The sequence below is a fragment of the Sander lucioperca genome, chromosome 12 (genome assembly GCF_008315115.2).
Source record: "Sander lucioperca isolate FBNREF2018 chromosome 12, SLUC_FBN_1.2, whole genome shotgun sequence".
NCBI lineage: Eukaryota > Metazoa > Chordata > Actinopteri > Perciformes > Percidae > Sander > Sander lucioperca.
The window spans coordinates 11,856,519-12,144,150 of record NC_050184.1 but is presented as its reverse complement, the minus strand read 5'-3'; the positions used below and the strand labels follow the sequence as shown (position 1 = coordinate 12,144,150).

The 287,632-nt window shown below is 40.6% G+C and overlaps 13 protein-coding genes and 2 long non-coding RNA genes across 39 annotated transcripts in view; 4 read left to right on the top strand and 11 right to left on the bottom strand.

Annotated features, from left to right (window-relative positions):
* mib2 (mindbomb E3 ubiquitin protein ligase 2) overlaps positions 1–23,576 on the top strand; it is a 48,417-nt gene extending 24,841 nt beyond the window's left edge. For 7 of the 8 annotated variants that reach the window (XM_036008516.1, XM_036008517.1, XM_036008514.1 and 4 more), the window contains 15 exons: positions 1,125–1,319; positions 1,648–1,790; positions 2,182–2,289; positions 2,450–2,554; positions 3,258–3,420; positions 4,078–4,211; positions 6,918–7,066; positions 7,657–7,813; positions 8,890–9,044; positions 16,389–16,515; positions 16,658–16,915; positions 19,261–19,439; positions 19,648–19,841; positions 20,055–20,120; positions 20,796–23,576. In XM_036008516.1, the coding sequence (XP_035864409.1) occupies positions 1,125–1,319; positions 1,648–1,790; positions 2,182–2,289; positions 2,450–2,554; positions 3,258–3,420; positions 4,078–4,211; positions 6,918–7,066; positions 7,657–7,813; positions 8,890–9,044; positions 16,389–16,515; positions 16,658–16,915; positions 19,261–19,439; positions 19,648–19,841; positions 20,055–20,120; positions 20,796–21,037 (2,375 nt within the window). In that variant the 3' untranslated portion in view covers positions 21,038–23,576. The remainder of the gene's footprint in view (positions 1–1,124; positions 1,320–1,647; positions 1,791–2,181; positions 2,290–2,449; positions 2,555–3,257; positions 3,421–4,077; positions 4,212–6,917; positions 7,067–7,656; positions 7,814–8,889; positions 9,045–16,388; positions 16,516–16,657; positions 16,916–19,260; positions 19,440–19,647; positions 19,842–20,054; positions 20,121–20,795) is intronic. The other variant, XM_036008515.1, reaches the window with a different exon arrangement.
* Positions 23,577–62,875: 39,299 nt separating this feature from the next.
* On the bottom strand, positions 62,876–65,229 carry LOC116041043. The gene is made up of 3 exons (XR_004102827.2): positions 65,051–65,229; positions 63,548–63,605; positions 62,876–63,312 (listed from the first exon to the last, which is right to left on the bottom strand). It is a non-coding gene; the product is annotated as an uncharacterized LOC116041043 (long non-coding RNA).
* ttll10 (tubulin tyrosine ligase-like family, member 10) lies at positions 65,215–78,036 on the top strand. 4 transcript variants are annotated; one of them, XM_036008087.1, is made up of 12 exons: positions 65,215–65,510; positions 66,633–66,943; positions 67,136–67,289; positions 67,603–67,721; positions 67,959–68,079; positions 70,502–70,587; positions 72,005–72,188; positions 72,314–72,485; positions 73,231–73,371; positions 75,460–75,576; positions 75,674–75,767; positions 77,269–78,036. In XM_036008087.1, the coding sequence occupies exons 2-12, from the start codon at positions 66,655–66,657 to the stop codon at positions 77,928–77,930; spliced, it is 2,139 nt and encodes a 712-aa protein (XP_035863980.1). In that variant the 5' UTR covers positions 65,215–65,510; positions 66,633–66,654; the 3' UTR covers positions 77,931–78,036. The 4 variants fall into 4 exon arrangements, with proteins under 4 accessions (XP_035863980.1, XP_035863979.1, XP_031142716.1 ...); XM_036008086.1 differs by having other exon boundaries at positions 66,623–66,943; XM_031286856.2 differs by having other exon boundaries at positions 66,567–66,943; positions 67,139–67,289.
* A 495-nt stretch (positions 78,037–78,531) lies between these two features.
* Positions 78,532–90,944, top strand: LOC116040878. Of its 2 annotated transcripts, none has more exons than XM_036008088.1 (11): positions 78,532–79,193; positions 81,257–81,368; positions 82,239–82,427; positions 82,718–82,804; positions 85,753–85,840; positions 85,933–86,069; positions 86,176–86,322; positions 88,745–88,831; positions 89,117–89,192; positions 89,307–89,383; positions 90,477–90,944. In XM_036008088.1, the coding sequence occupies exons 1-11, from the start codon at positions 79,099–79,101 to the stop codon at positions 90,606–90,608; spliced, it is 1,227 nt and encodes a 408-aa protein (XP_035863981.1). In that variant the 5' UTR covers positions 78,532–79,098; the 3' UTR covers positions 90,609–90,944. The 2 variants fall into 2 exon arrangements, with proteins under 2 accessions (XP_035863981.1, XP_031142442.1); XM_031286582.2 differs by having other exon boundaries at positions 78,541–79,193; positions 82,239–82,385.
* A 608-nt stretch (positions 90,945–91,552) lies between these two features.
* arhgef19 (Rho guanine nucleotide exchange factor (GEF) 19) lies at positions 91,553–112,021 on the bottom strand. Its single transcript, XM_031286581.2, has 16 exons — positions 111,673–112,021; positions 98,654–99,365; positions 98,049–98,543; positions 96,679–96,811; positions 96,507–96,592; positions 96,154–96,410; positions 95,904–96,064; positions 95,636–95,788; positions 95,191–95,320; positions 94,940–95,014; positions 94,753–94,842; positions 94,496–94,659; positions 94,031–94,189; positions 93,661–93,740; positions 93,471–93,575; positions 91,553–93,307 (listed from the first exon to the last, which is right to left on the bottom strand). The coding sequence occupies exons 2-16, from the start codon at positions 99,342–99,344 to the stop codon at positions 93,153–93,155; spliced, it is 2,934 nt and encodes a 977-aa protein (XP_031142441.1). The 5' UTR covers positions 99,345–99,365; positions 111,673–112,021; the 3' UTR covers positions 91,553–93,152.
* Positions 112,022–114,343: 2,322 nt separating this feature from the next.
* On the bottom strand, positions 114,344–132,787 carry ano11 (anoctamin 11). Of its 3 annotated transcripts, XR_004102728.2 has the most exons (25): positions 132,580–132,787; positions 132,280–132,440; positions 131,627–131,753; positions 131,327–131,520; positions 131,115–131,222; positions 130,509–130,645; positions 130,358–130,415; positions 130,171–130,281; positions 129,918–130,083; positions 129,481–129,571; positions 128,374–128,470; positions 128,140–128,283; positions 126,740–126,877; positions 125,275–125,373; positions 124,959–125,061; positions 123,381–123,492; positions 123,203–123,257; positions 122,961–123,058; positions 121,347–121,483; positions 121,005–121,210; positions 120,775–120,911; positions 120,356–120,446; positions 118,970–119,153; positions 114,953–116,599; positions 114,344–114,759 (listed from the first exon to the last, which is right to left on the bottom strand). XR_004102728.2 is itself a non-coding variant. In XM_031286165.2 (24 exons), the coding sequence occupies exons 2-24, from the start codon at positions 132,406–132,408 to the stop codon at positions 116,568–116,570; spliced, it is 2,754 nt and encodes a 917-aa protein (XP_031142025.2). In that variant the 5' UTR covers positions 132,409–132,440; positions 132,580–132,787; the 3' UTR covers positions 114,344–116,567. The 3 variants fall into 3 exon arrangements, 2 of the variants coding, with proteins under 2 accessions (XP_031142025.2, XP_035864305.1); XM_031286165.2 differs by having other exon boundaries at positions 114,344–116,599; XM_036008412.1 differs by having other exon boundaries at positions 114,344–116,599; positions 119,022–119,153.
* A 2,926-nt stretch (positions 132,788–135,713) lies between these two features.
* plekhm2 (pleckstrin homology domain containing, family M (with RUN domain) member 2) lies at positions 135,714–156,616 on the bottom strand. Of its 4 annotated transcripts, XR_004102727.2 has the most exons (21): positions 155,896–156,616; positions 153,705–153,811; positions 153,243–153,352; positions 153,032–153,131; positions 152,731–152,818; positions 152,469–152,643; positions 150,823–150,882; positions 149,035–149,323; positions 148,154–148,921; positions 148,000–148,069; positions 146,796–146,886; positions 146,388–146,452; positions 144,986–145,074; positions 144,519–144,651; positions 143,720–143,910; positions 142,858–142,923; positions 142,448–142,607; positions 140,975–141,169; positions 139,316–139,432; positions 136,570–139,150; positions 135,714–136,535 (listed from the first exon to the last, which is right to left on the bottom strand). XR_004102727.2 is itself a non-coding variant. In XM_031286162.2 (20 exons), the coding sequence occupies exons 1-20, from the start codon at positions 155,953–155,955 to the stop codon at positions 139,013–139,015; spliced, it is 3,072 nt and encodes a 1,023-aa protein (XP_031142022.1). In that variant the 5' UTR covers positions 155,956–156,616; the 3' UTR covers positions 135,714–139,012. The 4 variants fall into 4 exon arrangements, 3 of the variants coding, with proteins under 3 accessions (XP_031142022.1, XP_031142023.1, XP_031142024.1); XM_031286162.2 differs by having other exon boundaries at positions 135,714–139,150; XM_031286163.2 differs by having other exon boundaries at positions 135,714–139,150; positions 140,975–141,154; positions 155,896–156,615.
* A 455-nt stretch (positions 156,617–157,071) lies between these two features.
* On the bottom strand, positions 157,072–164,441 carry ddost (dolichyl-diphosphooligosaccharide--protein glycosyltransferase subunit (non-catalytic)). 2 transcript variants are annotated; one of them, XM_031286730.2, is made up of 12 exons: positions 164,169–164,441; positions 163,167–163,277; positions 162,976–163,062; positions 162,785–162,888; positions 161,585–161,679; positions 161,201–161,294; positions 160,718–160,866; positions 158,585–158,732; positions 158,338–158,458; positions 158,067–158,173; positions 157,560–157,716; positions 157,072–157,519 (listed from the first exon to the last, which is right to left on the bottom strand). In XM_031286730.2, exons 1-11 carry the CDS (start codon positions 164,401–164,403, stop codon positions 157,567–157,569), a joined length of 1,401 nt encoding a protein of 466 aa, XP_031142590.1. In that variant the 5' UTR covers positions 164,404–164,441; the 3' UTR covers positions 157,072–157,519; positions 157,560–157,566. The 2 variants fall into 2 exon arrangements, with proteins under 2 accessions (XP_031142590.1, XP_031142589.1); XM_031286729.2 differs by having other exon boundaries at positions 157,072–157,716.
* A 437-nt stretch (positions 164,442–164,878) lies between these two features.
* zbtb17 (zinc finger and BTB domain containing 17) lies at positions 164,879–177,288 on the bottom strand. 2 transcript variants are annotated; one of them, XM_031286671.2, is made up of 15 exons: positions 177,068–177,288; positions 175,470–175,735; positions 175,044–175,223; positions 172,908–173,237; positions 172,678–172,767; positions 172,095–172,372; positions 171,186–171,328; positions 170,780–171,080; positions 170,110–170,197; positions 169,463–169,579; positions 169,240–169,360; positions 168,735–168,865; positions 168,316–168,579; positions 168,067–168,156; positions 164,879–166,238 (listed from the first exon to the last, which is right to left on the bottom strand). In XM_031286671.2, the coding sequence occupies exons 2-15, from the start codon at positions 175,672–175,674 to the stop codon at positions 165,784–165,786; spliced, it is 2,793 nt and encodes a 930-aa protein (XP_031142531.1). In that variant the 5' UTR covers positions 175,675–175,735; positions 177,068–177,288; the 3' UTR covers positions 164,879–165,783. The 2 variants fall into 2 exon arrangements, with proteins under 2 accessions (XP_031142531.1, XP_031142532.1); XM_031286672.2 differs by having other exon boundaries at positions 172,908–173,234.
* Positions 177,289–178,532: 1,244 nt separating this feature from the next.
* On the bottom strand, positions 178,533–182,432 carry hspb7 (heat shock protein family, member 7 (cardiovascular)). 2 transcript variants are annotated; one of them, XM_031286782.2, is made up of 4 exons: positions 182,335–182,431; positions 182,054–182,228; positions 179,390–179,514; positions 178,533–179,209 (listed from the first exon to the last, which is right to left on the bottom strand). In XM_031286782.2, the coding sequence occupies exons 2-4, from the start codon at positions 182,211–182,213 to the stop codon at positions 179,030–179,032; spliced, it is 465 nt and encodes a 154-aa protein (XP_031142642.1). In that variant the 5' UTR covers positions 182,214–182,228; positions 182,335–182,431; the 3' UTR covers positions 178,533–179,029. The 2 variants fall into 2 exon arrangements, with proteins under 2 accessions (XP_031142642.1, XP_031142641.1); XM_031286781.2 differs by having other exon boundaries at positions 182,054–182,432.
* A 3,897-nt stretch (positions 182,433–186,329) lies between these two features.
* Positions 186,330–201,761, top strand: clcnk (chloride channel K). Of its 3 annotated transcripts, none has more exons than XM_031286897.2 (20): positions 186,331–186,523; positions 186,639–186,790; positions 186,948–187,079; positions 187,170–187,298; positions 188,331–188,470; positions 188,582–188,659; positions 188,837–188,912; positions 189,445–189,570; positions 192,119–192,203; positions 192,497–192,598; positions 193,130–193,214; positions 193,588–193,746; positions 194,404–194,473; positions 194,553–194,657; positions 195,235–195,451; positions 197,585–197,718; positions 198,149–198,219; positions 198,641–198,721; positions 200,036–200,122; positions 200,405–201,761. In XM_031286897.2, exons 2-20 carry the CDS (start codon positions 186,640–186,642, stop codon positions 200,441–200,443), a joined length of 2,067 nt encoding a protein of 688 aa, XP_031142757.1. In that variant the 5' UTR covers positions 186,331–186,523; position 186,639; the 3' UTR covers positions 200,444–201,761. The 3 variants fall into 3 exon arrangements, 2 of the variants coding, with proteins under 2 accessions (XP_031142757.1, XP_031142756.1); XM_031286896.2 differs by having other exon boundaries at positions 186,332–186,523; positions 186,635–186,790; positions 200,405–201,760; XR_004102831.2 differs by lacking the exons at positions 198,149–198,219; positions 200,405–201,761 and having other exon boundaries at positions 186,330–186,523; positions 186,635–186,790.
* Positions 201,762–202,790: 1,029 nt separating this feature from the next.
* fam131c (family with sequence similarity 131 member C) lies at positions 202,791–219,248 on the bottom strand. 2 transcript variants are annotated; one of them, XM_031286942.2, is made up of 6 exons: positions 218,939–219,248; positions 217,085–217,149; positions 211,281–211,365; positions 204,512–204,736; positions 204,145–204,234; positions 202,791–203,439 (listed from the first exon to the last, which is right to left on the bottom strand). In XM_031286942.2, the coding sequence occupies exons 1-6, from the start codon at positions 218,967–218,969 to the stop codon at positions 203,168–203,170; spliced, it is 768 nt and encodes a 255-aa protein (XP_031142802.1). In that variant the 5' UTR covers positions 218,970–219,248; the 3' UTR covers positions 202,791–203,167. The 2 variants fall into 2 exon arrangements, with proteins under 2 accessions (XP_031142802.1, XP_035864304.1); XM_036008411.1 differs by having other exon boundaries at positions 202,791–203,436.
* Positions 219,249–233,776: 14,528 nt separating this feature from the next.
* On the bottom strand, positions 233,777–258,045 carry epha2b (eph receptor A2 b). 2 transcript variants are annotated; one of them, XM_031286575.2, is made up of 17 exons: positions 257,880–258,045; positions 257,066–257,145; positions 254,912–255,560; positions 243,506–243,661; positions 242,800–243,159; positions 242,279–242,418; positions 241,785–241,956; positions 241,586–241,685; positions 240,831–240,886; positions 240,606–240,731; positions 239,731–239,928; positions 239,564–239,625; positions 239,189–239,398; positions 238,854–239,003; positions 238,494–238,687; positions 237,194–237,349; positions 233,777–235,691 (listed from the first exon to the last, which is right to left on the bottom strand). In XM_031286575.2, the coding sequence occupies exons 1-17, from the start codon at positions 257,962–257,964 to the stop codon at positions 235,583–235,585; spliced, it is 3,003 nt and encodes a 1,000-aa protein (XP_031142435.1). In that variant the 5' UTR covers positions 257,965–258,045; the 3' UTR covers positions 233,777–235,582. The 2 variants fall into 2 exon arrangements, with proteins under 2 accessions (XP_031142435.1, XP_031142436.1); XM_031286576.2 differs by having other exon boundaries at positions 239,743–239,928.
* Positions 258,046–277,697: 19,652 nt separating this feature from the next.
* On the bottom strand, positions 277,698–283,651 carry LOC118496545. The gene is made up of 3 exons (XR_004899117.1): positions 283,641–283,651; positions 282,938–282,943; positions 277,698–277,905 (listed from the first exon to the last, which is right to left on the bottom strand). It is a non-coding gene; the product is annotated as an uncharacterized LOC118496545 (long non-coding RNA).
* Positions 283,652–287,135: 3,484 nt separating this feature from the next.
* Positions 287,136–287,632, bottom strand: part of spen (spen family transcriptional repressor) — a 27,126-nt gene continuing 26,629 nt past the window's right edge. For both annotated transcript variants that reach the window (XM_036008504.1, XM_031286777.2), the window contains exon 15: positions 287,136–287,632. This exon is cut by the window's right edge and continues 1,486 nt beyond it. The gene's annotated coding sequence lies outside the window, so the exon portion shown is untranslated.

The window sequence follows — 287,632 nt, the reverse complement described above, 5'->3', positions numbered from 1 at the left end:
GAGCCCTTGTTCCGTAACATTTATCTTCTTTGTTTTTCTTTTTCCAACCCTATGTAGTGGCATAAATTCAGAAATCCCTTCAATTAAAATATAGTCCATGTTGCAAGAGAATGTCTTTTTGTGGCTTCCATGAATGTCTGCAGTTTTTTATTATGTGTCAAACTGCAAATCTACGCTGTTGCTGTGCTCTCTTTCAGATACAGACAGCCTGCACTGGCTGATATTTGGAATAGTTTAAATAATTGAAAGCAATCTTCCACATTAGTGGGCTTAATTAAAGCCCTTAAATGTTCCCTTTAGGGAAAAAAGGGAATGCTAATATGTCTTTGTGTTTCCTGGTCTGGGGTCATCGTTGTCTCTGAGAATAGCAACGCTCCCTTTTCTGGGCTAGAGCGAATGAGTCAAAATGTCCTTTTGGTTGTCTTTGAAATCAGCGCCCTGGGGTTGGTTAAGTCACTCATCAGGCTTAAATGGTGTATGCAGTAAGCCGTACAGGCAGCTCTGAGCGGGCTCAGAAGCCCCCGGCCCACCATGTAGTCTTACGGGTCACTGGTTTAGCCGGTGTGGTCAGGCACTGTGGCAGCTTAATGACTTTAATGGTTTAACAAGAGTTTTCTTACATCATTAAACCTGATGTATAGCTCTGAAACCATCTTGTGAAGTGTTTTATTGTTTAATGGTGATTCTTATTTTTTTCTTATTTGTTTTTGTGTTTGAATCAAGAAGGGGATTGTGTTTCGTCAGGTCTTTGATATACTGTATGAAGAAACCATTAAGGACTGAGCTGGCTCTAGAAAATGGAAGTGACTGACACTCGTCAGCTTATGTCTCTACAGGAAAAATGTTTCTCACACACCTCTGTGTCTGCCATCTCATTTGTCTCATATGTTTACATTGTGCTTGTCAAATTTGACCATGGATGATTACATGTGTACTCGCACATTTTTCTCCTGATTAACAAACTCAAAATCAAAACACTCTGTTTATCTGATGACTTTTCTTTCTTTAATGAGCTGGTTTTTCTTTCACTGCCTTTATCTCCCCCTTCTCCCACACACTGATGCATTATTGTTTATTGCATATTTGTGTGTGTGATTTATGTGTGTGTGTGTGTGTGTGTGTAGGCGGGGAGGGTAAGGTTGGGAAGGTAGTGGACATTCGCGGCTGGGACACAGAGTCTGGTCGCAGTGTGGCCAGCGTCACCTGGTCTAATGGCACCACCAATGTCTACCGAATGGGCCACAAGGGCAAGGTAGACCTCAAATACGTGTCTGACGGCCAAGGGGGCTTCTATTACAAAGACCACCTACCGAAGCTCGGTAAGACAGACTGATTCCTGTTTCAAAGTATGCTCAAAGTCATTTTTTTCTCTGTAGTCACTTCTTACTGATGAAGTGGAGCTCAGCCCTCCACTTCATCCTCAACCTAGAAATAATTTCTGTCTGATGTAGGAATTGGTTAATCAAAAACTTGTTGGGTGGCAGTTTGCCCTGTATTATTGTAATGTTTTGTGGTATTGTTGCATGACATTTTTTAAACATTACAACTGTGTGAATATGAATGTCGGCTGAAACCATAGACATGTTGACTTCAAAACCAAACTTCAAAAACCCTCATAAGTCTCTAATGTAACACCTGTCCTTCCAGGAGAGCACGCAGAGCTGCAGCGCCAGGAGAGTGCTGACGGCCACTCCTTCCAGCAGGGTGACAAGGTCAAATGTCTCTTGGAGGTGGATATCCTGCGACAGATGCAGGAAGGCCACGGAGGATGGAACCCCAAAATGGCTGAGGTATGAAAGTCTTCTCTTCTGCCAGAAGGACAAATCACACAATTCCAAACATATTAACACAATAGGCAGCTTTACATAACTCCCTGTTGAGTTCCTCTATAATGTAAGTATATTGTGTTTTTTTTTTGTTGTTTTTTTTAGTTGCAATGTACTTTTGCGCATAGTGTGTACTCTTTATGTTTTAGACAAACATGGCCTCACAGTCAAAACACATGTCTCTTGAGCCTGGCATACAGAATATTTATATAAGTGGCTCAGATGGACGTTTGCGTGCAACAGAGTGAAAGGAAACAGAGCATCCAACTCTCAAATCACAGCTGCTAAAGGGAACATTTAGGTCACAGCCATGCAGAGGGAGACCCTGGGTGACACAGCCAATTTATGTTTGCAGTACATTTGCCGGATCGGGACTGTTCATAGAATCACTGACCGAGGAGATGTCAGAGTCCAGTACAGCAACAACATCCGCTGGACTTTCCATCCTGGGGCCCTCACCAAGGTAATGAGTTAGAGATAAGTTTCTGCCAGAGGACCTGACAGTAGGATCTTACATGGTTCCAAACTTTAACAGGAGTGTAGTTGGGTTATCAGTATGTTTTCAGCTAATTTTAATAGTTTAACAAGTGTGTTAACAATTTGTCTATCTTTCTTTCCACTAGGTGAACACTTTTGGAGTTGGCGAACTAGTAAGAGTATTGGAGGACATCGAGAGTGTGAAGAGACTGCAGGCTGGCCATGGAGAGTGGACAGACAGCATGGCTCCTGTATGCTCATTTAGCCTGATAGTACTAACTCTTCATGGTATTTCAGCGTTAGTTATTAAGGCTGAATTCATGCCAAACTGTAGAGGCAGAGGTGTGGACTCGAGTCAGACTTGTGTCATGAATCTTTAGACTAAGGTCATGATGACTTGACTTGAAAAAATCAGAAAAGTAACCAACTCGACTAACTTTCTCACCAATGACGCATGACTTAATTTAGAGTTAAGCCTTTTGATTTGGAATGACCAACCAATGATTTATTATGATTTCCTATATTTATTTACTATACTAACTGAGACACAATTTTAAATGGCATCAACTTTGGGGAAGGGTGCATAGTAACTTGTTTAGGACTTTAAACAGAGTTTTCAAGTCTTGACTCTGGACTTGCATGTCTGGTTGTGCTACTTGACTTGGGATATAATAACTAAGACTTGCAAAACAATGACTTTGTCTCACCTCTGTTGTATTCTGGAAACCCTAAGCTTACTCCCTGTCTGTGTGCATGATGTAAACTGCGTCACTTGCTAAAGTAAAGCCTTTATTTGGCAGACCTACTTCTGAATTAAAAGTGACCTACTTCCTTAAAATTGGGTGTACGTCAGGAAGTAATCAAGTTCAGAGCCGCTTGCTCGAATGTGGCCTGGTTATTTACCTAAAATTAAAGAAGCACAGAAATTGGTTTTTAAAACTGTTTTATTCCTAGGTGCTTGGCCAGGCCGGGAAGGTGTTGAAAGTATATGCGGATGGTGACCTACGGGTGGCATTTGGAGGCCAGACATGGACATTCAACCCAGCGTGCCTCTCGGCCCAGAGTGTGGAGGTGGACGCCAACCTAATGACAGCCGAGAACCCCAACGAATCTGGAAGTAAGGCCTCTGCCGGGACAAGGGGGCTCATCTCTAACACTCCAGCTCCAGCTTTACCTTCTGCATGCATTAATTCATCCTTCCCTGCCCTCATTCCAGCTCTGTCTCTGCCATGCATGCTTTAACATTCAGGCTGCAGCTGTGGCATAAATGGCCACTGTCACAGCCATTCCCTGTCTGTCTTTTTTCAGCAATGTGTGTGCCGGTGTCATTTCTTGAAATGTTCCTCTCTATAGCATGTCATGATCCTGCATGTTGACAGCGAGAGGCTTTGGCAGCACAGCAGACATTTGTCATCATGTCAGAAGTTCCCAGCAGTCTCTTAATCATGACTACATCTGTTCTGTGCATGTGTTCACCTCAGCGGATGGGAGCTTCAGCACAGAGTGATGTGTGTATGTGTGTGTTTGTGAATGTGTGTGGTCAGATTACACTGCATGAAGGGGCATTTTGACTCATTCCTGTGGTTTTGCATTAAGCTCAACTAACCCGTGTGTCTGCTATTTTAACCCTCTGGAAGGCTTTGCGACACCATTTCTAATCATATTGTTCACATTGGACTGATTTAGCTAAATGAATAATTTTTGTCTCTCTTGTCTGTCCTCTTTTCACAACCTTTTCCTCCTCCCTTCCCCCCCTCCCCATCTGCCTGTTCAGGTACTGTCATCTCAGTGTTGGAGAAGCTGCTCTCTCAGTCCACAGAGCAGGACAATCCCAGCCGGCTGGTCATTGAGGCAGCTCACGGCAGTGCCAACAAAGTGCGGGAGTTGGTGCAGAAGTATCCTGACAAGGTTAGTGCAGCACTCCTTCTCTTTGCTGCAGTCCACTGCCCGTTCCAAGAGCTCTTTCCATCAGGACACCAAGATGGGGTGGGGAATTTAAGGGCTATTGACTCTGGACTAGACCACACATTTTCACACACCACTCTAATATTTCTCAAAACTATTGACTCTGTGCTATTATGCTCCAACACAGCACTGGAGCAGAGCATTCTTTCCACTCCTCCTTGTAGTGAATATAGTACTGTATGTAGAATAGAATACATGGTTTAGGGAATATGTTGCTCTTCTTTTGTTTATGCATATTTTTATTCAAGAAAAAGTTGAATTGTTAATAAACATTTGACAACAAACATTTCCCTTAACTTTCTTTATAATGTTATTAATTGTCATCAATATACCATCCCCTGGAACTCAAAAAATTGCCTTTTCAGCACTGCGTTGATTATCTTTGTCAAATGCTTCAGATTAAAGTCTGAAATACAGTAGCCCAGAAATTGTTCATCCTATTACAATATATATATGGGTGAGGCTATTTGCACCCCTGGTACAATTAGCAGTGTATGCTATTCGTACCCTGGTGCAATTACAAGAGAATGCTATTCGTACCCCGGTGCACACAGCAATGTGTTCTATTAATACCCAGTCTGGTACAAATATCAATGTATGCTATTTGCACCCCCTATTTAACCCCTTACCTAGCTCCTTTCATATTGGTCTGGATGTTCGCAGGTTCTATTAGTAGCAACACCTTCCAGAATCCTCAATGTTCTTTTAATGACTGATGCAGACAGTTTCATCCAGACAGAAATATCATAAGAGCAATCTTATTTTAATGACTGCTGTTTGTCGCAGTCTCACAGACTGTATCTTTAACCGTTGCCGCAACAGAGGGTTTATTTCGTATTAACATCTTTTATTTGTATTCACACATTCTTTACTTAAGTAATTATAATTTTACATAAGTTGGTGTTTTTATATGTATGTCACTTTGGATAAAAGTGTCTGTTTGCCAGTTTTCAGGGCATGCGCAACGCGTTTGTTGTTACAGGGTATGATTATCAATGTATGCTATTCGTACCAGTGTATAAATTAGAAGTGGATGATATTCGTACCCTGGCGTAGGCTACCCTATATTTACATACAGTTATCCATACTACTCATGTATTACACCTTTTTGGAATATTGCTCTGTGGCCTAAATAAAATCGTTGCAGTGTCCAATATTTCGCACACTTCAGAGAGACGTTGATACATACACTTGCGTGGTTCTTGACCTGGGGGGCGGGCCCTGACTTGCACAACGGCATGCAAATGATCCAATCCAAAATGAAAGAAACAAGATGTCTTCACTGGGGAATCAAACCCTAGACTCCTGGGCCATAGCTCACCATTCTAACCACTCATCTATAGGGCTGGGAATCTCTTGGTACCTCACGATTCGATTCGATTCCGATTCAGAGGCCAACGATTCGATTCTAAACTGATTATCGATGCATCTCGATGCAACAATTTTTTTATGTACATTTCCATGCGTGATTTTTAAAAATATACATATAAATCTGAGTTTGCTACTCAGAGTTTGCTAATCACTTCCTAGACAAGGCAGCTAGAAAAAGCTTAGATTTTGACATATACAGTATTTGTCACACACAAGTTTTAATGAAATGTTTTGTCTACTGAGGTTTTTGTTCTGTAGTCGTTCCATACTTAAGCCTTAAACATGCTTGTTGAAGTCACCTTCTCTCACAGTAATCTTCCATGTCAGAGGCTCAGTCATGTTTAAAAGTGGATAATTGGCTTCTTAGAACATGAAACATGAGGTGGTCAGATGTCATGTGATAAAGTAGATGAACAGCCTATATGTTTTGCCTAATTATTTTATGTATGTCTTCTTAGGTCATGTGTATATATACAAAATTTAATTTTCTTTCTCCTTTTGGCCATTTTTGTGTGTTTTTTTTCTGCACTCTTGCCTAAACTCTAAGTTGTTGTCCATTATCCCATCCTCTTTCAGTCACTCTGTTTTCCGATTTGTACTTGTCTGGAGACTTTTAAATAAAAATCAACACAAAAATCAATTATTAACAGGACGACCTCTAGCTCACCCAGTAAGAGCGTGCGCCCCATGTAGGCTGAGGCCTTTGCAGCGGCCCGGGTTCGAATCCGACCTGCGGCCCTTTGCTGCATGTCATCTCCCATCTCTTGCCCACCTTTCCTGTTTATCCACTCTCTCTCATTCTGAAATAAAGGGAAAAAAGCCCCCCAAAAAAAATCTTACGGTAATCAACGGTTATATGCTTTCACTGAAGACAGATATATATATATATATACATACACACACACACACACACACACATTATTTACAGTAGATCATAGCATTTGTTGACATAGTAATAGACATATTGTAATTGCCTTTTCATATCACTTGCGTGTATACTTTATATAATGTAAAATATTGTCTGAGATGGGGTTTTTTTATTAGTAAGAAAAGTAATAACTTGTTGCATGATTAAATCAAAGTAAGTTATAAGCACTTGTTTTGTTATGATCTTGACTACATATCTTCTCTGTGATGACTCCACTACTAATTAGGATTATGTATCAAGTGTATGACAAACATGCTCAGATTATTTCCAGCCAGTCTATGTTCAGCTCTGATAGTGTCCAGGCTGTCATCGCCTCGAATGAATCTTTACCACATTTGTGTTCCTGACAGGTGGATATAAAGAACCAGGGCAAGACTGCACTGCAGGTTGCTGCTCACCAAGGCCACATGGAGGTGGTGAAGGCCCTGCTGCAGGCCAACAGCTCCATAGAAGTCAAGGATGAAGATGGAGACACAGCATTGCACTACACTGCCTTCGGGTAAGGACACAAACACAGTTTTCCTGAATACATTTGAGTGTACAAAGGTAACACACACACACACACACACACACACACACACACACACACACACACACACACACACACACACACACAGAAGATGCAGCTCTGCTCCTTGTGGCTTTAAAAAGACCTGGAGACTGACAGATGTACAGCAGAGCTCTTGCCTGTCTCTTTCCTTGTAATGTGATAATCTATTCACAGAAGTGACAGCATTAAACTGTTGCTTAATCAGTCAGCTGCTGTATCACCTCCTCTCACCACATAACACATGCTCAGGGAGTAGAACACCATTTAACAAAATCTCCTCTGGAATGTTATATATAACTTTGTTGGCTTGCATGCAAACAAAGTGGCAGGTTTTAAAATATGTTTTTTTTTTAATTAAACCATGTAAACCTATTCTGGTACAACCTCTAAATACAATTATGAACCTGAAAATGAGCATAATATGAGCACTTTAATTGAAAGCACTGTTCGGACATGTTGAATCGGTCAACGGAAATGGATGACAGTGAGGATTAATCTGCGTATGTGTCTTTTTCTGTTTATGGTTTCTTTCGGATTAGTAATCAGGCAGAGATCACACGGCTGCTGTTGAACAAGGGAGCAAATGTCAACCTTCTGAACAACTCCATGTGCACGGCGCTCCACATTGCCGTCAACAAAGGCTTTACCGACGTGGTGCGAGTGCTGACCGAACATTCGGCTGACGTCAATCTCCAGGTAAGAAGGCCTAACATGTTGAATACCTCTGATTGGCCTTTGATTAAAATGTGTTTCCCTGCAAACCCCAGTGAAGCTTTTTGTGTTTAATTCTTTATCATGTTTTCATGTTTTTTGATCCTTACATATTATTTAGCTGCATTAACTGGTGTTTGTTGATTCTGTGGCATACAAAAAACAAGTGAAAACCAGCTCTGTGCTGGTATAGTTTTAGTAGCTGTACAGTTAGCTTTGTAGACATGACAATGACACTTGTCAAGTGCGAAAAGATAGTCAGGTTCTTTAATGAAATCCATGCTAAAATAGCCTTAGTTAGTTGATTTTTTTGTATAGCAATACACATACTGCACAAATACGCTTTTACAGAAAAACAGAATCCAAACATCTATAATATTTTTTTTGTTTCAGGAATCCAGTCATATTCCTATTTTTTTACCTACTGTACACCTACTTTACAACTACTGTAAATGGCTTGGTTACCAGTCAGGAGGAGTAAGGCCATGACTTAGAGCAACTCACACATTGCCCTTCCAAGCAGTTGTAAACACACACGTTTACATTTATGGTAGTGGTATGCTGTAAGGTCAGCATGGCTGTGACCCTGCTTCATTTCAGCCCTCATACTCATTAAAGCCATTTAGTGTCTATTTCAGGGCATTTTCCTGTCTTAACATGCCTGCAACCAGGCCCCAAATTCACTAACAGCATTTTTTTTCCTGCTTGAGTAGTGTTCCTACTCAGCTAAAAACATGGAGTAGCAGCCCACACTTTTTAGTTTGTGCAAGATACAGTACAAACAGAATGTACTGCAGCATTCATCACGCTGTTAATATAGATACCAAATTAGTATACATAATCTAGATTTCAGGATTACAACAAATTCTAGCGAACAAAATCATGTCATGGTTGCAGATTGACACCTTTGTATTATAGAGGATATTATAGATCTATAAATTATATATGTATTGATTGATTGATTGATATTCAGTGATTTAATGATGCTGTTTGGAAGACAAAATTGCATTCTTTGCTCCTCTGTACTAAGACACTGTTAATCAAGTTTTTCTTTCAATCAGGATTCATATGGGGACACACCGCTCCATGACGCCATTGCTAAAGATTTCCGCAATATCATCGAGATCATGGTCTTGGTGCCCAACATCGACTTCACACAGCAGAACCACAGGGGCTTCAACCTGCTGCATCATGCTGCCCTTAAAGGAAACAAACTGTGAGTACTGATTATAAAAACTTTCTGCAAGTATGTTTTAATGCTTGGTTATGAGTTATGACCCAGGTGCCACACATATTATAAGAAGTGACATTTCATATTAAAACCCAAACTTCACTATAGTTGGTATTTTCTTGGAGTCTTCATCTAGCAGGATTAGTAGACCTGCATCTTAAGTCCAGTTCATACCAAAGATTAGCGACAAGACGAAACCGCTTTGGAACGTCGCAGGGAAAGGTTGCAGCAGTCTGAACTGGCCTGTCTCAGCTCGACTCAAGCCAGCTGATGGTGGGGCCTGCGACTCAGCTGGTCAAGTCGCCAGTGGCTGGTTTTGAAACATAGGCACTTTTGTAACGGCTCCAACATTCAGCCTTGGTGCTTGTCACCGATATGCTTCAATCAATCAATCAAGTGTTTTTTTACGTGTCTACATTGTTAGATCAACGCTTCCAGTCTGTCTGTGAGCTTGCGTGTTTTACTACAGGCAAATTAAAGTCAGCTGTCTGGGGTGACAGACGACTGGCAGAGACCTTTAAGGAAAATGGAGTCAGTGTGGATTGGATAACAGAACAAAAAAACAGAAAAAACAAGCTTTCGAATACTGATTTGGAAGTCGATTACCATGCCATCGGTCGAAGCTTCGAAGCATTCGGGTCAGCCCTAGTATGGACAAATGATAGCCATGTTTTCTAGATGTGCACTCCCTAAATCTGGCTTGCCATCAAGAATGTATGCACCAAATAAATCCAACTGCAACAGTGTGCTTCTCTAAGATGCAAAGTGAAAAAATGTACAGACTGTGATTTTTAGTCTGCGGAGTTGTTTTCATTGTCTTGGTAATTTGAATGTTTGTATCTGATGTAAGCCTTAGAAATGATGGTTATGGGCATGTGTGTGGGAATCTCTCCTGTGCGTTCAAATGAGGACTCAAAGGTCAACTCTCAACACTACTCTATCAGTTACAGATAGAGAGCTCATCACCCACACAGCTTCTGCTGCTGTCAGCAGGCTGGCAGGCAAAAATGCAACATTTACTTTTGCACCCTGTTTCCCTACACGTTGACTTGGTCTCTTCCCAAACTACATTTAGTGTAGTCATTTTTCAGCAATGCAGAACCAGGGATACGTACATACATCTTGACTGTGTTGGTTTTCGGCTGGTTGCCACTGGAGGTGCTTAATCACAAGCTGAGCATTGACTCTGCACTGACCAGGCATGCAGAAATGCAACACATAACTGAATGTTCACATAATGAAAATGTTTCATTCCTCAAACACGACTCTTCTGTGTAGCTCCTTTTTCGGTGTGCCAGTGTGTCCTCCTCTGTTCATGTTGCATCACATCAGCACCCACACACCCTGAATAGTCTGGAAACGTAGAGAGAATATACCAAAAGTGAATGGTTCCTTTTTTAGAAAGTCCTCAGTAGTACCCTGAATTTATTTTAAAATGATGTTATTAATCAATTTAAAATCTAAATGTTACGAATTAGCTTATACAAATTATATAATTGATACTTTTTTTTATCCCATGACAAACCAACCTCAACAGTTATGCAGCTTGTCCTTAGATATAATATGTGAAGACTGTTTACATGGTGCACTGTGCTGTACATCTCGTTATTTTTAGCAGTACAATTAAATTGTTACAGTAAGTGCTTCAAAGACCACCTTAACAGGTCATTTATTTTCGCCTAATTTATTCAAGTAAAAATTAGTTGTTTCCAGTGCACTCAAGGTCTTCAATCACATCGATGTAAGGAAGATCACTTTGCTAAGATCAAGAAAATATATTTTTTTCCACCTGTTTGAAAAAATGTGAAATCCCCTCACAGTACAGAGTTACTTAATAGTCACAGTGCACACCATGGTGAGCTTCCTGCTTCTTTGCTCCAGGGCTTTCATGACCTCATATGAACTTTCCTTCCAAAATTACAACAAAACAATGTAATGGAAAATTGTCCCTGGCTCTTTTTTAAGAGGTGCCATGAAGGAAAGGAAGCAGGAATGAAAAACACTAGCATCACCATACATTTCCTCCCTGAGGCATTGTCACTTCATTCAAGGTTTCAACTGGAGAATTTGCATTTTATGTAATTTGATGGATAATCTCTTTGAAATTTATATTCCAAAGAGTGGAAGACCTGTTATTGTCGTTAGTAAAGATTTGCAGGCTGTGAGTAGATTACCATAGCTTGGTCCTCTGGTTATTTACCTGCAGACTCCACTATCTACTTATGCCAGTCTATCATGTACTAAACCAGTAAGAAATGACCGTAAGTCAATGCATTTTTCTTGTCAAAGGAAAGTTTGAAGTGCTAAATTGTGACCTCCCAACTTCACCTCCCAGTGACCCACATTTCCTCATCACTCTTACAACCAGCCCCCTCACAGCTCATATTATACACAAGTCGAAAAAGATCCTACAACAAATCTAATTATAGGACGGCCATGTACATGAGTGCCGTGTGTGGACAAATGTAGACTGAGCAAGGCAAAGACAGTTGGCAAGCAATAACTGCAAGTGAGAGAGGAAAAAGAACGGGAGTGGGGGTCGCAGTAGACCATTTAATAAATGTCCGATCTGTTCTGGCAAGTGTCATATGTGCAGTGCTGGAAGTTTAGGCTGCACTCCCCAGCACTCATTTAGCTTGACATCAGCCGCTGCGCCAAAAGTAGAGACACAGGATTTATAGTGTTCAGGATTGGCTTAGTTCACCAGTCCATTCATATATCATCAGTAGGCCTATAGTACATTTATACAGTGCAGGTGCTGTGTTTGTTGTACAGTATGTTTTCCTTGTTAGTTCTGGCTTAAATACAAATTGTTATATACAGTTTGAAAGCATTAGATTGATGGTTAACAAATGTCATCACAGTTTATCACCTATTCATTTTTGTGGAGTAAATTCAAAACTCTCCATATTTAGAATTTATAGTTACTAGTGCAGTGCCTGTTTGGAGCGCGTGCTTGTTTGGAATGGGCCAATTGCTTGATTCCCAGTATTTTTTTTTCCACAACTTTTTCTAACTATGAGCGTGTTTCAATCAGGCGTGGCTGCGGCTCATCTAGAGATTCGCCGTGTCACCTTTTTTCGTCTAGCCGTCACACATCCAGGTAGCGATGCGGCTCAGCACGTAGCGATGTGCCCCAGGCGAGGGAGGGAGGGAGCCCGGTTCAGCCTGCTGGGGATGCTGCTACAGCGTGTAGCGATGTGGCCCGGGCAAGGTAGGGAGGGAGCTGGACTCAGCCTGCCAGCCAGCGGCTTCCCCAGCCTCTGCTCTTAAACAGCGTGTAGAACGGCCGGAGAAAACAACGTACTGGAGAGCCCAAGAGCCTGGGCATTCATATAACGTGTCTGTGTACGATTGTATTTGCATGTAGGGTAGACAGCAATCAGTTTTTGGTGAATGACCACTTTTTGGGCATATGACACTTTTTGGCAAATGACACCGGTTGCCAGTGAAGCCAATGAGCCTTCTAGCTCTAGGGATGCAGCAACTCCCCGCTATCGCTGCTGTACTGCGCATGCGGGGGACTACACACACTCACATAGATTCCTCTAATTTATAGAGAGATTATGAATTTTCCTTCCTATGCTCTTTGCTGTTCATCAACTTTTTATTTACAGCTACCAAAGTACAGTCTGTAGCTCTGCCTGGGATTTTCGCCTAGTTGGTCCATTGATAATTGCTTTACTGTCCTCCGCTTTGAAAGGAAAAATCATCCATAAAAGTAGAGTTTTTGTTTGATGGGACACTGTTTGGAGTTCCTGTGAGCAGCTGTGGCCCTCGGTTGTTTTTTGTGACAGAAAGATGAGAATGTTTTGTTTATTAGCATTTTTTTTTTTTCTGAGGAAATGGAAAAAGAGGGCTAGAGGCCAAGTTCACAAACAGTCCTGGGAAAGAAAAGAAACAAGGCAAGCAGCCAGATTTCTTCTGGAGTTTTTCAGCTTGATAGAAGAGGCGAATGGATAGTTAGGATAGAATGGTTAGTCTGTTTACTGTAATTACTTGAAAGGTAAGAATATTTGCCTGGATATCTCCCAGTTTCCTGTAATCTCACCTCCTCATAGCTTCTATGTTTTCCTCACTTTCACCAGATCCCTTTTGTTCCCCAACAGTTTCTTCTATTCTTCCTATTTACTCCAGTCTTTCTGGAGTTACATTGTGCCTTTCGACAGTACAAAGTAAACTGTGTGACACAGCGGATAGATTTCACAGCATCCTCACTCTCGTAGCTATACATGAAATCAAAATCCTTTATTTTTCATTTATTTTGTCACTTCCAGATTTAGAACTCGTCATGGTACCTTTCTTTTGCTTTGATCAAGCTTTGATCAAGAAGCGAGTTTCAAACAAGCATGATGCAGACTCCCACAAATAACCAAACAATGACTCCAGTCTCCAGAAAAGTCATCACCAGTGTGTCCAAGATGCCCTCTAGCTGCGTGAAGGAGTGTTTGTACAAAACTGCCCCGAAATGTCAGCCCAAGTCTGAATATTCATGAACACACAGGACTAACGATTATGGAAATAATGCAGAGAAATGAGGCGTAGTGGGCACAAAGGTGACACAACTGACACGGCTGTGTCTACTTCAGATCTGCGAAGGTGAGCTCTTTGGCTAGCCAAGGTGCTCTGGAGCCGACTAAAAAGCAGGAATTTCCCTCTATCAGTACCTTCAACACACACATACACCCACGGAGCTGCATTGCGGGTACAAATGACCTCCAAGACAATGTCTCCCCAACAGCCTCCATCCCTTTTAATACACCCAGCGGAGATCCCGACCATACTATACATGTACCAAAGCAGCCTAGGCTCTCAGCGGTCAAGGCCTCAGTAATGCATTTGAAATGCATCAGCACTCTGCTGCTAATGAGCCTGTACACTTTGTCATTTCTTAGTTATCTTAAATGAAGCTGCATTAAAAGGCCCCTTGTTACACTGATGCAAAAATGATTTCATTTCTCATGTTCCCTCTACACTACAAGGGGGCATTTTACAGCGTAATACAAACCTGATAACACTATCTAGATGCATCATTTAAAAAAAGATGGGTAGAGATGGCTCATAATTAATGTCAGTGCATCTGTCATTCAGTCTGATGATTTTGTTACATTTTAAAGGTTGTAGAATTACTAAAGTCGAGCTTCAGAAAGGATCCTTTAAGTCACAAATCGAGTGTGTTTCGATTGTACTTTTGTTATGTTGGTAAAGGAAGCGACAATTGTTAAATATTAAACTTGGAGAGTTTTTAATAAAAGTTCAGGGAGAGATTTGTTGTTGTTTTTTACTTAAAACTTTAAATAAAAGCTAGATAGTACATTGTCATAGAAGGATATTTACAAATTGGTGCTGTGGCGGTGCTAGGTAGAGCTACTTTTTCAAAAATAACTACATGATGAAGTCATCATTCATCAGTCATCAATTTTAAGAAAAAATGATCATAAAAGGTAAAAAGAAATTGTAAATACAGTTTTTCTGTCAGTCATATGTGTCCCAGCTGTAAAGCCTCAGTTTGGGTTGTATTTTTGCTTGAATATCACATTTATTGGTTACTCATTGGGTATGAATTGTATTGATGTTCTGCCAGATTTCTGCAATGTATTTACCTCCTCTAGTAGGTTTCTTTATTAATAAGGAGATGTCGGTCAGTTGAATGATGGAAGTCCAAAAGTGAATGTTAAAGGGAAACGCCCATTTTCAAAATAATTATATTATTGCTATTGTCCAAGACGGTCCAAAAATATAAGTAAACAACAACTCTCCCAAATCCAAAAAACTAGAGTGCTAAAACTCAAATGTGTAATGTCATCAAGTGTAAAGTCTGGAACTGCTCCATAGACAATGAATTGGGAAAAATGTTATACAGTATATGACACTGAAAGCACCCACGGGAATGTTTTGAGTACATTTTCTGTTTCACAACTGAGAACACTACAATAGAATAAAGCTCATGTGGGTTTAAAAAATAAAATCAAAAACATTCTGTGGGTCCACAAAATCAGTCTCCCTTTCATCGTCTGTGGAGAAGCTTCACACTTTGTACTTAATGACATCACAAGTTTGAGAGTTATTTCTCTGGTTTCTAGCTTTGAGAGAGAGTAGCTCATGTTCTGTCCAAGGCCATGGACATAACATAATGCAATTCTTAATTTAGGTGGCATTTCCCTTTCAGCTGGGAGCAAAAAGCATCCCTTGTGTGTTGTGACACCAGCCTTATCTATCAAACCTCAGCAACACCAGTGTTTCTAAATAGTGAAATCCAGCAGAGCTAACATTAAATTAGCCTTACATCCATAGAAAGGTTGGGTCACGCCGTGCCAAAGCCTTCATGGTGGCATGCCAGCTTCCTGGGTGCTCGCAAGGGCTGTCAGCTTCAATTTCACACGTCATAAAGCAGGCTCAGCTACAGAGCAGAGGACACCTCAACAGTGCAGCCCAGCTTCACACTGCATTATCAGCCTACTGCCTGAATCACACAAAATAAGTTGTAATACTCTCACTTTACTGAATGTGGTGACATCCTTCAGAGAACTCCTCACATTAAAGATAACAAGCTGTTATCTGACAAAACTAGATGGATGCCCAAACATGATGGGTAAAATGTTTGACCGGGAAAGATTTGAGCATAATGTTCTCAGTTGTGTCGAGCTGTGAGGTGTTGATAATGATATTCTGTCCATATTAGAGCACACTGTGGTTGAATACTGAATATGATGATGGCAAGCTACAAGGATAAAAGTGATCTATTATTTAAGGATTAAAGCAACAATGTACCTGTAACACTTAGGGTAGGGGAAGAAAGGGTTAGTTGTACATCAAGAGGTCAGTTGGCTGTGTTTAGTGAGAAATGGCTGCCTGTTGTGCCTCATTGTTTCCTTGTTAGATCGGCTTGTTAACAGTTGTACAAGCTGCTGCATCTCTGTCCATGCTCATGTCAAGTACACTGTGGCACAGGATGATATTCTGAGAGGTATATACTCTCTGCAGTGTTGATGTATATGCACTGTCACTGTGTCTCATCAGGTTCATGTATGTAATACTAAGCCTAAATCAAGATATGAGTATGAAAGTGGCTTCTTTAATATTTTATGTAGTAATACATTTAATAAGAGAATATTAATATTTGTCTCAACAACCAATATCAGAATCCTTTTCCTTACTACTGGGCACGAGGTAGTTGTGGTAACAGCAACATTCAGCAGCCGGCCATTTTTTTAAAGTGAGGAATAGTACAAAAAGCACTGGAGCAACTATTACAGATATAGCCATGAGCCTTGAGGAGTGTTGTGCACTCTGCCCAATTGAGTCTTGTGTTGTTTGTCCTGGCGGCAGGGCCACAGAGAAGATCCTGGCCAGAGCGCGGCAGCTGGTGGATGTAAAGAAGGAGGACGGCTTCTCTGCGCTGCATCTGGCTTCCCTCAACAACCACCGCGATGTCGCCGAGATCCTCGTCAAAGAGGTAAGCTGAAGACAGTAACACATCAGAGTTCTTTTAAAACTGTGTTGCTGCTATGTATGTATAGATTAACACGGAACAGGAGTTGCAGTACAGTATGCAACCACCATAGTTTTATACATTTCATTCACCTCCTCTTCCACAGGGACGCTGCGACATCAACATCCGCAACAACCGGAACCAGACTGCGCTGCAGCTGGCGGTGACGCAGGGCCACATCGACCTGGTGCAGCTGCTGGTGTCCGAGGGCGCCGACGTCAACATGGAGGACGAGGACGGTGACACGGCCATGCACGTTGCCCTCCTCCGCCCGCAGCTGGCCAATGTTATGCTAAGTCCCGCCGTGGGAACCAGCAGCACAGAGGAGAGCAGTGAGGGATGCTCCACATCGCTCTACTGCAGGGTGAGAACAAACGGGGAGGTGGCATGTTGCTTATTTGTTCTTTGAACTTGTTACTTATTTTCCATTTTAAAGTAATATTTATTCTAAGGGGAGCAACTAGAGTTGGATAAAAAAAAAATATATATTTTCAAATCAGTAACTGTTTGCCAGGGTTTGGGGTAGAGCTGGGCAATATATCGATAATATAGCGATATCGTGATATGAGACTAGATATCGTCTTAGATTTAGATCGTAATATGGCATAAGTGTTGTCTTTTCCTGGTTTTAAAGGCTGCATTACAGTGAAGTGATGTCATTTTCTGAACTTACCAGACTGTTGTAACTGTTCTATTATTTGCCTTTACCCACTTAGTCATTATATCCACATTACCGATGATTATTAATCAAGAATCTCATTGTGTAGATTTTTTATTGAAAGCACTAATAGTCAACCCTACAATATCATTGCGGTATCGATATCGAGGTATTTGGTCAAAAATATCGTGATATTTGATTTTCTCCATATTGCCCAGCCCTAGTTTGGGGTGGGGGTAGGTTAATATACATTCGTCAACACAAAGCTTTGTTTTGTCTGGTTTAGGGGGAAAATGATTTAAAAGCTCAAACTGGCAGATTTTCTTCTGTTGTAGTGCTAATATATGTACACATGAAGAAAGTAAGCTTCACTACTTTACAAAGCATGCTGACGATATGGCTGCCTACACTTACAGGCCACAGCAAATAGTATACGTTTTATTTATTCATTCAAGATACTTAATTATGATATTATTATATATGTGATATTATTTTGTGAATATTAACATTACTCATCTCATAATGGGAGGAAGTTATATTGAAACTACAGCTGTTATGTGATGCATTACCACTGAATTCTGGGTATTGTTAGGACTGAATGAGCTGAAGAGAGACAACTCAGATTTCAAAAGATGTGAACACAATGAAAAGACGTGAAATAACGTCTAAATACTTGAGACTGGTGAGAGTGTAAACAAACCCAGATGAATGGTTACTAAAGAGATGGTTACACAAATAAAGGACCAAAGGAAGACTACATGAAACATTCAAAGAGGGTTAAATATAGATGGAATGATGGGTAAATAGACACTAAAAGGGAGGTAGATTAAGACTAAAGGTGGGGAAAAAAAAAAGGATGAATGCAGTTTCAACAGACTCGTAGCAAGGTAAATAAAGACTTGATGGATAAGGACGGACCTAATATTGAAGCAGGGAGGAAATGGTAAACAAAAACAGAGGGAGGGAATCTAAAGGTCTTTATTTATAGTCTACGGGGTTGATTTAGTCTTAGCTCTGTTTTTGCTGCCACCAACTCCTGAGGGAAATATCTGGTTCTTTAGCTGCTAAATGCGCCACTATGTTTACCAGCTAGCTGCTAACTGTGTCTGTCTGCTGTTTGGTGCTGAGCAGGTAGCAGACACTGGGTGTTTCTAAGCCTTTTTCGCAGTGAAGTTGTGGGTCATAAAACCAAAACAATGAGCTGAAAGATACTAAAATGCTTTGTAGAGCTGAGGCGAACTGCAGAGTTAGGTGATCATTCTCTGTGGATTTATCACTACGAGCGACACCTCTCACTTATATTTAGTAATCTAACCCATTGTTAATTGAAAAAAGTATTCATTAGAGCAGCTTTAAACACCTGCAATGTAACATTGTAACTGTATCCACCCGCTGCTGAAGATCAGAATTGTAATGTCACAGCATCCCTTTTAATCTCCGTCACACTCTCAATACTCACAAGAACTAGCTTAATATTCCTCGTTAAGAGACCTTGACACCATGCTTTGTGCAGCACTTTTTATATGACTGTTACATCAGTTGTTGTTAATATCATTGCACCAATGAAGAACGTCCTTTCCAGTCTACATGACCGCAAACACTACAGCTCCACTCAACATCCTGGGTACCTGCCAAGCGCGCGTGCGCACACACACACACACACACACACACACACACACACACACACACACACACACACACACACAAAGGTGGCTAGACTTAAATGCCCAGGGCTGTTTTGGCCATTATTGTCAGCAGATGAGTTATTGGGGGAGTTCTTCAGTGCTGATTACATTTGGGTTTATGTATCAGCCTTAGCTGGATCACACTGGTTTTTACCTCCATTTCCTTTTTTGTGCTCACTATAATCTCTGTCCTTAAGTTTTTAATGTATTCTCAAATACTATTTCCACAAGATCCATTCTTAGCCTTAGTGAGAGTATGTGTGTTTGTGGAGGTCTACCTCAAAATCGTGTTTGTTTTGACTGCAACTTCTCTCTTGTTCCGTCTTTCCCCTCCTCTCTTCCCATTGTCATCCTGTGTATCCACAGCTGAGCGCTTCAGGTCTTCTGGGGAATATCGAGCTGAGTGTTGGCGCAGCTATCGCTTGTTTTCTAGCGCAGGAAGGGGCTGACGTCAACTACGCCAACCACAAGGGAAAGAGTCCCCTGGACCTGGTGGCAGACAGCACCATGCTGCAGCTCATCAAGAGCTTTTCTGAGAAACACAGGTAGATGTCTGTAAAAGCAGTGCCAACATCCATAATCCACAATTGATAAACCAAAGAATAGATTTTTAACGCCATGTTCATACTGCTGTGTTTAAAACTGCCGATGCCTTTTTTACATGCAAATGAACTAGAATTTATAGAGGAACAGAAATCCGCTGCTACAGAAAAAAGCTTTAGAGATGAAACACTGCTGTGTGCTGTCTATCAGGTTGCAGCGTCTGCAGGCCCTCACTTGTGGACAGGGCCTGAGCAGCGCCAGCCTGCGGCGGGTCCACACTACGCCCAACACCATGACCAACCTGGTTCTTCCCACGCCGCCGGGGCCCAGCGAATGCCTCATCTGCTCCGAGCTGGCTCTGCTGGTTCTCTTCTGCCCCTGCCAGCACAGCGTGGCCTGTGAAGGTGGGTGGAGACTGGAGTTAATGGAGGACTCTGTGATGGCCATCACTGATGAAGCCAATGGCCGCAAAGGGCCACACTGTTATCAATAGGCAGATAATTGGTTTGTGTGTTAAATAACGTGGACAAATTATTTATACTGTAGGTGGATGTTTTGTTGTGTTCTCTTTGTATCGCTTCTGTATCTCTTTGCTGACCTGATCCTTGTCTAAACAGAGTGTGCCCATCGAATGAAGAAATGCATCAAATGCCAAGTCACAATCACAAAGAAAATTAGACAAGGTAAGAAGAATCCTCTTATTCTTGTTATCTGGGATGTGTTATTAGGAAAAGGATATAATGGAACATTTTCAGACAAAACAATTAAGGTCTTCTATAAATATATAATGTATATACTCATGTTTGGGACAGAAATTTCTCTTTGTCCAACATAATGATGAGCCTAATAGTGACTAAACAGCTTTTATTTTTGGATTTGTTTGTTTTTTAAAAATAGCAACCTTTTTAATGTTATAATGATCTGCATGCACTTTTTCTAAATGTAGCTTTCAGTGTTGCGACTGATTGTTGCCTTAATGTTTATTCATGAGTTTGAATGATTTCAAAGTCCCATATGCACTGTGCACTTTTTGTGTGGACATCCCAGGACTTCTGTGTTAGCAGTCTTGAGGCGATGCACAGCTATGAATGGTAGATTAAAGCAACTGTGTCGAGGACAAGCCACTAATGACATTGTCAGACATTTTGAGTCATGCTATATCCATGGTGAGTTGCTGTATATGCAGCCTTATTATCTTTGAACACCAGGACAGTCTCATCTTGCACGGCTTTCTTACATTTGACTTCTATTAACATCAGAAAACAATAACCTACAGTTATTGTCTAAGTCTGTAAACTCAGTTCTTCATTGGTTTGACATCATCCATGTTGATGACCACTTCCAACCCCCCCCCCCAGACCAAACGGAGGTGGACTGCAGCCCCGGCACCGAGAACTCAGAGCAGCACAACCTGCTGGAGCAGTTGCAGTCTCGCTACCGTCAGATGGAGGAGCGAATCACCTGCCCCATCTGCATAGACAACCACATCAAGCTGGTCTTCCAGTGCGGACACGCCTCCTGCATCGACTGCAGCGCCGCGCTCAAGACCTGCCCGATCTGTCGGCAGACCATCCGTGAGCGCATCCAGTTATTCGTCTGAGCTTTTCTGTCCTCTCGGCTCTGAAAAACCCCAAATGGATGTCGGAGGGGGCTGGAGAGAAGTGGGGGTGGGCAGCTATTACAGTACCTTTGAAGACCCAGTGACCTATATCTGCCTGTCACACCCTCATTCTCATTCTCTCTCCTCCCCCCCCCATTGTTCGAATACTCACTCAGCCCATAGGTTTCTTTACCATAAGACGCTGTGTTACATTGCTGAGAGTCCACTGTCTGTTACATTTTGAGTAGTTTCCCTCTTGAGCAGTGCAGGCAGGAACATGTCGATAACCTAAACTTAATTTTCGGCATCAGAACTGATGTTCCACTGAGACCAATGGGAAGCAGACGAGGCGAAGTTGTGAGGTGATGCTGCCACTTTAAGTACTTTGATGGTAAGCTGGGAGAAAAAGGCCCCCCACCTATTCTTTTCTTCGTTTCCACTCAGCCTCCACCTCGTGTAATCTGTCCTATCTTTGCTGCTTTAAGTCGATGTCTGTTACCTATCATCCTCTCTGGCTGTCTGGCCTCCTCTGTTTACAAGGCTGCACAGAATCAGTCCCCGTCTTCTCGCCCCTCAGCCTGTCCTGTGAATTACGTTTGCTCTCATTTGTACCAGTCTTTTAATAATCAGTGTTAGTCTCTGCAGAGGGAGTTGGTATAACTAAAGGCTCTCTATATAGTCCCCAACCACTTGCCTGTATGCAAGGGGAAATACACACTATATATGCATGAATATATGCATATTGTAAAGCTGAAAACGACTGTGTTGTCATGGGTGATTTGTCATCGTTGTTTTATTTCTCTCTGGTTACATTTGTGGTTTTTAATGTACCGATCAGTAAAGGTTTTTATTTATGTGTGAAAGGTGGTATTACTTAGTAATGTCCTTTTTTTTTTTAGTTGGTGTTTTTGTTTCTACTGAACTTCACCCCAAGCCTATGTCCTCTACTCAGGGTATCAAATCATTGAAAACACTTGTGATATCCATAACAGGTTAAAGAGCCCCACACACACACACACACACACACACACACACACACACACACACACACACACACACACACACACACACACACACACACACCATTACAGAGCTACAGTGTATCTGATCATTTTACTGGAGGGTCACTGAAAGAAAAGATTATTAATAAAGTTGTGCATAGTGAGTGACTCACAATTCACTTTATCAGCCTTTAAAATGTCATTCTCATTAGTGAAATTAATGTTTGCAAAAATAGTATCTGCAACAAAACTGACATGTTCCTCCAAAATGTCCCAGAAATAGCAGTCAGCTTAAAAACATTATGTTGGTCACCCTGTTTGTGTCTGAAGACCACAGTCTGTCTGTCATGTAACTGGTATAGAGACACCAACAAGCAGCAGATACTCGTGTTTTGTTATTCATCCACCAGATCTATTGTATAATATAGAATCAGAAGGGCAAAAACATGACATTGTTGTGTTGCACCTCTAGTTCCACGTCTACCTTCCCAATGGAGTCCTTTCAGAAGAAACCCCCCCCTTTCTTCTGGATTGTACATCTTCATCCTTTTTAATGTTTTGGTGTGTTGTTTTCTTGAAGGGCTTATGCATATGAGAAAAAAAAATCCTATCTATTTTAATCGTTATTTAATTTAATTTTCTATAATAAACTTCCAGAGACAGGAGTTTTTTTGTCTTCATTAGATCCCAAGGTTTGGGAGAGCCAATGTTAAAGATGTACATTTGAATGTCGGGGAAGAAAAATGTATCCTGTCTCACTCTGCCTTTTTTATGTGTAAAGAAAAAAAGATGTAAGAGAAGGAGCTGGAGAGACTGAGACGCGTTTACCACGAGTTTTACTTTGAGGAAAGAACTTTTACATCTGTGCCAAATCGCATGAGGATGTGCATGGGCATGCACGCCCGAATTTATCTAGACGCACTATGCTAAACCCCTCCAAGCTCAAGTGAGGGTTCAGTTATTCCAGCAGTGTGAAGTAAACTAAAAGCAAACATTCATATTTTATTTTGTTCAAAATAAGAAGTGTTATCTCAGCACATTTGGTTACTGGTGAAGTTGAGCTAATCGTGTTAGCCTCTAACTTTAGTTGTAGTGCTCTCTCATGTTCTCAATGACGAGTGAAACAACACTTACTTCTAAAATATTATCAGTCCCATATTGTTTGGAGCTTTTTACAAGTATATATATTTGTATTTTGTGAAACATTATCAATCAAGGGACAAGTTTCTTACAGAAATTTCAACATTTTAAGGATTGTCCATTGGAGTTCTGTGTTGATGGGTTTACAGGCAAAGGCAATAAAGTTTTAGAAAAATGGGGACTATGTTTGAATTCTTTCTTTGTCTCCCCCTTAAAGAGGTCGCTGTGAGGGCGGGAAACAATTTATGTTTAAGCAGCAAATATTATTGGTGTTTGTACAGTTCAGCTCTTGGAGTTCTGATGTTGGCCTTACTGTCCATTCCTCCTCTGTTGATGTTTTTTCAGTTTTATTCTGTACAAAAATATTTTGCAATAAATATGGAACTGTTTTCTAAGGACTTGGTATAGATGGCTTTTTTGTTTTAATTATTCAACTTTTTTAGCATGTTTTGAAGGGAAATTTTGAAATTGTCTCATAAATGTAGCCCCACTGCAGACAGGTCAAGTGATGCCAAGCAGTGTTGGGAGTAACGCGTTACAAAAGTAACGCAATTACAGTAATGTATTCCTTTTTGCTGTAACGCAGTAATATAACGCATTACTAATTAAATTTCGGTAATATTATACTCGTTACAGTCTCAGTAACGCGAGTTACAACGCATTTTAACGCAACATTTAGTGGTGCGTTTTTTTTTAAGAAATCACCAACACCGCGACACATTTCTTCACAGGAAAAAAAAAAGCCGTATTATTTTCCTGTCGCTGTATTCGATGGTTGAGATGACTGCAGAGACAGATACATTTGCGAGATGGATATTATTTTCAGGAGTTATTACGCTGCGTTGAAGTGAGCTGTCCTGTTTCTGTTCTCGTGGTCAGAGCCAACCAGAGACGGTACGGACAGCATGTATGTCCCAACAGGTGACGGTACGTCAGCGGCTGACAGATATAAACATGTCGGGAATTAATGTTGAGGCTTGCTACACGTAAATATCATTGCATTTTATCAGCCGTGGAGAGTAACTATGCCTGTAGTGGAATCGCTTCGAATGACGACCAAAAACGCTCGTCTTTTACTGTGACCATTTACTGTTCAATATATTGCAGTTTTACAAACAAGAAAGTGAACAACTTGAGCCTGACGGACATGTCGCTTCTCAGTAAGCTAGCAAGAGTAGGCTACACAACAGACAACGTCCGTGTAGCCTACTTCAAAATAAAAAGCACTTCCTGTGACGGTTCGCAGTAATACTAAATTACTGTTAAATAAGGTTGTGTAGGCTACCTTTTCACAAATCAGCTGTAAATCAAGTACTGTAAATAATGTAAATAGTGAGTTTTAATCACACTATAATTGAACATTTCCTTTAGAGTGTTTTAAACTAAACATGAATTTCTTATTCAAGTGCTATAAACAAACATTTTACAACAATGCCGTACTTTTGAGTATTTTCATTTTCTCCTAATTGCCTATTATACGTTTTACTTATCTATTTTTTATAGCTTTAGTTACTTTGCATATTTATATTAATTATACAAAATATGAATAATCTATGATGTATTAAAGTGGATTCACAAGCTAGCTGCCAAATCAAACCTACCCTGTTATTTTGGTAAAAGTAACTCAAAAGTAATGCAAAAGTAGTGTAACGCATTACAATTCAGAGACAGTAATATTGTAATGTAACTAATTACTCTCAAATGACAGTAACTAGTAATCTATAATGTATTACATTTTGGAAGTAACTTGCCCAACACTGATGCCAAGCTAACCCAAACCAAAATGACGCAGAGTTAGGTAATTTCCTCCTAAACAGGTAGCTAGCTAAGCATTGAGCTTCATTAATTTCTATCATAATGGAAACATGCAATTTAACTTTGGCAAAACAACTGTGTAACGTTAGCCTAAATTGTTGGATTGGGACACAGTTTATGTTATGGATGGATACCAGTTCGGACACATATTTAGAAATTATGTTAGGGTTCAGGTTGGGCTCGGTCACATCAGCGCGATAAGGCATTGAACATTTATTATGTAGGTAGCCAATGGGCCTGTTTTACTTGATGCAAAGGTTCGTTTTTGTGATTAATTATGTAGGCTATATAATATGATTGGGCCTCTTGTGCACACCTGTGTTAACGTGCACTTGTTGCCCCGTGTGTGATGCGCTCATCTGTTGACATTTCCGAATGCCTTCCTACAGTTGCTTAATAAAAGTGGGCTTTCCACACAAACAAACGTACATGTGTCATTAGTATGAGAAGAAAAATGAGATTTTAACTGTGTCGGGCTCGGACATAAATATCTTAATGCCTGTCAGGCTCGGGTTGGGTTCGGTTACTGCTCTGTCAGACGCGAGCCGGGCTCGGACAGAAAAATGCGGCCCCATTCTAAACCGTAAACATAGCAGCATCTAGCAACTCCGCTGCGCTGTGGAGGAAATGTCTGGCAATGCGAGACTGGCATCTAGCTAACATTGTCATTGTGGAATGTTGGGTTTAGCGTTCGCAACCTGGCAACCACGTGAAATTCGCCGCTGGGAAGGAGGGGCGGGGGGAGACGGCTCTCTCAAAGTATTTTGAATTTGGACTGCAGTAACCATTTTAAACGCTAGCTGTCAGTATTACATATTGGACCTTTAACTTTCCTTGACTCCAGTTTGGAAAAAAAAAAATGACAGAAGGCGAGCATGTTGTGTTGCTGTAGCCCATTTAGGCTGGCTGTTATCTGTGCAGCGTCTCCAGTTAAAGGCTGCTGTGTGCCACTTCTTAGTCCTAATTGTCTTACGCAACAAGTCCTCATTACGGCTCAGATGGCTTTGGCATATGACTCAGCGCTTAAGCAGTGACATCCTCTCTGAAAACAGGATGACAGATACACTGACAGACAACACTGGGTGTACCCACAAGACAGATTTCTAAAGATTTTCAGCTTTAGAAATGAATGTGTGTAACTCCAAAACATAACAACATTTTGAAATTACTTTTCCACATGGAAAGTACAGTTTAGTATACAGTTTATGCCCCAATACTTATATAAGGAAAAGCTCTTGGTTTTTAAAACAACTTTTGTATGCATTTCTATATACGTTTATTCATTTTCCTATCACTATAAAGATTTTTTGTATTTATAGTCAAACTGTATTTAGAGTCAAATAGGAGCCTTTAATCATTACATTTAACATATTCATATATAATATGTATTTTTCTGTCAAATGTCCTCTTGATTTTGTTTTCAACTGTTTCTACTTTGTTCATTTTTACTGTTGTTTACTGTTGTTTATCTCCTTATAATGAAATTTGTGTAACGAGTTTAGAAAAGTTTATATCTATTAATATTTCTAATACAGCACCACAAAGAATTGTCCTCTCTGACGCAATCTAAAAATCATATTTCTCAACTAAAAGTGGTGTTTGCAGGTAAGATGGTGCTATTATTTAGTCCACCTCATGTGTCAGAGTGGCAGAGCTTGTGTTGATAGGATGTGATGAGACCACCATCTAGTGGTACATGTAAAATCAAAGTAAATAATATTATTTCCTGTTGTGTAACCTCAGTGACTATAATGTAACCAACCAAGAAATTCTGTCCTTGGATGGAAATGAATGTCTTTTATATATATATATGATGTGATATGTATGATGCAGAATTGTTCAAACTGTATAACATGTTTGTATAGTTTGCACAAAAACCATGGTCCATTTTCACCACACACACACACACACACACACACACACACACACACACACACACACACACACACACACACACACACACACACACAAAATGATTGTTATCAATGCTATTTTCTTTAGTAGACTGCATGTCTAAAGAGTAGAGAGGAACATCAGCTCCTTACTCTCAGGTATCCTACAGGGGGCGCACTTGCTCACAGATCTGCTTCCTGAACCCCTTGTGTGCTGAGGCTGCCTCTACTTTCAGCCCACTGGCTCATTTTTCCTCCGTATTTTCCTTGTACCCTGGTATCAGCATTTACTGCTCACCTGCCCAGTGCATTCACATCAACAATGACAGGCTTTTGCTCATTAAACTCCTTCAGCTCACAAGCAGAGCACACCCTAGGTGTATTAAAGTAAAAAAAAAAAAGCCTGAATAGGAAGACATTTGTCATTATAGATCATTCAAAACGAATGACATATTTTAAGAAACAATGTAACCGGAACCTTTTCGACATTTATTGAAATGCACCTAGCCTATTTGTTTTCTTGCTTAGAGTTAGATGAGAAGATACCATCGAACACACATATACATTTGTGGGATGAGTAGCAGACCTTAGTATGTGGGTTGCGCCCATGAAAAATTTGCTCTGTTACTCTGACAATGTAATCAGTTACTCTGACAATGTCAAACAGCTTTTCTTTGTTGACTCTTGTTTGGTGGATTGGGTGATTGAAGTCTGAAGTAACAAGACATATTGGCAATTTCACAATGTATTCATTTAACAAACAGGAGCGTCAGTAGCGTGTGGAAGAACCACACACAGCCACAACAGCCTGGCACCCACTGCTGTGGGATAGCATCCCATTCTCCAACCAGCATTTGTCACAAATCAGCCAACGTGGTTGTGTTGGTCACTCTGGCACGAACAGCACGCCCAAGCTGATCCCACAAGTGTTCAATGGGGTTGAGGTCAGGACTGCTGGCAGGCCATTCCATCCTCTCCTCTCCCAAATTCTGGAGGTAGTCTCTGATAAACCCGCCCTGTGAGGGCGAGTGTTGTCATCTTGGAGGATAGAGTTCGGTCCCAGACTGTGGAGATATGGGATTGCCACTGGTTGCAGAATCAGGCACCTGATTGTGATTACCAGCACCTGGGGGTACCAGAAGCTCAAAACAAGAGTCAATAACAATAGCAGAGAAAAGCTGTTTGGCATTGTCAGAGAAGATTTGGCAAAGTTTTCATGGGCGCAACCCACATACTCACGTCTGCTACTCATCCCACAAATGCATGTTCTTTACAAATGTGGCACGGGAAATAATCAGGCTTTCCAATGGTATAAGATTTATTGGCAAAAACATTGTTACAACAAAGCAATAATCTACCAAAAACAAATTTCCCTACTTTTTGTGAGTAGTTTATTTATTATTATTATTATTATTATTGTTTTTAATGTATATATTGTAAGAAGTGACAGGATTACATTTAACTCAAATTGCATTTTATATGATTTCACGTGACAAATAAATGGATTGATTGATGGAAATATTAAGCTTCAATCAGCAGTTAGCTTAGCACAAGACCTGGAGTCTTATCTTCACTGTGAGGTTGCCAGGCAACCAACAGAGACTTCAAGAAGCTAGTGTCCGGTCTAGAAATAGTTGTAATACATCCATAATACAATACACATAATCTCCCCTAAAACCACAACCTGTCATTTCATTTTTGTATGATTTGAATATATAACGTGTTAACTGAGTAGACAGCACTTAGCACTTAGACATGCTGCTAGATGGACTTTGTGACAGACAGAGCCAGGCTAGCTTTTTCTTACTGTTATTCACTTTCTAGCTGAGATCAGTATGAAATGGAACCAGAAGGCAGTTAGCTTAGCTTAGAATAAAGCTAACTTGTCCACAACTTGTCATTTTTGCACTTCTGTTTTACACTCATGTTTTTGCATAGGATATAAGTATGTAAGATATAAGATGTTAATTTGTAATTTAGCTGTTCCCCTGCTTCCAACCTTTCAGCCAGGGGCGTTTTTAGGAGTTGACATGGTCTGGGGCTAAACCCAGACCATCTTGGGCTAAATTGTTTTGGGCGGTGTCTGATGATTGGCCTGGAACAATACTGCTTGAATGTTAAAGGCCCCATATTGTAAAAATCTTTTTTGATTATAAAGCAGGTCAAGGTGCTATATAAATACTGTCCACAGCGAAATGCACACAGCCCACAGCAAAATGCCTTTAAACGAGCAGTCAGGACTTCTGTACGGTTGTGATGTCACAACTATACTATATATAGGTAGGAAGTACCACTACAGTGCCGTAGTCATTCCCCGGCTGCAATGACGGTGCAGAGACACCAAGAGCTCTCAAACCTATGGCACCAGTGTTTAAATTGCTACTTTACTTTTTTATTCTGTTTTTACATTTTTATTTGACTTCTGTAATATTTTGGCTTCTGTTATACAAATAAAATAAACCAGCAGCCTGATGACCTTAGATTGAATTGAAACATTTGTTTATTTGTTCAACCATTTGGGAAAATGTGTGTCTCCAGGGGGGAAAAGTTTGAAAACTGATACAGGCAGTGAAACAATAACAGTGATTTGAAAAATAACCAAATTACCGTATTTTTTTTTTCATTCAGAAAGAAATCTAACTTCCTTTTTGGAGGCACATAAAAAACACTGCAGGAAGATATGCATTACACAGACACACTAAATAAAATATATGCTGTTCATATGTTCAGTTAGCTGACTGATGTAGTGAGACACAAATAAGACAGAAGTGCTTATAACTGTATGTTACTACAGCTTTCCTAACTGTTGATGCACAGGGCAGCCACGTTGGATTTTTTAACTTGGGGTACTCAGGTGGTTGCCCGAGTTCCGAGCTCGGAAATCTGAGGTCAGGGGGCTTGTTTCTGACTTTGACCTCGGAAAACCCGACTTCCGAGTACAAATGGAACACACTAATTGGAACCTACCACCTGCACAGGTGATTATAGGGTGAGCTAACCTGAGAAAGCAACATTAACACTTTGTTTCTGAAAATACCATTACAATTAGATCAGTTACTGCTGACATTGCCATTATATGTGCACCCATAACAATGTGCACCCACAACAATAGGCACCCCAAATATTATAAAAATGTCATGCACTGCAGAACTATCCTACCTATTGTTCTACACCTAGGAGTGCCCAGCCCTTCGGGATCTAATCAGGCAAACCTGCATGCACTCTCCTTAATTAAGCTGGTGAGCAGCTGATCTACCCCCTACATCACAGGCAGAGCCATAGCAAAATACTATGAACCCACTACACAGGCCTAAATCAAATGATAAAGTAGCAAATAAACTAAAACATTACACTGAAATTAAGGATTAAGCAGACACAAAACATTGTTAATTTTGGGAACAGAGGCTAGTGAAAAGGGAGAAAGGCACCTTTTCACAAGAAGTATATTCCATAAGTTTACCAACACTTCCTCTTTTGTGGAAAAGTGCTAAACAAATGTTGTTTATTCAGGATCACGTTGGTGATATTCTAAATGCCCCTTGTTGTCAGTAAATCTAATTAAAACATCAAAACCAAGAGTGGATTGTTCCTACCAGCAGGTATTGTCTGTGTAGCCAAAGCCTGATACATCTTATTCCTCTGTGGCATAGAGTCCATTGTTACCTGGGTTACGATGAACATGGACACTGTAGTTTATGTTGAGTCAATCCCGCACATTCCTGCTGCGAAGCCTTGATACAGCAGCAAATGTGTACTAATCCGCGGTAGAAAAGAAATATATTATGTATTACTGTTTGAGTAATGTTAGCTAAGAACTACAGTGTCCAGCTGTTCAGGGAAATAATTTGAACTTTTGAATTTATTTTATGTACCACAGAAAGGGTAGGAAAGTTGGAAAGCAGAGAGACAGACTTAGGCCTGATTGATTTCGGTCTTTTCATAGAATAAGCTAACAATGAGAAAAATATACAATATCACCAGCCTTATTCTGTAAAGGTTCCCTGGGGAGTTTTTTTTTTTTACCTCTAGTAGTGCAATGGAGCTATTTTCTGAAAGCGTGTCCCCGTTTTGTTTATAGTGTATGAGGACGTCCATGCTTGCGTGTGTGCAAGCAGGTGATGCGATACACAGTCCTACAGTACCAATTATTTTGCACTATTCCACTGATCAATAGGTGGCGATAACACGTCAAGATATGCTGCAATGTGTCAGCAAAGGCAGGGAAGAAGATGGTGGCTAATGGGATTGTAAATGTTTTACATTGAAATGCGTTCGACACGTTTGTTAGACCTCAAGGATGCACACAATGTGTTTTGGTGGGTAAAAACTGAATGTAAACAGACATTTTGTTAACTCCACAGAGCCCCTTTAATTGATCTTCATAAGGAAACTGACCCCAAATGGAGGGATAGAACAGCATCCATGAAGATGGTAGAAATTCAGCCACGAGGTAGCTCAGATGCCAGTTTTATATTGTCAGCAAGTTGTACTGGTTGGTTCGGTCAGACATTCAATATGTTTACACTATTGCCTGGTTACAGTAAACAACCAGGTTAACAGTGAGTTTGCATGTTATATTTATTGTCAAACTTAGGAACACAAAAAAAGTCTTAACCAGTTCACATGCTGGATGAAGGCTGTGGGATATGATTGAAAGGTCCAGTAAGTGAACCTTGAATTTTGAGTATAACACAGCTGTTTGTTACACTCACAGTCCACATTAACTTCTGTAGTTTGATCACTTAGTGTAAAACTAAATTGTAATCGTTAAACATGAAAAACCAGTGCCGGTGTTTCTTCTTAGCTTTTAGTTTATAGGTGGATTATTCATCACACTGACAAAATAATATCTTTGCTCCTCTTTGTCCCCTAAACTATCAGGTTTAGATGTTTTGGTGGAAAATACCACAAGATGCCAGGACCTTTCCATAGCATTGGATTTAGTGAAGGGACTCCCCTGCAGCAGAAAGAAACCAGACATTCAGGATGAGGTGGCTTTGTTTACACTGTCACTAAACACCTGTTGTTCCATCAACAAGTTGCCCTGCAAGGTTGCTTTTCCTACCACATACGAATGTTAAAAAATGTATGAGGGTTTGCTAATGTGGTTTATGTCATGATTGGGTGGTTGGGTGGAGGGAAATAGCGTTGTTACTATTGTTTTGTGAATGCAGTGACTGAGTGTTCCCCACGGGTCCCCAGTTTCATCTAACAGCAACTGAAAAGAGCCGATGTTGATTATAAAAGAAGAAGTTATTCTTTTTGAGCATGATTTTACAAAGTCAGATAAGCTAGACAAAAATCACTGACATTAAATAAGACAAAAGGAAGAGGGAGATGAAGAAGAATCCTCCACCCAAAACCACAAAAACAGCATTAAGCCAAATTGTGAGAGAATTATGTGCATCATCAAGCTTTATTTAAATAAAAAAAAAATCAGTAATCTGCTCCACTTCAAGTATATTATTTAAAACAGCCTTTTTTAACAGTTAAGTTGTGACATTCATCATCCATCATGTCACCTAAAGGGGCACTCAACCAATTTGATGCATAAAAATGAGTGCACTCATCACCAGCATAGGAAAACAGTTGTATAATGTCTTCTCTGGGTCTGAAAAGACAACAAAAATGAATGATGATGTCATTGTGGACAATTTTGACCATCCCTTTTTAGGATGTCTCTTACAATTCCCAACACTATATATGTACAAGTGCATTTGCAGGAGTGCCCCTTTAACACTGCACATGACTTGTCCTGTACTGACCAGAATTTGACTTAGAGACACTTAACATGAAAACTAAAAGAGCTTTATGGTTGCGAGAAATATGTTATACGTGTAATATGTAATGACATGTTCATTCATTTATTCATTTTGATTTTTTTTTTTTCTCAAAGCGACCTACATTTTTTTGCCAACATTAGTGTTTTTCTCTGGGACACTTTGACATGTGGACAGGAGGGTAGAACAACCAACACCACAATGTATATAGCCAACCTACTATATCACCCAAATTACAGCCACACCTTCACATGAAAAAAAAAAACAACATACAATTTATTTTTCTGTGTTGTCACGTCTTACCAATGACTATCTGAGAATATACAAGCTTTTCAGTCTGCTGCAAAAAAATCTGTACGCTGCCAAAACGAGTGCTATTTAATTTGTGACTTTGAGTTAATATAAACATTTTCTGGACTTGTATTCCTGCTTTTGGCAGTTTTTTTTTTTTTGGCCGACTATTGGCAGTCCCAGTCAATTCTATGTCAATAGTGGTTAATGATTAATGTCACTCAGGTGCTTTGTTTTACCTCGTATCCCAATCAGAGTATCGCTACTACAAAATAAACTACATGTACAATAGTTATGGATACAGTAATATAGGAGCTTGTGTACATGATGAGCCTGTTCAGATCAGGAGGTACAGTAAGCACCTTGTTTTTTTCCATCTCCCTGTTCTCTCCATCCTCCCAGGCTGGCTGCAGGCACCTGGTTGCTATGATGGGATTCCCACTGATGCAATATCAGCCAAGCCTAGCTCATCTCTCTAGGTACGTGAGCATAGTCTAATTTTGGTCGGAAGTGTTATTACTCATGATATACCAGCAGTAGTTATGAAAATACTGTGAGGAGCCAGTTTCTTTGTGTGTATTCCAGCAAACCTACATCATTTTCTCACAATTTGCTTCCACTTAAACTACTCTGATGTGACATTAAGTCACCCGAACAGCCATGTTTGATGCTTAGCCTTCTTTTAACTCTCTGCAGACCAATCCCACCTTTGTGTTCCTGCTTAACACTTCAATAGCCCACCCATGCCACAACTTTTTGAACCCCCCTCTATCCTGCCTTCATTGTAGTCAACCTGCTGTTGCCTTGGCCCAGAGTGCCTCTGTTTGTTAAGAAGGTGGTCATTACATTTCCTATAGGAGAATACAGCCCATATGTAGAGGGACTCACCACAACAGATGGGAAAACTTAATGGGAAGCAGGTTAATAAAGGCCTGATGACACCCAAATAACATGTGTTGCCCTTTCTTCTGAGATTACCCAATTTAAAACAGAAATACATGGTGGGGATTACATCTGTTGAATTTGTTTGTAAACCATAAATAATATCAGATAATGCCTCATCAAGATTTCCTTTGTGGGGGCATTCTGTTCACATCAATTTCCTTAAAAATAAAACACATTTCTGATGCTGTTACTTTTTAAACACATATAATACATTCCCAGATCTTTCAGTTCAGAGTCACTGCCGGCCGTTTATGTCAGTTCCCTTGTACAAACTGGAGTGGACCAAAGCCAGTTTTGCATATTGGTTTGATTTGAACAAAGAGGTCAGGAAGGGACCTGAGCATCACAGAGCAGCCTTGTCTCCTGCAGCAGGTACTGCATCCGCTCAGTGAATGCAAAGTTTTTTGCATAGGAAAATACTTGTGAAGTCTTTGGGAGTAAAGGAGTGTGACCCATAATTGGAGGATTCAGTTTCTAAACTGAATTTCAACAACAAATGAAGTGCACTGATATTCTGTACGGTGCTGTGAAGAAAGAAATAAGTGTATTAAATATACTTTTACAATTGTATTACATACTACTGCGACTTCTACTACTAGTTTGACTTTAGCCATTTTGTTGCTAAAATTTGTGATATACGAGTGAATGGCAGTAAAAAAGTTACTGTTAGTACAGAATTACACAAACAAACACTTGGGAAAACACACTACACACCACAAAACATCTGGCTCATATGTTGCTCAGTAGCTACAGCTCTGCTGGTGGACACACTCATAGAGGTTGACTCATGCAAATATCAACTGATGGCATGCTGCAGTGACGATGGAGCTCAAACAGCAGAAAAAGGTTGCCTCAAAGAAAGAAAAAGCGAGAGAGAGAGAGATTTGACTTTCAGTATCAGACAGGGATTTTCTGTACACCTAGTGAAACTTTGCTTCTCCTGAATGCCTCGTCTCATTATTCCATGGTCATTTATTTTAACCATTAATTATTAAATTATTATCCTAAACATGAGATAGTCATGGTATCTGTACAAGTATGGAGTTATTGCCAATAAAATAGTAATGTTTGGATCATCTTCATGTAATTCTCTAGACATTTGACTGCCGTAATAACACAATTACTGCTTGTGTAATAATTAACGTGGTACTAGTTTATCTACAGTATTTTCTGACATCACTGGTGCTACGCATAAATTTTTCTACTTCCCTGAGATCATGTGTCAGCCAAACAGTGTAGGTAGTTTTTACTTGCTTATCTGGGGTCACGAAATGGGTGTTATTTGACTTCATGTTGGTCCAAAAACCTCTCCCAAAAAAACAGAGGGAAACATCCTAAGAGAAATAATACATCTTTTCACAGCTCCAAAGGTGCAATGTCAACAGGCCGTATGATCATTAACACATGAAGAAATAAAAGTGCAAAAATGAGACCATATTGTTCTAGAAGTAGTTAGACATTTAGGAGCCTCACCACAACTGGAAAAGTGTAGCAGGGTGGCTGTCAACAAAACCCAGAGGGGGTCATCCCTATGTTCCCAGGACCCTATGTTCTTGATATAAACTAGCATTGTAAGAGATGGGTAAAGGCGTTTTGGTAAAAATCGTAACAGTTCAATTGAAACAAAGGGAGATGGACTTTTCAAATGCAGTCTGAATGGTAAAAATCTGTTCAGCCACTGTTGAGATATCAATGTCTAAAGTCAAACTGTCATGCCTGCAAATTGTAGGGGGTAGGTTTCAAAGAGTATAACATCACTAGGCAATAAGCTGTAGTGTGATTTCAACATAACTGACAGGGAAACATACATTGGACAGGTCTCCTTACTGTAATGTGTCATTTTAAAAAGATATTGAGCTGTGGAACATAGGACCCTGGGAACACAGATACGCTCCCATCCAGAGCTAGCTAGCTAACACTAGGAAAGACCGTCCAAAAGTGTTTGTTATCCACATTAGTTTGATTCATCGCGCCTCACCTCTCTCTATGACAATTAGGCCTTTTTACTTTGATTTTGAGTGTTGCCATTTGGAACAGAAATAAACACTTTTGCCGTCTGATGCACTTCGTAGGCATGGTTCGTTTTGTCCCCCAGTCTTTAGAAGTTGGACGAGTAAATGTTTTTATATCAAGAAATACTGTAGTTCCAACTGTGTAACAGCTTTTAAAACCTTAATCTCTCATTTTAACATGTGTATCTAGCGTGCCATTAAGACAGTAATTGAGTTGCTTCCAGTCTTTGTGCTAAGTTAGGCTAACTTGTTCTGTGTACTGGACACAGAGATGAAAGTGATATCTTCTTAGGCAGGGCAAGACAATAAACAAGGTTATTTCCCTAAAAGTTGGACTGTCTCTTTAAAGTGTGTGGCCTGTCTCAGGACAAGAAGTAAGCAACAACCCTAAAGGGAACATTGTTAGTAACTGTGGGTGTTACACACCTTCCGTATAAATAATACATGGACGACATTAAGGTTATGTGAGGTCTGATTACTTGAATAAAGTAAGTCTATGATGATAATAACAGTTTGAACCTCGTGGGAGAAGTGACACACACACACACACACACACACACACACACACACACACATCTTTCTTTGAAGTGTGTGTGTGTGTGTGTGTGTGTGTGTGTGTGTGTGTGTGTGTGTGTGTGTGTGTGTGTGTGTGTGTATGTTGGCGTGGTCTCTGTCTGCGGTCCCCCCCCCACATGAATAGAGCCGGGCCTTGTGCAGTCGACAGCTGTCTCCTTTGAACGCCCAAAGACAAAAGGCCTTAAATCCAGCGACCTCCCTCTTTCATGTGTTCATCTGATACCGCTCTTCCTCACCTTACTGTCACTCCATTCAGCTCTGTGGCCAGAGGCTGCAGCTTGTTACCACGTTCAGCCTCTGGAGTCCATGGATTCATTCGCTGCCTCTGAATATTTTGGAGAGAGAAAAAAAAGTTTTCATTAGGAACAAAGTACAGCTGCGTTGGATATAAGCAGTGCAAAGGACCATCAGAATGTGTCTTAGCTGCTGATGTCAGAGCTTGTGGGTTTGGTGCTAGACACAGACTAACTCACAGTTATACTCTCACTCACTCTAAATAAAATAAACAGCTTATGTGTCTGGTACAAGTTTTCCCCTTGAGATAAAAATGATTATTTCCTTGGCATGTACCCCTCTCTTCCTCATAAAATGGCAATGTACTGTATATACATAGATTATACACAGAACAAAACAGTGGCAAACATAAATAATTGTTTTATATGCTGTTTATAAAAAATAAATAAATACATCTTCAGTTTAAATATGTCAGAGTGAGTGGCTATATGTGAGCATATGACTGACTTCATAGTGATGATGGGTGAAGATTATGTTTTGCACCACTAAAGTTCTGGCACTGCTTTATAGAGGGATCCTGTCTCAAAATCTTTAATCCAAAAATATTTTGTTTTATGTATAACATTTTCTTTTTTTAATTTCAAAATGCACTGGGAAAAAGTTAAACATCTTAAGAAAGGGTTAACATGTGTAAAGTATAATGGACCAAATGAAAGGGGAAGCTTGTAGCCACACATAAAATACAAAAATCTTAGCTGTTTACTCAACATCCAACTAATAAAAAGGCCTGCTGAAATATAAAATGGTTACGGGTAAACTTGTAATCAGCGCAAAAAAAAGCTAGTAGTAAAAAAATAGCTGACTTTTAGTTCAAGCACTAGTTATTCAGAGACATCTGAGTTCCTCTGTGATAGAGAAGCAACTAAAAGTTTTTATTTTGGCTCGGCCTACACTTCTCCTCGCTATGTCTCCCATACACCTCATGCCCTGTGAGGGGGAAAAAAAACATAAATGAAAGCTAAAAATAGTATATTCCGAAGACCAGGGAGTCTTGGTGGTCTGTGTGATAACCCAGGCAGTCAGCCCTCTGTGTGTCCGACTGCCTCCCATTCACTGAGGATAATTAGAAAAGTCTAAGGGCAGGATCTTCTTGGCTCTCTCTCTCTTTCTGTGTGTGTGTGTGTGTGTGTGCGTGTGTGTATGTGTGGAGGCTGAGCCCCAACACTGTACCAGGCAAAGGTTTCCACCGGCCCGTTCTTGCATAACTCAGTGAGTGATAACAACGGTGAATTCCTCTCAACACACATTACAGCTGCCAACATCTTTGCCTTTGGTTTATTCCCAGTTCCCTTTTGAATACAGTCCGTATCACAACCCTGGATGAGCTGGGTAGTACAAGTTGAAGATTCCCTTGCAGCCTGCTTTGTCTTGAAGAGATGGTTAGATTGGGTGATCTTCCAGGGCCGAGGTCACGTTCATCAAGAGGTAGGTCAGCTGAGGTTAAAGCTGAAGGTATTCCCACATCTATTGTGAGTTTATACCCTCCAAACTGATGGGGAACAGACATTGAGCAGGCGCGTATGACCCATGAGAAATGCACAGGCATTGGCTTTGTTGGCATACTCTGCTCATATTTTATCCTTAAGAAGCTGGTATGAAGTGTAGTTGGAGGTATAGTGAATAGATAGAGGTAGATCATGTGAGTGCATTTGCTAAATTTAAGCTGATGGATGTGTTTTGTGCTCTTTTGACTGCAGTCTACTGGGAGGTTGACTCAAAGCCTCTTCAACACCAGCATCTTCCTGAATGATAAGATTAGATTCTATAAACACAGTGCTACGTACAGTACACTGGCTATAAAACACCAGCATCACACTAGTATACACTCTGCTTGCCAAAATGTCACCTTCAACACTTCCATACCCATTACTGTTCAATGAGCAGCTGGTCTCCATGGCTCCTGCTCTCCCATGGGACGTTGTCACACCTTGCTGCTTATTTTTGATTGGCTGAAAGGACTAGATGAACCTACTATAGCCTAGCATCTGGAGACTGCAATGTTGACAGAGCGGCGCCCAAATCCAAAGGGTGTGTTTGGAGGGTTGTAAAACTCTGGCTGAGCTTTGAGACAGCAGGCGCTCTGAGTGTGTTAATGTGTAGCTCTCTTACAGTGACTGGTCTGTGTAGCAGGGAGACTCAGGTAATGTTTAGGCCTGTGGACTTTGATACTCATGTCTTCTTAATTCACACAACAGAATGAAATATGCCAATCATTTACTCGCATATGGACCTGTATTAATTCAGAGCAGAGTTAGAGTCATTCTGGGTCAATGCTGACGTGGGGATTGTTCAGACTGGGATGCCTGTATTTTGCAGTGTTCACCTCCTACCTTACTTCCACCTTCTCTTTCATATAAGTCAAATATTCTATCTGTAGTTCATGACCATAGCACAGTTACCCGATAAATGGTGACTGTTAACCGGATACAGAGCACAGCGAGCTGCCAGTTGTTTTGGCGGACATTACGGTTAAGTTTAGGCAACAAAAGGACTAGTTAAGATTAGGAAAAAGATGGTTAGTTCATGACCATAGCACACTACCATTTGGTAAAAATTGTTACGCATTGAGCTCAGACCTGGTGTCGATCAGATTTATGGCGACACAATTGCACAATAGAGTCTAACAAGTAAACCGGAAAATGTGTTTCCTCTTAAATATCTACTGAAAAACCTTTTTTATGATTTACAATTGAGGAACCTGAGGATTGTCCGCATGAGGAACAAAAACTACAGATGTGGCCGAAGTCGTTAACTTTAGCTGCATAGATAAGATATGCAGCATGTTCACTTAAAGCGCTACATAAGCAGGCCAATAAGCAGCCAGTAACACTTTACTTTTAGAAAAAACTTGTCAAACACATAAATGCAGATCAGATGACTTTCAGGTTGACCTGACATTTATAATAAAGGAATCTTTACTTTTCCTGCTTTTTAATATCTCTTTTCTGATATTCTCCCCCCTTGAATAATTCTGTCCTTTGAGTGGGCAGGCTGGAGATCTTGATATCTCCCTGTCCACCTCGCTGCTTAGGTCAGCTGTATATTTTGGCTGTGGCCATCAGCATTACCAAGAACGGTACATCTCTCTAAGCTATAAATCTGAATTAATTGCAACCTTTTTACATTGCTCAACAGTAATTCACTGCCAGCAGACAGTGATGAGAAACAATGCGTTCATGAAGGTTTTATATGCTGAGGCCCTGCAGAAACATAAAACACTTATAACAGCAAAAAGTAGTTTGTTTAAAGTAGTTTTGGGTAAAATGTGATGTATGTACAGTATGCGTAGAGGCAAACACAATCTGTTTCTTTTTTCTTGAATAGAATCACATGAAGGAATAATTATTGCAGCACCAAATCATCAATATATAAACAAGTGGATCCAGCAAATTAAACATTTATCAAGTCCGTACAGCAAATACAAAAACAACAAGCTACCACTGATATGCAGCGTTGCCACTTGCTATGTGTTTGAAGGGTTGCAGCATTCAGCATTCAGCATGCAGCAGCTGCAGCATCTCCCAAGGCTGACCATTCAATCAGAACGGAGACTTTGAGTTACATCTGATGATTTTGCAGGAATTGTGGTTGTTTTGGACGATAAGTTAAGTACGATGATAGACAGACTTTTTCTTACTGAATACGGTGATTGTAATGGGAGATGCTCCTTTGGGCAAATTCACCAGAAAAGTGTTTGCATCTTAATTTGGCCCTTTTTGTGAGAGCACTTGTCTGGGATTTGGATATATGGGGGATCTGCGGCAACAAAAACAGAAAAAAGAGACATTGTTTTTTAAAGGTCGCTGGCAAATTTGTTTTGACATGGTGACTGTTTTCAGTTAAGCAAATGAAGCAGGAAGTGCTTGGGGGCGTTCTGGGAAATGTGGTCATATGATAATTAAACTAAGGTGCTGTTTATTTGACAATGGTACATTGATTTTTTTACTACGCATGTTTAACCAGATTAATTCTAAGTGATTTCCGGTTTGTTTAAGCCACTTCAAAATGTCTGATGTAGTCTTTACTTTAGTTTTTGTCATGGCCCTTACCCTGACACACAGAGGAGGTGGAGAGGTACAGTGCAGTGCATGTGAGGAGTGGAGGAGAGCTGTGCGTCTACCTTGGTAACTGGTCCCAGTGGGCCGCTTCCTTGCTGTAGCTTCACCTGAACCCTGCCTCCCTAGAGAGCCTCCACATCATAAACATGTCTTGCATCATTAGCAGGACCTGCTGTCACCCTGCAGCCAGGCCCCCATGATACACTCTGTGGGAGAGATCAGTCGTTATCCACACAGTAACACACAGTGAATGTACTGTATATGTTCAGAAAGACGTAGCTTTACATTGAAGGTTGTAACATTATTAACATGAATTAGCAATAACAGAAATAGAATGAACTGAAGTGTAATGAGAATTTCTGTAATGCTGATATTTATTTCCAACGATGATCTCACATTTTTAACACTGGCGAGAATACAAGTCTGCCAGAATCACACAATCAACTACATTTAGTTTTGAAGCAAAAATGTTCAAAGATATTTCATATCCCCTAAAAATAAAATATTTTGGCATCCTGAATTAGTTGTATGAATCATTAAAACCCCATTTCAATCCAGTCCAAAGTTGTCAGTGATTTCAATTCAATTCAATTTTATTTATAGTATCAAATCATAACAAGAGTTATCTCAAGACAATTTACAGATAGAGTAGGTCTAGACCACACTCTATAATTTACAAAGACCCAACAATTCCAGTAATTCCCCCAAGAGCAAGCATTCAGTGTGACAGTGGCGAGGAAAAACTTCCTATTAGGGAGAAACCTTGGGTGGTGAGGAAAACTTCCTTTTAGGGAGAAACCTCGGACAGGCTCAGGCTCTTGGTAGGCGGTGTCTGATGGTGCCGGTTGGGGGTGTGATGAACAGTGGCAATTATAGTCACAATAAAGATAATGGTACTATGACTAGAAATAGTAGTTGTAGTAGTTCATGGCGTAGCAGGGCACTGCAGGGCATAGCAGGACGTAATTCATGTCCCATTATGAAGTTTGCTTTCAAGATGTGCCATGGCCAGCACATTCAAGTTTCATGGTGTGTATGCAGTATATAAAGCACACAAATGATCATATGCAGGACACATTTATTGATGTTAAAAGTGTAGTTAAAAGTAATGATACAAAGCAATGTTGACTTAGAAGATTTGTCACTGGTTGCATATGTCCACTGGTTGTGACCAGTTTACCAAAAAGTACCTTGTTTTATCAAAATAGTTTTAGAGGCTAAGATAAAATAATTCAGCACGAGAAAGTCTGAAAAAATATAGAAATCTAATTTCCATTGAATAGTGTAATATTGTCCTTTTCCACTGCAGGAACTTATCCAGTAATCCACACACCGTTTTTAGGAACTCACAGAATTTACCAAATGGAGGAACCAGGGTCTAAATTGAGTTCCTCTGCCATGTTTCCTGCCCCCCCAAAAGTCCACAGGTAGCACATTCTGATAAGATTGCTGCGCTGAGAGTCCCTGATTGGTCGAACACAACATTTGAAGCTGCTACAACAAGAGCAGCATAAATTCAGACAGTAAGACAGTAGGTACTGCGTGCCAGTAGTATCAATATTGGGACTAGGGGAGGATATTTTTTGTAAAGTTTATTGACATTCAAAACCCCAAACTTCCCGTCAGTTGTGTAACAGTCAACTACAGGACCAATGTGATGCATTGGTCCTGTCTTTGTTATTGTTTCATCATTAGCAAAAATCTATCTGTCATTGCTCTATTTGTCTAGTCAGCATGGTTGTTTAAATGTGGTGCAAATGCAAACAGGATTAAACAAGGACATTAAGTTCCTGGTAACATTTGGTTGAAAAGGGCTAATATTCACTTCAACTACTTCTCGTGCAGGAAAACAAATGTAAATGGTAAATACTCATCACCACCAGAAATGTATGAAAAATGAGTTTGACGGAGAGTGAAAGTGCAGTTATGATTCTTATACAAAATGTTTTGTCATAAAAACTGTTAACTGGACTGGCCTGGATGAGAAAGGAGTTCTTCCTAAATGGAAATGTTATTGTAAAATTCTATTACTGATGATGTTATAACTGTAAATTCACACGCAGCAACTGACTATTGACCCAAACGATTATCAGCTGTGTGTATGGCTACAGAGAACGATGCTTCCCTCTCTGAATAATCTCAAAAGGCTCACGTAATGGGCGCTCACCCTCTGTTAGTGCCATTCAACATTTTTCATGCCTGGATGAATCCACATACACATAAACTAAATCATATAGCTCTTCCTCTGAACATCATTGTAATTCCCTGAATGCTAATGCCTTAGTAAACACATTACACAGCGAGCTAATTACATGGGACCAAATAGAGAGTCTCATAGAAGAAACAGGCAGGTGTGTTTGGAGATTGTATTATATCATAGCACCTCATAATGCCCTCAAACTGAACACACAAACCCTTTAAAGCTTTGACAATGCCACATTTTGCCGTGAGGCAGGCTAGGCTAACATGCTATTTAAAGAAGGGCACAATGAATGATGACCTGGAGGTCAGCATTTAAGCTCATTTCCTAAACAAACTGCAACGTCTCGACTGTCAATGAATGAAACTTGACCCAGCCAGCAGCACTGCAGCACTGCAGCACTGCAGCTGTGTTTGACAGGCAACAGGTCACACTTTAGAGTTTGTGATCGTGTGTGTGTGTGTGTGTGTGTGTGTGTGTGTGTGTGTGTGTGTGACTGCACATGTAGTTTAAGACAGACAGGAATCAATTCAGAGTCATTGAATTTAATCAACAAAAACTTTTAGAAGATTTGCCTCATATATTTAATACTTACAGTGACAGCAGCAGTGCATCTCGGTCATTGTGTTCTTTGTGATAAAACTGTCAACAGTGTAGTACACCGTTTAGTGTTTCCAATATTTGTTTTGCTCAGTTTAAAAAAAAAATAAACATAGCAAAATGTAAACACATAAGCATACAGAAACAAAAAGATACAAAAAGAATAATTCCAATGGCGACCTCCCCACCACCCACTTACAGTACATGCTGAAACCCATCTCATTAACATCATGAAGAGATAATACATCAAAACAAGATTATATAGATTGTAAGATTACCAGCTCGGTCAAGCACAATAATAATGTTTTAACTTGAAATAAAATGGACTTCCAGGCAAGAATTGTCTCAGTTTTAGCATTTTGCTCCAATTTCATAATGTCAAGAAATGGGTTAGTCAATTGGTTGTTTTTGTTGCTGGTGGAAAGAGGTGGATGGAGTATGAACAAAAACTGACTTTACTTTCAGAAAATATGGCTTGAATAGATTTTTTTTTTCTTTTAAAGAGTGTAAAGTGTGGATGTAACAGCAACGTCAAAGTGTACTGTCACAGCAGTGTGTGGAGGTCTGGGTGGTGGATAAGTGTTTACTTTCAACACCAGTGTCCTGAATCAAATCCTGTCTAAGACTTGTCAGTGATGATATTTTCTTATTTAACTACTGAATGACCAACGTCTTTCCTTAACATTAACCAAGTAGTTTTAGTTACTAATCTTCACATAAGTAAACATGCTCTCATTTAAATCCATTACGTTTTTTTGGGGAATTAATTGGGTAATGTTAACAGTGAATGTTTTTGCACACTGTGAACATTGTGTCTGATATGATCCTTTGTGGTGATACTTTCCATTTAAACATGTATTTTTCTCATGCTAAATAGATGCATATGAATGTATTTCATTACATACATTTCATGTATACATTCTGTATATTACTCCACTTTGCTTGTCACTGATGTTAGACGGATCACAGTTTGTTTCTGAAGCAGCAGATGAGCCAAACAGGTGTGTTGTGGAATAAGATGCAGTAATAATTGGTATGCCTCGCTCCACTTCTCTATGGAAACTGCCCCATTGGAGATTATGGGATACGACCGCGCCATCCACACGCACCATCCCGCCCTAAATCCTTTGGGGCCAATTACCAGCTGCTGGTGGCAGGCCGCAAGTCAGAGCACGGCTGTGGCTGCTAGACTGCTTGTGTGCACGCTGCTCCCTTGGTGATTCTCTGACTTTGTGAGAAGACATGAGGCTTGTTTCTCCTCACAACCAGGCAAAGATACAAGTTTAACATACAATGTTGAATATTGTAATGTAGAAAAAGTCAAACATCTGAAAGAGTTATGTATCTTTATAAGGTGGCGGGGGGGCTTTGCTGCCGAGGCGGACAGGGAGCTAATTGGCGAGAGACTTGGTAGAAATCTGTTGTTGAGTGCTGATCAATGTAATGAGGGTCCTTTAAAAATCACACCTGGGCTAAGTCCTCCAATTTCCTCTAAGACAATGTAAATCTCTGTAATTATCCCATAGTCACCTGAGCAGCAGGGCAGACCGAGGAGACAGGTGGATAAAACAACAGAAAAGACTTAATGGACAGATGCTGCATATGGAGTGATAAGGCCTCTAATTTGGGAAAACCTATGAGAACAGCAGCTATTGATGGCTTTACATTGTGTCTCATTGTTCTGTTTAAACCCAGTCTCTCTGCACAGTTGTAGATAAATATACTACACCAAAGAGGTAGAAGTTGAATGATATGGGTTATACATGCTCAGTAGCAGGGCTGTACTGTATTACTCCAGATAAGTCTCGGCCTTGAGTCATTTTTTCCTGTTATCTCTGACTTGTCTCTGACTTGTAGATCTGAGTGTTCAGACTTGGACTTGTCTTGGACTCTATTGGTTAGTGGTCTTGACGACAGCCCAGCTCATCAGCCCAGCTAAATTCACATTATCCAGTTTGTTCTGAGCTATCACAAGAATATGGGACATTACAATAGTGCAATATGCAATTGCACAGCAGGTTTAAGTAACGGAACAATTTACTTGAATTTATCTTGCATCTTAGCCTAGTTATCACAATTCAAGTACTAGATGCTTTACATTACTACCAACCAATTTTCCAAGTAATACCACAATGTTTTACATATTTACAACTTGAACGTGTTTCCTTCTTTCACTGTTGCACCTTCTCTCAGTTTAGTTAAAGTGCTCATATTATGCTAATTTTCAGGTTCATAAATTTATTTAGAGGTTGTACCAGAATAAGTTTACATGGTTTCATTTTCAAAAAACACCATCTTTTTGTTGTACTGCACATTGCTGCAGCTCTGCTTTTCACCCTGTGTGTTGAGCTCTCTGTGTTAGCTACAGAGTGTTACAAAGTGACGCATGTTCGTCACGGAAGTAAAGGCTGGACTACAATAGAGCTGTTTGGAGCAGTTTGTGAACAGTGTTTTCTGTTGGAGATGGTAAGTCCCTTTGGGGTGGACTTTGGGCTTTTTCACTTTGTAAACCTGCAACGTGCACAAAAAGATATATAGCACAATAAAGGAAAGGGAAAAAGACAAAAAGCATAATATGAGCACTTTAACAGACTTATTACTCACTAAAGAACATTCTTATCTAAAACTCTATACTGTGCAGGAAAAGACTCCAGCGCACTGTCAATCACTTGTACTCACTTAAATGACAATGTTTTGGTACTCATAAGTGATAAACAGATTATTTGGCTCTGGTATGCTTTTTTTGAAAGCACAGACTGATTTTTAAAAGTCTGACTATGTTAGTTAAGTTAAATGATTCATTCATAGTTGTTCTATATGTTTAATAAGCAAACAGCACTCTTAGAGCAGCACTTAGACTCTCTTGGTTTTATTTTAAGAAGACTTACTATGCTCTTCAAGGTCATCTCTTGTGTGTATTGTGATTCTCAGTTGGCTATGTACTATAAAAGCTATGGCTTCAGTTAGAGGCCTGAGGGGAGATACATATCCAGCATTACTAGTCACCTTGGCTACTGAATGCAGATTAGTGAAGGGCTACATGGAAATGTTCTGCAACAGCACACGGGGAAAGATGAAACAAACATGAGTCATTGTTTTCCTTTTTCTCAGTTGTCAAGCTGTGGCATTTATCCAGACTTGGATCCACATGACTGCTGTCAGGTTACTGTAAAGACAAATGTCTTATGTCAAATGTTTTACAGTGAGCAAGGTTTTACTTGTCCCAGTCTTCTCTCATCTCATCTTTTGATCCCCAGGATGTCTGATACTGTAGGTGCATCCAGTACACAGACCCATTCAGGATTACATACAGTGTATCTGTAAAGACCAAAAAACAAGAACTAAAGCTGTGGGAGGTGAGTCAGGGAAAAGTCCATCATTCATCATCATCATCAATCACAGGCCAATTTGCATACTGGGACAGAAAATGTGTCTTCATAACGTAGAAAAAACACATTTTTATGGACACTGTGAGGTATACTGGAGAAAAAAAAGGTGATTTCTACACACGATTTAATAATTTGTGTTCTTGAGTCAATAAGGGGAAATTCAATCAGCCAGAAGTTGGAAATAGACAACAAAGACGACATTCATGAAACACTCCAGAATAAGAGTTTTTATGAACTGGATGTCATTCCCAGTATCAAAGTTTTTACTGAGAAACAATTCGTTTTCCTGTAAAATGTTTGTTTGGATCTTAAACAACTTTAAATAAAGCTGCATTAAATCCAAGCAATTCATAGTAAAGTCAGTGTGTGAAGGCAAGACAAGCATAATGACATGAAGGTGATACATTATGCTAAATCCAGAGCAAGAATTCTTATTTTGAGATAACACATTCTAAAATTGTGTACACAAATACTTTTTTATACCTACATAACACCTCCTTATTCTATTGTGTTCTTACTTGATTTTTTTCATAAAAGGTCCTTAGAGAAGCCAAGGTTAGCAGGTGGGAGTTTGAGTATATGTATGCAGCAGTATTTGCGTCTGTGTGTTTGTGTTTGTTGAGGCTGTTGAGTCAGTGCTGCTGATGGATGTCCTCACATCCTGACTTGCGTGACTGGTTGGCCAGATAGCCATCAGTACCCAAATAAGTTCAGGTCAGGCTCCTGCCTTCACTCCAAACCTCATTTGGTATGCAAATGAAGGGCATAAACAAAGCAAACCTTTCAGAGCAGAGCAATTCACTAACTGCTCCCTTTGAAGAAACTGAGCTTCACTCATGGTTGACATGGTGAAAGACTACCAAAAAAACAAAACATTTAATCTTTAAAAAATTTAGACTTTCTATCACTATTTTTCTGCTTTTTTCATAATCAACTCATTATCCACAGTACAGAACTGAGGCTCAACATAGAGCTTTATTGTAATAACTATCTTGGAATTGAAAGGTAAAGGTGTTTGACTGGTGGATAAGGAGCGATTTTATTGTAGTTTGGGTCAGTATTCCACAGACTACTACTGTTTGTTTAACTTAAAGATTCAAACAATCGCCTTCTTCCATCTTTGTTAACGTAGTTCTGCAGCAACCTGTGCCACGCCCCTGCTGAAACAGGATACGGCTCTGCCATTGTGCTTATTGTTGAGAGACTAATCCCGACAATTACACCTCGAGACCGAAAGTGGCTGCCTTGCCCAGCATCCAGCAAAACCCTGTCCAGATTTTGGATTAGGCCCCTGTTTGCCCCTGGGGGCCAGGGGCCCCACCAGCCCCCTTGTCACTGCTCCCCCATCTCCCACGACTCAAACTGCGGGTGTGTCTTACTCAAGTTTTACTCACCTGCACTTTGTTCACCTGTTGCTCTCGCTGTAACTCAGCCAGGTTATTGTTAGGACAAAAGAGGCGTGTGGACAAAGAGATGCATGAGAGCAAAGGGCAGGTATTTCAGGTTATGGGGGACTTATACAGCTAAGAAGTAGGCAATGGTTTATGCATGTGATAATACCTCACAGATACATATTTTTGAATACCTGTCCCTCGCAGTGTGTCGGCCTGATGATTTATTTTCTCTGCTTGGACAGGTGTGTCCGGCAGTTGAGGATGATGGTTCTTTAGCTGTTGCCTGTGTTGTAATAGGAACAGAGGAGATTGTTCCCACAGAAGCCTGAGCTGACATCATAAAAAACACACAACAAGGTACCTGGGGGCTCATGGGGAGGGCGGAGGTGAGCGAACCGGTGAGGTGGGAGTCAGAGGGTAGGAGGGGTTGTGTGGGGGGGAGTTTTGTCTGAACCACCATTGGCTAAAGACGCGGGGGACACACCTGTGGGCGCAAGAGGCTAAGGAGATTGGCTGCGACCTGAAAATTACACCTGTGGGGGAAAGAGGAGGAGGGGGGTTCAGACTACATGTAAACCAAGCCCTTTACAAATTCAGCCTCTGTCTTCTTGAGAAGCTTAAGCGCCTAACACCGCAGACGACAGCACCTGGAAAAAAACAAGTACTGCTCGGGCAGCAGGAAGAGAGCTGACGCGCTTCAAACTGGTTGGTTTTGTTCCGGGGTTTGGCTCTTCCTCTGACTCTACGGTTGCATCTACCTGAAAAGGGACGGCTTTTTTTTCTTCCTACCCGCCACTCCAGAGGTCGACTGTCCTTCAGCAGGAGCAGGAAAGAGGAAGACTAGCCAACGGGGCGTCAAGAGCTCTTATACAATGATGCCTCTTGTCTTGGGTTTCTGGCTCGATGACCACACCTGGGAAACGACTGGGTAAATGCACTAATGTGTTCCCTTCTTTGTCTTCATTCTTCATCTTTAAGACTCGAGCGGTCGTCATAACCTGTTGCTCAGCGTCAACAGAGTTCAAACTTTACGGACATTTGTTCATCGACTAAGATCAGAAAATTAGGTCAGCGTATATAGCCCTCTGCGATTGCGTGCTGATATAGGAGGGTCTAGCTAGTTTCGATGGGAAACGAAAATAATGTGTATCGAATTTCAGCTCATTTTAACCGGGGAGAAAGAAGAGGAAACAATAGAAGCCAACGCTCATTCCTAAACTGGATAGACCAGTTGGGGCAGGTAAAGGCAAACTGCCAGACTTGTCAAAGGATATGAGGACGGAGGCTGACTCCTTCTTTTAGAGCTTTAAAATCTGCTTCACAAGGAGACATCCACGGTATGAAACCGCTTTACCTATTAATAATCAAATAGTAACACCTGATAAGTTTAACAAACATTATTGTTAAGTGTTAATTCAGAACTCATTAGGCAACTCTTTTCCACTAACTGTCGGTTAATCTTTGGAGATATTCACTACAGTTTTTGTTTCTACTGTTGACTTCTTAGTAGAGATTTGATTTGATAGAATAATGCCTATGTCACGTGCTTTTGAAATGAAAAAAAGAGTCTGTTATGAAGTGGATGTGTGTCGGACGTAAAATGTCTGCTCATCCGTTTTCCCTGCCTCTGAGGTTGGATTAAGTTCAGACAGACAACAGCATTGGACTTATCAGAGCAGATCATTTCCACGAGATAGAAGGTATACATTATTAAGTCTTCTAGGCTGCTCTTAAGGTCTTTTTGAGCAGACGAGGACTGTTGCAGTCTGGGAAGGAGAAGGGAAAATGGAGGGAAAATGTCGACCATATACTGTACAGCGGCGACTGCAGAGTGAGGTGGAAGATTGTGATTGGTGGAAAGAGCAACATTTGTTCATTTCTTTCATACACCTGAATAGCTGCAAGTCACATGAGGGCTAGTCCCTCTGCCAACGTATGGCAGCAGGGCGGGAAGTGCAGAGTAGAATTTCAACAGAAAGCTAGATTTAATGATTGGGAGACCAGACGAAATGGTGGACTGATTTTGATGTTGTTTGTTCGTGTTTGAGTCACAGGTTTGAAATGAAAAGAGAGTGTAGGCCTTATCACCGTGTGGGGTGAGAGGTTAAGTTAAAGCTGCGGTTTGATTCAGCTAAAAGGGTAAATGACACTGCATTATGGGCCAGGGCCATTTTAAAAAGTCAATGCTATGCTAATATTTAAAGGATGTTGTTGACCCTTTTAATTAAGAAGCCATGATGATAATAATATGATTCAAGATGTTTCCTTCTTACAGTTTACCATTTAAAACAATAATTTCCTCTTTTTGGCAACATTGAATCAACTTCAAAAGACGTAATGTTACATTTTGTGCCTCCAGGGAGATAATAACATTTAATTATTCATTTCTGACAGATTTGACTTTTCTACTGTTTTTGATAGAATGCAAAAGGAACCTGTCCGTGATGAGGAGGGGTGGATAGGTAGTTTGAATTAAAATATGTAAAAGGCATTAAGAAGGAAAGTAAATGTCCAAATCCCTTTCAATAATCAAATTAGTTGAATATGTTAGTGCTTCATTTGAAATATTCAAAACAGAAAGGACACTGAGCAAGGAGGAGGAGCTACTAGCTCTAACATCGACTAATGTAAATCACTAAGTATACATTTAGAAGTACTGCAGTGGCACATGGATGATAAGCAGTATCATGGCCTAAATATTCTGGTTACCAGGCTGCCCCTCAGTTGTCTCAAGGCCCAATTAGGTGCCGTTAAGATAAGGTCCGGAGTTAAATATGGTTTTGGGTTTCCCTGCCATTGTTTTCTCACAAAGACAGCAACTATTGATTAAGGGCCAGGCCAGTTTACCTATCAGGTTGTTGACTTCACAGTGGAGTCACATTCCAGCACAGAGGGCAGAGTTACCTGATCACGCCTCACTTCCAACAGGCAAAAAGCGTGGGCAGCCGTAAGCGGTTAAGACTCCCACACTGCACCGAGCACCATGTACAACAATGGGAAAGGTTCGGCCGTTTTTAACCACGAGGGAACAGAAGAAGAAGTATTTGGACAAATGGAGGACAAATTGAGACCAAGTTTGTTGGACGTAGGGGTTGGTTAGATATTTCGAAAGGTAACATGCTCTACTTTGTTCAGGTACTGTTATTTTCACAGCTTGTTTCTACCAGCTAGAATTTTCTGGGCTAATCTTTTTTTCACTCTTTCTTTCTCTCTCTCCCTCTTTTCTTCCTCAGAGGGCCTGCAGCACTGGTTTATAATGCTGATGATTAACTAAATAGAATCTGGGAGAGCAGGTCTGCTTGGCTTTCTCATTTCATGGGGCCTGACTGACCGGGAGGAAGACGAAGCGTTCTCAGGCAGCGGGGTGGAAATTCAAGATCTTTTTTCTCTTTCTTTTTTTCAGCCCCCTCCCTCCAAACGTACTCACTTTACTTTGGTTTTGTTACATTCTTTCCTTGGGGGTACCTTTCATGACGGTAAGGTTACAGGTGCATTCTCCATTTTCCTTCACCTTCTTTCCCTGAACTTTTCCCTCCCTTATACTCACTTTTCTTTCCCTCTCCCTCCCCCTCTCTCTCTCTCTCTCTCGCTCTCTCTCTCTCTTTCTCTCTCTCTCGTGTGCTCTACTTTTGAATTGCTTGCAGGATGACTGGAAACCTGTTCTTTCTTAATGAACACAATAATGTCTCATCTCTTTATTTGTGCTTTTGTTCCGAGAGAAATGTAGTCACTTTGTAAAAAAGAGGGCTGATTCTAAATGCTTTGAACAATCAAATCTTTGTTGAAAGAAAAGGGGAACTTTCCATAGTTAACCTACACGTCATTTCGTGAAGTATATTGTATATCTAATGTGACAAGATATAAAGTACAGTGACTTTTTAGAATAACTAGATAATAAGATATTTATTTAATGTTTAATGTAGAGACTAAAATGTCAGTAGTATGGGGTGTGAGAATTTCACGCGGTGTACCTGTGAATGATCCACGTTATTCAGCAAACGAGGGCTGTTTCAGTGACCTTCTGCATACACAGCGTTGGCTCAGGTCGAGCTGAGCAGCATTCCATCAGCCTTTCATCATTCAGCAAACACAAAGACAACGGCCTAAGAGGTCCACCAACGGAAAACAGAAAAGAAAAAGAAAAACTGGCTTCCATTCCATAAAACATCTGTTGAAACAGACTTGACTACACTGTTTTATTAGAGAGACAGAACAGTATGTTGCAACGTAAAAACACAATTACTCTTCTGGCAGGATATGATGTTGAACAGAAACAGCTCCCCGAGGCTGACGTTCTTTTGACGTGGTGACAATTTTAAGTGAAGGTGCACGACGTGCGGCGTTTAAAATTAGTAACTGCCATGCATTGTGTGAAAAGCAGGCCTCCCAACTTTGCCGTGCCATAGATTTAAACTAGTCGTAACAGGTTTGGGCAATCATTAACAACTACTGTGGCCCAGTCTTCTGTGACAGCGAGTTTAAGCTGAAAACCACAACAAGGGCTCAGCAATTATATTATAGAGAGGTGGTCTCCAAATATAGACTTCCCGACGCCTATTTACAATGCTATTTTTAGGCTATAGATGGCTTAGTTTAATTTACAACTTTGCCACCATAAAACTACGTAACCTCACTCGATATTTTAGGCTGTGTCGGAATACTCACTTATTTCACTCTTACGTACACATATACCCTAATCATTTAAGGTTGAGTTCCCCTTTCTTTCAAAGGTATTTATGATTAGGTTTACTACTCACTCCCAAATCTGCTTCAGTAGATGTAATTCATTCATTAACATTTAATAACTGGCACTCACACATTATGTTCTACAACCAAAGTTTCCCAACCTGTTCCATCAGTTTAGTAATGAGATGTTTGGATGATTATCTCCATCTTACGAGGCAGCATTGGATATCATCACTTTCTCTAATACTGCCTGGTAATGATGATGATAGTCATCTGCAACCAGACAAACCGCTTTAGCAACGTTAGCAGCAACGTGCTCCTGGCCAGGGCCCTGGATCGGCTCAAATACTTGAGCAGCAGCAGCAGCAGCAGCAGCAGCAGCAGCAGAAGCAGCAAAAATGGCTCTCAGGATCCATCTTACCTTACAGTGCTGGATTGTACAACTGTTGTTCTAACACTGTCTGGTAACGATGTTTCCTGGGTGACTCTGTGGTCTCCGGTGCTCAAATGTTTAATCAAAAAAAAAAGTGAAATAAGTGAATGACTGTTGAAATCTGTAAGAATCTTTAGATGTTGCCATTGAATGGTAAACCGTATAAGCAGGATTGGCTCTGTATTCTGAGGTAGCAAAAAAGGTCACGGATGATGCACAGTGTTGACAGACAGGACATAGTTGGTATAAAAATACATGAATATTTATGACTGAAACTTTTATTTTGAAAACAGTTTGAGATTGTTGAAGTAGAAACGAGAAAGAGCAGATCTTTTGTGCAGTAAACGGTCCTGTTTTTTAAAATTCTTTACTTACTTCCCTGTAACCTTTTATAGCAACCCCACCCCACCCAAGATAAAGAATAGCAGTCGGTTGATGGTTCCACCGGTCCTGCAGGGCCTTATTTCCCTGTTCCCTCCCCTAAACAGCGTGGGTCTTTGTGTTGTGTGGCGGGTTGGTCTGACTAGCCTTACCTGCGTGGCACATCCTGAAACTGACACATGAGCTCACCTGAGAGTGCTTTACTGGTAAAAAAACCTGAGCTACAGACGTGGTGGCCTCCTCCCAGCTTCCCAAGCTTTTCGCCACAAAAGTGCTTTAAGTAGACACAAAATGGAGTCTCTACAACAACAAATGACTTTAGGTAGTGTGTTAGGCATGCTAGAATGTAAAACTTACACAGATTTCTTGCGGTTTTGATTTGAAACAGTGTAGATTAAATATTACTGAACTGAAGACAAACAATTTTCATCCATGTCTGGACTAAAATGAATAGGTAAAGCCTTCAAACAGACCTTAGAAACAAGCAAATAATAGACATGGAGCGAGCAGAGACCTAGTGTTTGTTTAAGGAGGGAGAATTACCCCGCAAATATTGAGCCGCACCTTTATTTGGCCACCCAGCTCTATTATTGAAGCCACAGAAACATGAAATAGCTCCCCCCCCCCTCCAGTTGTCCCTTTTCTTTGTGTTGCCATCGCATATTTGTGTATTAATGTAGAAGACTGGAACGGAAAGAATTTACCAAGCCTACTGTACTTTGCTTCATGCCTTGGTGTGTTCACTTGTGGCTTTATTCTTGCTCTGCATGCTTGGCCAATTAAAATGTACAAATAAGTGAATGTGTAGCGTGTATAGAATCTGCAGTCGCAGTAAAAGAGGAACTGCTCATTTCAACCTGTTTCTGCTACACTGCTCTGTTCCCTCCATCTCTCTTCTTCCTCTTTTGCACAGGTGAGAGGGGTCATATGGTCATCTTTCCAGCCTGTTGATAGGCGTCTTACCAGACATGGTTAGATGTAATTATTGGTGTCTAATACTGTCTGGTAATGCCGTCCATTAAATGGCATTACCTTCTGCTCTCTTACTTCCCCCTCTCTTGCACTCGTGCATCTGACATGCAGTGTATTGACAAAGAGCAGTACAGGGAAGCACATCAACATATTTATAGTAGTGGCAGATGGGGCTGAGTGATGATGACTATGGAACTATGATCCTTGCACTGGAAGATTGATTGATTTCTCTGGGTTTCTTCCACGTGACTTGAGTCAAAGTTTCTCCACTGAGCAGCAGTCCAGGATAAGACCGTTCTACTTACAATAGGCTTTCTTGAATGCTGCGCCGTAAATTAGTTTCTATCAGGAATGTTGATGTAAATGCCGTGTAAAAAAATGTATTATAGAAAAACGTTGTGACTTTTATCTGTTGAAAGATCTGCTTTCGTCCTCTCACAGCAATAACTGAATTCCTTCTGGGGACTTGGCTTTTCTCCAGGTACAGTAGAACAATGCACACAGTTTTTGAAACTTCTATCAAAAAACGTCTAACAAAAACTATCTTTGAAACACTCTGTACATAATGTTAACTGTATGTACTGTGTATATGATTTTATAAAATGTAAAAGAAAAGATTCAATAAAATGGGATGAAATTTGAAATGTCTCTCTTGTTCATTTTCTCTTTCTAAACACATTTTCAGAATTAGGTTTTATTTTTTAATTTTTTTTTTAAACATTTTATTCAGATCTCCTTTGTGCTGGCCCTTTGTAGCAGTTTCTCTGATCATTGTGAACTCTTCCCTCAGTCAGACCGGAATGCAGAGCCCCAGTCAGGTGTGGATCAGATTACTGCTGAACACAGCTTCTTTTTAAATGCCTCAATTTACCCATGAGGTCCCCCCATCAGCTAAGCCCTCATTGTGTCCCAGTCTATGGCAGTACACAGTTGGCTAGCTTGATAAACCGAGTAGCACAAGGCTCGTTTTCACTGCTTTTAGCTTACTGAAATCCATACGCATTGTCTATATGGTCGCTGGTTACATTTGCAGATTTACAGGGGAAGGTTTATTTTATTTGTTTTATTTTTTAGCACTGTTCTCTCCTTATCTGAGACACACACACACACACACACACACACACACACACACACACACACACACACACACACACACACAGAGCCAATGGCATGGTGTTTAATTAGGCCTCAGGGGTTCAGTTGACTGGTTAAACGCTGCTCTGATTTTATCAGTTTGAACACAAACACAAAACCATTTAGCCATTTAACATAACAGGCTACAGCCTTAATTGATCTCCCGTGCTGGGGGGGCTAACATTCATGCTTTTTCACAAAGAAAGAGTTTGTCAGTCCCAGAAATATTATATCCCAATTTCTGTGTGCTCTTTTTTTAATTTATTTGTCAAGCATTTTATAGGAAACATGTTCAGTAAATAAAATCCCCAAATCTGTTCTTTAGCTATCTTAACTTAGCTTATTAGCACTGTTTCATGCTAGCAGGCCATCAATCATTAAACAAAACAAACTCTACACATTGTAAGCTGTGTAGAGAAAAATGGGCCTAAGAAAAATGTAAAGTTAAATATATTTACCTTTAGCTGGAACAGTCTGTTTTCTCCATGCAAGTATAATATTATCTTTAAATTAGCAGGATTTCTGTGATTCATGGGTGATTAAAATGGTTTCCTGTAACAGCTTATACAAATAAAGACAAAAGCCAACCAATCTCACAGCAGACTCACCTTTCACGGGACTATGATCAAAAGACACACAATGGCTTCTATTTACGAGCAACCGTGATGCAGAGAAACATAACTTTGCCAAATAATTCTGTGTGTAGGCCTCTATAATATACTTTCATGAGTATCTGTGTTTAAATAATACATCATAATAAGCATGTTTATAGTTTTTTCATATTGCTCTTAGGTCAGTAATATATTGCTGATGTAGACAGGTGTGTTAGTGCTTTAAAGGCCTTTTTCTACAGAAGATATTTTGACATGTCACTTGGAAAAACACACATTTGATAATAACATTAATGAAGGCTTAATTTAGTTTCAGGGCCCTGGTATTGTTCATGCTGGCTCAATGTCACACTATCATGGCTTACTGGGACATTTAAATAGAACAGAGACATCAATATTTTTCTAAATTCTAAAATGTATGAATTTATATAATCTGTGATAAAAAAAAGTTAATAAATGAAATATCACATTATTCAATAGTGTTAAAGCTTTAGTGTGTCACTTTTTTATGATAATGAACGTCCGTTACATTCAAGTGATTGCTAAATGAGTTGATACAAAGCCAATTAAGAGTATCAACTCCACAAAACTCTCTCTGTATTTCTCAGTATGGCTATGTTTAGAAATTGGTGTCGTCCGGTGACTTTCACATACAGAAACTCAAGTAAAGATAATTACTTCTTCTGAAGAGTTCATCATGTTTTTTTAATCCTCCGTGTTCTCCTTGGCTATGTAGCAACTGTGTGGAGGAGGGGTGGGGGTGAAGCGCGTTCATGGAAGGCTTGTGTCATGTGGATGCACCTACAGAATTGTTGTAATTACTTAGAATTCCTCATGGGGAGACAGAAACTACGCATTATAGCTTTAATACTAACACTTGATATATGTCATGGAATTTCAACAAAAGTTAAAAATGTGTCAGTAAAAAAAACCAATCTACTGTACAGTAAGGAGGAGGTAACTGTAATTATTTACTTCCCCCCTTGGTGACATCACGCTACTGAATTACATTCCTGCGCTGGTCTGTGCATGCTTGGTGCAGTCAGACCAGATTCCTGCACTAATACCGGCTGTGGATGAGGAGGCTAGATTCACTTAGCTGAGCTTGATACTGGGAAAAACAGAGGCACAACAGAGGCTAAACGGCTGTGACATACCTGCTGATGCACATTCTGAGAAGCTGTCACACACATACAAGGAACTCCTTTAACAGTCAGGCATAAATGAGTGGAACTGATTATAGGTTACAGCAGAAGCATTGCCACATTTAAGTTAGATTTTATTCATGCCTGTGAGATTTGCTTTCCACTGATATCTCCTCATTCTGACTATTTATGACCCGGTGGGTATCCACAGTGCAGCCCCCGGACCAATGCCTTAGTCAAGGACAAAGGTAGGAGTATCTACTGCAATCTGTGCCCTGTATTATACTTACAGTACATGCTACAACACTTTTATTAAACAATTGTATGTATTACATATAAACAAGAAACCCCAGTTCTGCCAAAATACTTAATCACTTTACTGCTTGGAACAAGAAAGCCTCAATGTCAAGACACAGCACACATACAGTGTTAGAAATGTAAGTCTTGAAGATCAGAATCTATTTGGCAATCTTCAGATACATTCAGACAGATTATCATTAAATCCACTTCAGGGTTTCCCCCAGTGTATTGCAAGCCTGGTGGCCCACCGGACCTAAGTTGCCACCCCACCAGGATGCCACTGTGCAAAAAAATTTGAATGTATTTTTAAGACATTTTTTAAACTAGTTACAGTGGGGCGGCTCGGTTGGAAACTTAGACTTCTGAATTTAGCAATTCAGTCTGTGATTCTGTTATCACAGAAACTATTTGGCTCTACATTAATGCTGCCATCATTCTGTGACTGGCCCCAGATGGGCCTTTGTCAAAAAAAGACTCTTGCCACCATACCTAACAACTGTTCTGGGGGATACCCTGAACTTCTTTATTACTTTCAATGCAAAAGAAAAGGCCTACTCTCGTACACGTGGCTCCTGAACAGTGGTCAACTTAAAGTCTCCACCCACTACCCCTATTCTTAAAAAAAAGTGGTCTGATGTAGTCGTTCTCTTAATACATCCATGGATGTGGTAGCCTGACAAGCCAGACCCACATCAAGATGTTGGGTTCGGGAACTCACCATTGGCAGGGCTCAATCCGAGGGGCGGGATAAACAGTTGTCTTTCAAATTCTCTCTGCACGCAATAGGATAGCGCTACAACCAAGCAGAGCAACAAAGAAGGTAGCATAGCTAGTTGATAGATTAAACTTTTGCCGTATCTGTTCGGCAAAACGCTGAACACATCTTCCTTTTTTAAGAATGACTTCAGTGCCGTTCTTTGTTCTTTTCTCAAAGAAAGCTTAACTCCAAGTCTTCCAGAGTTGCGGCCAAAGCCGATTCAAAAGACCGCTGTTCCCAGCAGCAGCTGCCATAAGCCCGCCCACCAACTCTATACACAATGTGATTGGCCCGGCCAGAGTTAGATTTTTCCAGCTTGCAAGCCAACGGAGAGTTGCTAGACCCCCCTGGCTGCAAATAGAGCTCAACAGTGACCGCCCACTTTTTTACGGCTCTGACACCGGAAGTGTTTTTCCCCATTCAATTGTTTCATTGACATTTCGAAAATTGCTTATATATAGAGTTTTAAGTCTGGAACCAAGCAAACCAGCTACGAGATGAATAGTGAGCATAAAACAATTGATTCAGCGCAAAAAAATCATTTTGAAAATGGCAAAAAAGGCAAAGGTACAAGACCGTGTACAGAAACTATCATAGACTTCAATGGTAGAAGCTTGCTCTAGCCGTTCGCGGTTTTGCGGGTACGGTAAACGTTTCTATGGTAACAGCGAGTTGGACCAATTAGAGACGTTGCTGTTACGCTTAGGATTGTGGATAGTGTAGTTTTTCTCCATAACATCGCAGATAAAACACGTTTTTCTTAAAACAAGGTTGATTTCATACGGACTTCTAGCTTTTACAGTAGCAGAAACCTTCGTTTCACAACCACGTAGCTCGGCGCCAGTCTACCTCGGATGGTTTAGACATTATGACTGATATTCTAAATCCTTATGGAGAAAATTAATGGGATTTTTACTTCCGGAGTCGGCTGTGGGCGGGACTGTTGAGGTCTATTACATTTGCTGCCGCTAGGGTGTGTCTAGATTTCTAGGCTTCTGATGTGGTATTATGCGAGTGGAATGAAGCATAATAAAGCTGGTCGATTACAAAAAAGAAATGTAATTATCACATCCTAAACAAACCTGGCAAGCCAGTCTATAACAGATAACCAAATTTCGCAGGATGCCACTTTTTTACTTACCTAGATAATGTTTGGTATTCCAGATGGCAGTCTGCCTCAACTGTTGTCAGCCTTTTTGAACTGGTTCCACACATGTGGATGTGCGATTCAGCCAGTGATGCATTCATGTTTTCATGTGTGCGTCAATGCAGTGCTTCCAGGCAGTTGTTGCGCATTCCGCTTATTATTCCGCACCGGTGCAAATGCTGGCTGAACAGTATGAGACATCGCTGTAACTTTGTGCGGGAATTTGCAGTATTATAATTGCTAGAGTAGTGAGAATCGATAAAATGATGCGCAATACTCACAATCACACACTGAAATTCAGGCCCTGCATCTAGCTAGTAATTATCAAGCTTTTCCTCATCTAGCACACATTGTAAATGATAGCCTACTGTATGTTTTAGATATTTCACCACAACGCTTTCCTGCCAAAAGTTGCTCCCTAAACATTGAAACTGGGTGTGTTTACCTACGTTTACTTGTCAAAAGGGAAAATGAGCTATGTTAGCATGCTAACACAACATTGAACATAGCAACAACAATTTAACAATTGCTACATTTTGTGCTGTTGGTAAGGCATGAAAAACAAAATAGTGTTCACGTCTAACCCAAGTTGGGTACAGGTGCAGGAAAAATTCTGTGACTTGCGGTGTCATTCGAAAACAATGAAAGTTGCTTACTAGCAACAGTTAGCAGCTAGCTACACCAGCTTATTTTGCCAACCATGACCACAACAAATAATGCAGCAGCTCATATACAAACATATCCTCAGATTACAGAAACTACCTAGTTGTAACCCCTGAGGCACTCGCTGTTTCTTGTGGAATAATTCTATAGGAAATCTTGCACATACCCACACTCCCTCTGCCAAGAACAGCCAATAAGCAACAGTCCAACCTGCGCCTATCAGCAAGAAAAACAACAGCAGCAGTTTAGAGAGGACAGAAAAGTAATACTTTTGCCACCTGCAGCCAATGCTTGATATTATGGGTGAGTTTATGAGTGAATTATGTGGTAGTTCCATGAGGTGTGGTGTTAACACATCTAGCTAACGTTATGGTGAAACTGTCGGGCTGGATTTGAGCTTAACATTAACGTTAGCAGCAGCTCAGCCTGTTTGTTGCATTTCCTCAGTGTTACTGTCACGTTAGAACTGTGGCTGCTTGTATGTGGTTTAACTCTAACTAAAAATATATATTTATTTAAGTATTTAAAAGAAAAACTTTAACGATCAATGCAATGTGTGTTTCTTTGCTATTTACTAGCTAATGTTAGCTTGTTTAGTTGCAGCTAGTTTGCTAGCAGAGCTAATACAGGGATTTTTGTTTTTCAACTGACCCTTTCAAACCACATGAAGAGTAATGACTGTTAGTTGTTTGCTGTTGGTAAGTTTTATGTTAGATTTTCAAATGTGCTCCTCCTAATCAAGAGAAAGGATTTGGGTTGAAACTCATCAAGGTAATGCTGTAACATGTAATAGGCTACTTAAGCTAATAGTTTACTTAGTAGTTAGTTTACTTAAGCTTTAGCTAGCAGTCATGCAAAACAACCACTTGATTAGACTGTCAAACGTGTTTTTTATTTAAGCCTTTTTTGGTAAACTTGGTGTGTTAGCTTTGTGTTGTTATTAGACATGAAGACTGGCGTGCTGAGATACTGAATCTTAGCTAATGTACAAACCCAGGATTATTTGATGCATTAGCACTGCTGCCAGTATATTTCTAATAACCTCCTGACCTAATTTTGAACAGGTATTTCTGCAGAGTTGGCTGCCATTTCTTTAAACTGCTTGTAAATGTCCACAGTAGTTGAATAGACTCCCCTCAGGTGCTCTTTTAAACTCAGAATTCAAAGCACAGAAATGTCAATGCCTGCCACTGACAGAGAAAAAAATGCATGGATGAATTAATGATTTTCCTTATGCCTGGATCGATGATACAAATGAAAATTCAGAATTTGTCGGTTATTACAAGTTTCCCTATTTTTATTTATTTTTAAATTGGGGCACCGTGATATATTACTGGTGCTCATATCCTATTAACTGAGACCTATGTAAATATCCTGCCAGATAAACACTGACCGAAGACATCTAGTAGTTTAAATACCTAACCATTTGTGTCAGTAATACTGCCTTCCTTCCCAACGCTGTACTAATATGTTGATTGATTTCACCTGACTGACTTGACTGATTTCTAAAGTGCTGACCAGTGAAGGGGCCCCCACACTTGTTGTATCAAGCACTTTCTTGTTAGTTGGTGTATTTCAAGGCTTGGAGCATCTTTTCCTTCACCAACTCTCTCTATTCTGTCGTGTTCTTGCCAAAGTCTGCTATCTGTGAGTCATTTTCCACTTCAAAATCAAGTGGTATTCCTTGTGTGTGTTTTTTGATAACTTTAGAGGGTGTAACGAACATACTGGATGACGTTAATCCAGGAGGTTGCCATCAGTACGAATCACGTACATGTTTTCTCTGCATTTGGAGTGACCACAGAGGCTCAGCTGGGTGGGACTGTGGCAGCATTTCTCCACCTTCATCACCTTATGATGATAGTGTGAAATACCAAAGCTGCATGGAGTATATGACGTCTTTATTTAAGAGCCATATCAGTGATGTTTACATTATGTATACCACATAAACCACATATTCTCCCAATGTTAAACTACTTGGTAGCAATTTTGTGATGACTAATCACTGTAAAAGTGAATCTAAAAATGTCACAACTGTAAACCCACAACAGCAGTCAGATTTGAAGCCTGTGGACGTATTCAAACAAAACAGACACCTCATTATGGAGTAATATGCATACACACCTGACTAACAGACGTAAAGGCAATAAAAAATAAAACACCACATGTATTTCATTTTTATTTTTATTTTTTACATATCTGTCTCAAAACAACCATTTATCTGGGGACAGAAATTTGCGTATGACTTGTACATTTCCCATGATAAAGTTAGTCTTGGTGAAATTTGATGTCTTTGTGTCTCCATCTTGCATTTGTTAGCAGTGGGAATGAGCGAATACAGACCCTGGGAACAAAATGTCACCCCCCACTGCTACTGCCCCCTCTGCTTTCCTGGTGTAACTCTGTAAGGAAATCATGAATAGCAGGAGAGAGAAAGACCCTATTGAGACGAGCCTTTCTTTACATCGAAACTTAACTCCATTACTTCCACTGTAACACCTTGACAAGGAGAATCCCTCCAAATAATGGGTTGTGTAGGGACACCATTGCTGCAGGCTGCATCCCTGTAATTGCTGAGCACGTCCTGGTACAGGAGGCAGTTGAGATGACATGGGAATAGGCGAGTCTCCAAAGACACACACTTTATGGTGTAACCGCCCTGAGACACACACACACACACACACACACACACACACACACACACACACGCACACACACACACACACATACTTTTCATATAATGATTTTTATATAACTCAGTATATATTTTGTTTCTCTGATAGAACACATTACTCTGTGTGGGTCAATGCAGTTTTTTCTTGGGAAGTTGGAGGAGTGATGTAGTGATGTTGTCTATTTCTGGTTTGTTTGGAGTAAATAGGAGAATAACTGACTTGTTAGTATGAACAGGCGTAGCTGCCATGGATAAACACACAATGAGAGGAGCACCACCTGCAGAAAAAAAAAAGAAAAAGGAAAGTTCAGTTAAGGTAAGGTAAGGTAAAAGAGTGTCACACTTTGGCCCACACTGTTCGTCTGACATACAGAGGTCAAATAAAAATAGTAAAGTTATTAATCATGAAGTATGTAATACAAAAAGGGAACATACAGATTAGCCACACAAAAAACACAAGTGTACATTCTCATATACACACACATGCACACAGCCTCTTGGCAGATGGTGAACCACAAGGCGACAGGGCTGTAAAACAAGCCTGTTCTCTTTGTCCACCTACGCAGCACTTTGCAAAGTGTGTCTATCAGATGGCAGCTCTTTATCAAGGTGTGGCTGACACTGGCTCCACACAAAGCTCTGTTAAACAGGAATATGGAAGGCCCGCTTCTAATAACTGGGGCGCTGTGGCTGGACTCGCATCATTGCCAAGCATTACTCTCTTTTGCAATGTGTGTAAATGACTGAACTGATGTGAATGTCTAGTGACTATTGCATCCATCTTGTAAATTGAATCTTGCTTGAAATGTGTAACAACACATACATGTATTATGAGGTGTGATGATACGGACAGTTTGCATTTCTTTGATATGAAACATGGAAACTCATTTTATTAGTGGCTCAGTTCAGTTCTCATATGTTATAACACTGCAGCGTTTGACAGGCCTGCTCTAAATATGTTTAAAATACTTTAAATACGCTCTGCTAGGTGTTCCACTCCTGGTGGTTACCCTACTTTATGTGTAATTATATGATTGCATGGATGCTGGGTCTAAGAGGCACCCACCCTTGTCAATTATCAGACTGTGGGGAGGAAGAGAGGAGATTATGCATAATTGCCAACCGTGGCTGGGCCTGGGTGTTTCCTCCTGAGTCAAATCACTGAGATAGAAAGGTGATTTGCCATGCGAGCAGACAAATACTATGTTGCCCAACTGCATACCTGCCACTGCATTTGGCTCTAGACAATATGATTCATGATAATGTCTGTAATAAAACCATTTACAACGTTGATTCAGATGGATTAATTAATGTTGGAATAGGTTGATGTTCACAATAAAATAATGTCTGGAGGATTTAGGTTTAATCAAGTGCTCAGGTTAACTTACAGCTCAAGTTATTCAGTATCTAAAAGGTTTGAATGTGGAAATCATCTTGATATTTGGTACTAATTATTCATTATTGTATCCACTACTACACTAGACTCACAGAATCTAAAAAAAGAACATAACTTTTCTAGTTAGCGTGGATAATTAACCGTTTAGGATTTGGTTTTTAGTGTGTAAAATGGAGCTTACTGTAGATAGGGCAGCTTAAGAAACAGTCAACCAGTATAAAATATACAATATTACAATATTACAATTATACAATTTTAAATGAATAAAAAAATAAACTAACAGAATAAATACTTTGTATCTCACTGAGACTGTAAACAATATTTTACCTTTGGTGTCAGGATATAATACCCTGGAAAACTGGCAAATCCATTTTGATTGACATTGCTCTCGTGTTACCTAGGGTTCACACAACAGAGGCTTACAGGCAGTTAATATTGAATGAAGCTAAACTTAGAGGTGGGGTAGGTGTGGGATACATAATCTTGAGTAGTTAGTTTGTCTTAAGCTGCTGTTGTAAGATTCAGTCTACAAGCGGCAACTGTTGCTAAGGGTCCCATTACCAGAGTAACCGGTGATTGTTTACATTTGTCTTGTGGGTTTGTTTACTTGCAGTTTAAAAGACTATGGCTGATTTCAGTTGGCTTAACTGCCAACTACCTTCAGTGTGCGGGTTTGTTGTGTGTCTGGGTCTTGCCGTTGGACTACAAGGTTGAGCGCACATGGCAGAGAAACAGGCTGAGTAGGTTTTCATGGAGTCTGGCTTTCCTTGTGTCTGAGGAGTCGCAGGTAACCCCTTTTGCTTCTAACTGTAACTACAATAAGGTCAGCTCCTGTCTTCTAATACAAAACACCACATTTATTTCGAGATAGCACATTTTCTTTACACTTTTTATTTTGTCAGGTTTGCCAAATGTGATATTGCATTTTCAACTATACAGACACAAACAAGGATAAAAGTCTTAACCCTTAGAAGATGAAATGTTCATTACTGTAAACCAAACAAAACTATTATCGAGACTTTTATCAGTAGTGAGCCTTAACATTTAAGGTTTGTTCTAATGGTGGCGCCAGACGAAAGGTAATTGGGTCATTAAATTACAATGTGACCATGAAGGTGCAAATTTCATAGCAGATAGACATTTAGATTGTGAGAGTTTGACATTCAAGTCTGATGGTGTTGCTAGAGGAAAGGGACCACCATTCTGAGAACTCTAGCTAAATATCTATGGACCAAAGTGATTGTCAAGTGCAAAGTTTGAACTGGTGGGGTTAGACAAAAGATCAGGGGTTCACCAAAATCATTAGGAATAATCCTCTGACTACCATGACCATCAATATCCATGTCAATTTACAGTCTGGTCAAAATATAGTGTCATGAATGTCTGAACCAAAGCTGTTGAGACAACAAGTTTCACCAACTAGGCTACATGGAGTAGGATAAGTGAAAACTACAGCCTGTGAACGCAACAGAGGAAAGTCATGGGATCACCAAAGTCATTAGGATTCATCCTGTGGGCACCATGAATGCCTGTAAAACATTTCAAGGCATTTCAACCCATCCAATAATTGTTGAGATACTTCTTTGTTGGAACCAAAGTGGTGGACCGACCAACCAACAGACTGACATAGCCAACCGTAGAGCCACGGTAGAGCCGTAGAGCATGGCTAATGAAAATAATATCATGTGACCATACCGGACATACAGTACAGTACAGTACTATTAATGAAGGGCAATCTGTTTCTCTTCTTTTCCTCTCATACTCCACCAAATTTTCAGCGCTTTGACTCACAATAAAAAATAAAAAAAAACATCTCATTCCTGGTCTCCATTTCTGACTACAGTGTCACTGCACAGCAGAAAAGGGTCCACCTGTCCTCCCATGTTGGAACATTTTTAGTCATCACCAGCAATCTGCACCAGCACAAGGTCATGTCATCTGAGTTCTGGGTGGAGCCCTACAGTGAAGGCCAGGCAGAGGAGCAACAAGGGGCAGAAGCGGTGAAGAAGGAAGTAGAGGTTCCCTGTGGGGACAACCAGCCTGTAGGAAAACTGAGGCAGGAGGAGCCAGGAGAACAGTCTTCATCACCTGACCATAGTGGCATGCAGGAAGTGACATCAGAAGGTGGACTGGAGCAGGTCCAAAGGGAGGAGACACAGAAAAAGAGAGAGAGGTTTCCCCACATGACTGTCAAGCAGGAAAGCCGGGATAGAGGGTCAGGTGTGTGGAGGGGAAAGTGGGATGTCAAATGTGAAGTCATTTGTTATTTTTTTTTCCAGTATGTTGATCCTTTATTGCAGCATAACAAAATACAGTTAATCAACACAATTTACATGCATGTGACAGAGCTTATGTGTTTGTTTGAGATTGAGTGACAGTGTGATTTCTGTGTGTTTGTGTACGTAAAATTAGCAGGTGCGGGCCTGGTGGAGCGATTCCTCCGAAAGTCCGTCCCCAGGGACTTGTCGACCTGCTCCTGCCCAGACAGGAACAGGCAGCGGCAGGTAGAGGAGCCCCGGGGGCCTGGGCCTTTCTACTTCTTTGGAGGAGCCAATGGGGCTGAAATGTAAGTAGAGAAATATGAAATAAAGGACATGAGGGGTATCAATAATGTGTTGGATTGTAGGTATTTAAAAAAAAATGGGATCACATTGTAAGTGAAATTGTTTAATTTTAAAATAAAAAGCTTAAGAAAAATGATGACTTCTAAGGAAAGATTTGCTTTCATGCTAGCAGAAAAGATTATTCTCCTGCTGTATATTTTGTTATGGGCCCCTTATTAGGGATTACATGTGACCCCTGACCTCTGGATTTGGATTTGGATTTGTGTGTGATTAAAGCAGAAGTGTGATTGATTTCCTTTGGGACTTTTCCTTTAGAGTGAGCGGTTACTGTGAGAGCAGAGGATGGAAGAGGATTTACAATAAGCAGAGGGAGGATTTCAAACTCAAGTGGTGTGAGACCAAATCACCAGCCAACTACTGTAACTTCAGAGCAGGTCCAAGACTATATTCATTTACGAGACATAATCTGAATGCTGTACCTTACTATAAACTGTACAAACATATAACAATGTTACCTGTCGCAGGGAAATGACATAGAAAATTGGGAAATTGGAAAATTTGTATTTCAAAATATAAATGTTTCATTTCTGTTCTCATTTTGCTTTTAGTAGGAAAAAGGTGTATTGCCTTCCATTCACACAAAGAAAACTTAAATCATGTGTTTTTCCCAGGTGAACAGTTGGTGTACCAGATTCCCAACAACAAGGTGCTCACCACTAAGATCGGCCTTCTCAGCAGTCTGCGGGAATATGAGCGAGTCAGCAGCAAAGTCCACCACGGTCGAGGATTGAGGTAGTGTGTTTTAAAAGCAGACAGATATAGCAGCTTTACCAATGTATGTATTTTTGTGTCTCAAACCTAACAATTTGGTGCCATCATGAAGGCTCAATAGAGGCCCAGCTCTGCAAATACTGATTGAAAGACATATCAGACTGCGACACTATTTAATAAACACAGCCAAATGGCATCATCAGAAAGCAAGCCTCCTATCTCACAAGACTTGTACTGAGCATGATGTGTGTCAGTTATGTAAACTATTTCAGTGGTTAATTATTGATAGTAAATGAATACAGTGAAAAACATTTTACAAACCCGATTCTTTTGATCAACACGTGAAAGAGAAATAAGTCTTGAATATCAAAGAATTCCTTTTACGGAATAAGTTGTACAAAGTTCAGACAAACCATTTAACCATACAGTACAATCTAATAGTAACCACCTGTAAAAAAAAATCTTTAAGTTAGATTTTAAGGTAAAGAAGTTAAAGGTACCTTGTGGAGTTTTTGGCCACTCATTGTACTATGTTTTTACAAGCAGGTGCATGTGTGTATGTCATGCACACGTATAGGGCAAATATGTACGCTCTCACATCAGTACACATTCTTGTTAAAGGTTTTATACTATTCCATTAACTGACTAAAGTGCCATAAAAATGTAGCAATGCCCCAGCAAAGGTAATGAAGAAGACTGCAAGCTAGCAAACATGGATGGAAAGACTGTAGTATTCAAAATATATGAAAAATACTCTCAACATGTTTGTTAGGCCTCAGGGATACACTGGATGTAAGAATAAGAAAACTTCACAGAGTGCCTTTGATAACCCAGCAAACGTTTATGAACATGCATTGATATACCAAATTTATTTTGCACATATACTGTAATGTGGTGGTAATGGCCTGTGGATATGACACATGCCTTTGGTGTGGGAGATCTGAGTTCAATTCCCACTGCGATACATCAACCAATGTGTCCCTGAGCAAGACACTTAACCCCTAGTTGCTCCAGAGGCGTGTGACCTCTGTAAGTTGCTTTGGATAAAAGATAAAATCAGCTAAAATGACATGTAATACTGTACGTGTATTTATGTGTTTTAAATAGCAGCGACAAACACAAATCAACAGAGAACTCTGTAATGAAACATTATCTAACAAGTGTAGTGAAGCGGCTCTGTTGTAAAGGCTAACGTGCTTGGTTAGCACAACAACATCATGTTAAAAACCACAGCCGGAACGATTTGTCATAAAATAAGTAACAATAGTGTTAGCCACGATGCTAACGGCATTGATAACTAAGCTAAACGGCGCTGTCACTACTATTTTTGTGATTTATAAGTAACCTGTTTCTTTCAGATTGTCACGTTACTGAGAATACAGCTATTAGAAGGTAATATATGAAGTCAAAGCTAACTCTGACAGCTAACATAAACTTTAGCTGTCTCCATGAAGCTCCCATAAGCTCCGATAACTTGTGATGCAGTTAGGAAACGAGAACAAGCTAACTAATAATAACATAAGCATTTTGGCTCGGTGGATGTCGATTTTAAAGTCATATTCAAACTATTTCCCATCTTTCTTCCGATTTCCAGGCGCAGCCTGTCACTCCAACCTTAGGACCTCACAATGCCTTGTGTTTCTCACTCCCACTTACTTATTGTTCATGACGTGACATGACAAAAGCATTTCATTTTCACATGCGGGTAGGCCAAGGGGAAGATTAGCTAACGTTAGCCAACATTATTATAAAAAAATCACATTTGAATAGTAATTTCAGCATTCGAATAGTATTGATTTTTTTACTAGTTGAATTATATTCGACTTGCGGAATCTGTTCCTTTACATTACTTCTGGGACATTACTTCCTACAAGCCGTTGGCTTCCATTCATTTGGAAAATTTATTTTAGAGATGTAAAACTTGAGTCAATCCATTATAGTGAACATTGTTACTGTATGTCTGGGACTTGATATAAATGTCTGACCACTCAATGGCAATGTAACATTTCAAGCAAACAGGATGATCTCTCTAATAGGGTATTAAATTCAAGCAAGTTCTTATACTGTAGTGAAATACATTAATAGGAAAACATGGCTGTCGGAAAGTTACGTAATTCCACATGTACGACCTCATCTCTGAACTACCCTTTACAAACTTTGGATAATAACAGGAATAGTTGCCACAGAAAACCCCTCTGGCTGACTTAGTCTGACATAATCATCCTGACATGTGAAGTGGTCACCAGTAATTTAGAGTATGATTCATTTAAAAAAACAAAAAAAAACAGTTATGGTTCTCCATGACATGTTATTTAAACATAATGAGATCTAAAGTAACTTTCCCAGGCAGTTTTGATTTTCAGTATATAAAATAGGCAAGTTGAAACAGCTGAGAAGACAGACATTCATTAGGGCTTCATCCTTGTTGTGTTGTTCTTCACAGGAGGCTGAAAATGGAAGAGTTTATTCCTACTACCTTCCGCATGGATGTGAGGGAAGAGAGGGAGGCTTTCTTTGCCCAGCAGGAGGGTAAAATGCCCAAACACCTACATTAACCTATAGTACAGTAGTACTACATGCAACAACACAACACTGGTTCAACTGGATTTGTGTTTATTTAGACATTAAGACTCCAGTTTGAAATAAGATCAATCCAACTTGACCTGTCATGCATCCAATAATGAAAAGAAAGACACTAGTTTGTGCTTGGCAGTGTTAAGACAACAGTTGCTTTAGTGATTGTTTAATCAAGAGGTTGAGGACGTTGGAAAATAATGCACTTCACCTCCCATAAGGCCCTGATTAAATCACCAGGGGAACATGCTGTCGCCATAGAGATGAGTCAGAGGGCAGGTCTAAGACACAAACACACGGAGAAACGCTCAATGGGATCTGGATGTAGAGCGGCTGCAGCACAGGACAGGGCTGAGACAAATAAAATACTTTTAATATTACACCTAAAAAGCATTCATTTTAAGGACTGGAGATGAAACTATCCCATGGTTTCTGTATTGTTTGTAGTAATACAGACACACAGAATCATGATAAGTGGTGTGCGCGTTATGACAAACATGGTTATCACTAAGTAAACAGGAGAGAGACACAGACAGCTGGTTAAATCTCTGGGTGACAGATGAATTCGTGGAAAAGAAGACAAGAGCAAAGAACAGATCAGAACACTAATAGGAGAATAATTATTAAGACTTAGTTAAAGTGAGAAAACCCCATGTACAATCCTACACTCGAAAGTATAGCTGCAAAAGTAAAAGTACCTATTATACAGTAGAATAACCTCGGTCAGAGAATTGTTTGATTATTATTACTGATGCATCAACATGTAAGCAGCATTTTAATATTGTAGGTGCTTGAGTTGAAGCTACTTTAACTACGTTATACTGTACACTGTTGGGTAGTTTAATGCAGCATATTTTATGAGCTGATCTATTTATATAATCTGAATGTTCACATTCAAAGTAACTAGCCATCATATAAGTGGAGTAAAAAGTACAATGTTTCTCTCCAAAATGTAGTGGAGTAGTATAAAGTAGCAGAAAATACAAGCTGAATAGGATAGCATACAATTCTTGAGTAAACATACGTAGCTACTTTCCACTATGGCATAACGTTAATGTACTGTACACATCTAGCAAAGGTGAAGAACTGCCTTGTGGGATTTTTTCCACTTTTTAGATTTAAAAACTCAAATAAAATGGCGGAAAGTACATGGTGTACTTAAGAGCAAATATGGAGTGATTTCAGACACAGCAGTCATTGGCATTCATAGAATAAAGAAGACAATATAACAGAATAACAACAGAAAGTATGCCTTAACACACTGTAGGTCTGAAAGCAATAAAAGAAACAATATAGAACAGGAGAGATTTACCTTTTATGTCATACGTTTGTTGATTTACCTGATGTACAGTAAGTTTACGACTGTTACCAGGTGTGAGCAACAATGAGAGTCACATGTGGATCTGTAAGCCCACGGGTCTGAACCAGGGCAGAGGGATCTTTCTGCTGAAGAGCCAGGAGGACGTAGCTGCCTTCAGACTGAAGCTGCAGCACACGGAGGACCGTCAGGCCAGGAAGATGCACCGCCGCCAGCCTCAGGCTCGCATTGTCCAACAGTGGGTGAACATACCTAACAATTAGGTTGTTAAAATCAATATTATGACACATTTTGTGTCTTCAAAAAGGCAAAATCTTTTTGTTGACAAATTGACAAATATAAACTGACATTTTTTTCCCTCAGTTACATCCAGAGTCCGCTGCTCCTGAGAGGGAAAAAGTTTGATGTGCGCTCTTACCTTCTAATTGCTTGCACTTCACCTTACATGGTCTTCTTTCGCCACGGTTATGTGCGACTGACCTGTGACCTTTATGACCCCAGCTCCAACAACCTCTCTGCCCACCTGACCAATCAGGTATACCTCAATAACATACAGACTGCCCAAATATCAAGGGTTAACTGGCAGATCAAAGTTTAAAGGTTCACAACTTTTAAGTCCGTCTTAAAACAGTAGTCATTTACCCTATTTTGCTTGTTGTTATCACTCATACATGGCCTTAAAAAGATCACTTTCGAATGAGTGTTCAATGTGAAAGCTGTGGAAAAATATACTGACATGTATACTATAAATGTACTGCAACATGTATATGAAGCTAATATAAGGCTTCAGCAGTCTGAGTTACACAAATCAGTATATATCTTTCAAATCAAACTTAGGAAGATACCCCCTTCTTTGCAGCTGCTGTGCGATAATTATCTGCACTGAAAAACTGAACAATCAACAAATGCTGTCAATTACCAATATGCCTGCATTAAATAAAAAGAAGAACTAGGAACTGGACTGAAATCACTGTTAAGTTTTGGAGTTTAAAGGCATTCATTCACCAGCTCATCACATATTTTTATACTCTGGGTTTGACTTTCACTGGAGAATATTTCATGTTAACTGTTTAAGCTGTTTAAGGTCAAATGTTTATCACGTAAACTCCCAATTAACACAAATTAAAAAGGGTAAAACCATTCATGATAATACTGGAGAGATATTTGCATTACTTCCAGAGAGGTTGAATAGATCAAGCATTAGCTGTGTGTCACTAACTGTTTCTCTGCTAATGCTGACTGCTCCATGTGTCTCTGGTCCCCCTGCTGTCTGTCTCCAGTATATGCAGAAGAAGAATCCTCTGTACAGCCAGCTAAAGGAGGACACTGTGTGGTCCATGGAGAGCTTCAACACCTACGTCAATGACAGATTTCGGGTTGCCAAGGGTCTGCCCAGGGACTGGGTGCTGGGCGCCTTTGCAGTGAGTGCTGCTGTGTGTTGTTGCTCTCTGGGACCAATTACCATTATAATGATGGTTGTTGGCGCTTGCAGCTAATTGAGATTGCGTTTAGGCTTGGGTGACCTCATTCCGGTTTGAGGATACATCATGTTATTACTAAAATGAAATATCACATGTGCTGTTTGGTGATTGTTTTTATCCATAGTGCCTTCTAGTACAACAAACGCCACAATGTACACATTTTTTATCTTTTTCAGGTTGCACCTGTTAGAGAGAAACCTCAAACCTTCAGTGTGTGATAGTGACACACATTGCAGTGTATACAACAAAACAAAATGTGTTTGGTTTAACAGAAATCTGCTATTGTATCACAGATATTTTCTTTAGTTCTTTATTTGTGCATATAAAAAGAAAAAGAAAAAAAGAAATATACAGTAACATAAGAAAATGGTGGTATGAAAAAAACCCTTAAGGGCTTGTAAAAGGACCCCACCTAACATTAAAAATTAAAGACAGCTGTGCATGCTTGCCACCAGTTTACAAATGAACATAAATAGTTTTAAAATACTGTATCTAAAGGAAAGAAAGAAATACAATGTCCAAATGTTATTAAATATAACTCTATATACGAGTCCAACTGAGAACTGTCATACTGTACACACTTAAAGAAATAACTAAATCTCTTATTAAAACCACTCTGTGTAGAAATGAAAAATGTATGCAGTTAGAATTATTTGAAAAATACCATAATCGCAGAACCATTCTAGACATCATGGTTTTGAGTATTATTAATGGTAAATTCTTTAAAAGGGACACTCTTCATGTCAAAGTTAATTTACTACTCATGGCAGTATTACACAGCCTGTAAAAAACAGCCAAGTCATGTCTGTGACTCTGGAAGAGCTTTGTCAAGTTGGAGAAAATTACTCAGGGACATCAACTGGGTATTTTGGTTTGTGCTTCAAGACTATGCATTCTTAACAGAAAGCATGCATTACACACTGCTGTTAAGTTACTAGCAGGTTGCATTAAAGGAAGTGTATGATTAAGTGCTTAAATCGCATCAGGGACTAAAAGACATTTTGGTCTTTACTTTTTTGATTTTTTTTATATTCTTTTAAAATCTATCTTGCAATGCCCCAAACTTAATAGAAGTCCAATCCTAACTTCTTCACTGTGATAATACAACTTATATTACTGCACTGACACTGCTACGGTGTAGTTTAGTATTTCCTTAAAGGACCAGTGTGTAGGATTTAGAGGCATCTAGTGGTGAGGTTGCAGATTACAACCAACTGAATACGCCTCACCCCTCCCTTTCCAAGCATCTAGTGGAACCTACGGTGGCCTTCTCGAGAGCCATTGTTTGGTTTGTTCTTTCTGGGCTACTGTAGAAACATGGTATGGCCCTAGTCTGGCTCAACAGATGTAGTACATTGCTTGGATAAAGCCTGACATCCAGCGCGTCTCTCACGTGGCGGATGTCCCTCTCGCTATCTCTATGTAGCCAGACAATACTCCAGCACTGACACAGAGCTATGGAGATAGGTCTGGCAATACGATACTAACCTATGTAAAAAAAATCATACACACTGCTCCTTTAAGTTGGTCTTTAAACTTACTTTTCTGTCAGGTAATGTGGTATTACGGTTAGTGAGATTCAGTAAGCTTTAAGTGGCACTAATCAATATTATATTTATATACTCCACTAAGAGTTTTAGCTTTTTATATCTTGTTGTTTTGGTTTTCCGGACTATTTGTCTCTCATTTCCAGCAGCTATTTTCAGCTAAAACGCTCTGATAAACCTACTTTACACTACCTGCCCGGCACTAAACAGCAGACAGAAAGTCAATGTTGTCCTGCTGCCGCCAAAAATCAATTAATGCAGCTAAATTGTTTCAACATGAAGCCAGTCAAGACTAAAGTAATGATCAAGTCATTTAAAAAGAGCAGACAAATAAATCATCGAAAAAATGCAACCACACATTCTCAAATAGAGTTGTTAAGAGCAGCAGACATTCAAAATGGCTGCTGGAGGATGTGCTATATTGTGTATCACTCAGAAGCCTAATTTGACCAACAGGTTGTTTTTCCTTTTCATGCATCAGAAGCACATGCAGCAGATCCTGACACAGTGTTTCTTAGCAGTCAAATCCAAGTTCGACTGCCGACTGGGCTTCTTTGACTTGATTGGCTGCGACTTCATGGTTGACGAGGACTTCAAGGTGGTTGAGACATCGCTTAGTATCTGAGTGTATCAGTCAGTGTTTGTGTGTTAATGTGCATGTTTTTGGACTAACCATGTCGTTGTGTGCTCCTAAGGTGTGGCTGTTGGAGATGAACTGTAATCCAGCTCTTCATACCAACTGTGAAGTGCTGAAGGAGGTGATACCCAGGACTGTTGTGGAAGCACTGGGTGAGCTCACATTATCACAGCTGATCACTCCTTTTTCTTTTTCAGGTTCAGTAGACGTTTAAAGTGGAAAGTTAACACCATGCTCAAAAAAAAAGTTGTCACATAATTTCACTGCATCATAGTTCCCTTTATGAAACACTAGCGCAGTGCCGTTTAAAACGTGGCTGTTTGGAACTGGCAGATTGCTTGGCCTCCTGTATTGCTGCTTGCAGCATTCTCCAGAACCATTGTACCCCAAAATAGCTTACAGAAGGCCCTCACAGCACTTAATATGCTTTGCTTATGATTATCAATAATTTTGTCATTTTAGTCAAACTAATTTAATTTCACTAATTTTCACTAATTTAGGAATAGGGCTGGGTTTTGAATTCAATACTTTTTAGGCACCGACTGAATTGCCTCTAAAGCAGGGTTTTAAACATACGATCCGTGGGCCAGAACCGGACCGCCAAAGGGTCCAATCAGGCCTACTGGATGACTTTGCAAAGTGTGAAAATTGCAGAGAAGTAATTAATTCCAATTTCAAATATATCCAAATTTACTACTTTAATCCCAGAGAATATCTGAGTTCTTTTTCCGTAAATGTATGAATTTAATCTTAGTTTTTTCTCTAAATATTACCCCTCTCTCCCGGGTCCGTAGCATTATTTTTTTTCCTACAATGGCCTTAGAACGCTGTCATAGCAGAAGCAACTTGCGTTTGCCAACATCAAGCTGACAAGAAACTCTGTGGCAGATAAACTTTCTGATCTTTCTGGAGTGGTTTACTGGTCTGGCCCACTTGAGATCAAATTAGGGGTATGTGGCCCATGAACTAAAACGAGTTTGACACCCCTGCTCTAAAGTTTCGAGTATCGAAAAATGCCTTGTCATTCAATACCCAATTTCAATACTATGAGTAAATCTCATCAGCGTCAGTGAGCCAATAAACATGCAGCATGTTTTCTAATAATGCTGGTGATTGGCTGCCTAACGTTACATGTTGCAGAGGCAGGCAGGAAAAACTCTATGTTACGCACAGAGAAAGGGCTCATGTAGTAAGAGTTGAAAACTTTTATAAATTTGGTATTGGAAAAAGTATAGGTATCGTTTAGGAACCATTTCGGTATTGGTAACGAAAATTTGAAAATTTGAAATCTTGTCTCGTCATTATTATCGTAAGCTATTAATTTCCAAACAGGCTTAGTGGCTTGACGTTGCTGTTCCTGTAGGCTATCCACCCGTGCTCGTTGACTTCAGGAAAGTGAAGAAAGGTTTGGTTGGTATATCCAGCAATCATGCAACATTGGTAGCAGCAAAAAGTCACAGTCAATATACCCGCTAAAAAGTTCATTATTCTGAACGTGTTGCGTGTCGAAACCACACTAGCCAAGTGTGAACTATGTCAGATGAATAGTTTTCGAGTTATTTAAAAGACAACTGACTGACTAGTTTGCTCAACAGGCTGATGTGTGATACCACCCAACATGTTTTTATCTGCTGTCACTACTTCATGCTGTAGATTTATCTCTGGAGATCTTCAACAAGTGTCGTCTCAAGCAGAAGATTCTTCCTTTGACCAGTCAGAGGGACTTTGTGCTGCTTTACAACGGAGTTTTCCCTCCTGATTCAGTGCTGGCCTGCAGCAAGAGCAACACAAATGGTGAATTGAACCAAAAAGGCACCAAACAGACTGAACTCAGAATATGTAAGTCAGGGACAGAGGGCCAAATTGTGCACACATCAACCCCTGATAATGTCAATGTGTCAGCGTGCGTTGAAGGAAGGGGTAGTTCAAAGTCTGGCCAGTGTCCCACCACCTCCACCGCCGCCTCACCTCTCCATCAAAGCTCTCCGTCATTGCAAGGACCTTCATATTTACAAAGCAGCAGCAAGCGGACTGTAAGGAATAAGAACCCCAGGTCTCGGGTCGAACTCCAGCTGAGCAAATGTACTTTGCATCATCATTTGAAAGCTGCGGATGACGTAAAGCACTCTAAGGTTCAGCAGAAGACGAGGATCATCATGTCGCTGTCGTCACCAGGGATCTCCATCGGTGGATCTCCAGAGACAAAGACACCATTCCCTCCTCATGCTGAGCTTCTTGTGTGTGGGAACAAATGTGAAGAAGAGCTCAGAGAGGATACAAACAGCTACGTTTATAACATGAAAGAGGAACTGTGATGCACTATATGTAAACAGCTGGGATCTAAAGAGCTTTTGACATCTGGTGCTGTTTGCCAGAAATAAATGTTTATTATGACAATAAAGAATCTATTCATCACTTGAATAATGATAACTAAGTTCATTTTACTGTTGCTTTGTGTCGTAAAGAGCACCTTTGATTTACATTTAAATACAGGTTTTTCTTCCAATATTGGTAGACTTGTTTACTGTAATCAAAGCCCAAATGGAAAATATATCCATCACCGTCATCTTACATCAAGTTGCGTCACTTCACAGAAACAGCTCCTGCCCTGTGGAAAGCCAGAAACACTCAGACATGATAGTGTACAAACCCTCCCAACATCCTACTGTAATTCTAGCCAGGAAGATCAACACAAGGCTCCACTTTTCAGTTGTTGTGGCTTGTTGTTTTGACTGCAGCACTTTACCTCTCTGTTTCATAACTCGTAATTATCTCACTCGCCTATCCATATTCAGGCTCTTTGCATGTAAACACAGGCAGGCATGGTCCCATCTTTCCCAACAGGATGCTTGCTTCATCCACACGCTTCTCAACAAGGAGGCTGAGAGCATCAGAGAGCCTGACTTGTCAATGTGAAGAGGTGCAATATCGGTCGCAGCTGTATTTTTATATCTAAAGATGGTTTACTTTGGATGACAATAGAACCGTTGTTTAGTCGTCATGGTGAAGTGTCAGTAGGTTCCCAGTTTGAGTTCAGAGTCTAAAAAAAACAAACTGAGGAAGCTGCTCAGTTCTCTGCAGACAGCCAACTGACAGGAAGGAAGGAACAACTACCACGCTGCAACTCGACAAACACTTCTTGCCACTTTTATCTTCAATTCCTCTTCAAAAAGCTTCAACACCTTTCGTTCTCGTGGCTTTATGGAAATATAAACTACATGCTGACAGAAAGGGGGAACTAGAGCTTAGCAGCACCACCCCCTCCCTCCTCGTCTCCAGCTCACAATATCCTCTTTTGGACCCAACCAGCCCCTGTTTTTATGTTATCTCTTTGGTTTTAGTGTGGCACACACACACACACACACACACACACACACACATATACACACACAAACCCAGTGGGGATGACTGTCTGGGCAGATGGTGCTCAGTGTGTGGACTAGAAGCTGAGACAGGCGGAGAGAGACAGACTCCTCGTCCATCATGGGATGCTGCAGTGTGACCCAGAGGCATACTGGAGTGGACGAGGTTGGCCCTGATGAGATCGAGCTCCTGGAACTCTCTGGAGACAATTTAGGGTAAGACACAAATACAAGCTTTCAATTTGAAGCTCAGAATAAATAGAAAAGTAATGGTGGGGAATTTACACATTATGAATGTAGTACTTGGATCCTAGAGCAAAATGCAGATTCAGTCATCTTTATTGTGCTTTTACTGTTTTCAAGAGAGTACCTTTTATGTTTGTTCAAATGTGGTTTTGTGAGTTCTGTAGGAGGAAGCTGTGACATTCTGTGAAGTGAAGAAAGCACGTGGTTTTTCTGTGACATGTCATGCATCATTTTTAGGCTGAATATGTAAAACAAGAGGATATATAAACATTTTCAAAGCTGCAGAGTATTCAGTGATACCATTTCCAGGATGTACACACTACATGTTTGTTTTGACAATGTAACAGGATGTGCTATTACGCAAGAAAACTTCCAGGTAAAGCAGTGAAGAAAAAGGTTCAATTATAAACTCTAACCATGATGAAAACACCTGCAGAAGAACACATTACATCCATATGATTTCCACTCCTCAGCACCCAGAAGAACAACAAGGCAGAAGAACTAATTGGCTCCTATTTACTAAACATGAACATGAGAACTCGGTGATGCTGCACTGACGTGATTAGCAGATTACTATAAGGCAATGGCTGAAGCATGGAGGGGTTTAATACAAAGTCAGGGCGGGACAAATCCCTGCTCGTTCTAGGCTGGGGGATTAGCAGAGGCTAATTACAACAGTAGCCCTTATGTGTGGCTGTTTAATGCTTACTACTTATGGTTGCAGCCCACTCATGTTTGTATTCTGCAACGCAGACAAAGATGTTTGTTACAAAGATGCAGCTGTGGAAGAAGGTACTGAAAAAGTCCTGTATTCAACATTTCTGTCCAAAAGTAGTAACATCAAAATATACTTAAGTACTAAAAGCAAAAGTACACATTATGCAGAATGGCTCATTACAGAATCATATGTATTATATTATTGAATTGTAATTATTGATGCATTCATGTGTCCACAGCTTTAATATTGCAGTTTTTTTTACTACATATACTGCGGTAACTTGTGAATTTCACCAAGGGATCAATAAAGTCTTATCGTTATCCAAAAATAGATTCCAATTTGTTTGGTGATCATATTTTATATTATAATGATAATTTGTAAAGTAACTAAAGTTATCAGATGGAGTAAAAAGTACAATATTTCCCACAGGACATGTAGTGGAGTAGAAATATAAAGAGAAAAAAAAGAAAAAAGAAATACGCAAGTAAACAACAAACAACAAACAACTAGAGTTACTGGGCCAGGAACCCTGAGAGGTACCACCATGTCACTGCTAATTAGGGGTTTATGGACAGGTTTAAAACTTAACATATTTAGCTTCTTAAGAATATGGCAGCAGTGGGATCTCATTGGCTGCAAGTTTATTTTTATTTTATTTTAGGAATATCGTCTATTGCTCCTCTGCTTCCTTTGTGCACTGTATTGTAGGACAATAGTGGGTGACATCCTACTCAAAAATCAAGCATTTTTTGTTTGCATGTTTTTACTGTACTTTTTCTGTTTACGTCCATTATAGTACACATTCAAAACCTGCATAGAATTAGTATGTGCAGCACAGGCTACAAAATATGGCGGTGAAGGGTCAGCAGGTGGGTCTGTCTCTGCTCTGCCTACTGTAATCTGATTATGTCTGGTTGCTGCTGGACTGCGGGGGGGTCAAGACAAGTCATTTAAATTGTGATATGCTCGAATGCTCTTCAATCTCTATTTATTTTCTTTTAGGCTCACCATGGCTGAAGCCAGTCCAAGCATGCACCACAAAGAAACACTTACAAACAGGACCACACAATTATAGTTTTGAGTCTCCAGTCTGCCTGACTCACGTGTCTTTGAACAGCAGGACAGAACCAAAAAGAACATGCACTTTAACATTCACACTGCACAGACAGGACCAGAAACTGAACCCACATCCGTGCTACAATGAGGCCACGAAAACCACTGAGCTACTTTGCCCTTAGCATTGACTGCTGCTATGTGACAATGCTGTCTGGTGAAAAGTATTAACGTGAACATTTGATGAAATGTGTTTATTCAGGGTGTGGAGTCTGGGAGAGACCAGGCTTCAGCTGTCAGTGAGGAGCAGCAGAGATGAGCAGCAGCCACCACCACCACCGCGCTACCCTTCAGTACGACACCTGGAACAAGAGGTCAGTCTGTGTGTGTGTGTGTGTGTGTGTGTGTGTGTGTGTGTGTGTGTGTGTGTGTGTGCGTGCGTGCGTGTGTGTGTGTGTGTGTGTGTGTGTGTGTGTGTGTGTGTGTGTGTGTGTGTGTGTGTGTGTGTGTGTGTGTGTTGTGTAGGACAGTGACAAAGACACAAGCATAAAATCTATCATGCACTGTTCACACAATGTGTAGCTCACTTTGGGCAAACAATGTAAAATTTTTTAGTGCGAGATGGCGAGTGGTGAGATGTGCCACACACGAATGTTAACAATTTCCACTCGGTGCTGTTATTTGTGTTGAGGCCAGCAGACACTGTTTACACGCTGTAGGAATTTCCATGACAAAAAGTGAGAGATTCTGCATTACTTGTTTGGTGTGATTCAAACTTTACAGGAAATAAAAGAGGGAGGAAACACTGCCACAAAAACTTGAGTTTTTACACTTCTTTCCACTTGAATGACAAATATGAAGCATCCAAACCCCAAGAGAATAGCACAACACAGTCCTAATTGACACTGTTTTAATTTTAGATACCAAATCCCCCTGAATTGTGCAACATTTTGCTCAAACAACAATGATTTGAGGCTTGCAACAGGGAAACAAACTCAAATTTGCTGTGTAATGCATGACTCATTGCTCTGTGAAACATCTGACCACATACATACTGATGGGGGCAATGATATGAGAAGGCACATGTGTAAAAAAAACATTTCGTCACATACAATATGCAGGATCCTTACTTTATAACTAAGAACAGCACCATAGAAGGTTAATTACAACTAAGGGATAACACTACAAAAGCTCTAAAATATTTAAATCAAGAAATATGGGCTGATACAGTTTTGTGTCTGTAGGTGGTGCTGTGGGGCAGGAGCAGAGATGAGTTGCACCACAGGATTTACTCCCACCAGCCAATCAGAGAGTGGGAGGGCCAACCTGCCCACATGTATGGAGAGATCATCCACTCCTCCCTGGTGTCTCTCTATAACAGCTACACACAGGTAACACTGAGCTGTACATGGGGGTCAGGTGGGAGTGATGAGGTGCGGCTCCATCAATACATCATCCTAAAGGGGCATATTCTGAAATTCTCTTTCAGAATCATTTTTGTTTGTGAGTTGTAATAGTTGTTGGAACAGTACGATAAACATCTGGCAAACAACATCTTTTATTGAAAATAGTGAGTTTTATTCTCATGCCTGTGTGAACAATTGATGGAGCCTCTGATACTGTGAGCCCACAGATCGTTAGTCAGTAGCCAATGCTGCATGATGTTTAGGTTCTGCTGCTTGTTTAGTGTTTTGGTGTTGTTTCTTCATTTTGTCCCCCACAGGAAACCAGTGAACACTTCCTTGTGTTGTTTTCTTTCCACCTGCTGATCCTCTCTCTGGACCACTCTCGACAAGACTTTATTTATGAGGTATTCTTTGTGCATTTTACTTTAAAACTAGAAAATGCATTTCCTGCAGAAAATGCATTCCTGCAGAAAATGCTTTGTGAATGCTGAAACGCAAAATTGCTAAAGCTAAACTGGATTGCTGGCATAATTATGTAGAAAGAAGGTGAAGTAGTGAGAATAGTTGGACAACTGGGAATGGTTTTAATTAGTATGAATTTTATTGAAATGTTGAACAATACCAATAATGTATCAAACAAAAGTGGAATATTTTAAGGTTTTTTAAAAAGCTGTCGCAACACTGAATTGCTGGTTAAAATGTGTAAGAAGGTGAAGTTGTAGGGAAATGTGGAAAAGTCGAAATGGTTCTAATTAATAAGAGTCTTAAAAAAGCCCCGAATGACACCAATATGGTATGAAAGTATTTGTAAAAGCTGATGCTAAACTGAATTGCCGGCTTAAATTTGGATGAAGAAGTAACTGAAAGAGTGATGAATGAGTTGGTAAAATGGGAAATGGGTGGGTCAAATTAGGAAATCTCAATCAGCTGTGTTCAACATTTTTGAACACAACTTCAAAAAGTACGAAAATAATTTATAAGTTGTATAAAACCCCAAATGAATGAAAGATGCGGAACATTTTTAGGCTTGAATTAGGTTTTGATCCGTAAATAAGACTTGGAAAGCAGGTGAAGTAGTAATAGCTAAAAAAGTGGGAAAGGGATGAAGGATACAAAATAAAGAGTAAGACATGATAGGGGTTCAAATGTTTTGCCTATCTGCGCCACCATTTCTTTACAGCAGACAGACATATTGGTCAGAGAAAGACATATAAACATATAGATATGTAGAGAGAGGCCCCGTCTTGACCTTATATTAAAATCCCGAGTGATCGGCTCACAAGTAGAAAGCTCTAAGTACAGGTGTAAACGTACTCAGGACACACACACACACACACACACACACACACACACACACACACACACACACACACATTTTTAACTTTATCCACACAAAGTATATATAAATATGTTCACAAATGCTTTGTGGGGCTTACGGTAAGGTCATTATATTGATACCACGTATTGTTTAGGCTTTTTTGAGGCTTCTTCAATGGGAAGTTTACCAGGGCTCTTTCAGTTAATCTCAATAACAAGCAGTTTATAAATAAACAGGTGTGATAATTAAACATCAAAGCCAGGGCAAGGTTTGATTACAGCTGGAATAGTCTATATCCTCAACGTTCCACTTCCGGGATTGCTCTGTTGCCTACGGAAATTTTGCTGGATTTCACTCATTTAGGCCGGTCGATTTACTATGAGTCAAAGAAAGTCTCGAAGAACATGCAAACTCCAAACAAAATGGTTCAGCCCAGTTGGGGTATCAAACCAAGGGTCACATTTTGCATCGCCTACTTGCTGGTGCTAGTTCAACCTGTACTAACCTCTGAGCCACTGTGCCAACATAAACATTGAAAACAGTCATTATATAGTATGTCCAAAAAGTGATTAAAAAAGTCATAGTATGGTATGTCGAAAAACCTCATAGTATAGTATGTCCAAAAAACTTATAGTATAGCATGTCCAAAATAGTCATGGTATAGTATTTCTTAAAAAAGTCATAAAAAGTTATTGTATAGTATGTCAAAGAAAGTCTCGAAGATCATGCAAACTCCACACAAAATGGCCCAGCCCAGACTGGGATTCGAACCAAGGGTCACAGTTTGCACTACACACTTGCTGGTGCTAGTTGAAGCTGTACTAACCTCTGAGCCTCTGCACCAACATAAACATTGCAAACAATCATAGTATAGTATGTCCAAAAAAGTGATATAAAAGTCTTAGTATGTCCAAAATAGTCATAGTATAGTATGTTGAGAAAAGTGATACAAAATTTCTAGTATATTATGTGGAAAATGGTCAAAGTATATAATGTCGAAAAAAAATGATAAAAAAGTCATAGTAAAGTATGTTGAAAAAGGTCGTAGTATAGTATGTTGAAAAAAGTGATAAAGTCATACTAAAGTATGTCAAAAATAGTCATAGTATAGTATGTTGAGAAAAATCATAAAAAGTCATAGTATAGTATATAAAAAAAATGTCATAGTATAGCATGTCAAAAAAAGTCATAGTATAGTATGTTGAGAAAAGTGATACAAAATTACTAGTATATTATTTTGAAAATAGTCAAAGTATATTATGTTGAAAAAAGTGACAAAAATGTCATTGTATAGTATGTTGAAAATAGTCATAGTATAGTATGTCGAAAAAAGTGATAATAAAAGTCATAGTATAGTACGTCGAAAAAAGTCATAGTGTAGAAAAAAGTGATGAAAATGTCATAGTCAAAAATTTTTATAAAAGTCATAGTCTTTTTTATGTTGAAAAAGGTCATAGTATAGTAAGTCAAAAAAAAGTGATAAAAAGGTCATAGGGTAGTATGTCCAAAAAAGTGATTAAAAACTCATAGTATAGTATGTCAAAAAAGTCAAAGTATAGCATGTTGAAAAAAGTCATTGTAATGTATGTCGAAAAAAGTCATAAACAAGTCATAGTATAATATGTTGAATAAAAGTGATAAAAAGTCATACAGAGCTCTCATTAACTTTCCGCAGTAACAAGCAGCTGTTTTCAAGGAAAAACCTTTAATAAACCCTTTGTCATTTACCTGCACAGCACCAGGCGGCAGACAGACAGCGACTAGCCGATGACCATAGTGGAGAATATAGCAGCTAAATACATAATACATATTTTTTTCTCAGGAGTTGCTGAAGGCATAAAATCAAACTAAAAGGTGAGGGAATAGGACAAGAGGACTCTGTATCTGCTGGATGTGTAAATGGACAACCACACATAAGCCATAAGAGATTTTTAAGGTGACAATAATAATAAAAATGCATAATAATCTCTTCGGAGCGGAGGAAGCTGAAGCACATTTTTTTCTTTTTACACTTTGTGTTCTCTTATCTCGCAGGGCATCCTTCCCCTTTCCGGACTTTCCTTGCAAGTCGTCTCCTTGGACCCTGACACGTCACGTTCACCACACATGTTTGAGATCAGTAGTGAGTCAGTGGAAATTTCCAAGTTCAGCTAAGACACGCCAACACATTGTAAAGTACTGAGCACGATTTATGTTGTTCCCTCTTTCATCCAGGTCCAATGGTGGACTCCAAGATCTTCATATGTTCCAGTGCTGGAGAGTTACAGAAGTGGATGCAACACATAGAAGACAGGAGATACCAGTCACTGGCAAAACCCATTAGTCCCTCCCACTGCGCGCTCTCCTATCTTGTAAAAACTAACTTACTGCTGTACATCTGATTACAACTCTACATGAAGAAGCAGCCTGATTAAGTTGTAATTAACAAATCAATCACACACCACATTTCTCCCCTAGTTACCCTGTGATGAGCACTGGAAAAGAGAAGAACTGAAAATTTACTTGCTGCAAGCTCCCATATGGCAGTGGGAGGGCTCGCCAATACAGCACATGGGTGAGCCGGGATACATATCTATCGTCCATGTCATCAACAAACAGAGACAGGTAATAAATACTCTCTCACACTGTATTAAGAATCTGCAAATCAGCACAGATCAAATCATTTGAGAGCAAGAATTACTTATTGTCAGCATGGCAACTATTTACTTCTGGACCTGGCTTTTTTTTTTTTTTTTTTTTAACTTATGTCCTCTCTGGCCTTCCATACTTACCACTTTATGTCAGATAAACCGCCCCTTACAAGAATACCTCTGACAATCAAGACCACATATCCTACAAGCACAGTTCCCATATGTTGCAAAGAGATTTAATCTTAATACCTTTTCTGAAGTGGATAAACATGTTTGGACCAGTTTTCATCATCCTTTTTTTCTTTTTTGTATTATAAACATGTTTAAAGGTCCAATATTGTAAAAAGTGAGATTTCCATGTCTTTTCTGATTATAAAGCAGGTTGAGGGTGCTATGTATATATATATATATTAGTGCTGTCAGTTAAACGTGTTATTAACGGCGTTAACGCAAACCCATTTTAACGCCATCAATTTTTTTTATCGCGAGATTAACGTTCTTTTTGGCCTAGCAAACTTTGTAGTTTTTTTCACATGCTGTTGCAACAACTAGTAACGTTAGAAAAACTACAACACCACACCGGATCTAGCTAGACCGGAAACAAAACAACAGGCACACTTGTTTGGGCTTGCGAGCTGGCCAAAGAGTAGTACATACCTGCAAACTAGTCGCTTTTCGGCAAAAATCGCCATTTTGAATGGGAAAATGTCATCCACGTGAATCGTGTAGATCCAAAGAGTTTTTATTTGGTGGGGGGGGTCCGAGACCCGGTGCCTTAACGACCGTTATCTACCAGACCGAATAGCAACGCAGATTTCGGTGTCTTATTTAGGTGCCACTTATATGCCTGCGCTTCTCTCTGATGCTCCGAAAACGGACATTAGAGGGAACTGAAACATCGCCGCACGGGATGTTAGTTAACACTACACTTAGCAGCAGCTAACGTTAGCCTACTGTTAGCTAGCAGCTGGAGTAAACACGGTTAAAATGCTGACAGCTAAACAGTGTAAAGTGTGACTATATTTCACTGGAGAGACTTCTAACATCAGACTGTAGCTGCTGTTGTCTGAAAAACACAGACTCAGCCTCACCTCGCCAGCCTCGTGCTGCATTCAAAGTTATTGTAAAATACCCCTTTCCCATCTAGTGGTTGTTTTCGCCTTTTTTTACTCCTTTTTTTTTAGATCAACTTTTTATTGTTTTATATTTTTGAACATACAGAACAGACAAATAGAATTCAACAAGGTGCTCGGTTAAAAAAAAAAAGAAAAAAGAAAATACTATATTATAAAACAGTATAGTTGATAAGAGCATTAAAATGAGAAAAAATAATGGGACAAAAAGAAATCAAGGGACATTTAGAATAGAGAAAAATGTGCGATTAATTGCGAGTTAACTATGACATTGATATGATTAATCGAAATTAAATATTTTAATCGTTTGACAACACTAATAGTATCAAAACGCTCAATCCACAGAGATTGCACACAGCCTGTATTCAGAAACGAGCCGTAAGGACTTCCGTACAGTTGTGATGTCACAACTATACTACAGTATACAGGTAGAAAGTGCCGCTACAGTGCCGTCATTACTCAGCTGAGGGTGTAGGTCTATAGTCAGACAGAAAGTATGAGAAAAATAATGTTTTTTGAACATTAAAGCACATAAACATGTTCAAGTAGAATCCCAAAATACAAGTATGAACCTGAAAATCAGCATACTACTGGACCTTTAAAGATGCAGTAGGTAAGACTTATAAAACTAACTTTCTGTCATATTTGCTGAAACTGACCCTATGTTCCAGTAGAACTATATGAAGCTGGTAATTTAAAAAATAAATCCAGCTCCTCTGGCACCACCTACAGCCTGTGTGGCATGTACTGTAGCGGCTGCTCTCAGTGATGGTCTCATTTATTTAACACACTAACTGTGCTAGTATCTGAAATCAACAATGGAAATGATTATTTTATGTTAAAAGATAATTTAAGTAAACTACAACTAGTGTCTTATTTGAGTAATTTGGCCATCTTTTCTATTGAACATGGTAAGTGTAGTGTTTATATTGCTACAACAAAGACAAATATTTTTTTACTTTTTCTTGCCCCCTCTGACTTTCTAGCAACATAGCCACGGAAGCATATCACAGCAATTAACGCAGAGTAATATAATTATATATTAGTAATATAATTATTACTAATAGGAATGATGGACAAAATTAAGACAGTTGTGATAAACTACAATTGTCCTTTAAAATGCTACTTGTGCCACATGCGAATATGGTAAATAGTGCCCGTACTATATTGTAGAGAACATTATTTCAAGTGTCACAGTATTTTGTCACCTGTATTGCAGCTAATGCAACAGTAACAGTAACATTGCTGGCTTTGTTCTTTCAGGGACTCCAAGAAAGACTGATGGTTCTCTTTCCTCGAGACCTCCTGCTACTGTCAGTAGACAACAATCGTCTGAATATAAGATATGAGGTAGTGTAAAATGACTCTATGGGAAAAATCCATAATAATACATCCTCAACCACTGTGGCATGAATATGTGTCACAGTAATCTTTACACAGTGCTTGTTCTTTTGACACATGAAATAAAGCGTGGGTGGAACATTTTGTAACTCACACCTTCCGCCTACAACATCACTCAATGCATTTCAGTTAGTAGCTTAAATTAGGTTCTTGTACAATCATGATCATGTATGACAAGTGAAAATTCCCGCACAACTTAAAGCATTTCCTTCTCTTCTATGTCACCTCTAACAGGGCAGGTTGCCCCGACACAGCATCAAAGCGGTGGAGAGGTCAGCCCTGCCTGGGCGGCTGGAGTTTGAGCTGATAGGTATACTGTACACACATTTGACATACATTTTTAGCTAAATGTACAATTGAATTATAGCAAAACTAAGTGCAGCGAGGAATACAGGTATTTCATATATATGCTTTTGTGTTTTAGGTGAGCTGGTAGAGCCCCTGCGAGTCTCCTGTACCTGTCTGGAGGATTATCGGTACCTGATTTTTCAATTACAACAGGTTAGAACTGTGCTGTCTGACATCTTTGAAGGAATATAAAATGGATAAGAACAATGTATTGACCTTTAAAACAATGAGCTAAAAGACCTAATGGAGCTGAGGGGAACTGCAGAGTTGGTAAATTCTTTGTGACTTTGTCACTACTTTGTCATAGGAGCATTTAACAGCTTAAGTGCCAGATATTTCCCTCAGTAGTTGGGTTAGACCAAAACAAAGCTAAAAGATAGTGAATATTGGACATACAGTACATACATTACTCCAAATAAATGCCAATGCTGCTCTGTATCTGCAGGATGTGCCAATTCTAGTAAGTTATTCAGGTGAACTTAAAAAGTGATTGTAGATTGGAGGTACAGTAGATCGGTCATCCATTAAGGTTGGCTGTTTGATCCCTGGTTTCTCCTGTCCGCATGTTGAAGTGTCCTTGAGCAAGACACTGAACCCCAAGTTGCTCCCAATGGGCAGGCAAGCACCTTACATTACATTGGTGTGTTTGTGTGAATGGGTGAATGAGGAGGTAAGGTAGAAAAGTGCTATATAAATGCATTTAGTGTGCCAATGTTGTGTGTAGTTTGTTTGTATTGCCACCAAGAGGTCAAAACAATCAGTCAATGCAGGTTTAAGATTTAAGAACCACTGTTTTAGCCCATTTACTACATACAATGTCTTTCCATCACTGCTGACCATTTTCTAATGCATGCTGCAGTGTTTTACAGTTCTGCATGCAACCTTCCTAACTCCTGGTTTGGTTAAGTTTGGAATGAAAATCAACTTGTACAAACTTGTTTGAGATCAAAAGCATTCTGGTTTATTTTTTGTCAATTTTGTTCTGTGGGTGTTCCATGGAAATGCAGCTGGAAGCACAGATTCTTTTGAAAGTCCTCAGGGTTTTATAGGAAATACAACACGTTATGGTCGATGGAAGATAAAACAAACACTTTTAACTTACAGCCCCTTTAAAGTCAGTCAAGGTTTTTGTTGATTCGCAAAAAAAGTTTGTGTTTGCAAGAAATATTCATGTGCCAAGGTGATGTTGAATACCTTTAAATGTGAAGCAACTTTGCATCAACAAGATTTTCTCTTTGACCTGCAGCCGGACAGAAGCAGCCACATTACTGTGAGTCACGCTGCACCTCCAATCATGCCAAAGCTGCAGAGGAGCAGGAAGGAGTCCCAGGAGCCCATAATAACAGGCGACCAATGTCACATCAATGGACGCAGCTGACTCATCCAAATGAGGAAAAGCTTGACTGTAATTATAAATATGAAATAATGTGTAGATAGTATGTACATATTACTTGTATGTCTAATTGTGCCACAAAATGAAGATACAGCAGTAAGGAGGCTCTGAAATATTCTCACCACATTTGATTTTTTTGGGTGATTTGACCCTCTGCGGGACTAAAAAGATACTTATAGTTTCCTTGTGTTTTGTCCATGTGCAGACAAACAGAAACAGAGTCATGACCCAGTTTAAGGCCAGAACACAGCTGAAGAAATGTTAGATGTAGCAATTGTAGAGATGTTTGACTTTTTCCACAATAAACTGTTAAAAATTCCACACAACATAAAATGGAAGTATTTATTTCAGTGGTTAAACATTTACAGTGTGCAGAGATCCAGCAAACATCCAGTGTATTACAGTATTTATATTTATTGTGGTACTAGAAATGAAACTGAAAGGTTTACAGTTATGTAATGTACTATTTGTCAAATCTTTGTTCATATAAATTACAGTCATAATAGTAAATGAACCATTTTCTACTCTTTATACATAAAGCCATCTACAGTAAAGTACATTTACATCAGAATCTCCTTAGAGAACAACCAGCTAGAGGAGTATAAATACACATGTTGCAACAGCAACAGCTTAAATTACAACTAACAATGCAGATATAGAAAAAAAGGGGTTATAAACATTTCATGTGCCACTGGAAGAGTTTACATATGCATGTTGATTATAGTGGTTTATTAACAACAGCTCAGTTACACTGTGCTGTGGGTCATTTGGGGATTTGTACACGTAATGAAGGGAACGCTGTGGACGATGTAGGCCTGTAATTCAGTGATTAGTGTATGACATTATTACTTGATCCTGTATGATTAGTCTAATGCAAAAATGTCTAGCTTTTATTTAACTGGGGCTAAAGTATTAAAATTAGGTACATATATTTTCCTTGCTGTCAACAAATGCCATGAAAGGAACAAAACCAACAATGTCTGACCTGCCTACCCTATCTGTGGAGCTCAGCCTCAAGCCCAGCTTGTTCCTACTGACAACAGAAAACTATAAAATTAGTCACAAATATATAGTTTCAATATTTAATAAAGGCTAAATCATTGCCTAAATCAGTCGTTTTTAACAAATGTTACTCGAACAGGAGTAAATAGTGCATTTGTTGGGGACTATTTTCAGCTGTGGATTAATACACATTTAATGCTCTAGTCAGTATTTACATCAGTAGGATGGTGTATGTGGGATCAACTACAGTGTGTGTGTGTGTGTGTGTGTGTAATGTGTGTGTGTGTGTGTGTGTGTGTGTGTGTGTGTGTGTGTGTGTGTGTGTGTGTGTGTGTGTGTGTGTGTGTTCATGGTAATGAAGGAACATGTAACCCAGTGTAACAGTGTGGCTCCGTGGCACAGAGAAAGAATATCTATCAGACTTTGGCCACAGATTTAGGATAAATGAATTGCTGGTTTTGGTCTATTCGAGGGATTTGTTGACAATTATAAAAATATAGAATATAGTCAGCCTAATCCTTTAATCAGATTAGGGCACTAACAGAAAAAAAGTATTGGTGTAGTGTGGCCATGTGAAAAGTCTGTCCTTCATATATGTTACAGTAGTTGTGCGAAATCACCTAACCACTGTTCGGCAGTTGCCTCGTCTGGACAACCATCCAAATTGTTACTACAGATCATATACAATGCGTACAGGCAGGGTGTCCTCTTAAAAAAGAGGCAAGGATGTTTAAACAATGCACATCTTTTAACACATGATGAATGAACTGTAGCACACTGATGCACTGTAGTGTATCAGAATCAGAAATTGGATGGAAAACACATCAGGCATTCATTTCTTCTCATTACCACCAGTGTACATTTTAGTTGAACAAATGGACTACACAACATGGCAACTTATCATCTGCCTTCTGACATTAAAGCAGCACTCAGTGTGAACAAAAACAAAAGATAAAAGGCCTCTGATGTGTCCTAACGCAGCTCAGTAGAAGGATCTGCCTCGAGCGACTTTCTGATGTTGTAACATTACATCAATGAATCTCCTGCACCTCATATAACTCAGCTGAGTTGCATACGTTCTAAGAGGGCATTTGGCCACATGAGACAGAAAGAAATTTAGTGACATTCTCCTCTGGCAAGAACAAAGAAATGTACACATTTACCTTTTGATATGATTACAATTACTACCTGTGCTAGTAAATGTGCATGTGTTTCTCAGACTTTAAAATGGTTATGGATTGCATTCACAGAAAGCATGCATGAAGTGATTGCTTTACAAAAAGTAACTTCAGTTACAAAAACTGTTAAAAATGTTTGTCGACAGACTCAAATGTACAGGAGCATTAAAAGCTGACTGTATTTGAAGCTAGCTACTCATACAGTCAAAAACCTTGTCTTGTTTTAGCACCTGCATACTACAACATAGGTCCCACATGCATCTAAAATTAAAACAATAATCCAGAAGCTTAAAAATGCAACTAACAAATGAAATGCACCTTTGATACACAACCAATTGCAGTAAAGTGGTTAGTCTTCCCCCTCCAATTTCTGCGTGACACATTTGATGCGGATATTTTCTCGGAGGTTGCGGAGGCGAGCGCTGCGACTTGTGATTTCCTCCACGTAGGTTTTGGGGAACCAGCCCCGTTCCCCGTCAGACAGTCTGATGCCCTCCACCCAGCCTGTTGAAAGACAACCATAGACATCAAACAAACCACTACACATATGCTCAGACGGCCAGTGGGACACACAGACCTAACTTTTTATGTTATGCTAATTTAGCTGCAGGTTGAGGTTGGAATGCAGTTTATCTACTGTAAAAGAGGACTTTGTCCAAATTCTTACCATCACTTGTAATGGTCTTAGCGTGAAGAATGTCGGCCTTCTCCAGTGTTAACTCATCGTGCTCCTGGGCCTGATAGCTTTTGATGCACTGAACCTGGGATATATCTAAGAGGAAAAGACAAGAAAAGGATGAATGAAAGAATTAAAAGGTTTACACTGATTCATAGTGCACCAAAAGCTCTCTACTGACCATCATTCTCACTGGCTTGCTCGATGTCTTCACGTGGATCAGATGGAAACATGGCTGTGATCCATCTCTGCTTCCCGCTCCTGGATAGACACAAGAAGGGGCCGTTATAGCACCGTCGGCTAAAGCATCCAGTTTGGACCGAAGCTTTTTTTTTTTTTAAGATTATTTTTGGGGCTTTTCCCTTTATTTGAAAGTGGATAGATATGAAAGGGGGAGAGAGATAGGGGATGACACGCAGCAAAGGGCAGCAGGTCTGATTTGAACCCGGCGCCGCTGCAGGACTCAGCCAACATGGGGCGAACGCTCTTACTGGGTGAGCTAGAGGCTGCCCCCGAAGCTAAATTATTGTCGACAGAGTGTTGTTACTCACTCAGTGTGTGACTTGAGCAGGATCTGGTGTTTGAGCTGCTGGCCTTCACACAGCTGCAGGTGGAAGATGAAGCCTGAGATGCCCTGCAGCTTCTGACTGAGGTCCTTCACTTTCAGCTGTCCTATCTTGGCGTGTACAAACACCATGAACTTCCACGTACTGCAAAAAACGATAGTTTCTTATCTATTAAATCTTTTTTTTTTTTTTTACATTAGTAAACACCTGGTCAATCTTTAAAGCCAGTTTATGTAGAATCTGTATGTGGTTGTAGCATATTTCAAATTATTCTGATGGTGTACATTTATGTTAGAAGTAGTAGAACAGGGAGATAATCCTGGTGAAAACTGGTGCAGCCTATGTGTTTACAGACCATTAATCTCAGAGGAGTGGTGTGTGTTGCTGTTTGCTACAAATCTTTTTTAATTTTATTTCCTGGTCTCTTTGTATTGACTGCATATCACTCACTCCTTCCTCCTGGACAGCAGGAGACAGTCATTGAACAGGTGGAGGTACACCGGCTTGGTGGGCAACTTGAGCTTTGATCCCGAAATACTCATCGTCTGAGTGTCCACTTCCAGGAGTTCACCATGTTTTACCAGCCAGCGGGACTGAGAGATCAGAGGAAAGATCTACAAAGAAAGAAAATAAGTTGCTAAATAGGAAACACTGCAAAATGTTAAAGCAGATTAAAAAAAATGACTATTTACAAAGACTTCAGTCACCTTTCCCTCAAATTTGATTTTCTTATTGAGGTGAATAAGTTCCTCCATCCTCTTCATTGACTGCACACTGGAGTTACATTCTTTGATGATCTAAGAAGACACATACCAACATGGTTATTACTGTTGTGCCTCAGCAGTGATAATACTGGTACTCATCCAACTGGCTATTAGAGATGATAATCACCACCTTTTTTAGCTCATTGAAAGCTTTCGTGGCAGTGTCCTCATCTCGGGAGCCTGGTGTCGTCCTCTTTAAGATGTTCTGAAAAATAAAGATGTTTTTGAAGACAAGCCAAAAGAGTAAACAATACTCTTTTTATGCTCTGTTGGGGAGAAAAAAAATTGCTCAGCCGGTCCAAATATGAGCCCATTTACAGTTTCACGTAATTGGGTTTCAAGTGCGAACATGAATTCTGCAGTGAATGTTTAAGGGTGTACCTCCACCAGCATTTTGAGCCGTGTGATCCTCTGAAATGGGAGGATTAGAAAAGAGGTCAGAGGAAGTCTTTGGCAGATGGCGTCTTCCTCCAAACGAGCCAGGATGCCGGGGAAACGAGGGTTCTCGTGCCTGAGAGGACACGACGTGTTCATTTAGAGAAACACTTTGATGATTTTTAGTGAAACTGCGTGTAAATTCCAGGGTGCTTTTTACCCTGAGAAAAAAAATGCTCAGCCTTGTCTAGTGTGGATAAACCTTCTACAAGTTAAGTCATGCAGGTGTAAAATAACACCTGAACACCCTTAGAGGGAATTATGTACAGGAAACAATTGGCTTTCATGCACTACAGCTGCACGTGTGCGCAGAGAGATAGTGCCTAGATACATTTACATATATGTTTCAAACTGCTGATATGTTATACATGTGATGAAAGCAGTTACTTACAGCAAACGCTGGTAGGTCTGCTCCTGGTATGCCTGGTTGGTTACATAAGGTAAATATACCCTTCGCAGAGCCGGGCAGTGTTCCAAGACGATGTCGCACACATCAAAACGCAGAATGTCTTCCTCCAGCCTGTGCTCCAGGTCCTGAAGAAACCTACAGGCACCCAGTAAGCAGAACATACACTCAGAGAAGGAGTCATGATAACTGACATGTTAAAATAAAGAACTGAGATGGGCAACAGAGGCACATCAGCAGCATATTACGTCACCTCTCACTGACACCTTTGACTTCAGGCAGCTTGGAGAAGAGCCACTGCTTATCCTGAGCTCCGAGACACTCGGCGAGCTCCTGCGACAACATGAAGTGGTCCACTGCGATCGTCAAACTACGAATGTATGACGCCTCAGACGTCACCAGCTCAAACTTTGCCTGAGTTGAGGAAGACACAGTATGTCAGCCACTTATCTACAGTACACAAACTAGCAAACAGCTGTGGCAGTCTGCAATGTCTCATTCACCTCCTGTAATTTCCGTTCCTCGTTGCTGAAGTTGTCGAGCTGGCCGCTGGTTCGAACATCGGGGATGTCCTGCCACAGTGCAAAAGCAGAGCCTCGTGATGAGCGAAAGGAGCTGGATGGAGAAAGATTAGAAGGAGATGGGGTCCCGTCTGACCCCTCATCCCTGAGCCCCTCCTCCTCTGTGCCTGGCTCCTTCCCTTGCTGCCTCTGGATCTCTCTGTTGATGGCGACGTCGCTGTATTCCTGGTACAGAATCGCTGCAGGAAAGTGAAAAGGGATGTTACAGGAAAATCCAATCAAGTCTCGGTTTAATTAGGTGTTTTGAAAAAGACAAATAGTTCATGGAAACTTACAACTAGGCAAAAACCGTGATAAGCGATTCGAACTAGCAACAGTTGGAAGCGTGCATAAGTCCTCCTCTATGGATTTCTTTCGCATTCTGTGAAAGAAAATGTGAACTGACATCAATACATGTTCTTTAATCTTTGCAGTTCATGTGTGGCAATATTTTAAATCCGTATTTACCCGAGTTTTGTGCTCCACCGATGCAAAGGCATGCCATTGTCACTGCTGGGCAGAGTAGGTGCAGGTCCTACAGGACTGTGGGGGGCGCTATCACTAGAGCCTCCTGAGCTGCGGTGCTTGGAGTTGGATTTATCTAAGGAGATTGAAAAGCACAAGGTGCAGGGGTTAGGTATGGTTAGGTCCAGGGTAGTCTATATCCACGACGTTCCACTTTCAGGATTGTTCAAGTGCCGCCAGAAATTCCGCCGGATGTCTTTCATTTCAGCCGGATGTCAGTTACCTTCTGCTTTCTTTGTGTTGGCATTTTAAACTGGTTGATTTATGAGGACTATGGTTAACTGCTCCTCAGATCTCTGCAGGGTAAATCCAGACAGCTAGCTAGACTATCTGTCCAATCTGAGTTTTCTGTTGCACGATTATTTTGCAGAGGCGCCGTTGCTTCGTGCAGCGCTTAGTGCCGCCCCAGACAATTGTGATTGGTTTAAAGAAATGCCAATAAACCAGAGCACGTTTCTCTCCCATCCCGGAATGCTGTGTGGACTCGCCAGAACCTCCTCCGCAGCGCTGTGGAGGAAGGTCTGGCAATGCCAGACTAGGTCCAGGGAAGAAGCAATAGACCTCATATAATAAAGGTTCATAAAACAATACACACTGTTTTAAGCTTTCTGGATGTTTAGGGACAACTTCTTAAGAGGTTAAACTCCAGCAACAGCTTCTTGACATAGTCAGCTGTTTAAGGCTGTTTTTTTTTTGTTTTTTTTATCACAGTTCACCTATTTGTTCCTTCTTGTTCTTTTTAATCTACCAAACATATACATTACCAAGTTACCGAGTCTTTGGGGGTAACAATTATTTTCTTTTTCCTAGTATGTTTTCAGACATGTTAGTCTGTATTAGAAAGTAATGAGACGACAGGTGACAGGAGAGAAGGAGGGAAAGAGAGGAAGATGGCATGCAACAAAGGTCCAAAGCTGCACACATTATTTAGATTATATAGTCAGCATCTTAAACCCCAAATAATTATTTTCATTTACAATTGATCTGTTGATAATTGTTTCAAGAAAATAGTTTCAGCACTAGAGTAATAATAGAGAATTTGAGAATTTTAGAATTCCACTTGTTCCAACTTTGGCTAGTTTTCTTTCATACAACAGTGTAGACGGTTGAGGTTCGACATTGAGTGATGTGCAGGGACACTGAATATTTTGCCTTTGTTCAAGGAGAAGGACATTGAACCTGACTTTTTGTGGTATTTATTTGTAACGGGTTTTTATACTGCACTTGGTTGTTTTCTGTAACATTTTGGGCTAGGTTTATGGACTAGCCTTCAATGAAATGTTACCATGATGTTTGTTCTGTTCTCTACTCACAGTCAGTGTTGGGGCTGAGGCTGTTGGAGCTCTGTCTGTCCCTGGAGGCTACCCGTGCAGACAGCGACTTCCCCAGCTTCAAGGTGAAGGAGTTCTTCCTCTGAGACAGCTGCAGTCTAGATATCAGTTCTGAAGCTGAGAAACGCCGCCGTTCTTGATCCCCATGACGACCGACGCGTGACAAAAAACTCCCCCCTGTGGCACTTGAAGTCTCTACACTCCCACTGTCCTCCCCCACCACTGGCACTGGGTCCTCTATTATCTGCAGTGGTTCTGCAGGTAGATTAAAAATATCATCGTGACCAAGGTTTGGCAGATCTGTAAGACCGTCTGTGGATGAGGGGCTTGAAAGGGCCTCCAGGGAAGATACTCCACTGAGGTCCTCCTCCAGGAAAGATGCAAAAGGTCCTGGGAAGATGTAGTCTGCGTCAAGGATTGGGCTGCTGAGAGATTCATCGCTCTGGCTGTCTGGGGAATAAACCTGCATCTTTCGCCCTGGAAACAAGAAAATAGCTTTATTAAATTAAGAGGAAGCATGTAAAGCTTTTAAAGCCTGATTTGTTATGTCAACTTTGTCCATAGTGGAAAAAAAGCTGCACACTCACGGATAGACTTCTCTTTCAGTGAACCCTGTGATGTCCTCCTCTGAAGCCGGCAGGAGTCTGGGCTCTGAAACCCAGGACCTGTAGGTGAGGATGGGGAGCAAGGTATCTGAGATTCCCAGGAGTCTCGGTTTGTGTATAGAGAGGACAGAGGGAACGGCAGAGGGAGGCTAAGAGCTGCGTGATGTGGACGACATACTGTTGTGACAGTACGAGGTTTTTCAGTCTGCTCATGCAAAGAAGTCCTGATGCCATTATGGCATTCAAGCTCACAGTCACCCGCAAGTGTATGAGAGTTCAAATTTAACAGTGCTACGTGCTCATTGTCTGTCCTGTGGCAGCCGTTCTGCATGTCATTTAGTTCATTAAGTGTGTGTCTGAAACCATTCAGGGGCAGGGAGTGTGTTGTGCATTGTGCTTCTGGAATAACAGTTGGCCTCTGAGAGCCAAGACTGTTAAGTTTAGGAGTCACTGGTGGTTGTAGCTCAATAAAAGCCAATGTTTCCTGCTGGCACACAGCGACGTGCTTGTGGTGGCAGGGGTGCAGGAGAGGCCTGTCCTCCTGGGCCTCGCTCAGAGCCTGGGACTCCCCTGAGCCAGGGATCCACATGCTAGGACTCTCTCCTCGGCAGCGGAAAGCGTGAAGGTGGGGTTGGAAATCAGGAAAAGGTGAGAATCCATACCCAGGAAGCATGGCTGAACGAACACATGGGAGCTGTGAAAAAAGAGAGGGAAAAAAATAACTGTTTAATAAAAACACTGCTGTCTGTAGTATTATCTCAGGCCACTACTCCACATGATCTTTTAATCAATTCTTTTTACTTTATTAATGCCTCATTCAAATGCAAATTTAGGAAATCAATGTATTACTTGATTATACTACAAGGAACTGTATACAATTATTAGTGTTGGGAGGGGGGTTGAATCTTATGTTTCACTTTTTAAAAAGGCAAGACCCTCAACACTATCTTGTTTAGACCCTTCTCTTGACTTGCAATACCCTCCACCTTTAATCTCAAAATAATACTAATAATTGTATTGGTACAACACAATTCACCATTAAAACTAAAACAGGGAAAGCATAAAGAATTTAAGATGATGTACCCTAACCTTAACCTTAACATTCAACCTTAATACTACAGAATAATTGTCATTATTTTCATCACTTTAAAAAAAATATTTTTTACAAAAGAAAAACAAATTCATACAGTCCCTAATCAAATGCCGGACATAACAATTACTTTAGAGGCACACTGCAGGCTTCGTAGGAGATTATAAGTAGTTGGAGCAAAAATGTATCCAACTTCAAAATGAGTTGGGATGATTGAACATATATGAAGCAAACAGAGGAGCAAAGAGGAGAAACCTGGAATAACTGAAACAAATAAACTAGTTATGTTAGTCTAAACCAGTGCAGCAAAAACCACTTACCCAGCAACCAAATACTGTATGGTTGACTAGACACAATTCACTTTTAGCAACGTGGCTCTGTGTCACCAGAATGTTACAACAACCGTAAGCAGCATTGTGTGCGTTTCATAAACCTATTCAGACAGTCTGTGGACGTTTAATTGATGGAGTTGGTGGAGGAATGAATTTCTTAAATGGCTTCTGTACATTTTGGGGATTCATGCAGCCTCATTTTACCACACACACACACACACACACACACACACACACACACACACACACACACACACACACACACACACACACACACACACACACACACACACACACACACACACAGTGCATTTCACTATCTTTGTGGGGACCCATCATTGACATAGCATTGCATTCCCTAGCCCCTTACCCTAACCTTAACCATTACAACTAAATGCCTAACCTTAACCCTTACCCTCACCCTAACCACAACCTAATTCTAACCCTAATCCTAAAACCAAGTCTTAACCCTCAAACAGCCCTTTAAAGTTGTGGGGTCCAGCATTTTGGCCCCACAAAGCTGTCCGGACCCCACAAGTATACTGTATTCCCGGTTTTTGGACCCCACAAATACAAGAACACACACACACACACGCTGAGCAGACACTCCTGGGATTAGCAAGATGGACCCTGAAACTATTTACGTGTGCAGGAAGTTTCCCAGTCACACACACGTACCTGCATGGACAGGCATGCGCACGCACACACACACACACACACACACACACACACACACACACACACACACACACACACACACTTAAGTCTAGTGTGTCTTCTGAGCTATGTCTTCCTGCTCTAATTAAAGACCTCTCTACACGCTACCTGTACTTAACATCTAGACACACACACACACACACACACACACACACACACACACACACACACACACACACACACACACACACACACACACACACACACACACACACACACACACTCCAAACAGAATACCACAACAGACAGACAGACAGACAGACAGAGGAAGAGAGCACATCCTCAGCACTCTCACCTTTCACCTGAGGTTTATACTCACCCATCAGTCTGGTTGTTGGTTTGCCTTCCTGTCAGCCTACATTAGCTAGCAGGCACCTTTTTCTGATTGAATATTCACAGTGAGCGTCTGTTAAAACTCAGCAGCGGGGTCATAAAGTTAGCTCTCCTGACAGGCTGTTAAAACACACACTTCTGGAGCTCTTCTTACCCTCCTGCTTCCTGAACAGGTAATCCTTAACTCCTGAATTAAACACCAGGTAACAGGAACTTTACAGATGCTAACACACAACACATAAGGTCTCAACCGTATGCAGAGGGATGCAGAGGTAAGCTGGTTTTATATTTTTTATTTAGTCACATTTCTCAACAGTCACAGGCCCATATCCTTTTGTATCATTCAAAGTACTGTAAAAAAAAAAAAAAAGAAAGAAAGAAAAGAAAAGCGGCACCTTATAACCAAAAGAGGTTACGGTACACCATTCTTCTATTTTTTGTTGATAATATTGTAAATTAATATTTCTGACCAAGCAGCTAAAACATTTAGAATTTGTTCTCCCAGGCCATTAGTTTAAACCTTTGTGTTTTCATTAAGGCAGTAGCTAGCTTACTGTAGCATTTAGCCTATCAATTAGCCTTGCTAGCAAAGCCACAATAACTACTTTCAGAGTAGATTTCCTGTCGGAATCTGTTGTTAACTGTGTATCTCTTTTTTTCTATTTGTTCAGAGGGTGCAGCCAAACACACTCACACTCTCACACAGATAGCCAACCTAGCAATAAGTTATCTTAGCAACATTAGCTGAGAAAAGTAGCTATTGTGTCCCAAAGACATACAGTGCATCAGAGATTGAAAGTTAATTCTTGACCTTGGACACAGCAGTTTATAAAACAAGTTCACTCAGCAGCTGTTAGGGAGTCATATCACGAGTTGTTGAGTTGTCATGAGATTGTAGACGTTCATATTTCTTTTTTCCAAGCACTTTAAACTTCTCGCCCATAGTGGCTTAAGAATGTTTTGTCAAGTTTTGATATTTTATTCGAATAGCCATGTGGCAATAATAAAGTGAGTTTGACTTAATGCCATTTTCAAAGTTAAAACTTCCCAAAGAGTGAACAAACAATCAACTATTTTTTAAATTAGGTTCATTTCTTTTTTTTCTAAATTGTTGCCAAAGCAGTCACAGAACTTTATTTATTGTTTTCCCTCTGTGAGCAGCTTTCCCATTTTCTTCTTCGTATGTTGCATTGTGGGACATTATTAGCCACCAAAACTACACCTAAAAATCAAGCTAATACTGCTACATAATCTCAAAACACAGAATTAGTATACTGTATTGTGTGCAATGTGAGGCACAGAGTCACATTGTGTGAATGTTAATTGTTAACTTTTTTATCTCTTTTATCTATTTGTACCACAACCCCACACATGCACACACGCTGCAGGCTCTTTGTCATGGATAATGCTAAGAAATTATACCCTCCAGTAATGCCTTTGTATTTGTCATTTAGAGTAGTATAATTCTGACACACAGTAAATCTTTATGAGATACATATATTTTACATTAAAGTAAGTAGTATCACATTAAACTTTACACCTGTAATTTATATAAACAGGAGTGTCCCTGAAGAGGATAAAGGCATAAATCAATGCGTTTCCTTAAAATATAACTTTGTTTATATTGGGGTTTTTTTCTGCCTGGAGAATCACAGACTGGAAATAATATTTTACCTTCCCTTTTATCGAGCGCACATGTGCTGTATGCTGTGAATATGAGACAAAAGTCAATCCTATCTCTCTCTCTCTGTTTCTCTCCAGCACTCACACACATATGTTTGGCATGCATGTATGCACACGCACACGCACACGCACACGCACACGCACACAGTAGTGCAGGCACAAATGGTTACCTGTTCCCTGCTGCAAACAAAGGCAGCCTTTATCACCTGGGCCAGGCTGCCCTGAGCACAGGACACCTGAGAGGGTGTGGGAACTGCTTATACTGATCCACTCATATAGTGCAGCCACTGAGCCATATAAACACATCCAGACCACTGCTACACAATGACACGAGCTTAATGGTGTCTGGATGTGATTACTGGCTGGTTATACTGTAATCCTGCTGTAAATGTAGATCATTAACAAAACTTTACTTACCTCTATCTGCAGTCATATCAGATTAGTTATTTCCAAGACTACAATCTATTGTTTAGAAAAAACTGTATCTCAGCTTCCATGATCATGTTATCTTTCAATACTATGCTAATGAATGAATGTTCACATAATCCTCCATCAACAGCCAAGTTGTCATAAATCAACATGTTCTTTGTAGAAAATTAGTTATCTGCTCATTTGATCAAGAAACCTCAAAGATCCCAAAAACTGACAATAAAGCCTCACCACCACATTTATCAAAACATGAAGGCATCCGATTACACTTACTGCACATTCCTCACACTGATACAATTATATCGCGCTATTAAAATTTCAATTCCAAAGACGTGTAATTTCCCTTGTCATAGCAGGCTGTTATTTGTGACTGTTATGGACTTTGCTGCCAGTGTTTCCCCCTGTAATTTCACTAGGCTGCTCTAAGACGCCATGTCTGCATACAGCAGTTAATGAATGGCACGCTGGCATGCCTTTAATGCGAGCAGCCATACGAGGAGCATTTTTAATTGTGATAAATGTCATTGTGAAGGTCTCAGAATAATCCTTTAATGGAGTGTATCACATAAATATGACCATAAATCCATTGCTGATTCAGCTTCACGACAGGGCCAAATGTTGAGTAATCGCATAATTAAAGTTTGTTTGATGTTTGCCAGAGGGAAGAGATGAGTGTTAAAACAAATGGATTCACTGTTGGAGCTGTTTGTGGTTCATGAAGGTGAGGAAATACATTTCTAAACTGTTTTGTTTTCTAATGTTAGTGTTGAGTGTGACAGTAACACTGCGGTATAAAAGACGCTTATTGTTTCAGAGAGGAAAATGATCATGAAATATCCGCCCGGTTTATAAGAGTCGTCAGTCTGTGACTTGGATGTAAGAAATCTACTTTGTTTTGCTCAGTGTGGTCCTGCAAGGCTTATTAGGTCTTTGTTTCGGTCAGACGTCACTTCACGTTGGTCAGACATCAACATATATATCATTCAAACATCAACATGAACCTTTCCTAGATGACATCACAAGTTGGCACACTTTTCACGTCATCAGGTTGTGCTTTTCTAAGGCCTGATTTCTATCAGGTGCTGTAACAGTCTGCTTTAAAAAATAAGTCTTCTGGGGCAACCACTAGCTCATCCGGTAGAGTCCTTGGCAGCGGCCTGGGTTCAAATCCGACCAGCGGCCCTTTGCTGCGTGTCATCCCCCCTCTCTCTCTCCCCCTTTCCTATCTGTCTCTCTACACTATCTAGTGAAATACAATGAGGTGACCCCTGGGTGCAACCCATATTAGCTATCAAGTCTAAAAACTCTAATTCTGAAGTCAAAAAACAAATGCCAAAGCAATTCTTTTTCCAGTAGTTTGTGTGGTGATATACAGTATAAGAAACATGGTTCCAGATGGAGCCAATCAGAGCTTTGTATGCGGGATTAAGGAGGTGGGGACATCGTCTTTTCAGACTGATCTCACTAAGTGGCGTATGTATGACACGCCAAATGTTGGTCTTTTTGTGCTAGAATCAGAAAAAAAAGCTGCACAGATGAGATCGACACAGCTGAACAAGTTGTCGTAAGTCAATTTATACAAATAACCATTCTTAATTGAATGGTTAAACTATTAACCATTCTTGATTGTCGTGCAAAAAGAGTACTGCTCCTCAAGCAACTTGTGCTGCAGAGGAGATGCTATGCACTTGCGACTGATTGGTTAGAGCAAAACAAAATAAAATTACCCCCCCATCTGAAATTGGGTAACATGAACATTTAATTCAGTAAGAAGACACTGTGAGCTTTGCTATGTTGTTGCAGTACCTACTGTTCACAGATGGAAGTCACAACAAAACATATTGGAGGAATATTTTCATTGTTTGCAGTGATATGGTGTGTGTGATAAAAATCTGGATATCCAACCAATTCATATTTTATCTAACAATGATCAGACTGTGGAAACTTCATATAGCGTCAGTCTCTTCCCCCACACACAGTTTCTCTCCAGCGTAAGTCTGGTGTGTTTGGTCAGACAGACTAGAGTGTCCCGACAGTGTGGTGTGACCAGCTCATGTGTGTGTGTGAGATCGCAGTTTAACTTGGTCACATCAGACCACTAATTGCCAAGCAGTAGACTAAAGAGCCCAGCATTGTCTGACGAGACAAGACATGACATCATTCAGCGTCACTTCTGGGAAAACCACTCTCACAGGCTATTTTGTAACATTTGCTATCAACACTGGGATAGCATTTGGACTCTGTTAACTTGCCAACAAGAACTACTACATTTTTCAACTTCTAAACAGGAATTACTGAAAGTATTTACAAAGTGCAAACAGTGCAATGTCAAATTATTAGTGTTTGTGCTACTTTTCAGGGCAAAATATATTAATATACTTGTGTTTACGGAGTGATGCAGCAGACTGTGTAGTTATGGTGGTAGGCTGCTGTGGATCTAAAATAGCTTAAAAATACAAACTAAATATAAAATCTTCACCACAGCTTTTTGCAGTCTTGTGTGCGTGTTTTCTATCCAATTATTTGGATGGAAATTATGACTTGTTAACATAAAAACAATTAAGGGCAACTGGGAACTTGTTGATAAAAGCCAGACATCATGCAATACGTTTTTATGCTTATTTGAGGTAGGCAGATTGATTTGTCAATAAATGTTGTGGCTCTACATATTCTGAAATAGTTAAATGTATCTCCCATGTGTCTCCCCTTATGATTAGATGATTGGTAGTTGCCAAGTGATTTGCCTGACACATAACTTGACTTTTTTTTTTTGCCCAACATTTCAAATGTACACCTAAAACACCTAGATGGGAAGCCAGGCAGTGTCTTCTTGGTATTTTAATGGGCTTCATCTAAATCTCTCAATCAAAAATCAAAACAAACTCCTCAATGAAACTTGAATTCCAATCAGAGAAAGCTCACCAGATGTTAAGGTGATGCACTAACCTGCATGGGAAGATCAGACGCCTGAATGTTGTGAGAATGGTTGAGTGAATTCAGGTCAGGGAGTTTCTTTGGTATTCGTTCCTCTTATAGCCTCCACCCACTGAGACAGGTGAGCACCCCAGAGGCTACAGAGGAGGCGGGTTGGAGGGGGGGGGTGTTACCCAAATGTTTACACATGGTGTGGGTCCTCCTAATCTGCCTCTACAGCCTCAGGCAATTTACCCACGACCTTCCGAGACACTATGAAGATGCATACTGACAACCTGGCTTACAATCACACAAAGCTATGACACACACAAGGCACACCTGAATGTGAGTGTGTGTGTTTGAGTCTTTGATTGAAAGCGACAAGACGTAGAGAGGCCTTCCCTGACCTTGTCTGCCCCGGCGGGATTCCGGCTAACAGAAACGGACAAACAGCAATCTCTCATTTAAAAGCCTGAAAAAATGGTGACCATCTCACATGTAAACGGCAAGACTTTTAGACCTTTAACCTCCCCTCCCCCCCAGGCTTTACTCTACCACCATAACAACTGCAGTCAGATAAGCTGACACACAGGACACATTCAGCCAGGATAGTAAAGACACAAAGGAGCTATTGACAATTTTATGGAAATAACCTGGTCTAATTATGGTGCTTTGTCATAAGTCGCAAAAGCTACCAAGTCGATGGAGGGCCAAGGATCCAAAACGCAGTAAATCCAGAAAATCTCTTAATCAGTACCTTCTGACAGACAATGGTTATCTGTATGCGATGGGATTCTAAGAAGTGTGATGATTTAGGAGGTATTGTCAGGTTACATGGATATTAAAAAAATTAAAGACATTGTTATCTTACAGTACTGTATGTTCAAATAGCTACCTGACTCCATCATCAGAAAAAGTGGTTTTACAAATAACTCAATTTGAGTCCATTTAGTGTTTCATACAGCTATTAACAACAATTTCTCCAATAAAGGTTATCTCACTATGTAATAAAAGCAATGAGCCAGTATGTAATGTGTCAAAGGGCCCCATCATTACACTTCTAGGTCTGAAACTAATGGTTATGTTCATTATCGTTTAATCTGTGGATTCAAAAATGTGTTTTTTATTCAATAAAATGTCAGGAAATAGTTAAAAAAAAACATCACAATATTATTATAATATTATCTGACGTACAGTCCAAAACCCAAAGATATTTAATTTACAATTATATAAACCAGATATAAAGCAGCAGATCCTGAGCAATGAGCAACTTTTTGACAAATTAGGTTGATGAACAGCGATTTTCTATATTTTTCTTGTGCTCAATCCTTCCAATAAAAAAAGACCAAAAACCAAATCCTCTGTGCCACTGAGCTCCATTGTTATCCAAAAACAATTCACATTAATGAGCCACACTGTTGACACACACACACACACACACACACACACACACACACACACACACACACAGGCTGTAGTTTATTTTGAGTTAGTCTATATCCACGACGTTACACTTCTGGGAGTGCCGTCAGAAATTCCGCCGGATATCACTTTTTTGGCTGGATGTCAATGTTTTTGGCTGGATGTCCTTTCGCTTTCTTTGTGTTGGAAGTTTAAACTCCGGTCGATTTATGAGGACTATGGTTAACTGCTCCTCAGATCTCTGCAGGGTAAATCCAGACAGCTATCTAGACTATCTGTCCAATCTGTTTTTCTGAGTTTTCTGTTGCGACTAAAACAACTTTTGAACGTACATGTTCCACCAAAACAAGTTCCTTCCCGAGGCTATTTTGCAGTGGCGCTGTGGCTCTGTCCGGCTCTTAGTGGCGCCCATGACAATTGTGATTGGTTTTAAGAAATGCCAATAAACCAGAGCATGTTTTTCTCCCATCCCTGAATGCTATGTGGACTAGCCAGACCCTGCTCCGCAGTGCTGTGGAGGAAGTTCTGGCAAAGCAAGACTAATTTTGAGTCAATCTCCCATACACCATCCTGCAGCTGTAAATACTCAATAGAGCACCAAATATATGTTACTCTGCAGCTAAACAAATCAAATGCACTGTTTACTCCATTCTGAGTAAAGGTTGGTAAAAACAACAGTGACTAAAGAGAAAAGTGAAACCTAATTTGTGACACATTTTTAAAGATTTACGTTTTCAGTAGGAACAAATGGGGCTAAGAGCCAAACACAGGGTAGGGAGGCAGGAAAGTGTTGAGGGATGGACTAATGCATTGTTGGTTTGGGTCCTTTTATGGGACTTATTGACAATAACAAAAAACACATAGCCTTATCCTGTAATCCATTCTCAAAGTTACTGGTGGTTTATTTTCTGTTGATCGACCAATCATATTAGCACTAGAAGCTTTGCAGTAACTGAGTAACATTAAAAGAAGGTGTGGCATTCATGTATCTGCTGTAGTTTCATTTCAGGTTTTTATTTTTCTGGTTTAAATTAATTGAAAAGGAGGCAGTTGCTGTACTCAAAGCGTCAATCAAAGCACTTTGATTCCAATCTGATCCTTTGCCACTGACACTGAAGATGCTGACCTACTTTACAACATGTTGCGGATGCATCTTCAGCATTCATCTGCTCCTGTGTTTGCTTTGTTTTTCTAGCTCCTCTGCTTTTTTTCTCAGCTGAGGACCAGCAGTTTCTCCTCACCCCCCTCCGCCACCCTATACTTCTTGCTTTATTATTTGGACAGGTATGGACAAGCCGTCCACTGAGCTGCTCGTTGTTTTGAAATGTGATCGGGTAAAAGTGGAATACACCTAACGAGCTGACCATCCAGGAACGATTCCACTATAGCCCAGAGCTAAAGCTATAAACTATTTAAAGCCAAACTCTGAATACCAGCAGCGTCATCAGGATTAAAGTGATGAATTGAAAGAGAGATAAACACCCTTGAAGACGCTGAAAAAAAGATGAGCTGCTGCTGTTTTACTTGAGAGGTTTGACATTTTTTATTTCAAAAGAGCAAAGAGGCACAAAACTAACATTTTAGTGAAGAAGCAACGCCTCCTGAGCCAGAAAAGTATTATCTCGCATGAGTATAAATGTGAAACACACACACACACACACACACACACACACACACACAGCGTCTTATTGGCCAAGTCCCAATGTAAAATAACTCGAGGGCTACAGTGCCAGACAGGTGTGCAGCAACACAGCCGGGGCAGTGCTCGGCACATATCGCCTCTGGGCTTGAGTTTCGGTATGTTTTAACCTTCATGGATGGGCCACATATTCTCTGAAATGCAGATTAAGTAATAAATGACAGAGCCTGTGCAGTTACAGCTCTTTGTTTGTCTTAGAAAATCAACTTTTCAACTTAACAAATCAAAGCCATCACATTACTGTATTATTATTAACCAAATGCACAGGGTTTAACGCAGTAGGTGGTCTCTTTTACAGTCAAGACAAGTGCATGTCCAACTTCAGAGGCACTCAACCCCCCAGATGAGACCCTCTGACACACAGAGATACTTTTTCACATTCCCTGGATGACTCGGCAAGCTCATTCCTCTGAAATTGACCACTAAACCGAAGCAGGAGACAAACAAAGCAGCTCAACTATACACGTGCAGGAGCAAGCTGCTATTATGGGCTATTAAGGCCACTGCTATTTAGGCCACAAGTCCAAACGCCTGGAAAGTGACAGGGCCTCCTCAAAATATCGCTGTCACTGATGTGTAAAGGGCCGGTTGCTTTCAGTTAATGGTGTGTAATGATTTTATTGCAAAACAGAGCAGAGACAGTCATGTTTAGGTAAGCAGCTGAGTGTATCCTTATGAATGTAAACACCATAAAAAGCACAGGTAGCATTTGCGGGCAAGATTAGCTGGGGGAGGTGAGGGAGGTATGGGGCATAAGGAAGGTGAGGTGTGGCATCCTGGAACGCTTCCACACAGCATATACACACACGCTCAGACAGCCACTGTCTGAGTGGCAGGTGATGGGGCAGGTGCTCTCCAGACATACAGTTGTGGGGGAGGAAGTAGGAAAAGGGATGAGCCCTGTGTTGAGCTGAGTTATAAATCGGTGTGTGATATGAGCAGGCATGCAGAGGGAAATCTAAGGTACAGTACTGTGCTCACAGGATACAAATTCAATCACAAATCATATCAAATCACTCACACTTTTTTGCCAGTGCGATGACTATAAAGAATAATTGTTATCAGTAGTCTGCCATCATACAGGGGATCTCCAGCATGTAATAAAGTGCAGTAAAACAGTTCAAGGTCCTGATTTGTTGCTTTTTGCTGGTACACGTTTGCCCAATTTGCAGGTGGTGCGTTCTGTAGTAAATCAGATAATCCAGAAAGCACCCACAGCTATCTATTTGCGCTCCAGCCAAAATATGCACCTCCAGACTATCCATACACACAGACACACAGCAGCAGCAGTCAACTCACATGGCAATACACTTAGTCATCGGGACGGCAGCCATCACCTCAGCCTGCCCTCTCACTGATGGAGTTTGGAAGATGTTGAGAAAAATAGTGAAGGTGGTAATGTGTTTTACATGTGGGTCACACAACTGCCATACTAAGAAGAAGATTCTCTAGAATAAAAAATTATAATCTGGCTGCTTAATGTCATAACTGCATTGTTGCTCATCTCTCATGAAGCCGTGTAAACAACTCTGACCAGTTGGAGGATCCACATAAGTGAACAAACAAACAGTGAGACAGAGTGAAAGAAACCCCAAACCACTGTGCACTGCCTCTGGGAAACACACATATGTACATGAACACATTTACACGTTTAAGAGCACACAAACACACGGATCCACTCCTCAGTTAACAACCTGGGGCTCTGTCTTCGCCCTGAAGCTACTGGCAGAGAAGGTGTGAGTATTATGCTAAAATGTCCCATGGAGAAGAACAGAGAAGTTTCAGCCATGTACAGTTTTTAACAACCCCTCATCCAACATACTCCAGACGTGCACTTACCTGCCCCGCTCTGCAACAACTCATTGCTGTACTGTAACCATCACATTCAAGGCTCACCTCACTCTGCACTGCCTAGGGAGCTGCTGGAAACATTATTAATGCAAGCGGCGACTTCTTCCAAGAGAATAAATGAATAGTAAAGCTAACGATCCCACTGACAGGACTTATGCATCTACTTGTGCTGGATATTTGGCAACATTTGTGTTGCAGGAAAAAAACATTTCACATATTATCCTGTATTTCACTGCAATGCACATGCATATATTGAAATAATTGATATAAACAGCTTGTTTTGTTAGTTGAGACAAAACAATATCCATTTCATACCTCTGTTGTCAGATAAATGCAATGCACCTGACAAGCTGCACAGCACTACTTTCTCCCAAGTGCACCACACAAAGCAGAGCTTGCACTCTCAGGCAAATAGCACAGCTCAACTTTCACTAAGCAGCAAAAATCTCCAGCTTGGAACAAAAGACCATGGACTGTGTAAGTATTTCTCTGCTTTGTTAATAGTTACTGTTGCTGTTTTTCAGTACTGTACCTCATCGGTGTTAGCAGCCTAGTGTGTGTGCTGGACGGTGGCCAGCAGCTGTGTGTGAATCCATGCCATCCCAGGGTCAGGCTGAGCCACTCTGCTATCCATTGCTGCCTTGTGTTCCTCCCGGCTTCGCTCCCCCCTGTTCTGCTCTCTGTTTGTATTTCTTGTGAAACTCAGCTTAGACTTTTCAGATTTGTGCTTTTCTGCCTGGTTCTTCTCCTTCTTGTTCACCACCTCCTCTGGAAAACAAAAACAGGTTGAAAAACAGCCACCACTTGCTGCTCTCAGAGCTACTTACAATGCAGATCCCTTCTCTAAGCTCCTCTGCTCTCTTTCTCTCTCGCTCCTTTTCCCTCCCTCTCTCTGCTACTGTTGGGGAAGTGCTCTCTCATTCTCCTCCCCTTCCTCTAACTCTAATAGTTATTTAGTGTCTCATTTCAGCACCTGCTTTGAGACAGAAACAGACAGACAGGAGGGAGCAGACAGACTTGAAGAGAAAAATGTTGCTCCTTGGTGGGAGTGTATACAATGTGCATGTGCACCTTATCAGCAAAAAAATATGCATTGTGCATGATCATGAACTGTTATATGAATGTGTGAGGTGTGCACTCACAACAAGCACAAAGACTAGCATGCAAAAGTGCATACTTGCATTTATGTGTATTTGCATCACTGTGTGCAGATTCATCATTACAAATGTACAGTGTGTGTATGTGTGTATGTGTGGACCTTCATGCAGCTTTCACTAAACGTCAAAATGTGAGTTGGTGACAGAAAAAAGCATGCTTGAACTCTCTCATCGCTTTCAGTGCTCCCCACTTGCTGCTGAATCAACTATGTTCACCTATCAAACATGAAAATTATGGGGGGGGGTACCATGGGACTCAGCAGTGGTAGACGTCTAATTATCCCCATTTTTGTTAGAGAAAAACAGGCTTGAGAGCTGTTTGCGATTTCCCTTTTGTATTACTATTATCACTGAGAAGTATTGACAATTTCAAATATTTTTAGAATGTACAATGAAATTATGATGTCAGATTATTTAAAAAAAAATAACATGTGGTAGGTTTGATTGACACAGCTATTTAACCCCTAATATATACTGTATATATAAAATCCATTTGCTTCCTTAGTAGCTTTAAAGCTGCACTAATAAATATTTTGATATCAACAATATATCAAATGACTGTGCAATGTGAAAGGTTTATAGTGATGATCCCAAACTATGGGATTGTCCAGACTATCAAACATTTTAACAATTGTGTTGGTTTTCTGGCCTGCAAACTGCTTTCTTTAGCTCACTCAGCAGTTTTCAGCAGAAAAGCTCTGAAATTTGACGAATGTTTACTATAACCTTCGCCAAGTTTGGTTAACAAAGTGCTAATATGTCAGTGTTGTTTATTTAACCTTGTAAAAAAATCAGTGTTGCTTTAATATCTTGATTCACACTGTCTAACAGTATCATATATATTCTCTTTCAGTTAAAAAGGTGGAACAACAAAATATTCAGATCTTTGCAGAATTTTATACATTTCCCCAAAGTTTAACTAGAAATATTTGGTCACTTTGGGATGTCCGCTAGAATTTAAAAGGCATGTTTTGCTGCACACCTGGGGGTCAGTGAGGTTTAAGTAGTTAATACCAGGTTAGAATATTAATATTTATGAACTGAGGCTGTTTTTGTTGTTGCTAATGTTAGATAATATTAAATCTGCATAGGGATGGGTGACCGTTAAAAATGATAATCAGCATTTAGTGGAATTGTATCCTGATGAAATGGTCATATTGGGTAATGCAGGATTTTTCTAACTTAATGCATATATATTGTATATATTCTACACATTGTACAGCATATCAATATTGCAAACATATTCTTATTAATATACTATACTACTACTACTAATGATTTAAGACATATCACCTACTGTAGCTCTACATTATATCTGCATCACACTTCTCAGAAATGGATCAGTCTCAGAAATGCAAATAAAAGATGTTTTTTTGGGCATTTTACTTTTTCAGGCGAGTCTCCTCACATGCAGTGTTGCAGCGTGTCATTTGCTGCATCGTTACCTTGTGGCTGATTTGGAACTTTGTTTTGCAGCAAATGTATGCAAGGGTATCCTTCCCCACTCCAGCACTCGGTGAAAGAGCCAGCCGGTGTCCACAGTGCATACCTGTGCTCGCTGACATGTACTAACTCACTCTTCCTGCAGGCCATGGCAGAGGAACGCACTGCAATCATAACAATCAGAAGATGATTGTGGCCAAGAGAGAGGAAAGGGAAGGAGAGAGAGTATATTAAAAAAATAAGGATTACAAAAGTTAAAAAAGAGACAGAGGGAGGAGATAATGCAGGAAAGGGTGAAGAAAGGGTAAGGAGAAAGAGGAGATAAAATAAAAGTCAGGAGTTGCCCAAGGCCACAGCAATGGTTTAATTTGTGAGGGGAGGAGGGAGAGGAAGAGAGAAATCATCAACGAACACCTGTCTGTTTCTGACTCCTAATAAATCACTGCCTCTTTATCTGTCTGCAGGTCTCTACTGTTTGGAGAAAAGAAAGTGGAGAAGGTAGATAGGAAGGCGTGATAACATAGAGTTCATCCCTAAAGCACAGTGAGAACAGTATCTCCCAGCTAACACATTAGCATTTCAGAAACACACGCTGAGAAGGCATTTGCATTCATCAAACTACATTTATTTTGGTCTAAAAGATCTTAAATGCAAAACAGCTCACACAGAAAATATGTCCTATATTGAGGTACTATTTCACTCCTGTTTACAGTATCCTACAGCAGCAACTCTGCAGAGCGTTCAAGTAGAAAAGACGGACATGCTCAGCATCCAAGGACAGTAAACACGTACAGTATACAGTATGTGTGTACATTCCATACATTGCAGACAAAGGTGCAGATGTTTGCAGATGTTCTTCATCACAGTGAAGACAACAGATAATCTATGTAATAAGAAAAGCTCCCAATCAAAGCCTTTTATAAAATTAACATTGAAAAAAAAGGTGCACTTAACCTGACCTTAAGTCAGAAGTCATCATTAAGAAAACAACCACAATGTAAACTCATAGGGGCACTCCTCTGATTTTACACATAAAGATCAGTTTACTCATGATGGGGAGGAATACACAGACTTTGTCAAGTCTGAGAAAATAACCCAGGTGATGTCATCGAGGTTACCTCGGCTTGGAAGTGGAGTTTGAAAGACGTAGGTATTTACCAGGCAGGGAGTCTAATCAAGCTACAAAATATTTGTTTCAATAATATCCTTAACTTTCCTCAACATAGAAACACAAGAGTGTCCTGGACAATGTAAGGATACTGTAGGTTTATGGCCATTAGTTTGACACATTTCAACTTGGCGGATGGCACCAAATATAGGCCATAATTGCCAAATTTAGCCAAAAGTGACCCAGAGTTATCTGTCAAAGAATTTTAGGTCAGTGATTGGATGTCTCTTACTGAAATGCACCTTGGGAGTTAACTTTACTTATGTTTTTATGTACACAGGAAGTATTTTTGACTAAAAGCTCCTGACATTTTCTAGCATGATTACTTATGTTTTGTATTATTGATTCAACTAGGAGACAATGAACCAGACTTTTACTACCCCAACTTCGCAACTCTACAATAGACGTTTCATTATAGGAAATGTAGGAGCCAGCGTTTTTTAAGTTTGACCTGTACCAGGACTTAGTCAGGATATTTGGGCCTTTGCTGCATTGTCCTCCACCTTTAAGGAAGTGCAATACTAGATCACAGGAGTACCCCTTCTGTTAAGAGAAATTTAGCAGCAGGCTGAACAGCAGTGTTTCACGGCCCTCTCTGGTTGAAAGTTTCACCTCTAAACACATCCAGCTTCACTAATGGGTGTGGTTGTGTGTCTCAGAAGTGTACCCTATTGCACCTGCAACCACACCCAACTGTGATGTCCTGGAAGACACCTGTACATCACTGCATCAAGGTGAGATCTTAAACCACTGGAGGTCAGCAAAAACCAGACTTTTTTAGGCGGGATTAGGTTACTCTTTAATGTCATTAAAGACATATAACATCAATGTAACACTATTAGGTCTTGGGTCCACACTTTCTACTAAACCTCAGGTTTGGTCTGACGCACACTGCTGCAGGTGTCATGTCTGTGTACAATTCTAAATACACTGAACAGAAGCTGAAAACAGATAGAATGAACAATTCATGCTGTGACTGTAGTTAGCCACTAGAAACACAACTAATTGCAGTACTGGCATGGATGTGGCTTCATATTGTGCCTGTCATATTGTAACTTTGAGAGTGTTGCATTTTGGAGGAGGCTGTTGAGTTTTCCTCCGAAACTAGCATTTCACTATTCATTTCATTAATTATATCTATATTAAGGCAGTACTTTTACATTTCTGCCAAAACAAAAAAATAAATAAACAGAGATTGATGCAGGCGTAACGCAAATCGGGGGCAGCAAATCAGCAAACTATATTAATCACATTTGTCAGGGTGTTCTGTTTTCTTAGGGTCTGCTCAGGCTAGGGCCCAGTTCAGTACCCGGTGTGGATCCTTGTCAGATCAAGGACAGATGTGAAGATGTCATTTGTATAGGCCTAGTATAACTATAAGTTTTAGGCTTTCAGTGTGTTAGCCTAAAAATGTTCATGAACTGTGTTCTCCATTTGAAAAGGTGCCTGAACTAAGTTTTGGGTAAGTTTAGCCTCCATTACACACCTGCTTATCATAATGTCTGCGCAGCAGTATGCAAATTAGTCAAATGAAAACAAAATGCTAGTGCAGAAACAGCATTCCATTTAGGGAAAGAGTTCACTCATGTTATCCCAGATGTGAAGGAGTGTCTTTTATTCCTGCAATATCCCCTCAAACCAATTTTCCGCACTGGAGTCCTATCTCATGTTTCCAAAGGACACGTTGCTTGCTTCAGGGGAGACAGCGCAGTTGGATTTGGACACGGAAGGAATTGGGAAGGAGCAGAGAGACAGAAGAGAGAATTAGTTCTGTCAGACTGACTACTGTAAGAGGTATGGAGAGGATTAAAAAAAACGGTCAAAATGTTGCAACATGCTACTGAATTACAGCTGGCTGCTACGATCTTATATTAAGTCACACTGGCAATAAAACATTATTTCAAACACTGGCAGAAAAACATATTATTTCAATTACTATGTGAGTTTTAAAACATGAATCTGTACATATGTGTTCCTTCCGAGAACGAGATTGATGTCAATCTCATGTTTGTGTGTTAAATATGGAGCTAGAGGCTGGACGTAGTTAGCCTAGCATAGCATAAAACCGCTAGCCTGTCCAAAGTTCAAAAATACACCTAGCAGCACGTAAAGCGTACTATTTCACATATTATTTCTTAATTGTATAACCCCTGAGATAAAGTTATGTGTTTATAACTCTTCCCTGATGAACAGCCGGGCACAGTGACTGTGTGCAGCCTCCCAAAGTCTTGTCGTGGTTTGGTAACATTGTACCTTTACAGAGGCTAAAACCATGACTTGCTGCTTTAATTCCATAGCTAACACACATATATGTTTATCGACTGAGTGGTATCATATCATGATAACAAGATAATTCTTCCTTATTGTTTTACAAAATGATGCTGTCAAAATTAATGCTTTCCAAGCCAAATTGATTTGGAGAGTCGATGAAATACAGTGGAACACAGGTAATTGCACTGAACATCAATTTTATATTTCTTTTATGTATTACATTTATTTTGCAATATCTTAAAAAATACTCATATAGATATTGTAAATGTATACAATAGTAATATTGATTTCAATTGTATCACCCTCATCACGGGGGTTAGAAGTGTTTTCAAATTTCTCCGGTTTAGGAGCTCTGAAATGCCAGAGTAGTGTGAATGCGAGGTGTAAACGTAGCAAAAGATATTTGTTTTTAAACCAAAATGTAGCAATGTAAATGCAGCCTAACACAATACTCTGTAATTATAATTCCGAGCAAGGACCCTGTCCACAACTGGGGCCCTATCTTTTACAGATATTCTGTTCACTTATGTACTTGTTTATCACATATAGCAGTTGATAATATAGTTGTGGCGAGAAATTATAACTGTGCTGTAGTACTGTATGTATTTCAGGTTTAATGCCACTGAATGTTTGCTAAGGTTACTGAAATAATAAAATCCTTCTTGAGAATGCCATTTACTTACGTGTTATGTAGTACTCACCTGGCCTGATCCAGCAACATGACTACATGAAACACATGACAACAGCATGGGTCAGAGCACAGGGACACACACACACACACACAGATGAGGATGAGACTGTATTCGCCACGGACAAAATGTGAATGTACAGGCTGTGATCCTCAGGTGGAGAATATGAGCACAGGGTGTATTTAAACAGTTCACTGATTACTGCTTGATTGAAATGTTTTTTTCATTTTATTTCTGTCACACTTTTAGGTTAATGATCGATCAACAGCAGCGTTTATAGAGAAAATTATAATATTAACTAGTCCGACAGCCCACACAATCTTTGGATGTAAAGACGTTCATCTGACACTGACATATTTGGCTCAGGTCCCACACAGATTACCTTTAATGATTATGTTGCGTGCAGCGTTGTAGCCCGTTTATAATAACCAATCCAGCCGCAGGTACTTTGAAAATGCTCTGTGGAGGTGTGTGCAGGGATGGGTGAGCTTTTAAAAGCCTTGCAACTCTGGAATTTATTTATTTCAACAGTGACAGGTTCACCACTGTATGTAACCTGTAACCTCCGCTGGTGCATTGTTTCATTGATCACCTGTGTGGAACCAAATAGGACAACAACATACTGCAGAACATCAAACATTAACAATATAATTGTGATATGTAGGTCAGATGCCTGTATTATCGACAATAACAAGGACATTGTTTCTGGTAAGAAACAACACAAATAAAAATCTTGTCACCTTTGTTGTATTTGAATAGCAGCAGATATTTGAGAGGCAGATATCTGAAATCTAAAAAAAATCAGTGCGACTAGATAAAAACAGGGCCAAATGAGAAGATACGTTTTAGTGTGATTTGGGTGAATTGACCCTTTGAATGATCTAGACATTATAAAGGTTAGAGGATAACTTAATCAGATAAGTAATACTTATCAAATACAACCTAACGCTTCCATGACATTAGAGGACCCATGATATAGAACCCTAAGAGTCTAGACTTGCTCACGCCTAAACATTTACCTACAGAACTAGAGTGTCAGGTTTTATAAATGAGTTTGTGTTGCACTGCATCATGTGTGTGCGTGTCCCATGTTCTACTGACCTGGGCTGGAGATGCCTGGAGTGGCAGGGGCGGCCCCTCGGCCTCGACTCACCAACAGAGCTTCTTGGTTTTCAGCCAGAGCCTGCTTGGCCAAGTAGCGCTCCCTCTTGATCTTCAGCTCCAGGGATTCTGGGACATCCGGCACGATCCAGTCGATAGCTCGCAGCACGAAGAACACCACATGCTTCAGGAGGGAAGACGAGCAAACAGCGATTTCAGCTCCTCATTAGACTGAAATAAACTGCCTCTCCTGTCACAAAATCTGAAGTTTGAACTCTGAGTACACAACTCATTAGAAATCACATGTAAAGATGTGGAAAGTAACATTTTGTGTTGAAATCAGTATTTCGACAAAATATTCTTCACTTAGACCACTGAATTTCCTCTGGAGCTTTTAGCCACTTCTCGCCTCTATTAGCGAATAAACTTAACTCAGGTAAATTATATCTACAACTGAGCGAACTCCATCCACTGATGAAGACTACCAGATGTGGCTGAGCAACAACTGTTACACTACAGAATTATTTTCTCTCTCTACTCCACCTTAAGAATTCTCTCCTCCGCCCTTATAAGATGTCCCATGACTTTTCGAGTGATCCCTCATCCTCCCCTGAGAGATTTTATTCATTTCAACCTTTCCCTATCTGGAATACCAACCAATACTCCAAAATTTCCAATATTCTTTCAGAATTCCATGACATCTAAAAACCCTGCACCCTCTATGACTCTCCTGATTACTCTTTTTCTTTTCCCAGTACTTTAATCTGACACATTTGTTCAGTGATCACAACGGAATTGCACAGTAATAAGGTTAGGTTATTTTTCTTACTGTCAACGAATCCCATTAAAAGACCATAACCAACAATGAACTGATCCAAATAACAAGTGGTGTCTGTGTTGCCACATACACTGTCCTGTTGCCATAAACATTCACTAGCGCACCAAATGTGTATTAATCTGTGGCTGACTTCTAAATGAAGGAAGACAGGGCTGAAATGGATGCAACTGAATAAATAAAAACTTTGAAAGAGTAGGGGGCCTAAGGTAGATGCTGAAAAAAGTAATGGAATGTTGGAAAAGAAGGCGAAGACAGAAAAAGTGAGGAAGTGTCAAAGAAAGGAGACATGGTAAAATGACACATCAGCTACAAAATAACATGAACTACTGATATTGGTAAGCATTACATAAGATGGAAACACTAAAATATACACTGAGAAAGGGCTAAATTGCCAGTAGTTCAAGTATGCACCTGGGAAAAGAGGCACAACTGGGGATAGCGATGTGGGTAAAAGATAAAAATGAATCAAAATGTTGGCATTCAAATCACTGAAACAGGCAGAAGTAAACAAAAGAGCAAATAGAGAGACAAAGCAGCTGCCTTCATACCTCGAAAGCAATGATAAAACCAAGTCTGATGGCAAGAAGCTCCCAGTAGAACAGTGAGTAGTTTCCATCGTTGTCTCTGTACGCTTTATATCTAAAATAAATAAAAAGCAGAGTTACTGCAGAATATGCTGTGTGATGGTGTGAATGCAGCAGCAGCAGCACATGACAACAAACTGAACATCAGTTATACTGCCCTCTGTGGGTCAAGTCTCTGAACTAAAATCATCATGATTGAAACCAAAACTTTGACATTTTTGAAACTTGTTTTTGAAACTTGCTTTTGTTTTGAAACAAGGATTTTGCAAAAAAAAGACATGAAACAAATGTATATATGAGAGGCAAAATATGGAATTTCCAACCAAAGAGTGTTTCCCCCACTTTAAGATTGCATGCATTTAGACAATCAGCACATAGTGTACCTGCACATGGGGTACTCAGTGTAGTTAAGCGGGGCGTAAGCCAAGGTGAAGTTGACGTATCCTTTGAGATCATAATCAAACTTGTACTGGTAGAGTAGACGAGGTAGAAAATCTGATGTGAAGGCTATTAGGAAAGCCTGCAGATGGCAAAAAGAAAAAAAAGATAAAAAATGTTGTAGAAAAGAGATTAGCATCCAGTCTGGGGTGGATATCATATTGAATGGACTCACATTGGCGATGACGGACAGGTGTGACAGGGCTTCCAGTATGTTGAACCAGACTCCGATGTTCTGAGCACGCTCTGCTACGGGCCGGCGGTACTCGCACACAAACTTGTGGGCGTCCAGACGGATTTCCACCCAGTTGTTGAGGAGGGCGAAGAGCGGAGCGAGGGGGAACGCTGCCACAAAGATGGTGATGAACCCAAACTGAAGCACTGGAGAACAAAGCATATATAAACATAGCAGACACTTTCTTACAGATGTGATGTTCATCATACTGTGTATAATATTGTTATAGACATTTGAATGGCAATGACATCATGTACTTAAGATACAGTAGTGAATACTTGCCCATCTCCAGGTACTCTTCGAACAGGCCTTCACACTCCACCAGCTGGTAGTCTTCTTCCCAGCGCTGAGGCTCATGGGATGCCTTATCACCCAGCACCTTGGCCAAAGTTCTCTTCTGGCGCCAAGCCTTCACTTTACTGTCAGTGCAGAGAGACATACCATAGCTTATATATATGAAATATAGAGCTGGGCAATATATCGATATTATATCGATATCGTGATATGAGACTAGATATCGTCTTAGATTTTGGATATCGTAATATCGTGATATGGCATAAGTGTTTTCCTGGTTTTAAAGGCTGCATTACAGTAAAGTGATGTCATTTTCTGAACCTACCAGACTGTTGTAACTGTTCTATTATTTGCCTTTACCCATTTAGTCATTATATCCACATTACTGATGATTATTTATCTAAAATCTCATTGTGTAAATATTTTGTGAAAGCACCGATAGTCAACACTACAATATCGTTGCGGTATCGATATCGAGGCATTTGGTCAAAAATATCGTGATATTTAATTTTCTCCATATCGCCCAGCCCTGCAATAACATTAATATAGAACTTTTTTTATTCAACCCTGGGAGGTCATGCTCATCTAAAAAAACAACAGCTGCTGGTAGAGATTCTGTTTTATCTGATTCTATTTTAATACTGCCTTTCACTTTTGTTTACATAGTTTTCATTATTTCTTGTCTCTTCTATAGCTATTTACACCCTGAATACAAGCTATAATTCATACATATTATATGGATAACTGTTATCTTAATTTCAGTGTTGATGAACTGCTGGACAGGTTTCACTCAAATATGAGCAAGAAAGTACGACTGGAACAGGTGTGCTGATGCAGAGGTGTGATTAAAGGTGTGATCATCTTACTTTTACTTGTTTTTGAAGTTTCATCGTATGTAGTCGTCGCTCATTTCTCTGTTTGTTTTCGGCCATAGTAAGTGTTTACTCGCAAAGCTAGCAGCGATGGGAAAAAAAACTGTACACCGATTCACACACACAAGTGAGCCGAAAAGCGAGTCTGTATCATTAGCTCCGCCTACCCTCTCTGGTGGACCAACCACTGCTGGGAGATGTGATTTTTTTCCTAGGATGTTGGCACAGACACCCGGCCATAGCTATAGGCTCAATCACCATTGTGTTAACTTATTCAATGATAGCTGGTGACTTAACAGACATTTATTTAAATTCAAGATTATATTTAATGAACAGCATCTTTCATTTTTCTTTAAAGGCTACTATATGATTTTTGATTACCAAAGTCCTCTGAAACCTGATTCTACCCTGTTTTCTGATCTGGCACACACACACACACACACACACACACACACAAGGAGCAATTGCCAGTGCTGCAGAGGTACAGCAATGAGCTTTACTGTGCCAAACAAACAGAGCTGCAATCAGGATGCAGAACCGTCTGATGCAACTTCTCAAAAAACAATGACAATGTCATGCAGGTAAAAAAAAAACGTAACTATGGATTCTATGCAGTCTTTTATCACATGCCCGTATTATGCTAATTCTAATGTATTCTGTTCTATTAAATTCTGTCTGATCTCTCAGAAAATCCAGACTGGTATATCAGTTTATTGGACAGAAAACATACGGGATAATGAACTCCTGAATGTTGTTGATGAGTTGCTTTCCCACCATGATGATGAAGAGTTGCTCAGCCAGTTCAATAAGGCAACCCCCGGGACCACACTGCAATAGAGTGTGAAGACACACAGAAACAGAGATATGACACAATGGAGGATCACATTTCTTACATGCTTAGATAAAAATACAACAGCAGGGATCTGGAATACTTCCTCCCTTTGACATCGTATTGGTAAAATATAGACTCACATCTTCATTTCTCATCCCAAACAAGGTCCCATAGTTGGTGGGGTAACCCACAAACCTACACACACAGAGAAGTAAGTTTAAAAGGGTAAATTAAGACAGTGTAAATCTTATTTGGTACAGAATGTTCAACATTTCTCAATCATTTCTGTGTGTCTGCTGAGATTGACTCGTGTCTTACCTTCCTTTAAAAAAAGCCACATAGAAGGGGGATGAGTAGAAGTTGACAAACTGGAAGATGAACACCTTGAAGATGAAGGCGTTGTCATACTGGGTTTGTGTTCTGTGCATCTCTGCCAAAGAGAAAACATGGACACTCAGTGTTAAAGACATTGAAGTCAAATTAGAGTAATAATTTCACTGTTCGCCTTTGTTCTCTCCTTCAGATAAGTTTATCTTACAAGAGGGGAGGCCTAGCCTGACAAACCAGACCCACATCAAGATGTTGGGTCTGGGAACTCACCATTGGCAGGGCTCAATCCGAGGGGCGGGATAAACGGTTGTCTTTCAAATTCCCTTTGCACGCAAGCCAACCAGAGCAACGCTAGTTGATAGATTAAACTTTTGCCGTTTCCGGTCGGCAAAACTCCGAACACATCTTACTTTTTTAAGAATGACTTCAGTGCTTAACTCCAAGTCTTCCAGAGTCACAGCCAAAACCGATTCAAAAGACCGCTGTTCGCCAGCAGCAGCAGCCATCTTTTTTGTTTTCAAGTAGCAGGGAACCGTCGCAACTCTGCTGTCCTTATGTTAAGCCCGCCCACTGACTCTATACATGATGTGATTGACCTGGTTTTTCCAGCTCGCAAGCCAACGGAGAGTTGCTAGACTGACCCTGGCTGCAAATTAGCTGCCGCTAAGGTGCGTCTAGATTTCTAGGCTAGGGGAGGCCTGTAACAATTATTAAATAATTGTCTAATCGCATTTTTTTACATAATTGCCATTTCCTTGTTAAACCCCAATTAATTGCTAATGTCGGCTAAGGTCCTAAGGGGTATGCCTGTTGATGGTAATAGTCAGTTTTATGTTCATTTAAGAAAAAATACAATGTTTATGATAATAAAAGGGCGTGGTTTACTTCATAGGTAGTGTACCTGTGTTATTACATTATCTGGGTCACATGACAGTGATATAACCAAAAGATTTATCCTGGGATTCATTCAAAACTTGAACTTGTTAGTAAAAAAAAAAAAAATACATAAATACAAATTTTTTAAATTGGACAGAAAGAGACAAATATATTGTTAATATATTGTTAATTACAGTGAAATTTTAAATTGTTACAGCTCTACAAGGGAGTTGCTTAAAACCTGTGTGAACAAATGACTGCACATGTTGCCATGTTCAGAGATCTCAGCAATAATTTGTATATATATACAGTAATATATATTATATACTATATATTGTTATCTTATAAAAACAACGGCCAAAACTATTTGAAAAGGATCCAGGAAATGAGCTGGAATTATTCTCTAAAGCAGCAAATGAAGTGAAATGGACACAACAACTCTGAGTAGTCTAAACTGTATCAGATAGCCATTACTGAGCAAGAGAGACACTCTGGTGTGTCACATGTGCTCAGTGCTGTGTGTTGCACTCGGCAATGTATTTTTGTTGCCCTCACTGAAGGCCTATTTTTACTCCAGATGCTGGGATCAAATTCAAGACGTCATCTGCTTTTTTGAGGAGTCCAGTGAAAGGCTGACATCAATATACAGCATTGAGGTTTGAGGTGTTAAAGAGCAGTATTGATTCTTACCCCATTTAGTAAGCTGCTCAGCTAATGCAGTGTAGACCTGCCCCATCAACAAGATAAGGCCCAGACTCACAATACTGCTGGAGATGTTGGCTATGGTCCCGGCCTGAGGAGTAGATCACACACATGTATGAATATGAAGTGTGCGCACACACACATACACACACACACACACACACACACACACACACACACACACACACACTTAGAGGGTACAGAGACGTTGAAGGAGCTGATGTACACCTGTAGCGTATGCATGTAGTAGTCATTACACTGCTTCTAAATAAAATGTAAAATGTTCAAAATAGTTCAGATATACCTCTGTACGCAGGATGGGGCTCCCAGTACGAAACATCATCAAGCTGATGATACCGCGGCACATGACCACCGTCACCAGGAAGATCATTACCACACACAGCTGAGAGGGACGACACAGACAGGTAATGGGGGTCAAAAACATTACAGTTGGTGGATTTTTTGAAGAAAAATAGCAGAGAAATATTCTGAACTTTTGAACATCTCTGTGAAGTTGTTCTTTGTGAGGTTTAGAATGGCGCTCTCCATTTATGCAGGTTTCCCCGCCCTCGCTGCTACATATTATGTGGCACAGCCAAATGGTGCAAAAGTGAAGTAATGATCATCTACACCACTTCCCATATTTTTTTTCTTCCAAAACTACAAACTGGATAGGCTTAATTCTTAGTCACTCTTCTTGGTTTGCTTTCAGATAACAGAAAGTGGTCATATTTTATGCAGCTGCCTTTACAGACCTTGTGCCATGGTAGCCTTTTCAATTTTTAACCTCCATCATCATTGTCAGGGGAAGGGTAAACTGATCCTCAAATCCCTATCCAAGAACAAGTTAGTCCTGAGACTGAGCATATGGTGAACAGATGAGATTATCAGATCATATCCAGCCCTGTGGGCAAATGACCTGGATTTATTATTAGAGAAAGGTTCGGTTACCACTGCAGGATTCAGTGGAATAGCACACAGGTGTGAACCCCACCTCTCTTTCTCTTAATCTCTTTCTCATAATTACAAAAGTCAAAGATCAAAATACACTGAGACTCTTCACTGAAACTAAGTATAATGACATTGAGTGTAAGAATAAGAAAATTAGGATACGTTTATACATTTGTACATAAATTAGATGATATGTAATTATTTCCATAGAAAACAAGTAAAGTAATTAATCACGATAATCAAACAAACTGCACTGTATTCATCAGATAAGAAGTCTGTGACATTGACTGGCCAATCTGAGACTCATACATAATAATTGATACCTGCAAAGCAAGATATTACACAAGAAAGAATGTTTTGTTACCTCAGATACTTCATTTAAAATATTGCTAATAGCCAGGGTTTCCCCCAGAAAAGTTCTTTAGCCTGGCAGCAATTTGTTTTGACGAGGGCCCGTCTGGGGCCAGTTACAGACTGATGGCAGCATTAATGTAGAGCCCAATAGTTTCTGTAATAACAGAATTATGGACGTAATCGCAAAATTGAGAATTTAAAAAAGCTAAAAGACAGATTTCATATGGCCCAGTGCTAAACGCTAACTAGACATTTAAAAATATGAGTTTGTTTACCGAGCAGTAAAAAAACTGTAGTTTTAAAAAAACATCTTAAAATACATTAAAAAGTAATTTCCAGTGGCTTAGGCCTGGTGGGGGGCAACTCAGGCCGAGTGGGCCACCAGGCTTGCAATACACTGGGGGAAACACTTAAATTAAAAGACAGCACATCTGCCTTTAAAACACTTGTAAACAGGGTCTCACCATCATAATGATGACCATGGAGCCAGTGAACATGCGGGTAAACCTGGTCTTCTCTGGAAAGTAGGGCTCTTTCACCCCAGTCACTGGGTTTGGCTCCATAGTCGGGGCCATGGCTGCAAACTCTGGACGAGGACGCTCCTGAGGGAACACACTGATGACATCAGTATCAATGGACATACTTTTTGCTGGTTTGCTGAAAATGGTCCAGCTGCAGACCTCAGGTCTAGGGACCCAATGAGTAGAGAGTTGGTTCTCCAGAGGCGAACTTCCTTAAGATCACAGAATTTGTTTTAATTTTTGCTGTGTTGTTTGCTCAGGATAACAATATTTTTTTCTTTATTTACACATTAAAAATTAAAAGGACATAATATATAACTTGCAAGGTAAATGTGAAGTAGAATTGCCTAAAACCCTCCAGGGGCGTGAAAAGTGGCCTTCTCCAGGCAGCATATTATAGGAAATAATCACATCAGTGTAATCTATACACAATTTGTATATCTCTATCAATTATTTTACACACACATCAAGAACACTGATTCATAATACCTGCAAGTATACACAAGCACTATCATTAAAAGACTAAGGGCATACATTCAGTGTGACATGGAGTCTTCACCAGACAAGCAAGACAAAGGAGAAAATAAATGCACATTGAAAAAGACAAAAACAAACAATAATTATAAAAGGCCTTTATTATTAGTTATTCTAACTTCTGCGTAAAAAATGGTAAAAGGGAAATAAAAACCTAATTAGACTTAAAGGGACAATTTGGCGATTTTCAACCTTACCGCTGTCTATCTGGGTCAAGGATATGTTGTGATATGTATATTTTATCCTTGTGTTTATTTAGCTACGTTAGTCTGTCTTTAATACAACACACTGCAAGGAATAATATTAAGCAAGCTGTTAAGATTGGCCCTTACCCGCATTGTGTTAAAGCTATACAAATTCCTGTGTGGAAGAACTCTGAGGATGTTGTTACATTTTGTTAAATAAAGTAAAAAGGTTGCAAAAGGAAGTGATACACCTCATGCATGGGAGACCCTGCTCTCTTCCCATGAACTTAAGGGTGCAGATGGACTCTGTTGGGATTGCTAGCCCCTTATTCATGACGTTTCTAAGAACTAGTGATGGCCAAATGAAGCTTTGTGAACCATTTTCTCTTGTTTCTGAGCCCACTAGATGGGGCTCTTTCTTCAACAAAGGGTTGAAAACACACTGAATTGCCATTCCTTTAACCTATTTCTTTGAACAAAGAGCGCCATCTAGTGAGCTCAGAAAATAAAGAAAATGGTTCACGAAGCTTCATTTGACCATCACTACTAAGAACAATTAAATGTATGAGACCAGATTGGTCAAACTCATACTGAAAGCAAGCAAAAAAGGAAGGATTATGAGACCTCTTCTTCATGGAAGTCCATGCAGTCCCAGTGATGGGCCAGGGTGGCCATCTTGCGCTTCCAGTACTCCAGGAAGGTTACGGCCCAGAAGGACATGAACACACTGAAGAGGACTGTACCTGGGTGGTCAAATAAGTAGCCCAACTGCAATGCAGAATGTAAATCAACATTAAGTCTTTTTGCATTATGATAAAAAAAAAACTGGGAAAGTGAAATGTTTTTAAAGCTCATTACCTTGGCCATTGTGCAGATATCAGACATGTTCCAGGCCTTGCATGTATTACAGAGAGGACACATCAGATAACTAGCTCCACTGTTACAGATGTCCTTACTGTTGACAGATACATAGACACAGATTAGTTAAGTGAGGAAACATGTTTTAAAGCTTTCAAACCAGGACTGCTTTTCAGATTTTTATGTATCAGGTGGCCCAGCAAATTTGACAGAAACTATACTCATAGTTATCCATGTGAGAGCTGAGAGATTGGGTGAATTAACTGTAATGTATTTTGTATTCACACAAACTCGGTGTATATTGACTGAGTGAGAAAATAGAACAGATGGAAAGTGTTGAAATCAGTCTCTCAGCTTGCTGCCAGTGAGTAGAGCTACTGCACTTTCATTTATTACAGTTGTTCAGTTGAGTTACTGAAACCATGACTACACACGCTGCACAAATAAAGCCTGGACCCACGAGATAAATCTATCTTCCTTATTTATGTAATGGGGAGATTATTCTGCACTAATTGTCCATTATCACATAAAATGGCTAGAGGTTTGTTGCTGCAGATTGCTCTCCATCCATTCTCCACTTATCAATGGCTTTAATCTATAGTGTGAACTAATGAACCCCATGAATCTGAGACATTTGGTTGTTTCCTTTCCTGAGCGATTGGCTCGTCTTCCATTCTCTATAACCTCCCTTTTTACTTTATAGCAGGATGAATATCCTGCCATGAAAAGAGAACGGTAAACACACGGTAATATTAGGCTACAAACACTCTAAGGTATACTACTCTGAAAGAGAAGTGATTCCACAATGCTTTGAAAGTAGAGTACAGCCCACAGTGGTGATAAATAATACATAAGATATTGGGCACAGACAATGCCCATGTGGATTGAATAATTATGGGGTTTGTTTTCATGCAGAACACACTGTGCTTTGATGCTTTGGTATATTTGTTTCTTAACCTGTGCTTGATTTACATCATTTGGGAGGAAGAGTGTAAATAGAGTTTAAATATCTGGGGGATTCCGGTATCCCTTAAAGAATCTCATGTCTGTCATTTGTTTTGTGTTAAGCAATTAAACATGTATTTTCTGTGTAGTGTGTGGACTCACGCTGGTGTGTTGGTACCCATGGACATGACTCCAGACACAAAGACCAGAGTTCCAACCACTGCCGCCGGCAGCAGCCAGGCTGTGTAGAAACCTGCCGAGACATAAAGGTCCATTAGGCTGCAGGTCTCGGCTGATGCAGGCCAGGGATGTGCAATCACACTGCTGTTTGATGCTGGAATGTCATTGATTAAGAGGTTGATTAAGTCAGGTTGGCGTCGCAGAAGACGTACAGTACGTCTAATGCTGAGGATAATAGATTTATTCTCTTTCTCATAATGGATTTTATTTTACTTCTCATGCCAAATTACCACAATTAAAATCAGTCATACTTCTACCTGTTATCTATCTACTCCCCCCCCCCCCAAAAAAAACAAACAAACAAATAATAGTAATAATACTAATTGAATCTATGGGTCTAAATACGAATTTATATTTACCCAGCCAGGCAAAGTAGAGTGCAATCTTCTCTCCAAAGTACTCCCTGATGTGGTCCAGTGGTTGGTACTTGTACCATTTGCACCAGCGGGCCCAGTAGTGGTAAAGAATCTGCCTCTGGTTCAGTTCGTCAGGACGAATCTCATACTTCGGAAGCCGAAAAGGGCCCTGTGGAAAAAAACTGACATGTTGATTAGAGAGGGAAAACAGGACAAGCGTTACATCAGATTAAAAGGCAGATAAATAGCATCTGACCTCATGCAGGGGGAAAGCTGCTTTGTACACCCCTTCATTAACCAGTCGGTCCACACCAACTTCAGCCCTCTTCCTTTTGCCGTACACTGTCTTGGCAAGAATCTCATACACCTGAAATAATACACAAACTCTATAAGGGAATACTTTAACTGAGTACATACACTGTAGAGGAATTCCTGTTACTCACAACACGGTGTCTCTGTGTATTAGTGAAGTAGGTTTCATGGTCATCATAACCAAGGAACCTGTAGAAGAGAGACATTCATTCAGCCAAAATACACTTTTATATACTGTGAAACAATGTTAACCGATCCTATTATTTATCATCGCTAACTCACCTGCTCATCTTAGACTTGCGAAAGGCACATGTGTAATAGTCCATCGGCCTGTTTGGCACCGAGTCCGTCATTATGTTAGGTATGCATAGTTTTTTCAGTACCTGGGCAGATGTGTTTAAGTCCAGATTTTGCTGTGCCTGGAAACCAAACACACATTCATTCAGCATAAAGAACATTTTATCTTCCTTCTCTTTATAAAGTTGCAATCCTTAAAATTTCAGTTAATTTGGTGACACCTGTGCTGACTGATACATTTACTGATAAAGGTCCCAGAGTTTTGTTAGAAATGTCTGAAAGCAAACACACCTTCAGCAGCTTCTCCCTCAGTAATGCAACGTCAAAGGGATCACTAAAGTCAGTAGGATACACTGTCTGAGAACCATACATTTCTGTACAAAATTCTATGCAAATTCATCTTGTACTGTAGACTGACGGTAGCCTAGAAATCTAGACGCATCCTAGCGGCAGCAAATGTAATTTGCAGCCAGGGTCAACAATCTTGATGTGGGTCTGGTTTGTCAGGCTAGACTGACGGTGCCATTCATAAAAATCTTAAGCATTATAACTTCATATCAAACTTACTTGATTATAAAGAGATGCACTAACCTGCAATGGAGCTCTCAGACAGAGTTCCTCAGCGTAATACACCAACACGTCCCAAGGAGCGCTAAGTTTTAGAAAATGTATTGTTTTCTTTTCATTCGCTGTTTCCTCCTAAAGAGAAGTGAGGCAACATAGAGAACTAAGTAAGAAAAATAAGTCAACAAAAATAACAAGTAGATTTACACCGTTTAAATAAAATGAATAATCTGATCTACCTTTTCCATGAGCAATCCAGCACTCTCCAGATTCTGAACAAACTTCTCCCTCCACAGTGCCAGCTGTGCCTTCCGTCGTTCAGACCTGCTGTTCTCCTCAGTGGGTGCTGCTTCCACCTCCTCACCTGTCACCTCGCTCTTCCCCTTCCCTCGACGTTTCCTCCGCGAGCGGATCTCCCATACGAGTACAAAGTCTAAACCCAGACCAGCCATAAAAAAGCATAAATGAAGGACTGACTCGGTCATCCATCAGTGAGCTTGTGACACCTCAATTCAATGCAAGCTGCAGATGCTACCTACCGATTTTGGTTCTTCCATCTCTGAAGTAATTCCCCAGCTGGGGAACTGCCTGGTTACTTCTTGTGTTACAGTAAACATACATGGGATCATCACCATCCATATCTTCATCAGCAGCAGCGGCTGAAAGCTAAAAGCATTCAAACAGTTGAGTTATTATCAAAACATGTTAATTAAAAACAAGTGAAAGCTGCTGGCGAAAACATTTCCTACTCACTTTCCTGTATGTAAATTCTTTGTTCTGTATATGGACAGTTAATTTGCTCTTGATGAGGTTTAACCTATAAGATCCTGTGCCATTACTTAGCATCATAAAAGCCTCCACTTTGCAATAATGAGTCCAGAAAGATGAGATGGAAAATGATTACTGAGCTTTTTACAGTATGCTTGAGAACAATCTTTCAGTGCAGTAAAGTAATTTTTCACAACAAAACATTTTTGATTTTCCCAGTGATATTCAGTGCCTCATCGCACCACATTGTACTACTGTGGAGATCAGATAAGAGAAGAGAAATCAGTGAGGTGTGAAGGGATGAACAAAGCAGCAGGGTTATGGCCGCTGTGTGAATGTGCAGTTATTTTTTAGATAACTATGTGATTTCTATATAAAAAGGACAACATACTGCAGCATTATAGGAAAAAAAAGTAGTGCTTACATATCTCGGCGGGATGAAGCTCCCGTTCTGCAGACTCCCATAGCTGTCTGTGGTTTGTGCTTCTCCCTCATTCAGATCCAGGAGGACCTCTCTGTCTCCCTTCAGCAGCTCTGAGCCCTTCCTCAACATGACGAGGAGGAGGATGGCAAAAGGTCCTGTGGCTGTACACATATACTGAGCATTCACATGAAATTATACTGTGGAAGAAATGTGATTATTACTGAACTAATTCACAGATAACCAACTAGACATCCTTTAAAGAAAGACACTAAAAAGAGAAAAGAATGGTCAATACTGTACCTTGAAAATGAGGCTGCTGCTAAAGCCTGGACTCGCAGCAATCTGTGCATCCCTTGTACTCACCTCTCTTCTCTATCTCTGCATCCGTCAAGTTCCTCTGCTCCACCGCTAGATAGCTGTGGAATACCGTAATGGACCTAGCATGCAGGCAGCAGCTGACACTTCACTGCATTTCAGCAGAGGTAATGTACATCAGCATAGCACGCATGCTCACTTCATGAATAATGTAATAGTCAGTCAGTGGCATAGAATTGGAGAATAAAGTCATAGCTCTCTCTAACACACTGATCATGCAGGATGTAACGTGTGGGGGCAATCTCCTCTTTGATGTTAATGAGTATTACCGGATCCATACAAGCTGTCTCGCACATTCCATTTAATTTCTTTCTTGTTTTTTTTAAATGTTGACACGATTAACATAAATTATTAGCAGTGCTAGAAGAGAAGCTCAATAGCTTTATTTCCATGGGTACAGGATCAGACTAAGGCTGTGCGCAACGGCCCGCTCAAATGCTGCTGGCCAATATTCAAAGATCCTGTAATTTGAAAACCTCCACATGCATCAGCACTATAGGTGACATAATTGTTTTTCTCCAACACACCTTCTTTTCAGTGTACTGCATTGCTGCGGTCAAAACAGAGCTAGATTTAAGAAGAGTATGAAGATATCATAAAGAGGAAGAGGAAAAGGGAGAGTAGAAGGATGCATGACAGTGTAGGAGTAACAGAGAGTGAGCTATAAAAATTTCATTAGAAAGTGAAAATCTTTAGAGCAGAAAAAATAAGGGAAAGCACAGCATTGTTTAAACGCCAGTGCCATTTAATGGGTGGATACATAGTGTGCTGTCTGGTTAATTAAAATGTATTTAAAATCTACTCATACAATTTCTTAAAGGAAAACACAGTTAAAGGGGCACTCTAACTATTTTACACATGAAGATGTCATCAGGGTTATCAGGGTGGGCTTTTTTAAATTAGATGCCTGCGTTACTATTGGGGGTATAGAGTTTGAAAGTGTTGGCAGGGAGGGTCTAATGAAAGATGCACTGATGAGTTGAGTTATTGGAAGGGTAGGATCCAGTGTTTTGGAGCTTGTCTTTCTTTCTCTCAAGAGTCCCCAACCTAAATTGCTAGAGCAGTCCTTTAATATGTACTTTAGAGGTGAGCAAAATATTATTTTTTCTAATAAAGCATCAACTCCTGCACTGTCGTCTTGGATCACAGATACCCGTGTAATAAACACAATATGATTTTGCAGTTATCAGACAAGCACTGGTGTTTCTTTATTAACACTTACAATGGAGCTCTAATAATGTCAAATGCTTTCTTTTTTTCCTGGCCAAAGCTTTAGGAATAGCTGAATCATCAGAATGCTTTTAATTGCAACCAACATTAGCTTTGGTTAAATTGCCTTGGAGAAGTTCCTCCGGCCACAGCTGAAACTGTCTTCATTTTTTATTTAATTTCCTTCGAACCTCCCAAAAGGACACAACCCACGCTATTTTACTAATCGATCTGACAGTGTTTATCTTGATTTTTCTACCCCTTGCTGAGTCATTTTGTGAATACACTTTCCATTGAAGATAAGATCACTACATGTCGTTCTTACTTACACTAGAGAAGGCCTGGCACCCTTAGCTCTGTTTTCTGTACTGCGTCATTGATATCAATTTGAAACAGGGGGGCGGTAACATCACTCTATTCTATTCTACATCCTTCTCTTCTCTGACATTCTGCTTATGCCCCCTGCTATGTTTTCCTCTTCCTAAACTTCCATTCCTGCAGTGGATCAATGTGGCTTTCCCTCACCTTCCTTTTTAAAGAAGCTCTCTGTCAACCATCAGCCATTATTGCAGCTCTCCTGGAAATGAGTCAAAACACACTTTCGCATAATCCTTGATCCTGATTGATCTCTGTTGTGCACAGAGAAAACAATACAGACAGGGGGAAGAGATAATAGCTCGTTGAAACCATGGTAACAGCACAAGTACACCCAAGGTGACATTGTGGTGCTTAAATAATAAAAATGTATCTGAACAAGACCAACAGTTAACATGTTGCCCTAGCAACTACAAAAATATAATCAATAATACAGAGACTGTGAACATTACCGGTCTATGCTGTGTTGGTTATGGTCTTCTTTTCATGGACTCATAACAGCTATTCCTGAACATCTTTAGTTGTACTGGCCATAAAGTGAACTCAACATCTTTTTTAAAGTTCTCATTAAATGTTAGAAGTGGTTTCCATTAGTTACATTTTAACCTCATGTAGTATTTGTAGTGCTCCCAAACTCAAAACGATATGAGACCGAAAGAAAACAAATATCTCATTTAGCTTCACCACAATTAGAACATAACAGTTAAGTTTTTAAGTTACTCCTTACCTACATGATGTGTACAGTATCATAGATAGACCCAATGCTTGTTTACAACAGGTTTAAAGAGGACCTCTACTGGTGCCTATTTTCCACCAAATAAGCTCAGGTTTTTGAACCTTGGTTTTAAATGCGATCATTGTAATCAAGGATGTGTAATTAAAGGAGGGTGTTGCACAATGCACAACGGAAGTAAACATTAGCAGCAAGATGGTGGATCAAATTGATTACCTGCAAGCTTGTGTTCTGTTATTACAGACACACTGCAGGACTCTATCTCTGAAAGAGCACAGCATGAATAAATAGACAACGCTTATGTAACAATATGTAATTTTGATTTTTTGGGGGTTAAAAACAAGGCTTTCCAATCCTCTATCTTAATTGTCTACCAGCGGTATTGGTTTAAAATTGTGTGTGGGGAGTTTTGAGATAATTACTGAGTCATGGGCACTAATTAACAACAAATCAACTTCCACAGACTTAGGTATTATGTTTTTTTGTTTGCAGTCTTTGTGCTGACAACCATCCTTTGACATGCTCTACACTACAGCAAGGGCAGTATGCAGAGGAGACTACATTTATAGTAGTTTACCTAACAAACAACTGCTCTCTTACCTGTTAATATTCTGCTCCTTCTCTAACATGACTGCCCTTTTGTTTTGAACACACAGCCTTTAACTGGTTTGACTTATAACAGAAATACAGATGTTAAAGGCAGAGATACTGGTACATATAGAACATGTATCACCACAGGAGCCAAGGTTTCCTTTCAGTTTATTCAGCTATACCGTCCAATCACAAAGGTTTATTTGTACATTCATTGCCATTATGAACAGTATAAAACCTTCTGGACATGCATGTCTTTATATGTAAGTGTACAGTATGTGATATTTAATTAGTGCTCTATTTACAATTCAATTAAAACCGCTAAACAACATACAAATATTACATGCAGCTTACATTTATGAACAAAATGAAAAAGCGCTTTTTCACAATGCATCACTTAGATGTCATCCATCATTGGTCAGCAATGTCCCACATTCAAAACACTGCTCAAAAAGACTAACTAACTTTTTCTTAATATACACTTTATAGGCCACAACTTTATGCAGTGCATTCTTTATTGATAATCCAACAAACATTTCAAGTAAGTCCAACTTTTGGAAGTATACTCGCTCTGGTCAAAAAAGACCTTAGGTAATCCACTGGGGGAGACTATTCTAACTACACAATTACTTAATACCAATCCTATTTTGGAACTCACCAAACCATTAAAAGGACTTTTACATAAAACCTTTTCCAACATGCAATATTACTTTGCAGCCTCGTCAGTGTGCGCATATTCTGCATCCAACCAAAATAGAAAAAAGGGGATTTAAAAAAATATTAATTTCAACAAACAGCAGCAATAAAAAACGGTGAGTCTTAAGGTATTGGATGTGACATTTCCAACCTTTTTCACCTGAGATTAGATTTTTTTTTGTTAATGAGAATTTTTTGCACTGATTAATGCTGGAATTAAAGTAACACAATGTGACTGAACACACATAAGTGACATATGTATAGGGCTGGGTATCATCTGAAGGTTTTTGATACTGGTGCCTATTCAATACTCAAGTTTTGGAGAAAAAAATACCAAAACGGTATTTTTAAAGTACCATACTTTGCTGAAAATAATCTCTTTTTGTTTTTTACACAACCTGTCTGATTTTTAACAGCAAAAATCAGGCAATATCTAACAGACAGCGTTATGTCTGTACTTTGAGAGTATCACGGTTGGATACCCAGCCCAACATACAGCACACATTACAACTTGTCTTTCAAAAGAAACCAGAACCACAACATAAACATAAAATGATTGTTTAAGTGCAGTGTAAGGCAACCACAAAAAGGAAAAATAGTGCTTATTTTTTTTATTTTAAATGAACTATCCATTTCAATCAATGTTGTCAAAAAGGCAACATTGTCATTGCAAAACAAATCTTACACTGATCTCAGCCTTGTAATGAGAAGAGTTACACACTGTCGTTGACAGAGCAGCAGTACTCTAATCAGTGTTAATGTTAAGGACAGATTGTAACACATGCACTATTATCTACTGACTATAATTTGTATGGGAAGAGTTTGGTTTAGGGTCTTCTGGTGTGGCTCGACGGATGAACATTTTCTGGAATAAAGGCTGACATTTGGCGCGTGAGAGAAGCGCCGGATGTCCCTCCCCTGTCGCTAGCTATGCTATCAGGGCTTAGCGTTGCCTGGGGATGGTTGTGATTGTTGTTTTAAAGAAATACAAACAAGGCAGAGCGTTTTTTCCACTATCCAGACCATACTCATACAGCGCTTTGGAGATAGGTCTGGCAATGTCTTCTACTTCTTATTCTTTCTCTAAGTAAAGCTTTAATATTGGATGATATTACAGACTATTTAAAAGCATTAATCTGCTAAGAACAGATGCTAAACTTGATCTAAGTTAAAAAGGCTATTTATGGATTCTATTAACCTCAAACATGGTCTTACACCACTTAATGACTAGTGCAATAAGGGGTGTTCTAATTTAGTGGAGTGGCCAGATCATATAGTACAGTACAGTATGATGCCTCCAACCACTGGTGCAAAATAAAAATGATAAGCCAGGGTAAGTTGTAGCTCTCATTCGGAAACAGATTCTTCACACAGACTGTAATTCTTACTCGATACTTGCCCACACTAAATGTAATGTGCCGCACTAATATGTCTGCTAATGCAGACACAAGTCAATACCAACAAAAAAAAAATGCCATCACTCAATTGAATTTAGTAACAATTGTTCCCACTTTCTTACAATGGAAATACGTGTTATGATATTAATGCAAAACCACAACTGATACCATTAAAAAGAAGACTAACAGCAAAAACAATGTGCAAATCTGCATGGAAGCCTCCACTCATCTCTACAGAGTGGAGATAAAAGGCAAACAGTTTTTTTTATCTGAGTGATATTTAAATAGGTATAACAAGATCTCAGACAATAGCCAAATCTTCATATCGTTTGCTATCATATGCTATTCATTCTCTCAAGTTAATGTGACAAACCAAAACTGAATATCAGACACGTACACAACCATTGGTGACTGATCAAGCGTTGATACTGCACAGCGCTGTACATTTGCTCTATAATTGTACGATAGTTTGGATTAAGTAGAACACAAGCAAGGACGGACTTTTATCTCCACACAGTTGTGTGACTTGTGCGATCAGATAGCGTTACTTCTGTGTGCAAGGCAAGGAGTGTGACCTTTTCTATGTCAAAAACAAGCATCAACTGCATACAGTTTATGGCTTTCTTGACATTGATTTTTTTTTTTTTAAGAAAATGTTGGGAAGCTGCTAGTAATTGATCCTTATCTTCCTCCCTACTCAGCTACCTCAATGGACTAAATAAGTGTTAAATCATTTCCAGTCCTGTTTACATCTCAAAGTCAAGGCTTGACTTTTACTTTGTGTAGACAAAATTCTCAAACTCAATTCAGCAGGATATATTTGAATGCACAATGTATTAAAGATTGGTAAAGTGTTCCCATGACACAACTACTGCATATGTGCATTCTATAATTATCCACCACCATTTCCAACAGAGCCGTTTCCATATGGAGTACAAAATATTACACATGACCCCGAACCTTTCCTTGATTCAGTGTATTTGTTCTGCATTGCTGCTATTTCTTAAAAACCTCTAATAAAAGGAATAATTGCAATGTATCATTTGGATTAAATAAAATTTAATTTTAAGTGTGAATGTCTTGCGGTTGCATCACTGCGATGTGCAATATGCATTGCTACTTCTGCAGGAAGTTTCTCTGATAGAAACATGTCATCAATGATTTACAGGTGCATCACAAGCTCACGCAGTAGTGGGACGACCAATAACCACGTCCAATTTTCAGCTTAGAACTTAGTTTACAGTGACACAGACTGTATGCCAGAGTTAAATCCATCTATCCTGGCACTACATCAGACTGATCAGTTTTTCTCAGTGGCTACACACAGGTTAAGTGTATGCGTGCATGTGTGTGTCTGTCAGCACCAGGGTTCACGCTGGGCTCTGCCTCGGGCCAGACTGTCTGCCCTCTGCCAGGCACTATTCATCAGGGCGAGGGCCTCACCACAACGCTTTTGCACAGACGGATCCAACACTTCTTTGTGGGGAAGGTCGACCTGTGTATAGTGAGGACATACATGAGGGTTCAACCAGATAGACAGCCAGTGGCAGTAGTTGTTGGATTTAACATCTTGAATGCTAATATTTTGGGGAAAGCCAATAGGGAAACATCACATTTTTTCCCCCCTTAAACCACTGATAAGGACAGTGTAGCTTCCCACCTGAAAAATGGCCTTCCATGTGTTGTCTAACACCTCTAGCAGTCGATCTCTCTCTTCACAGCCACTGAAGTACAACACCCACGGAGGAAGGAACTGGGTCCGATCTGCTGCAAACTCCTACAGAGGGAGAAAGTGGGAAGGTTAGAGAATTATACCAGTACTACTGGTATACTACTATATATATATATATATATATATATATATATACACATACATAAATAAATACATACACACACACACACATATGTGTGTGTGTGTGTGTGTGTGTGTGTGTGTGTGTGTGTGTGTGTGTGCGTATGTGCGTGCAAGACAAACAGTTACAGTGGGATACTGGTAAAACTGAGGATGCTACCTTCATGTTAGATAGGAATTAGGAAACCTTATTTCTAAAGCTGTAACACACGGAATCATACGGGTCTCATTTGAGATTGTTCATTGATAAAAATGATACCTCATGATTCATTTGTAACAGAAAATGTTGTGGAAGGACGCCTGACCCCTTTAGCTGAATGCTGCTAATACCCAAGTAAGTGAGTACAGTTTGTTTGGCATACAGAAAAACTGCAGCATATGATGTGTCTTGTATGCTAATGGGTGTCCCTTTTTAGAGTGGAAATACTTTTACATATTTACATTAAGATAGCATGGGAATCATTCATTTCATTAGTTCAGCCATATCTCAATCTGCAAAACATTACAAACATTTGTAACATTTTTTTAATGTTAATAAGCATGCATACCCTGAGCAAACGCACATTCTTGAAAACTCAGGGGAACTTTGTAACATAGCTTAATATTGGAGATGCACCGATTACAATTTTCTAGGCCAATTCCGATTTCCGATTTTTCATTGAGTTTGAACTGCTGATACCGATTTTAGCCGATTCCATTTTTTCTAACCACTTTACAGCACACGCAAATATTAATTTTCTATCTTTTCTTTAATAGATCATTTTACGTTTTGCATAGAACATTTTTTGAACAGATAATCGATCGCTATAAAATAGAACTATATAAATTACTCCTGGTGTGGGAAATTCACACACACATCTAAAGTGCAATGTTATGGAAGAACCATTTCCTTCTTTTCACATAGAGGAGAAGTGAGAGAAAGAAAAAAAAGAGACTCGCTGTCTAGCCAGTAGAGATCGCGTGTGATGACTGTAAGTCGTATAACTTATGTTGTCAGTTCATTGTTAGCTGGTGATTTCGTTGTTTGTGTTCTTCACCTGCTAGCTAGGTTGCACGTGGCTGTTGATTTGATATAATGGCGATTGTTGAACGCCCTTGCTCACGTTTGTATTTTATGTGCATTATTTACATGCTACAGTAGTTACACTGCATTAAGATAATGTAATTAATAGTGGGTTTATTGTTATTATTTGATAGCCTATATATAATTCCTATGCATTGTGTATGGTAGCCTTTACAATGTTATTTATTTACAGCATTTGACCGGCATAAAATCGGCATATGTCAGACTGACCGGCCGGTCGCGGGTCATGGCTGATCACGTGAAAATCGGCCAATTCCGGTGCATCTCTACTTAATTTCATAGTTAATACATTACACATGAATACATTAAGTAATTAGTCAAAGTCTAATACAAAACCATTTATAGGATCAACACCAAGAGGAGTTAAACAGATGGCCACTCACAATGACACAGTACTCTTTGTCGGCCTCCACGCTGACAAAAGTGACATCACTGATATCGGCGCTGCCCAGTGAACGGAAGAAGCTGGTCTGACAGTCCTGATGGCAAGTAAGCAGCTTCCTGTCTGTCATCACCAGGCAACACGGGATACATGGAGTGGGGGCCACACCTTGAGGGATGACCTGCAGGTAAGCCGGCTGTAATTTAATTATACTTTGCACATATAGACAGGGCTTACATTAATCCATATTGTGTGACTTGTGCAATCAGAGAGAATTACTTCTGTGTGTGCAAGACAAGGAGTGTGAACTTTTCTACATCGTAAACAAGCAACTGCATATATGGCTTTCTTGACATTGATTTTTTTTTTTTAAGAAAACATTGGTCAAGCTGCTGGTAAAGGGTACTTGTATTCCCCCCATTCAACTACCTCAATGTACTAAATATGTGTTAAATCATTTTCAGTCCTGTTTACAAACTCAAAGTCAAGCTGCCTGGTGAACGGAAGAAGCTGGTCTGAGCAGCTTCCTGTCTGTTATCACCAGGCAACATGAGATACATGGAGTGGGGCCACACCTTGCATAAGATAACTTATTCAAGCAAAAACCTGCCTCTTGCACATTATGAGTATCAGCAGCTGTAGTAACAAAGACCTAGTGAACTTTTATTAGGGAGGAAAATAGCCTGTACAGCCGGCACAGTGCAAGTCTACAGGGATTATATGTTAAGTAGTGTTTATGCACAGTCACTTCTGGTTGAAAGCTATGAAGAAAGCCAAGCCGGGCCGGGTTCAGACAGATATTTTGAAATTATGGTCGGGTTCGGGTCGGGCTCGGTCACATCAGCGCGATATGGCATTTGTTGTAAAATGGTGATGCGGCTCCTTTAAGAGAGCTCAGTGTGTGTGTAAAGTGGGCAGAAGAGAGATGAAGCAGACGTGTAGATGTGACCGGAGCAGAGTTGGTGGAATAAGTTTAAGTTTTGTACACAGTGTGTGCGGTGTCCGAAATGAACCCCAGACTGAAAGCCAAGTTAATTCATTAGCTCACCAGAAACGGGATTTTAACCCCGACGTTATTCATTTTATAACTTCGGCCCTGGAGGTAACGAGTCTCCCCTGGTTTTCTGATCACGGTCGGAAACAAAGCAATCAGGAAAGGTTAACACATTGAACATTTTAAATTAAAAAGCTTATTAACGTGCACTTGTTCCCCCGTGTGCGCTGATGCGCTCATCCGTTGACATTTCCGAATGCCTTCCTACAGTTGCTTAATAAAAGCGGGCTTTCCACACAAACAAACGTATATGTGTCATTAGAAAAAAATCTGATTTTAACTGTGTCGGGCTCGAACAAAAATTTCTTAATGCCTGTCGGGCTCGGGCCGGGTTCGGTCACGGCTCTGTTGGACGCGGGCCAGGCTCGGACAGAAAAATTTGGCCCGATCCGGACTCTAATGCACAATACGATTCCTTACCCCTTTGGAGACGGATTGGCAGAGCAGCAGCATCCAGTCGGCCATGTCCTGCTCATTGTTGGCGCTGAGCTCCAATGGCGGTCGCTCGGTCAGGATGACTTGGAAGGCGTGGGGACGCTCTGTACTGTTTGAGCGACGGCAGCCTCCACAGTGCTCTCCTCTGATGGGCACAAAGTAAACACCATTTTCTTGTGGGCTTTTTTTCACAGAAGACATTTTGAAACGTCACAGTAGAAAATGCACATTCATTTTAGAATGAATGATGGCTGAATTCAATTTCGCTGCTTCAGTTTTAGGGTCCCGGTATTTTTGCATGTTGGCTCACTGTCACGGCTTACTAGGAAACTTGAATAGAGCAGAGCCATCGTTATGTGTGAAAAGGGACGATCTCTCAGCTAGTTGAAGCTTACCCCATAGTGACTGACAGCAGAGGTGTCACATCAGTTCTTTCTGCATACAGGTACAGAATTCCCTTGCTGCAAGAAAAGAGGACAACTATTTATATTTACCTAATCAGAAGCTTGACATTTTATTACAGAAATATAATAGGTTTTCATATAATATATATAATACATTCTAAGCTTTACAGAATGCGTTGGTCTGTAATGATGCCAATGTCTGTCACACAACTGTTTCAAACCTTTTTGGTCTGGTTGGGCCTCTAAGGGCCACCAATGGGTTTTTTAGGTTCTTAGCTTTGTTTCTTAAAAAGGCGCTACAAAAAGAAATCATTGACACATTAATTTTAAGATATTACTGTTACTATAATTGCAATAGGCAAGACAATTGCCAACAAAATAGTCAGCCTCCACTCCACTCTGTGTTTTGTATTATACATTGTGTACCTCTGACAGATTGGCAGGAAATCTGCTTGACTGCACTAAACAAGAGCTCGAGCTCTCAGTATGTCTGGCAATAGCAGAGAGTCAAAGGAAATATCACTTCCAATATGTTAGCAATTTTCACCAAAGCAGAAGTGCCAAAATGGGAAGTGGGTACTGGGAATTATGGTATGGTATTTTGGCACTCAACACACAGTTTTCAGGATTACAGTTTTTTTTAAATGTCTTAAATGCGATGAATATTACAATCAAAAGTGACATGAATGCTTATCATTTGTGAAGGAAATAGCATTCCCACCTTGTTATTACACAAAGTGGGAAGGTTAATGTCAGATGTAAGGTATCAAGTATGGAAGCCAGCCAATGTATATCTCAACAAACATATTAATACCAGCTGAAAGGGGGACTGATGTGCACGACCTGCACATACCTAAGGACGAGGTAGCAGCTTTTCCACAGCTCTTTGCCCAGGTAGGTGTTTCCTGCCCGGTACTGCAGACTCCCCTCCTTGGTGCTGGAATGTAGTGCAGAGTTCAGTGGGTCACCCTGGGGTGACAAAGTCATGTCCATAGGATCCTCCCAGTGGACTAGTGAATACAGTTGGATAGATACTTCATATACCTAGAAAAACATGAAAGTATTAGTTTACCACTGCTTTGAAAGTCAGTCAAGAATAGGAGTGGTAAAAAAGGACCTTATGAGAAGGAACTCCCAAACATTTCTAGAATTATTACTAAGATTATTACAAGTAAAAATTAGTTCATATTATAATTTGATTCGTATGCAATATGAAAATTGCCTTACAGAGACTTAAGTGAAGTATTTCTCTCAGTGACCATCATGTTTGATATTTTGCACTGCATTATTATGCAATTTATATATGTATACAAATACAATTAAATATATTTTGACTGGCCTTGGATCTCAACTGCATCTAGAAAATAAAATGCTGTGCATTTGTATGTGTTACAGTTTGAGACACACTAGCAAGGATTTGTGTTAACTAAGTTTTTGTGTCACAGATTTTCCAAAAAGTATCTGTTCTTTTACTTAAGTGTCTAGTACAGTCGAAGGCAGGAATACGCTGAGCCAGTAAAATAAACTGGTCCTGGTTAAGATTTTGTAATTTGTCTTATGATAATTGGTTGATTAGTTACGTGTAGGTTAGCTTTTTCTCTGTAAAGACCAGACCTGTAATGAAGAGCCAATACAGTATATCGGAAGTGTACCTCACAGTGAGATTCCTGGGAAACGAACTTAGAGAGTGACAGTTTTTCCATGGTAGCATCAGTCAGCACAGAGGGGTAAGGAGGCTCACGGCAACCCTTCACCATGGCTGACTTGAGAACAGACAAGAGCCACCTGTTAAGTGAAGAAGGATGGAGTGGATAATGTCAGAGGAGAGACTAACAGTCACATAAGAGCACAGGTATATACACATGTGAAGGTGTGCATGCTGGCTCGTTGCACGGAGACACAAGGACGGCTGCACATACAGTGCTAAGCACTTAAAGGTTGGATTTTTCCTCATTTTTTTAATAAAGGCATTAAGATCAATTTCCAAAAGAGGATTTCTTATTCCTCTTTTTAGTCAACTTTAGCATGGGTGTATTCACTTATGCTTAGCACTGTAGCGCGCAAAGACAGTGTATGGAGTCAGAATATCAAGAAACATGAGGCAGACAGGTAGACTCACAGCGTCAGAGAGGCATCAGCTGTGTCTAACAGGAATTTTCTTCGTCTGTTAGTGCAAACCACCATCACGGTCTGTTTGTCAAGGCCCACCTAAAGGAAAACAGCATTACAACTAATATATCATTTGTGCTCCACTACCCCAGCTGTCACATCATGCTGGAGTCTACATTGTTCATCTTGTAATTAACTCTAGATGGATCACATTGAGGACCATGTAAACTGCAGATTTAGCCATGACGTGACAGTTGGGGCCAATGGAGCACTGCACAACAAAAACATATAACGTTATTGACTCATACATGTTTTGTAACATCAGGGAACTTAAATGACCATAAGAAGACACTAGTTTGTAGAAACACATATGTATGTATGTATTAGAGATATCAGTACACAAGTGCAGAGCAGCAGCCTTGAAATTAGCACAGAAAATCCCCCGGCCGTTCTCCAAAGTTGACTCTGAGTTTACTTTTGCAGAGCGATAGCGGAAGAAAAAAGCTGCCTGTAAAACCCATTGTTAGAACGTTAGAGAGTACCGCCTCTCTCTCTCTCTCTCTCTCTCTCTCTCTCTCTCTCTCTCTCTCCCTCCCTCCCTTGGCCGAGACACACGCGACTGCAGTTCACTGTGGCGCTGTCTCGCGCAGACCACTCTTTCTCTGTTAAAATGAGTCGTGAAGCGGACAGCAAAACTTAACTTTACTTTTAATGATATTAAACAAAGAGAAATGTTCTCCCTGCATCCTATAATGGTCATAAATCAATACTAGAGTAGCCTACTTCCTTGTTTAGTTCTGCAATTAAAAAAATGCAGAGGAGGAGAAAATAGCATCTGTCTTCACAAAAATCATCTGTTGAGTGTTTGATGGTAATTTATTTGTGCTTTAGAACGTAATCAATGTGAAACAATAATCAAATAAGCTGTATTTCTCTCTGTCTACTGTACAATGACAAATTCAAGTACAAAACATTTGGTCTCAACGGTCTCAACTACTGCCAGAAAACACATAGTTATGTTGTAACCTTGGATCTCTGAGTGAAGAGACTCTCTCTCCACCATACATATAGAATAAGTAACAGTGTAATTGTTAGTTATACAGGAGAGAAGCCAGTCATTTGAGTTTATGGCAAAACCTTAACGTTTTCATTTTGTGACTTTCGACTGAATAAAGGACTATTTTTCCAGTCTCATTTCTTCATTGAAGTTTTCTGTAAAATAATGTCAGAATCTCGTCTTGATCTCGTGAACCCAATCTTGTGTCTCGTCTCGTGAGCTGGGTGTCTCGTCACACCCCTAGTATGTATGTATGTATGTGTGTGTGTGTGTGTGTGTGTGTGTGTATGTAACGGCAGCCCAAGTCACAGACAAATGATAGAAAATTGCAAACCCTGTTGTGCAGGACACCTACCGAAAGATAGTCCAGCTCATTATAAGAAACAGCATCTTCTACTGTGTAGGGCTTCTCTGCTGCACCTGTGGAGAAAAAAAGTACAACCAAGAAATGCGGTGAGCACATGTTAATGTGAAGTATTTTCGGCCTACAGAAGAACCTTATTTGAATGTATTCCCCACTTCCTAGAACATTGTGCAGAGCTTATGGGACCATTACAATGGATGTTTCAGAAAAATATACTCTCATGGTTACTAGTACAGGTGGACAACATTGGTTTACATATTCTTACAAATTCAGATGCCGTTTCCCATGTGTAAAAAAAATGTTTTGACTCCCAGTACCAATATCAGTATGTCCCGACTTGTGATTTGTACTGCTAATAAAGCCAATACATTAGGTTACATTAGGTTTTTAGCCACTTACCCTTCCTAAGAAGGTAGATGTAACAGTCAGTCAGCAGCAGGTAAAGGGGCTGCAGGTCCCCCTCCATATGGCCTGTGCTCATTCTCGCCATCTAAACACAACGATAAATTCTGTCAAGCGTCGGCAACTTCCATATTCATCGGTCTCAAACTTTTCTGTTCACTAGTGACGCTTCTGGCAACTGGATTGCAGACTGTGGCACAGTGTTGCTACAAGTATAGCAGATAGGTTATGATAGTCCATCATCAGCTGTAAGTTTTCATTGTGTGTTTTTTTTTACCTGGACCCTATTTCCCCATGCATTGGTGTTTAAGTGACTAATGTGAACAAAAATCTTTGAAATTGCTCCAGTATTGTGGGAGAACGCTGTAACCAGCAGCTGCGAACCAGGCTGCAATGTAATTATAGGGCAAATGTGCATCGCCAATTGCGTCCACTAAAAATGCTGTTTTTGCCACTGACAGGCTCAGATTGTCATTCTAACTGTCTGACATCATTATGGAAAGGATCCCTTCTGAGATAGACCTTTTTGTTAAAGAGTAAGATCATTTTTGTTTAACCAGAAACAGCTCTAAATTTGCTATTGCCAAACACACCAGACTCAATTTAAATAAACAATACTTTTAGCGTGTATAGAGCCAGCTTATTTTCACATGTAAATGGGTGAATTAAGGTTTTTTTTCAACCAAACCAGTCATGATTGTTGGAACAGTGGGAAGACGAACCAAGACGACCTTTGATAGTTTTATTTTGTTTCTGTTGACGAAGTGTATTTTACGATGATACAATTACTGTTAATTTAAATGGAGTATGGTAGGTTTGGCATTGGCGATTTCAGGGATGTTTCATGTTAAACATATTACTACAGCCTGAGAAAAAAGTTAAAAGGCAATTGACAAACTGATACTTGCAACACTTCCACTAAACCGTCTCCAAACCACTTCTTCCATCTCAAAACAAGTATGAGTCAATACTAAAACTTGCTTAAAAGGTGTGTGATAGATGATCACTTTGCAAGACAATTAAAGACAGTCCTGGTAAAAGACCATGGCATCACTGTGCTGCCTTACTTCTCTGATGATATTTTATCATTCAATTGTTAATGTTACATTCAAGCCATTACATATAAATACATTCACATTTTCTCCAAAGCATGTAACTTCTTTCAAAATGAATAAAAAACATTGAGTCTCTCTGTCTTCACCTTGAAGAGCTGCTCCTCACTCTCTCTGAATACATGAATCATGAGAAGAAGCAAGTGATTGTTGTCCACCCTGAAATATGAAAAATGAAGAACATTAGACACCCTTTAAACAACATTACAACAACTTCCAACTTATTTTGTAGAAACTCCTTACTTAAACTCCGCAGGATGAGAACTCTCTGCTTCCTCAGTAAATGTTTTTTTGTCGGTTTCCTCTCCTTCTTCAGGGCCTTGCTCCCCGTTCTTCACGTCGGGCTCCTGTCCTGCTGACGCTTTTGCCTCTCCTTCATCTTCAAGGCCACCTGAAAGAGTCTGCGACTGGCTATGCTCTGGAGAGTCATAGTGGCCACCACCAGTGGGAGTAGAGTCTGGACTGTTGGGGGTAAAGCAGCATAAGTCTGTAGGCGCAAGAGAGGCCTGCAGGAAGTTGTGGCTTGTGGCCAGACGGGAGAGAGACGTCTCTCCTGCAGCTGGGTCAGGTGGCTCGCCCTCTGAATCCTCTCGAAAGGGCTGCTGTGCAGGGGGCTCGGGGCTCCGGTCACAGCTTTCACTGCTTTTCTCCTCTCGGTGCTCCCAGGCCTCCTCCCTATCTAAAGACCCGTTGAGCCGGTCCATCACATCACGGAGGGGTTGGCCCACGGTGTCCATGGAGGTGTCCGTCATCTCTGGGAGCCGTAGGAGGCCTTCTACTCCGTCCTCATCGCCTTCCTCCACAACCTCTGATCCCACCCTGCTTCTCCTCAACTCTGCCTCAGCGTCCAGCTGGAACACAGTGCCGTTTAATGAATTTACATCCTCCGAGGCCAAGAGGCTGTTGTCCGTTTCCAAGTGCTCAGAGGAGACCGAGTTATGGATGCTGCCGATAGAATCTGTGGAGCCCTTCCCTCGGCGCTTCTTGGCTGGTTTCCTTCGTCTGGCCATCCTGGAAGACCAGAGTGGTTAGCTGTGGTTCCTCTCTGTTTTAATACAATTAGATGTGCTGTTCTAATGGAATATGAGCCCTCGAGCCAGAAACTAAAGCTGTAGCTACTGTACCTGATGACCTCCAGCTCATTGCTGGTGCTCTCTGTGTCATCTCCAGCGGTGGTGCTGTAGTAGCGGCTGGCCACATGAACTGGCGTGCCGTCGGCTGAGGTGTTGGTGGTGTTAGTGTCCGAGTCTTCGTTGAAGGGGTTGTGTCTGTACGTGGGGCTATGTGGAGCAAGATAAGCTGCTGCCTTCACCTTGACAGTGCCAGCAGAAAGGACCACTGTGTCGCTGATGACTGTCTGGGGATCAGAGCCACTGGATCGTGGGCAGCTGGCCTGGTCGGTCATGTCACCCTCTAACATGACAAGTAACACCAAGAGTTAAGTAGCAGTCAGTCACCCACATTTATTTATATATATATATATATATATATATATATATATATATATATATATATATATATATATATATATATATATATATATATATATATATAAATAAAATACACCAATTTTTTGGCACTGTCTCGTCAGAAAGTTGAACAATAAACTTAGAATTCAAAAAGTTTTAACATAGAAGGTAATTTAGAGTAGAGTTGTTTCTATTCTGTTCATTTTTTAGTTTTTTATCACCAATGGAAAGTTGACCAACGAGACAATTTCACAAAAACTTTGTGTATTTCTTCACCAGCATCACACAAAAACAAATGTTAGGGGCAGCAGTGTCCTGTAGTTCTTTGGCAGGGTCAGAGAGGCACAAAACACAATGCGTATCACATCAAGTAGGTACACAGCAGGGCAGCTTTCTTTGCAGTGGCACAGGCCGAGGTCAAGCATTACTTCTGTAGCTAGAGATGGGTCATACAAATATTTCAATAATATAATTTGCAGGAATCAGCATTTTTGATTGATCATGAGTGGACTGACCAAGCTGTTTCCACTAATTCATTTATGTGTTCATCAAAATGTAATTAAAAAAAATGACAAGCTTACTGCAAGCAGGTGCTGATGTCATACAAAGGAATTTGCACTCTATGACCTTAAGCAACTATTTTTGTTACCTCACACTACAGTTGAGCTGAACCTAGGCCAGTGCCACATATCACACAGGAAGAGAAGACATTACAAAAACGATACACCAGACAAACAGATAAGACAGTGTAATGGAGACAGACTGGAGGAGGTGAGTACTAGGCAGTACACCAGGCATGTATCTTGCTGTGGTAAATAATAAGGCAGAGTGAGCATTAGGATCATTCCCCAGATGAGCAACACATGCAGAACTTGACAGAAAACAGTTCCATGTACCCACCCAACACTGAAGAGCTTCTTCCCAAACTTACCAGTCAACTTATTATGTATGATGACACTTTTTTTGTTCCATTCACTTGTTTGTTTGTTAATTCAACTCATAAAATGATATGCTGTCACATTTTACTGTAAATTAAAATACTAATGTGGCTTTCAGTTATATCAACCTCTCATGTTTGGGTAAGTTTAGAAGAGGATAAATATAGAGGTCTGATGGTATGAGAAAAAATTAAGCTATTGGCTTTCATAACTTTTATTGGCAGAAAAATGTGCCACCCAGCTTTACACCCAAACCCACATCCCTTCCAGCTGAACTCAATCCCAAAAATAGAAGTACTTTAACCCATGTCCCTTTGATCATGCTTAATTTCATGTCCTTAGAACAGCAGTTGTTTGCACCGGCTAGCTGTACTTTACATATTAAACATGTCTAATTACTGGCTGGAGTACCCAACATGCATCAAGCACAAACTGCGGGATGGCCATGCCATAAAGGAGGGAGGGATGAAAGAGCTGGAAAGGGAGGGGATGACCAATGTCCCACCTTCCCAGTCTGCACTTGGCAATGACTGCAACACGGGGAAGATGTCACCGAAATCATAATCTAAAAAAAGGAAGGATAACGTTCAACATTAGAGAAAGATGAAGTGGAGACAGGAGAGATGAGATTGATTCAATGGCACAGAAACAGAGAAATAACATGACATTTGGTTTATGAAATAACAGAATGAATGGTGGAAAATAGACAAAGTGGGAACTAAAACTGAAACTGACTCAGTACTATGTGGAGAGTGATAGGGAAAGCATTCAGTAAGCACTGCCATCACCCGAATGAGAACATTCTGTAACCATGAGCTTCTGCATGCCAAGTGATCCATTTGATAAAATGCACTTTGGTATACGTGAGTCACAAGTCTGCAAGGATCAATCCAACTTCTGCTTTACCATGCTATTAGATGGACATCACTGTATGAATTTGTGCCAAAGCATACAAGTGTGTATTTACACTCCAGACGGGCCTGATCAAATCATAAACCCAAAAATAAAGGCTGCCGTTGAGCAAGAGAGTCACATCCCAATTAGTCCATGAGGTGTCACAGAGGCACACAGAGACACAGCAGCACATAGAACTGACACTAAATATTTGACGGGGCTAATTCAAAGGGGAGCAATTACTGACTGGCCATAACGATTCAGAATTACAAGCCAGTATGGGTCCAAATGATTATCAAACCAGTTAATCTAACTGTGTGTCCCTCTTCTAAAATTAGACAATCACTGGTGAGAAAGTGAAGCAGTGCTGCTTACTAGAGATGTCCCAAGCTGATCCTGTGGATCGGTATCAAAGCCAATCCAGGCATATCTTAATGGATCAGTAAGGGCTAAAATCGGATCCTTTCTCTACTGAACTCTGCTGTGTTTTGTCTGCTGCTTTCCTTTACCACAGCCGGTTCTACACTGCGGACATCCTTCTGCATATGCGAGTGAAAATTAGAATGTGAATCTGAAAAATGATTCGATCGCACAGTTGATTGACACCCAGGTTGACAAAATACTAACATTAATTAGCAAAGAGCAGTGTACAAAACACTCAACTAGCAGCTTCATGTTTTAGATAGTGCCATGCCAGTTAAAATGCTATATGTCACAGACGGCAGGTCATATCAGCTGTCGCTATTTAAACGTTAATTCCTTGAGTAACTTGATGACAGGCCAAAGTGAAACTTGGCTGTTGTCTGGTGTGTGCTCCGTGTAAGCCGGTGATTGTAAAGTAGAGGTAACACCATTCTGTACCACCACAATACAACTGCGAGTGGACTCAGTGTTTCTGTAGTCCCGACAACTCCAACAGAGTGATGCGTCTTCTCTCTGGCTGATTATGTCACGTCAATTCCTGAGTCATTCTCCCAGTTGAACTTTTATTATTCATATCATATCAATAATTTTGTACGTATTAGATTTTTAGTTCTGGATCAGAACCTTCAGTATTTGGATCAAGAGTCTTGTGAAAAAAAAGTTGGGCCAAATTTTAAAGGCGTGGTTATTGTGATGTGTCAGCTAAATATTGAATCAACATTCAGGTAAATATAAATATCGGATCGGACTCTGTATCTGCAAATATCCAACATTAAAGAACTCAGATTGGCATGGGGGCCAAAAAAAGTTGATCGGCACATCCCTACTGCTTACCTTCACTGGAGGGAGCTATGGCACTGTCATCCCACTCCAGGTTGGTGGAGGTGAGGGAGGTGAAAGAGTGCAGGGACAAGCTGTCTGAGCTGGGCAGCCTTTCCTCAAAGTCCAGCAGGTTCTGAGGTTTGTAGTATTCTGGCATGTAGGGGGCCACATCCAGATAGGGCACATCCTGAACCAGCAGGACCCAACAGAAACGTTACATACATCCTGCTAGGAGCTGCATTTCTATTGATATTGTCATGAAATATATGCTAACCAGCTCCAGATCAAAGCGAATGAACTCCAGGCCGGACACCAGCGTGAGGAAGAGTGTGAGGTGGTCATGACTGCAGACCAGTGCATTCCTAGCAGAGAATAAAATCAGATAGCTTCATGTGAGTGAACGACGTTTACTCGTCACAAAATGACTTGAGCATATCAATTTACACAATTTGTAACAACCACAGAAAGTAATTCCTGAAATACAATATAATGTCCACTTGTTTAATAGTATCAATTTGTGAATTCAGAATTCCTTTTCTTTAGGTAATCAAGATCAGGGTTACTGGATGACTTACTTGAAATAATACTTCTGTAGTAATGCTTGGTTCTCCTGGAAAAGGCGTAGATAGCTCTCTAAAGAGCTCTCACTCAATGCCAGGTATAACCATGCACGGCCTACACAGAAAAGAGAAGAGTTCTTTTCCATACATATAACCCATAGAATAATCAATCACCCCAAGTACTGTACGTGTTAGTGTATTCGACTGAGTGAGAGAGATGTCTCACTTCGACCGAGGTTGGTTGCTATGTGCTGAAGCTCATCTATCTGACGGACAGCCTCTCTCCTGGTGAAGTGAAGGACCAGGACCCAGTAGCCTGAGGAGATGTCCTGCAGGCTGTAATGTAGAAAACAGTCAATAATATCACATGCATGATGCCAAAAGTGGCAAGGGGAGTAGACTATAGGCATACAAATTACATTTTCACAGAAATGCAACAGTAAATATACTGTATCCACACCAAGATCAATTATAGTAGTATAGTAGTATTGTAGCGTGGGTTTAAAGGCTCTAAAAATGGTGACAGTTAACATGGAGGGACATGGGGTTGTACTGTATATGCAGAAAATAAAATAGGATTTAAAACAGGATTTTTGCATGACAAATAAAACAAATCAGATTATTATTTGCTCTATGCAACTTTCCTCTTTCCAGTCAGTGTGCAATTTGCTTGCAGTAAGCCTCTTACCCATACAGCAGAGCATGGTCAAGATGTTCACAGAGGCGCTGAAGGACCCGGTCATGATTTCGGATGGCTGGAGTCTCATCTTCACAGGCCGCAAAGTAACTCTGCAACTGTAGAGAGACATTGTTTCTCTGCTGTTTGTTTTGCTGGGAAGAGGAGCATTTTAACTCCAACTCCAGTTTTAAGAACTGATTGTATTTGGCCCTTATTATCAATGATTGTTCAGCCAATTTGGCATGTTGAATCGTTCTCCAAGGACGTTAGGGTTAGGGTTGGGGTTACTGGTAAACTGGCGATTACTGAATAAAGAAATTGCATTAATGCAAACAAGAGAAATAAATTCTGTTTTGGCTGTAATTAATTTCTAACCTGATAATCAAGTAATTTAATTGTTTTGGCTCTGTACTCTCACACTTGATTTGAAATAGAACAGTAACTACAATGTGAGTAGACACTGCATTAAGTGTGCTCAATGGTGTTCACATCAATATTGGGTGAACACTGTAAGAATTGTAGCTCTTTTTCTACATGATCCGAGGATTAGGACAGAGCAACATGCAGTCATAGTAACCAAGGAATTTAGTACCAAGCAGTGAAATGTTCCTGACATAAATCCAACTAAGTATGTGTTTTACTGCAGTGATTCCAGTGTGCAGGTTACTCCTTGTATTGCGATTTTACTGCTGAAGACCAGACTAAAGGCAAGTAACCCATGAAACAAGCAGTGAGTGAGCTGGCTGCAGCACAGGTCTGACTGAGCATCACCAGAGAAAATACCACATGCCTGCTGATGTCTGTGGGTTGCCAGTCATATGATTTTGTTAAGTTATTTGGTTGTAAAGGATATGTACAAATATACATATATAAAGTAAATTTGGTTCCCTTAAATTGGGGGACTCTGTATTAAAAGGGCTACAATTGAATTTCTACATTGTTCATCTGATGTGGATGTAATTAATGATCACAGGAACCACTTTTACCCTTGGTCATTTTCATTACAAATCCAATGTGCTGGCGTACAGAGCAAAAGTAACCAAAAAAAAAACTCGGAATACACTGGACTGTGTGTATCTTCTTGGATTTGAATAATAAAAAAATAATTCTACATTTCTACTGACATATACAAAGCACAATGTTAGATGCAGGCAGTTCTACTGTATCGCTTGTTCATGCAGATGATGCTAAATGTCTTTTATTGTGGTCCACCGTCCTGCAGTATTGAAACCCTGAGGCATGAACCAAGTATAGGTCGGAGTAGCTTTGAGGATTGTGACTCAAAGAGTGTGTGTGGGTGTTTGTGTGTGTGTGCGTGTGTACATTGTCAATATGTATGTGCACTATTTCACCCTAATCGACATCCCATAAGAACTTGTATCCTGTGACTTCACATGACTAAGCAATGTTTGTTTGAGGCTAACACTGTACACTTTCTTAAAAGCTTCAGGCATTCCATTTAATAAGCACTTTCACAGTCCTTTTGCAGTCTTTACAATAAAATATGTTGATTAAACAGGGTAATTGGACTAAAAAGTATTATACAAATGTGAATTAAGGAAGTAAGATCCATTACTGGGTGCATTGCTTTAAACACTGGTGGACTAGTAATGGGAAATTACTGAGACAAAGACAGATGAGAAAGCGCATGCTAAATAAAAACGCAAATGCACATAGTTTTGGAAAGTGAATGTGAAAAGCATGCAGGGAGAGTAGGAAGAATATGCAATGCCGTCTGTCAGGTTATGTCAGGGTATCCAGGCATTGCTGGAAAAATATCTAAAATATTCCATAACCAATGGAAATTAGGAGCAAAGACCTACTGGCTAACCATTATTTTGCAAAAATGTTGTCCCCGATATTGTTGCAGATGTGTTTACAACACATGCCGCAGTTAGCAAACACAGTCGCTTGATGCCACTATTTGTCACTGTGATCAAAAAAATACACTAGAACAACATAACAACCGTAAAACATAAAAGGTGAATTAAGAAATCATAGGGAATAGTCTATAGGTTATTTGATTATATCAGTAAGGGAAAGGCCCTCCCGTGACAGCGAGCTGGTAATGTCCCACCGACTTGAAAGTTGCTCTCTTTGGCAGACAAAGATGACCTAACGTTAGCTACAGTATCTCATGTGAAAAACCTTCCATTTTGTGACAATGTTTAAGTGTTCTGACCAACTGGACAGCGCTTACCTTCTTGACAGACAGGGATATGTTTTCCAATATGCGATCCTTTACTTTGAGTTGATCCATCACTGGTCTGTTGGCAGCTTACAGCAGGCTGTCAGCTGACTCCCAAAGCAGACCTCTTGTTTTGCTAAAGCTAACGCCCGCTTTAGCTAGCTAGCTAACATTATCTTGCCGTCCAAGGCAGTCGGTTGCCAAACTAAAGATACAGCTTTGTTTGTCAATTGTACACATTCAACTGACAGCACCGCTAGTTCACAACCACCATGTTAATGCCAAGCAAGCAGCGCGATAAGTCAACCTCTGTCAACGGAACCGGTTAGCCAAGTAATGTTTGCCTAGCTTCGCCTTATAGCTGTAACGTTAGCCACTTGACTTTTTTTTAACGCTAGACTAGGGTAGGGGTGGCTAGCAAGTTTTAAGTCTAACCATGGATAACTTTAAGCAGCAATTGTGGTTATCACACTCTCCGTTTCATCACTGTGGTTGGATATTGTAAACTACATTAAGTTACCCTTTCGCGTACTTGCCGATATAAGTAACACCAAAGAAACGAATGCTAAGGTACTTCTGCTACTGACCAGTGACTGTACTGTCAGTGGATTACGTCACCACTAGCCTCGCGTGGGAGGACTGAACGGAGTTCAAAAAGTATGACTGTTAAAAGTTGTATTCGCTCAGCTTTGTGAAAACATACAATGCATCATAAAATATAAGTTGATGGTGAATCATCAGTATTGGTTCACCCCAGAGCCCTTGAAGGGTAACCCTCTTCTTCAAGGGCTCTGGTTGGTTCACCCCGTCCTCATTCAAAGTGACTGCATCATGTGGAGGACGCTAAAGCAACGTTTACAGAAGTTGGACATTTACTCGAGGTGGATATGGCTTATGGCAACTGAAAGATCTTATGTAAATCATGTCGTATATGTACGTTCCCCCCCCCCCCCCATTTTTGCAAAGCAGCTGCAAATTTAAATGGTCGTATTTTTAAACGGAGTTTGGCATGTAAACTCTCTAAACCAATGTCGTTACCTAGGACAGTAACGTTACATCACTACAACCAATGTGTTTGTCACAGCGTGTAGCATTATTAAGTAAAAGGTCCAGGAAGACAGATTTCAATACATTGTGGAAATCACTGAGTACAATTATGCCATGTCACAGAATGAACAGGACGTTCTATCGAGTGGAATGTCAATATTTTATTGTTAAGATGACTCCAACTTTTTTGGAAACACTTATCAAAAACAAATTAACAGTTGGCATAATCAGTGCATGTAGTTACCACAATAAACCTTCCTAAATTGAGAACATGTGGGTCAAATTTTAATATGGATTTCTTTTATGTTCCAAGGCAAGTGCTCTACTTAGGAGATAACTTTATACAAACGCTGACTGACTTCAGGACATTTACAGGCTTTTGAGTAATTTCAGAGTAAAAAAAAAAAAAAAATCCAAAAAACAAACCCCCAACCACTGCATTACAGTCACCCCTTTTGGCCTCCAGCCCCGGATTAGTTAAGTAACCAAATAACTGAACAGAAACTGCATTTTTACGGAGGACTGCAGTCCAAATCCCTGCGTGAAGATTCAAGCCATCAAAAGACATTCAAATTCAACTCTTCACACAAGTTTAACTCTATATTCGTGTTATCCCTTCCCCGTTGTCTCTCTGCATTAGTCTGACTTCTCCTTCTCTTTCATGTGCAAGAAGACTATGCTGAAGACAAAGAGTCCTGCCATCATGGAGAAGACGCTGGCATAGTATGGGAAAGCTGAGGGGATGAAGCGCTCGTACTGAGTGTGCTGCAGGGGGCGCACTGATACCTGTGATGAAGAAACCAAATGGTAGAAGTTAGGCCGCCATTCATTAGAGCATCGTTGTTACATGCATTATAAGTAAGAGGAACCGCTTCCAAGCCACAGTACTCAGAAAGTAAACTTATGATACACCAAGGTTTTGGGAGATTGTTCTACGGGTATTCCCTGGTATACCTCATTAGACATTGCGAACAATATGTTGTTCATCTCTTTCCATCAATTACCAAAGACGAATGAACTATAAATGATTCAATCTCTAGTATTGCTGGCCATTTCCCACTTTCCATGCATGGAGATCTCCACCAGTATTTTGATTTGGGTATGCCCAAGTGAAGTAAACCTTCCGATTAACTTGCCTGGGTGGAGGAGTAGAGATGTGTGTATCCCAGTCGGTTGTAGTCCACCTTGAACTGGAAGACTCCGTACACATCAGGCAGCTTGAATTGGACACTATATTTATCTCCTAGAAGAAAGACAACACAGGATTAATAGTGGACACAGTTTGTAACTGCGAAGGCGCATACAGTTGAAACCTCACACCACATGGTGCAATGCGTTTAGACTTTAAGCATGAATTAAAAATCATTTCATTAGTACTGTATGTGTTCAATGAGCACAGCAACGTACCCTTTTTCTTGAGGTAAGTCCTGACAAAGGGATCGATCCTCACAAACTCAAGCTGAATATCGTCTCCGTCGAATGGAACCCAGCGACCCTCGGTCAACATCTCAATGACAATACTGTACTCCTGTTTGGGAAAATTTGACACGGATTGAGATATACACGAAAAAATACAGAGCCCTTAATTCAGGCCAAGACAAACATCTTCAAGGTGATGCTTGTTCACATAAGTCCCTGGAAATTTTAAACCCACCACAAGGTCAGTGATTGTGTATGCCGCAGGGGGAGTGGTCTCTCCAACGGGATGATGGGTAACAGCTCCCACCCTGAGGACTCCGGCCTCCTTGAACACCCAGCGAGACAGAGCCTCGGCCAGCTCCATGTTCCCTGTCTGCTCATACCTAACAAAGACCACGACAAGAAGAAGTGTGCTTCAAACACAGGGGATTCATAACTGGACAATACAGAATTTTTTTTTTTTATGAAAATAAAAAGGTGTTCTTTGACCACCTCTGATGGGACGCAGTTTGTTTCATTACAAAATATAATATTTATTTGTCAGTAGGAGGATTTACACACTACTTATTTGGAGCGAGCAGGTTTTTGTATCAGCAGGTTCTGTTTGAACATGAAAATGTCAAAAAAAATTGAAATACTGCTAATTAGCAAAAAATAACTCAGAAGCCAACTCAAAAATCTCAGAGTTGACCTTTGAAAAAAAAAGAAAAACTGGCCAAATTCCCCATACCAACCATGACAACAACAACACAGGTCTTAAATGTAACACCCTAATACTTATTCAAAGACCATGTAAGACTACTTTTCATTTACAAATTAGCTTGATGAGTTGCAAACATTAAAACATGCACAACCAAGGCCCTTTTTTCACAAGAGAAAAGTGTTTTTCAATGCACAGAGCTGCAGACTTAAAGCTACAGTTGGTAACTTTTATAAAAAAATATTTATATTCATATTTGTTGAAACTCTCACTAAATCCTGACAGTACTACATGAATCAGATAAGCTGTTTAAAAAAAAAAAAAAAAAAAAAAAAGATCACGTTTCCTCTGCCTCCTCCTCAATGACTGCTCCCTTGAACTCTGATCAAACTGTCAAACTAGGCAGCGCTGCTCAAATATGAATCAAGATTCCGTTACTACATTGCCTATTTCTCGCCTCAAATGTGTTCAGAAACATATTTTAGTGAACTGCTTAGCTGTAAAATAAGAAAAGTTTGCTCTGATCGGTGGGCAGCGTTTGGTTTTAGCTTGACTTGTTCACAAACGTTCTCATTTTACAGCTGAACAGTACACTAAAATGTGTTTCTAAGAAATGGGCAATGCAGTAAGAGAATCTTGATTCATATTTGATGAGCGCTGCCTAGTTTGACTAGCCTGGCTCCGCCCTCCTACGTACTTCCGCTGAATTTTCATTTTCCTTCAGTACTCTGTCTGGGTTTGCGGTATATTCTTGGGTTTTTTCCGGTCAAATCTTTACCTGTCCAATCAGCGAACAGAGGGAGTGGCTGAGAACGATGACGTTGTGCGCTAGTCTGAGTTGTAGTTCTGTAATGGTGGCGGAGAAAGATGCGAGCGAAGCCATTCGGACCGTTGTGGCAACGCTGCCAAATATCCAGAAGTTAAAGCCCGAGCAAGAACAATCTTTGCTGAGTTTTGTTGGTGGCCATGATGTTGTGGCCCTCCTCACCACGGGGGTCGGGAAAAGTTTGATTTTCCAGCTCGCTCCGTTAGTGGCGAAGGAGTTGGCTAAGGCGAACGCTAGCGATGCTAAGCCGACGTCACGACCAAACGTTAGCGATTGGTTATGGCAGATCCAGAGTGGCTCTGGGCAGATCCAATAGTTTTCAACTTCAACAGAGTACCCGCCTTCAAGGAAGTTAACACTTGTCAATGGAGAGTGGCCAGACTCTCTGTGCAAATGAAATGTACCAGAGTCTGGTAGGGCCAGGCTATAGTTCATGTAATTCATGTAATTCACGAGCAGTGATGGACACTGCGTTAAAGTGTCCTCGGCTCTGATTGGCAATCTCGCAAATGCCATTCGCACTAATGGAATTATTTATTTATTTTTTTTACAGACAATCTGTCTCCTGTGCTACTGTCAGATATAGTGAGAGTTTTCGCAAATATGACAAAATGTACCCACTGAATCTTTAGGGCAACCTTCAGGGTCTTTTAAGACACTGAACTGTAAGCATCTCAAGACTCTGTAAGGAATTACAAACGCCTGCATCACATGGAGGAGTAGTATTTTAACATCACCATTCACATGGCAAAACAAAAATGAAGAGTGACCAGAATGTCACTAATGACTAATGCTGTAATAGGATTCATGAGAAGAAGGATGTGATGAACAGTGAAGACTACCTCTGGGAGCCAGGTGTGGCCTTCTGCACAGCAGAGTTGAAGAAGGCATCGCTGAAGAACTCCAGGGAGCCGCTGAAAACCACTCTGGCATTGTTTCTGGCCTGAAGGCCGGCGATAAGCAGGGTGTTCTTGCCAACAGCATGGGGGTACTGGAGAGGTAAAAAAATATATTTTTAGTCAAACAAAAAAAACTACATTAAATCTTGTGTAGTTCATTTCTAACCCAGAGGACAAAAGGCTATCTATGGCTTCTGATTCTCCACAAAAACACTTGCATCTCCAAGTCATAGATGAGCGAAACACAACCGCATCTCCATTAGGGTCTCCAGTAGTTAAATTCCCACCTGTCTATCGTGTAGAGGCATGGCAGAACTTGAGCAAATAAGCTGCTTCTAATCACATTCAGGACATAGGAGGATCATTATGAATCAACTTCATTATAAATTAATAATCAGACATACTTTTTATGTTCAGTATTCTCACCTGAGAGACGGGTCGGTCAGGGAAAAACGAGTAGGAAGTAGATGAGCCGGTGAGAATATCCAGGACAAGAGGATTCTCTGGGTCTGCCACCATGCTGCAAGAGTGGAGGGGGTCATTGAATGTTAGTCAGACTTTATATTATTATTATGTTATTATTTATACGGCTTGCATTTGTGAGTAATGCACTAAACAAAGTAATAAAGTATTTCATTTATTTAATTGATATAGTATTGATTTAACATTTGTAAACAGCAGTGAGTGAATGTCTTTGCCGCTGCTTCGGAATATCAGTTGTGTCAACATACTAAATGGTAGAGTGGAGAAGTGCAGTAATGCTTTGCATACTTGGTTGTTAAAATGTAAATCATGTTCAGGTGTGCTTACCCAACACCCTTGAATAAAACAGGTTTATTGGTGGGTTTTCCGACAATAGTTGGAGCTTTCATCAGGTTCTCTGGATCAGCAACAATCAGGGTGTGCTGGAGACAAGAAGGACCATTTGTAAATAACAACATGAGCCGCTTTCCGACCGGAGGGATTTTTGCAGTTCCTAGAACATAAAATTCCTAGAACCCTTTTTTTCTCGTGTTCCGACTGGACCAATTTGGGGATTTTTAAGTCCCTCTGGCCACAGTTCCTGTAACTCTTTCAGCTCCTACTTCAGGGCAGGGTCTTTTCTCTTTTCCCTTTTCAGCATAGGAACCTAGGTGAACAAGGGTCGGGTTTCCGGTACAGACAGACCAACAACGGGACAATTTTAACAATTTTCGCCATCTTATTCATCACTAATTTCACTTCTGACAACGTTTTAGGCGAGAAATGAACTGTTTAGATTTTGAATATAGGCAGTCTTGCGAAAATTGATGCCGAATTGACAATTTGCTTCAAAGTTTTCGGAGTTGAGAAGCTCCATGAAGTGAGGCGACAGCCAGCAGGCGCCTGCCCCGGCCGCTAGCTCGTCGCTCGGCCAGTCATGCTCAGAGACCCCGCTGTCAGCTGGAGGTCTCTCAGACCAGCCTCGTAAATAAGAGGCTTTTATTTCGCCGCTGACGGTTCGTTTGTTTAAATATCACAACACATGTCCATCATAAGATTAACAGGAACCTGTGGTTAACTGTCTTTTCGGAGTTAAACTCCACAAGCGTGTCCTGCGGCTAGCCGGCTGTCACACACACATGGTCACAGCGCAGCAGGCAGAGACGGGGGAGAGAGAGATACCCGTTTCTCTTTGGGAGAATTGTTTAAATTATGACAAATATGCTATATACATTAGATTTAGTATTTAGTTCATACTTTTTTTGGTGTATTTGTTTTCTGATTTTAACGCTATAAAGACCGTTGCTGTGCTTGCATCACTCCCTTACCCCTCCTACCAGTCCCTATGGCCACTTGGCCAGTGGGAATGCAATTGGAAAAAACGGTTTTGGGGGAGAGTAGTTAGTAGATCTGTTTAGAAGTGGACTTCTCCTATAACTACGTTCCTGTAACTACTTGGTTGGAAAGCGGCTATGGAGTGTCAGTTTTAAAGACTGGATCAGAGAAACAAAGTGGATGTGCCTGCTGTCTGAACAGAATTCTGTTTACCTCTCCAGGGTCAGACACGTCAAAGTTGTGATGGTCAATGACAGCAGTCTTTTCTTCATCAAATTCGATGCCACACTCACTGCCCAGCTCCCTCAGTGGGTCACCTGTGTAAAAAGGAGAAGAGCATTAATATATGCAATATTATGGAATTGTATAGAATATTAAAGAAAAGCTGTTGGAAATCAACTGACCAATATCGGAACTGGCAGCAACCAGGACGTTGCCTCCACCATCAATAAAGGATGTAATAGTCTCCACATTTATATTTCCTCCAAAGTCTGCCAATGACCAAAAAGAAATGAATTTAAATGATTGTTTCAACAAGGCGTACACGCGCCATAAAACCGTTAACTTGATTTTGAATTAGGAGTGTGAAGTTTACCCTCAACTGATGGTGAGAAGATGATTAAATGGTCATACAGGAACTGGCCATATTTGATCAGAGATAGAGAGGGATCATCAGCCGTCTTGAATGTGATGTCAAAGCCACGATCTGAAAACAAGAGATACGTTATCACTGGAACATTGACACGCTTGTTGCATTTTTGCAGTAACATTTTTTGCATCGCATGTATTTCCAAAGGTCCGGAGACCTCTACATTATAACTCCCATGTTATATGCACTGACGTCATAGATAATAAAGATGCACAATACCTCCTGTCAGTGCTTATTATCAAGTGTCAAGTGAAACCACTAGGATTATGAAAATACGTGGTATTTACAAAATCATCTATATGTTCTGATTGACTTCCTATGTACAGTAGAAACTCCTGGCTTACAAATGGTAAATTCTACTGCCCAAATGAGAAAGTGAGTTTTCCCCACTATATAATGCACCTGCTTGCAAGTCAAGGGAAATAGCTGGAGATAAATTGGCAAGCCCATTTAAAGTATATTAGCATGCAAATCATTAATTATTTCATCCTGTCTTTTGTATATGAATGTATTCTAATGTAGCCTCGATCAATTGCATCAGACATAATTGAATATATGGTTGACGACTGCTAAACTGACAAAATATAAAGATTGTATTACATAATTATATTATCTATTTGGTGTACTACGTATGCCGAAATGAAGAGAGGCCCGGTGTCTATCCAATGCAGTGTAAGTTAACATTACCAAGCACGTATACTACTATGAATTAGTTAAAATACATTAAACTGCCATCGCCTTGAATGAAGTTTGACGAGACACAGCGCACATAATAGAGCTAACGTTAAGCTAAAGTTAGAAGCCTTGCTGTGCTGCATGACGCTCAAGTCCTAAAGGCTCTAACGTTATATTCTCTGCAAAGACATGTTAGCCATACAAGGGGGGGGGGTCTACAACAGTATAGAGGAGAGTATTTATAGATGAAAAAAGCACGAACGTCGTACTGACCTGCCAAACTGCGGAAGAAGATTGAATGTGTGTCTCTGATGTTGAGGTTGTCCAGTAGAACGAGCGTCTTGCCGTCAGCCAAAGCACAATGCAACATGGAGGCTAACGAAAGGAATAAAAGGACATTGTTGTCCAAAAGTCTGAACCTCCTTTGGGTCATCATTCCGGTCTGTTTTTTGGATGAAGGTAATGAACCGGACCGGTTCGTGTGCATGACTGCTGTCAACGACGCCATTTTGCTGCAGAAGTCGACGTCAGCGTTAGGAGTCGACTTAACTTTGACCCCAAATTCCAGCCAATCGCAGAGAGGAACGCGTCGGCCTGACTGCCACTCCGCCAATTGGGATGAAAGCTCTAGTATAAGACTGACAATCACGGAAGCCAAGTCTTGGGACAGTAATTCTACCATATTTATTGAATAATCATAACTAAGATCAATAATTCCATGATTTTATCACGAGTTGAGGAGCAGTGCCTTAATGACTTAAGACGTCCACGTTTCATGGATGGTTCTCTTAAGAGATGCAGTGTGTTTGCTAATAATTTAAACAATTCAAATTACTTATTTTCCTTATTGAATTTATACATTTTATTACTTTAAATATCTGAAACACACATTTTGATGATATTCTAGATATTCTGTGAGCAGTGTAAGCTTAAAGGAAGCAAGTAAAACAACACATTTTTTATAAAAAACAACACAAGGCGGCTCAGGTGTGTGATGATTCTTTATTGATGAGATGATGACTTTCAGTGAGTCTAAGCAATGTTACTGATATCTAACAGTGTTAATATAAACAGATGAAATAAAACCATTGGTGACAGGAAACCGTCTTCATACCAATGTGACCAGCTTACTGCAATACCAGAAAAAAAAGTCTTGATATCAATGTGAAACTGAGAATTGTTGACCAGGTTGTCGTCACCACACACATTTCTTTTTATGTTTTATCAGACTTTTTTTAGAGGACGCATAACAAATATACAAATAGTATACATGCACAGCATTTACATTGTTTCCCAGTTCACGACATCCCACTTCTGGAAAAATGGAGGAATTAATAATTCCCCCCCAAATAAATCTTTAGTACCCCCACATGTTCATGTATATAATCTCTGTATAATGTGGTTTTCATGAAAATACTTACAACTAAGTACAATAAAAAATAGTTTGACTATTTAAGGAAAATCTACATATCTCATCTGAGTGAAATGGAAAAATAACACGCAGGTCTTTCTTTAAGTGAATAAGGGTAAGACAGAATGGTGATCTAAACACAAAGGACACATTCTGCATTTCAGTCAAATAAAATAAACAAACTATACAAAGTGGTATAACTACCTCTGGAAGAATTCTCAACAATATCTACCAAATTACTGGATCTCACCTCTTTTCCGACTGCAAAACACATGATTTTTGACCATAAATTCTAAAATATAATTGTTTATAAAGTATTTGTATGTTATGAATCCTGTATAGATTAATGGTTTACCATCATGGCATGTTGAATATCTGAGGTTTCATCAACTGCCTTCATTTCTTATATTTTCTTTTCATGTATAAATTAGATTTCTGTTAAGCAATATTTCATACACTCTTCACAAATCTGCCCCACTACGCCGGACTCTCACATTCCATTTCCTCTTCTATTTCCTCCTCTACCTCTGCTGCAGCTTCATCATTTCCTTCTGTGTGGAGCTCAGTGTGGGCTTCCACCTCTTCATCCTCTCTCCCTTCCTCATGGATCACCCCTCCTGTCCCTTCTTCTTCTTCTTCTTCTTCTTCTACTTGTGTCTCCACCACCATCCCTCCCTCTGCCTCTCCCTGTCCATCCTGAGCACGGATCATCAGCTCTCCTTCCTGGATGACTTGTCCAGATGTGGGTTGCCATGTCGAGGCAGAATCCCCCTCAGCGGCGGTGGCTGTGGTGTATTGGTAGAAGTCGGAATCTGCCTGAAACATGACCAAGGCCTGAGCTGTGTGGATGCGTACGTGCTGGGCGAGGGAGCTGGCGTCCAAGAATTTATCGCCACATGAATCACAAGCGTACAAGATCTGGGTGTTGGGATCTGGGAACAGAAGAAGAGTCGACAAACAAAGTAAGCAATTCAAATTCCTCAAACTGTGTTCCCCTTCATGTTAGACATTAACTGGCTTAGAATGAAACTAAACACAGCAGTATATAACATCAAACTTACATTTGACAACATTTAGTAAGTCATCAGCACAACTGCACAGTTCAAAATTATCACACCAATTTTTCCCTTCAGATTTTTTTAGATTTAAAGTCATACAATACTTTAAATATCATTTGTTTTTTGCACATTTTAGCCAATTTACTATATTACATACCTGCAAACTCAGAAGGGCTGAAAAAGGTGAATTTTATACAAGCACAAAACGACAGTCGGCGACATTACAGAAAGGCTTGTTTATTGCTAAGGCCACAGGGAGTAATTTAAATGACTTATTAAAAATGTAATAACAATAACTTATAACAATAACTTATTTCACCAGTAAATTCCTCACAAAAACAACCACTGGATGGGAAAAGGGTATTTTACAATAACTTTGAATGCACCACAAGGCTGGCGAGGCGAGTTTGAAGTGAACGCAACATCTGTGTTGTTTTTTCGACAACAGCTGCTGCACACTGTCATACGTTCCTCTACAGTGAAATACAAACAAACTTTTACACCGTTTAGCTGTCAGCATTTTAACAGTGTTTAATCCAGCTACTAGCTAACGGTAGGCCGTTACCTGCTGCCGGTGCCGTATTAGCACCTCCCCCCTGCAAAATAAAAACTCTTCGGATCTACACGATTCACGTGGATGACATTTTCCCATTCAAAACGGCGATTTTCGCCGAAAAGCAAATAGTTTGCAGGTATATTAGTTTCCCAAAACATAGCATAGTGTTCATACAGTTGACTTGACAAAGTCACTCACAAAATACGGTAGTGACAAAATTGTTTTCACAACTGCTGTTTCCAAGGTCAAGATTCAACTTTGAACCTCAGTTTTTAAGTGGCAGCACGGCCGAGAAGTCCTTAAAATCTTCAGATAAAATGGAAATTTGACTGGACAAACTATCGGCTGATGAAAACCATGGTATATCATAGAAAGCTTCAGAACAGCTTGTGGTCAGGTTGTTTTTTCAACATCATGTCACTTTTATCTTTTTTTTTTTTTTAATCAAACTTGTTATCACGTTGTCATGCAGTAGTGCAACCACAAATCCACAGTCACTTAGAACATTATTTTGCTCATCAATGAATTTGGTACTGGCATTAATTCCATTTCAATGTATAGTTGAGTTGAGAATTAATTACCTAAATATATCATTTAGCAAGTATATGAAGCTTCATAGGTCAGTTCAAACATTTGTCTGCTTTGGATTTTGGCAGCATTTTTTGTAGCATTCATTGATTAAAAATGTGCATATGCAAAGGTTCTACAAATGTTTTAATGGTAAAAGGAACATTTTAGGTAATTAGACCAATGATAGCAATTCTCGTGTCTTCAATAGGAAATATAAGAAAAACATTTGTCTTTAAGCGGTTTCTGTTAAATGTGTTGACAGTTGTTGCTGAATACCATGACAACTCAACCACCAGACCAGTTCTGCCCAAATCTGCTGTGCTGTTGCAGTGAATTCAATTTCATGGTGGCATCCTAAACCATCCTTTTTTTAATATTTAACTCAAAATAATGCATTCCTAATATTAGTTTTGTTCTCTTTTCTCCCAACCCATGTCTGATATTCTGTTATGTTTAAAGTGCCATTCTTGACCCCACTGTTCCATTGTGCTCTCTGTATGGTTTTTTAAAGCTATGATATTATTCAAATACAGATGTGTGAGTACATACTGTATAGTGTATACTGTATAGTCTTACCTGCTTCTTGCACTTTCTCTACTGCCTTGGTGATTTCCGCTTTCAAAGCCTCCGTCTCATCTGCAGACACTGAAGTAGCCACTGGAACTACTGTAAACAGACACAAGACACAAAGTAAACAACCACTCATCGCTGTCCACTGCAGAGAAGTTCAGGGTGCTATCTGCAGCATTTGTCACAGGTCGAAGCCCATGATGTTGATATTTCTCCCAAAAATCACTGAACTCGGCATGGAAGACGCTTTCTGACCTGTCAGCTGAGCTACAGCACTGGCTGCCAAGGCCTCGGTTGCCAGGGTGACGATGTCCTCTGTGGTGACGGTAACTATGTTAAACTCGCTATCAGAGGTGGATGCCCCTGCGCACCCATCAGCCCCCTCGTCTGTGTTGCCCTCGGCTAACACCAGCCGCTTCATGCCGGCCTTGCCGTGGTGGACGGTTTTGACGTGGGAGCGCAGATTATCCACCCGGTTGAACCCTCTGCCGCATTTATCACACAGGAAAGGTTTCTCCCCTGAGAGAGCAAGACGGAGAAAAGAAAACAACTGAAGAGTTGAGGGCGAAAGCTGTTGAGTTCTGTTGGATGTAGAGAACAAGTAACAGAGACAGAGAGAAAGACTGTCTCTCTATTTCCTCCATTACCCATAAGTCCCATAATGTTGTCCTCACCTGTGTGAATGATAATGTGCTTCGACAGGTCTCCTACATTGACAAATGCCTTGTTGCACATCTGACACTTGTGCGGCCGGACATTGTCGTGATGCCGGATGTGATTGGCCAGTTGACTGGACTGCACGAACCTGTCCAGAGAGAGACATAATATGTATCCCTCATCTTGCTTCCTTCATATACCCTGGTATGTTTAAAGGGCTAGTTCACATAAATTACAAAAGAAAAATAACATATTTCCTCACTTACTTTTAGCTGCAGTTTTTGTTAAGAATTCATGGTAGCATATTATTATTATTTTTGATTGTAGACTGAACAGAACACCTGAGAGGCCATACATGTCATCTGTGATTCCCACTATTCCCTATGCAAAATAAAACTTAAAACCAATAGTTAATGTTCTCTGCTATCTTTTTGCATATTTCCCAGTCCCAGTATTCCCCAGGTACGAGTGAATTTGAAAAGTGAGCCTTCTGTAACAGCACTGATTTATCTGCTTGCTGACCTTTTGCCACAGCGATCACACACGTAGGGCTTCTCTCCGGTGTGCTGGCGGACGTGAGCGATGAGTGAGCTGGCCTGGGTGAAGGCCTTGCCACAGATAGGGCAGACACAGGGCTTCTCTCCTGTAGAACATGATTTACAGTCTCACCATGAAGGGATGTAGATAATATTTGTGTGGGGTTTCAGATGGATGCTTTCACATTCCAAAGTCTGCCTGAATGTACCTGTGTGGATGCGTTCATGCCGCTGCAGAGCTCCAGGGTCACTGAAAGCTCTCTGGCAGTGCATACAGGTGTACGGTTTCTCCCCACTGTGGACTCGCAGGTGTCTCTTCAGATTTCCTAAAAAACAGATACCATCAAGAAAAGGTTAGGCCAAATGCCTCAAAGCAAAGACAATGATTAGATATTTAGATAACGTGCAGACAAACTGAAAGCAGCTGGGATTGTGTTAGCGCCAGATGAAATGGTGAAAAAAACACTACTGCCAATGCATACCTGAAAAAATACCTGAAAAAGTCAATATCAGGAGGTGATTATACAGTAATTTACAAATATTTCAAGGAAAGTTGAAACTCTGTCTGTGTGTTCCAGGGGAGTTTGTATGACCAGTTAACTGTAGCTCTCTGTTAACACCACCAGTAGCATCTTACTAACTTTAACTGAAATCATGTGACAACCGTGGGGTGGCAACGCTTATTTACATCATCAAATCACCTCAGCACATTTCTAACAAGTTAAGATCACTGTATAACAGAAGTCTGTGAAGGTTCTCAGTCAGATACTTCTTCAGTTCTGGATAACTGTATAACTTCTGTAGAACAGAAGTAAATAAAATTCAAGAAAAATATGGTAAAATACTATCGTCTTACCTGAGGTAGTAAACTGTTTGCCACATTCCTTGCACTTGAGAGGCCCGTCTGTGATATGGATCTTTAGGTGGGCCTTGAGATTTCCCGGCTAAAAAAAAACACAAAATTAGGTAAAGAGTTAAAGGTGCTGTAGGTAGGATTGTGAAGATCCAGGACTTAGCCAAAGAATTTGAACATCGACAACTTCTCAGTCCCTCCCCCCTTTCTGCTAAAGCCTAAACGGTCTCCTAAGCCCCCCCCCACAAGGGAGAATGAATGCGTGTGCATGAGCAGTGATTGACACGCACTTAGACACCCCCCCTGGCCATGATTGGTGCATCTGAACAGGGAGCTGTGGATTTTTGCAAATCACACTACAGGCTGTAGGTGGTGCCAGAGGAGCCATAAATTTTTTTAAATTACCAGCTTCATATAGTTCTACTGGAACATATGGTCAGTTTCAGCAAATATGACAGAAAGTTAGTTTAGTCTTACCTACTGCATCTTTAAGAGACTCAATATAATATGCTCAGTACCACATCACTGGTAATAATAGTAACGTGTGGCTACCAAACTCAGGTTTTCTACAGTTGAAGATATTATAACATTTGTCAGAAATAAAATCTGCAATCACAGCATGAATGTTTGTTGTACAGTTGCTTATACAAAGCCTTCACGAACATGTTGCTACCTGGTTGAAGCGTTTGTCGCAGTACGCACACTTGTTGCCCTTCTCTGTGTCGTGCGTCTCCAGATGTCGCATCTTGGCGGTGGGGTCAGAGAAGGCCTTCTCGCAGAAGTCGCAGTGGTACGGCTTTTCGCCGCTGTGCACCAGCTGGTGGCGCTTTAGGTTGCCGGACGTGGTGAAGAGCTTGCCGCACACTTCGCAGCTGTACCGCGCTTCGCCCGTGTGGCGTTTGCGGTGCAGGTTGAGCAGGCTGATCTGGCGGTAGCTCTTTCCACAAGTCGAGCAGCAGTACGGCTTCAGAGGGCTAGGAGGCGACAGTAGCGCAATTAAAAGACACAAAGCGGACAGAGCTCAATAGGCGGGTGTCAGTAAACTAAATGTCTCGCTGAAAAATAAATACGTAATTCACCTGTGTGTTTTCTCATGGGCTTTACACGCTGCAGGGTCAGAGAAAGCCTTGTTGCAATCCCGACAGCTGAACGGCTTCTCTCCTGTGTGAATACGCATGTGTCTCTTGAAATTACCAGTGTGGGTGAATTTCTTCCCACAGTCCTGGAAAGAAAAAGAAATATGTCATGAAGAGTGAGCTGACAAAACCTTTTAATGCAAATATTTGTATGCAAATGTAACCAACATTTGCCACAAACGTCTGACGTCAAGATTTGCATAAAAGCTCCCAGCATCAACAACATTTCCAAGTTTGATGGGGATATATAAGCTCTAATGCCCCTGTGGCTGTTTGTTTCTACTGTAGTCTATATTCACGACGTTTCACATCCGGGATTGCTCCATTGCCGCCGCATATCCTCCTTTTCGGCCAGATGTCCGTTACTTTATGCTTGCTTTGTGTTGGAAGTTTAAACTCCGGTGGATTTCTGAGGACTATGGTTAACTGCTCCTCAGATCTCTGCAGGGTAAATCCAGACAGCTAGCTAGACTATCTGTCCAATCTGAGTTTTCTGTTGCACGACTAAAACAACCTTTGAACGTACACGTTCCACCAAAACAAGTTCCTTCCCGAGGCTATTTTGTAGTGGCACCAGGGTTTTGTCTGGCGCTTAGCGGCCCTCATGACTATTGTGAAAGAAAGCGGAAGGTGATGGACATCCGGCCAAAAATGAGGGACATCCGGCGGCACTGGAACAATCCCGTAAATTAAACGTTGTCGATATAGACTACAAATTTGATGCTATTAACTTATATGCACAAGCTAAACAAAGCATTAAGTCTGACAAAATGGAAACACCAAGGTAAAGAAGTTATAAATTGTAAATGACTACAGTTACTTTCCTCCTGCACCCAGACTGATATTTCTCACCTCACATTTGTGTGTCACGGAGCTGTAAGGCTTCGACTCCGATCGGCTGCTCATAGACGCTGACTGACTTTGTCTCCCATCTCTGTCGCTGCCCGAATCGACTTCATCCACCTGCTCGCTAACCTCATCGTCTTCTTCTCCAGACCCCTCTTCATCATCAGCTTCCCCGTCGCCAGTCTCTGCACAGTCGTCCTGCTGTTCTCCGGCCTCTTCTGCCCGCTCCGCCACCTTCTTCTCAGATTTTTTCTTTGATGTGCCTTCTTCCTCGGAGTAATTGTCTACAAGGTATAATAGGGAACTCCTGAAAATGACATACTGTCTGAAGGTATAATTTTTGTTTTTTTTAAACCATCACGATACCTGGAATTGAATGTAAGACTAAAACTAAAGAAACACTAGAATACTTACACTAGTTCTATTGAAACCTTTTTCAAATGTGTCAATTTCCCTGACTTTTTCTGTCTGGAATATGTTTCTGTATGGTGATACTCAACAAGTTCCATAACCAGTGAAAAGCTTAGAAGAACAGGAAGACGTTTGGGTTGATATACTGTAGCAGAGTAAACCAGCGCAGCCTGCTCACCAAGTGGGAAGTTTCGTCGAGGAGGTTTTCGGATTCTTCTCCCTCGAGAGCTCATGTAAGATGAGCTGCCAGCGGATTTCAACTGTGATTCTGTAAACAAAGGGAAAATACCTCAGTTTATTAGTCAAATAAGAAAGAGCAACACTTGCTAAAGACACTTCAATGCATCATGTGGACCTTAAACACCCCCAATGGACAGATTAGATTACATTCTATAAATATGTACTTACTGGGCGCATAGTCAGCATCAGAGGGGTCGTCCTGAAATCCAGGTGCATCTTGTGCAGCACTTTCTTCCTCCTTCTTTACAGGTATCTTCTTTTGAGCAGAAATAGGGGCGGTTTTGGGGTGTCGTCCTCGGCCTGAGTGGGTTCTGGTGGGGCTGGGCTTGGAAACAGTCTGATGCGTTTCAGTGGCGATGTCTTCCTTTACAGTTTCCTGATTTTGTGGGGGCTCTTTATCTTCTGTGGGGATACTAGGACTCTCCTCTGCTTGAGACGCCACTTCTGCCAGGTCACTCTCCAGTTCCTCTCTCTGCTCTACTTCACCTTGTTTTTCTTCTGGTTTGTAAGTAAAGAAAAAATTGAGAGGTTTCCTTTTTAATAGAAGATGGTGGGCGATTACTGTATATACAGTAAGGCTCCATATTTCATACTTCGACTGCAAAGTGGATTGGAATCAAAATGTTAAATTTGAATCAGATTAGGTTAATAGCTTCGTATAAACAACAATGAGTAACCAGAGTAGACTGATATATTTTGCACAAAATGTGGAATTCATGAAATTGTATCACAATCATCATATCAGAGAAATACTTTACCAGATGTGGATTTTAATGAAAGGTTAAAAGGAGAATTCTGTCACTTAACTGTCACTTCCCATGGCATGAGGTTTCCTAATGTTTATATTATTTGGAACAAGGTATTCCCACTCTATCCATAGTTAGTAGCAGATAGCATTCTTCACCTGCGTTTTAAAGAAATACATTTTAAAATGTTGTTCAGGCATTCATATTAATTAACTGTTATATCGAGTTGATATTAAAGGAGAATTCCGGTCGATTTCAACACGTAGCTCTGTTGTTTGTAAATTTGGAGTGCTGTCAGTAGCGAGAAAAATGAAAACAATCGGTGTTGCCTACACCGTGTTATCCTCCTGCTACAGTTTGCACCCAGGAGGCTGAAACCGGGCAAGTTTGAAACGTGCTTTTAGCATCTTAACATGTTCGAAATGTCATTACAAGTGCCTACCCATGTGAAGTGATTCCTCCCGAGTGAACACAGTGAATCTGACTGCAGTAGATGTGAAAGAAATGCATAAAAGTTGTGCTAATTCAGCTCTGTTTAGTTCCGGTGTTGTGTGCGCTTAGGGACCGTCTACAAACTACAACACCAGTAAGTAGTACAAAAATATTTTCAAAAATAGGCATATGCTTATTTTTTTAAAGTAAGTGCTCTAGTACAACTAGCAGGAGACAAGTTATAATGAGGTAAGTTTGGAGACACTACCTTATTTAATCATTCAATTAATAAATATTTTTGTATCTCTTTTCGGTGTTGTACTTTGTAGACGGTCCCTAAGCACTCGTCTTGCCGTCTCAACACCGGAACTAAACAGAGCTGAATTAGCACAAATTTTATGCATTTCTTTCACATCTACTGCAGTCAGATTCACTGTGTTCACTCGGGAGGAATCACTTCACATGGGTAGGCACTTGTAATGACATTTCGAACATGTTAAGAGGCTAAAAGCACGTTTCAAACTTGCCCGGTTTCAGCCTCCTGGGTGCAAACTGTAGCAGGAGGATAACACGGTGTAGGCAACACCGATTGTTTTCGTTTTTCTCGCTACTGACAGCACTCCAAATTTACAAACAACAGAGCTACGTGTTGAAATCGACCGGAATTCTCCTTTAATATCAACTCGATATAACAGTTAATTAATATGAATGCCTGAACAACATTTTAAAATGTATTTCTTTAAAACGCAGGTGAAGAATGCTATCTGCTACTAACTATGGATAGAGTGGGAATACCTTGTTCCAAATAATATAAACATTAGGAAACCTCATGCCATGGGAAGTGACAGTTAAGGTTAAACACATTTGATTTTTTAAATTCATTCAACACAGAAAATGTACCTTGTTAACCCCATCTGCCCCTTTCTACACCAGCAACAAATGCTTGACCTGGTTCAGCACTTTGAGGGCGCAGATGATTAGGGTGAGGAAAATTATTATTACTTTAAAGGTTCTGACATGAAAATGTAATGTTTAATGCATTCATTACAAAAAACTATTTATACTGAGTATTGACTGCAGCCCTATATTGAAAAAGCCGCCAAAGCTTTGTGAAAATTGGACATACCAACAGCGAAATCCAGTGTTATGAGGGATGGAGCTGGATTTGCCATTGACTGGTACGCAGAGCAGGCGTTTACAATTTCTTGCATCTGTAGAAAGTTAGCAACAGCCAGCACATCTTCTACATTCTGTGGACTTAAAGTCAGCTTGGCAGTGTACATAAACTCCAGGACCTGACCCAAACCTGCAACGATAATCAACAATACAACAGGTCTGGTTAAACAGCAGCGATGGTAGGGTACATGTAAAGTACTATTATTTAAGTAAAGCACTGTGACGGTATGCAAAGGCAGAGCACGGGATAATAAAAATTACAAAATAAATCAAACACATAATGTGATAAAGTATGCAGAAATACGTGTCCACAGGCTGATCAGAATCAGAATCAGAAAAGGTTTTATTATGTGAAGGTATACGGATGGGAACCCACCTGCTGCATTGCTAATGTCAAGATGCACTACATCTTTCTGGTCCAGGAAGAGGGTGCGGAAGTAGACACTGCAGGCAGCCAGCACAGCTTTGTGGGCCTTGAAGTCCACCCCGTCCACAACAAAGGTGCAGTCACACAGCAGGCCCTGCTTGCGCTGGCAGTTAAGCTGCTCCAGAACCTTCCCACTGTGCCACGGGAACTCCATCGTCCCAAAGGCTTGGGGACGGTGGAAGAGGCTGGTGGGCAGGCACGGGCTCTGCGGACCGCTGACAGGCAAGAAGTCATATGTGGTTGGCTACATTAGGAAAGGCTCAAAAGGTTGATAGTTGGCTTGACCAGCTTGTCTTTACACTGGCATGAAATTTATTGGCCTTTAATTAGACACTACCAATCAATCTGCGTTGTTCACCTCTGACATGACTATGTATCCTCCCTCAGCATAGTAAAGCAATTGGTTTTGATTAATAATTCCGATGAATAGAGCAATGATTTCAGTTGTTAAGATGTTAGAGTGTAATGTTAAACAAAACACAGACTATTAGTATCAAAAAGCAACTTATCTGCAACACATTCTCAAGATCTCACTTCCCCCGGAAAATTCAAGACGATGATCTCAAACCACTTTGCCTCAGTATGCAATTAATGTTTTCACTGAGTGTTGCCCTCTTTTGATTTGTTTAACTTTGTGTATTTCTCTGTTTAATGACATCATTGCCAATGAGGAAAACCTCAATGATTTCTCAGGCTTAAATTAAGGTTTGAATGAATAAATGAATGAACTCTAACCTTAATACAGTTATATATCTGTAGTCACTCAGGATGGATAAATGCTTATCTACTTTCATTATTCCGAGGTAATGTAATACTGTCTTTGTTGTAAAATGAGCACAATGACATGTAGATGATCCAAACAGTAGTCCCATTTCTAAATATCCCCATTTAATACACAAGTCAAACAAATACTTTATCTTGTAGAAAGTGTTTCTGAATTGTGCTGTAACGCTACTGATGTTGAATGGCAGTGGTCTCTGCATAACGGATGTAGCTAGTAATATCTTCTCCTACAGAAAAGGTATATACTCGAGACAGAGATACGATTTTTAAACTGTGTTAACAACGAAGAAAACAATCATTCAAAATATAACGTTTGCTAGCTTATATACGCATAGGCTGCAACAATGAAATACAATGTAACGTTAGCTAAAGTTACACACGCTCACAAGTAGCAAAAAAAAAAAGCCAGAACGACGCCAGCATTTAGCTAGCTTCAACTGATATCGGCCATGAACTAACTCGCACTAGACTCAAACTACCGGGAAAACAACAGTTAAACGGTTTTGTGACTGGAAATGAAGATTTTGTTGAATTTAAGTTTTGACAGCTTGGTTTGACAGTGCAATACATCGATTACAATTCCTTCATCCTTGTAGCTTTGTTATCAGGGATTAATTTAGCGTGCCTTGACAAGCATGTAGTGAAGGGACAAGATGGCGGACCGAGGAGTCGGGCCTGTCTTCATCCCTTGTTGTTTCCTCAGCTAGCTTGCTCATTTCGCTCAATTCAAGCGCAGTTATAATAAAAACAAACTCCCGAATTACCTTCTTGTTGTAGCTTTTGCGCTCTGAGTTCAAATTGCTGCTCATGCGGTGATATGGAGAGTTTGACTCTGTTAGGAAAAAACAACCCAATCGAGTTTTTCGGTGATCGATCCTGCCCCGCTGACCATAACTCCATCCACCGCCATCTTCCTCTCTCTGATCGATTGATAGGGACCGGCCGGATGTATGGCAGGAGCACGCGCAGTGTGAGCAAGTGCTGTGCTGATGATGACCACGGGGTGGCGCAATATCATCAAGTTATTCTGTTTTTTGTATACATCCATGGGTGACACACACCACAACCACCAACACTTTAGATGTTATTAAACACATTTCAAGTTGGAGCCAACGAGCTACTGAAAAGTAAACCTACCAAAAACCTTGCTTTTTTATTTTAAATTCAAAATCATAGTGTAGACTACTATGCTAGGCTACTGAGTAGTATCAAACTGTATTATAATAATAGCCTACTTCCAAAGCACTCTTCAAGGGAACATAAAAATTATTAATTAATTTCAAGGCTACTTACAGTAGCCTACAACATTATAAATTAGGCATAAATTATAAATTATGTAATGTTGTCTTCCACACAGAGAAGCATGCCAAAATGCAAAGGCCTCAGGCCCTCAGCCTGGCTCAAACATAGAGTAAATTACAGCCACATAACAAAGGCTTCTAAATTATTTTTGTTTGAATAGAATCTTTGAAATTCTTTTTTCATGTAAGCACAACAGATGCCTCATAAACACACATAAAAGACTGAACAGAAGCACCTTCTATCCTAAGCTTGGTTTCGTATAGATTTTTCATATTGAGTGGTTTGCCTTGTGGTGTTCACTGCTTACCACACCTTTAGGCCTACATTTGTCCTATTTTTTATCGTTATGTGGATACACTGTATGGTGAAGAACACAATGGTGTTGGGTTAATCATATATTCAAAATGGATTATTAATTAATTAGCATATTGAATAAAGACAGGGACGGACAGTTCAATTCTGGTTAGGTTCTAAAAAATACATCTTGGACAGCGTCTTAGCCAGGATTTACTGTAATACTGAGGTTTGGCTATCCCCCAACACACCCTCCACCACCAAAATGTAGTGCAGAAACCAAAAAGAAGAATTTCTAAAATGACTTTTTTTTGCTTATTTATTTTTTTTTTTTTACGTTTTAATGTTACCGTAATTACATTTTCAGTTACGCTCTGTTTTTTTCTGTTTTATTTTCCAAAATTAAGTGCTACTTAAATCGGGTTTCAAAGCCTTCTCCATAGTGGCAGCAACAAAAGTCAAAGGGAGAAATGCTGAAGCCATTATCATTTGTTTGCCTAAAAAAACATAAGTAGGCTATTAGTATACAAATGTAGAAATCAGCTTTTTAAATAGACCGAAGAGTTTAATAGAATATCATCTTCCCAAACTCCAGGCCCATACCTTTAATAAAAACAATTTGCCATACGTCAATCAAAAGGCTTATACACTGTCCAATGTTTATTGTCAAAGCAGGATCATTTTATTCACACAAATAATAATATACAATAAATTATTATTACTGTAACATGGCAACTATCAATTTCAGAGGTGAGTCTTCAGGAGTGAAATGTGAACTGATCAGTTAATTGTTGCGTGTGTGTGTGTGTGTGTGTGTGTGTGCGTGTGTGTGTGTGTGTGTGTGTGTGTGTGTGTGTGTGTGTGTGTGTGTGTGTGTGTGTGTGTGTGTGAAAATGCCGTACATGTCCAACCCCTGTGTTTCAATATGTTATGTGCAGGTATGACCTATTGCTGCTGTGTACGTGGTGAACTAATTCAGAATATAAATGGGCAGCAACAGGCATTGTTGCAGTTGTGGAGGATGGACGTGGCATTTTTTAAAGTAGAATGGTTTAAGTGAAGACAGGAAATGAGGAAGTAGCATAAAAACAAAAAAGTGAAAGGTTTGTGATGAGAAAGCCGATCCCTCTCTAGATCTTGATCTCGGTGCGGAAGGTCTGTACGAGCTCGTGTTTGGCCGGGTGTCGCCGTGCCCTGACTGTTAGGGTCCCTTCGGCACCCAGTGATGATGTCACTGAGGTGGGGTCCACATCCTCAGGTAGTTGGCACTTGTGTGTAAAAGTGTTCATCACTGAACCATCCTGGGCCAACTGCCAAAGACAGAATGTTAGCAATGACTTAATGTATTGTGACTGTAGATAAATGCTTTGATAAGTGATTTGTCTAGTCCACAGACCCCAGTTTAATATGATTTTAGTCATATCATTGGAACACTAACATTGTTTTAAAGACTATATATACTATTCAATATAAAAAAGAAGGCCGCCCACCTTTTCTGCATGAACTTCAATCTGGTTGTTGGATGTGGTGACGATGACATCTTCAGGGGAGAAGTCTCGCACGTCAACCGTGAACTGGTACGAATCCCCAAGAGTCTTGATATTTCCAGAACCACCTAAGGCCACAATATGAGAAAGGATCTTAAACCACAGGAGGAAATAGAAGTAAATCTATACTTGCCTCTTTGACAAATCATTTTCACTGTATTCTCATTTACGCTACATGCTAAAGAGGGTAATCACATGGTCTGATAATTGTGGGCTGGTGATAATAACGATATAGGAATCGGTAACAGACATGTTATAGGCTCTCATTGATTTAAAAGACTACATCATGTTATTGAAAGATTTTCAGTTATTGTCATTTCGGTGTTACATGCCAACAACTTATAATACAACATTATTCAGGCTAACTATTTTCTTCTGAGATTACAAGCTTTTTTTTTAGAGGCAAAGCTAGCCCGGATCTGTATATATCCTGGGAACCCAATTTTAAAACACATACCTTTTAAAAAGTCTGTGAATTTTTTTTTTTAAAGCAGGAACAATAGAATAGACACAGTAGGAAAATTAATGCTGGCTGAATTCCATTAAGCTGCTTAAGTTTCAGGGTCTTGTTAGTTTTCACATCACTGAAAGGATGAGTATGTAAATACTATTGTACTTGCCAATGACATTTGAGTACTTTATATTCTTAAAATAAAGGCACAGAAGTGGGAATTGTCTAGCTTTCTACATATTATTTGACCTTAAATGTGTCACATTAATTATTTGGCCATTCTTTTTTTGCATCACAGCAGTTCTGAAATTGGTTTATATTATTTATTTGGTTTCCCATCAAATTCATGGAATTGTGGAAGTGTCGTTTTAGACTTTGACAGATTTGGACTTAAACAAATGTCTTTTATAAATTGACCAGCTTTGATTAGCTGACCATGGTACTAACAGGCTATTTATTGCAAGATCTTTGGAATTTGCTGAAGTAAATGGCTATGACAATTATGAAGGTAATATTCTTGGTGGTGAAACCAAATTCAAAATTGTATGATGAGGCTCTCTGTGGTTATACCATAGGTGGGAGCCAGCATACTTGGCTGTATATTGTTATTGTATAAAGTTCTACAGAGAGTAATTGAAAAGTCACAGTTCAGATCAGAGCAATGGTTTGATTTCAACAGATGTTTTTAGCAACTACCAAGAATTTTTATTCTTTCCCAGCCAGTTGCTAACTGCAAGCTAACTGTCTGTCTGCTGTTTTGTGCTGGGCAGTTAGTTAACAGATTTATCAGAGCCATTTCACTAAAAACAGCTGTCTGCTGCTGTTGCTGCTGCTGAAAGATGGAGTAGATGAGAGCAGAATTTAGGGGAAAGGAAAATGGCCTAAAAAGCGCTGTATAGCTGAGCGGAACTGAAGAGTCGGTTGATACTGTTCTGTGGGGTTGTGACTATGAGGGACACCCTTCACGTTACACCTAGTCACTTGTTCCATTGTTTGTTTTTTTAAGATATTGATTAGCTGTATGGAAAAGGTTTATGGCAGTAACAGGATAGAGTAGAGAAACATATGATAGTCATGCAGTCTGATGCTGGTCAGTTACAGTCTGTCCCCAGAGATTCTGAGCTCAGTGAAGAACGTTTTGGTGACACATGACCTCACACACAGACTGGACATGAGTGTGTGTGAGATATTAGCTCTGACTTCCCATGCAGGTTAGTTTGACAGTGTGACATCATTCCAACTGTGTGTGTAAGCACTGTATTTGGTGTGTACACTGGTCACCAGGCAACCATCTGGTCATTCCTTATGCAGGCGTCATTCAAGATACTCAGTGTGTGAAGTCACACTGCTGGCGGCCAGTCCAGCATTCCCCAGCTTGCTTGTGTGTGTGTGTGTGTGTGTGTGTGTGTGTGTGTGTGTGTGTGTGTGTGTGTGTTTGGGTGTGTGCCTGGCTTTCCCTTTAGCTGCATCCACCCATTAGGCTCCTGTGCGCTCTTATGGGATACCAACAATGGTTCCAAAACAATTCAACTCTGTCCCTGATACATGGGCCACATGGACTCCGAGTCCATTTAAAGTTTAGATGTCACACATTCACAAGTCTGTGTGCGCCAGCAGTGAGCTGATATAGAGCAGTTCACACATTATTGAGCTAGAAGATGAACCACAGGCACTGTAAAGTGAAATGTCTCCTGACCTTATAATGTGAAATTTACACACAAATGCCTGAAAAACCTGGAAGAGAAAGCGGATTAATGCCTCCATTTCTACAGAAATACAGCCTAAACTTGGAGTATGTTCCCTTGTGTGCATCTGTTTTATTTATTTTTTTACACTAAAGTTATTCCATCAAACCATGGCTACAATCTTACTTAGAAATATATTTGTCCACACACATCAACCACACTAGAGTCCCTTTGCCTTTTTAACTCTGTCTTGTCTGTTTCTTTCTCCCTCCTCTGAACTTCCACCACGGACATGTTTTATCACCACTTTATGGAGAAAAAAACACCACACTTTGAACAAATAGCTTCCAAGCACAGACATAGATCTACTTTACAGTCAAACCTGTCTCTTCAACCTGCTGTTGCTATTATTTTCATACCACTTTTGTATACAAAAGGAGTAACAGAGACCAGAACCTGCTTCCAACTTACTGGAAAACCCCAAGGCGTCGCTCCCAGGCCTCATGAAGGAGCCAAAGTCCTCAGCAAACAGTCCCCGGCTCTTCTCCATGTATGGGTTACCAGAGGATGAGGATGAGGTCTGGTGGAAACTACGCTCCGATCGATAGGCAGAGGAGTTGGTCACACTCATGGATGGCTGAGAGTGCTGGGTAAGGCAGAGGAGGAAGAGTAAAGGGAGGGAAGAGGGAGGCGGAGAGAGTGGATTCTTATGGGAGTCTTTCAGACGCTTAAATGTAAGAAATGTTACACACAGCTCCTCTGTCTGCTTTCTGTTCTTCCTATCTTGTGTTTTTCTTGTCTGTGTTAGGTAAAGTCCTTTATTTTCCCACTTTCCTGAAGCCACCCACCCTTGGCCCTTATATAGTGTATGGTCCAATACGTGATTGGGAGGTGCGCACATGTGTCACAGCTCATTGGGAAAGGGTAATAGTGTTCTATATTTATCACGAGATGCACAGAGCGATGGAGAGAGGGGTCTGTTGTTGGAAAATGTCTGGGCATTGAAGGCTATGAGGTTAAGAGCATGGTCAGAGAGCGGCATTTGATAGAGAGAGGTAGGGAAGGAGCGGGGGGGGGGGGCAACAGTTGTCCTTTCAGATACACCATGCCTAAAATAGCTTCCCCCTCTTCTCTTTAATTCTGTCTGTGCCACTTTCTTAACATTAAGTCCTATGCCTTTGTCCTGACATTGGATCCTCACATGGTTCTGCCATTAAATGACATCAGTGTTTTCACAGCATCTCATTAGAGAGATTTTTGTCATCTGTTTAACCCTTGTGTTGTCTTCCCTTCAATCTTGAAATCTTTCCCAACGTTTTTGATGCCTTTTTTCACAGTTTGTTTTTGCTTTTTCCAACGTTTTAAATTTTTCTTCTACTCATTTTCAGCGCTTATTTCTACGTCCCATATTTTCTGATATAAAACAACAATTTTAAACGGGATCATGTGACCCGAAGTCAACACAAGGGTTAAGGAGTTAATCTCTGAAATGTTAAACCTCCGAGCACATTTACACCAAACGATACGCCGGAAAATGCTGTTTTGCCACTGAGCTGGGTGGAGAGAAGAAAGTCAATTAAAAAGTGAAAAAGGAGCCTTGCCTCTTATTTCAGAGTATAAGTTAGGAGCAAAACAAAGATGGAAAGAATGTGCTTGAAAACAAAGCTGTCAGCGGGAGCAGGGGACTTAGTAGTGACATTGCTTTGTGGCTATTAATACCTGCGTGGAGAGCACAGGCCATCATGATAAGGAAACTCACTGCTCTCCTCTTTGCTGCTGACAGCTAATCTATTAAAATCCATTCATGTGCTCATTGACATTACATATTTGACTTCTGCTTTTCAGTCAAGAGTGGGTTGCCTATAATATACATATGACCTGTGTATGACACATATAACATCACTCATTACAACTGCAATCACAATCATCTTGAAATTGAAAATTCGAGGCAGGAATTCAAGGTTGAGAAAAAATACACGAAGGTTGCCGTTTTTTTTGTTTTAAAGCCACATTTCAAAGGTTACCAGACATTACAAATGACACCACACGGTGATATGTTCTCCCAGTCTTATCAGTATAGAGCTCAGAGCCCCTGCTGAAGGTCTAAATCCAGCCCAGCAACTAACCTACTCCCTGCCAGGGAGCACAGAGCCTCCACCCCTCCATAGTAACAGCAGTAATATTGTTGGTTCATACTGGCCTTTTATTCAAAATTAGACGGTGTTTTGCACCTCTGATGGAGCTGTCATCAAGATCAAAGTGGTAGTCTGCAAAATGTGTTAGGAAATGTCAATGATGTTGGTCATATTCATTTTTCAATACATTTTTGTCATTTTATTTAAGGTTGAACTAATCTTAGCTGGTACGTATCTCAGTTTTCAAAAACATTTCGTCTTTTTTTTTATTATGGCAGAATATACACAGCCCTCTGTTAATTTCAGTTTGGTTGTTGGGAAGCGAGGAAGCTCTCGATGATAACAAATAAGAGGTGTGTATTGGAAAGCTCAGCAGATCATAGCATCTTAACAACTTCAAAGAAATGAATGGTCTATTTAGGCATCCAGTGTGATCCCTGCCTTAAGGCGTTCAAATATGTAGGTCAATGTCAATGAATGAAGATAAAACATAAACACTAAGTGTTGTCTTGTGAGGTTAAAAGTGGGATACATAATGTTTACCATGTGATTAAGTTTGGATGGAGTCAAATGCATAATAATGATAAAATATGGCTTATGATCATTTCAGGGAGCCGGCTAGAAACACAGGAATTATGCAAATGACAAACAAGAATAACAACAGAGAGTGAGAGGAAGAATGTGATCTCTCTGATGTCAGTAATCCACGTTGTCTCACCAGTGACATGAGTCACCTCTATATGTATGTTTGTGCGTGCATTCCTATCTGCCCACAAAGAGCACTGAAACACACACACACACACACACATGCACTTGTGTTTGGGTGGTGTCTGCCTCAGCTGCTGCGTGTTGCATAATGTTGCAGATGGAGCGACGAGTCCCAGTGATAGACACACAGTGGCTGAGCTAGAAGGTCATCTCACGTATGGTCAGCTTTGTATCCATATGTAGTTATACAGCTGTTCATGAAAAACTTCTGAGAACACACACAAATCTTAGCTGATCACCTATTTAGTTTTGTATTTCAGAATTTTTCATTTTGTATTTCCTTTGAATTAAAAAAAAAAGGACATGTAACTTGTGGCTTTTTGCTTACAGAAATATTTATTTGTAAATATATTCATTTTCAGATGTTGGAACTGTGTTACATCCCTTTTTTCTTATTTGCCTGAGGAGAAATGTCCTAGTTTGTCAATAATAATTATTTATTAGAGTTAAGTAAAGTAACCTCCTGTCTGGCTCTGTGGTCGCCTGGGTGTGCCGTTCCCATGGAAACAAGTTTTTATACAGAGAAAAGCAGTCTGTATGTGCGTACATTTCAATAGTGTATATGCGTCTGTATGTGTGAGAGTGTGACGGACGTTCACAGCATGCAGATTTCAAATCTAAATAATAAGTGTTTATTGAAAGCCTCAAGGGGAGGTGGAACTGAGGAAAATAAACATTAACTAAAGAGGCTAATCTGAAGTGTGTGTGTGTGTGTGTGTGTGTGTGTGTGTGTGTGTGTGTGTGTGTGTGTGTGTGTGTGTGTGTGTGTGTGTGTGTGTGTGTGCGTGTGTGTGTGTGTGAGAGTGTTTTTGTTTAACTATATTCGTGGGGTCCAAAAAACGGGAATACAGTATACTTGTGGGGTCCGGACAGCTTTGTGGGGCCAAAATGCTGGACCCCACAACTTTAAAGGGCTGTTTAAGGATTAAGACTTGGTTTTAAGATTAGGGTTAGAATTAGGTTATGGTTAGGGTGAGGGTAAGGGTTAAGGTTAGGCATTTAGTTGTGATGTTTAAGGTTAGGGTAAGGGGGCTAGGGAATGCATTATATCAATGACGGGTCCCCACAAAGATAGTGCCACGCACTGTGTGTGTGTGTGTGTGTGTGTGTGTGTGTGTGTGTGTGTTTTCGAGGACAATGATTACCTTGACCTTGAGCAGTCTGCTGGAAGCCATGATTTCCTACAAAGTGTCGGATATTTACAGGATTCATGATTATTCTTTTCATGTTGAAAGACTTTTCTGATCCTTGCAGGCTTTTCAAATGAGTCTTTGAAGCCAATCACTGACACAAGGAAGGTCATAGCAATGACATCTGTTCATATCCATCTGAGCTGTAAAATGTTGATCACACTGAATAGTGCTATCATGGTAATAATGGAGGACAGATATTCATAATAAAACTTTTATTTCACCTTGTACTTAAAAATTAAACAAAATCATTAGAAATAATTAAAAGTTTTTGAACACTAGTGGTGCTATGGAGCAGTGTTCCCGTTGTATCACGCTATTCCACTGATCATTAGTTGGGGGCCAAGAAAGTTAGCAACATGCTAACAAAAGCACCTAAGATGAAGACTAGACTAGCTGGCAAACATACAGGTCTTCATAGTATTAAGCTGTCGGCCCACAACTTTACTGTTTTGGTTATGTTTTCAGCTGCAGCAGGCAGGGTTAAGAAAGTTTTTTTTATTTTTATTTAACAAATACTACACATACTGTACCACGTGTCAATATGATGACAATATAACCTCACAAAAAAGATTAAAAAAAACAATTTAGAGAGTTGGTAGAGACCAAAAAGTAAGCTAAAAAAGAGTGAATATTGGACTTGGACTCTCGCACTGCATTTTTGCTATCAAGACCGATGAAGGGCACTTGTTCCTCCAAAGAGTTAATATTAGCTACCCTGTCAACCATGACTGCTCCATCACTTCTATGCTAATACCTTAACAGAGGTCAGTGGTGGTACCAGCACACCTGCACTACACCCACGCATATAACCGTCCGCACAGATATAACACTTCTATTGCAACCAGGTAAGTCTATCTGTTTTTGATGTGTCTTCGATTTGTCTATTGTTTGTTTTTTTGTCACCATTGAGCCTCAGTGTTTGTTTGAGACAACAGTTTTAACAATTACACTTCAAGACAGAATGAAGAGCCTGAATGAGGCTCCTGGGAGTAAAACATTCAGCGAGATCAACAACTGTGACCAAGAAAATCAATTAGCAGCATCCCATAATACGAGTCTGCTCCTTGGTGATCCATGGACACCATGCCGACGGTCCCGCGCAACTGTCAAAGGTCAGACTGAAGTGGAAAATCATTAGAATGGGATCAATACTGACCCGATCAATACGTCAGAGTAGCTATCGTATATCGTAGTCGTATATATATATATATATATATATATATATATATAATAATATTATTTCACATATCCACGTGTTTGTGTCCTTAGAGTGGCTGTTGAAGCTGAGGTGCTGTTTGGGAACAGTGTGTGGAATGGAGTGGTATTGCTACGCCGCTCTAGGAATTTTGACTGCCATCCTTAGCTTTTTAATGGATCTAAGTGTGACAAAGCTGCTGAGAGGTACATGCACGCACACACACACACACACACACACACACACACACACACACACACACACACATTAATTTTTTTTTTTCACTTCCCTTGTAGCTCACCAATGGCTTTATATGCAGCTGGAGGGAAACAGTCTGCTGCAGTTCTTCTGCTGGACTCTTTACCCAGCATGCATTTGTGCTGTCTCATCATCATTCTCCCACAACATCTGTCCCTTCTCCACAGGTCTGTCAAATCAACAGGTATACAGTTAGTAGTCTCACTTTGCCAGACCTATATGTCCACAGCACTGTGTCAGTGCTGGATTATGGTCTGGCCATCTATCTATTCTAGGATAGGGGAAAAATGCTCTGGCTTGTTTGTATTTATTTAAACCAATCCCAACAGTCCTGGGTGGTGCTATGCCCTATAGCGGAGATAGCGAGAGGGGAGGGTGTCAGGCTTTATCCCAGCAATGTACATTCGTTGAACAAGACTATACAGTTAGCGATAAGATAGCTGCTAAAGAGGAGTTGGTGGAGATCAAAAACAGCACAAAAAGCAGAGTCAATATTGATCTCAACTTTGTCAGGTGGATGCAAACATGGCTCCAAATGAATGCTTATGTTGTTTTGTATCTGCTGAATGTGTAAATAGTTTACTTTACTTTCAAATCCAGTGAGTAAAAGGCGATGTGCAATATGAAAAGTCAACTATGATTTTATCTGTCTCACAGCAAATATTTAAAGCATGGTGCATTTCCAGAAAGCAGATATCTATGTTGGTTTTTCAAATCTTGGTGCATGGTGTATGACATACCCTTTCTGCCCCAACACCCTGTCTGTAACAGCACATTACCCCTCCTGTCCCAATCGGCTTCATGTTCATGTTTATGCCCTTTGCCCCTAAGGTATCAGTATATGTCAGACATTGCTCTCTTATTGCTAAGGAGTAAAGCTTTGTGACGAACCCTAAAAGGGAAAATGTGCTTGATTTATGTGACCAAGTTCCCCAAAAGAGCATTTTGAAGACTAAAAAACATGGTGTGTAGTGACAACATAACTTTACTAATCACAAACTAAATTATTCTTCATTTTTATTTGTTTTGTGCTGATCGTCCTTTAAAACCCATCGTCCTTGCTACCCCCCCTTACCCTCTATTTAATCATTGTGAAAACATTCCTGTGCATTCACTAAGAATAGGTTTTTTTTTAAACTTCTTGATTGCTTTAGTAATTCTGGGACTTTCAAAAATACTGTTACTTTATTTCTCCTCAGGCTCGGGGATACCAGAGCTGAGAACTATGCTGGCCGGGATTGAAATGCCTCAATATTTGTCTCTCACTAATATGTTTACCAAGTATTTGGGCCTTATCTGTACACTGTCAGCAGGCAGCACTGTTTACCTGGGCAAAGTGGTGAGAGATGTCTCAGTTTACCTGTTTGTCATACAAAATATGTAGCTATTCTTCAAAACTGTGTTGTCTTTGTTATGAGCATTGTTCTCTATATTTGCCTCTTAATATCAGGGTCCATTTGTGCATCTTTCCACCATGGTTGGAGCCTACCTGAGCAACCTCTGCAATCTCATACAAGCCAATGAGAAGGTAAACCACAGTAAAGTAATTCAAAAATTAAGCATGTGGATGTGCCACTGAAACTGGCTTCTGTAAATGTTGGCAAAGTTAATTAAAAAGGTGTGGAACAATAAGAATAAAAATACATGTTATTGTTACTTTCCGGTCTCAAAAGAGAGAGCACATTACAGCATCTTTCTTTTTTAGGAAAAAACTGCTGGAGAAATGTTGGTTGTAGCTGCTGCAGTTGGTGTAGCCAGCTGCTTCGGCGCTCCCATCACTGGTGAGAGAGCCAGAAAAGGTTCAGCAGAAATTCTGCTAGATATATACATAAACAGACACAGTAACATTCTGCTGCAGAACGTTTATGTATCTGCTTGCGCTATATCTGTCCTTCAAACACTTGTTAGCTTCACATATTTTCTCTTTCCTTTTATCCTCCCACACACCTCTGCTCCTCCATCTTATGTCCATCATTTTCTCTCACCTCTTCCTCCTTTGATCACCTCTGCCTGATACTTAAAGCTTCTCAGCTCACTGCTTACTCCATTTTTGGTAGCCTTGTTAGGGGTTCAGCACCTCAGCTTCAAATTCACATTGTAAGATACATTCAAAATGTCACTATCATAATTAACATAAAATAGACTGTTTTTAACACTTGAAATATATATACATTTTTACATTTCCTTTTAACATGATTTTTGCCACACATGCAGGAGAGAGGATCATTTCTCACTGCTCATGTAGCTGAGATAACTTACTGCTGTTTTTAGAATAGTCTAAAGTAGCTTCCTCTCACTTCTCTGCTCTTGTAGGTGTGTTGTTCAGTGTGGAATTGATGTGTTCTCACTTCACCGTGAGGCATTATTGCCCATGTTTCTTCTCAGCCGCCTGTGGGGCATTGACCTTTCGCCTGTTCTCAGTGTGGAGTGGAGATACAGGTAATGGAGTTCAACACACGGTCAACAAGGAGAAGGTTCACTTAAGAGTCACTGCCACCTGGACCTGAGGAAAAGGGGCGACAAACTCAATAATATCACCTAAGAGCCAAGATGTTTTTATTGAAGTGTGGATTTAGCACCATCTATATGGCCAAAAGTATGTATAACACCGCTGTCCACATTCTTTGGTTTACTTTTGGTCTGAGGTTGTTTTTCATGGTTTGAGCGTAGACTCCTTCGTTCCAATTAAGTAAAATCTTAGTGTTACTCATACAACGATACTTTAGAAATTGTGTGCTTGCCAAGTTTGTGGCAATAGTTTGGGGAAGGCTCATTCCTGTTTCAACATGACACGGTCCATAAAAGAACTGGTTTTCCGAGTTTGGTGTGGTAGCAAATACCCCGGTTACAGAATCTGGTGGAAAGCCCTGCCAGACGTGTGGAAGCTGTTATAGCAGCATATTAATCCCCATGGTTTTGGAATGAGATGTTTAACAATCACAAATTGACGCAATATTCAAGTGTCAACGCACTTTTGGTCATATAGCATATGTGCTGAAATCAACATACAACCCTAACAATTTGTAAAATATATGTATATATTCTGTAGGCTATATGTTTGCCAAAAAGCATGGCCATGTTAAAATGCAACATTTTTAAATTGAGTTTGGTTTAAGCATTTTTTCCCATGAGAATGTCATATTTGAAGGCAAAATGACATCATATTTTAGTAAATTTAAATGCAATGCTTTTGTCATTTTAGCTTGTCGGTTATGTTGACGGCCGCCTATTTACTTGTCATGATGATGACTGGGAACAACAGCCTTGGCAAAACTATCAGAAATATTTAAAGGTGCAATATATAATAGCTACTGGCAGCTAGTGTTTAAAATAGTTACTGCAGTTCAAATTCAAAATACTGGAGAGAGTCGTCTCCCCCGCCCCCTCCTCCCCAGACTCGAAGTTCACGGAGGCTGCCAGGCGGAGACCGCAGCATCCATAATCTTGCTTTGAAGAAGTTAGATGCTTGCTATATTAACAGTCATAGAAGCCCATGCTCACGCAGAGCTCTGTACACAACTGACAGACACACTTTTTTGGCTTAGATTTACGGTAGGAACCGCTAAAAACTAGTCTGGTTGACACGAGACACTTCTCAGTTGTAACTGAGAGTGGGTCTGGGAAAGGTTCATTGACAGTTCATTTCCAAAGGGGTGTCACCAACGGATGCCGCTCAAATGCCTCTGGGCGCATTGGATAGTTCAACCAATCAGACCAATGATCCGGGTGACGCTGCTCTTCGGCAGCTGCTCGCCGCCGCTGCGCTATCGTCGTCGTGTAAAGCCCGCCTCAACGGTTGTGATTGGTGCCTCGATTTCGGGGACATTGGAAATGCTCTTCGCCAGACTGACTTGCAGAGCAAATCTCAAATTTGCTGGAAGTTCGTCAGGGTTTACCCAGGCTAGCTAAAAACACAACAACCTCGCCGTCCTCTCCACCCAACGGACAGACACACTTCCTAGGCTTAGGATTATTAGGAACCGCTAAAAATAACACTACCTTGCCGTCCTCTCCACCCGATTTAACACACTTTATTGGCTTAGAATTACGGCAACAATCACTGAACACACTGCAAACTCACGGTCCTCCCTGACAATTTACAGCCCCCTCTTGGTTTAAAATAACTCACTGTTGTCAGCTATGGATGCTGAACAGGCTACACGTTGTAAAAAGCCGTGGCCCGCTTGCCTAGTCCTCCAGTAACATTAGCAGGGGTTAGCATGGCGGCGTTAGCCAGGACCAGTCGGGATCACTTTACTGGCTGTGTCTCCAATGTTTTTGCAAGAAACCAACTCGGGTAACATTACTCTAGCTATATAATTCAATGTGAGTACACAAATATTGAAATTACATAAAATGCCCGTCCCTTGTAGACGTGATAAATTAGCCTGAAGTTAATGCTTTCCTATTGAGGAGGAAATTAGCCAACTCTGCATCCTTTTGGGCTCTAAGCTGTTTCCATCTTTCAAATACATCTTCAATATTTACACAGGGTTTGTTACGTCTCTGGTTACACAAGTGTTAGAAACATGCCGTTTTTTTTAGGTCAGGTAGAATCAATCTCCGTTGATCCTGTTCGTTTGTTTGCTGCTTTCATGGCTGTACTACGTTACAGCTGTAGCGCGATTTTACAGGAATATCTGGCAACCCGGCCTGGCTGTCAAACTGGGCAGTTGATAACAACACACAGGCCAAAACACAAAAAGAAATTCCGTCACAGAACGGAAATTTCAAAAGGAGAAAAAATACTGGCATTAGCATTGTTGTCAGAAAAGATAGTATTTCAACTTAGCATGCTTCCTTAATATCTAACGACGCATTGGGGTCACTTGGATTTATTACAGTAAATGTATTACATATTAGACCTTTAAGATGACAGACAGTGAATTTTGATAAAATCTCAGTGCAATCAAGTGAGGGAAGATTAGATTTTGAAGGGCTGTGGGAGAAATTGGAGCGATCACTTCAATTTGTTTTGTGTTCACAGAGACTACTCAGGCATTGTTCAAAACTAATTTCCCCAATGCTTTACCTTTCTACCCGCTGGAGATTCTGCTGTTCGCTTTCCTGGGGTGAGTTTATTTTTGACAATATCTGCATAGTTAAACAAGTCCTCTATATGTCTGTGTCTGATATTTAGTATTCATATTTATATACAGTAAGTCACAATGAAAAGTCTTTGACCAGTTCTTCATTTTCGTCCTATTCTAATCAGTTTTTTTTTTCTCATACCGATCATTTCCTGGCCTCCTCCTCCTCCTCATCACTTCTCCAAGTCTGACTTCCAATAATCTATTGCAGCCTGTGTTTAAATAAGCCTCTTGTCTCCCACTGTGGACTGAGTCTGCTTTCTGTCTGGAAACAGGCTGCTGTGTGGAGCTGTGTGCTGCTGCTACCTCTTCTGTCATCGGTGGATCCTGCAATTCACCAAAACAAACCCGATCTTCATCAAAATGCTGACGACAGAGTGAGAGCTCTTTACAATGCGAAAGCCAGATTGTGATTCAGTGATGAGTCATCTGCTGCGTAAGACAGACTCATGCTATATTATTTGGGGTGGAGCATCAATTCAAGCAGATTGATTGGCCAATGTTCCAGAAACATGATGTTTGTTTCTTTAACGCTAATTCACATCATACATGAACAAATCAGACTCTGTTACCCCCTGAATCCATTTCACCAAACTGATGTTATGCTACTATATAAATAATTTTATGATACTTGATGATAAATGACTGCGCAGGGCCTTTCAAGCCACATTGAGATGGTTTAAAAATCCTGAGTGATCTTATATATACTCCAGATCTAAGTAGTGTAAAACACTATAAACCTTTAAAAGCACACATCTGAAAACGACCAGAGCAGGTCTAGTAATAATGTTTATTCTGATAAGGTCAGACGATTAAAACTTAAACTTAAATTTCATAAGGAATGACCAAATTGAAAGCAACATTATAACTACAGTGTAATGCCTGTATATGTGAATACCTCTCTGCAGGAAGGGTCTATACTCTGGCATGGTGGCCTTCTTCCTGGCATGTCTGACATTCCCTCACTCTGTTGGTCAATATATGGTTTCTCAGGTAAGAATTAACTAAATTTTGAAGCACAGTCCATAACTTATACGTGGATGTACACATAATGGATGACTTAAAGTCAAACTATACTGTATATAGGAGATGTGTGTTTCTCAGCTGATCATCATTAAAATGTTTTACGCCTATGTTTACAAACATTACTAATGTAAAAAAACCCAATAAAAATCATAATCAAAATGAGTAATTAGAGGATTAGGGATTAGGGCTGAGTACCACATTGTAGGAATTAAAAAAGTTTCGAGAGAATAATAATGTCTTTTCATTTGATTTGTTGACAATAAGAAAGATAATAATAATAATAATAATAATAATAATAATAAAAAAACAGTAATCTGAATAGCAGCAATCTCTTTCACAGTACACCATGAAGCAGCTCCTGACCTCCTTATTAGATAACAGGCAGTGGAGCTCTCAATCCCACAATGCCTCTGTTCAACTGGGGAGCGAGCCTTTGTTGGAGTGGAGTTCATCAGGAAGTCCTTTCTACCTTTCTTTGGTTGTCTTTCTGCTCATGAAGGTACACACAATGGAAAAGCCAATTTAGGAGTCTTTTGTCTCTGTCTACCTTCACTAATAACTAAAGGAAATCGTAACAAGGCACCCAGCTCAGCCACCCCCGCCTTATTCCCTTGGGTCACGTCACAGTGACCCATAATTGACAGACAGTAATTGACATTTTCACAGTAGAGTAAGCAAGCTAAAGGCTGTTTGCTCTTTCAGGCTATAATGTATTCTGATATCTGATGTTCACCCATAGCAACACTGCAGAGGGCAACTAGAAATATCAGCAGCCAGCCAAGAAATGTAGTCACTGGTATTGATCAAGAACCCCATCAACCACGTATCTATTATTCTCATTTTTACCCCAAGTGGAAGGGAACCTACCTCACTGTTGCGGAAAAAACATGGTATGTATGTGGACATTTCTGCATTGAGAACTGTTTCTTATACCTCAGTGGGATCCACACAGTTTTCCCCCCATTACCACACGCAGATGTGAGATGTAAATGGACATGATTCAGTTTATTTGTGCGATACTGATTGGAGAGCACTGTAAACATATCCGTGCACACAGGTTGACAGTGACTCATCTGCTAGTGCTGGTAGAGCTGTTGTGGCTGTACAGATGGCGAGGAGAGATTTGACAGTCTGTGTCTCTGTTGTTGGTTCTGAGATGTGGATGTTGGTCCTCGCCTGCACTCTGCCTCTGCCAGCTGGATACGTCATGCCAGTGTTTATCTATGGTGAGTGAAGGGACATGGTTGTTTTGCAGAATACTTGAATGGCACAAATTTTTTCTCGCTGCAAATTTCTGTTCTCCAGGGGCAGCTTTGGGCCGGTTGCTTGGAGAAGGAGTAGCTGGACTGACTTCTGGCCATCAGTGGGCTTCTATAAATCCTGTAAATCCTGGGGGCTACGCACTTGCAGGTAGAAAACATTCATCAATAGCACTTTGTTGTTGACATAGTGATGACATGACCTGTATATATGCTGTGTATATATCCCTCTTCCATCTAACTTAACCTATTCTTTTATAGTTTTGAAATTTTTTGTAAATGTTTGTAAGCCACTCTATTTTAACATCAACTCTGCCAAGAGCTAATATTTTATACCAATATCAGTAATGCAAATCTGTAAATTTGATTAACACATTTCAATTGTACATTTCAGTTAATATATTCCAGAAAATTGCAAGTATTCAGTGTTTCATATTAGGATGTAAAAACCCTATAAAACATTTTTTAAGATAAAATTATCTTAATTTAAATTTGGCCAAATCTGCTAAAATGTTGCATTAGATTTTACTTGGGTTCAATGACAACCAGACTAATGTTGATCAACTGTAATAGATCAAACTGCATCATGTTAGAGGTGCCTGGCTTGTACTATATTGTATACCATGTTAAAATACTGATAAAGGGATCAAAATAACCTAAGTACTAACCGTAGTTTACAACATCATTGGTACCTTAAGTAGTAGCTTAATATGGTTTGTGCCTTGTAGGTGCAGCAGCCTTCTGCGGGGCAGTGACACACACGTTGTCCCCAGCTCTAATGGCTATAGAGTTAACTGGCCAGTTCAGCCACGCTGTACCCATCCTCCTCGCCACTCTGCTGGCCAACGCCGTGTCTCGCTCTGGGGACCGCCCATCTTTCTATGACGCAATCTCCATCAGCAAGAGGCTCCCACATCTGCCCTCCCTGATGAAGGTGTACCCTAGGTAAGTTAAAACAAAGTGTCAGCCTAAATAAAGAAATACACCACGTTTTGGGATGACCGTCTCTGTGGTCAGCTTTTCAGACAAAATCCATCAATTTTATTTTGATTTGTTACACAAAATCGTACAAGGTACAATTCCAGTGAAATGTTAGCCCATCAGATCCTTTAACTTGTGCATGATTCATCATAAAGCAAAATGTGGATGTCAGATCAGCACCCACAAAAAGACAAAAATAATCCTGGGTAGATCTGATAGATATCTGGAGTTCATGATGTTTGCTCTCGGGATGACAATGTTGGTCCAGCACTGGTCCAGAGTGAAATATTTCAACAAATGTCAAATTTGTTATATGCAGTCTCCAAAGGACACATTCTAAAGACTTAGCTAGTCCCCTGACTTTTATTTTAGTGCCAACAATTTGTCTTAATGTCCAATTGTCCAACACTTCAGTTTATTATACAACTCAAAAACTGTGCCTTGAGAGAACGTAATGTACGCATGTTAACATGCTAAAGATTACTTACCGGCACTAAACATTGGTATTTTATCATTCTAACTAAAATATTAACTATATAAATTCAATTTAAAGTACAGTCTAATGACAGATGATCCATAAGATCAGTCTGAAGCACATGTGCTTTCCTCCAACAACCCTACCTATAACCCACCTACGTAACACGTAATACGTAATGTATCTGCTCCGCTCGGCCACACATGAGAGAGGACAACAAACATGTGACCGCACAGGCATTTGCTGTGCCATTCATCATAAGCTTTGGCTCTAAGAACTTCAGACAACAAGGCTCAAACAAAAGAATCGCTGAATGCTACATATGTGGTAGAAAGATAAAGGATTCTGGCTCAACCACGTCTGATTTAATCAGCCACATGAAAACGTATTCTGATAAGTAGCAAACATGTTTAGCTCAGCATTGGCCATCTAATGTTAGCTTGCTTCTTGCTTTAGCTACGACCTACGGAGGTTAACTCCGACTGTCGTTCGATTGATGTTATGAAAAAATTAATGAGCGTTTGTTTGTTTGCCAAACTTTTGGGGGGGACGCCTGGCTTTCAGCTGATCTAACAGCTGATTGGTTCAGAAACGACTCACATGATGACGTTTTATATAAACTTTTTATGGTTTTTGAATTGGAGGGATTTTAATTGATATTTGTCTGATTTAAAGGCATATTCTGTACAGAACACATGTTGTTTGGCTGATAGTGACGTTTAGAAGTCAGAGAGAATAAATCCGTTCAGATTACCAATCATCTACAGTCTGTTGTTTATTACCTTCAGCAACAGATCGCATGTAGAGCATTTTAACAGCTAATCTGTCTTAATAAAATCAACTTGAGACTGTGTACAAGCTGATAGATGGGTCTGATAACATTTTATTAAATCGGAATCGGACCTAACAGGATGTGAGTGTTTCTGTAACTTCCTGTTCAGACCGAAGGCTGCTGCTGCCTGCTCTCATCCACTTTACAGGCAAGGCGCAGTTCATCTCGAACGAGCCTATTAGTTGTAGACGCAGTGCACATTACATGGTTGTGCTCTGTAAGTGAAAAATAGGTTAGTTATTAATTTTAGCAATATTTTCCTGATACCCTGAGTACCTCAATATTTGGTCTGTACTGTATGTTGAAGTTACAAGGAAAAATACAGTTATTAACTTGAAAGTAAAGCATTCCTGTTTCTTTTTTGTCATATTGCAATAGCCTGTTTACACTAATTATACACCAAACAACTAATCAAAGCTAATAATGTATGATAATAGATAAATCAGTCATAATAACATATTACATGCTTTAAATTCCTTGTATATATCTATGCAGTGTTCTGAGCAGCCTGGATGGAACGCAGCAGGTGATACAACACTCATTATAACCACGAGAGACTTGAGACTTGACTTGGACTCAAGCTCAGAGACTTGTGAGCATTTTTGCCAGAAAACGACCTTATAGGTCCATTGTGCAAGCAGCTCATAACGACCCAGAATTACATTGATTTTGTAAATCTTTACAACGTGAGAATAGTTTTTAAAAGGCATTAACCTCCATAGAAATGTATTATTTCATTTAACCACAGCTGCTTTTGTTCCAGGTGTGACGTGCTTGTTCTCTTTTGCAGGCTTCCCTCCACTCCAATCGGACAGGTTTTGGGAGCGTTATCAGTGCAGCTTAAGAAAGCAGCTGGTCCAGTGGAGATGCAGCATGCTGTCAACACCAGTACTGCCACACAAATACCTGTGGTGGATTCACATGGTGCGCAGACAAAGATTTTGAGAACTTGCTAAGGAAGTCATATTTTGTCTAAATCTTCCCACAAAAAATAAAATAAATTGTGAAGATATAGAATATCGGCACAAAGTCATCAGGATCTTAAGAAAATGTCAGATACATGCTGGAGAAACCCATAGTTATGACACCACATAGAGTTCCTGAAAATTATGAGAGTAATGATAGAAAATTGTAACTGTTTCAAAAGCTGCAATTCAGCAGTGCGAAAGTTCCTCGATAAAGAGCTGACAATTGTGAGAAAATAGTCAATTGGCCAGCCGAGCCGCAATCACATGGATGAATGTTTATGTTTGCAACAGAGGACTCACAGCCCACTAGAGAGCTGCACACACTCTAAACTGTCGCACCGACTGTGGCAGAGAAAATTGATTTCCTCTCCTTTCTTCTGTTGAAGAGTCGCAGATTATACTGGGCGTTGTTCTCCGATCAGAGCTGCTGATGTTCCTGCGTCACTGTAAGACTGAGGTAAAAGGCTGGCTGTAGTCAGACAGCTGCAGGGTTCAGAGGAAGGTAGAGGAGGGAACTGTCTGAAGCTGTTTAAAAGGCAGGGCATGTCTTTACAGTCCATTTGGCATTGACTGAATGTAAAACAGCTGCAGAAAAGAGGATGGGAACAGGGTGTACAGACAGGACTGCTGGCTGACGTAAAAGCTCATTTTATGACAGGCATCCATTTTAAAGCACTATGTAGTGATAGCAAATAGAGCTGCTTAAATGGTTTTACAAAAAAAAAACATTGTAGAAATGTCCAAAACAAGAGAAAGTATGAGTTTTCAAGTGAAGAACTGTAAATCATAACTCAAATATTACTTAATGCTACTGCATGACAAGCATGCATCTGACAGTATATGCATACAAGTGAATATTCTTGTGTTGTTCTGTGCAGGCTCTGGAGAAGCATCTGGATGAGGTCTGCTGCATTTACCCAACCTCTGTCATGTTATCACCTCACAACACCATTCAGGAGGTAGGGAGACTTTGAGAAAATAGTATAGATGAATTTGGAAAAACTCTAATAGAGCTAGATGCAGTTATCTTACTGTAGCTTAGCATAAATAATGGATTTCATTTTATTTATTTGTTTAAAAGGGACCATGTACAGCTTAAACATAAATGTCACCATTTGAGGCACTGTATCAGATTATAACTTACAGCTAATGCATCTGCGTGGGCTATTATATACCTAAAATAGAAGTATTTTAAACTAAGTAATGCGCTGTAACGTGAATACATAGTGCCATAGAACGATAAAATCGGGGCGCAAGTTGCTGGTTGCATTAAGCCGCTACAGAGCTCCGGGAGGCCGGCTACCAGCGGGAGTTGTTTAGCCGACAATAGGTGACTGTGAGGCAGGTACAGACACCACCAGATGAGGCTCCTTTCAGGGGCAATGGTAGTGGAGTTTAGCCAGAAAAAGTGAGCGCCATGCGGCGATGACAGTTAAGTTTAGGTACCAAAACAACTAGTTAAGTTTTGGAAAAAGATTGTGGTTAAAACACTGCCGAGGAACGAATGAGAGTTTCTTGGGTGAAAGTATTTTGTTTTCGTCGCAAAGTGAATGCCGCTTTCCGGCTTGAACACACTGTGTTTTATGTTGATACCACATTGTGCTAGTTCATTTTCAGATTTTTTTCCATTCGATATTGAAGTTCATAAATAAGTGTTCTCGCATGGCTGGTCGCGAGTGGCACTATATCCATGGTATTGGAAGGGGGATTTAATTCTTGCATGTTTTGTTTTGTTGTGCAAGATCAACCCCCCCCCCCCCCCCCCCTCTGCTTTTTTTCAGAAATTGCACCCTGGGAATAGGAATATATAATATGACAATATGAAAGGGGTCATTCATAATGAGGAACCTACAGAGAATAATCAACCAACTCTGCAGCTCCCCTCTGCTTTTTAATGAGTTTTAGCTCATCGTTTAGCTGTCCGGCTTATAACTTTACTGTTTTGGTTCACTGTCATTGCTCTCATAGCATTATTTTCTTTTTAAAAAAGCTCTAAAAAACAACTGTGCACTATCTACTCAGAGATAGTGACTAAGGTGAACACAGTGGAAAATTTAGCACTTTGAGTCAGATATTTCCCTCAGGAGTTGGTAAAGACCAAAAGCAGATCTAAATGAGGGTGAATATTGGCCTTACATTTGCCAGGAGATTGGTATCAATCTTCTTGTCCAAGAAAGAAAGTGAATAAGCATATTTCTCAAAATGGTGAGCATTATTTTTATTTTATTTTTATTTTTTTTACTTCAAATCCAGTTTCCTTTGCGTCCTCACAGGCCTACAGTTTCATGAGTCTGATTGGAGCTCAGACCTTGCTTGTCGCAGACAGGGGAAGACTGATCGGGGTCATCACATGGCCACAGGTAATGAGTGTTTGCTTGAAATATGTGTATTCACATTCACCACTGCTCAAAATAATATAAAATATAATACTCAACATTTTCTTAATGACACATACAGCTTGATTCTGTTATGTTCCTCTGTGGGCCTACAGTATGTCTCGTGTGTATGCACTTAGCAAACAAGACCATGTCCCCGTATGGATTTGTTAACAATATGCAGGGTGTTGGAGGCAAATGGCTACTTATGGATTCAAAGCTGTCTCTTCCCTCCCTCCCTTTTTCTTCCTCTATTTTCTCCTCCAGATGAAGAGAATATTGGAAGACTTGGCCAAAGAAATCTGAGCAGCGACACACAGGAAATAAGCTCATCCCTTGACCTTTTTTTTAAGCAAACACAAATCCATCTCTGTCTGATTAGCTGCAACGCAAGCCAGGCTCTGATAATGACACCACTTCTTCATTACCCGAGCTTAACAGATTTTGCACACATACAAAACTTTCATCAGCGTGAGGCTCCTATAATAACAATTATCAGTGCTTATTGTTTTGCCTTGTATTGTATTTAACAGGATCTCGTCCACTGAGGAGATAGCACACTATCTCATTCACGGATCCACACTTTGTGATATGGCAATATTAATTGTGTGTCTACCCAGAATAATATGTGGGGATGAAAACAAAAGCCAATTAACATGTACACCAATTAACACAATGTAACCCTGCTGATGTCTTTTTAAAAGTTTGAGATTGACTTTGTTAACTTTCATGCGGCCTTCGGTTTGAAACGTCCTTGGGATAAGTAAACCATCACATAGCCACCACACCCATATTGCCTGGTTTGACAACATATAATTATCAACATCTTGTAATGATTCAGGTGGCTCATGGCTCACTCAACTTTAGTTTTTCTATAATTTCTCCCTAAAGGTGTGGAGTCCCAAGTTAAAGCAGCTATTTTGAATTTTAAAATGTCTTACTTTAGCACCCCCCCACTGGTAGAATCATAAAGTTCACTGTGGCATACAGCAATGCATGCCTCTGCGCCTCCCTGATAGCAACACATAGCGTGCACCAACATTCACCCTGAAAAAGAAAGAAAATATATAATAATAATATCAATAACAAATCTTCTCACAGAGGCTTTGACGTAGAGTGATTTCTCATTTTCATCAAGAGTTGCCTTGGTAACGAGGTTCCTGCTGAGCTTCATCAAATCTTGAACGCACTCCAAATTATTGTTAGTGCTTTTCTGGTGTGATAATTAAAACTCAGGACATTTTTGAATACTAAATAACAAACATCAGCAAATCAAAGCAAAATAAAATGTTTTACAAAATCAATAACTTGTGTTGTTACATGAACCTGCCAAAAGAAAACATATGAAGGGAAAAAGTCCAGAGCAACAAATAAATAAGATATGACCGATGTTAAGTTAAGCATCCATATAGGTTTCTTCTTTGTCTTAAAGTCTATCAATGAAAAGTTAATGTCTGCCATCATATGATTATCCAGTGTGAGGCAGATTTTAAAGGGTCTTGTTTTCATTGTTTTGGCCATCATTTCGATCCGTTATGATAAGATTGCACTCACCAAAGTCATTATTAAGATGATGGACCACGGTGACATCACTACGTCACACTTATGAAAAGTTTTAATAAACTGCAATTATTAAAAGTAATAAATCACACTTAAGGATTCAGGGAGATTTTTATGCAAGATTGCATATGCAATGCAATTATTATGCAAGAGGACTTATGCTAAATTTGGGCAACTCATTTTCTAAGGACATTTAAAGTCAACTAAATAAGAAACTTTATATTGCTTAAGATTCCACATGCGACAGGAATCTAATCTAATAGTATCTGAAAAGCAGCTCCAGTCCCTGTTTGCTGGTGTCCTGGTGATTCCAGACTGAGTTTTCAGACACTATATTGATTTTAATAAAATAATCATTCTGTCTGTACAACAAGATTCAACACTGCAATAACTTGCAGCTTGTCAGAGTGAAACTGTCCAAATCGATACTGTCACATTTCTTTCGCAGAGCAAGCCGTTGTTTTTGCACTGTGGAAGTAACTAGGCCTCAAATCAGTCGCCTGTTCTGCTTCAGGATTTTTCTTTCATGATGGATGTGATCACCTAGCCGTGCACAGCCTTTTGTTCCGTTTTTGTGACTGAGATAACTAAAGGGAAAGCAGCCAGGACGCACCACACAGCATAGCTTCATTTAGTGTAAACCGTGCTAAAAGAAACACCATGGCAAGTAACACTAACACCTCCATTCTCCAACCATCTCACACTCTCAAACACACAGGCATGCTGACATACATGTGCAAACACACACCCACCACATGCACGCTGACAGGTTCTGTGTCCTTCTCCCTTTCTGTTTTTCTTCACTCATGTTTTCTCTTCACCCGTCGCTCTCAGACTAACAAGTGTGAATAATAGCTAACCATAGCTGGGACTCAGACATATAATTGTGTGTCCGCTTTTTTAACAACAGACTTCTTCTCTTTAGATTCAGGTGAAAAAACACATTTTATATTTCTTTCATATTTTCTCTACTCAGACTGCTTTAGGCTGGACTTCAAATCATTGACCCTTAACTTAATTAATTTAATTGTTCAATCATCAATGTGAAGGGAAAAGGGATCAAAAACTGAATTGTACAGTCTTGTACAGCACATATATTAAACTTCATGTTTAATAACAAGGTATTTACACCAGTTGTTTGACTCTTCACAGTTCAGTTCTACCTATAATATGAAAGTGTTTATTGTACACTGATTACAAAATGAAAATGTAACAGTGAAACTATGTACATTCACAAAAGTATACTCCTCTACAGGGGATAAAATATAATTTAGAGTCTTTGTATCTGAAGACCATTCAGGCGCTGAAACCCTCCCAGACAAGCCATTTGAGGAGTTGCCTCTTGCAATATCTCACCGACATTTTTTTTTTTTTGTATCAGTTACTGCTGGTGGCTGCGAGTCAAGTCCCCTCAGTGAGGCTCAATTTAGAGATTGCCATCAACATTGCTGGCTTGTTTTCCTGTTGAGCCTAGTTATAAAAAACGTCATCCTCGGATAGTGAGCTGCTGTCTACGTGTCGGACAGCAGCCTCTGCAGTTGCAGTGCTTCTGTCCTCGATGGGACGATCTCTGTCCTGCTGGGTGTTGGACGTCGAGGAAATGCAGTCGACCACTGGCGGAAGGACCAGGTTGGCTGCCCGGTTGTTGCCATACGTCTGGGCGTGGATGCTGTACAGGTGCTGAGGAACACTGACGCTTCCACCATCCAGCAGGAACTGGGACAAGAAATGGCTTTGTGCTGCTGAGGAGGGATAATAACAGTATCAGTCAAATGGTTGCTACTTGAAACACTAAAAACATGATTTTTCTAGGATCAGACCTTTAGGGGGCTCAGTCCCTAATGAGAATGTGACACAGATACAGTGCTTTGCAAAAGTGTTAACCCCCCCTGCTAAATCAATAATTTCATTAGCCAATAATCTCTGAGCTAGCTACTGAACAACAACGTCAGGTAATGTTTTTTGACACTATTAATACTATGATGGAACTAAACTTGACACTTTATAAGTCACATATATATATAATGTAATATAACATACTATATGACATATTATGTTATACAAACATATGTATACTATGCAAATATATAAGTATACTATGCAAATATATGATATAATAAAATGTATATCATATCATATGTTTGCATACTATACATAAAATCAATTATTTGAGGCAACAGGTATTAATTATGTCCTCTGTTGTGACTCATTTCTCTCAAAAATCCATCATCATTTAAATAAGGACATTGAGATTATAATCAGCCAAATCCAGACGGAAGCTATTACAGCAGAAATGCCTTATTACCTTGTAGTTTTAATCCATTGGTTTACTTGTATTCAGACACAACAGATCTGCACATGTTGCAGGGCAAATTTCAAATTAAGATAAAAGAGAAATCTTAGACCAAAAGCTCCAGTGACACACGTGATCCTTTTACATGGCGTACCTTGTAAACTGGTGGAGGGCTGCTCTGAGCTGTCGTTCATGGACCACACATGCATGGATGCCTCAGCCAGGGCAAACTGTTCTGCTACGCCTGTGTAACATACACATTTTATGTTCCTTTTCTCAGAAGTCGACCCCCAGTTGTTTTCACCAAGTCCGTCAGGAACAAAGGGAAATCAAATAAGTGCACTAGATTTAAGTCACTGTCATGGGACGTCTTAAGGGCCATTGATTTTTGTAGACACTACCTCTGTAAAAGCCAATCGAACAGAAACAATGCCCAGAGGGATCTGAGCTTCACTTCATCCCCACTGACCACATCTTGCACATCTTGTTTTTCTTGAATTCATTTCATTCGTCTGTCTCACCTGCAGCGAAGCGAGCTTCCTTGATCTCGTCGGTCATTTGGGAGTAGAATTGTTCATCCTCCTGAAGCTCGGCCTCCATCCCCCCCCAGGCCCCACTCCAACCGACCCCACTTCCCCTGGCCTGGCTGCCTCCGCCCCAACCCTTCCACTCAATCAGGTGAGCAACTCGCCCCTGGGCCATCGCTGTCGGCTTGGTGATATGCTCCTTTACCGTGGCCACCAGACCTAAAAAGGGGGAGAAGGATGGATACATCTTGATAAAGTGGATTAGACAGTACATGTGGTAACAGAGGAAAGGAGACAAGTGATAGGCTATGAAATGGTGTACAGTAAGTGATAGAGTAGGGCAAAAAAAGTGCCACAGTAAGGGACGTGGAATGTGGAAATGTAAAAAGGAGACACAGAGTGAGAAGAATCAGGAAATGGTTATACTTGAGAAGAAAGTATATTGATCTACTGATAGCTCCATAGAAAAGGAATTGGAGAAGACTGAAAATGACAGTGTACCATCACCCAAGGTGATTTTGGAGAGCATTGGACGTTTTCTTGTTTTTTTACAGACAGCACTTTGTTTGTATCTATATATATTATAACTTAAAATTAAAATGGCTATTTATTAACAACGACACAACAAAAAACAAAACAACTTTGGTCCTATTGTGTAGTTTTACTTAGAAGTGTATTTCAGACAATGTTTTGCATGCCAGAGCAAGTCTTTAGGGCAAAACTTATGTTAAGGAAATTGCAAGTCAGTTGCAAGTCCATCAGCTCTCTGAATGCTGACTTTTGAAATGACAGTGTTTACTGTAGCATTTTCATTCTTACGCTGTGTTCACACTTCTTCACACATAACTGAGAACAAGTCCTTTTAGTGCATATAATTATAAAGATGTGTACAGACAGAAAGCAAAGCAAATATTTGCCTTGCGTTGTCTGCGCGATTTTGACTGCTCTGTTTGTGCAGTCAGTGTTGATTCACTCCAAAAAGCCAATTTACCAACTGTACGTCCCTTTTTTGGAGTATATCAGGGCATTTGTTTTAATTCTGGGATTTTACCAGGTCAAAACGTAAGACATAAATCTTATTGTTTTCAAGTTTCAAATCAAGTCTAAAGTAAAGCTAGTCATAGCAGTCAATGGAAGTCAAAGTCCCAAGTCCTCATTATTATGACTGACTTAAATCCAAGCATTAAATCTACAGCTCTGTTGCTTGCACTAAATGGACTCCTTTCAAGCAGTAGGAGGTGCTGTCCTGTATATCTACAGTATGTTATTCATAACCTGTAGAATCACTTGGCAAAACCACAAAAAACATAATTTATTTTAATCACAAGAGGCAAGGGTATAAAGTTCTAGGGAAATAAAGAGTTCAAGTGAAAGTGACAGCATACCTTGGTCATTTTGCAGAACATATATACTTAATAGATGTAAAAGGACAAAAGAGAAAGCTTGAAAAGGCAAAGGTGGAAAAAGACAACGAGGAGGATAGGTTAAGGTAAGAAGGTTAAGAAAAAAGGCAGAAGAATGCCAAGTGAGAGAGAGAGAGAGAGAGAGAGAGGGACAGGGTAACAAGCTTAGAGAGAAATGGATACAGTTAAATGAAAGAAGGAAGCTAAGAGAGTTGGCATTCATCCTGGGCTAATTAAACCCGAGAAAAACATCCCAACGTGTTATTCTCATTTGATCCCAACACATAGAGACTCTCTGTGCTTTGTTGTGCACTGCAACTCCCACTGCTGTCTCACCCTGCGTTCACACTGTGACGACTCTGTTATGATGCTGTTCTGCTGACGCTCGATGGTGAGGAAGCTATGCTTGCATCTATTTAAGTTATGTGCACACCACAGGAAAATCCTATTGTTTTTCAAATGGAATATTTTGGCCTTACTTTCCACACTGCAGTGAGAAAAGGACCAAATCATATTAGGTTGACGTTCGCACCCCAGAGAATAATCATGTGTCCCTCTGAATGCAGTGGGCAGCAGCAAGCCAGATTTCTCTGTTGAATTGTAGCTATAGTGCAGGCTGCAGCCAACGAAGAGTATTAAAAACACTATGCTGTTACGGGATACTGACTGTGCAACTGCATAGGCCTGTTAGGGTTCTTATGTTGAATTAAAAAATGCAACACAAACTATATATGAAAGTGTCAAATGTGGATGCCTTTTTCTGTTCTCATGTGAGAAAGAATATTTGATTTGTATGCCAAAATGTGTGATTGTCTGTGTAAACAAAACTAAAACATTTTCATGATGGATCAACAATACTGTTACAGTCTTGTTGTCGACGTTTCCGCATGTCCCTAGTTTTCGTCCGGGTGTCCGTTACCTTCCGCTTTCTTTGTTTTGGCATTCTTAACTCCAGTCAATTCATGAGGACTATGGTTAACTGCTCCTCAGATCTCTGCAGGGTAAATCCAAACAGCTAGCTAGACTATCTGTTCAATCTGAGTTTTCTGTTGCACGACTAAAACAACTTTTGAACAATAATAATAATAATAATAATAATAATTTTATTTGTTATAGCACCTTTTACAGACAGAGTCAAAAAGTGCTTCACACAAAAGACATTTGTTAAAATACAGTAGGATCCAAAACAGAAAATAAACAAGCAAAAACAAATACAATACCAATGAAGATTAAAAGACTAAAAACCCAAAATTACAAACATGAGACAAAAGGGAGTTTAAACAACTGTCTTCAGCTGCTTTCTAAAAGCGTCAACTGAGACTGCAGAATGTAAGGTAATAGGAAGGGCGTTCCACAGAGTCGGAGCTACCACTTCAAAGGAACGGTCACCTTTAGTTTTCAAACGAGTGCGTGGGACCACCAGTACAAGAGCATGTTCCACCAAAACAAGTTCCTTCCCGAGGCTATTGAGTACTGAGTTTCCTTGGTTGCTGTAAGAAATGATTGGATTTCTCAGTCTTGTTTATCGTCTTGCTACAGTAACACAAGCTTACACGTTTAACAAAGTAACCAAAGTCAGTCAGGAATAAATCCCGTTACAAAAATAGACATATATTGCATTATGAGAGGCATGTATGTTGTGAGGAAACAGAGTGGATGAACAAACACAGACAGATGAACAAACATTGAGTGTTATAAAACCTGTAGGTGCTTCAGTCAGAGCTTTGATATTTACACAGGACTAATTAATTCTAGAAAACAACAGTTAATCAAATCCTAAAGAGGGTAAAATGGATAAGTACTGTAATTTGCTTGTTTGCAAGCCACAAGTGTTGATTTCAAGCTGTGGTGGAAAAACAACAACAAAGCAAATCAAATCTGCAGACTGCGGTCGTGAAAAAACGGGCTGATAATTCCAAAAGGTATAGTTTGTTTTGCCTGTTTATTTTTTATCAATGTGTCAAGACATCTGATTCATTATATAGACAACACCATTAACACTTTGTATAGAAGTGATCTGTCTTTATAATATAAACTATGTTGAAAACATGAAGCACGGTTTAACCAGTATATTGTGTCATGGTTGTGGTTTTCTGTTATAGTTTTTCCTGTTCTATTGTGTTAATGTATTCCCCGTTTCCTTGTTGTTTACTGTCTCTTGTGTTCTCTGTTGCGTTTTACCCTGTTTTCATCCTTGTGTATGTTTTTTGGTTCAGTTTCCTGTTTAATTTGGTAGTTTGTTTCTCCCGTGTCATGTCTTGTTTTACTTCCTGCCAGAGATAGGAGTAAGTCACACATGGGCAAGTCACAAGCAAGTCTCAAGTCTGAAAGTGATGTTTCGGAGTAATTTCACCCTAGGCTGCTTTGCACCTTGACCTCGAGCCAAACAACCCCCCATAAGCTTTTTTCCCTTGTTATAACGTTGGTCGAGTTAGTGTTATCAGCTGGTTAGCTTAGTGCAGGCGCTAATGGATCCACGTTTGTATCTCGTAAATTACCCCACTAATAATGCCCGGAATGATACCAAACTTCTACAGTAGTACAAATAGTTTCTGTACTTATAAAACGGGGCATTAGAAAGTTTGGAACTACACCAGAAGTATATTTAAATAACACTTGCCTGATGGAAACTCCTCTCGGCTGCTACCGCGCGAGATCCCGCAAGATCACGCACAGAGCACAACATCTATTGCTTTTAAACCGCAGCCAGGATATATACAACTGTGTGGCATCTTGTCCTATCGACTATAGTTACAAACTTTCTAATGCCTCATTTTATAAGTAAAGAAACTATTTGTACTACTGTAGAAGTTTGATATCATTCCGGGCATTATTAGTGGGGTAATTTACGAGATACAAACATGGATCCATTAACGCCTGCACTAAGCTAACCAGCTGATAACGCTAACTCGACCAACGTTATAACAAGGGAAAAAAGCTTTTGGGGGGTTGTTTGGCTCGAGGTCAAGGTGCAAAGCAGCCTAGGGTGAAATTACTCCGAACCATCACTTTAACCTTCAAGTCTCAAGCAAGTCCAAGTCATTTTTTGTGACAATCAAGCAAGTCAAGTCAAGTCATAGCTTTGGTCAAGCAAGTCACAAGTCAAGTCATACAAAAGTTTCCATTTTTAAACAAGCTAAAGACTGGTTATGAACTGCTGGAGTTTTTTGCATTTTTTCCTACTCAATATTCAAAAGACATTACGTCCAAGCCACATACATCTGAACAGTTTAAATTTATACAGATAAAAGCACAGCCTAAAACTGATATTAGGCCAACAATAAATCAACATACATATTTGTTCAATATGCCTCAAACATGACATCAAATCATGAAATTAATTCAAACAATTCAAATATAATGGTTTCTAAGTCAAATAATATTCTTCAAACATGCCTCACTTTTATGGGACAGAAACACATCCTTTAACCTTTCCTTCTCTTAAAGAAACAATACCATATTCTTTAAGAGTAGCTGAATCCCACCACCTTTGCGTAATTTGGAGAGATTGACTGAGTGTATTTATCATATGGAATAAATAGTATATTTTAATATTTGTCAGTGTATTTGTAAGAAGAATGTGTACGTGTTTGAGAGACAGAGTGAGTGACAAGTTATTAATATTGGTGAGTGAATGTGTGTATGTGTATGTGCATGTGCGTGTGTGTGAGAGTGCAGAGTGTGTTGTGTGTGTATGTGTGCCTAGCTTTATTCACATACTTACGTTTATTCACATACTTACGTCTGCATGTGTGTGTGTGTGTGTGTGTGTGTGTGTGTGTGTGTGTGTGTGTGTGAGAGAGAGAGAGAGAGAGAGAGAGAGAGAGAGAGAGAGAGAGAGAGAAAGAAAGAGAGTGCAGTTTGTGTTGTGTGTGTATGTATGTATGTGTGTGCCTAGTTTTATTCGCTCTTACAGCCACCTTGAACAAAGAGGGGAGAGTGTGCTTATTCATGGCCCAAAACTGAAGGGAGTTCTGTCCATCACAAACGTCCAAATAGTGGTTCAGCTGAATATGGGGACAGTTTATTTTAATGCCTGGTCTTTTATTTCCTCAACTTTTTTGGAACTATTTTTGCCTGCTTACTTCAGGACTCTATTTGTTGTATCCCTTTTTATTTATTAAATTCTCGAACTCAACACTGCCCTGTCGTCTCTGCATTTTTTGGGTCCGCCATTTCTCTAAATCCTGACAATATTGTTTACCATGTTCTGGCTGATGGAAATGCCATTAGTTTTGCAGGCATTTGGATATAAACCAAAGTAGTGAACAAATTAAATTTTTTGACCTGATGATGGTGCTAGATGAAAAGTTAAAGTATCATCAAAGTGGTTACAATTCATCCTGATGGGGACATGAATGTCGGGATCACATTTCATGGCAATTATCCAACAGTTGTTGAAACATTTTACCTAGTGGCACTAAAGTTAAAGTCAGGGGATCACCAAGGTCATTAGGCTTCATCCACTGGGGATCATGAATTTTCCGCCAATACATTATTGTTGAATATCAAAGATATGCACACATTTATGTTTGAAAAAAACGTATCATTTAAAAAATCGTAAATCCTAAAGAAGACTTAAAAAAAGAGTCATTTTTCATGTGATCTAAAGATTTCAAAGTTGTAATGTTAGATACTTGCCCAAAGTATGTCCCTACCATATTTCAAGGCTTCAGACCAACCAGAACAAATGTGACATTTTTCCTTATCATACTAACTGCATACTAAATATAGTCTTTGGGCACAAATGATGACTGACAAGTGATTAAGTCTGAGCAAATGTCAAAAAGCTTTTTTTTTTTTACTCGACCGGTTCTGTCACCCAAAGCAGGTGTCAGCCTCTCAACTGTCTGCCTGAATGTCTGCATCTGTCTAATGTATTTATGAGGTTTTCACAGCCTTCATAATTATACTGTTGGGCTAATAAAAGAGCTTTCACTGGGGAAAGTTCAGCAAGGAATAACACATTAAGTCCGATAATTAACCTCCTGCAGAGAGAGGGAAACAGTGGAGATGAGGCAGACGAACACAATAGGGAAAAGAAAATGAAAAAGGGAAGGGAAAAGGGAAAATCAATTGGGAGAAAGAAACCTGTGTGTGTGTGTGTGTGTGTGTGCGTGCGTGCGTGCGTGCATGCGTGCGTGTGTGTGCTTGTACCTGACTGTTTACTCATGTCTGTCTGGATATATTGGCATTACAGCATGCATATGTTTGAGAGAAAGGGCACGAAGGAGGAGGGAAATTACATTACTAACCTCCCATGGTTAATACTGTAGCTTGCTGTTTTTGCCAATCTTGTCTCTGTGTGAGTGTGTGTGTGTGTGTGTGTGTGTGTGTGTGTGTGTGTGTGTGTGTCTCACCCATCAAAGAGGAAGTGGCCAGCTCGCCTATATCATAGCCACTGGTTTTATCTGCCACACTGCCATTGGTTGGATTCTGGCCATCCTGCACAATATGATGCACAAGAAGAAGGAGAATATCACATATTTATCATTAATGTAAGGTAAAAAGCTTGTATTTCCAGTGTAAACTAAGAAAAATAGCTTCAATTTAGCTTGTTGCCACTGCATTTATGACATGGGTTTTTGAATGGGTTTCTTATGACAAAAAGAGATTTTTCATCTCACAGATGAGCAGGTAACCCCTTTGTATAGTAATATAAAGCCCTTTAAAGCATCTTGTATGATGTTTTCAACCGAGTAGTTATGACCTTTACATACACAAAAAAAAACAGCACATACACTATACACACAGATGCACACATAAGCTCTTTGCATACATCCTCCTCTGGCAATCATGTCCTGTGTGTGACAACTCAACCCACATACACAATAAAAATGGTGATTATGACAATAACAGCTGTCTTTTGTGAAAATCCTGCAGTATTCACACTCAATCGAAAGAAGGTGTTTTAAACTCAAGTAGCTGTTTAGTTTAGTTTATTGCTTTACACTACAGATTAATATACACATAATCAATAAAAGATGTGATGGAGAGATGCAAAAAATCTCTCCAAAAAAGCTGTAATTAATATGGAAAGAGAAATTGCACTTCAAATACATGTCGCTTGGTTTAGTATTCTTGATCTAAAATTAAAGCCTATGTTGCAAGCAAAATTGGATTATGAGTAAGTACACTGTTTAGTTGGCTTTACTAGAAATTTGCAGTTTTTACACAAGGTGAAACTTAACAGGTCAAGTTGTATTCACACAGAGCGGTAAGTTGATGCAGTAGACAAATCAAGTTTTGTCTATTACTAAATCAAGTCAGTACTAAAAATCATTAGTAAACATAAATAATTTTTTTCTGGAGTCATGTTGTCTAAAATAAGCATGTTAAGTTAAAGCTTTAGTGCGTAACTTTTTATATTAATCAACCTCCATTATATTCAAGCCATTGCCAAATGAGTTGATACAAAGCTAATTAAGACTATTGGCTCCACACAACTCTCTTGGTATTTCTCAGAATGGCTATGTTCAGAAACTGGTGTCGTCTGGCGACTTTTGCGCGCAGAAAATCCAGTGAAGATAATGACCTCTTCTGAAGAGTCCATCATGTTTTTTTAATCCTCCGTGCGCGATCACGGAAGGCTTGTATCATGTGCATGCATGTTTTGTTGTCATTACTTACAATTCCTAATTGGGGAGACAGAAACTACGCACTATAGCTTTCAACATGCAAAGAAACATAACAAATATATAACATTAGGTTCTTCACTACTACACAAATATTTGTTCATATAAATCCTGTTTTATTTTCCTTCATGTCAGTATGATTTTAAGACTAAAGTTAAACCTACATTGTGTAATTTTTTTTTGTTGATTCTTAGCAAAAAACCCTTTGTTCTTTCACAAATATGCGCTCATTCATATGTTATTACTTCCACCAACTAATCAAAGTATTCTCGTAAGCCATTTAGAATCATTCAGAATACATACAGGCGAGTCGCTCGAATGACGGCCGCCATGTAGTGCCTCCATCTTTAAAATACCTTAGCCAAAGAGGGACATACCTCCGCCTTTTGCACTTTTAGACTCAGTGGCACCGTGATGAATGCCAGCCGGGAGGAAAAAAGAGAATTAAAACGACAACGCGACAGGCAAAGCAACAAGACCAAAGTTAATATTGGAGCTAGAACAGCTGCGAGTAAACGATGAAGATACTAAGAGCTAATTTTGGGTTCGGCCACCGTAGCAGTTGAAACACGCTCGGAATAGGAAGGGCTAAAAAGTAATATTCAGTTTGTTGTCATATACAATTTCACCGCTAGATGGGAGACATTCTTACACAATGTAGCTTTAACAAAACATTTGTTGCCAATAAACAGAAGAGTATTGTCTTGCTCAACAAGTCTCACTCAGGAGTCAGGGTTGCTGATTTCCAACTATGTACATGTGACTGAACAGTTTCTCACTGTCCAGACCCTATCAGTCCCCACCTAGGTCTCAGTTATGGTGCAATAATAAATGTAAATTAACATGAACACTAAATCAACCATACACAACTAAAACTCAGATAACATAAATGCACAACCAAAACATTACAGAACATTATTAAAACACACTTTAACTAGGACAGAAACCATTCAGAACATTTTTTTTTTTTTTCATGAGCCTTTGCATCGGTTCAACACAGAACAGTTCAAATGACCCCGCCCCTCCCGTACAGAAACTTAACATCCTTAGTTACCTCTGCTTAAAGGTGCTCTAAGCAATGTCACGCGTTTTTTAGGCTACAACATTTTTTTACAGCAAACATCTCCTTACTATCCGCTAGCTGTCTGTCCCCTGAACACACTGTAAAAAAAAAACGCGGTCTCTGTAGACAGCCCAGGCTCCACAAACGGCAACAAAAACAAACTGCGCCAACCTGCACCACGAAACATAACAAACAGTGTTCCAGCCGACAAGAAGGATTTGTGGGTGGGGGTTGGGGGGTTAGTGCATGTGCACATGAAGGGGGGTGTGGGGAGTGGAGGAGAGAGAAGCGTAAAGAGGGAAGTAAGCTAGAGGAGAGCTGTCCTAGACAACGACAAGAAGTTACGTCACCCAACATCACTTAGAGCAGCTTTAATATGATCTGTGCACTGCATACTTAAGCTGATTATTACAAACAACTAATGTGATTTAGTAATGAATATGGTTTTTAACAAAACATGAAAGAAGAAGTAGTGACCACTGAGAAGTTTAATTCCAACTAAAGCTAGGTTTACAGTGACATGCTTACATATTAGTGCATGGTTCCACCTCAGACTGCTAGAAACTAGATGATACAATTCTGCATAAAAGTCACTTGAATGTAAAATGAGTAAAGTGGGAAAACCAAGCATTCTCTTGGGCAAATAAAAGCTGTTTCTGTTTTTCACATCAAAAGCATTCTGCTTCGTTGCCAGATGTGCGGTCACTGCAAACCCCAGGATTCTTTTGAATTTCTTGGTCCTTCCATCTGAGAAACCAAAAAAATTTATTATTTTTTCATAATTGTTTTACAATTCTTATTTAAAGGTGCAATATGCATTACTGACAGCTAGTGTTTAAAATAGTTACTGCAGTGCAAATTGAAAATACTGAAGAGCGTCGTCTCCCCCGCCCCCTCCTCCCCAGACTCGAAGTTCACGGAGGTTGCCAGGCTGAGACCACAGCATCCACAACAATGTTGTTAGACGCTTGTCTCACATAGCCAGACATTACTCCACAGCACAGCGGAGTAGCTAACGTTAGATGCTGGCTATATTGACATTGTCATAAATCCCGTAATAATGCGGAGCTCTGTACACAACTCATAGACAAACTTTTTCGGCTTAGAATTACTGTAGGAACCGCTAAAAATAACACTACCTTGTCGTCCTCTCCACCCAATTGAACACACTTTATTGGCTCAGAATTAAGGCAACAATCGCTAAACACACATTGTTGTCAGAAAAGATAGTATTTCAACTTAGCATGTTTCCTTAATATCTGATGATGCATTGGGGTCATTTTTTGGATTTATTACAGTACATATATTACATATTGGACCTGAGTGTAAATGTAATTCACCCAACTGAACTAGGGGTGCAAAAGAGAATCCTACATTCACAAACATTTCCTACTTTAGTAAAAGTCTATAACTCTAAACTGACATTTTTTAATTCTTCAGGGGCAGTAATACATTTAAATGAGCAGCAGATTTAGTGGCATCTAGCAGAGAGGTTGCAGATTGCAACCAACTGAATACCCCTCTGCTCACCCCTCCCTTTCCAAGCGTGTAGTAAAACCTACTCTGGGCTTCAGGTAACCTAAAAATGCCAAAGGTTGAAAGGTCCTCTCCAGTCAGTGTTTTGTTTGTCCATTCTGGACTCCTGTAGAAACATGGCAGGCTCATTCCAAGCTATATCCACAACGTTTTAAACTCCTGTCGATTTATTAGGACTGTGGTTAACTGCTCCTCAGATCTCTGCAGGGTAAATCCAGACAGCTAGCTAACTCTGTCCAATCTGAGTTTTCTGTTGCACGACTCAAACAACTTTTGAACGTACACATGTTCCACCAAAACAAGTTCCTTTCCGAGGCTATTTTGCAGTGGCACTGTGGCTCCGTCCAGCACTTAGTGCCGCCCAAGACGATTGTGATTGGTTTAAAGAAATGCCAATATATCAGAGCACGTTTTTCTCCCATCCCGGAATGCTGTGTGGACTAGCCAGACCCTCCTATGCAGCGCTGTGGAGGAAGGTCTGGCAATGGAGACTAATTGTAAGCTAACGAAAACACAACGATTCTTAGTTTCGGGTTATTATACACTAATGAAAACAGTTATGAAAATTGTATACCATTTTTGCCAATAGATCCCCCTAAATTCTACGCTCTCCATTAAAGGTGCTGTAGGTAGGATTGCGAAGATCCAGGAAATGCGACACATGCGGTTGCAAAAGGAGGTCGGTTTCTGTAGAAGTCTATGAGAAAGTGACCCACTTCTCACTTGATTTATTACCTCAGTAAACATTTTCATAATGAGTTTATGGTCTCAATTGCTAGTTTTAAGTATTCTGCAACACAGAATGATGTTAATTTTTTGAATTATGGTCTCGTTGATTTTGTTGATCCGCGCCCTGCTGGAATTCAGATAGAATGCAGGTTTAAGGCACTTCCGCATTTGCAGCACTTTGCCGAACCGGATGCTTTGTCCATTAATATTATACAGTCTATGCAAATATGACAGAAAGTTAGTTTTATAAGGCTTACCTACTGCACCTTTAAGTGTCTTCTGCCAATAGCTGTCCAGCTAGCTAGCAACACTAGCTACAGTTAGCTAAATCAACCTGTTAAATACAAAACAATAACTCTTTTTTGTGAATACACAGATTCTACGTAAAATACCAAGACTTAATGCTTTTTTAATGTTTAAGAATTTGTAAAATGCTGGTGAACTTTTAAATAGCAGATGTTCATATTTAAAAGACAAATGTAGAGAAAGCTAGCTGATGAATCATGCAATTTCACTCCAGAAGCCTGCATGGAGCCTGGCTGATGAACAGACTGAACATGTTATGAATGAAAGAGATATTAATCATAAAATGCAGCCGAACAGCTATCTTACTGTGCAATAAACATATAGGCAAATAATTAGCTAAATTAAAAAAGATAAATCTGAACCGTGTGCGATGTATTAAAAGAATTACAGATCATTTTGAAGCAAGCAGGTGTAAACATTAAAGATTCTGCTTATTTCACTCTTATTCAATCAGCACAACTGCTGGTAAACATTTAAAGGGTCGGCTCACCCGAATCATAGAAAAACATGTTTTTTATTGCCTATCGCTAATGGTAATAGAAATGCTGATAATTTTGGTTTTATTTGCCCAGAGTTTAAGATATCTGTCTCTGAGATTTATTCTCTTACCTCAATCAAATTTAAGTGAATAGATTTTGTTTCCCATTGCTCACAGCTTGACCATTTTAATTGAAAATTTCAAAAAGAAATAGCCTCTGGATAATTCACAGAACACAGCATCAACAGTTTTTATAGGGACTTTTTTTTCTTGCTAGAAAATAGTTTCTGTGCAAACTGTTTATTGAACCCACAATGTAAAAGCCAATACTTGTTGCTTACATATGAGAGGTGGACACAAGAAAAGGCTGATTATAAGGCCAAAAACCATAAGGTAAATGTCACTGCTTTTACTCACCTTGACAGAGGATGGCTGACCCTCCTCAATCTGGTCCTGCGCTGCTGTTATGGGATGGTGGGGCTCTGTCGGGAATCACACACACAAATACTGGTGTTGGATTCATGCTCTATGTGTGTGTGTGTGTGTGTGTGTGTGTGTGTGTGTGTTTGTATTTATTGATGCGTAACGGCCAGGGGTCAAGTGAGGCTCTAAATGGATGAGAGACAGAGAGAGAGAGAGAGAGTGTTGAATCCTCATCCAGTCATTTAACTGGAGCCCCTCTGCATACTTAACTTGTCACCGGCACACACTGTGCCTATTTGATTTTAAATTGCTGGTGATGAGGATCATATGAATGATGAGAGGAAATTAAGCAGAGTACATAGCGATGGAGAATTAACATCATTAAAAAGGTCAGTGGACACACACACACACACACACACACACACACACACACACACACACACACACACACACACACACACACACACACACACACACATATTTGCAGCAGGAATACAAACACATGCCTGGGTTTCCCCTGGGAGGTGTCATCAAGACAATTGGCTGTCGCTATGGAAACACGACAGCAACAGGAGGGGAGTGATCCCCTTCCATTTACTTAAGTCACGATCGCCAGAACACACACACACACACACACACACACACACACACACACACACACAGGGCTGTATCTGGTCTCTGGCCTCATGAAGTGCTATTAGCAGGTCAAGAAACCCATCAAGACCCCAGAACCAATCCACTGTCTTTGTGGGGTTAAATCCCACCCTGACTCACATCACACACACACACACACACACACACACACACGCACGCACGCACGCACGCACACACGCACGCACGCACGCACGCACGCACACACAGACTTGAACACAGATACACACTCCTGTTGTTCTCTTAGCTGTCTGTCTGTAGCCTCACAGCTGCCTTCTCTCTTTCTTCCCAGATTGAAAGCGCTGCTCTCATCACCCTCCACGTTGTTAAAAGGGACCCTTCCTGAACAAAAGCAGACTTTGTCTCACAAAATATTGTCAAACTGCATCACAGATTCAGGCTGCAAATAATGTGTGAGTGTGTGACATGGTGTTAAATGTCATATACTAACTAAATAACATGTAGATTGTTCTGGTGGTATCACAGAAAGCTGGTACACCGAAATCACTTTTTTTTTTATTAGATCATTTGCTACAACAAATGCTTGTGCTTGTGTTCTTCCTAAAAAAAAGGCCCTTCTGCCAGATGAGGCATCATTATTTTATCCATACAACAAACACCACATACTTTCTCTCTGTCCCTGCTTGGAAATAATCCAAGCAGGGAAAGAGAGAAAATATGAGAGAGAAAATTGCAACTCAAGTCACAGATGACGAGCTTCGGATGGAGCTGTTATGTCCTAAAGCCACAGTTACTGTTTGCTGATCCTCACAATCCCTATCATCAACCTCCTGCACCCCAAGTCTCATTTCTAAAGCAATCTCCATGGAGTCACTCAAGATCCAGTGAAGCTGGGAAATAGCAGATGAAAACTAGTTTTTCAAATGAATGCTTTCAGAATGCAGAATTTGTCCTCTGCATCAGTTCCATCCTTCCTATGATGGATTCACATGCAAAGACTTCTGCTAGGCCAAAAAGGTGGTTGTCGACACCTCAACGATCCCGTTAATTTCATTTACTGTTATTTTCTAGATTCTCACATGCAGAGCTATCCCTCAAAAGCTTGATGTAACTTTCTACAACAGCCCTCAAGTGTTTGTTGGCTGCTGTCGACACTTCCTGACACACACACACACACACACACACACACACACACACACAGACCTGGACACAAACAGGTGGACTCGGGGCACTGACCTTTGTGACCTTTGCAGAGGCAGGCACCCATGGTGTCAGGACGGCCGGGCGGTTATCTGTTCACCATGGTGGCTTGAGGATGAGGTGTGGGTGAAAGGGAGGAAAAAAAGGAAAGAGGAAGGGAAAAAAGAGGTATCAGTCAGCAGAGGAGCAGAGAGAAGTGAGGAGCTGAGGCAGGGGGAAAGTAAAAGAGGATGCCAGATGAAATGCAGACTGATGCACTGTCTGACTTCTCTGTATATGAGGAGAGAGGTGAGAGAGCGCCACAGACAAAGTGTGGGGAGGGGGGACAGAGAGAGAGAGAGAGAGAGAGAGAGAGAGAGAGAGAGAGAGAGAAAATCGGGGAGAAAGCATGAATGCCTGTTTGCTGACGATTTCGAATCTCCTCCCTTCTATTTTTTCTTCTATTCTCCTCCCACTTTATTATTCCTCTCCATCCTACTGTATCTCAATTTGAATGTAGGGCTTGATGACGGAGCTATATCTTGGATATTTTAATTGTATTCTATTCTAACCTTGCTTTACAGTAGACAATAATGTCTACTTGTTGCTACCAATGTACGGTGTATTACTGGGCAGTATCACCTATCTTTATAGGGCTTTGTAGGGTTTCACTAACACACAACCAACCACACCATTGTTCAGTATAAAAGTAGTTTAATTTGGAAGGATGTACGATGGGATGATTAGGGTCTAGGGGAGGGATGAAAAGGGTTTAAGTCCAGAATCTTTTTGTTATAAGGGGATGGTGTTAACTGCTGAGCTGTCGTGGTGCCCTACTAGACAGGAGACGAAAAGGGTTTGGGGGTGAGAGAGGATTAGACACACACATATATAGGTCCTGACAGGTGATTGTATATTTAACTCGCAGGTCGGTCAATTAGAGAGGCGCAGGTGATTTGAATTAGAGGGAGAGAGGAGTGTGGTCTTGTTTCCCAGTTATAATAACTCAATTCAAAATGTTCTAATACTGTTGGCAAAACAATACACTCTTTTGAAACCTGACATGAAAAAATATTTAAATGTTTTTCTCAAAATCGATGATTAATTAAAAATGAAGTTAAAGAAAACCTGGCTGAAATTTTATAGAAACCTTTGGTAGTTTTAGATACTCAGCACTATATATGTTTTGTCACGTATGTCACATACAGTAATAGATCATCTAAAAGCTTGTTCACCATTGTGGTGACAGTAAGAGTAATATATATTTATATATATTTCAGGTTTTAGAAGATGTTTTCATATGTCAGAATGGGCTTTCCTGTATGAATTATATGAACAAGCAAAATCTGATCATTATGTAGTTTGTTTTTTAAATGTATGTTGCTTATCAAATAGATTTTAGTCGATATTATAATATCAATCAATCAATTAATCAAGTGCTATATAAATAAATGTTGATTGAATATAATATATTATTATAATGTTTCTGCTCCATAAACTGTGAGCTGAATCTTGAATTTCTAGTATTCACTGAATAAAATTCAACAAATAGACTCAATAACACCTTTATACACACGCACACACAATTCAATTCAATATAATTACATTTTATTTATAGTAACAAATCATAACAAGAGTTATATCAAGACACTTTACAGAAAGAGTAGGTCTAGACCATACTCTATAATTTACAAAGACCCAACAATTCCAGTAATTCCCCCAAGAGCAAGCATTCAGTGCGACAGTGGCGAGGAAAAACTTCCTATTAGGAAGAAACCTCGGCCAGACCCAGGCTCTTGGTAGGCGGTGTCTGACGATGCCGGTTGGGGGTGTGATGAACAGTGGCAATAACAGTCACAATAAAGATAATGGAACAATGACCAGACATAGTAGTCGAGTAGTTCATGGCATAGCAGGGCCCTGCAGGACACTGCAGGGCACTGCAGAGCGTAGCAGGGTGTAGCAGGGAGTGCAGCAGGACCACAACGACAGCTGCAACCATGATCTTGGTGCCACCCTAATCCAAGGAAACATGCTGGGCGAGACAAAAACATAAGGACTCCGGGGAATAGGCTCCCCAGAGCTAGGTTAGTATCAAGCATTTCTGAGACATGGATGCACACAAATGAAAAGAGAGAGGAGAGAGAAGCTTTTTTATTATATTATTGATTATATGGTAAATGAATCTGACGACTATGAGGAGAGCAGGTGGGCTGGGTTAGCCGGACGCTGCAACTCCTCACTCCTTAACTATAAGCTTTATCGAAGAGGAGAGTTTTAAGTTTACTCTTAAATGTAGCGACGGTGTCTGCCTCCCGAACCCAGACTGGGAGCTGGTTCCACAGGAGAGGAGCCTGATAGCTAAAGGCTCTGGCTCCCAATCTACTTTTAGAGACTCTAGGAACCACAAGTAAGAGCGAAGTGCTCTAGTGGGACAATAAGGTACTATGAGCTCTTCAAGATATGATGGTGCTTGACCATTTAGAGCTTTGTAGTTTAGAAGAAGGATTTTAAATTCAATCCTGGATTTTACAGGGAGCCAAAGCAGAGAAGCTAATACAGGAGAAATATGATCTCTTTTCTTAGTTCTTGTCAGAACACTCGCTGCAGCATTCTGGATCAGCTGGAGAGTCTTAAGGGTTTTATTTGAGCATCCCGATAATAAGGAATTACAGTAGTTCAGCCTGGAAGTAACAGATGCATGGATTAGTTTTTCAGCATTGTTTTTAGACAGGATATTCCTAATTTTGGCAATGTTTCGAAGATGGAAAAAGGTTGTTCTTGAGGTTTGTTTTAAGTGGGCGTTAAAAGATATATCCTGATCAAAAATAACTCCTAGATTTCTGACAGTAGTGCTGGAGGCCAGGGCACAGTAGCTATATCTTTGGATAATGAGGTTCGGAGGTGTTTAGGGCCCAGCACAATAATTTCAGTTTTGTCTGAGTTTAACATCAGACAATTGTAGGTCATCCATCATTTTATATCTTTGATGCATGCTTGAAGTTTGGAAACTGTTTCATTTCATCTGGCTTAATTGATAGGTATAATTGTGTGTCATCCACGTAACAATGAAAGTTAATTGAGTGTTTCCTAATAATATTGCCTAGGGAAGCATATATAAGGTGAATAGAATTGATCCACAAGCACTGGGCCTTGTGGAACACCATGGCTAACTTTAGCGTGCCTGGAGGAATCGCCGTTAATATTAACAAATTGAGATCGATCAGATAAACCAGCTTAGTGCGATTCCTTTAATGCCAACTAAGTATTCCAGTATCTGTAAGAGGATGGTATGGTCAATAATGTTGAATGCAGCACTAAGATCTAGTAAGACACACACACACACACACACACACACACACCATGAAACAATCACACACAGTCCTGTGTGAATGCTGATATACTCTAACCAGGGCTTTGCTGACGTCATCTGCAGCAACAGTGCCCCTGCCTTCATCATGGGGAAAAACCCGTTGCCATGTCAACCAAGCCATTCCATGTTTTAGGAGCTATTCTAAAATGAATTAGCCAGAAAAAAGGAGGCAAAGAAACATTATTTGATGGGCACGGGAGGATGGTGCTGATAACATTAGCAAAACACCAGACACCGACATCAGCATTCAAAGAAATCTCAATAAGATAGAGATCTCAATAAGAAAGAGCTGTGTGTTGATACAAGTTTATTTTCCCTTTAAAATAACCTTTTTTCCTTTTCTTTGCCCTTGGGATATATGAATATAGGCTTACTCTTACAGTAATGTCAGAACTTCTCACTATATCCACAAAAATGGATGGGAGGTAGGGGAGTCAACAATCAGAGGTTTGAAAATTAAATAACAAAACGTTTAGCGATAAATGTGCAGCAAGCCTTAAATTAGGTACTCGCAACTATTTTCAAACTGATCAGAAGAACAACAGAAGAACAACAATCATATAAATATTATTTCTATGACAACAATACAGATCATACATATTCCTTTCATTTTTTAAGTTTTGTCACAAGAAAACCTGCATGCGGGGGATTTTGTTCACTGATATGCCTGAGCTTCAAATTGTATTAGCCTGGAATAAGGACCGCTGAAATGTATTTCCATGGGATTTCAGGGAATTTTCGGGAGTCCATGGGTTTCTGGAGGTTGTTTTTTAAGGTTTCCCTGGAGGGCATGCTGATAACATTTTGAATTATGAAGCAATTGTTCAAGAACTCCTAAAAAAGGCCTCAATGAACCTTAAAATACCATTAGGAAATTATGGAACTCCCTCAAGAAACCCATGGACCCCTGAGACCCCTTATAAAAAAAATAACTGAAAACCCTTGAAAAAACCCAAAGTTCATCAAGTACTATTTAAACTCGTGAATTCCTGAAATCTCCCCAAGGAACCCTAAAACACACTGAAGAAACCCAAGAGAACCTTCATGTGGGTGGTGGTGGCGCAGTGGATATGACACATGCCTTTGGTGTGGGAGACCTAGGTTCGACTCCCACTGCTATACATCAACCAATGTCTCCCTGAGCAAGACACTTAACCCCTAGTTGCTCCAGAAGTGTGCAACCTCTGATACATAATTGTAAGTTGCTTTGGATAAAAGCGTCAGCTAAATGACATATAATGTAAAACCTAGATCCCCACTGAGGGAACCTTGGAAAACAGACAAAAATCTCTATCTTCAAGGACCTTGGGACTTTCTGAGTGACCCTGTTTTAGGACCACTGGAACACCCTCTGGGACTGCTGGAAGACCCTAAAAACCCTTGTGTTGTCCTCGGCTCAAATTTGACCCGTTTTCAAAGTTTTTGGTTTCTGTCAACCAAATTGCCTAAAATTAACATGGACGCATGGATGTACATACAACGTTCTTCGCAGGTTAAATTAATGATTACTTTTATTCAATTTTATAGCATTTAAAAAAAAAAAAAAAAACTTTTAAATGTTTTCAAAACCGTATCCTGACTAAACTTTGAGATAAGTGAGTCTGTGATTCACTCAAAATCCTGTGATCTTAGCTTTTAGTCAAAAAATATTCATCATTTCTGCTTTTTTTAATTCAAAAATGAGGTATAATGTCATATAAATTGGGTTCATTGACCATGAATAAAAAAGCTTTGAAAAAAGTGCCATAGAAAAGGAAAATGTAATCTTCAATTTTGACCCAGAAGGCTAACAAGTTAATGGTGGACGGGAAGACAAGACGAGGGTTAAGAAACTTATAGAAAAGCTTAGCTTGTCAAAGACTCTTTTACTGTAGCTCCCTGAACCCCGATATGGAGATGTACTCCTCATCACGGCAGAGTAGAGGGCTGGTTAGGAGCAGTCTGACCTCTTGTGGTGAAAAGGCAAAAGTGCAGCAGTTGTATTATTACATCTCGTGCAGTATATCTTGGGAAGCAATGCCCTGAGAAATGATCCTTGTAAAGGTATTGTTAAACCAAACAAGGCACAAAGCAGGAGGGTGCAGAAGAAAATTGTTCCATCAATAATTCAATCCAGCAGTAGAAAGTCTTTCCTAATGGTAAGTTTCTGCCTCTCACCTTGCATAATTGTATGCGTGTTACAGAAAGCACAGCTGTTGTGCTGATGTGCGTCCCAGCGTGCAGCTCTTAAGATCTACTGCCTATAAAACTGGCTTTCTTATTACCATTATGTGTGGCTGAAGCTCTAGTTTGTTTAGATCTTCCATCAGACAAAATGGATCTTGAATCATTAGATACAAATGTGGATTTTTGCCCAGTAGTTGAAGAGAGCAAAGGGAGCAGAAGGAATGTTTACTGCCCACTTACACACAGATACAGCAATGCTCCTCACTGGGAAGCCACAGACATTCAGCAACACTCATTTCTGTGGTCCCTTGAGGCAAAGAGGGAGTTGGATGCCTTTCAATACTGGATGATTCTCAAATTGTGCCATTTATGCGCATATCATACATGAAACAGTTTTCAGTTCATACTGTCAAGTTATGATGAAATATAATTTTGATTACTTTGATTCTCTAATTGCGAATGATCCAGTTTCTGGGGAAATTTAATTTTGTCGTACGTGTCAATGTGGGAATTTCCCACTCTGATATAAGTCAAATATGATGGCAAAAAAAACCTTGTAGGTGTATTTTAAGCCGTTCACAAGGCCGAGCTGACAGACCACCATGCTTTTTATAGACCCGCCCTGCTTCACATTCACACAGCTCCACATTTCACACTTGGAGCAGCCCAGTTCAGCCCTCCACTGTCGGTCAGCAGGAGCTGAGAAAAATTCAAAAGTTTTATATGACAACTCAACATGGTTCGGCTGCAATAGCTATACTTGAGGTTGTAGGATCACATGCAACAACAAAATCAGTCCTGATGAGGCTAAGATGAAGGCTTGTTTGGCAAATGGTATAAGTCTTGGACATAAAATGGGAAGCTGAGATCAGAGAGTTTCGAGCTTTTGGATTGCTGTTACTGTGGTGGTTTATATCCAAAATGGCCACCTCGGTATGACTGAAAACAATTGTTTTTATATTGTAATTTAAATCTTACAATACATTTAATGTTAACTGAAAGCAGAATGTATCTACTGTTCTTATATTCAAATTGCTCAAATTCAAATCGTCAAATTCTGATCTTAAAATTCAAGTCAGGTCTAAAAAAAAATCAAGCTTCTCATATATTTGAGGATTGCTGGAAGATATATTATGGAATTTGTTACTTGATATGGAAGAAAGCAGGCTGATAAGAAAGATATTTATATGGGATAAACACATGATTAGCTCTTGGTCAAGAGAGATGTGTGCACATTGTTCTATAACTATGGGTTTGGTGTAAAGCTCAACATTTATGGTTGTGTTTGCTCAGAATAAAGAGCAATGGGCTGATGATATATGGATATACATTTGGGATGATAAAATATAAATATGGCACTGAGAGATATGTTGTATATATTGATCTAAAAAGACGGTCAGTCTATAAAGAAAAGCAGATTTGTTCATGTTCATGTGCTGTTTGACAGTGGTGTAGTGGTGTAGTGGTCCCTGGAGAAGTGGGTATACTCTCAGTTTTCACCTTTTTTTTTTTTTTTTTTTTTCTAAAGTAGTCCAGAAAAAAGCCCTGTTTTAGAAACAGTGACATGTAAGACTATGATTTAGTTTACCCAAAAATCTGTCATTTCTACTTGCTCACTATTATATAATGATCATGACTTGATTAGGAGCAGTTTGTAGTTACTACTGGTCACACAAGCAGCCTGGATGAATGTAAAATGTATTTATCATGAGGCAAACATGGTGTTATCTCTTCTCCTCTAAATGTGCAGTCATATTGCCACTGGCAATTTGCCAGTAGTTTAAAATAATGATTGATTTGGAAACCACCTTAAAACTTACCTCAGAATTATGTCTTCCATCAACTGGGGTGGCACACCGCCGCTTGTGTTATTTCTTCAGCTGTTGTTTGGTCTGCTGCCGTTATCGTAGTCAAGTGGCACCGGCACCTGAGGTTTTTTTTTGTTTTTTTTCACTGGCACCTGAGGTATTAGCGATATTTTCCTCGGCATGACCCGCCCTACTCCACCTCTGATTGGCTCATCAGTTCTCATGCCTAAAGTTAACCAATCTAATCAGTGAAAGCAGCGAGTACCAGCCAATTAGAGGCAGAGGAGGGTGGGTCATGGCTTCACTATCCTTGAGGAAAAAAATGGGCAATCAGGCTCACAGATATTACTGAATGGTGCGCATCAGGGGGGATTTAGAAGTGGGTATACGCAATGCTGACTGAAAAATAAGTAGGTATACGCCGTATACCAGCGTATACCCTGGACTACACCACTGCTGTTTGACTAATATAGGAAAGATGATGCACAACGAATCAATTGGCTGTTGATTCATTGATGAAACGTTTAGATTAGTTACTTGTTACTACTACTTCTTGTTACATTATGAGGATAAATGGTATGTAGCAGTTATTTTAGTTTCCAGTTTATGCTATTTAAGCTGTTGGAGCTATTTAAATTGTGTTCCTTATACGGTCCATTTCTGTTAACATTTCATAACAACAGAACAACCTAGTACATTTATCTTGATATTTTCTAGGTAAATTTAAATGTGCTACCCAAATGAAAAGTCTCAATGCTTAAACACAAGAAAAAGCACACAAATGCAAAGCTTTTTCACAGAAATTGTTCAACTTTTTGGGAAATGCACTTATTGGCTTTCTTTCCGAGAGTCAGATGAGAACATCAATACCACTCTCATGTCTGTGCATTAAGTACAGAGCAGCAGTAGAGTAGGGAGTAGAGGGGCAATAGCCTAGCTTAGCATAAAAAAAACGTCAGCAAATGGATGGAAAACAGTTTATCCATCTACTCAGTACCTCTGTGCAGCGTCTGCGGCTAAAACCTCAAATTCCGTCTTTCAAATTCAAGTCATTTTTACATCAGTTCCTCAATTCCTCATGTGTTCATTCCTTGTTCACTTTCTTTGATCCACATTTTCTAACTTCTGAGGTCCCAGTGCCGGTAAATAAAGCTCACATCATTAACATGTGGTTAAAAGGGTTAGCTGGAGCCCTGTTGGACCATAATGTGCTTGTCACGATCTTATCTTCCACCAGCAGGATCCCTTTTTTTTCTTTGTTGATGTATTCTGGATTCATTACAAGAGCTACATTTCACTTCTACATGTCATGCACGAGTAAGCAGAGAAAACCTGTATGGAGCTCCTTGTTCCTTGCTGGGTTTCACTTTTGCTTTTCTTTGCGGAGTTCAGAGACAGACAGGCCAAGCACAACATGAAGAATGCTGGGAAACACCTCCCCCAAACAACGGAGGACAGTTTGCTGTCCAACATGACTAACCATATGAGACTTTCTGAGTTAGTGTGAGGGACTTTCTGTGGCTTGCCTGCACATGTGGACGGTGACTGGAAGTCCCAATTCCATTTGTCTCAATAACTAAGTAATCCCAGTTGTGTGTATTGTGTGTTAGGGCCTTGCTCTGCCAGAACGCCCTCTGTGTCAGGCACAATGAAACCATAATATTAGCTCTAGAATCACATGATAGACTGAGCATGTTGGAAACCACTGTCTGCAGATTGACCACTCTTCCCTCCCTTTCCTGCCACTTCTGATCTCTTTTTCCCATTTTCTGTGTTTCGCCACAGAAGCACCAAAATAGCCCTCTTAGCTTTGAGGAAAACATATTTTGATGACACAAAGCTGAATGGCTGCTTTGTCCTGCAAAAAAGGGTATGTGAAAATGGTTGTGGTTCTGGTTACTTGGCCTGCAGCAAAGTTGGCAAGGTCTCTCAAGGCTACACCAACAGGAAATTGCATTAATCCGAAGCTGGGCTGAAGTACTTCACTCCCTTCTTTATTCAAGGCTTTGCCAGGGTTTCAGCGGACCACCTTGGCCGTCCTGGTAAGAGAAGAACAGGGGTGGGAGGCCTCTGGGTATGGCTGAAACCTCCCCTCCATGTGCTCCCTAATTGGTTTAATGACCGTAATTATCTGCTGGAGTGCATGTTGTGCAGGGGACGATTAATGGCCTCCAAAACATATGCAGACAGGCGGAAATTAAGAGAGGGGGGCGCTGAGACAAAGAATAGCTCTGCAAAAAGAGAGCCATAAAGTCGCAGAGATATACGCATCCTGCTGGGTAAGACAAACAGAATAATGACACAGCGCTTTTTTTCTCTTCTTAATGGGAATTTTGTTGCTGTTAAAATGTCATATTAACTTCTAAAGTTTGGATTTTTTTGATAGAAAAACAACATTAATTTCCGATATATGGACCTATAATACAGGTCAGGACATACCACCCATGCAGTTAAAAGGTAAACATGAACTTCATGACGCTCTAGGAAACATCCATATGTAGTACAGGAACCACCACAGTGGTTGAAAGCTAAATGACGTAAGTTGCAGTAACACTGATGTCCCCTAGATGCTGACTCTGACTGACAAATGATCTCTGACTGCATTGAATCCCATTTTAAAAACTTCATATTTTCAGTTGAAATGCAGTAATTTTTTTTTCTTCTTCCACACAAGTTAGGGTTATGATGGTAAATTTCACTCTAGGGCTGAAACGAATTATTTTTTTAATTAATGAAATTATCATTTGGTCTATAAAATGTCAAATAAAAAATGTCCATCATGGTTTCCTAAAGCACAAGGTCACATCTTCTAACAGCCCAGAACCCAAAGATATTGAGTTTACTATCACATAAGACAAAGAAATGCATAACATCCTAACAATTGAGAAGCTGGTACAAACACAAACACCTACTTGTTTATTTCAACATTCTTCTCACTGCCATACACTCTGCACTGTTTGTACAGCACAGTACCAGACCACAATCCTGTTTACACAGTACCAATCTGGCCTGTATATACTGTAGCAACTGTATGCTTGTCGTATAACATTATTTTCATACCTAGGTACCTGAACATAATAGCTACTGTATATGTTTATGATTGCTTATCTGTGTTAAGCTGTCTATATTTGTATCTCCCTGTACATTGGTTTTCAGCTCTGTGTGTGTATGGTGTATTAAGGGCTGCTGACAACAACAAGTCAAGTCAAATTCCTTGTGTGTGTAAAAATACTTGACCCATAGCTGACTCTGGTGTTTTACGGATATGTTTTCTTAAAGGACAGGTGTCTCAGCCTATCAGATTGGTTGCCACTCAACCTACTCTGGTCTACCCAGGATGCTTCCCCTTCCATCAAATGTGGATTTTCTGGCTCCAGAAGCTTAAAACAATGATAGTGAACTGAAATCCAGGCTAAAAAACATTCCTTCACAAACATCACAGAAACTACACACATGTTTTGTAACATGTATGTAAATCATGGACCTACAGTAATTCTGGACCTTATAGCTTCTCTTATTTTATGGATCTTTGTTCCTCATCTTTTTTACAAACAATTCTGCACTATACATTTGTATTGATTCTGTCAAATTATCTGTTTAGAAATGGGTTTTCTCCTTTAATTCACTGTGAAATGCTCTTACCATTACCATTAACCTACCATGTCTAAAAAAAAGTTACACAGAATACATTTCTTTTAAAGCTTTAGTGTGTAACTTTTTGATATTATTGAACATCTGTTACATTCAAGCCATTGCCAAATGAGTTGATACAAAGCTAATTCAGCTCCACAAAACTCTCTCTGTATTTCTCAGTATGGCTATGTTCAGAAACTGGTGTCATCCGGCGACTTTCGCTCGCAGAAAAGCAAGATAATTACCTCTTCTGAAAGTCCATCATGTTTTTTTTTAATCCTCCGTGTCCTCCTTGGCTACTAGCAACTGTGGAGGAGGGGTTGGGGTGGGGTGCGATCACGTAAGGCTTGTATCATGTGAACGCGCCGACAGTTTTGTTGTCATTACTTAGAATTACTCATTGGGGAGACAGAAACTACGCACTATAGTTCACACTTTAAATAAGACTTTGTGTATTTCTTAAGGGCAAAAATCTCTGCATATTTTTCCCCTCAATACATATGGGACCATTTTCATTATGTAGCACCTTCAACCCTGCTACCTCACCTTTAGAACAGCAGCACCGAAATGTTTATAGGCCCTTGTAAAGACGGATCTGTGAGAATTTTTATGTGTTGAGTGGCATCAGCGAGTGCCATTAGCTGGAATATGGAGTGAATTAGGCCGGCGTTTCAAAATATACAGAGTCTGCAGAAAGACAAGGCTTATGTCAACAGCGGCTTGTGTTTCTGCTCTCCACTCCCCCTCATGTCGCCTGGCTGACATCAAACAGATCTCAGCAGCACAGTTTGGGAAAATGCTAGATGCTGGTAATAATTATTTGCTCCTCGCTGTCTCATTAAATAAGTTCATTAAAGCACTTAGTTTCAGCAGCTTTATTTGTTTTCATACTCGGATTAAACCTGGAGAGGAGCTTTGGAAGAATTCAGAGTGTAATCTTGGATCGGGACATATAAAATGTTTAGTTGAGAATGCAGTGAAAATAGGAAAATTGAGGGGCTTAGAGGAGACTTTAGAAAGCAGAATAATCTGCAAAAAGCCCTGGAGTGCTGGTGAGAGAAACGGCAGCGGAAAGACGCAGGAAGACCAATATAGACAGAAATTGGAGGATGTGTTTTCTGGTCAGGAACCCATTGCTAAAATTAGTGAGGATGTAAATTCCTCAGCGTTGCCGGTTTTCGAATCCGTGCATGACACTGAGAGCTGCCAGGAGAACATAAAACAAAAAAAAAAAAATAAAGTAAAAATGGAAGGGGTGGCGGTATAGGGAGAGGTCATACATGAACAGTGCCATGGTAATGTTTTCCTTCTTCCTTACTTCTTTTCAAATTGACCTTCGTCCTGAGAACAAAGACATCTAAAAAGCCACAAGGAGGAGAAAAGCTCTGAAAGCGAAAGCCGCGGCCCCCACACACAACAGTCCATGGGGGGAGGCTCAGGCCCTGGACGCCAAGCCTTCAACACAATCACCACACATGCTATTGTGGCCTGCAGTAAAGCCCTGGTATGGCTCAAATCTCCAGCTAACCCCCTCCACCCCTACCCCACACCACTCTTTCTCTGTCTCTCCATGCATCCCTGTCATTTACAGTCCTAATGACAAGACACAAACTTCAACACATTCAACCCCCGCAGAGCGAGGATAATCACATTACAGGCGACGACAGGGGCGTAAACCAAACTTCTCCAGCAGTCAGTTTGGACGCACTCAGACGTGGATTTGCATAAATCCAAACAGTATAGTCAGCAGCTAAACAGTGTGTCTCTGCTCCTCTTTTTCCATCGTTGAAGAGAGAAAAATCACGCTGTGAAACACTGAGGGAATGGAGGGATGGAGATGGAAAATAGTGGAAGACTTTCTCAGTTTACAGTCGGCACACAAAGCCAGGACTATTTCTAGGCATCCTATTGGTTCAAAGAGGCAAGAACACACAGCCAGCTGTAAGTCAAGGACAAAGACTCAGAAGGGACTAGTGTCTGATTCAAGTTCCCATGCCCCGTCCACGTTGGGTTTTTTCTTGCTACTTCTCTGTTGACCAGCAGATTAATTCAATACCTAAATATTGACATTCCTCTCTCTAGTGTATGGCTCTTATCTTAGGAATGCATTCATGGCTTTGTCACTTGAAATTAATCGACCAAAGCTGATAATTTTCAAAATGCAAGGCGCCAGGGACTTCCCTGCCACTGCGAGGTCAGAGTGAGTGAGATAAGGCAAGGTGACGCACAAAGTCAGCACTGGGCATGTTTGGACATGCTGAGTTCTGTAGCTTGAACATTTACATTTCATTACATTTTATTATAATATTTTTGTCCTCAGCAGTCTTGCAATTTGATACAACAGGCCGCGAACGCAACATTTGACGCTGACATTTACACGCTGTGCTTACCCGCTGCTATGCTGCATTCCATGCGTCCATTCTGCGTTCTGGGGGGGGGAATTGTAATTATTCATGTGTAGTGATAAATAAAAATGTACAGTAACACTGAATGTATATTCTTGTGTTTATTGTTATATGTGTATCGTTAGTCTTTTGGAGAAGCAAACCTATGGGGGGGGGGGGGGTTATGTAACACTTGTGCTTGATATCTTTGGTACCCCTAAAATCGCATGTGGCCCTCCATTTGATATCTAGAACCGTCACTGCTCTGGTTTAGGGATCTGAGTCAGACTGACTGCTATCAGAAATCCATGAGATTTTACAGATAATTCCAGTTTATTACAATCTGGGTCTTATTTGTGTAGTTTTGACTGTCAAATGTCTGCTGTAAAAAAGGTTTACTATAGCCAAAACTATGAAAGCTGTAAAAATGTAACAAAAATCAATACAAAAAAAATCAATAAATAAAATAAAAACTTGCTCATTGTTAATTGCTCCTCATTCAACAGCATTTACCATTAAATATTCATAATAAAAGGTGCAAGTCCACTTCTCAGTCACATGTAAAACCCTGTGGTCATGCAAGGTAACAAGTATTGTATTAAATACATGCTATGTAGTAAGGTGTGTGATGCCATAGTGACGTCTTTTTACTGTATCTCGAAATATTTCACATATTTTGTCCTTATAGTTTCCAACTCAGAATCCTGATGTAAAGAGCTGTTCCACTGTATTTTTCTGAGGCAGAATTTCTCACGTCCCACTTCGACTGTAATGCAACAGAGGAGTTAATGGGAGAAGAAAATGTGGTGTCAGGCGGTGGGTCATTTCCCAGCAAAGGCAGATCACAGTCTCTGTATAATTAATACAAACATCAGATTTTTTTTCAAGATTACTTTTGTCTCACAATTTAATATCTAGTTGATTTGATTAGAGAATGTAAATCTAACAAAACATTTTTCTTAGTAATTGCTGACAGAGAAATGGGTTTTGTACAGTGTGTGTGTGTGTGTGTGTGTGTGTGTGTGTGTGTGTGTGTGTGTGTGTGTGTGTGTGTGTGTGTGTGTGTGTGTGTCCTTCTACATAGTATACCTTTAAGAAGTGGGAGAAATGCATAAAGGAACACTTAATCCTTCAGTTTATCAGAAAATTAAGTATAGTTGTCAAATGTAGTGGCGTAAAAAGCACACGATGTAGAGGAGTAGAAGCATAAAGTTATATTACCTTGAATTTGTACTTAAGTACAGTACTTGAGTAATTGTATTTTAGTTACATTCCACCACTGTAGATAATGAAGCACTCACATGTTTATTACAGGTTCCAACTCTGGAATTAAAACATCCAGCAGCATTATAAGGATATCCAGGTGGAAGTATAAACATCCTGGCACCGTTTAAAACAAATAAAGCATTCCTCTGCTCTGTTTAGCATCAATCATGCAGCAGGCTTTGCCAAATGCAATGTAAGACTTCATTGCTACACAATTGCAATGAAGGCAATCTCAGGTTTGAATAATTGAGGAATAAAAAAAAAGTGACAGAGCTTTTTTAAATTTATTATTATTGAGAATGAGAGCACAACCTTCAATTATAATCCCAGCTCAGTGTTTATCAGCATAAATAAATAAAAGTAAAAAATAAATAGGCTATTAAATACAGTATAATAAAACAACAGGCAAAAAGGAAAGAGTTTGCTTTTTGATGGAGGAACTCTCAAAGTGTTTGGAAAGGCAGCAAAGGTAGGAGACATTGCTTTGGAAAGTGATTGGAACTTAAAAAAATAACCAGTTTGGTATTATAGTAATAGTGAAATCATACAAAATGTAATTGCAACCAGTAAACCAGAGTAATAACAAAATAAAAAAAATCCCTTTTCCAAAGATGGATCGATCAGCTACAATAGAATCATGGATACAAATACAGTAGAAATTCAAGTAAAGGAAGGTGTACATCAGTAACACAATCATTTGCAGTCTTCAATTAAGAGCACTGGGGGAACTGTCCACTATACACTTCTCACTACACTGGAGAGTTGCTTCATTAAAACAGACAGAAGCAAACTCCCGCTAATGTTCCACAAAAATGTCTTTGAATGTCTGGAACGAGCTCTTAATTGTCAAAGCATATCCTGTCAACATGTTACTCAAACCAACAGAAATATGAATGGATATTTGTAAAAATTCTACAAAACTAAATTAGACATTAAAATTGCAAACCAAACTATTATTTAGTATGAAATCATCTCAACCACAACAATCACTCATCATTAAATCTTTTTTTCCCCAGGGCATTTACATTTACAAACTTCACCCTCTCCCTCTTCATTACATGCTACAAACAGATGGATTGCTTTCTAATTGAAACTTTTATATATATATATATATATATATATATATATATATATATATATATATATATATATATATATATATATATATATATATATACACATTTTTTATTTTATTTTTTTCCACGATTTTGTGTGTAATCGCCCTTTTCCTGCAATTCTGAAACAAACTAAGAAAGAGATCATGAGATTCACGATCTAAGTGCTACATTATAAATTGTAATCCCAATGTTTTTGGTAATCTGTACACAAAGAGTACCTAATATATATCCTCTCTTTTTTCATATAACATCACTTATATGATCATCGCTTAATTTCTGCACAGAGCAAGCAGAAGGCCAGTAACGACACCAGGTCCATCTGTGTTTATACACCTACGCAAGAACGTCTCTTTGCCTTTGGGCCAGCTCAAGCTCATTTCAGCCGTGTCAACGCTCCATCCTCATTTGTCTGACAGGAAATGGACCAAAGTGCCAATTAAAGGGAGACGCCGTGACATCAGCACCAACCACAACCTGAGCCAGGGCTAGGCTCCACTGCTCCCACTCTATCACAATGACTATGCTTCTCTTGTTTGTTTGATACTGGATGCAACACGCTCAGGCTGCAATTTTGTAAAGTTGAAGCCGCTCCCAGAACTGGCTTGTTTGTTGATTTTTTATGAAGCAGGAATGTGAGATGAAGGAAAAAAAAAGAAATGCATGAGCAATGAATTGTAACTGTACAGAAGACATGGATAAAAAAAATAGATATCTAAAATATACAGTCTATGTGAATCGTCTATTTTTGTATATTTGCTCAATTCCTGTATGAATAAGATGAAGAAATCAAAAATGTACAGTAAGTCAGTCTGATTTCAGTTGGCCCCAATGGATGGCACAGTTCTCTTGGTCCTGCCGATCCAAGGCCGTGCCTGCAGTTTTGCTCCAGCTCAGCTTAGAGTTCAAAGTCTGCCTGCTTCAGTGCCCGGATTTAATTCCCTTCTTTGTCAGGATCACACTGCAAAGACACTCAGGGTGCTGGTCTGGTCCTTTAAACCCAAGATGCTGTAGGCAATTCTTTTTAAATGGCCAGGCAGCCTCACCCCAATGTTCTTAATATCCCTGTAAAAGAAAGAGACGTGACAAAATATAAGAGGAGCTGCACATGGATTTAAACTTTGGACTCGTTCCAACACTTTTCACGCACATCCTTTGTGGCTCTCAAGCCTTGTAGTAATCACTGACTCATCCAACATGCTAAAATGCCAGCCTCGACTCCATTCATGTCTAGCTTGATGGCTGAACCAGCACAGCAAGGTGGGGTGTGTTCCAACTCAGTAATCTGCCAAAGATTTTAGTTTATCTTCGACATTAAAAAGATAACTGGGGGTTTCGTTCTCCAGGAGCACATAATGCAAACCTGCAAAAGCTCTGAAACACAGCAGCCCAAAGTCAAAGCCTTAATTACAGCCTTAATTACTTAACGAGGATTCTCCCTGTTGACCATGAATCACTTGTCTGGCAAGCAGAGGGTGGGTCGTAAATAACTGCTGGTTTTCAAAGAGTGCTACCAGATGCCCTGAGATGGAAACATGGGGCCATGAAATCACACCATTCTGTATGACAAATACTTCAAAGGGGTTAGTCGTCTGCTTTACAGTCTTCCCATCTTCCTAAATAATGAGCAAGACCAACTGATAAATGTATTCCATGGCACCGGGGTCATATTGGCTGGTCATGCGGTTAGGGAAAGCTCTGGCCCTCATTATTGCCCCAAAACAACCTTGTATTATGTGCAAGCCTTTTTTTCCCAAAAGGTTGAGTCCATTTCATTAAATTGCCCCCTTAACGCTCCCACACATCTGAGAAGATCCAATTGCCTTAAACTACCCTGTGAGAAGTTCAGGGGGTACATTCTGAGCGCACCTCTTCAATCTTTCTAGAAGTACAAATATACCGACTATGGGGCTTCAAATGTCATCCATCTATTTCAGTTCCTTAATCCCCTCTAGCTGCTCCTGCTCCATGGGCTATTCTCTCCTCTTCCTTCCCTCCTTTAATGATGAAGAAGCCACAAAAGGCCTTTGCCCTAAACAGGCAAAACTGGTGGTTTCGGGGCTCGAGCAAAAGTGCTGCCTGCAGCTAGTGTGTGTGTGTGTGTGTGTGTGTGTGTGTGTGTGTGTGTGTGAGTGTGAGTATGAGTGTGAGAGAGAGGGGGATTGGAGAAAGGAAAGAAGAATAAGGACTGTAGCGACCACAGGCCACCACCACCAGCCTACCACAAATGAGCCCACTCCTTCTCCTTCCCTCCATTACTTTTTCCATCTAAAACATTTCTCAAGTTGTAACTGAGGTTGGCTATAACTATTCTGTTGGTTGTTGAAAAACACATTTTCAGAAAAACAAACATAAACTGCTGGAGAGGGTATGGGGGGTGTGGTCCGTAACATGCTTTATCTTGGGAGGAAAACATCTTTGTGCAACATGACGGTTATATTTTATGACATAATTTGACAATGAAATGTTCCTCTTCTTTGCCAAAAACATACTTAACAAGTAAATAAAATAAATAGATCGAAACAAATTATGTGGCGTTACCAAATCTGAAGTCATGTCCCACTTACTCATTCTTCATCTGCAGGACATGGTCCATGGTGACGACCCCAGCGCAGGTGAAGTTCTCACTGTACTGACTCATCTTGATGGACTCCAGCCACTCAGACACCGACCTGAAGGGGGAACCGTCCGAGCCGCTGGTGCTTGGAAGGCGGATGGATATGCTGCATGCAAAGAAAAGTAGATCCAAATAATAATAATCAACAGGCTTTCCCACAACAAAGGCAGCTGACTGAGGACTGTAATTACTGTGCAGGAAACCAGTTGGTGATAAAAAACCAGTTGGAGCAGTTAGGGCGAGAGCCGATAAAGATATGAGCTTGACATCCTTTTGTCCTTTCTCACCGTTTCTGGCTTTGATGTTCCCTCACAAAAGGGGAAATATTCATTTATGCACACAATCACATACAGCAGAGCTTTAGTAATCCCCTGCCAGGAGTGTACACATGTTTCTTTCATTAGCCTGGCAGGCAAGGTGTCAGCATGTCTTTTTAATGGTTTAAGTAGAACATCTTAAAGCTATTCCCTTTCTTCCCCAAACTACCCTAAATACCCAGCCCATTTCTGACTTGAAGTAAATGGGGAGCTGCTGTGTTTAAGTTTTTTGAAACAGATCCAGGACAAGTCCATAAGACACTGGAGACAAGTCCAAGTCAAGTTTCCAAGTCAGTCAGGGGCAGACAAGACTGGGGTGTGGACGAGATGATACCAGATTATCATCATAATGTCTGGTTTGATTCCAGCCTGCATGCCGTAGCCCCTCTATATATCCCCTTGTTTCTTATCTTTATCTCTACTATCAACAAAAAAAACTATCAATGTAAGTTCAAAGACAAGTCTCAATCTAAGTAAATTGGTTGATGGATGCTGACCTTTAAAAAGAAATTTCAGCATTTGAGGTTTTTCCTCAGAGTTGTTGTAAATGTTTTTAAACTATCTCAGACCACGTCCTTTTGCAGAGGCCTAATCATTAAAAAAAACAACAATTATAAATACTGTTGTTTCTTTTTAGGCTAACAGAGCTCTTTCTAAAGTTAAGAAAGGTTCTGCTTCTTGGAGGAGACCGCACGACTTCGGGTGCTTATTATCAGGGTTTTATGCCACATAAATAGATACCAGAACTAACCAGAATGGAAACTTAAAGAGTACACACAGAAGTGAGACTAGAAATTGAATTTATATAACAAGCATTGCAAAAGTTTCAGGGTTGTTTCCAAGAACTGGTTGCTGATAGTGGCAGCTACTGAAGAGTCAGGACTAGAAAATAATGCATGTTAAGCCCTTAGTCGGTATGTAAATAAATCTTACCGTGGGTCGAAGTCTGCGATGGTCTTCAGGGAGTCTGGGCTCCGCAGCAGCTTGTCCAGCAGGTTGACGATGTCTCCAAAGCGCGGCCTCTTGGAGCGATCCTGGAGCCAGCACTGCAGCATCAGCTGATAAACAGTTGATGGGCAGTCCATCGGCGCAGGCAGCCTAAAAGCCTCGTTAATAGCCTTCATCACCTGCAGGAAGTTTTTCAGGTGACTAATTAGATCTTTCTCACTGGTAGGTTTCTTCAAATCTGTGTTGACATTTCTAAAAAATGTCTTTTGACATAAAAAAAAAAACAACAGCAAAACCTCAGAGAAAATTGCAATCTGTAAATTTGCTGTAAACACTAAAACTTACCTCATGGTTACTCATGTCCCAGTAAGGCCTTTCGCCAAAGGCCATGACCTCCCACATGACGATGCCAAAACTCCACACATCGCTGGCTGAGGTGAACTTTCTGTATGCTATTGCCTCAGGAGCCGTCCAGCGAATGGGGATCTTACCTCCCTGTTCAGGAAAAAAAGCTTTAAGTTAGAGACAGAGGAACAAAAAAAAAAAAAGGACTCAAGAATCTCAAAACCAACGTCGCTGCCCTTAGACACCATGCTGCACCTTGCAATGACGTGACTGAGGTTGGAATGATGATGGACTTTTTTTGCTTTAAGCTAACAGGAAGTCCCATATCTACTTACACTTGTGGTGTACGTCCCCTCAGGATTGTCCTCCAGCACCCGGGACAGGCCGAAGTCTGACACTTTACACTCCAGGGTGTTGTTGACAAGGATGTTGCGGGCAGCTAGGTCACGGTGGACGTAGCTCATGTCAGAGAGGTACTTCATGCCTGCAGCGATGCCACGCAGCATGCCTACCAGCTGGAAGGAAGGAAACTCGCCATCGTGGTCCTGATGGGAGAAAACCAACACAGATTAATTTTTGTGACAAAAACAAAAAGAAACAGATGATAGAACAGTAAATGACAAAACAGATTGCATGGCCCAGAAATGGATCTAGATATAGATCCACTTTTCCAATTAGCAAATATTGTGTATCGTATGTGGTGTACTTACCTTAAGATACCTGTCCAGTGCTCCGTTCTCCATGTATTCAGTAACGATCATGGCATGTTTGACTGCACACACACACACACACACAAAAGAACAAATCATGTACCTGAACTGGCCCAAAAACATACAAAAATGTGAGATTTAAAAAAAAAAAATGTAACAAAACTCACAGAAATCCTTACATTTGGTGACCACCCCCTCCAAGCGAATAATGTTCTGGTGGGAAAACTGGCCCATGATGGAGGCCTCGCTTAGAAAGTCCTGCCTCTGCTTCTCCGTGTACCCTGGCTTCAGCGTCTTGATAGCAACTGCCACCTCTTTCCTCGCCGGCACCTTCAGAATGCCGCGGTACACCTCACCGAACTCCCCTGCAGGAAAACAACATCAATGAGACGATTAATTTAGAAAAGGGCTATTAGGTGAATGTGCGTTTAATACGTCTTCTCATGTTTCTAGCTGCAGGGGTTAGCTGTGCAACAGAGTGAAAATAAGGATATCTCTGCGGCTGTTTTGCCTGAGGCTCTCTCACAGAGGTGTGTTCTGGCTGGGTGTTGAGAGAAAGCCTATGTTGTATAATAGGTGGATGGCCTGTGGTGTGGAAGCATGGGAATCAGCTGTCACATGAAGAGAAAGGCGGGGGGGGGGGCATGGTCATGGGAACTGGGGAGGGGGTGTATGTTGATTCAAAGGGTAAAGGTGGTCGCACTTGAATAAACGTACCACGAATAAAAGATCTGGGCAGGGCCCGGGAAAGGTGCTCTGATCTCCTTCCAAAATACTGCTTCTGCAACACTTTTTGTGCAATTGTTCATGCCAAAACACATAGATGCCACAGCCAAGAGTTGCCTCACAACAAAATGTCTCAACTTGTTGTGTGAGAACTCAGCCAGATAGATGTTAATCTCGCTAAAGTAACCACTGTCAGTCAGCCTGCTAAACTGTGGAAAATGCACAATATAAACAGCAAATGTGGGGATTGGGAAAATCTTTCAACATCTCAGAGTTAAGCCCCACAGCAGATTGTCTCAGCAGGGTTGTCACTCACCAGCTCCAATGACTTTCTGTTTGGTTATGTGGCTTGGGTGGATTTCAGTGGCAAACTTCAGGACGGCTACGTTGGGGTCCTCGTATGTGTGTGGATCCACGTAGGTCTTCAGAGGCTTCAATTGCTCTGTGAGAGAAAAAAACAAGAAATTGTTTTATGTTAATAAATTTAATTAATTAAATAAATAAAGTGAGATAAAGACATGAGAGAGATTTTTTTGTCTACCTGAGCTGGAGAAGTAGGTGTCCTCTGGCCCTTGCCTGGAGTTAGAGTTTCTTTTCCTGAATGAAAAGATAAAATCCATCTGCAAATGAATATCCCACTTTCCATGAACAAATTGACATTTGTCTTTATATCATTTGCCTCATTTGCCTAATATCAATAGCACATAGCAACCTTAGTAATCATTTTTCAAGACATTCTAAGGCTTTCAAAAGGATCCCGACACTGGTGCAATGCGTCCATTCATACAAAGGCTGCGCTTTGATAATAGCTGAAGATAGACTGTGTTTGCCAAGCCGATTTAAAGACTGAAAGACAGACAAGCAGGCGGGAGGGAGGTGGACAGACGGACCACAGTCTGCTAAAGTACAGGCCCAGGTCACCTTTACAAAGTGCCTGCGGTCTAGTACAAAAAGAACCAAGCACCTCTTATCTCCAACAATGTACCACCCCGGACCAATTTCCTTTCAAATGGCCGAACACTCACTAGAATATAACCATTTAGCAATGACAAGGCACATTCGACGCAAATTCTTCCCCAGTGAGTGCTGGGACACAGATCCAGATAAAGAGAAAGAGAAAGTTGGCTAAAGAAAGAGAGAAAGAGAGGTGAGAGGAGAGTGAATGCAAAGGCCACTTGGAGGCCCCACAAAGGAAAGGCAGAAGAATGAGAGAGGAAGCCAGTGAAGGAGGCTGCATTCTGACTGAGTAATAGGACAGAAAGAAAGGGAGAGCAGCAGAGGGGCGCGGTTACTGACCGTCTGCGTAGGAACAGGATCACGACCACTACGAACAGCATGGCCGCTCCTCCGACTGCTGCGCCGAAAATGACTGCCGGGTTGTTTTGAGTAAGGCGTCCTGAAAAAGGCAAGTAAAGAAAACATAGACACAGATCAGAGAAATCCCATTATTGAACAAAGCTTGTGAAACTTTTTCCATGGTGCTTCTCCTCTGTACCTTCAGACGAGGTCTCAAACTGTTCCTCTATGCTGGAGCCTCCAGGGCTGCCATCACTGCTGAGGGCCTGCACCCTGAACAGGTAGGCCGTTCCCGGGGCCAGATCGTTGATCTGCACAGAATTCTTCTCCAGTATGAGCACGATGTAGGTAGTCATATCCAGGTTATCATCCTGAGGAAGGGAGATCAGGGGGAAATTCAGTTAAAGAACCAGTGTTAATGTTGAAAATGGAGGCCACAGATTTAATTTTAGCGTTTATGTTAGAGTGATACATTTAGACATTAATGGTGATAAGTGCTCTTTCCTGTATGTAATGTAAATGTAGGTTTAACTCATGATAATCAGATCAGGAGCTCTGGTCTTAAAGTGATGCTCATCCATGTGTCATTTAAATTTAATATATTAGAAGCAGCTTTAAATTTGTACAGTGATAAATGAAGAATATACTCTTTAATTGTAACACATAGCAGGAGAATACACAGGAGTGACGCACCTTCTTGCGGAAGGTAAGTTCATAGCGGATGGGCCGGACTTGTGTGTTAGGGACCCGTGGTCGGGGGGATACGTCCCAGGAAAGGGACAAGCTGGTGGAGGTCCTCTCAACCACTCGCATCGTGGTAATCTTGGGGGGGTCTGAGGACACAGGGTAGAGAATACTTCAGTATCTTTGGAATGTGAAAACCTCATTAAATACGGCTGTGTAAAAAAAGGGTAGGTATGTGCACCACTGAGCACAAGTGGCTCTGCTGGCCAGTTTGGTCTGACTGCTGCGGGAATATCATGGTTTGAGGAGAATCATTTTCAAATAGATCTTCACCTGACTCAGACGGCTTGATCTGCAGTTCGAGATCCATGGTAAATTAGAGTCCTGGACCTAAGTTAACTAGTTAAGTTCATTTAATCTTACTCCTGCAGAACGATTCGACTTGCAGATCTGTCACTGCCTCACAGATAGCACCTGTCATTACTGCAGCACATAGCATCACTCCACTGCCTCATTTCAGCAGCACTCACCTGTGTAGTGTAGTGATGTCGTTAGAGCGCTGGTGGATGGGGGTCTATAAGCCTGTGGCGTTGCCTGACTAGCAAACAGCGACACGCCGCTATGTGCCTCCACAATGAACGTGTAGTTGAGGTGAGCATCCAACTCGCTCACTGAAACCTTGGTGTCGGTCAGGCCCGTGCTGGCCGGCTCGTAGCGGATTTTCTCTCCGCAGGGCTGGCACACAATGCCCTCGCAGCGTTGACATTCAATGCTGTAGGTGATGTCGATTCGACCTCCGGTGTCTTCAGGCGGGCTCCAGGTGAGGAGGAGTTTTCCTGCAGAGAGCTGGGTGGTGGTGGCCACAAGGTCTCGTGGGGCAGAGGGGAGGCCTGATGAACACAGATTGGGAAAGGATATGGAATGGTAAATAGAAGCAGGGAAGAAGAAAAACAGGAAGCAAAACGTGGGGTATTCCTTTCTGAGATTACAGTAACATTAGAAGGTAAAAAAGATAATGTCCTAAAATTCAGGATTCTGATATATTTTTATTCAAACCAAATTTTCATATGTGCAGAGAAAGTGCAACAAGAAAAGAATATTTCATCCGTGCACATTCTGTAGTGTTAAAACAAAAGTCACATGTGGAAACGACATTACTTTGAAGCTCATTGGCAGCTAATATTTCTAAATGTTCTTATTTCAAGGTTCTCATTAGAGATCAAAGGGACTCGTTACCTGAGCAGGGTCCAGTAGATGGGTCAGTTGGGGCCCGGTAGAAGCCATCCATGCAGGGACAAAACAAAACCCCAGAGCTGAGCCTCTGTGTGTTGGCAGGACACAGTTCACACTTGTCACCGGATGCTACAGCTTTGAAGAAGCCAGGCTGACATTCTGCAAACACAGAAACACATTTGCATGAGCAGGTGAACAAGGACAATAGTGACTTCAGGCAACATCCCATACGACACAGTGCATAGCCAGTTTCTCCAGATCATTCGAGTCTCGGTTGAAAGATCAGTTGCGCAATTAACTTTTCACGTTGCGCAGAACACAACAAGGTTGAGTGGACACGTTATTATGTCAAGGCTAAAGGTTAGATGTAGACTGAGATATGAGTGACAGTGTTATGGGAGATAAAACAAGAAGCAAGGCTCTGCAAAGTGTTGACTCTACTTATTAAAACACTGTCCATTCCAACTAAAACGCTGCTCAGATGAACCCAACCCTGAAACAAAAACTCCCTGCCTAGCCGGCATTCCTACTCTTTACTTTTCAAACTACCAAACCCCCTCTGATGCTGCTTTCTTACTGTCTCTCTTACAACAAACACAACCAGTCATCCCACATTCCACGACAGTAAGTCAGTCTTCAATGCTGTGAAGTAAAGGCTACAAAAATCAGCAAAGTGGGAAGAAATAGATGTGAAGCAGCCCAAAGCAGAGCATCCGTTTGCACTCAACAGTCCATTCTATTTTTTTTTCTTTCAGAGACCCACATGCAGACTTTTGAAACTGTATCGCCTAGATAAGATGACACCCAATTTCACACGTCCAACTCGGAATAAAGAAATCCAGGTAGAGGATCCAACTGTGCATAGCGGTGGTGAAATAGGAACTTAATACGGTGTGAAATTCTGGAGAGAGTGCGCCATAAAGGAGAGTGAAAATGAGATGGCCCCCCTTTAACTCTGCAAGAGCATTCCAATGGCTGCTGCTCATGTCCTCGCACCATCACACATTCATCCACACACACACACACACACCCCCTATGTATGCACAAAATACACATACATGTATGCAAAGCACAGCCGTGGACACATGGGTAAATCTGACATCAGAAGAGGGATTATGTCCACTGCCTGTCACCTGTTCATGTCCCTCTGCCAAGTCAATTCAGACTCAGACACACACACACACACTCGTTTTTTTCACTATCTTTGTGGGGACCCGTCATTGACATAATGCATTCCCTAGCCCCTTACCCTAACCTTAACCAACACAACTAAATGCCTAACCTTAACCCCCACCCTAACCATAACCTAATTCTAACCCTAATCCTAAAACCAAGTCTTAACCCTCAAACAGCCCTTTAACCTTGTGGGGTCCAGCATTTTGGGCCCCACAAGGCTGTGCAGACCCCACAAGTATACTGTATTCCCCGGTTTTTGGACCCCACGAATATAGTAAAACAAGCGCGCGCACACACACACACACACACACACACACACACACACACACACACACACACACACACACACACACACACACACACACAGAAGTCATTTGCCTGGAGCGTTTAAATAGCTCATGGCAGATGTCATGAGATGTTGACAATGCAAATGAGAGCCAAGATGAAGGCCAAAGGACAACAGAAGAAGAAAGACGCAAGAGAGAAAAGAAAGAAAGGAGGGAAATGAAGAAGAGTATGGCAAGAGAGAGATCAGACAAGCTAGAAAGAGGACATGAAATGAAGCATGTGTGAGAGATTAAAGTTCATGCCTATGACCGAGGCAAACACAGTTTCGATGTCAGATTCCAACAGAAGCAAATTGAAAAGCAGAACCAAGGACAAAGACAATATCAGATTCACTAAGAGATACTGTCTTGGTCTATGGCTGCCTTTCACTGTGGTTCATTTGAATGAAGTTCATTTGGAAGCCACAAGTGACCACACACAAGACGAAAAGCACAAGGCTTTCACTCCATTTAAGTCATATCAAGGGGATTTGCTCGATTGACCATGAGTTTCTCTTCGACTCCAATTCAGCTTTTTCTATCATTGCGGTTTACCGAGTTTTGGCAGAACTGCGGCGAAGAGGTGTGTTTTAACCCAACTGAAGAGCATGACAATGGTGGAAAGAAACATACTCGACATACATACTCAATCCTTCCCTGAAGACAGCATTGTCTTGGCCAGCTGTTTCACTAACAGCCACTGCTACTCATTAACGCGAACGAGGCAAAGGTTGGGCAAGGCAGGAGAGAGGTGCTATGAAGGGACAGAAGGTTCAAGAAAGAAAGTAAGGAATACTGTATCCTGCTGAGGACTGAAGAAAAGAGGGGGGAATGAAAAGACAGGCCAGGGTGAACTCTTCCATTGAGAAGGGGGAACAGCTGCTGCCTCAAACCCCAATTCATTACCCTACCTCTCCTCCTCGTAATCCCCAAATTCCTTCCTCCCCTCCTTTCTCTCCTCCCAGTCCTCACTAAAAAGGCTCCCAGCTAACCCATTAACATTGCTATTCGCCACTGACCAGCAGGCAAGGAGAATGCCATGCCACTCAAGTGCTTGAAAGAAAAAAACATACACACACAAGCATTGCAGATGGGAATAGCCAAAATGCCACATGGCAACTGAATAGAGGAGGACTAGCCTCTTTTTGGCGCTACAGTGCATGCTGCAATGCATCGTGGTCTGCGGAGATGATGGCTTTACACTGTGAGCCGCCTCTATAATCAAGATGCATTCCATTGCACACCACCCAACAGTAGGCCTGTAGCAGAGCAGCTTCACTGCAGCTTCAGTTTCAGCCCAGTTCTCCAGTTTGTGTTTCTTGAATATATGAGTAACAAAGACAGTAAATGAAACTAGATGACGCTCTGCTGAGGTAGGATTCCTCGACAAAAGAGCAAAGTCCGGTAAGAGGAAACTTCTTAGTTCCACAGAGAAGGTGGAGGGGGTGGCTTTGAATTGTTGCTGGACACAACAGGAAGCAGGAAGTGTGAGGCTGATGCAGCCTTCCTTCCTAAAGCAGCCAATCAAAGCATGGAAACACAGGGGAGCGTGACCAAATGAAGAACCTGTGCCGAGACTACTAGAATCCTGAGACAGAATAATAACCAAAAAGGAAACCAAAATGTGTTGACCCGACATGAACGTGGGCACTAAAACCAAGGGGCGTTGGGGGCTCCTGGGATGAATGCTTTCTCTCCCATAAACAAAAGTCTCTCAGCCTTTTCTGACGTAAAACATCTGAGAAACTAAGACCGGCAATTTTATTTTACATCCCTATTGCTACAGAGCAAGGAACTGTTTGTCATTTGAGAGGCCCCGTGCGCCTTGAGTGGCTCTGTGTTTGTTTATTGAGAGTGAGTGCAGGGGCCTGTTACATTCTGGGACCCAGAGTGGCTCTGGAGTGGAAGCCCCCAAGGGCCCCCCTCCCGTTTTTTTGGCAGAAGTTAAGATGGATGAGATGGCGACAGTGATGAATGCATGGTCGGATAGATGGATGAATGGGTAACATGGTGGCTTGACAGCAGAAATCGCCCTCAGGACTGGAGGAGTAAGTGGTAGGGGGGCTCCTTACAATCGAGTCCGGCGCTGGGTTTTTTAAAAAGGCAGAAAGGTCATGTCTGCCTCAGGGTAGTTGTGAGTTAAACTGTGCATGGCTTACAGGGAGTCAGTGGCCAAGTAAAACAAACATGTTCACAGTGAGGAGGAGGGAGAAAGAGTTTCAGCAGCAGCAGCAGCAGCAGCCGGTGGCTTGCCTCATGAGGAGGGAGGTTAAATTCAGAAGTACGGCCAGTCAACAAAAAACATCTTGGAAAAATAAATCCATAAGAAATATATACAATGTCTAGATCTTTATCAGGGCAGCTCCCCAAACATATCTGGAGCCGATGAAGTCCTTGCATTGTCTGTTCCCTCATCTACTTAACTTCTCCTCCCCACCCCCCTATTTTCATTCCTGAGTTGGTCAGACCCGTAATTGCAATATGTCATGTCATTTTGTTTGTATGCAGGGTGACAACATGTCATTAGCATTTTGGGGGAGTCGAGTTGTGGTGGAACAATGGGGGTCTCTGATGGGGGAGGTGATCGGGTAACATGAGCCAGGGGTCACTGAGGGGGGAGCAGGGGGCAGTAAAGGTGTAGGGGCTGATGGAAGTGTGTGCGTGTGGGAGGGAGGGGGGACATTAGTCAAAAGGATTAGCCGACCAATGGAGCAGCTGTAAGGGCATTACATCTGTTTTACAATTGCACTCAGGCTTTCATCTGGGGTTGTTAACAAACACAATAAATTCCATGATCCCCTTTCTCCTCTCACTCCCTCGGTCCACAACAGGAGGAGGGATACAGGCAGTGACAAGTGGAGTCAAGGAGGCCCAAAACATACTCAACATGGTCTAAAGTAAAGTAGATACTTTGAAGAAACCAATCCTGACTGACATGAAAGTCACCAACAGCTTCCAGAGGCCTCAGTTGGACTGCAGTCATGGTCATTTGGCCACGTTTCTCCATGTTGCTGGCCAAATCCAGACAGCCAGGTGTCAAACAGAACACCATTTAACTACACCATGCCAAGCCAACAGGTCACACTGCATACCGACAACCGTCTGCTTCCTGGTTAGGGGAAGTGGCCAAAATGGGACCAAATGCACCAATAAACAAAATGACTTATCAGTCAGGGAAACAAAATGGAAAGTGGCTCAGCGTGGAGCGACAATGAAAAGCCCTGAGCCAACAGGTCGGGGAGTCACCGAGGGATTAGGTGACCTCCGGTTTCCGCTGCTAGCTCGTCCTGTTAGCAATGAAGGGTGGGTGTGTCTGGTGTGTGGTGCTGGGGGAGAATGACTGACTGACATGGTGGAAGGAAAGTGCTGACCTCACACATGAGCAGTACAATACAATGTGCTTCACATTGCTCTGGACTCCCCCATTACAACACACACATACATACACAGACACACACAGCCCCCAGGCTCAGGAATGTCACCAAGAGGAAATATGTCCCAGCGTCCCCGTCGCAACCAACACACACACACACTAAAAAGCCAACAATCGCCGAGGCTCAGTTATTCGACTAATGGCAGACATTAACAAACTAAATGAGACTGAATTTAAATAGGTTGAAATTGATATTTAAAGTAACCAACCTAGGTTAAAGCTGCATAAAGCAATTATGTTTTATTTTTGCAATAGATCAAATAATGTGAAAGGTGTCGCTTGAAGAGATGAACCCACAAATTATTAGCAGTTGCCCTCAACTTTACGGAACTTTTTAGCCTCTTAGCATGCATTCTTTTGGTTGTCCAGTTTGCAAACTTTAATCAACACCATTAGCAGCTAGCTGAACATATTTTAACATCTAACAAGATAGAGACCCAGCTATTTTTGGTAGAGACCAAACCAGAGCTGAAAGAAGAGTGACTGTTGGACTTAAGTGCACCACGTGACCAGAAACAAAACTCAAAATGAATGCATATGTTGCCTTGCGTCTGCTGCATGTGTAAGGAGCTAACATTACTGTTTGCTAACAAGTTTGCCATATCAACTTCATAAGGTGATAATATCTGAGAAGTTGTGCCAAAAACAGATGCAGTAATGCAGCTTTAAACAAATTCTGTGCTAAGACCAAAAATGTTTGGCTTAACCGTGTCTGCGACCATATTTTTATCCTCCATTCTTGCTACAGTATATGCTAGCAAAGTAAACCCTCTGTTGTTCACGTTAACATGGCGGTCTTCACTATAAACGATGCAGTCAGTGCCTAGTGCATCCAAAGGTAAAATATCAAAAAGTTGATAGTGAGTGTGTTCTACACAGTTAGACAGCTCAAAGGCTCAACCAACACACTGATCACACATAAACCACAACAGTACGATTAGCGCTAATCCACATTAAAGAGACCTGGGGGCCACCAAATCTACCCTTTGCTACATTTCCTGTCATCTTGTTGGCAGTAATTGCCAGTATTCTGTTCACTCCAAACGTGGCCCAACAAGACGGTGCAAGACACCACTTGAAAGTTCCATCAGAGTTCCCCCATTATCTAACCAACTCCCTCAAGTTCAGCCCGCTAGGCAGACGCTACGTTGGCATGAGATCTAAGGAATCCCCAAATTCAAAGTAATCACGATGGCTTTCAAGAGCCGTGGAAGAAAAAGAAGTTATATCCAGCCCGTGCATATAAATTAGCAGCTTTGTCCGATGTGTGTAGCTTACAACTTTTTTTTATTTCTGAGACTGGCTACATGGATAAAGAACCAAGAGAATTCGGTAGAGCAGAACATTTCAATCTGGGCATTAACCAGCAGTCAGAGATAACAATATTACTATGTGAAATCCACCATAAGCCAGCTAAATCAAATACCTGAGAACCTGAGGTGTGGTGCTGTGTTCAAATATCTTTGTACACTCTTCATCAGATAAGCTGAACTTGTACAAGACTTTGGTCTTAAAAGGTTTGGGGTGGTGATGAACCGGTTGACTCCAGGTACAAGCAGATTTAAAGACTATTGGCCATGAATCACTTGATCTTTAGCTTTCTGCAGGATGTATTTCCAAGTGAACAATCAGTGTTCCAAATCCTAAACTCTATCATCAACAAAAACAAAAGCTGAAGTTTACATTTCACCTTCACTAAATGTGTGTGCCTTAACCAATATGTGATAAGGGCCAGTTGTTTTTTTCTCTCTCCTTCTCCACTAAAAACTACCCGATTGGCAGCATTGTTCAAATTTAGCCTCTATTTATCTTTTCGAGTCAGCCGGGGAGAAATGTATTTACCAGTGAGAAAGAAGAAAACTGTACACGGTCTAAATAGTCCCATCAGGGCCGTGTGAAACGGGATGTTTAAACTCTATTGGTGTCATATTCATGACCCACACACCAGCCAAAAACAACAGTCTTTGCAACAACAGTCGCTCTGTGATTTTACAGACAACAAGAACACAACATACGAGGGAAACACTTTTTGTCAGTTTGTTATACTTGGGACAGTATACGTGTACGATCTGAGTAAATTGCATTAAGAACTGTAAAATTGACAGGAATCGTTTGTTGAGATAAGAATCCATCAAATAAATATAAGACGAGAGGTGGAAAAATTGAGGCTAAAATAGAAAGGCTCTTCAGGGACAGGCAGGATGTGGGGAGAGAGGTAGAGGACGACAAAAGAGATTGCACAAAGGCAACGAAGCATGCAGAACCAGTAGTTACTTCACTTAAAAAGCACAAACACACCCAAGTCAATTACTACCCATACAAATCACTCACCACAGCACGCTGTCACACAACTGCAACTTAGTCACTAACTGTTTGTTACGTCAGCTGAGGATGAGTTTGGAGACACGGGCGGAGGGGAAAGAAGGGGGAGAGAGAAAATGGTTTACTGGAACCTCTTTGGCGAGAGGAATGATAAAACTTTACTGGAACTCAGTGGACAGTTGTTCCACCGAGTCGCCATTTTTCACCAAGACACCAAAACTGCCCTCAGCTGTCCAAATATGTCACATTGTGCCTCCCTTTTTATATGCGGCTTTGTGGAAACCATAATGCGGGATTAAGTCTTATTTGTTGAGGCTTTAGAGCGGCTGATGAGGTGTGGACCTGAACGGTTACACACAATCCCGAGGACCAGCCAGGGCAGCCCGTGGTCCTTTGTGGGGTGACACACGGTATGCACTTCCATTGTGCCAGGGAGGATTATGGGTAAGAAAGGGGGTGGCAACAGAGGAGAACTGTTAATGTCAACGTTGAGTCACAAGTGGAAACCTGCAGCGCCGTTGGCAATTTAAAATCTAACCACTTAATTGCTAAAATGTTAAGATTTTTTCCCCAGAATTAAAATAAAAAATGTTTATTTTCTCACTAAGGAGATTGACGAACAACATCCTGATCTAAAGCAGGTGCCAAATGACTTAAATTATCCACACACTCAAAGCTGCTTCCACCATGTTATATGTTATTGTTATTCACTAAATGTATTTTATGGTTAACAATTTTCAGTCATAAAAACTGACTACCATTACTCAAATACTTTGTTTAATTATAGTTTTGAGGTACTTGGACCTATATTGTATGCTGCTTTTCTTCTGTATTAAATTGCAGTAAATATTGTACCAACAGTTACTATACAGATTAAGGTTTTCAAAAATACATTTATTTATTTATATAACCCATTGGTATAGATTAAATTACCAGTATATAAAATTATCTCATAAACCAGCTACAAAATGAAAATGCTGCTTTATTAGTACTAATCCAATAATACATAAAAGTATAATGCTCTGATAGGAACCATTCTGCATAAGTATTTTTACTTCATAGAATATTTTTAATTTTTAAACTTTAAGTATAATATTGATAATACTTATGTACTTTTACTAAAGAATTTTTTTTTTTTTTACATGTTTGAATACTTCTTTCACCAGAGAAAGATTTTCCTTTGCATTTTATTAGAATAAAAAAAATAAGAATATGAAGTTTTAGTGCTGCATACAGTAAGCTGATACAGCAGTAGGAGAGGGTAGGGGAGAACAAAAGAAAATACACAAAAAGAGTAAACAAGAAAGTAATTAATTTGAAAGATAACAAGCCCATCTTCATCAGGCCTTCATCGTACTTGTGTGGATTGTGGCAATAAAACTTATTACTTGTTGTCTGGAGTTTGCACCTTCAAGGTTGAAAGCACTTAGTTGGAAGTCACTTTGGATAAAAGTGTCAGCTAAATGACATGTAATGTAAAAAAAATAATAATAATAAATCTTGTGAGCAGCTTTCACTGTGCTTACTCTAGTTCGGATTCATTTTAAAATTGTTGTCGATGTATTTTGAGAGCCAAAATAATTCTTTTTTATAGAAGTCTGTAATGCTTTCATAAAAAACAAAAGACTGTTTTGTGCTCACTGCTTCTGCTTACCGATATGATTTACAACCAGTTCATAAAAGCTTTTGGATTTGCTACTCCAAACACTGGTAGGTTTCTGCAGCACAGGAAGTTATGCGTTTTATCTCTAGAGTTTGTTTGTCCGAAAGACGGACTCTGTAGTTAACATGAGCAACGACGGCCACCAGCAGAAGAGCACCACACACCACATATAGTAACCTCAATCAGATTTTAAGTGGGAAAAAAAGATCCTAGAAAATACAGTTTGACAGATGAGTGATCTCTGAGCCAAAAACACCACCGCAGTAAGCGCTGATGAGGAGACGAAGACAAAAACCAGATAAAGTCACAGATTGCTACTTTAACAGGTCCCACGGGGCCGAGGAGTCATAAAACTGAGTGAACACATCACTGAACATGGAAAATTTCAACCCAAGTCAGAAAAAAGACCACAATTGAAGTTTTGTGGTTTCTCCCTGAAATGGCACGCAATACAGAAAAAAAAATGTGGAGAATGATTAACTGTGTGTCTGTATGAGATTCCACTTAAAGCCCTTCGAACCATACATCTTGGCCATGCACTGCAACCCTGTGATTCATTTCCACCTTTTATCTACAACTGCCCTTGTGTGTCTCTGGCCTCTAATTTGACTTCATCTCAGTAGTTTTGGGGGGTTTCCTTTGTTTAGTCATCTTTATGTGAGGGCTTGACCCGGAGCTGCTCTTCCCCTCCCCTGGGAATTCTACAGGTCTGGAGTAATGTTGGGAGGTTCCTCCTCAGCAAACTGCAAACGGATCAGGAATGTACCAACCAAGGGAGAGGAGGTGGAGGTGGAGGTGGAGGTGGAGGTGGAGGTGGGCTTCTACGGCCTCATGGTGGAAACAACGCTTCATTGTTCGCTTACCTTTGCATTCCATTCCTCATCTCTCTCTGTTTTAAAATCACACCCCTCCGCTAAACACAACCTCTCTGTCACTTTTGTATGACTTTTCTTTCATTCCTTCCTGCCTCTCCGCCTCCGCCTCCTCCCTAATCATCTTACCTGGCACTTTCCCACAGCTAAAAATGATGTACTGACAGAAAGCTTCATCACTTTTATCGGTCTGTTGCCAATGGGAGGGAAACTAAGTGGAAAAGCAAATCTATTATAAACAGGCTGCATGTGGATTTACCACTGCAGTCCAAGGTTTGTGTTCCAGAGTGTGATTAAAGGGTATTCATATACCTGTGTGTGCGCGTGTGTGTGTGTGTGTGTGTGTGTGTGTGTGTGTGTGTGTGTGTGTGTGTGTGTGTGTGTGTGTGTGTGTGTGTGTATGCATGTAAACAAGAGCTGCAGGAAAAGTGGAGGAGTACTTGATGGGAGTCTTTAGGTGTTCTGTCATGGAACAGATCTCAACAGGCCCTTGCATACCAGCCTGTGTTGTATGTTCACATACACTGCTGGAGACACAATACACCCCAAAGCTGAGGCTCAGTAAACTCATGAAAACTGAGAGGGAAGAGGGGGAGATGGATGCGGAAAGGAGGGCCTCAATTTTCTGTGATGCTTGAGATGAACAAAGTCAGTGAGGCTCTGAAGCTTCCTCCTGCCCTCCCCGCCCCCTTCCATCAGCCTTGAAGATGCTAATCCATCACAGTACAGTAGCCTTACGGCCTCTTTGATCACTTTCTGTCACTCTGACAGCCCTCCCCACAACAATAAAAGCCTTCCTTGCAGGACTTAAAACACAACAACGCCATAGCAACCAAATCAAAGGACAGACTACGTAGCACACCCACATTAAGATAAGAGAACAGATGATAATAAAATGAGCAGGAAATCACCTGCTGTAAGTTATGAACTAAGCGAAAAATTGTGAAAGGTAAGGTGTTTGAGCATGAGTCCAACATTATATGTGGTTTCAAAGACCAAAATAAAACACTATAAAAGAAGATTTGCACACAATGTTTTGTGCTACAAAATGAGTTTATGAGAAATTCCTTTCAGAACTAAAACAATGTTCATTCAGATTTAAAAACCTGTAGGTGCAACCTGAATGTGAGCTCCTGGCACCTTGACTGAAAGCTTTTTATCACTGCCCAATTTGAGGCTTGATGACACAAGGGGTGTATCATTTTATGGCACAAGCAAATGATTGAGGCTTGTAAAAACATTTCCATACTGCACATCTTCAATTCATAGAAACTCAAAAGCACATTTCCTAATTTTATAGGTATCAGCTTAAGGTCAGGAATGATGCCGGGACATGTACCAGTAGGCCTGAGCATTCCTTCCATTGCAAAAGAAGCCATGTTAGCCAAGGGGAGAATTCCACTGAACAATGATAATAACACCTATGATAAATATCCACACTCTGCCGTACGGGCTTGTTTTACAGCCTATGGTTATTAAAATAAAGCTAAATGACTAATGCCAAATGGTCATTTTAAAACACACTCTCACGGGAACTGCATCCTGGGTCTACACCAGGAAGTGCCTAAGGGCAGAAAGACATTTCCAAATACCAAAGATTCAACAGCACGCCCTTACCTTGACATGCATCTTTGACTTCTTCATAGCCTGGTTTGCACTGGCACTGTCCGACTGGTACCACCCACTCCCCATCCACAGTGCAGTAGATGCGGGGCAACTTCTCGCTGACAGCGTTATCCACGCACACCCCGCTCACTTCCCTCAGCGCCTGGTTCTCACCTCCGGCCACAGTCTCGGGGAACGATGCAAGGCTTTTCACTGTGGCTGGGCAAGTTTTGTAGTAGACCCTGGTGGAGAGAAGCGCGACGCAGGCTCCGATGTCTTGAAAAGCCAAATAGAAGCCTTTTCGAGACAGGTTTTCCACCACTCGTGTCTCAGTGTTGATGCGCAGTTCATTTTTGCTGGTGATTTCGTCAGGCGCTATGGTGGCCACTTTCTTAAACTGGCCCTTGCGGAAGGTAGTGCCCACATCGGCATCCGACTCGGATGTGAAGAGGTTGAAGGTTTCCTTGCAGGTCAGCGAGGTGGCATCAAAAGAGTTGCAATCGCGTACGATGAACTGGAGTTCAACAAAAACCCGCGAAGCCGCTGGACGCCGCTGGATGAAGGTGGTGCGCAGCCAGTTGTCCTGCTCACGTTCCCCAACATTGCAGACGGAGTAGGTATAGAACTGAGAGCCGTTCAGGGTCCTCTGGGTGACCTCCCACTGAAACAAAACAACAAGGTTAGAGATATAAACACTGACCCCTGGGAGCCCCTAAGCATACTGGGCTGATTGATGGCGACTATAAGGGAGGCAAAAATAAAAGGGCACCAATGCACTTCACATTCATCCACTGTAATCTGAACCTGGGAACAAAAGAAGTGTGTGTGTAGGGTAACCCATGGCTCTACATGTTGCTAATTACCCCCCCTGAATATTTCAACTATCCTTTACAGCCATAACACATTTCTGCAACATGGATAACTCCACTTTATGAGCCTTTACAGCATAACAATATCGAAAAACCTCAAGGACTTTGTGGGAGAAAGCATATCTGGCATTGCAAAGATACCAAATTATTTCCAATTTACTCTTTCACATGCCGTCGCTACTGTTGGCATCTTCCCCTCGCATACTATATGCTGCCACAAATGTTTTTGAAAAAAGTGACAGCATGTTTTAACGTAACCTTGGCTCTTGAGCAACAACTGGCCCCCACAGGGCACAGCCTGTGGTTTGCTCCCCGCATGTAGCCACTGTGCTATTAATTAAAGGAATGTGCTTTGTTAACTGAGTGTGTGGCTCCATGTATAAACTTGATGTTCAACAGCAGAACCAACACCTCTATTAAAAATCTGGTGAACATTTTTTATGAGGACCCTTTAAAACTTGAAAAAATAAAAGAATAGAAGAAAAGAATAAAAGTACAACACCTGATGCTTATTACTGTAAAAAGTGAATCTTGAATGTCAAAGTGATTGTTTTAAGCAGTACAACCTTTCTTGGAAGTTGGGTGAGCCACTGTGAAAAGCACATCTGCACATGCCTTTGAGTCATCAGCACATTAAATTAGGCTATTTACAGTGAATCTGCATGGGCCTGACTGGTCAATTACTTTAAAACCGCAATATGGGAGAAGGCACATATACTGGCAAAGAGATAACCACAGCATTTGGGTGCAATAATCTAGCGATTATCTAGACGCATCTCTAAACGTAGACATTCTACCCTGGTTTAAGGAAAAAAGGTAGCTCTGACTGATTGGCTCCATCTATAACCCCTCCCCCCTCTAAAAAGAGGTACCACATGCTGCAAACTTTAAAAGTTAATTGCTCTCTAACATACAATTCTGGAGCTGAGGCCTTGAAACCGCAAGAAGCCACAAGTATTCCCAGTTCAGAGCTAACAGCTATTCTGTCTGCCTAAACTTTGGTGTAGCCCAGACATGCTCTGCAGGGCAGCAGCTCCTAATAGGATCCTACAACTCCTTCTCATATCCATACTCAAGCAACCATTAGGCTCTAACTGCCAGATTTTACAGCAACCTGACTTGTATACACACAAGGCCCATCGAATGGCTAACCACACAAGTCAAATGGTCAAATATTTTGCATTTTGAGGCTCTCAATTCGGCCAGGCTCTCCCTGTGCATTTTCTCCACGTAGCTGTATCCTAAGGCAAATTCCTTGTGGAAACGTGGGAGCTGGAGAAGTAGAAGCGATACTTACCCCAGGTTTTTCACCCTGATCTAAGGGCCATGTCAACCAGCCCAGTTCACCTCCTGTTGCCCTCATGTCCAAAAGCACCTCTGTGGAGTAATGAGAACACTGTCAGTACATGAGAATAAACCTTTAACTAATTTTGACTGAAATGATCTTCTATTTGTTGAAAAGACCCAGATAATTTGCACATGGAACATTTACAAATGGCAGTTTTTTATGTTCTGCATAATAACCCCAAAGCTGACAGGATGTAATTACCTCATCTAATTTAACAAAACCATCACCTTCTTTAGTTTTAAAAAAAGTTGTTTAAAACTCTGGCTTTTTACTTGGCAGTAACTAGAAATACTATTTCATGTAGCCTACTTTGAGTTTCTGAATGTCACACAAATGGGTGTAAAATGAGCACTGCATACATCAATATTAAAAGGCTAATACAGAAGAAAAAAATATTACAATATGATCTAAACTTTCCAGAAACGAATTTCACGTTCTCTCCAGAATTCACCTGCAGGTGTTACAAAGTTTAGAGCAGCGCAGATGCAGGCTACACTCTCAACTAGTGATTCTATTATATTATATACAGTAAATACGAAACTTCAACGAGAAACATTTTATATAATTAAAGGGTTCTCATAAAATACGACTTTGAGAGACTATAAGACTGTGACAAGCTTAAGAAAGTGTGTTTCCTGGTTTTAAAGTTCCTTAAAGGAGGTTCCCCGCATGGCACGCGCGCCTCACTTCAATAAACTTAAAAAATAAAAATAAGATTTAGCCTGGTCAACTTTTGGGAAATCGTTTTAAAAAAGATACTCACCTTCTTTAGTCTGTAAAGTAATTAATATGCCGTTAATGAGTACATATGAAAATAATAAAGGTCTGACTCCAGTAAAGAAATCCATTTGGCAAACTTTTCTTCCTCTCGCTCTCCGCTCCTGGGCTTGGCTGCGACTGCGAGGTGAGAGCTACTCTGCAGCTCATTCACAAACGGGCCAGCACTGACAGACTCCGCCTGCTGGAATGTGTGTGCGTGTGTGTGTGTGTGTGTGTGTGTGTGTGTGTGTGTGTGTGTGTGTGTGTGTGTGTGTGTGTGTGTGTGCGCGTGTGTGCGCGTGTGTGCGCGTGCGCGTGTGTGTGTGTGTGTGTGCGTGTGTGTGTGTGTGTGTGTGTGTGTGTGTGGGGGGGGGGGGGGGGTGTGTTTTCAGGGTGCGGGGGTGGCGCATGAGAAACTTTTGCAACCTTCAGGCACTGTCGGAAATTTCGGACTTGTCACACATTGGGAACGCACATGTAGCCTACGAGCTTTAAAAGTTGAAATTCCAGGTACAGCCTGATTCATGTCTATTGAACAAACGAAAAATAGCAACCATCTACGTGTCTAATATTAGTCAACACAAAACTGTACAAGGACAAAGTGAAAACAACAACTGCAGGATCAAGATAATATTATTAAGACAATATGGTGAATTAGTGACCTTTTTTAAAATTATTTTTTTGTTTTTTGTTCCTTATAGCATTAATAGAAACAACTAATTACTATGTGGGTTCACACTATATAAAAAGTGCCATACATGATCCAGGGAGGCCTGAGATACTGCTTTAAGGGGACAGAATATGGCAATAGATGAACTAAAGAGTTATGTGAACATTTGTGGATCCTACGGAAAATGTGTAAATATAATTTGCACTACTGTTGAAACCACTAGTAAATTAGTCGATCAATGGAAATTTTATCACTAATCATTTTCATAATTGATTAATTGTTTAAGTAATTTATCAAGCAACCATGTCAAACATTTGCTGGTTCCAGTTTCTGACTTGTGAGGGTTTGCTGCTTGTCTCTCCTTTTATTTCACTGTAAATGAAGACAAGCAATTTGAAGACATCTTCCTGGGATTTGGGAATTGATGATGAAAATAACCATTAAATGCAGACCTGATCTGCACTATTGTCTTCCTGTGTAACTTTCAAGTACCAACTCGTCAGCCACTCTCCTTAAATCAAAAAGAAGTAGAGTTTCCAGGGGACATTTGAAGGTACCATGAGGCTGGTTACAGTTTTGCCTACCTGGCTATAAAGCAGCCTGCAGAATAATTTGCGTGGAGATATTGATTTAGAATTGTTTGCCACATTGAATGGACTCAAGGAGGGGAAAAGAAGCGGGAGCTGCTTTACTTGACGTCTCTTTGTTCTGCGCATCCCCACATACAGAGCTAGAATCATTGTGACAAGCGGAGAGAGATGTATTCATATAAGCATAAAAGCAACTCTGAATACCAGGATTCAACAGTACAGCTGGCCTACTGATAGCCTGTCATAATTTATGGGAAATATCCCAAAAATGTTGCACCCCGCCAACTCTGTAGATAGATAGTGGTCAAATTATGAACAAAACAAAGTTTAATCTGGTTTTTCAGTCCCAGGAGGGTATGTGGGAGTGGGAGTGGGGGCGTCCAGTATAAATATGGGGAATTAAGAAAAGTCCTTTACCTAGCAACTGGTGCAGAGTGGAATTCACTGTCAAGCATTATTGGACTTACTTTCATTGTTTGTTGCCCAGTGTTACTATGGCAAAAATGTTGAGCATCGGCTATGGAAACGATAAGGAGATACTGTGCTTTACTTCTGGCTTTCCAAACTGAATGCAGCGCTCTAGCCAGAGGGTTGTACCTGGTTCCTAAGAATTTATTCCCAATGGTGTTTACCTTTGAGCACCAGCCTTGTCCCTACAATAGATGATTACAATACAGCGTGTCATTGATTGGACACGGATCTCTCTCTCAAACACACATTCATTGTCGTTCACACACCTGTGTCGCTGACACTGCGGGAAAAGAGGTGGGCTCCTGCTGGCTGGGGCTGGGTCCCACACCCCTGCGCCCTCCCTTCATCTCCCACCCCTGTGCCTTCTGGGGGCTCCAGTTTCACAAAGGGCCCTCAAACCACATAAGAACGCCATAGCCTTCTCAGTGAGCTTTTGAATCCCTAAAACCCAACCACTCACCCTCCCACTCCACGGTTGTGGAGGCCCACTCTCGCCTCCACAGCCGTCCTCACAATCCCTTCACGCTCCTGCTTCTCACACCTCACCCTCAGTTATAAGCAGGAGTGGGAGGGGAGGTCTGCTACTCAGTCATGGGCTCAGGGAATGATGGTTGGAGTGTGGTTAGGTGGGGGTTGAACAGGGGAATGAAGAAACCTTTGATATGGTCCCTTTTACATTTTGATATGAAACCAAAATACGTGCCTGAGGAGGCGCATGTGCATTATCCGTCCTGGTAAGCCTGTTGAATATGCATTGTTCTTTGTAGTGCAGCACTAAAAGCTAATGCAGGATGTAAACTGAGAACTAAAGTGGATTGGGGTGTGTGGTTGAAGGCTCGGGTGGTGGTGGGTAAATTGGGGTTATGTGTGCGTTGGGGAGGGGGTTGGGTGCTGGGAGGGCTGCCAAGCACAGGTGTAAGGCAACCACAGCAGCAGTGGCGGATGGGCCAACAGCAGGGCCATTGTTCCCTCACACACACATAAACACATATAGAGCAACAAGTGTGGCCTAGACCAGCATATGTGAGAACAGGATATTGGTTCATCTGTTAGTCTGATTAGCTATACAGCCTGGTGCTTCCATCTCCTGCAAATAACCCCCCCACCTCCTAAAAAACAAAACCTGATCCTGTTGATCCAGCTATGTTCAGGACCTGGCATGAGAAAGTAGTTCCATGTGCCTTGTCAGATTTACTGCTACCTGATAAAGGCGATGGTGGGGAGGAGATTAAGAGGCAAGTTCATGGTACATCAGGTTTGTGCGGATGAATTGCAAATGACCTGTGGAAGCCATGTTCAGCATGACAGTTCCTAGTTTAAAGAAAGATAATGACCAGTGTGAATTTTCATTATGCTACCTTAAACAACCCTTATCCCTAACAGGACTTTTCATCAGTCCCTGTAGAAGCCACACACGTGGCAGCTGGATTTTCACGAATCAACATACAAAGGAAAGATCTGTAAATTGTATATATTATGCATACAAATGTGTGTATTGGTAATAAGCAAATGTTGGTGGTAATGTGGCCATGGTGTGTGTATTGAGGTGAGAGGGGGGGAAGCTTGAGGGCATGTGTGACCTACGTGTTGAGTTGTAATGTAAACCAACCATGTGTGGTTGGCTGCAGTGCGGTCATTTGTATTTCAAACAGCTAAAGAGGCCATTGCTTAAGGGAAACATTCAGTAACAGCTGATGCTGAGATTAATCTTCCATATACTTTCAAAGTGGAGCCTGTAATGCCTTTCATGGTTTTCAGTCTTTTCAGAGCTGCATATGTTTTGCCAGTCACTTTAATACCAAAAGTTCCCATTAAAAATATTATTTAGTGGTAACTTCTTCAATATTTAAAAGAGAGAACATTTTAATGTTGTGTAGTGTCTTTTTTTACAAGCACTTGCCACATCATAGGAAATAAGATTCCTTTATGCTTAAAATCAGGTTAAAGAGGACGGTGATTTAGTGTTGTATTTCCATAAAGTTGGGGGACTTGCAAGAGACAGCTTAAAAAAAAAAAAAACAGTCAAAACCAAAGCAGCACTTGCACCCATATCCTTATTTATAGTCAGTAGTATCGGGCAAGCTCCAAAGAAAGCTGTGTTCTACATTCTTATAATGCATCCAATTGCATATTTTTGTTATGCAGAGTTCATGTCACAGCATGCAGACAGTATTAAAGAAAAGAGAACCTCTTCATGTTAGTCTCTTACTTAGCCGAAATAAGTTTCCTCAGGAGGGTGGCTGGTGTCTCCCTTAGAGATAGGGGGAGAATCTCAGTCATCCGTGAGGAACTCAGAGTAGAGCTTCCTTTGCGTCAAAAGGAGCCAGCTGAGGTGGTTCGGGCATCTGGTAGGGATGCCCCCCTGGGAACCTCTCCCTTGGGAGGTGTTCCAGGCAAGTCCACATGGGAGGAGGCCTCGGGGAAGACCCAGCACTAGGTGGAGAGATTATATCTTCACACCGGCCTGGGAAGGCCTTAGGATCCCCCAGTCAGAGTTGGTTAATGTGGCTCAGGAAAGGGAAGTTTGGGGTCCTCTGCTGGAGCTGCTGCCCCCGCAACCCGACCCCAGATAAGCGGATATAGATGGATGGAATGCTAATGCAATGATAACCTGTGAGAAAAAAATCTGAGTTAACTCTGCTCATGATGCCACCAGCCCAAAGCAGGCTAATGCTACGGAGAATTAAAACAAAACAATTGTAACTGAAAATAACAGTCAAAGGATAGGTTTTCACTGTAATATCAGTAACCTGAAAAGTCAACAAAGGTTAGCGTTTAGTTTTAATCCATTATAGTTCAGCTTCAGTAGGACACTTGATGGCAACTTACTTATTTAAAGTGCTCATATTATGCTCAATTTTAGGTTCATAATTGTATTTAGAAGTTATATCAGAATAGGTACACATAGTTTAATTTTCAAAAAACACCATATTTTTGTTGTACTACACATTGCTGCAGCTCCTCTTTTCACCCTGTGTGTTGAGCTCTCTGTTTTAGCTACAGAGTGAGGCATCTCACATCTGTTCCATCTTTGTTGGGAGTCGCACATGCGCAGTACCTAGGTAAGGACTGCTAGCTAGTCAGTTGCAGAGTATGAGGGTGTGCCACGCTAGCAGCTAGGCGAGCATTATAACGTGTTACAAAGTGACGCACGTTCATCACGGAAGTAAAGGCTGGACTACAATAGAGCTGTTTGGAGCAGTTTGTGAACAGTGTTTTCTGTTGGAGATGGTAAGTCCCTTTGGGGTGGACTTTGGGCTTTTTCACTTTGTAAACCTATTACATGCACACAAAAGATATATATCACAATAAAAGAAAGGGAAAAAGCCAAAAAGCACAATGTGAACACTTTAATGTAATGATTAATGGTTTATCTGATAGAAGGGAACATAAACATGTCTGGAGCATATCTTCACCAGAGACATTATTTCAGATATGTTTACTACATCCTCATTCAAGTAACTTTGGCTTTCTCGGTTTTGGGACTTGACTCTGGAGTTGTTGGTTGTTTATCCTGAAAGCTATACTGTTGTGTTGTATTTAAGAGACTTTGAATGTTTCCACACTCTTCTGCACATAAGAAAATTTAAATTGAAGAGATGCAACTTTTTTTCTTGGTTAGGGTAAGGGTTATCTATGATCTCTGAAGGAAATTGTCTGACTGATCTCTGTAATGAATGTAATGGCTTTATTTGTGCTTCTATATATAATTATGTCCCTTTGTCCATATTTGTTCAAAATACAGCCTCCTCTTCCTTCCCTCCTCCCTCTCCTCCCTGTTAACAGACAGCTAACTGTCCTTAGAAAGTACTAATCAACCCTACAGGGGAAAAGGCAGAATAGATGCACCGTACCATCTATTCAACTCCTTATCACAACATTACCGCAGCATTCCGATGCCCTGAGCTGGAACGTGCTCATATTCTCAGACAACGCCTCCCATGTTTTTTTTATTGGAGACACATAGGTCACACTGGAGTGGCAGATGTTCCCATTTGCTCACCCAAGTAGAATGACCTGCTCCTTCAGGCGCCTCCTTCTTCTCCTCCTTCCATATCGAGTGACTGCCAGCCCAAAGGCCATTGTGGACGTTTAAGGAAGCGCAGAGGAAAGAGCAAAAGGAGACAGAGCTTAGAATAAAGTCGAGGTGGATTCCTGGAGGGGTTGAGGAGGAGGGACCCTGGGCTGCTGAGAGCCTCCATTGAAAGCCACCTGTTGATTCAGTTCCAGATGACCCCACTGGGCTCACTGGTATCAGATGGGATGGAGAGAGGGAGGAAATGGAGAGGTGTGTTTGGACGAGGACTGTGTGAAAATGAGCTTTTACGTTCAAGTGTTTATCCGTGGATGCCTTAATGTTTTTGAGCCTGGGGCCTCTATTCTATTCTGTTGGTCAAAATTATAGGCCATAATTACAGCAAACAAGATGAGGTTGAAACCTAGTATAGGCTATGGCTGCACCGTGTATGGTCAATGTGATTATGTAGTTGGTGTAGTGTAAAGTTACTTTGTTAAACAGACCAAACCTATATTGCAATCCAATGACAATTATGAACACAGCCTCAAATGTTGGCCTTGAGGAGCTGCAGCATTTATTCGAGAAACCTGAACTGAAACCAAAACTACATTTACTACCACCTGACAGCTTTACTGTTTATTTTTTCTCTGTTCCGATGTTCCAGCTCTGTTCCAGCTGTCTGCTCTGATACACCCTCTCTCAGTGCACAGATGTCAAAAGTTGAAAGTGAAACTTAAGTCCCAATGGCATCTTTTCCTTGCTACTTTCAGATGGTTGTATTTTAAAGACGATTTTCCTTTTTTCATAATGTGTACTCCTTTCTGTTATTTGAGTAGTTTATCTTATCTGAGTTTTAACTCAAAACACACAAGTCGGGAGCAAATTCAAGCATGATTTGATTTTTGTAGGTAACAATCCCAGTCGGAAATTTCAAATGGAACGCCCCCTGAAGTCGGATTTCCAACTCGGAATGTCGGTAGAACTTCACAAACCCCGACTCCACAATCCAGCATGGCTGCTCCGAGCATCAACAGTAGTGAAAGCTGTATGGATGTTCTGTTTATTAAGATTTCCGTCTTTTTTGTGTCTGATTAAATCAGCTGTACACACAGTACTGGCCATCTTCTATCTGTAGACATGTTGCTACAATGTTTTTACATTCAGTAAAATTCAGTTTTAGACCCAATTTTAATTTCCCTTGAACATGTTGCTTTTTGGCCACCTATCCAACCTTTTATTTCCTATTCCTAGCCATGTCCTCCAGGCCCTTCTATAAGGGATCTTAAGTCTCAAGAGTGTTCCCAGATCAGATGGGACATCCCTCCATTATGTTTTGGTTGTGGTCTCCTCCCAGTTCGATGTGTCTTGATGAGTAACATCAGAGGGATGCGTCCAGAAGGCACGCTGATCAGATGCCTAAACCACCTCAAATGGTTTCTATTGACAGGACGTTCGACTCCAAAGCTCCCTTCGGATCTCTGAGGAACAAATTTTGGCCACTTGTTTTTACTTGTCATTACACAAAGCTCATAACCATGAGTGAGAGTTGGATTGTGAATCAACTGGTAATTTGAGAGCCTTCAACCTTGTGCTCCATCTCACCCTCCCCAGGTCACATAATCTACAAAATAACCCAACTACATAGTTAAAATACGTCTTTATTGTTCTTCTCTGGGAAATTCAGGTGTTGCAGCACCAGATAAATAGAAAAAAGAAAGAAAAAAAAAGTATATAAAATATAAATAAGAATAGAGTATACACAGTTAGCAATGAACGCTCATGTAGACTTCCAATGAGAGCTTAGCAAACCCTGATGTGACAGTACTCTCAGCTGCATGGTGCACATTAAAGACCTTCCAACAGCTCAATGACTAATTCTAAAATTTCTACTCGTAGTCCGGCTGACTAAGTATAATGTGCATTTGACTTGCCACAAATGTTAAAGCTGTGGTAGGTAAGTTTAAAGATCAACAGTAAGATAAACACTTGTAGTTTCCGTTCCCCTCCTCCCTCCAACCTTCCTGCCAGTAGCAATTAGCAACAAGTGATTGACAACCCAGAACACTGCTTTCATGCTTCACTGTTGATCCTACTTGGTCCGCCCAAGCTACACAACTTCCATTGAAAGCAAACAGAAGACTGTCAACTCTGCCAAGATTCTGACATATTAAACTACTTATTTATGTTCATCCAACATGGAAATTACGTTTGCTGAGCTCACGCAAAACATCAACTTGTTAAACCTGCCTGCAAGGACTTCAACTCTTTGGCTTAAAGTCCCAGACTGCTCTTTGGTTATTTGAACAGTTGAACAGTGCTAGCACTTATATTGTTGGTCACACTCTCTTTATTATTATATCCCCATTATCTCACAGTTGTAGCTGTCATCACTGCTTGGTCCTGGATATGTCAGAGCTTTTCGAGTAGCACCCACCCACAGTAGGCAGTGATGTCATACCAGCAGCACCTGTCCTGGTGGTAGGAGCCCACCTCCCCACTGTGGTTTGTGGTTTGCTGAGGTAGGCATGTGAGGCATGTCTAACTCTGACTCCGAGTATTGAAGGACTGTTATTCCAATGAAAGTGTTGGGACAGCTGTGTGTGTGTGTGTGTGTGTGTGTGTGTGTGTGTGTGTGTGTGTGTGTGTGTGTGTGTGTTGAAGTTCGCTGGATGTGTATTTGAAGGGCTTAATCTCCTTCCTGTCTATGGGATTAAGATAGAGGCTAATTGTTAATACGTAATTGTTAATGAAAACTGAAAGCAGTGATAATCATAGTGAAATGGAAGATACAACACCAACAATAGAGCGAAATATTGTGTTGCTAATATAAAAATATGTAGGGTTGGCCAGACAGTATTGTATTTTGTGCATATTTGTGATCAGTTAATAAAATGTAAAGCATTAGATTTAAAGCCTTACCAGTTAATATTTCTATTTCAACAATGGATCAAATGACTATGTGTAATGTACAACAGAGAATAATCACGCAATGCTGCAGTTCTCCTCCGCCCTACAGAGCCTGTTAGCATCTTTTAGCTCATTATTTTGCTTTTCAGGTCTGCAACTTTATTGTTTTAGTTCAGTCTTACCAGGCTTACAATTGCCTGCTGCATTAGTTTTCAGCAAAAAAAAAGCTTTTATTCAATTAAAAATATATATTTGTGGAATGTGATTTCTTGATGAACCAATTTATGCATGCAATGCATTTGTGATTCAGCCAATAAAATCACAGTGTATAGCAGCTTGTCAGCACCATATGACGTTATGTCAGCAAAACAATATGACAGTATGATAAAAGAAGTTAACTGACCTAAACAAAGCTCAAAGGAGTGTGAATATCAAGTCAATGTCAAGTAAATTTTTTTTATATAGCGCCAAATCACAACAGAAGTTATCCCATATAGAAAAGGTCTAGACCATACTCTTTAATACAGAGACCCAACATTTCATTCAACATTTCTCATGATCAAGCACTTGGCGACTGCGGCAAGGAAAAACTCTCCTATATTGGATTTACATTCGCCAAGTGAGACAAGAATCCCAATAAATGCTAATGTTGCTCTGTGTCTTCTGGGTGTATTATTAGGCATATGTCCTAACAATTTCCCCATATCAAATTTGTAAGGTGATAATATGTCAGTGTTGTGTTTAAATATATTTGCAGTGTCCCCAAGGCTAAGTAAATATACTTGTAAAGGCTCTAAATACTTATTCCACCACTGATGATTGGTATTAATACATTTGCCAGATTACATAATTATTGGGGAATTGGTCAGTTTTTCAGTGGATGTCTGTGGGAAGCCCTGGACCTGAAGTGTTGATCACATTTCACATTCTGATAGCAGCAGCAATGGCAGCCGCAGCAGTAGAGTTGCTAGCTACTATTGGCAGTAGTAGCAGTAGTGGCAGTAGTAGTAGTAGTAGTAGTAGTAGTTGTAATATTATCCTTGGCTCCAGCGAAGAGTTATTTTGTCCTATTGTGTCAGTACTGTTTCAGTTTCCACTTTGCAAGTACAACATTCCTGTGGTAAACATACTTGTGTTGTTTTTCTGTTTTATTTTTGTTAGGAAAATGGTTGAATGCAGGATGAAATATTTGAAAGTAATATTCAAAAGTACCCACACCTGAGTGTGCCAATAAGAATGACAAAATAGTCCAAAAAAAGAAGTTGCAAATCAGGTGATATGCAAGGTGAGGCATGTTTGTGTGTGGGAAGATCTAAAATGCCAGCATAAGAGATGGTATCACTTTACTTCCTTGTGTACAAAGAAACGTGGGTGGTGCCATGCAACTGCTGTCTTTGCCAGAAAGGCATAAAACTTTCAGAGTCTTTTAACCTCTCATTCATAAACACACCTAAAATGGCTTTCCAGATGGCAAATTACTATGAACACACATGTTCACTTTCACTTGCAGTGCTGTCAGAAGAGGATGTCACATTGCAGTGTTTAGACAGCCTGCCTGCAGCTGCTACATCCATAGATTCAAGTGTGGGAATGCAGAGTGTGTGTGTGTGTGTGTGTGTGTGTGTGTGTGTGTGTGTGTACATGTGTGAGCACGTACAGTACAGGCGGGTGCATTTATACCTGCTTGCTTCTTTGCCATATTAGTCAGTGGACACGAGTGCTAAGGGAGCTGCTGCTTGCTGATGATTGTGGTGAAGGTGGTTCAGTGATGCGCATCACAGCTGTTTGTGGAATGGCAGCTCATTTCAATGCCTGTCTGTCAGTACTGCCGAGAGCCTGTTCTTGCTTGTTGGTCTCTTTCAACAAACACCAAACCAGCCCACACATGTTCCTGAGGGGATTTGTCCAGTGTTAAGCTGTTTTATTACCATCCCAAATCCACAAGTGGGACTTTAGAGACATTGATCACCTGAGTAACATGGTTTCTTGACCTGCTGGTGGAGCTAAAGTAAAAGTCAGGGGGTCACCAAAATCAGTAGGATATATCATCATGTGAACAAGGAATGTCTGTACCAAATTTCATGGCAATCCATCCAATAGCTGTCAAGACATTTTATTCAAAACCAAAAAACTTCAGCCTCATGATGGCAGCGGAGGAAATGTCAGGGGATCACCAAATCCCCAAGATCATTGGGATTCATCCTCTATCACGAATGTTGGAGCTAATGCTGCTAGCTTGGCTAAAAAAAGGACTATAGCATCACTGATTTCCGCTATAGGTATCTCAGGGAACCTTTTCAAAGGTTGAGTTCATTCAAATCACACAAAAAAAAAAAACATTTCATCATATACCCTTATGGGGTGTAGCCATGCAGATAGTTTTAGTTTTATCTGCTGAGGTTTTGAGATATCCATCTCTGAGATGTCTGCCACCACTAAAATACAATGGAGCTAAATGGAATTGCATTTGCAGTGATTGGAGCATTGAAGAGTGACGTATGATAATATCAGCAGTCTTTCCCTGGGTACTCAGGATAATCCATAGCTCACGATCCGAGAGTTTTCTTTCAAATTACTTTGTATTGAATGAATCATTCTCCCTCCCATTGCGTAAAAACGGGCACTTGGTCAGCTGCCTTTGGCGTTGTTATTGACGCTAAAAGTCTCCTTTAGCGTCAAATCTAAACACGCTTTATCTAAATGCGCTGGGTTAGGTTAAGGAAAAGATTGTGGGTGGGCTTATAAAAGGTACATTTCCGTCACACGCGGGACAAGAATGGGACAGTTGGGTTTAGGAAAAGAAGACCAGGACAAGAACGGGATAGTTGGGTTTAGGTAAAGAAGAATGGGACAGTTGGGTTTAGGAAACGTGACACGCAGGACACGAACCGTGGTCTCCGGGGCGAAAGTCCTGTGTTGTTTGACCCATCCACCATCCCAACCAACCAACCTCCCTATGCAGAAATTCGGGCTTTCATACTACACGCTACTGTTGTCGCTCTGAATATTATGTCATCTTCAAGCACAGCGTAGCTGCTGCTCTGCCCGGTGCGTTCTACACACGCTGATAGCCACTTCCCAAGCGTCCGTATTTTATGAGTTCGGAGTGAGACGGGTTGAATGAAGTAGCTAGTAGCTAGTAATAAAACAGCATCCATGATGGCTGATGACACGAGTCAGTTCAGCAAAAACTATGCAAGTCTAACTTCATGTGGAAAATGCTTACTTACTTTTTTTTCGAGAGGGAAATTGGAACTTTTTTAATAGGTTTCAATTGTGAGAGATATTCTAAAGCCAGCATGTGCTTACCATTAGTGGGACTGCACCTTAAGGCTGCTCGGCACTGACTTCAGCTTTTGGCCACAGTGGAGGCTACTTGGTATGCCCAGATGTAATTCTGGTGTAAGGTATGATCCGCTCCTCTCTGTCCAGAGCAAGCTATATGCACACATTTTGAAATAAGATCTTTAACCTCTCATGTCCCTTTTTGTTGTTGTTGGTATAACAGAGTGACTTGGTATTGACTTTCTAACTTTTTACCAAGTTACCTCCTGGTGCCAGCTTTTATGACGTAAAAGATTCTGAACTGACAAAATGGTCTACTTTTTAAAAGCAAAGTACACTGTAATGTTTCTTTGTTTGCATAGTTCTTTTCTGGTCCCTTTAAGCTACAAAAGAGCACTTATTCATTTGAAAAATGTGGATTCAAACTGAACATGGTGGTTGTTCTCTGCTCAGAAATACATATTTTTAAGGTAGAAATTTAAAAGAGTCTCTTATGAAAACTTCATAAGAGGGAGATCAATTAAATCTAGAAAATAAGACTAACCCTAACCAAACTTCTCTAAGAACGCACAATGGCCAACTATTACTATTGTCAGAGGCACAGTAGTCTATATCCACGACGTTCCACTCTCGATTGCTCTCGTTCTGCCAGAAATTCTGCCGGATGTCACTCTTTTCGGATGTCCCGTTACCTTCCGCTTTCTTTGTATTGTAAATTTTAACTCTGTTCGATTTATGAGGACTATGGTTAACTGCTCCTCAGATCTCTGCAGGATAAATCCAGACAGCTAGCTAGACTATCTGTCCAATCTGAGTTTTCTCTTGCACGACTAAAACAACCTTTGAATGTATGGTTCCACCAAAATGAGTTCCTTCCCGAGGCTATTTTGCAGCACTGCCCAAGACAATTGTGATTGGTTTAAAGAAATGCCAATAAACGAGAGCACGTTTTTCTCCCATCCTGGAATGCTGTGTGAAATAGCCAGAGCCTCCTCCGCAGCGCTGTGGAGGAGGGTCTGGCAATGTGAGACTAGAGGCACAGTGCAACTTAAAAGGCCCCATAGTGCTCACCAAGACATAAATCTATGTGAAACTAGACTTTGTTAACTGCATCTCTGGTGAGACCACAGCTTTCCATAAATCATAACATGGCTGAGGTTTGAGGGCAGCAGTGATATTCTTGTAAACAGCTTCTAGCTTGTTAGTGTTTTGGATGCCTAGCAGAGGAGATTCAAAAACCAGCAATGCAGAGACTGAACAATTAGCTGTCCAACAAATACAAACAGACTCACGATGGAAAAGAACACTGCTGAGGAATCCAGATTGTCCTCGTTAAATGCCTTCCTTTGTGTTTTATCTCTTCCTTGATTCCACTTTCACATTTTGCAGTCTTAAAAAGTTCCAACCCTATCATTTTCCATAAGCGCTGTGCAGGCAGAGCATGCTGAACAATCAACACATCCTGACTAGCATAATGGCTCTTTGTACTCCCCCACCCCACCTCTGGAAACCTCTTTCAGAATGAGTCAGGCACATGCACACCGTTTTCAAACCTACACCCACCTCAAGTGACCTGTGTCCAGTTTTGCCTCTCACACTTATTCACACTGGCTGACAGATTGGATTCTGGAGGCGGAGAGTGTTTAAATCCAGAATAGATTTGGGTGGGAAAAAAAGAGTCAACACACACGCTTGTCATTTAGGCTGGGAGCCAGGTCCACTCCTCAGGATGTTTTTTGCTACCTTTTTTTCACTATTATTTCCTATTATCTTATACCTTGGGCCATCACAAGTTGATAACGACCACCCCCAACTCGGCCCCGTTTGGTCTCAGGGGCCAAAAAACCCTTTTTGGGAAAAGCTTTTGGCGGAATGATGTAATTGTGAATATTAAGGTACTAAATGGTCATATAACCCTACTATGTTGCATGGTGTATCCTGACACATAGGGGAAACTAGCAGAAAAGGATTCTGGGGATTGCTGCCTTTTTGCTGTCAAATATCACCCTCAACATACCCCAAAAGACAAAAAAATGTCTGTCCGCCTGACAAATTGTCATCAAAAGTGATCATTTTCAAGCATTTTATGATAGACATCACTGCCTCAAATGTACATGAAAAACCTCCCGAGTTTATAAGCTTCAATTTAAGTCCAAGATGACCTTTCTATCTAGAGGATTACAGCTGGTATAACCAAAGTTCTCCACTGTACCTCAAATCGGAGAAAACAGAACTTTCAAGCATTACCATTCCATATGGGATTAAGCATATTTTTTTGCATATGAACAATATCTTAAACAAGAGTTGAGATTTGACTTATGTACTGCTGTACTATATGAAGTGAATTACCTTACAAGTGAATAATATTAAGCCCCTAGGTGGACTGGGGTCAGGGTGTAAGATAAAACAATGATCATTTTACTGGCTCAGAATGGGCCATATATATATATATATATATATATATATATATATATATATATATATATATATATATATATATATAGGACAAAATAAAATAGGCTACTTATATTTGTCTTAAATGTGGTGAAGGGAGGATGTTGGTGTTAGTGTAGGCGGAGCATTTGGGCCCGATCGTTACGCACACTCTACGCACAGCGAGGAGCAGGTCAGTGAAAGATGAGAAAAGTCTCTCTGCATGTTCTGCAGTGTTAGTTTTGTTACATTACTCAACCCCGTATTTGTGAATACAAATATCTGAAGTGAAAGTTCTGTTACAAAAATATATGTTGTTGCGTATCATTGCACATTTTTAAGTGGGTATTTAGAAATCCTGGAGATTTCTTAGTGGGTATACTGCATATACCAGCGTATCACGTAGACTACATCACTGCACTAACCGATCAACACCATAACCCTTCATGTCACATCCTGAAGTTATTCAGCAAAGACAATTTGGAGGTACGTTGATCTATTTTTCTGGTTATAGAAAGATATTGATTCTATTGGGAGATTGGTGTCCTATATTTTTCTACATGTAAGGCGCCCACTCTACTTCTAGATTGATTCAAGTCAAACTCAGGGACTGGGACATATTCTGCTGGGATCTGTGGAATAACCAGTAATTATGAAGCGAGCCAATGTCATATCCTGACTGTCCATGCCAAAGGAGAGTTTGTAGAAGTCATGTGGGAAATGACAAGTGGCCGAGGCGAACATACAGAGAAGCAACAAAGAGATCTCAGACCACGTGAAATCACTCGGTCTGAGGAGCTAGTGCAGCAAACAGTACAAGCTTTTCAGAGTTTTATCAACCCATTTCAGCTTGAGACTTCTCAGCCCTTGACAAGTTTGAGTTCAGGAGCAGCTATGCCAGAAGAGGTGCGCTATGATGTGCTGAATGCCCTGAAAAATGGCAAAACTCAAAAAGAGAAGTTCATCCGTGATCGACTTCAAACAAAAAAGGTCCTTTTCTTTGAACCCATCAAGAGGAACAGATTCAGGACAATGCCGTCAACCACACCTAAAAGGAAGCTTGTGGCATCAATGTCACAAGCTGCGTCGAAAGTAGGCAAGGTAGGGACCCAAATGCAGTTCAAGAGTTTTATTTTAAAGCAGGCAACACTTACTGGGAGCAATAATCCAGAACACAAGGCAATCCAAGACAGGGAACTCAAACAGGACAGAACACACAGCGAAAATAACGAGACGATCCGACAAGGGACAAGGGAAAACAGAGAGGCTAAATACAAAAGGTAATGAGGGAACGAGAGGCAGGTGACACAACAGGTGGAACAATCAAAAAAGGCGGGAAACAAACAAAGACAGGAAGAAAGCTAGACAAGACAAGGGAGACAAGACCGACTACAAAATAAAACAGGAAACCAAGCAAAACAGAGAAACAAGACTACACAATAAAACAGAACAAAATACCAAAACCCTGACAGTACCCCCCCCCCCAAGGGACAGATCCCAGATGTCCCAAAAACAAAACAGGCAGAAACAACCCAGGGAGGGCGGAGGGGGCCCGGAGGAGGGACGACCCCAGAAACAAAATAAATCAACCCCCGAAGGGCGAAGGAGAGTCCAGGGAAGGCAGAAGGCCACTGGGGACCAGGGAACAGAAAGTCACTGGGGTACAGGGAACAGAGAGTCACTGGCGGCAAGTGCCCTGGGGCACAGGGAACAAAGAGAGACCGTCAACAGGGGCAGAGAGGCCTCAGCAACAGGGGCAGAGAGGCCTCGGCAACAGGGGGCAGAGAGGCCTCAACGAAGGCAGAAGCCTTCAGGCGGCCGAACTGGTTGGCGAAGGTAGAGTCCCTCAGGCGGCCAAGCAGGACGGCGAGGACTCTGAGGCGGCCGTCGACGAGGGTAAAACCCCTCTGGAGGGCAGCGGCGAAGACCAATCCCCTCAGGAGGCCGTCCGCGACGGCGAAACCCATCAGAAGGCCGGCGGCGAAGGCGAATCCCTTCTGAAGACTGGCGGCGAAGGCGAATCCCTTCTGAAGACTGGCGGCGAAGGCGAATCCCTTCTGAAGACTGGCGGCGAAGGCGAATCCCTTCTGGTGGCCAGGCAGGCTCAGCAGATGAAGGGGCAGCTGGGCTGAAGACAGACGATGGGTCAGCTGGGCTGGAGACAGGCGACGGGTCAGCTGGGCTGGAGACAGGCGACGGGTCAGCTGGGCCAGTGTCTGCCAACAAGGTAACAGGATCAGTAACAGACAAGGCAACAGGATCAGGAGTCGGCAACTCCGCCGACAGGGTAACTGGAGCATTAGTCGGCCGGACCACCGACAAAACACGGGAAGCAGGAGTCGGCCGAACCGCCGACAAAACACGGGGAGCAGGAGTCGGCCTGACCGCCGACAGGACACGAGGGGCAGGAGTCGGCCTGACCGCCGACAGGACACGAGGGGCAGGAGTCGGCCTGACCGCCGACAGGACACGAGGGGCAGGAGTCGGCCTGACCGCCGACAGGACACGAGGGGCAGGAGTCAGCCTGACCGCCGACAGGACACGAGGGGCAGGAGTCAGCCTGACCGCCGACAGGCAAAGTCTCATAGGGGCAGAACAAAGGCAAAGTCACTAGGGAGGTCTCTGGGACTCCAGAGACCAACAAAGCCTCAGGGGCAGTCTCTGGGACGCCGGAGACCGGCAAGGCCTCTGGCTTGCCCGTAGACGTGGACTCTGGGAGAGCTGTCGACGTAGACTCTGGGAGAGTGGTCATCGAAGACTCTGGACGACTGGAAGACTCTAGCAGAGCGGTCATCGAAGAGTCTGGACGACTGGAAGACTCTAGCAGAGCGGTCATCGGAGACTCTGGACGACTGGAGGACTCTAGCAGAGCGGTCATCGGAGACTCTGGACGACTGGAAGACTAGCAGAGCGGTCAACGGAGACTCTGGACGACTGGAAGACTCTAGCAGAGCGGTCATCGGAGACTCTGGACGGCTGCACGTCAGCGGCGGTTCTGGAAGGCTGCACGTCAGCGGAGACTCTGGACGGCTGCACGTCAGCGGCGGTTCTGGAAGGCTGCACGTCAGCGGAGGTTCTGGAAGGCTGCACGTCAGCGGAGGTTCTGGAGGGCTGCTAACCAGCCGGGGATCAAGGGAGCTGCTAGCCAGCCAGGGATCTGTGAGGCTGCTAGCCAGCCAGGAATCAGGGAAGATGCTAGCCAGCCGAAGCTCAGGGCGGCTGCTAACCAGCCGGGATTCTGGGAAGCTGCTAGCCAGCCGGGAATCAGGAAAGCTGCTAGACAGCTGGGGATAAGGAAGGCTGCTAGTCAGCCGGGAATTTGGAGGACTGCTAGCCAGCCGGGGATCAGGAAGGCTGCTAGCCAGCCGGGGATCCAGGATCAAGGACAACCTGGGGACACTAGAGAACTCGGAAACATTAGGAAACTCGGGAACTCTAGGAAACTCGGGAACACTAGGAAGCTCGGGGAAGCTAGGAAGGCTGCTAGCAAGCCTGGGATCTGGGAGAGTGCTAACTAGCCTGGACTCAGGAGGGCTGCTAGCTAGCTTGGGCTCAAGGGGGCTGCTAGCCAGCCGGGGCTCAAGAAGGCTGCTAGCTAGCCTGGATTCAGAAGAGCTGCTAACTAGCCTGGGCTCAGGAAGGCTACTAGCTAGCCAGGGCTCAGAGAGGCTGCTAGCTAGCCTTGTTTCAGGGGGCTTGCTAGCTAGCCTGAATTTAGGGGGCCTGCTAGCTAGCCTGGACTCAGGAAGGCTACTAGCTAGCTGGGACTCAAGAAAGTTGCTAGCTAGCCTGGATTCAGGGGGTTTGCTAGCTAGCCTGGATTTAGGAAGGTTACTAGCTAGCCGGGGCTCAGGGAGGTTGCTAGCTAGCTTGAATTCAGGAGAGCTGCACGTCAGCCCGGAGTCAGGAGAGCTGCACGTCCACCCGGAATCAGGAGAGCTGCACGTCAACCCAGGGTCAGGAGAGCTGCACGCCAGCCCGGGAACAGAAGGGTTGCACGTCAGCTCGGGAACAGAAGGGTTGCACGTCAGCTCGGGAACAGAAGGGTTGCACGTCAGCTCAGGCTCAGGAACACAGGTCAACTCAGGCTCAGGAACACAGGTCAGCTCAGGAACATATGTCAGCTCAGGCTCAGGTACACAGGTCAGCTCAGGCTCAGGTACACAGGTCAGCTCAGGCTCAGGTACACAGGTCAGCTCAGGCTCAGGTACACAGGTCAGCTCAGGCTCAGGTACACAGGTCAGCTCAGGCTCAGGTACACAGGTCAGCTCAGGCTCTGGCTTGCTGGACAGCACGGGCTCGAGGCCGCTGGACAGCGAGGACTCTGAGCTGAAGAGAGGGTGAAGCAGGGCATGGCGTCGCGAACCATGTTGTCTTCTACCCCGTCTCCGGCCTCCACGGTTCCCAGGGAATATGGCTAGGCGAGTTCCCTCAAAGGATTGCTTGCAGTTGAGGGTGCCCGCAGAGTGGGTTGCCGTAGAGCCGATAGAAAAGCTTTCAGGGGAGCTGCTAGTAGGCGAACTGGACTGTTGTCTTTCAGCTTGAAGGCTGGCAGCTTTGGCCTCCTCAGTCTTTTTAACAGACATGGCAAAATATTGAAGCAAAGTCATATGAGTTTCTGGCTCTCCTCCAGGTAGAGAGACAGGACTGGGCGAAGCGGGCAAAGGAGCAAGCGGGGTCAAAAACAGAGAACCAGTAGCCACACTGCTAGCAGGCCGAAAAGCAGGCAGGCTAGTGAGTGCTAGCTGGCACTGGAGTAGGCCGAAAACTTGAGGAGCCTTGGTGGAGCTAAAAGGCTTAGACAAACACAACTTATTTGCAGGTGGAGGAGTTGGAGTGGAAAGGAAACGTTTAGCCCAGTCAGGAATAGAGTCATTAAGCCAGGGTTTCTTTGACACCTTCTCACGAGCTTCCAACAAAATTAACTCCTTATGGTACTCACTGGTAGCCTCCTTCCACAAGGTCTTCAGCTCCACCAGGTCAAAAAGTAAGTCGCATAGATCTTCAGACATCTCTGCTGGGTCCATCTTTTATGGTCGGATCGTTCTGTCACAAGCTGCGACGAAAGTAGGCAAGGTAGGGACCCAAATGCAGTTCAAGAGTTTTATTTTAAAGCAGGCAACACTTACTGGGAGCAATAATCCAGAACACAAGGCAATCCAAGACAGGGAACTCAAACAGGACAGAACACACAGCGAAAATAACAAGACGATCCGACAAGGGAAAACAGAGAGGCTAAATACAAAAGGTAATGAGGGAACGAGAGGCAGGTGACACAACAGGTGGAACAATCAAAAAAGGCGGGAAACAAACAAAGACAGGAAGAAAGCTAGACAAGACAAGGGAGACAAGACCGACTACAAAATAAAACAGGAAACCAAGCAAAACAGAGAAACAAGACTACACAATAAAACAGAACAAAATACCAAAACCCTGACAATCAAACCAGAAAGTGATCCAGTACAAGGCCACAAGTGGGTTTATCTTTCAGATCTTCATCAAATCACAAGAACTTAAGTCACAAATTAGCATCTCTGACCTAATGACCTATCCCTTGACTCTGACACCATACTCCATCTCAGCAATCAATGGCTTTTTCGCAAAAAACAAAGCAAAAGGAATGAATCACATGATCAAAGATGCTGAGAATGCACAACTTCCTTCTCCAAGCCAATGTGCTCTCATTCAAGATGGAAACTCTTCATTCTACATGCGCGATGCACCACGGACAATGAAGACTATATCAGAGCGCACCTTCAAAAGTCTACCTGTTGCAGCTGAAACAGTATTCAGCACAGACACTTACATTGACCATCTTTATTCACCAAAATCAGCTGAGAGAGATCGCAGAGGTCGTGGTGAACGTTTTATAGTTAATGGGCTGAATGTTCATCGACCCGCTGATTGGAATGGTTTTCTCACAAATGATGAAAACAAGAAAGCACTCATTCATTAACTTCTGGATCACTGGAGCTCTCATGATATGATGGAAGACATCATCCGAAGGCCTGTCATTTTCATAGAGGCTGGTCAAGCTTTCAAGCAGTGACGGACTGGCCATCTGGAATTTGGGCAAATGTCAGAAGGGCCACACCCCTATGGACCCCCTATGGGCCACTACTGGCAGAGTTACTAATTTCCAAGCTAGGTTGTTGACAAAAATAGGGCCGGTGTGTTGCAAATGCCAGGGCCGCTTTTTTGATCCCAGTCCGTCACTGCTTTCAAGATAGAATGCAATGCTGGAGTTATGTCAAAAGAACTTCTACCAGAGATCTGTTCAAAACATGAAGATGTGAGGGTGATCATTTACATGCAGTATATCCAAACTAAAATGCCTCACATCAGAACAGTTAGAGTCAGAGCAAAAGACTGACATTTTCTTCATCCTCCTGTATTATCCCAAGTCATCAACTGTCAACATCATCTTTGACATGGGAGATAGACTAATCAACATCAACCAGCTGGCTGAAGATTATTCACAGGAACACATTTCAGCTGAGCTCTTCTGGCCTTGCATGCTTTCACTGGTGCTGACTGCACCTAAGCATTCAAAGGCAAAGGGAAGGTTCGTCCGATAAAGATTCTTAATCAGAATTCAAAGTTTATTCAGGGAAGATGAGGAAAATGATGATTGAGAGTTTATATTCTACACTAATACAATACACTAACATGACCAGTCGTCAAAGTACAGCATGGATAAGCAGCAAAAAGATCTAAGAACCAAAGAAATGTTTTCTATTTTATGTTTGAGCTGTATTTTAGTTTCGCCATTTGGCTGTTTACCTGTACAGGTTACTAACGTTTACTCAATTGAAGGTTGGCTTTTTGATAATAGACTGCACACTAGAGTCATCTTTATTCCTTGTGTTGCGAGGACTTTGTGGACTTTAATAAATCGCACTTTTGGTTAATTGATTTTGTGTGATTGTACCCTATGTTGCACCCTGACCCCAGTCCACCTAGGGGCACAACATTACTCACTTTTCATGCAATTCACTTCATATAGTACAGCAGTACATAAGTCAAGTCTCAACTCTTGTTTAAGATATTGTTCATATGCAAAAAATATGCTTAATCCCATATGGAATGGTAATGCTTGAAAGTTCAGTTTTCTCCGATTTGAGGTACAGTGGAGAACTTTGGTGTATTACAGCTGTAATCCTCTAGATAGAAAGGTCATCTTGGACTTAAATTGAAGCTTATAAACTTGAGAGGTTTTTCATGTACATTTGAGGCAGTGATATCTATAATAAAATGCTTGAAAATGATCACTTTTGATGACAATTTGTCAGACGGACAGACATTTTTTTGTCTTTTGGGGTATGTTGAGGGTGATATTTGAAGGCAAAAAGGCAGCAATCCCCAGAATCCTTTTCTGCTAGTTTCCCCTATGTGTCAGGATACACCATGCAACATTTTAGGGTTATATGACCATTTATGTAGCTGCAGTACCTTAATATTCACAATTACATCATTCCGCCAAAAGCTTTTCCCAAAAAGGGTGTTTTTTTGGCCCCTGAGACCAAACGGGGCCGAGTTGGGGGTGGTCGTTATCAACTTGTGATGGCCCAAGGTATAAGATAATAGGAAATAATAGTGAAAAAAAGGTAGCAAAAAACATCCTGAGGAGTGGACCTGGCTCCCAGCCTATTTTATTATCCCTGAAAAGTGAAAGAACCACAAATCAACTTCTCATTTCCCTGGAGCCAGATCACAACCCAAACACCGCCGCTCCGGGAAAGAAGTCCCAGTGTAATATATGGACCATAACGCTCTATTTAACTAGTGCTCAAACAAAAATGTGCTGATGTAACATATTTCTTGCCTACTGTACATGTGTATTACATTGTTTTATCTTAAAATGCATTTGTGCAGCATTGTGAACATAAAAAGAACAGTCGGCACTGATGCATTTAGTCAAAAGTCCTGTCAAGGTGTGGCCGGGTTGGATCAGTGGTAGAGCAGGCACACATATACTGAGAGGTTTGTGCCACAACACAGAGGTCCAGAGTTTGAATCCGACCTGTGACGGTTTCCTGCATGTCGTCCCCCTTTCTCACCTAGCTGTCCTGTACAAAAAAAGTCTTGTTAAGGTTTTATGCAACTGCATTGATGATCAGTTGGTGACAGTGTGCAGATAAGCAAACATGAATGTAAACAATGCTGGTATTAAACATTTTAAGAAAAATCGGCTTTGCAAATGTTTTTAGGAGGAAGGAAAAACTTGTTAAACCTCAAGGATACGCACGTGTTTTGGTAAATACCACTTAAAAAAACATAATTTTAGTTAACAAGAAAGGGCACTTTTAATGCTGAGATCTGAGAATACCGTGACATTGCAAAAAAAGAAGAAGCCAATTGATGGCACAAGAAACATGAGAAGTCAGACGATCAGACGAGAAGAGAAACTTAAAGTGAATGGAAAACACCAATAAAATGTCAATTCTAAACACCCATCACTTTTTAAGACCAACGTTTGACCGAGCATACTTCTTATAGTTTTGTGGGCACACTGACATTTGGGGTGCGTCCTGTTTCGATTTTAGCCACAGAATCTTTTACCAAAGCACTCAAGAGTCTAAAGTTAAAGATTTTTTTTTAATTACCTGCTTCATATATTTCTACTGGAACATAGGGTCAGTTTAGCAAATATGACAGAAAGTTAGTTTTATAAGTTTTACCTACAGCATATTTAAATCCTCTACAGCTGGACACGAACAAACTCCATCACAGCAGACAATCTGGTTGAACTCTTGACCTGTTTACGGCTGTGGCTCAGGAGGTACATCTTGGGCAAGATACTGAACCCTACATTGCTCCCGTACATGGGAATGTTTATTCCCACCTATTCCCTCCTGATGAGCAGATGGCACCTTGCATGGTAGCCTCTGTGTGTGTGTGTGTGTGTGTGTGTGTGTGTGTGTGTGTGTGTGTGTGTGTGTGTGTGTGTGTATATGTGTGTGTGTGTGTGTGTGTGTGTGTGTGTGTGTGTGTGTGTGTGTGTGTGTGTGTGTGTGTGTGTGTGTGTGTGTGTGAATGAGTGAATGCTGGCTTGTTGTATTGTAAATGCTTTGAGTGGTCGCGAAGACTGGAAAAGCGCAATGTAAATGCAGTCCATTTACCATTTACAGCCTCAGACCCTCAGCTGAAAGCACTAAACTTGGTAAGCGCAATTATCATAATCATTAAAATACAAAGTTTAGTTTGACAGCTATGATTTACTTTCATTTGAGCAGTCTTACAAATCTGAGCTAAATTATGCAGGTTTATAGTTAAATATTTGGCTGTAAGAGATGTTCACTCCTTATTATAATTAAAAAACAATTATGATTCTTGATTGATCAAGTGTTCTAACGTGCTAATAGCTTGATTTTGCCACATGTAGACTAGTGAGTGCTCTGGTAAAAACAATGATGTGGCTGAACTGCATTAATGCATCTGTAAATAACTAATATTTCCAGGTGCCTCAGCAATTAAATTAGGATCTTATTTACATACTGCATATACAAATGCAGAATAGATTAAATAAACCTTTATAAGTCACATTTACATATTATTTTAGGTCCGTCTAACAGCAATACAGAGCTTTTATGAAACCAAATGAACAAAGTGATAAACTGAATATGAAAGGTCACGCATTACATTGCAGATATCAGACTGCAACTAGGACAGCACGGCGTGATGTCAGAGGAAGGTGTTGTGTTTATGAGGCGTGAGTCACCAGGGTGAGGCCGTATAGCTGTAGCATTGACTGTCCACGTGTACCGTGACCCCGCCAGTCACTTGATCTACAGTATGTCTAACAGTGCTCCATTGTAAAGTGGAGATGTCACATAATTGCATTTCATTCAGTGGTGTTTGCCTGAAGCTGACCTTTCATATTGAGCCTGGAGAAGCATTCTCACTTTACATGGGCAGGTATTATAAGTCAGCTATGTGTCGTATTGTTTTCAGGACAACTTATTTACAGTTTTACAAGATGGATTGAAAGTTAAAATGCATTAAGGATTGATTAAAAATGATTAAATCAATGGGATTTTTACTGTGAGCTCCTTGTACGATATCCGTAACTTACTTGATAGAGCCTGTGTGTATTTATCTACATGCACTTTGCCTCTTGTTCTCCCTGGTTGTAATGCTCTGTACTGCTTAAACACCAAAACAGCATCTTATCTAACTCATTCCTTGTTTCTCTACAGTTTAAAGCTCTCGGACAAAAGCATTAACACTCAGGCTCCAGTCATTGTCTATCTCTCAAACATACTCTGATAATTTTTTACCATTAGCAAACATTCATGTTAGCACAATAAACAAATACCACATTCTGTATTACAGTACCTTATCGCGCTGACATGGAAATCAGCCATGTCTACTTGTGTGAGTGGTTGTTTCCTGTTCCAATATTAGTGCTCGTGCTGTCTCTGGGACTGATGAGGCCAATGGACACAGCATGTCACTGGTCCCTTCTTTGGGAAAAGGACATTTTGGGAGTTTGTTCTGTTGATACCCTTCCCCAATATGTGACAAAGGGACCTTCATTAAAAAGTGTTTCTTCATGGGATAGTAATGCTAACTACTAAAAGCTTCAGCCTACAGTAGGTGATACAGAGTTGTAGGGAAACCATACCGTATCTGTTCTGATCCAAAATATTTAAAATCACAATAAAGCGTTTAACGTTTGTAATAACTATTTCCTACACACCCATGATAGTTGTGGGTTAAATGCCAAAAGCTTCACAGACTGAAGCTAGTCCAATGGCAAGCTATAAAACCAAATTATGGAACATTTATAGACAGCTGAGATTACAGCTAAAAAGTTAAAAAGATGACTTGCCAGAACCATGATGTATAATACTGTACTTGCATTGCGGAGCTTGAACAATTTCATGGGAGCTGTAGTTTTTGCAATGCCAACAAATTAATTGCTGTTTAACTTTGCACACATGCAATGCAAACCTGAACTTATCTAAACATTACCCGGCAGAGCTGTATGTGAGAAGGCAAATGTCTTGGATCGGACCTCAAACGGTCTTTACCCTGCCAGCTCCCTAGTAGAAAGTCATTGTAATCTCCGATTGAGCCCAAGGTGTGAGAATTAACAGCGAGCGAGTGGGCGTATTGATGATTTGTGGCCCGCACAAAATCAGAAGACAAAACAAACATCTAAGGGAGAGGAAGAAGGGTGACCTACACAGAGACTGCAACAAAAAAGTCTAACTGGAGAGACGGTGAGATTTAGGAACTTCTGTGACCGTCTGTAAGGGCCAATGCTGAAATCGTCACACAAATTCAAGGACTCTGTTGTTTATGATCAAATTATGAACCGGCTCTGTGACACGGCATAATCCCCGTCATGTCCTGTCTGCTGCACACTTTACCCAGGCCAGGCACAAAAACCTTGTACTATCCTAAGTTCATCCTTTTTGTTGGATATTGTTCATTTTGCTAAACTCCCTTAAACGGGTTTAGAAGTGTCTTTTGAATAAAGTAACAATCCCTACATGTTGTCCTTTTAGGCTAATCTAAAGCACCATTAATTAGCATACACAAACATTATGCTAACCTGTTGGGACAGCAGAAGATGTAAAATACATATTAGTAGTAATACTATGCAATACAAGTAGTAAACCATGCAGTATACATGTTGTATTATGAGAGCACATTTGTAAAACGTAAACACAGTCTGAAGAAAATTCAAGAATTTAATATAAATCAAATGGAGACTGAATTAATATAAATTCATTAACATGACACAGAATAAAAATGAGAGAGGAGACACACAAGGTATACTATCATAAGTCTTTCTCCATGTTTAAATCAAAGAAATTTGAATGTCAAGGCTCAACATTCATCTTTATAGGTGTTAAACAATCTTACATTTGCATTTCATGTTTTACAAGATAATCCTCAAAACCCTAATGTATATTTTTCTCACATGCAGTAGTATTATCTAAGTTGATATTTTATTCACTTTAAAAACCTGGATTTTTGGTATAGTATTTTTAGAAACACTTTTAACAATGTACCCAACTATTTGTTGCCAATTTATTATGTTTCACAATCTGTCAATGAGAAGAAAAAAACAAGTTCACTTCTTCAGTATGCAGTTTATACAAGTAAATAAAATATTTGGATTTATATATTTTCTCAATATTCATTGTACACATAAATGCCAAATAAAAAATGTAAATGAAATCTATTCATACTGCTATTATTGTAAGGCACGCACTGACGAAGAAATGTCTGCTTTAAGGTTTCTATGAAAGGTGAAAAACGTGGAACACATATTTTGAAGAGGTTTATAAACATACTGTATACACACACACACACACACACACACACACACACACACACACACAGAAAAAAGAAACAGAAACAGAAAATCTACCAACTATGTAGAGAGCCTGATTTCTATTCCCAACAGCTAACAACTGCAATTAACAGCCCAAATCCCAGCATCACATGAGGGAGTCATTGTTCACAAAAGAGTCCACACAAATACAAAAGCTTCCAAATGTCTATGACCTAGAACAAATGACAAGTTCTCCCACGCAGCTGTAGGCAGAGGTGAGCCAAATCATTTGAAGTTCAGATACAATCACTCGTCAGACTTCACAACTCTGGAAGAAAATAGGCTGGTGAAGCACCTCAGGACTTTTTAAAAGGTGATATTACTGGTGGCTTGGGTTATAAAGGTTAAGGCCTTCATAGGTTTCTGGCAAGGAAAGCAGCCTGGCAACCATCTGCTGAGCAGAAGTTCATTTTAAAACCCTTTGAGCTTCGTTTGTGTTACTCTCAACAGCTCTTTCTGTAATTTCTCTTATTAACAGTTTGAATAATATACTAGGTAAATGCTTAAATAAAAGCCTGCATTCTAGAGCTCTTGTCATGACTATGCTGATGCATCATATACTTTGACATTTTCAGCAAAGTAATCAAAGTATTTTTTTAAATCAAAGTATCCCTTTTACTTGGTTTATTCTGTGCTCTCATGTAAGGACAAATTGTCCAAACACCAACATGGAATGCTGCTCAATGCCAGAAGGGCACAAACAAGAAAACAAGCACTTATCAGCGTCTGAAAAACCAACCTCTGAATTTTCAACATTCTTCACATTTTCTAGCTAAAATTGGGCTTTCAAAATGTCATCTTGTGGCAAAGAATTCAAGAGGAGAACAGCTCAAAAATATGAATGGGCTCTACTTTAAGGGCAAGGGCACACGACTCCTTCTCAACTTTGCTTCATCGCTCAAAGGTCGGGTCTGTAATCTTAGAAGAACTATAAATCTGGAGGAGGGGGGGCAACATGCAGGGACGTATCTTGACTTTCTCCTGAAGTCTTCCTTTTTGCCTTTTCACTGTCCCAATCTGATCTGCTTCTTCTCATGCTGCAAGGGCGTCAATTAACATTCCAAGTCAAGGCACAATAAATCACTTATGCCTCACCTCTTCTGCGTGGTCAAACTCCTTTCTTTCTACTGTAGGCATAATGACAGGAGAGAAAAAATAAGCACGGTATGGCCTCTTTACCCTTCTTTGGTTGCTCAATCACCAGCTTATGCTGCTGCAGCTGGTTGGTCCTGTGTCATCCTTTATTAAGTCTTGACCTACTGTCTTACTATCAGCTTCGTTGGATGAAGATGGAAAATAACAGTCCATAATTCATTATATTCAGCAAGTTGGTGTCTCTTCATAGGCCAACTGCATTTGATTGTAATTAATTGCACTCTAAGGAATACTTCCGAAAATAATGAAAGATCGTGCAGCCCTGACCACCAAATGTTCCCAAATAGAATTCCAATCACCACTAAATCCCCAAAGGCCTCCCTCCGGGGGAATCTGCCGGCCAGTGTACTCTTGAATTTGACGAGTGCAGCCGGAAACGGTAACGTTAAAGCCACAGTCTTAAAATTCCAGAAGTCATGGAGCTGTTTGCCTCAGGGATGAGACTATAACTGCAGCCTTGACAGCCATGGTTTGTCTTGCTCCATAGCCATTTGAATACCTCTCTAAAATCGGAGTAAAAAAAACATCTGTATAACTTGTCATTGCCATTCAAGTTTTGTCATTGACACAGTGCTCGAAGGTGTATATAGATAATCCTAAATGCACTTAACATTGTCTTTTTTGCTCAGCTTTTACTTTTATATTGCTTTTGTTTATGCAGTGAGACAGCAAACCCATGCATCCTATTACTTAAAGTAGAATCTTCCCTGACATGTTTAGGCATACAAGATCCCCCACAATTCCTTCTGTGCCAGACGAGAATTAAACCCAGGTCTTGCTAATAAAAACAATATAAGTCAATCAGACACATTTCTTACTTGCTTAGATGTATTTTTAAAGGTCTGAGCAAAGGTTCTCTGCTTCCTAGAGTGCACATTTTCCTTTGACAAATTACTATATATAATACTATGATACTACTATCATACTACATCATATGATACTATGCTCCAGAGAGTCATATCAAAATAAAGACAGGGCCAAAATTTCAAAAAACAAATCATTTGCATGGTGAATTGAAATTGAAATTCTGCGGTAGCCTGATTGGCTTCACAAAGCAGTGTCACAGCTTGAAGCCAAGCAATGTAGTCTAGGTAGATACTGACATCTTCTGACTGCTGAATAAACTGCAGCAGTGATTCTGATGAGCAATGATATATCAGCTAGCGTATGTTCACTATATAAACTACTGCAACCTGTTGCAGAGACACAGAAGTTAAAGCTTCCAGACAATGGACATATTAGCTTGCATATTTTAGATTACAGTGATGCAAGTCCTATTTCTTAACCCACAGTCAAGATTCTGGAATAACTAAAGTTTCTCAAGGCAAGTCACAAAAACACAAACCAAGAGTGAAAGACCATTTAATGATCTTCAGAAGTTAAGTTAAACAACCATTTATTTTACAGTTTAAAATGTCCTCATAGAGGAACAGCAAAATACACTCAAAATGAAGATTGATCAAAAGACAGTTTTCATATTAATCACCGTTTTAAGTTTTTTTTCTCATTTGTTTATCAAAAATTATAAGTGCCTTCAACATAACAATGAGAGTATTTAGCTTGCAGTCATAGAAATCTTTACACCACAAAACTGACAAGCCTGGTTTTACTTTCAGCATCGGTTTCACACACCTTATCTCCTGTCTCTTTCAGACTGCTTTGTTTTGTTGCACAAAACAAAAATAAGGACCCTGAATAAAGACAATTATGAAGGGGAAAATACACAAGAGCACAGATTAAGGACATCAGTATTTACAGCTTGGCTCAAGGAGACAGTCAAGGGGAGCGATGGAGACAGATGATAAACACATCCATTAGCGGCATGATGTCAAGTTCAAGTCACATTCTTTATGATTTCAGTTTACCCTTTAAGATT

Coding starts and splice junctions, on each gene's coding strand:
- ttll10 (XM_036008087.1), top strand. CDS start 66,655: ATGTCATCTGAGTTCTGGGTGGAGCCCTACAGTGAAGGCCAGGCAGAG. Junction 66,944..67,135: donor AAGCCGGGATAGAGGGTCAG/GTGTGTGGAGGG, acceptor ACGTAAAATTAG/CAGGTGCGGGCCTGGTGGAG. Junction 68,080..70,501: donor CACCACGGTCGAGGATTGAG/GTAGTGTGTTTT, acceptor TGTTCTTCACAG/GAGGCTGAAAATGGAAGAGT.
- LOC116040878 (XM_036008088.1), top strand. CDS start 79,099: ATGGGATGCTGCAGTGTGACCCAGAGGCATACTGGAGTGGACGAGGTT. Junction 82,428..82,717: donor GGTCAGGTGGGAGTGATGAG/GTGCGGCTCCAT, acceptor TGTCCCCCACAG/GAAACCAGTGAACACTTCCT. Junction 82,805..85,752: donor GACAAGACTTTATTTATGAG/GTATTCTTTGTG, acceptor CTTATCTCGCAG/GGCATCCTTCCCCTTTCCGG.
- arhgef19 (XM_031286581.2), bottom strand. CDS start 99,344: ATGCTTCCTGGGTATGGATTCTCACCTTTTCCTGATTTCCAACCCCAC. Junction 95,321..95,635: donor CAGACCTACCAGCGTTTGCT/GTAAGTAACTGC, acceptor GTGTCCTCTCAG/GCACGAGAACCCTCGTTTCC. Junction 94,843..94,939: donor CTTTCAATGAGCTAAAAAAG/GTGGTGATTATC, acceptor GTGTCTTCTTAG/ATCATCAAAGAATGTAACTC.
- ano11 (XM_031286165.2), bottom strand. CDS start 132,408: ATGTTGAGGAAGGGCTCAGAGCTGCTGAAGGGAGACAGAGAGGTCCTC. Junction 131,521..131,626: donor AGATGGAAGAACCAAAATCG/GTAGGTAGCATC, acceptor GTCTGGGTTTAG/ACTTTGTACTCGTATGGGAG. Junction 116,600..118,969: donor TCCAGGCATCTCCAGCCCAG/GTCAGTAGAACA, acceptor TCTCCCCTGAAG/CAAGCAACGTGTCCTTTGGA.
- plekhm2 (XM_031286162.2), bottom strand. CDS start 155,955: ATGGATCAACTCAAAGTAAAGGATCGCATATTGGAAAACATATCCCTG. Junction 148,070..148,153: donor TCTCATCCTGCGGAGTTTAA/GTAAGGAGTTTC, acceptor TTCATATTTCAG/GGTGGACAACAATCACTTGC. Junction 142,608..142,857: donor CTGCTGTCAGTCACTATGGG/GTAAGCTTCAAC, acceptor TGTGCCCATCAG/AGGAGAGCACTGTGGAGGCT.
- ddost (XM_031286729.2), bottom strand. CDS start 164,403: ATGGCGTCGTTGACAGCAGTCATGCACACGAACCGGTCCGGTTCATTA. Junction 161,680..162,784: donor ACGTGTCTGACCCTGGAGAG/GTAAACAGAATT, acceptor TCTTGTCTCCAG/CACACCCTGATTGTTGCTGA. Junction 158,174..158,337: donor GACTTACCTCAAGAAAAAGG/GTACGTTGCTGT, acceptor TCTTTCTTCTAG/GAGATAAATATAGTGTCCAA.
- zbtb17 (XM_031286671.2), bottom strand. CDS start 175,674: ATGGAGTTCCCGTGGCACAGTGGGAAGGTTCTGGAGCAGCTTAACTGC. Junction 175,224..175,469: donor TGACATTAGCAATGCAGCAG/GTGGGTTCCCAT, acceptor TTATCGTTGCAG/GTTTGGGTCAGGTCCTGGAG. Junction 168,866..169,239: donor TGTGATCGCTGTGGCAAAAG/GTCAGCAAGCAG, acceptor CTCTCTGGACAG/GTTCGTGCAGTCCAGTCAAC.
- hspb7 (XM_031286781.2), bottom strand. CDS start 182,213: ATGAGTGTGACCAACTCCTCTGCCTATCGATCGGAGCGTAGTTTCCAC. Junction 179,515..182,053: donor CGACGCCTTGGGGTTTTCCA/GTAAGTTGGAAG, acceptor TTGTGGCCTTAG/GTGGTTCTGGAAATATCAAG. Junction 179,210..179,389: donor TTGAAGTTCATGCAGAAAAG/GTGGGCGGCCTT, acceptor TGTCTTTGGCAG/TTGGCCCAGGATGGTTCAGT.
- clcnk (XM_031286897.2), top strand. CDS start 186,640: ATGAAGAGCCTGAATGAGGCTCCTGGGAGTAAAACATTCAGCGAGATC. Junction 187,080..187,169: donor TGTGACAAAGCTGCTGAGAG/GTACATGCACGC, acceptor CTTCCCTTGTAG/CTCACCAATGGCTTTATATG. Junction 192,204..192,496: donor CTGCTGTTCGCTTTCCTGGG/GTGAGTTTATTT, acceptor GTCTGGAAACAG/GCTGCTGTGTGGAGCTGTGT.
- fam131c (XM_031286942.2), bottom strand. CDS start 218,969: ATGGGTGCCTGCCTCTGCAAAGGTCACAAAG. Junction 204,737..211,280: donor GGCCACTTCCTCTTTGATGG/GTGAGACACACA, acceptor CCCCCTTTTTAG/GTCTGGTGGCCACGGTAAAG. Junction 203,440..204,144: donor GCCCTCCACCAGTTTACAAG/GTACGCCATGTA, acceptor ATCCCTCCTCAG/CAGCACAAAGCCATTTCTTG.
- epha2b (XM_031286575.2), bottom strand. CDS start 257,964: ATGGATTTCTTTACTGGAGTCAGACCTTTATTATTTTCATATGTACTC. Junction 255,561..257,065: donor ATCAGGGTGAAAAACCTGGG/GTAAGTATCGCT, acceptor GTTTTGTTTCAG/TGGGAGGTCACCCAGAGGAC. Junction 243,662..254,911: donor AGTCAAAGATGCATGTCAAG/GTAAGGGCGTGC, acceptor CTGTGTTTGCAG/AATGTCAGCCTGGCTTCTTC.